A 288358-nucleotide genomic window follows, 5' to 3' on the forward strand; every position below is an offset into this window, starting at 1 on the left:
GCTTCTGCAACAATTGTATCCGAACTGCTATCATAACGTAAGTGTCACATTTTTTGTGTTTTGGCTGGTCTGTCAATTTTTTAATGTATTCGAATTTGTGTGCTGTACTTTTTTTAATGTGACCTCCAGAAAGATAACAATATTCCAATAGACGTCGGATGGGAACACAATGCACGTACTAAACAGAAAACCATAAATTATGTGAAAAATGAGTAAAACAGAACCGAAAATTCATCTCAGCCCTGCGGGGCATGGCATACGTTAAAATGACTGCACGTTACCATTTCCATCTTGTATTTATACATTTTTACTAATGTAATATTCATCAAATCGATAGAATTTCAATCTCAAATATTCAGATATGTAGCCATATTTTTTCCGATTTCCAGGTAACGCCTAGTATTCCGAAATAAACGCTAGTATTTAATAAGTCCCTACCTAATTCTGGAAATTTGTTTTATAACTTTTTATGTCGGATTCCTTACATGAACTCTTAGGGAATCTTCAAATTGACTACTGCTCGTTCCCGCAATAATTTTTACCTATATAATAACTCCTATGAGACATTTTTATTCCATTTTGAATAGATTCCTTGAAGGTTATCTTTCAAGAGCCCCTTATTGATTGTAAAAAAAATCTTCGTGATAAAATCATCAGTCAAAAGGGTAATATTTGCCTACTTCAGGTGATGATTCATATTAATTGGGCAAACGAAGTCAAAAGATATAATTTCTACTATTCTGATTGTTTTAATGGACTTCTTGAAAAGAATTTTCCTTCACTGAAAGAAACACTTTCTGAATCTGTATCAGACAGTTAAATTCGAATAATTTTGCCCTTCTGCAATGAATTGATATCTGTTCAATTACCAGCCTCAAATATAGTGGCTAATTAGGTTTTTTTTCCGAGTCAATCTCGAATTTTTTTATCAAGGAGACAGAAAATCCCAATTTGTCACTCTGAGTGGTGCATCTATTATGCAAGTACTTCCCTAATCTGTTCCTGCTGCAGTGAATTGCCATGGATTTCGCAGGCATTTGCCATTTGGATATGATATTCTTCAGTAGAAATTTTTGTTACTCGACCCATGTTAGCTGACTGGAATAGACTGCATCTTCAATGCCCAGCTGGCCATCTTTACAAAGTTACCCTAAGGATCATGGTGTATCTCCAAGGTAGACTGTGAGATATGTCCAGACCCCTGCCAACCACAGTAATCAGCCTGAGGGTAGGTTTAATGGGTGAGGGTAGAGCTCGCCTTATTCTAAGCGACAAATAGGGTGTCAAATTTGCCCTTCAGGGTATCAAGGGGACAGTCCCTTCCAGCCTGCGGTTTCCAAGGAACATCTATCACCTGAAGAATCATTCTGCTTGGGTGCAGGTGAGGGCGCCCAAAGGTGTCAATGGGAGTCAAATCTGGGCCCTTTGGTCAGTAGTGAAGCGCTGTACTCACTAGACTACGATGGCAGCAATTGCAATTAATAGCATCCAGGATAAGATAAAATCTTTGGTTGTAGAAAATTAGGAGTGATTCATATAAGGGTGCGCAAAGTGAACTCATAAGTAAACTTGAAACTGAATTTTTTATGTTTGCCCCTGAAAATACTAATTACAAAATCTCTACAATATTGAAAAATTCCTGGGAATTCTTTTCAGAAATATTTATGTCGTAAAATAGTCTGACCATTATTAATGAAAAAGTTTTAATTAGAGCAAGTGTAATCAGAGGCAACTGCTTTACAGTGACTCCAAATGTTTAAGCAAATATTTTGTGCAAATTTCACATTTGCAGTTAGTCAACCAGATCCTAATCTCTAGCAGAAAATCGTTGTCTCGTGTCTGTCTCATTTGCTGCTATTTATTTTTCTTCTTGGCTGGTGGTTGAGGATCATTATGTCCTTTTTAGCATTTCAAGAGGCAAAAGTGCCTTCATTCCTTAAACTAATCAAATGATTTGATGGCTCCATTCTTAATTATTATCCCTATTCCTAGTCAGATAGTCATCAACCACAAAGAAAGTGCGAACCATTAAAATTTACTTGTGGAAGAGTATGTACTCTAATTGATTGGGGAATAAGCTCATACTCATAACAACCCTTATGCTATGACATGTTTGCACCCGTGAGAATATGTCAGAGATACCCCAACCAATAAAGGGTTTGTATCAGATATTTTAATGTTAACTCTCAAATTAATAAGTACATCAACCAAGCTTACTGTGTAACTTAGTCATTTGCAACCGTAGCATCAATCCAAATCCACCCACAGAAAAATCCCTCATTAGATCTCTAGGGTTGTTGATTATTGAAGTTAAAGTTTCCCTTCTGGGTTACCTTAGAAGTGCTGGAAAAGTTGAGAACTTGGTCAAATGACTAATAGTAAGACTGATTGACTATAAGCTTACCATTAACTGTCATGTAGCGGGTGTTTGAAAAACTTTTGGAGAAAGTCTGCCTAGTCAAGAGACTAAAAACTTGGTTCCTGAATAACATTTGAGGCTTGCCTACTTTTTCATGTCCCAAAGTCACCTTTAAGCTTGTTCAAAGGCTTAGGGAGCATATGAGAAGTACAGAGGCTCTGCTTATGTCACGGAAAACCTATTAGAATCATAACCATTTACGGCTGCCAAGGTCACTGTCCACTCTTTGGTGAAGAGTGATGATGGTTTTTAATGTTTGCTATTATCACTGCTTAATTCATGTTAGGGAACTTAAATAAATTCAACAGTTTCTGGCGTCACTTGGTGGAAAATCTTCATATTGAACATGAAATTAAAACACTTGGCTTTTCCACATAGAAACGAAATATGTGGAAAAGCCAAGTTGTTTAATTACATGTTCAATAAATAAATTCAACTTCAGAAGCAATGTGCATTGCCGTAGTGAAAAGTGAGAATAATTCTTCTGAGTAACTCAATTTAGAGTATTGACAAACTTTAGCCACTGAAATGCGTTTCCCTGGTATTTTTGAGCCAACTCTAGCCAGTCAGTTCAACTGCATGTGGAACTACCACATACAGCTGGACTGACTGGCTCAAGAAGGTAATTGAGAATTTTACTTGAGCAATCATATTAATGTCACTCTATTGCAGTAATTTCAGTGTTTCTTTGATTTCCTTGACATCCTACGTAGTGGTATGTGTAGCTATTTGGTTAATAAATATTATTATGGCATAGCATGTCTATTGTCTGTGGTGACACTATCGGTATACTCTGCTTGGAGGCACTTTCGCTGCCGTTGCTGTTGGCAGACTTTTGATTTTTCTTCCAGAGTTTCCTCTTCTATATGTTTATGAGGGTCTTACACGTTTTATTTTTCTGTTCTGTCGGAACATTCTGAGAATTTACATTCCCCTTTATGTTGTGTAACAAAAAGTCGGAAAATACATTGTTTAATCTTATCACATTTTCCATTGCATTTTTATTGACAGGCAGTTTCAATAACATCTTCTTTGTCATTAATATTTTTTAGCTCCCTTCAGATAGCAATTTAGCCCTGCTCTGTCCACTGCTATGAAGAGCAAGGAGGACGAGGGAATATTTCCATAAGACTCTGGGTGACTGCTCCTTTAGATTCAACTGTTGCCTAGTGGGAAAGCTAGTTTGTTAGGTCAGGACAGCTTAGATGATGATGCTTTGTAGTAGTCTGCCAAAATATGCCTTTATGCCAGAAATTATTGCAAAAGTGCATAAAATTGTCATGGAGGATCACTGACTGAAAGTGCAAGAATATGCTGATGCTGTAGGAATGTTATTTATTTATTTATTTTAGTACCCTGCAAACCATTGCTAGGGTGTGTGGCAGGGGGTGAATACATCCATGACTAATTCTGACCTGAATATCTTCACCCCCTACCACAGTCGGAAGACGTTATTATGACCCCCCCCCCATCGTTTGTGGACAAAATGACCTCCTAAATCTATCCGTTATACAATTAATCTCTTTAATTTTACTAACACGGTCTCTCCTGTCATAGTATGATGGGGTAATAATACATTTTCAGCATAGCTGCTTAACAGATGTCCATCCAATTTATGAAAGAGATTTAATCCCTAATTTAACCTTTGCCCCATTGAGTGGTTCCCAGCCTAGCTCCTCTAATATTTTGGATACCCTGCTAAGTTTATCATTACAACGTTTTTCAAATCTAGCTCCTCTACGCTCCATGCGATCCAATGCGGAAATCAATCCAACTTCGTGGGGATCCCATACACATACTTTAGGCAGCATATACTAAATGAGGCCTAACCAGCGACAGATAACATTTCTCTTTGACTTTTTCATCACATTTACTTAGTACTCTTCTAATAAATCCCTATTTTTTGCTGGCTTTTCCACTTATTCCTTGTACGTGTTTCACTCAGGATAGATTGTGAGTGAGGGCAGCACCCAGGCATTTAATTGAGTCTACACATTCCATTTCGGTGTTCCTGATGCAGCAGGCATTCAGGAGGGAGTGGCTCTTTTTCCAAAAATGTATGTGTAATCACTTTTACTATAGTTTAATTCTAATTGCCAAGTGTCCCACCAGCAATGCATAGCATTTGAATGGGCATCATATTTTAACGGTAGAATTGGACGTAAGAAAATTATCTGCTGAATGGGTCTTTACACAGGATTACAAACACATCAGAATGGAAATTTCTGATAATATTTGACCCATTTTATGGTCAGAGAAAACCAAAAAGATTTTCTGTGCCAGTTTGTAACCACAGATGAAACTTGGGTCCACTACTATACCCCAAAGACAAAAACAGCAGTGAAAGCAATTGAATCATGTTGATTCACCACCACCAAAGAAAACAAAGCCAGCACGGTCATCTGGAAAGGCGATGGCTTCAGTTTTCTGGAATGCTGAAGGGATTCTACTGATGCACTGGGCAATACTGTGCTAACCTCCTGGACCAACTACAGCTAAAGATACGAGAAAAAAGGCCAGGTTTGGCTAGGAAGAAAGTCATCTTTCGTCAAGACAATTTAATGCCCCCACACAAGTGTTGTTGCCATGGCAAAAAATGTGGACTAAGATATGAATTGTTGCCAGACCGGCCTTATTTGCCTGATTTTAACTCCATCAGATGTTTTTATCTCTGCCCAAACTCAAATTTTTCCTTGGTGGATGGAGATTCTCTTAAAACAAAAAATTAACGGCTGAAGTAGACTGGTATTTTGCATGCCCGAAAGAATCTAATTTTCGAGATTGGATCAAGGCATCGGAACATCCCTCATCATTGCCATGAATGTCAGTCAACCTGTCTTATTTTCTAACCTTTGGCTTTCATGTCGATAAGTCAATCTAGGCAAAAGAAATCATCTGTTGATGATTTCCTTGACTTTCATTTGAAAGATTGCTGTTTTTCTGGTGAGAGATGAATTATAAAATTTTGTTTCTTTCAGTGGGCACGCTACCTGAAAAGCCAAGGTCATCAATTTGAGAACCCTACTCCCCCTTCCTTTGAGATTCCATCCAATAACTCTCTGAATGCTCAGTATTCCCAAGCCCCTGAGGATGACAAAATGAAAACAAAAGACCTACTTCTGCTCTCCACAGTTGCAGACATGAAAGAGAGGTATGCATCTGCAGAACTATTTATTACTTTGGAATTTAACACTCAGGCTTTAGTCATGATTTCCAAAGGTATTGCCTGGATAAATTGAGAAAATCATCTGTAATACAGATATAAGACATATTTATGATTTAAGATTCACTTTTTGTGTATACTTTGAGTTAATGCGCATTGCAGCATTTGTGTAGTGGTGATATGACATGATAGTACATATTGCTGTAATCATAGAAAAGTTCTCAAAACTTTATTTTAATAAGGCCAAAAATTTCGGTCAATACTAGACTTGAGTATTTGGTGATCCAAGACGTATGTAATCCACTCCACCCCCTTTAATCAAATGTGCGAATAATTTTTGTAAAATTTTGTAATATTTGTAATTCATTATGTCTTTGAACCTCGTGGAAGAATTCTTCCCTGTTCGGGATGCTCCCAATCCCAAAGCATGCCTCTGAACATATCTCTCCATTTTATAAACGATAAATAAATATAGTGTCTCTATTCTAGCAGTCCTCCCATCCTCCACTCAAATAAACTTAAAACAATAGAACGGGAACACTTGTGGCCAGGAAGGTTCCTGGAATGAGCCAGGGATCAGACAATCATTACCCCAGCCTCCAGATATTCCACCTCCACTCCCGAATCCTTCCATATCAGTCCCACCTTCTTCCCCTTCCAAACCTTTCCCTGCCTTTCCCTTCCATCCAGCATCCTCTCCTCTTGGAACCTTCTCCTCAGTTCCTTCTTTCCCCAGGGGAAGGTGGTCTTGTCACCGTAAATTTGGAATACATGTGAGTGCCCTCAGCACTTATTAGACTTTGGACTAGACGCATAAAATAGAAATCAAGCCTTGTTGTATCAGGTGTAACTTTTTGGAATTTGCATAGCATAGTGAAATGAAACAATTTACTTTTTTGTGTGTGGAATTAAAAAGTAAATTATTTCATTTCATATCAATAGAAATCAAGCGTTCCTTGGCCCAGCTAGATGATCGTGTGCTTTAGTGAAAACACATTTTTTTCTTTGGTATGGTTGTTGATAGCTCTTCCTTCTCTATCACAAGGTATGACTATAATGGAACCAGGAAAGAGAAACTGATTTGTGGAGGACATCATGGAACTTTACCCGAGAGCAATACTGGTAAATATGATGTAATTAACTGATTGGTGATCAAATATGTTACTTTTGATTATTTTTCAATTCTCTTTATTGTAGTGGTCTATTGCCTAGTTAATTTGTCATGTTATTATTACTGCCTGTAACTCCAGAAAGATTACTTTTTTAATTGTATTGTTTAATTGAATTATAGCCCTTTTTTAACTTCTGCCTTCTCTCAGAAATTGCAAAAAAAACAATTTTAGAATATTTCTGCTACTAAGAACAAAGCAAGATGCAAACGTTTTGAAGAATAAATACTTGATCTAATATGAGGGTAGTGGTTCAGAAAATATGGCGACTGACAAGCCAAGAAGAAAGGTTTTTGATGAGTTTTCACTTAATATCACTTCCATTTTGTTGCCTCCCCCCTCACCTGGGCCCACTTGCTCTAAAGTCAATGAGTGGAGACTTGTCTTGTCTACAAGGCAATATCCTCTCTTCAACTGGCACCCAAACACTTGGTGCATCTGTTGTTTTCCTTTTTTGATGTAGCTCGTTACAGGAAAGAATCTTTTTTTATGCTTATCATTGAAGGCCAAAGGCCAAGTCAACCTCTTGCCATGCGATGTTGGCTAAAGTCAAATCAGAGCTGGAACTAGACATTTTGGTGCCAAGAGCAGAGTAACATTTGATGCTTCCTTGCACAAATGAAAACCCTATCCCTGCCCTCACTAAAATTGATTTGTTTGTAAAGACTTGTCAGAGTCAGAAAGAGAAATTATTGACCGTCTAGGCCGTCCTGGTTTTTCATTCCTACTGCCCGAGGAATCTTATTGGGGAGAAAAAATAGCAGTTGATATTAATAAACCAATAATATGTTGGCAAATCTCATTCTTGGCTACTGTGGCAACTATTCCAATTTTCATACTCATTCAAAAAAATTGATTTGGCACTCTTCCTCTTTTGGCATCACTCCATCCTCACAGTTAGGGTATGGCATGTTTACATTTCATTGTATGAGAATTTACTTTTAAACATTTTATGACTCTGAATCCACAATTTACGCCCTGTAATAGATATTGAAATGGGTTGAATAAGTTAAGTGGTTTCCTTAAATTATTACACCTTATGTTTTACCTGCTGACCTTTCATCAACGTTGGGGTTTTTTCATTTCAGATGCCAGCGGGAATTACTATGGGTGTGCAGTGCCTGCTGATTCAATGGCTAAAATGGATTTCACCTCAGGAGTTGTCATAAAAACTGAAAATGACTCTGAGGCCTTCATGGATATTTAAGGTGTTCACTGCTGTTGAGCTAATTTTGGCTTTCAGCAAGGTCTTTTTGATACAGTCGAGTCTTAAAAAAGTACGCCACAGAATTATTTTATTGTTTCACACACTCTGTGCATATGTCATAATGCGGGATAAGTTTTGTTCGGCAAAGGTTGCCCGTTTTAAGACAAGTTGAATTTATTATTATTTTATAAATATTTTTTTATTTTGAAATAGTTGCTCTGAGAGCTATCATTTAAGTTGATATTTTGGATGGAAATTCTTCCTAGTTTAGAATTTATGAGAGATGAATGCTCCATGTGTCTATATATTTTTTAATTTATTTTATTGTGCACAATATTATTTTTACAAGTGTTGGTGATATGAGCTAAGTGTTAAGTTCATTTCATCGAAAGAGCTAACTTTGATACGAATATTGAATGCTTACATGTGTGAACCAGCTTGGAACTCTCATTTTGAATAATTATGCTCAAAAAGGAGTGTATATTTTTACTGTCATTAGCAGCCACTTATCTAGTGTTGATTTATTGCAGGTTATCCATATATATTCATCTATTACAAATTTAAGAAATAATAGGAAGTCTTTGGTATAGGTTGTTTGTTTGTAAGTAAATCATTGATATCAACACAAACTTAAGTTGAAAGCATAAAATTTTGTTATCAAGTCATGCTGTCCTACTTTGTATTATTTTAATAACATTATTCCAAGTTCTTACCTCCATCTTCACTTCACAGAATAAAACTCTGTAGTTGCCTCAAACATTATTTTCTTTGCTAGTGATTATAATTTTAATATTTATATTTTCATAAATTCACGGAAAAGATTGTATGAATAATTTGAAATTTTCTTTAAAAGGCATAGTTGATTAAAATCCCATGTTTCTCATTTTGTCCATTTCTTCTTATTATGGCTCCAGTTAGAAAAATCTATTGTGAACATGGTACTGAGATATGCGTATTCCATGCTAACCGTACAAGCAGTTATCAAACTGAAGGTCACATTGATAGGTGATGGTCGGGGTTCAACCAATACTAAGCTCGGCGGTGTGTGAAATTCAAATATCAGGGTAAGCAGGCCAGAAAACTAATCACATACACTAGCCTACTCTTATGGAATTTAAACTCCTTGAAGGCCCAATGAATTTCTGAATGGTAACCAAGCAGCGGTTTAATTTTCAAATCCCTGCTTGCATTGGCTCAAAATAAGCAGCATGAGATGGTCTTTCATTGGGCTGTGATTGGGCAATTCATTCTCCTCTGCTTTTTTATAGGTATGCATTGTCGTCTTTTTGCAAAAGAAATCCGTTTCTTCACAATTAAAAACCAGTTGCAGCAGGTAACCCCCCAGGGTTACCATGGGTTACTTGAAGCTGCCAATGAAGCTGCCAATGAAGCTGCCTTTGTGCCACAGCTGCCTGCCTCCTCACCATTCCTCACAACGCTGTGCTCTTCTCTGAAACTTCTCAAAGCACCCACATCTCTCCCCAACTGTTGATGATCCTGGTGTCTTCTTAGCAAGGTCGGCAAAAGTCACTTCTCACAAATGATATTTTTCTCGTCAATAGTGGTGCATTGTTTTTGCTTTTCATTTGTCCAGATGAGAAGCAACCATTGATAATTCTTGAGAACACTTGACCATTTGGTAGATATTCTTGTCAATCCCTTAGAAGAATATCTTACCTTAATCTTGTCCTTGCTCTAGGGAATAGCGCAGATCCTTGAATTATTCATTGTGTGTGCGTGCTAGACCAGTAGTTGTAGTAGCAGTTGTTTAAGGGGAGGTGACCTACAGGCTAAGGTTACGTGCGCCATTAGGGATGAATGGGGAAGGATGTTTAATCAAAGATGTGTAATCCGAGACCTCCCCTCTTCTCCGCACTTTTGATGTGAAATGTCACTCATTAAGTTAATACTTTTAAAAAAAATATTTTTAGCTCATTATGTGAACTGCTTGTTAAGCTATGTTCCACTGTGCATTGCATTTTCTTTTACTCATTCACTTCAATTTAGCATGTCAATTTATCGCATAAATTATTGTTGTCATAGTTTCCAGTTCCTCAATATGCGGATCTGCTTTAAAGAAACTTGGCTTCATAAAACGGGTGGCGGGGAAATGTAATGAAAAAGTTAAAGAGAGGTGTTATTTTGCTCTAGTTGGACCTCATTTGGAATATGCCGCAAGCATTTGGGATCCGTGGGAGAAAATTTGGCAAAAAGAATTAGATAAAGTCCAGAGAAAATCCACTAGATTCGTTAAAAATTGTTATGATAAGAACACAAGTGTGACAGGTCTCTTAGGGGATTAAGTAAGTAAGTAAGTAATTTTATTTGCCCAGCAGATTTGTACAATTGTAAAAAACAAGCACAGATATAGGACACGTCAATGTTATATAAAGAAATGATAAATACTAAGTACATGTTTAAATACAAAGAAACTCATGGGACAAGAAGTTCATTAATAGAATAAAACATTTTACAGAGTAAATATTTCTGAAGGTTGAGCTTAAATATAGGCAGCTTATGTTGTGCTTTCAGTTCTTTAGGAAGTTTATTAAAAATCCTGAGGCCCATATGTTTAGGTCCATGGGCGGTGGTACAGGTTCTGACAAAGTTTTGGTGGAGGTCAGCAGAATGCCTTGTGTTATAATTGTGAACGTTGGCATTGGAAAGATAACTAGAGAAGTTGCTTTTGACATACAAAGATGCGCAATACATATACACGCAGGGAATGGGTAAAATTTTCAATTTTTTAAAGAGGGGACGACAGGATGCTGCATGAGTAGCAAAGCAAATAAGTCTGATGATCCGTTTTTGAATTTTAAATATAATATTTGCATTAGGTGTAGGGCCCCATAAAAGAATACTATAAACAACATGAGAGTAAAATTCACTATAATAAAGAGACAATAAGACCTCAGTATTGACGGTATGCCTAATGAATCTGATAAGATGACAGAGTGAACTCAACTTATTACGAAGTTTGAGAATATGGTCATCCCAAGACAGACGACTGTCAATAGAGATGCCTAGAAAACATGATTTACTTTTTTGTACAATAAGTTCGTTATCAATATTTACAGTTATGCAAGCAGCTGATTTATTCTTATTAGCAAAGTAAATTAAAGAAGATTTACTAACATTGAGGAGGAGGGAATTGAGGAGACACCACTCATGTAACAGCTGGGTAACGGAAACAGAGGTTAATATTAGTGTGTCTACAGAGGAGGCAGACACGAGGACATTTGTGTCATCAGCATAGACGACAGGCAGCACGCCTGGTACAGAGTTCAGTAATGTTGGTAGATCATTTACGTACATAAGGAACAAGATTGGGCCCAGGACAGATCCCTGGGGTACACCACATAGAACACTTTTTACTGGAGAAAGGAACTCTCTTCCTTGTTTACTTAAGGCTACACATTGTTTTCTGTCCAGGAGATAGGAGATTTAGGCTGGGAACCACTTGAAGTGCGGAGAGAGCAAGCGAGGCTTAGACTTTTAGAAAAGTTCAGAACAAAGGCGTTTAACTATGACACTGAAGGAATTATAATGGCCCCACACTACTTAGGTAGATCAGACCACAAAGATAAACTAAGGGAGATAGATTCCAGGACAGATAGGTACAAATACTCATTCTTTCCCCGAACAATCAGAAATCAAAATAGTAAGAAACCGAAGTAACTTTAGAAATATTGAAAACATTGAATTTACAAGTCGAAGCAAAGTTAAACACTGCAAAGCTGTTAGGTATACTTTCAGGTGCATGTGTATGTAAGATGTAGATTGAGTGTTTGCATGTGTGTGGGGTGTAAGTGTTCATGCATGAATGTATGCCATGTGTTCTTTGTGGATGTAAGAATTTGTGGTTCTTGCATGCGGTGTTTTTTTTCTCTCTCTTAATTATGGGTGGTGTCCTAACACCCCCCCGCCACACACCCTTGCAGCGGCTTGCAGGGTATTAAGTAGATGTAGAATACTAACATCCAAAGTGTTTGCATACAGCATAAAACACCAAGTTTAATGACATATTGTTGTCATCTTAGTCAATATGATTAGATCCAGACATCTCCCCCCAAAGCAATGTCAAGTTGGCAGTTCTTGGTGATACATGTGGTGATATATATGTTGGTTGGACTTACGAGGCTATGTGGAACCTATGCCACTGGTCTTGAAGGGCTCTGAGTTGGTATGATCTAAGAGCAACTTTTTGCATCCACTGCTTTAACCTACACTTAAGCAATCTTATTTTTCTGTTCCCTTCAAATCAATTAAGAAATTCAGTGTCTAATTTGACTACATTTATTTTGGGAAATATTAAGTCATTTACATTCATTTTGAAGACACGATGTAGTGTGTGAAGATGTTGATAAGGGAGGGCTTAGTGGGCCTAATGTTTTGGAGTTAAGAAGTTCAGCGAGATTGATTTGTTAGCTTTCAGGTCAAAGTAGAGAGGATCAGGAGCTGGGGCTTCTCAATTGCCATCTCTAAGTTGTGCACATCACCTTTATCAAAGCCAGAAGGTCCCGTTTTTGACTAGTTTTCTTGTCTGATTTGAGAGAGAGGAAGTGGAAGTTGGCATCAATAAGAGTAGTGACCGACAAACATAACTTCTGTTTAGGATTAAACTCCAAATCCATGGAGCTGTTTTCCCTATCGATATATTTTTGTAATGAGTGCATTCATTTATGATAAATGACATAACATACTGTTAGATTTAATTGGCATGGAATATGCTACTGGTGGTATTGTAATCGCTTGTATAACCTTCAGTTTTAATTTTTCTACACAATCATGAGCCATTGGAAGTGTCAGTAATGAATAGTTGTAATTTTAACTATGCATGTGAAATTTTTCAGAAAGGTGAAGTAAATGAAAGAACGATTCAGCCAAATGTTATAGAAATCACTTAAGTTGCTAAATAATAAACTTGATAGACTTCAGTGTAATATAAGCATAATTTAAATTTTAAGTTTGGTATATCGCAGTCCTCTATTCTTTTCTATTTAGGTTTAATACTTTCATCCCCTGATAGCTTCTCTGTTTAACGTTCTTCTTGGGGGATTGAGATGTTGCGGTGGCTATCGTACTGGCTTCCTACCCCGAGGGACACGTTTGTTTGGTTCATAGCACCTTTGCCATTAGCAGTTTTAATTCTTGCTAAAATTTCAGTCTGCATTTTTCCTTCCACAACAAGGAACCTTTTTACAGCACACACAATGCACTTGGCGGGATGTTTGTCAACATATTTCACAGAAACTGCCACTACGAGGAGAGTTTCGGTACTAACGAAGGTCACCGGTGCCAGTTACGCTCGTAGACTACCACTCAGTGCTACCAACTATTGAAAGAAATTTCCCTTGGCACAAGAGCTCAACAGTACTCTTACTTTCTGGACATGCTTTGTATGTTGCTAACTAATCTATTGCGTCTCATGATGTGTCCAATCAATTTAGTCCTTCTTTGCCCTGAGAGTTCTCCATACTTACCGTCCTTTCCTCTTCTGCCCTTCTTTACTTTGTCCATCCCTTTAATCTTCTTCATTCCCCTCCAGCAACATGATTCAAAGGCTTCTAATCTTCGCTGGTCCACTTTTCCATTCTCCTGCCGTGTCGAGTGCCATGCTCCATACAAACCATTTGATAAACTCCCTCTTTGATTGCAATCTCTGGTTCTTGGAACGCAATGGTTGCCTCTCCCTCATGAACGCTTTCTCATCTTGAGTTATTCTTCCCATAATATCTCTATAACTTCTTCTAACCCACGTTGCACTACTGCAAAGTTATGCGAAGGATACCACGTGCTCTAGTTTCACTTCCCGAGTTTTGATAGTTCCCGGCCCTCAGCTCCTCCCTTCCATACACAAAGACTTCATTTTAGTCTTGCTTATGCTCATATTATATTCCCGATATACTTAGTCTATAGCATTCACAGTTGCTTGCAGGTTTTCTTGCATTTCTGCAGCCACTCTGAACTATGCAAACAGGAGCATGTTAATTTCTTCGCTGGTCACCTTGACTCGTTCGCTTGATGCCCAATTCTTATGCTTCTTTAATGCTTCATTTAGATACATGTATGTTGAGTAGTGCTGGTGAGAGGTGTCATTGGTCAACTCCTTTCTTTCAATTGGTATCTATTTTCCTTCTTTTTCATTTGTATGGTAGTCACTTGATTCTTGTAGATGTGATGGATTATTCTTCTGACCATGCAGTCCTTTATAACTGCTTATAGTGTTTCCAACATCTTATTCCATGTGACGTTGTTGAGGGTCCTCTCTATATTCACAAATTGCTTTTTTACATGTAATATTTTTGTGGCCAGTACCCTCAAGCTGAGTATAGCCTCTCTTGTTCCTTGGTTTTCATTAATCGAATTGCTTTTAAGTGAGGCTTCCGTCTACCTTTTCTTCTATTCTTCAACTAATTATTTGAGAAAGTATTTTTGATGTGTGAGACACCTGGCTCATTGTTCTTTGCATTTATCTCTGGTAGTTTTCCTCCGTTGTAGCTATGTATCTTTGATTATTCCGAAGAGGATATCCTTTGCTTAGATCCCAAGTGCCTTGCTGTTCTTCAGGTCTTTCATGGCTCTGTCAAATTCACTTCTCAGTTTGTCTGGGTACAGTATGCATCTACTTAAATTAGGTCACGTTCAAGTGGTTTGGGCTCTTGGTATGCCATGTCAATCTTTTCCTTCCCTCTCTTCCTAATGTCTTCATCTTTTATTAGTATCTTTCCATTTTCATCTCGGATGTTTTTGGATTTTGTTTTTTTCTTAAAGTTTTCCCTTCACCAGTTCATAAGCCATTTCTCTGCTTCCCTTCCTTATGTTGTCATTGATTTATGTACTGCAGGCTTCCGTCCACCTTTCCTTAGTCTTCTTGCACCCTCGTATGACTTGGTTCCACAACTCATTATTAGGGTTTCCCAGTTTGCATTCTTGTATTTTCTTCATGCCTTTATCAGATCTCTTATTTGAGCTGTTACCCATGGCCACTTCAATTTTGCCAACTTGCAAGTTTTTCATCTACAACTTTGGTATTGTATTCTTTATTTCCATCCATTCTCATTCTATGCTAGCCTCATTTATTCTGTCAATGGCTGCAGTAGGCTTTTCTCCTGCTTGCTTATATTCCAGTATCATTGTGCTACATTAGGGTTCCTGCGTTACTTTCTTCATCTTCTTGTATAGCAGTCTGCTCTCCGTGACGACCAGGTTGTGATTGCTTTGCTGGGGTAGATCTTGCATTGTTTAACTTGGTTCTTGTGTCACATTCTGGCTAAGATCCAGTCAATTTGGTATCTTATTCTGTCCCCCAGCATCTTCCATGAGTATCTTCTTCAATGTTGTTCAAAGAGGAAGTTTGTCCCCACCATGTTTTTCTTGCTCCAGAATTCTATCAGTCTTTCTCCCATGGCATGTTTTCTCCCTACTTCAACGCTGCTTCCCTCTCCAATAACTACCCCCAGAACATCCTCCAGTTATTTGTGTACTTTCCATTTCTTGTTCTATTTCCTCTCCTGAATTGCTGGATGCTGGCATATACTCCTGCACTAGCACAGTTCCTTAGGATTTCCCTCTAAATTTGCTATCAGAATCCTCTCTTAGCATTTCCAGGACGTCTCCTTGCCCATTCCTTCCCGAGTATGATGCCTACTCCTGCAATATTCTGGTCGTCTCCTGAATGTATCACCCTATATATGTTGCTCCAGGAGTCATCAGCTTAGTCTCACCCATTCCCTGGATGTCTCTCAATCTCGGCATTTTCTAAGTTTCTGCACACTCCTAATGCCCTAACATCCCTCTGTCCATATCTTGCATCTGTCCACTTTGATCGATGTTTCCACTCTAGTAGCCCCATCCGGAGATCCAATTGGGAGACTATTGTACCTTAGGAATATTTGACCTGGAGGAATGCTATCACATTATATTTGAGTGCAAGACTGCATCTTCTAGGGATGTGTCGGTTTATTCAACAGTTGCAGGCAAGATGCAGTGGAAGTTTGTCATTATGAGAAAAACAAATTTGCACTTTTCCACAGATTTATTTGTAAAGTACAACCGCTTTCAGTTCATAATCCATCTTCAGGTACGGCACCTTTCTTGTACCTGAAGATGGTTTTATGAACCGAAACGCATTGTATGTTACCAATAAATCGGTGGAAAAGAGCAAATTTGTTTTTCTCACAGTGGCGGTTTATTGCCTTCTTCCGCATTGCAGTTCTAAATCCATTTGTGTCACTGTTGCCTTTAACTCCGGCAGTTGATAGTGGACCGATTATCTTGATTTGCACCATCATATGGTCTAACTGCTGCCTTTCACCATTGGTACAGGACTGATTCAGGTATGGGATTAACCTTTTTCATTGCTTCTTTCATTATCAGAAATACAATTTCTCCAAACCTGAAAACTATTGGTGCCTCTGGAAACAACATGGGAAACCTTCAATTTCATTTTTGGATTCATTATCTCTGCCCCTTTTACACAATGTCACTAAAATTAAGGCTACGGAAAGTCTAAACATTATGCGAATCCAGTTACAAGTCATTTTCATTCATCCACTGGTGGCTTCTCCTCATTTAACATAGATAATCAAAACCCTACTGTACAAGAATATGATACAACTTAAGAAATAAGTAAGTTGTCATTTGAAAAACTGGATTATACCTTGCCTTGCTACTTGATATCACGCACATTACTGTCATGGGTTTCAGTTAAGAAATTTATTTTCCTTGATAAAATTAGAGCATTGTTTGAATCAATTGGCATTACTTTGCCATGTACTTCAACATGCCTGGTCCTTCCTAGCAACAAGGTTTTATGGCATCCCATTTAATTTTATCTTTTAATCCTCTTTGTTCATCTTTCAAATTCTTCTAAATTCAATTACCATTACCCATATTTATAAGGTTGAAAACTATTAAATGATCTTCACTCGATAAATAAAAATTATAGAAATGCATTCAGTAAACTTTATACTGAAATAAATTCAGAAATATACACAGAAATTCAAGCCATATTTTGTACATTAATCAAAGAACCATAATTAATTTTCATAATTCAACATGAACTTATGAAATGTATAAAAAAAATTAAAATCATTAATAAAAGGGGCCCAGTCACAATTTTCACAAAGCTTTGGTTTAAATCAATTGGCAGTTATTTTATAATATTAAAATATTTATACATATAAGGACAACACATTAATGTGCATTCCAGTTCTTTTGTCAGATGTCATACTCTGTAAGCAACGAGTAGCATTTGAATCTCAAAGTGGTGCCATTTGATGAAGACTGTAATGCTTGCTGCCGCCCTTGCTCCTGCCTTTAAAATCCATCACGCCAAGATCCATGTGGTCATCATTCTCATTTGGTCCCAACAAGTGGCCTTCTAATTCTTGCTCAGAAAATTTTCCACGGCCAAAAATCCTGAAGAAAAAAGAAATGGAAAATTTGTTTGAAAAATAATTTATAACTATTTCACTATTGCTGAAGATCCCCAGATAACTTTCTAGCAAGGAAACAATATCTACAGTTTATCCAAGGGAAAAATTGAAAAGACTTTGTGCCACAGAACATCATTCCAACCCCACATTTTTGTTGATGGACAAAAATAAAATCCCAACGATAACAAAATGAGCACTTCAATTCTATTAATTGTACACGTCAAAAATATTTGAATTCCAATTCAAATTTCTTTCCAATAATTGACTATTACAGGTGTAGATTCCATAATATAGAGAATAATCTAAAGTGACTCCTTGCTCTTCCTCTCATTGGTCCTCTTGTTAAAATAAACTTATTTGAGTAAAAATAATATATGTTAGAATGAATTTAACTGAATGCAATATATAACTACAGTAAACTCTCGAATATCTGTGTGCAAACCCTCTGTACTATTCTCTCCTCCCATCAGCTCAACATTTATTTGGTAATATTACAATCATAAATATAATTTAAGGCTTTGAAACTTCCATATACTCTTCTTAAAGGAATCAAAGTTGGAAATTTGTTGGTGTTCTTCAATGTTTCTAACTCTGATCACAAAACCAAAATTTATCAATAGTGTTTAATGAATTAATTTGAGCATTTTGTGTACTTCTTTTGCGTCATCTCACATTCTTTAGCACAGAGTTAAGTATACTCTCCTTCAGGTGCACGGATAATAGTATTGCTATGCAACAAAGAAGTCATTACCTACCTGCATACATTGTGAATATTTATTCTTCGCCGGTCATTTGTTTTTTCCTCGCCACGTGATTAGTTTAGATTACCGAGAATATGTTCTTCAATACACTTAATGATAATTCTGTTCTTGTAAATTTATGATTCCACCCTTATGAAAATGGGGAAAAATGTATTTTATATTGCTAACAAACTCGAATTTATTGCTGGGAATGAAGAGGGATGTTCATTTGTTTCCTAATTGCAGTCCCTTCTTTGTTTTGAACTACTTTGCTGCACGACAAATTGAATGGTAATCGGATGTCATGCCCATATTATCCATGTATTTCGATTATCCCTGCTTTATCCTGCATCCATTAGCACAAATAATCAAGAGTTCACTGTAATTTTTAATCTTATATCCAGAGAATGCTCCAAGTTCAGTATTGCAGGCATGCTAACACTTGGAACAAGGAGTGAACTTGTTCATTAAATGCACATGAAAGAACTGAATATGTGGGACATAGTTGTAGGACTAATAATTCTCAATGCTTTACAATAAATAAACATTATTTTGTCACATGCATGCTATTTCTAAGTTGAGTTCAAAATCGATTGCATCACATGTACTGGTGCATCTGCAACCTGTGAATATGGGAAAAATATTAACATACATGCCGAGTCCCTATGTAATGTACAAATGAGACATTAAATGAAAATCTAGCATTGTTATAAAATAATATAAAGGAACATTTTAAATCCGAGCCTATTAAGAATTAGAAGATGAAGTATTCATTATTTTGCAGATTTTCATTTCATGCACTAAATTAGGTTTTACTACCCCATTCTTTTTCTAAACAATGCATAAGAATAGCAATGGTTTGATCTGCAACTTTATTTTTTCAAATAAGTTGTCTCATTCCATGTAAATCTTCTTAATCCATTTAGCAATCCAATTTTATTCGTCCAAGTTTTAATTATAAGCAAGGTATTTTGATAAAAGAGCATACCTCTCTATCACTGGATGACTATTCGAGTCGATGTATAGATTTATAACCATTGCATTCACACATCAATCAACATTCTCTCCTCCCTTGAGGCTGGTTCAACTCGAATAATTGGCATGACTAATATTAAAAGCTCATTTGTCTTGGCAGGTAGAATATCATTATGTGGTGACGTCCACTACTATAAATAACAACAGCTAATGAACAAATGGGCAGTCAGAATCAAGATTTTACTACGCAGACACATAATGTTATGGTGGGAATGTACCTACATGCATTCATGCCCAACAAACTAAGTGGACATGCTCTGGTCATTGTGCCTCACTGAAGCGCTGTAAGCAAGCACCAACCTTTGATTTTAAGATAACCCCACAAATTCGACACGTGTTCACTATGCAAACTGCGAAATAGAGACAAGCAAAAATTGGATTCCTTGCTGATTTCTAATCAGCTCTGCTTTTGTATCAATCTGATCTATTCATAAGGATAAGGATACAGAGAGCTGACTGACAAAAAATTATTTTCAACATACTGCCTTTTAATCTTTTATTTAGTAGTATAGTTTGGTCCCAATTGAAATTTTTAAGCTGGCATTGTTAATTACTAGAATATTTAGCTCTCATCTTAAGGATTCAGTTATTGGCCCTCAAGTTGCATGCCTCCCAATAAATCAAATTCTCAGGAAAATGAACGGGAACAACACTTCTTCAGGGCTGGCCATCAACCAATTGGAGTGCACCAACTTCATTTAAAATAATTATAATTCCTTAGCCAATCAAGCTCGTACTGGCACACTAGTCAATGGACTTTTAAGGAAAGGGTTATACCAGTTCAACGAATTATTGTACCAGAACGAATGATGAAAATTTCACCAGAATGTCACTAGTTTTTCGTCTCCTTCAAGGTGTTCAGCTTTATGTGAACTATTCGCCATTAGTTGTGTATCCATTGTTGATCAATTCTCTCAGAGGCTTACTTTACACTATTCTTTCAACTAAATACACATATTATCCATTATTCTACAAATAAATAAATGAAAGGACTAACTTAAAGGACTAACCATTATTCTACCTTTAGACATCTCTCTTCTATTTATGACATTGGTCGTTGCCTCAACTCAATGCTAATTTTACTTTTGAAAATAATTATTTCAGCAGAAGCCAGATTTTTTCCTACTATTACAGATCTTAATTCCCATTATACTACCTTGATCAAAAAGTTCCCGGAATAACCACCGTGTGGCGCTCCCATCGTTCCGATTTGAGTTCTGTTTTTTTTGTTAAATTGGTACATCTGTTGTTGATATTCCCTTTAAATCTTAGTGTCATAACTTGACATTTGCAAAAGTTACGTAGCCAAGAGTACATCTATCTCTGTGTGTGTTGGCGATTTTTTACAATTGCAGAAATGGATTTAAATTTGCAACAACGAACTTGTATTAAATTTTGCGTAAAAAACGGATTTAGTGGTGCACGGACGTTGGAAATGTTGGAAAAGTGTTTCGGCAACGATTCTCTAAAAAAAACGGTCGTTTACCAGTGGCACGAGCGGTTCAGAAGTGGTCGTGAGTCAATCGAAGATGATGAACGCAGTGGCAGACCATCGACATCGAAAGTCGGTGAAAAAATTGATAAAGTAAAAGAAATGTTGGTCAATAACCGCAAATTAACCATCAGAGAAATAGCGGAGGACTTGAACATTGCCTATGGATCCGCCCAAGACATTGTGGTTAATGATTTGGGTTTCCGTCGTGTAGCAGCAAAGTTGGTGCCAAAAGACCTCAATTTCATGCAAAAAAGAGACCGTGTTGACGTCGCAAAAGACATGATTTGCGAGGCTGAATCCGATCCCACATTCATCAAAAGGATCATTACTGGAGACGAGACGTGGGTTTATGAGTACGACACGCAATCCAGACATCAGGCAAGTGAATGGCGTTCACCAAATGAGCCGAGACCAAAAAAACCACGTCGTTTTCAGTCAAAAAAGAAGGCAATGCTGACGGTTTTCATGGATTACAACGGTGTAGTGCATCATGAATTTTTGCCAGAAGGCCAGACAGTAAACAAAGAGTATTATTTGGGCGTTATGAGACGTTTGCGTGAAGCAATTCGCCGAAAGAGACCAGAAATGTGGGCAGAAAACTCGTGGATTTTGCACCATGATAACGCACCGTCGCACAGTGCTATCATTATTCGTAATTTTTTGACGAAAAATGCAACAAATACCATCCAACAGCCACCGAATTCACCTGATTTGGCTCCCTGTGACTTCTTTCTGTTCAATCGAGTTAAAAAACCATTACGGGGAACGCGTTTTAGCAGCCGAGAGGAAGTAATGGAAAAATCGCAGGAAGCACTGATGGACATACCGAAAACCAAATATAAAAAATGTTTCGAGGATTGGATCAAGCGCTGGCATAAGTGTGTTGCAGTCGATGGGGATTACTTTGAAGGGGACAATATAGATTTAGATGAATAAACTTGTATTTTTAATTTTCTGAATAAATTCCGGGAAATTTTTGATCAAGGTAGTATTTACTCTATTTATGGTCAAAAGTAAACTCTATGAATAAACATTTGAAATTACTACGATCTTGGAAGTGAACCATTTACATTCAACACTGACAATGCTTTAGTTACCTTCATTATCTTTGACTGCACAGTTTATTGTTTTGAGCATTTTATCTTATGTTGTAACAATTACATTAATGCTTTCTTGCAATTAGTTTCATCCTTAGAGAATTTTATAATGAACATATTTCTCCGAGTTGAATGTGACCTGCCAAACTGCATTCCTCTCCTCCTTGCATGTTTTGCCATGAAAACTGTTTTGCTAGTGTAATAAAGAATGAGTGACAGACCAACCTCATATTTTTAAGCTACTCATTTCCAGTAGTTACAGCTTTACTATGATCATAAGTAACGCCTAGTGTTTCTTTCACCAAGCATATAAATTTCCTAAAACCTAGTGTTTTTATCAAGTATCTTGATTTCCAGTCTTTTAAATATGGCTTAGGAATTTCCATAAACAGAGCTGGATCCATTCATAAAACTGAGCTGGATCCATTCATAAAACATCCAGGTGGAAGTTCATTATGACTCCAGCTTATTTACTTTGTAAATTTTTAACCCTTTCACTCACTAATGTAGCTGTTCTCAGCTTGACATAAATTGCTACGATTTTTTCATTACAGCTGTCACACAATCATGAGTTAAAATAAATTAATCGGCACATATAGTTAAGCAATTCATTACCTACTGAGACTCACTTTTTTGGTATTTTCAATAATTACACCATTTGATTAACCACTGTAACTCAAACGCATATGAGGTACCAATGCATCATAAAATGTTAATTTCACTCCTATAAAAACAATCTTCTGGGGATTTTTAACTCTTGCACCAAATCGCGATGGTTGCAAGGCAATTGACCATATGGAGATGTATTTCGGCCACCAGTAGCAACAAAAGTTTCAGGACAAAGAAATTTTGCAATCATTGATGAATCAATAATAGTTAACAAATCATTACACTGGAAAATAGTGACTCCACTTCATCTGAAATTGATTCACATTTGGGGGAACAAGATTCATCAGCCATGTCTGGTGGATGCTAAGCATATAATAAAACCAACACACTGATTGAATGGAAGGTTCAGCGCAAGGAAACCTTGGTGGTAACACACAATGAAAATAAGCAACTACATAAACAAAGTCGTAAAAGTGGGAATAATATGTTGGTGAAGCTAACTTCTAATGGCAATCAAGTAAACTGTGGTGGTATTGTACTCTAAATTATCTTGTGAGGAGCTTATCGGACTGTATTCTAGGAAATTAATTTAATAGTTTTAAGGGCTTAAGTTCGAGCTTTACTCTCCACTTTAGTCAATAAAGCATATGGGATATAGGTTTCTTCCTTGGAAGGAAAAAAACGTGTCAGATACAGGGTTCATCCGGAAAATAAGTGTACTGATTTTTTCCCGCCGCTCCAGGCGCGCTCAGCACCGCTCTGACGGGCTGCGATTGGAGGGGGGTATGTTGGCAAGCGACGCTGAAAAAGGCAGTCTGCTCTGAGCTGTGGTGTAGTGAGGAGCTCTGTTAACGCGAACCTCCACGCTCGACCCACGTCACGGAACGCGATGCCGAAGTTTTTGGAGCAGCGTTATTCCATCAAATTTGCGGTAAAGCTTGGGAAATCGTCTACCGAAACTGTCGGTATGATTAACCAGGCTTACGGGGAGTCAGCCATGTCCAGAAACATGATCTTTCGGTGGCACAAGATGTTCGTGGAGGGCAGAGAAGAGGTCGACGACGTGTCTTCGAGAGGTTCCCGATGAAGCCTTCGCGGGAGCGTTCCAGGAATGGGAACGCCGCTGGAACAAGTGTATCGACTCACAAGGGTCCTATTTTGAGGAATATTAGCTTAAGATATGTAAAAGTGTAATAAATTTTTTTTCCTGAGCTCAGTACACTTATTTTCCGGACGAACCCTGTATATTCATTAGCCATGGTTTAAATGTTAAAATTCACTCAAAGAAAGGAAAGTGGTCGGTGGCTGGGATGTCAAAAGCTCATACCTTAAAAGAGGTAAGGTGTTCTTTAGCTAATGGGTAAAAAAAAGCCGTGGTGAACGTTGTAGAATCATTGAAGTGAGAAGGTGGAGGAGTTAGAGGAAGAGAGGTAGAGGATGTCTTTTAGAGGAGGGGTGGAAGATGTGTCCTCGTCGAAGGGGAGCAGTGGCGCTGCCTCCAGTCCAGCCGCCCTCTTCCCACCCTTAGCACTAGAGGGGGAGTCGCATCCGCCAAGGAACCTGAAAGTTTCCAAAAAGGAGAGACTCAGCACGACGTCTGCTTCCCTTTGGGCTGCGTGAGAGAATGAATGGCGTTAGGGAGGATGGAGAGACTCTGGCCTTAATGGCTGCTGGGGAACAAGGAGCGGCTGCAAGCACGGACAATTTCACAGCAGGCACAGGAGCAGAGATGACACCGAGGGGTTCAACGGAAAGCTGTTTTGATCCAAAGACTTCACATTTTAAAGCTATAATACATAGCATAAGCACAGATATGAACGTAAATGACTAAAAAAAAGAGGCTCAATCAAGCAACAAAATAAAAATTTCCACCAGGCTCTCGTTTCTTTTTACAGTTAAAAGCAGCAAAACTATACTCATTACAGTTACATTAATTTGTCACACTTTGTACCAATGTAAAAATATGAACATCATAAAATGTTACTAGGAATATAATATTGCAAGCTAACATCATTGCAACATTAATATGATATGTTATTAATAATTTTGAGGTTAAATATACCATGCATTACTAAAGCTATAGGGGCCAAATGCAAACATGCATAGAGTATTATTCCTGTTTATTACTTATAATAAATGTTTTAAGCTGTACCGAAAATACAAGCAAGTAGCAGACGGAAAAGTATTTCATAAGTGAATGGAACACCACCTGAATTGTAATTGTATGCGGACTAAAATGTTTAATTTTCTGTAACAGTGGTGATATAGTTAGATCCAAAACGAGAAAGGTGAATTAAGTTATTCCATTTTTTACTTTGGAATATTTGACCATTTATCAAATGTCATGTAATTTCAAATTTACAAAATTAAAAAAAATGGGACACTTTTGGCGAACAGGATTCAAAGAAAGTGAAGCACCTTTAAAATAAAGGTTAAACCATGCACTCTTTTAAAGGAAGAATTGTGGGAAAAAACCCATAAGCAGCGTTAGTATTAAAATTAAATACAAGTGTACAAACAAAAGAGTAAGGCAATATAGAAAATTACTGATAGATACACACTCAACCCCATATTAGTCTGAGAAATGTGTTTTTATTTCTAACAAAATATTTAGAGAATATTTTTAGTTACAAATTCAGAAGTAATTTCCAATAAGGGTCCTTAGACATTTTTAACATCAATTTGATTTTCTTTGTCGAGAACATGCTATTTTCAAAGATATCTGTAGTTTATATGAGGAGTTGTAAATTTGATTCTTTGCACATGAGTACTAATTGGTACTGAGTCACTCACAGTTTTAGGTTTCCATCAGCCCAAGTGATCATTGCACGGAAAATTTTGCTTAGTGATAGAAATTATAAGACAAATATTTCCTTGCTATGGTGTAAATTAAACCATGTTAACATTCATATCAAGCAAATCTGCTGAGGAACTCGGGCAACTCAAAGGTATGTACTTTATTTGAGATTTCACATTATGATTTAGTATGATTCAGTGGACCTACACACAAAGGTTAATATACTCAACAGAATTAAGTACATAAAACAAGAGATACCTGAAATGGTGTACAATGATTCAAGACACTTCGTTGTTGAGTGCAGAAATAAACTAATCACAAAATAAGATTACTTTGTTCAGGCACATCTTTTCTGGATGAAATATCAATAACCACAGGTTTAATTAGAATTATATCAAATTAATAACAACACAATAGTGACCAACCTCAAGGGTGATCGGAGCTCACCAAATACTAAAAGTCTACAACATGAAAGTCACACATCTAGGGGGGGGGGTTTATTTTTCCCGAGCCATGTGTGGTTTCCCAGGAAGGTCTGGTTGCTGAAAAATTACACATCTGGGGGAAGCCAAGGATACCCTGGTATCAAGCCCAGCCCTCTAAACAGTCCACCTAACACTCTACTTACTTGTGTACCATATGAATTTACATATACTCCGAAAATTGGACTGCGGAAATCATTCTCTTTTTAATCACAATATTCTTGTGAGCTGGTAAATCATGTGAACAATTATTCATTCACATATATGCGCCTGGCTAATCTGAACCAACCATATATATATGCATGCATGATCAGCAATGCAGGAGAGATAATGTATGAATTTGCACTGAAACACTAATATTATTAGTTTGATCTCAGAGCTCAATCTTTTGTCAATTAGTTCAATATAAATTACAAGCCTGAGATTTTACTGATAACATCTTGGCAATACTCCTTGTTCAGAACCATCTCTGCAGTATTTCAGTATCTTTGTGCTGTAACAGAGCAAAACTCAATATTTAAGCTTTGTTGACCACTATGGATACTTTAATTTCAACAAAATTTAAATGTTTACAAGCAATTATCTTTACCACTTTCAAAGTTCTTGGTTAAAACCTTGAAATGGAGAAATTTAGTTTCAAGGTGTAGAAACAGCCAACAGTAAGATCAATTTGCTTTCAATTTTATTTTGATCAATTAGAAAGTCTCGCTATCTACGAGACTTGTTTGCTGTTGGGATGATTGGCCAATGGAAAGGTATTAATCTCAAGGTTAATTCTTGAAGACCATTAACTACATTCTCTTGCTATCAACACTGATCCACAATGAAAAACTGACCAAAAAAATTGATTGAAAATATCATTACTAGCTACACTAAGAAGGAAACTTGTTTCACGACTATCAAAAATATTAATTAATTTTCATGGGATGACTTAGGTAGAGAGTTAACAGGATTATTTATACAGCAATAACATATCACCCTTAAAAACCAGCCACCAAAGCATTCTGTCATTTTATTACATGCCATCCTCAAAATGATATATTCATTACAATTTAACATGCTCATGTCACAGGAAGTGGTCTAATTTAGGAAACAACTGCCTACTAAAATAGTCATGAGAGTTTAAAGAAAAAATAAAAAAGGCACAGAAAAAACTCACTGATTACATCACAAAAAAGCAGGCTGTAAAGAAAATATCCTTATATTAACATGTAATCCATAGAACTTGCACAGCACACTCACAAATAAACAAGATGCTTCCTGCACTATGAAGAAATACCAAATGGCAACCTTGACCACCTTTTAAGAGGTTTATGGATCAAGTGCCTAGATATGAGTGTATTTTCAGGTCTCAGGACAAGAATTTTACACAACTTTCTCATTTTTCAATACAAGCAGCAAATTTACTTAATGGAACTCATAATAAAACATATTTGCATTTATTGGTGTAAATGCCTCATATTTAATGAACATATATATGCATATAGACCTGAGTATAATTATTTGAAAAAATGCCAATTTCATTATGATTCCGCCAAACAAGATCTAATCAATGCTATCAATCTGTAGACATGCACATTTCCAGGAAATATTCCCAACACAGATAAACCACTTCATGCAATTAACACCAACACCAAATACAGAACTAAATATTGCAGGAGTTAATTTAAAGAATAACACGTTAAGGAATAAGGAGTGCACGTCAATAAAAATGCAGGGTATGAAAGACTGTGCTGTGGATTTATAGTCCTTTGGAAAGATAAAATTGTGTAAATGTTCCTTATTTAACTCCTTGCAGTCATAATGTGGTAAACTGAAACACTGACACACAAAAATCACAAGTTAATAAATACTCCAAGGCAACACACGATGTATACTGGAAGCATGCTGGTACTGACAGCGGAGTTCGATGCGCTAGGGTAAGCCAATGGGAGTTCAGAACACTTACGCATCACAAGCCCAGAGAGTGCCCAAAGTTGTCACACTTTCATTGCTGAATTAACTGCAGCCAGTCTGGTGGATGAGAAATTTCAATCTATGATAACATTTAGACAAAAATACATGACACTGAAAAGATATAGGAACTACAAAAAGCTATTCATGTTGGGATCAGAAATTCACGCATGACAAAGTGAAAGTCAGAATAGGTACCCAGGCCTGAAAAATGGAAGTAGTTCCGAAGCAATTCTGCAGAACAAAACACGACAAGGATAAGCAAATATGGACTCAAATCTTCCTGCAAGAAAACTTTTAACAAAATGAGCATAATGGCATAAAATTCATTTTCATTTAGAGCAGGAGAAATCATTAATTGACCTTTTAAATAAGTACAAGGCTTTTGATAATCTCAGTTTCTTACTAATTCTGATGAGAAATTCTTTTCAGTGCAATGAACCATCATTTTGTTGCTTTATAGCAAAGATAGAAAAACCCACAGCTCATACTCATCAATGCTTACATTTCTGTTACTTTCATGCTAAAGAAATATGATAATTTCTAGGGTGCACCAAAATATGTAAATCTGCTATATATATATATATATATATATATTTATCAATCAGGATAGACTCTCTCTAGATCACCCATTATCATAGTCATACTTAAGACCTTTAACATAATCATTTCTTTCCTCTAATGGAGCATGTAAAATGTATCTCTCTAATTCTTCCTAGCAAGAGATTACGATGTGTTCTATAATTTATGGGTTTACAGTGTCTAGCTCAATATTTTGATACAATTTCTGGCTTTAGGGCAAAAATTTTGAGCTTTTGGATAGGACTTCACCCTCTCTCCAGATGGCAAACTTGGTACACTCCAATTGTTACCAATACTTTCCTAGCAACCTCCTTCCTAATATTCTACAGAATAAAATTGACTGATTGCCATAATCAGATTTGACAGTCTACTAAAAACCAATTCTCAAACGCCAAGAAGGATTTATTATTGGGAGATAAGTAATATATGGATGAGTTTCAAATAAACGGCAGACTACCACAGGTACCAACCAAAAGGTTGGTTTTATAGGGGAGGGTAGAGCTCACGTGGTACTAAGCCCGACGGCATGTGTCATTAAAACATCCAGAGTAGTAAGGGGGGCACAGTTCCTTTCCCTGAAGGTTTCCAAGGCCAAATCACATGATTGAAGCTGAGGGTGCCCAGATAAGCATACCTGGAAATCGAACCTGGGCCCTCGGTCAGTAGTCCAATGCTTTAACCCCAAGACTAACACATACTCAAACAGCTGATATACAAGTTGTAAGTTACTTTCTTAATAAAATTCTCTTCTACATAAATTATTTTCTCAGATGAAAAAAATAAACACTACCATCAGATTTACTCCAAAACCACAAAATGTAAAACCTGTGGGCAGAAGTAACGAATAAGAACATTCTTGCATATATGAATGTGGTACCGGTCAGTTCAATCTGCAAACTTGGAGGGTAATGAATACACAGTATTCCAGGAATGAGAGTACATTTCAGTTTTTATACTTCATGTGCTATACTTTCACCAAAAATTAAGTTTAACTGGGGAAAAGTCTCTTTCTCTCAAGTCCCAATTGGCTGATGAATTCCCAACAAATTCCCAGAAATCCCTTATTTTCCCAGTAGCTAGACACACTGCCTGTTTCACACTCTTGCCTGGACCCTGACCCCAGAACTTCCATTAAATAGTAGTGCCTCAAAGGTAACAACTGAAACATCACACGCATATACATTCATATTTTCTTAACTTCTATGAACTTTGCAAGTCTGCCTATGAATACTGTTTCCTGATACGGGGATGGGAAGTTTTCAGAAAAGAAATTTGCCATTTTCCTGAGCCCTGTCCAGCACTGACATTATCATTACAAAAAACATACTCTGTTGTTTAAGTCAAAAATTCAAAAAGCTTCTCCCTGGAAAATTTTCTTAAAAGAGTGCTTTTCCCTGAATTTATCACGGAAATGATGTTTTGGGAATAAGACTGTGAAAAACCTATTTTTTTTGCAGAATGGCAGATAGAGCTCTTACACACAAGTATCATGTGCTTATCCAAAAAGACTCAACTTACAGGCATTACATCTAAATATCATTAAACAAGAAAGATAATCTAAACAACAATAATGGCTTTAGAGCTTGATTATCCAGTTATGGATTTTTCAGACATAAAAAGAAAATACCAATACAGTTACAATAATGCTAAATTGGAATTATTTAATTTGGAATTTAAATTCTTCACCGAGTCTCAAGCAACCCTTGAAAGGCATAACATTCTCCCGCATGATATATAAGAGACCCAAGTTAGTTTTACCAGTTAATCAGCTTTATGCATCTAAACTAATATTTATCTGGAATTTTATAAAAGCAATATGTATGGAGTAGAAAAATTAGCAAATGAATCCACAGAGAACATGAAGAAGCATATCATTCAAAAAATCATTCAGAATTTCCTAATGTAGTACATCCTTAACTAGACTTGTGCTGTGAAGATTTCTAGCAAAAACACAAATTATTGTTGAAAGAAAAAAGTAATGAGTAATACTGAATGACTTCATTTTCAAGGGCCTGTTTCTTCAGACATTGAGAGTTATCAAAACCAGCATTAATTGTTTTCAGGGTATATTACAACTCATCTACACTTGATTTACCCTGATCTTAAATGGAAATATTTTATCAAGAGTTAAAAGCAATTAGAGGTAATATTAAAGATACATATTATAACACAGCAATTATAGAGTTACAGTGTGTTATAAATATAAATAGTAGCACTTGAAAATAGTATGTTTTTCCATTGAAACAATCTCTCTTGAAAAATATAAAACGTATGGGATAACATTTTATAACACAAGATAAATCTGAAGCATCAATATTAATTAAACACTTAAAATTTTCACAATCAAAAAAGTAGCATGAATAATTAATCTGGATGGCAAAAATAAATAATGACAAATTTCACTCACACACATGATGAGTAATTCTGTTTTCAAAATTTTTACTGCAAATAAATGATACTTGGAGGGTGTTGGGGTATGAATCCATACTTCACAGAGAGAGAGTTAACTATTTTACCTGCTGAGAGTGCTTCCATTGGAAACTCGAGCAGACACACCAGGCCTGAAGTCATCATCATCTAATCCTCGGTGAAGTGAAACAGCTGATATTGTATCATTGTTCAGGGCAGCATTGTGAGCTTCCATGGCAGCATGGTACTCGGGTGTTGAAAGAGAACCTTTAGTAGGCTTGCGGTACCTATTTAAATTCACACAATAAATAGGGACATCCTCAGCATTAAAAAAATATTGCATTAGTGAATTAAACACCACTATTGTAAATATCATGAGCTCAAAAAGGTAAACTTACATTTTAAGGTAAAGGGATGATCCAACGACTGATACAGAACTCAAGGCCATTGCAGCAGATGCCATCCAGGGCTAAAAAAAATGAAGGTTAAGTAGAAAAAAGTAAATCTGTGACAATTGCAAAATTAGGAGCTGAAGATCAGCACTGGAGAAAATAATTACCAGCACCACCACTTAAAAAGTCAAACACAGACTATTATGCCCAATGATAGAGTAGACCTCACTTCAACCATAAGATTAATGATTACAATAATTAAAAACTAATTCAAATTATATGGCGTGTGGATTATATATATATATCTAAATTTATTCACATGGATACAGATATTAGGAAAAGGGGAAGGAACACACATAAAAGACAAACACAGGAGATGTGAGGAAGGCAGAATTGAGCGGGTCACCAGGGCAAAAATATTTCCTTGACCAGGACTTGAACCACGGATCTTTCAACTTGCCAATGCTCACTCAAGTATTTCAAGAAAATATCATAATCAATACGATTAATATAGTTTGCATCCACTTACCTGCAAAACCAAACCAATGGGACTGAATACTCCTGCTGCTATTGGAATCCCAAGGAGGTTATACATACTGGCAAACAGGAAGTTGTAGCGGATTCTTCTCACAGTTTTACGTGACAAATCCAAGCAACCAATCACATCCAGTAAGTCATTCTGATAAAAAGTAATATTGAATACATGACAAAAAGCTCATTCACGCGTTTTTCATCATGTTACATCCACATACGAGTGAATGTCAAACAAACGCGGGCATTACTTTTCTAAACTTCCAACATGTATGACTTTTAAGCAGCACATTGATTAAATAACATTCCACTCAAGAGCAATGAGCCTCTGGTTTCAGAGTAGGAGACACCTACCCGCATTAATACCACATCAGCTGCCTCCACAGCCACATCGGTCCCTGATGATATGGCAATGCCAACATCTGCCTGAGCAAGTGCTGGCGAGTCGTTGATACCATCGCCAACCATTGCCACTCGAACACCTTTCTCTTGCAGCTTCTGAATTTTTGCAACCTTGTGAGATGGTAAAACTTCTGCAAACACACGACCTATCCCCACCTGCAACCAGAGAGCATGCATGGGAGTTAAACTCTCAGCTGTTAAAACAAAACCTAAGAAAAAAAAACAATTTTTGAGCATTGATTTTCAAAAAAATCAGAATAAGCCATTAGAGACCTGCTGAGCAATTGAGGCTGCAGTCTTCCTGTTATCTCCAGTCAAAAGTATAACTTCCAATCCCATCCTTTTCAAAGAATATACGGCCAGATGTGCCTCTGGCTTCACTTTATCAGCAACTGCCATGGTTGCCACTAATAAACCTGGAGAGAGAGTGGAAAAGTTAAAGGTATTTGTAAACAGATAAATTACTAAGGCCACAGAAGGGATGGCCTAAGAGCCATGCATCTTTGCAGAAATTACGTAACACACTTCTCAAGTAACAGCTGCATGCCAGAAGGGCTACATACGGCTTGCATAATGTTTTTTCATGTGGCAACATACCTGAAGACTCTTTGAGTTTAGTTTGGAATACCACGAGGTGAGGTTCAGCATTAATCCAAATTAATGTCACTTTTCCCACACAAGGTCGAGGCAATAACAAAGAATAGCTAATGCATTAAAAATATTGAATAATTTAATTACTTATTCCTGGTTGATTAATGTAACATAAGAAAATGAAAATTTAAACCCCTTATATTCCCTCGACTGCCACAGGCATAATATCAGCATGTTTTCTTATACTCCCAAATTTCTCTCTTTTCCTATTGTACATTTCTTCTGGAATATTTTGACTATGGCTTAAAACTATTACACTCGGGCACAAAAATTTTTACAACATAGGAATAGAATCGCGGAGATAATCATCATAATTTTATGAAAAATGATTTTTGGATGGTTCATTGTCACAAATTGCAGCTTTTTGTTTGGTTTTGTAACAATAAAGGCTGCAGAAAGAAAAAATCATCAGCAGCCACAATTACATGGACTACTTATACAGCTTCTAATGTGCAACATGATATGAAAACCATGCAATAATGCAACGATAATAATATTAAACCATTAACAGCAGTCATTGCCTATCTTTACAGTTAAGTATGGAAAATGTCGCAATACACCATCCTTCTTCTTACCTCTGAAAACTTGAAAGAAAATGTGCACCTTCACCCAATTTTGTACAATGAGTGTATACATTCACAGACTACATATATCTGGAAGACTTCATGGTTGCTCCTGAACTGTTCCATCTTGCTGGATGATGGTTCAGCAGTCAACATTTCATGCTTTCAGGACTGCCTTGATCAGCTATTCAATCCTTCATGCTCAATGGCTTTTTGAAAAATTCCCTTCCAAGCGGATGGGAGGGTGGTACCTCTAATCTTCGATATAATTTTCCATTCACTTTTTAATTTCTATTTCTATGGATTTGAGTGGTCAAGTTCGATCAACAGGGAATTTCTTACAGTTAAGGCCAACAAGGACATCTCAGGATTAATAATTAACCCTATATATACTGATAATATGCCTGCAATATTTACTGTGGTCCTGCTAAAGCCAGTGAAGCCATTGTTTAACGAAATAAAACTAAGAACAAGAAACATGAAAGCTGTCGTGTCATATGTACATTACCACGGAGGCCTTTGTAATAAGTACAAGGGCGATTCAAAAAGTAAGGTCCCTATTTTTTTTTCATGAAAAATCAAACTTATTCTTCTCAACTTTGCATACATCGTTGGGAAGGTTGAGCATTTAGCTATTTTTCTACATAGTCGCCCAGACGATCAATCACTTTTTGCATCCTTTTAAGCAGCTTTTTAATACCGGCGTCGTACCTTCTTCCCGCCGCGTCACGAAGCCAACTAACGACTGCTTCTTGCACTTCCTCGTCTGACTTGAATTTCTGTCCTCCAAGGTGTTTTTTGAGAGCGGGAAACAAGTGGTAGTCGCTGGGGTCAACTTCCGGGCTGTAAGGAGGGTGGTCTACGATATCCCAGCAGCTGAATTCATTGAGTAGGGTGGTCGTTTGATGCAACACATGTGGACAGGCATTGTCATGAGATACAAACACACTCCTTTGGTGAGACACCTTGCATAACCGAGGACATCCGACACAATATTCTGCATGGAGAAGTAGCCATTCTCTTCATTAAGGCTTTCTTTTATCTCATAAAGGGTAATTCTCGGGCTATTGCGCACCATCTCGTCAATTGGAGCCACCGTTGATTCCGGCAAACTCGGCCGCCCCGACCGCTGCTCATCGTGGACGTTTTTCCGGCCATCAAAAAACTCCCTGCACCACTTCCGTACGTTTTTGATGTCCATACACTTCTCACCATACACATCCACTAAATGGCGGTGAATGTATATCGGAGAAGCAGGCTTCAGGCCGTCAATTGGCTTCGCGACATGGCGAGAGAAAGGTACGACGCCGGTATTAAAAAGCTGCTTAAAAGGATGCAAAAAGTGATTTATTGTCAAGGCGGCTATGTAGAAAAATAACTAAATGCTCAACCTTTCCTACGATGTACGCAAAGTTGAGAAGAATAAGTTTGATTTTTCATGAAAAAAAATGGGGGACCTTACTTTTCGAATCACCCTCTTATTTTAAAGACTAGTGTGAGAGAAACTAAATTATCCATTTTCCGAAGATAGCAAACATGATTTTGTCTGATTCGGGAAAATAATGTAATAATGATTGATAAAAAATAGCAATGAAAAAAATGTGGCAACATTAAGTCGATGGCAGTCATGAATTCTCTGAAAAACTGCATGAAAATAATAGTATTGCTCAAATTTACCTAGGATGTAACACATCTGTATTTGAATGGGGAATGGCATAGGTCTTAAACTTCTAGAGGACAGGGGAACCAAGCGGAATCGACTAAACCAAAGGCATGACTTCACTGACCATTCACTGCACAAAGCACAGCTGTGTGTCCCATTTCCTCCTCGTCAGTCATTATCAGATCAACATCTGTGCTTATGTTCACTCCATTTCTCTTCATCCACTCCCTGTTGCCAATCAGCACCTACGAAATGACACCAAGGGGTTTTACAAAATAAGGCAACAGAATTTTTACCAGGGAAATAACACATTAGCATCAACACAATAGCATTGTAAATGACATTAGCCTAATTTAAAAAATTTCATTTCCGAAATGACTGACAAAAATTTTGACTAAACAGTGACACTTACACAAATATATTAATTGAATTAATGCAATATGAGTGAAAACTTGGCAATATGATAAGGCTGGCACCCCTTCACAAACAAGGGTCATGGTCATCTAACGGGTGTAAAGCTCAGTTACAATGGATATTGAATTGAATTGTGAAAAAATAATTCAAATGAAATTTCAAAACTGGCTGCATGCCTCTAAGCAGTTTCAAATCCCTAAGCCAGAAAAAATTAATGATTTTGTCAATGTTTGCCAATAATTTCAAACATAGAAGTGTGTGATGTGAATATTTTCCGAGGGTGTAGTGATTAAAAATACCTAGAATATATTACATCAAAATATCACAAATCTATCAATAGCATAGACTTTGCCAATGACTGATAGAGTACATCTTCTAAGTATGCACTTTAGAACATACAAATAATAGTAATTAGCCAATTAAATATATAAATTAGGTTTGTACTATTGCAATATATTTTTTTAACAATATAAACAAATTTCAACTCATAATTGCATGTGCCTGAAGATGACACATTAACATTAAAACACATTGTATATTCTAATAATAGCATGATGGAAAAGTACAAACACGGGTAATTTATCCCATTCAAAGTACACCAATAAGTTTGGAAAAAAAACTGAATTGAAATTTCTCGATGAAACATTTTAAAGAGGAAGCATGTTACTTGTGAAACAAGGGGATTGAAATGGTGTGGTGGCTAGGGTACTGGCTTTCCACCCAGAGGGCCCTTAAGGGTTCCAATCCCAGAGATGAGAAAATATTTTTCAGTGGTATCCCGATCCCTGCTTGAGGTGTCTTGAGGAGAGCACTTTTGAGTGAGTACGCCGTCCGTCAGAGGGGACGTTAATGGTGAACCCTCTAGGTGCCTTTCGTAAAGAGTAGGCTGATGCCGACGCCGGGTTTCTCTCCACCCTTCATCCTTTCCTGTCCATCCCTAATGGCGCAAATGACCTCAGCTCTCAATCGCCACCCCTTAAAACCACTACTACTTCAGAAACAAGTTCAGATGATTTTGTGTTATTTCAAAAACATATAGAAGATAGATAAAAGAGCCATTATTATTGCAACACATGCTACTTTCCTCTTAGCAAATTCAGAATTCAGAGAGCTTTTAGATAGTAGCAGATTCTTTTTGAAGATCTTGACTTAAATATTAAATAACAAATACAAGCAATCCAAATTCATTCTTTGTATGATATTGCATGTGTACTCATATAAGATTTGTTTCTTTCATGTGATTTGATGCAATAGAAAACATAATGGCACACCATTGCAGTAACCTTTAAATGCTTTTGCTAATGGACTGTGGTAATCACAATTTGTAAATCTATGAATAAAAGCAGTGCTAAACCATGAAACAAATTATGAAAAGTATTGGCATTTAAGAAAAAGTTGCTACGAAAAAGACAACTTTAGAATGACAATTGACATATTTCTGGTGGTTGGCCCTTACGCAGCAAGCTACCCCTTCTTTGGCCATGCGGAAAATATAAAATCATAAAAATAAATGAAATATCAAGCTTGAGAGTGGATCTATGTTGCGCCTTGGACACAATCAGTTTTTAATGTCATTGCCACAGATAGCTCTCCTCTTCATTCCATGAAACCTCAGACAATTATTAATTAAATACCTAGCAAATACTTATTATTATTCTTACATATTTCACATGAAAATATTGTTTTAGATGTACAATATTTACCTGTGATAGGGGATTTGAATTATAATGGACTTATATCCCTTCCACTGACATGGTTTTTACTCCAGTGTTTTGTAACATTATAAAAGGCAATGTGCTTTTATTTCCCACAAATTACAATGACTCTCAAATTATTTCCCATACGATTTACACATTTTCCCACATTCTACAGAAAGTTGCAATAGATGGGTTTTCACAGTGATTCATACGCAAACACACCTATTTATATATTAGACATGTAAAGGTAGAAGTACTTGCACTTTCAAAACATTTGAATAAAATCACTGAATATCATATGGTAAACAATAATTATACATACACAATTCATGCTATTCAGTTAAAATCATGCTTATTAGCCTCAAAGGTCAATGAGCCATTAAAAGATTGATTCTGGATCATGAATAAAAGCTCTTGAACAACATGGGATTGAACATAATGTAAGATTAACCAACTGATGAAAAACCATCCATTGTTTCAAGGTTAGCCCACACTTCACGGAAAATCTAACGGCAAATGCCTCATAATATACCTCATAATTTGTAGGGGTATCTCCAATTGAATTCCTATCCATATTTGGAGAGCTAAGCAACAACTGCTGCAGCTCCATGGACCTCCTCTGCTGCAACATGGATTCATTCGAAATCATCTCCACTGACACCCCACCCACATCCACAGTTGATCTGGTGGCACCCGGGGGCTTTCCATCTAGCAGAGTCCTAAAAATTGATTCCACATGCATATGAATGAAAAATGACTTCAAATGAAAGTAGAAAGAGCTCTTTGTTTGTCTCTTATTAATCATTTCCATGAAGATTTCTTATTTTCATAACCTGGTTTCAACATTAAAATGCCACAATCAGGTGGGAAAGGAATTGAATCAGAAAAGCTCAAATGAATGGGAAAATATTACCAACCAAATTATTTGAGTATTAAACAATCAATTTTACTCTTGATCTACTTTACACAGGATTGATCAAAAGCCCACATATATCTATAACTTTCATTTGACCCCCATGAATTTAGTTGCTCTGATCTACTAGCTATAACACATGACAAAAAAGTATTTTGAATTTCATGTACAAGTTTAGCAACTTCTATTTGCCTTCATGGTATTACCTCAGTTTGTTGGTGTAATTAGTTAGCTGCTCGGATTGGATGGCAGACACCATTAATGGTTCAACATGTGAGATGGTGCACTTAATTCCACATCCAGGTACAGCTTGAAAGTTTTCACATTTGGCATTTAGTTCAGTGCCTATCATCTCTTTGACATAATGTACAATGGCTGAAAGAAAAACAATGACAACCGTCAAGACCTGAAACTAATTCCAATGCCAGGTTACATTTACTCACATTAGAACTTTTGAGGTCATAATATATTCATTTATGCATAACTCATGCATACATGCTATTCTCAGAGAAAAGCATAACTTCCTTTCAACATATTGAACCTTCTGCATAAACCTGATCACGGGATGGTGACATGATTCTTATTACAAAAATTACAAAATTTTCAGGGGCATAAATAATTTTTAAAAGATTTTAATTAACTGTGGGTTTGTTCATACACTCATGAAAATTTCTATCTTATTCGTTTAATGGCATTTCAGAAAACTATGACATATGATGTACTACTTTAATTGAATTAAGTACGGAGAGAGCATATTTTGTTGAGTAGAACTAAACATTTTAAGAAATTGAAAATGAGTAGGCACAAAGTGTTCATGATAGATTAATATGAGCACTAGAACCGGAAATAAACCAACTGCCATGACATGCATGAGAATCTCTGAAAGGAAAATTTTGGATAGAAATTTTATCTAACAGACTGTGGCTATGCTTTAATGTGATCATACATGAAAATTAATAAATGAGGGGTACAATTAGAAAGACCTAGGGTTAAATAGAATACACATCAATTATTGTCTAGCCACAGAGAAAATCAATCCCAAACAAATACAAAGAGGTGTCTACAACATGAAAATATGAAAAACTGTACTTTTTCCACATGGAATTAGCTCTATCAGCAAAATTTACCAAAGTGTATAAGTACCATCCTTGTAATTTTTTCTGGCCCTTTGACACCATAGAATCTTTACAATAAATTTGGATTTTATATACTACAGCTAAAATTTCCTTCTCAAATTGAGAAAATATTGTAAATAAAAATAAATGCAACATCTGCAAAATCATTTCACACAATTAAAGTCACAAATTTCACAAGTGGGGGCCTCACAATCACAACAATATGTGCATTCTCATTAGTTGTAACAGTTTTTGATGCTATAGGAGTAACCCATCACTTTTTTCATGTTAAAAACAAAAGTTGTCTCCAGGACATTTTGCTGTACAGCAGATATACTCGAGACTGCAAAACAAATGCATCTTTACGTTAAAAATAAAAAACATAAAAAATTTGTAATTATGGACTTGGAAGTGGCAATAAATAAAGCTTCTCACTGTTGCTGTGCTTAATTTGCACCTACCACACCTTATTCTGAAAAATAATGGAGCAAGCCTAACCCGCAGCCGACAATTACATCATGCATGGACCAGGGGTGAAGAAACGCTCATTCATAAGCACGACCATGGATGAGGAAGAATTCCATTCTTCCTTCCCTAGTATTACTTTTTCCAGAGTCCACGCTGGCTCTAAACAGTTGTTTTCCTAAAGAAGGTAATTGCATCTAATTCTAAAGAACCATTAAGAGATATCATATAAAGAAAAGTCAGTGATTGGAGCCAATGGTTTGTTAACAGGATAGTACATAACCAACATGGTACATTGTCAGGTAATATCTTCTCGACTTGATACATGGAGTCTTTCCGAAAGCAAAGATTTCTTAATTTGAAAAGCAAAAGGATGATGACACCTAAACAAAACTTTGTAGGACAGATTTAGTCCATGGTTTTCCATAGACACTCATTATCTTCATTCCACATCGTAACAAAATATTGAGGAAAGAGTAGAATTTCCTTTTCACACCACATAAAAGAAGGAGAATTTCATGGAGTTGGTGGATTCCAGAAGTTTTCAAGGAGTGTCATGATACTGAACAATTCAGTGAATTAAAGGTGCATTTCAACTCTGTCATTCTCAAGTCATAAGCATGCCACATTACTGACAAAATTAAGATGTCTCATTAGAACAAAGATGCAAATGGCAAGAGAGAGATATCCATGTTACTTTTGGCCTCTCTTGTGGCCCAAAAAGTGGAGAGATACATACTGGTCGATATTTCAGAAGAAATTTTGGTTAGATAGGAGTTTCAATCTGTGACTATTTTTAATCCAATTGAATGCCTTTCAGCACAAAAGTAATCATTGAAAGAAGCACTCAGAGGGTGGGTTTAAGAACCAAATGCTAGGAATCAGAGAGCTAAATAATTACACAAATATGCATACACAAACTGCTAATGTCAGGTGGGAGCCTCCTCTGTGCTGTATGCATAGTTTAACATTCATACTTTTACGTCAATGAGAAATGAGATGTACACATCAACAAAGACATAATTTTTAATCACATACCTATGAATTTATTTTACAATTCAAACCAAAACACCATGAATTCAAACTTTTTTCCTGAAACTGACTTATTTCATATGAATTAGACCCTTAATTTAAAAAAATAATTTGCATGCAACTTCAGTACATGGTCCAACTGTCAATGGATTGTCAGCGACCCAATTGGCAATGGGGCAAAAAAGCCATCCCGATTTCTCAGCTACAAGTATATAATTGTGAAATTTAACAGCTTTCACTTGAAATTTTCATATTGAAGCAAAATCCTGTCATACTACACATTTAAAAAAATGTGTCAATTCATTTGTAAGGCAAACCTGTATATAAGATAACATTAAATCTCACATTCTTCAATTTTTAACTTAAAATGAAAATAAAGAGTTTTCAATGACATGCATTACCTGAAGCAATTGGGTGCTCGCTGGAAGCTTCAGCTGTGCCCACTAGGCACAGAAACAGGGCTAATGAAGTTGTCTGCTCATCAACAAATAAACAAATACGAGAAACCATAGGCACTCCATGAGTTATAGTTCCAGTTTTATCAAACACTATATATTTCACCTGTTTGAACAAAAAAAGATAACAAGCATTCAGAATACTATCATTAGAAAGCGTCCAAGGGACAATATGTTTGAGGAACCATCATACTATGCAGAGCCAAATAGCATCAATCAATATTCTATAATAACCATTTATATTTACTCACCCAAATTAAAATTTAATCCAATTAAAAGGAAAGAATATTAATTTTCAAATTAACAATTAAATGCCCACTAAACGTTTCAGCGGATATCCATCAAAACAGGGACATGGCTGCCTGAGTTCAAATCCATGCGCACTTCTTTTGGGTGCAACAGAAATAATTAGCTTCCCTACCCAGATGTATGAACTTGACGCACAATAGGGCTTAGTATGAGGTGAAATCCAACTTCATCTACCAAATAACCTTAGGGTGGAGGTTTTGATTGCTAAAAACATTCCCACAGTTTTACATTATCATGGGTCCACAAGTTGAAATTAACCTGTTACAAATTATTAATGAATAGCTCACTATGTTTTAGAAAATATGTACAGGAATTATTATTATTACTAACACTCTACTGCATAAGTTAGCTTTTAAGTTAGCATATCTTGTTTCTCACAATAAAATACAACCCAACATCCTACTTCACAACAAACCCCTCTTCATCTCCATATACTTCCTCCCTTCATTCTGTCCAACATCCCTATCCTATTCCTGCCCCTTCTTTGTTTGCCTCCCCTCTACCACAGTCTTCAATATTCCAGTCCCTTTCAAAATGCTTTGCATCCATTGTTCCCGTCTCACTATGATTTCTCCCAACAATCCCCTCTCCCCACCCACACCGCACCCAGCATCAACCTCTTCATTTGTTGTTTTCTTCTCTGTCCATTTCACCTTCTCCATTCTTCTCCACACCCACATTTCAAAAGCCTCCAATCTACGTCTATCCTCCTGCTTCAATGACCACGTTTCCGCACCGTACATAGCTACGCTCCATATCAAAGTTTTTACGAGTCTTTTCTTAATATCCTTACTCAACGTCCCTGTCATCAACTCCCTCCTCCTTGTGAAAGCCTCTTCGCCTAGCACAATTCTTCTCTGTACGTCTCTACTACTTTGACCATTTTGGTGCAATACACTTCCAAGATACGTAAACTGTTCTACCTACTCTAGTTTTTGCCCTCCTATTTTAATGTTTAGCTTAGCCTTTTTCTTTCAGGAAAACTACATAACCTTTGTTTTATTTACATTTATTCTCATCCCACATCCATCGCACTGAATTTCCAGGGATATCTAAAAAAATTGCAGTGTCCTTAAGGTTATGGTAATCATTTAGAACCAAGGAGGTAAAATATTCTGAAAACTTTTAAGTTATAATGGGAAATTTACATTTCCACCTGGTATGATTATAAACAGCCAATATTCATTTAAATCTTGAGGTTTGAGTTACTCCAAATATATTATGTTACAACCAGCGAATCAAAATACATTTGTGATATAATTCTAATAATTATAATTGTGTCACCAAAACAGTTACAGGTACAGCATATGGATAGTTAGGTACAGCATATGTATATTGCTGAGGAAATTGTAACAGTTAATTGAGATGATTATAAAATGTTGATGTAAAATTCAAGCTGGGGGGTGAGATGGCCACATTAATCACCAGGATTTGAACCTGGGACACTACAGTCCACATCCCAATCCTTGACATACCAAGCCATCATGCCAGTCACACTACTTTGGGTTTGGATATAATTCTATTTAATTACCTAAGAAGGGCGAGCAAAATTATGTGCAACCATATTTAGCGAGACAAAATCATGGCAGAGGGGCGAACTTTCATGAATGGCAAGAATGAAACAAGCTGTGCAATAAATCGAGAAACAGAAGAGCGTGAAACGTGTGCAAGAAGTGGGCGAGAGATGTCAACTTGGTGGGAGCACAGACACTCGTCCCACACTTGCATTGCATCAAAATACGTCTTTCTTCATTATCACGGGAAATTTATTTAGCCATTACTTTAATATAGATTAACGGATCATCAAATAAGACTTTTGGAAGGTGAAATTTTTTACATCTGTCATGTCTTCTCAGATATATGTAAATTAATGCTGAGAAATGCTCAAGTCTCACATAAAACAATCAAAGAATGTAAGAGACCTCGTCCTTATTTAGGATATTCAACAACACGGCAGAACATGTATTATAAATTCATCCCACAGGCAATGAGATTTTGCGAATCCATTAAAAGGATTTCTCCGAGCAATATTGCTTTAGAGCATCCATACATTTGCACACAAAATTTGAAAAACTAATAATGCAAGTCCAGTAATCATATCTTCTATTTGCTATACCTAAAATGTAATCACATAATATTTATTTAGATATGGTTAAGGAACAGATTACCTTGTGGGCATTTTCCAGTGGTTCAGCTCCCTTGATAAGAATGCCATTCTGGGCACCAACACCCGTCCCAACCATTACCGCAGTGGGAGTGGCCAAGCCAAGGGCACAAGGGCAAGCAATGGCTAGAACACTTAGGGCACATCGGAATGCATATTGGAAGATGACTTCTTCACGGTTGAAACCATGTTTCTCATCTTCCTGGAATAAGAAAGAATAACTTTATTTAAATTCTATCCATGTCAAGTATTAATGTAACCACACCAAACTATGCAATATTGTTCACTAACACTAATAGGTATGTGGGAGATGTCAACATAGCCACTAATAGTCCAGCCAACTAGGGTAATTGATGACACGGCTATTACAAAAGGAACAAAGTATCCAGCAACTTTATCAGCAAGCTGTTGAATTGGTGCCTTTGATGTTTGCGCTTCTTCAACTAGTTTCACTATTTGCGCAAGAGTTGTTGCCTCTCCAGTATGCGTAGCCTCCATCAGTAACAAACCATTTTGGTTTATTGAGCCACCAATAACAACTGAACCTGAGGTGTAAATAAAATCTCATGAGAACAGTTAAAACTGCAGCTCACAATTACAACTAAACAATAAATGAAAGTACAAAATTAAAGTCTGCATTACAAGTTACCATGCATGGAAAATTTCAAAGATTGCATACCAATTTTCTTGGGGACAGGCATGGACTCTCCAGTAATCAATGACTCATCACAAGTTGACCTTCCGTATATCACCTTCCCATCTACTGGAACTTTGGCTCCAGGAACAACCTGCACATGACCAAAAATGAAACTTGCAACTAAAATAAGCATTTGCATTGACATCATCATGAAGGATGAGCACAAAAAATACTTAGGTAATGATAAGTTTATAACTATAACTTCTAAGGAACTTAATTTCAGCATAATTCAAGTAAAACTTATTAATTTAAATCATTACACAGAAGTTCTTGGACAAATAGGAAGCAACTATTAAATAATCTGTTACAAAGGAGTGAATACAGTGGAAGTCATGAATGAATGAGTTGTTGCCATTTCACATGTTATTAGTGCATGGCCACATTGGCAGTTGCGCCAACTTTCCAGGCAACGAAGATGTAAATTTTTGGCTAATATTTATACAGGGTGGGTCAGAATGGACTCCTTGATTTTATGGGCGATTTGTAAAAATACCAACCAAGATAAATCAAAAAAGTTTTTAATTCTTAAAATAAAATGTGATGCAATTTTTTTCATTAGGTTTTGAAAGTTTTTTCAGCCAAATGATGAGTGATGAACATGTTGAGTCTTTCAAAAATATTTTCCCAAACTTTTTTCAGCATTGTACTTAAAGAACGTTCCCACAACAAAGCCTTGGTACTCACAAGACCACTGCATCATAGCAACTTGAAATGTTGTTGTTTCCCCATGCTAACACCACTACTCCCACTCCGCTAATTAACTCGCTCGCTCTTCAGTGATTTTTTAAAACTAGGGTGTCCATTCTGCATCACCCTGTATATTTGTTATACTCAATGCTAACTTTGATACACTGCAATCTCCAAGAAATCTTAATCATGGGAATACCGAAGGCAACACAAAACAAGAACAACCTTCACGTAAATATTATGTAAAATTATTATCATTGTTATTGGTAGTTCACCATTGCAAGGCTCGATTATCACTGATCATCGCTACACCTCCCAGTTCTTTCTCACATGACATCCCCCACTTCATTAAACCATTCTTTAATTCCAAATACTCAACCTCACTATCTTTTCCTTACTCCTCCCTTGTTTGCCCTCCCCCACGACACAGCCTTCAGCATTTCTTCACCAATCAAAATACTGAGTATGCTTGCTCTCCCTGCCTCCTTTGGATTTCTACCAACCATTGTCTCTTCCGACCAACCATACTGTTGGCCCCAGGGGTAATGCCCTCCTCGTCTGCCAGCCCAGAGGTCGTGAGCCCAATTACTGCCTAGGTGGGTTTTCCTCCACCTACGGCTTTGCCATCTTTGCAGTAGTCCTCAGGGTTATGTTCAGAGCTCAGGTGGAAGAAGGAACTATTAGTCTCAATCTCGCCCCAATAACGTCGTTAAATACAAAAGTAGCACTTCCTTATTTGTTTCCTTTCTGTCCATTAAACCTTTCCCATCCTTCTCCACATCCACATTTCAAAAACCCCAAATCCAAGCCAATCATGTTGCATCTCAACAAACATGTTCCCCATGTTCCCAAAGCCACGCCCCAAAACAAAGTTTTCATTAATCTTGCCCTAACATTCTGGCTCAATGTCCTTGTCATCAATTCTCTCCTCCTATAAAAGGAGAAGAGAATTGATGACACAAGAGAGAGAGAACACACAAGTCCTTCCAGCCCAGGTGATATGTTACATGTTAAGGCTGTACTCATGGGAGAGCCATTGATATGAATAATTATAATAAAATAATATAGAAAATGCAACTAACTACCACTATCTCACTAAATATAACCATCTCACCTTTAAGAAGTCACCTCGCTGAACAAAGTCAACACTTATCGGTTTTTCTGATAGGATCTGAAAGTCATGGCCCAGTTTGACAAGCACTGCTTCAGTTGGCTTCAGGGACAATAGCTTTGAAAGTGCCTCGGATGTTTTCCCCTGCACCAAATAAAAGTATGTACATATATTAATTCCCAAGGCATTTCGGAGGGACAATTGATCAGTATCAAGTTTTAGTCTTACCTTTGCAATGTGCTCCATCCATCTTCCCAGGGAAACAAAAATGAGGAGCATTGGAGGAGTTTCAAAAAATGTAACAGGGCTATTTTTGTGTTGCATTATCATAGCACCAAGGACGACTCCAATGGAGTAGACATACGCAATAGTTGTTGACATGGTGATTAATACATCCATGTTTGTAGTTCGATGCTTCAAGGCTCGCCAGGACTGCTTATAGAAGTGCCAGCCACCAAAAAACTATAAATAATCACAAATTGAAAATGAATCATGGGTCAGCCTACAATTATGTAAGTTAAAAAAATCGAACAATATATCACAATATCACATTTTGAGTACACCATGTGTAATACTGCACAGAACATTATTCAAAACTTATCATTTCAATCTTTGCTGATCTATAGACATTGAAAAAATTTAAAAATGTACTTGAGTAGTTCATTTCACTGCAGTACTCTCTCTCTCTCTCTTATTGGCAATTTATTAGAATCCATACTTTCAGTTGATTTCCGTTCTTTGAATTCCAGTGTCATAGGTCTGCATTGATTGATAGAGGGTGATAGAGGTTAAATCCACTAATTATGGGCTATCTCTGAATCAAAATTAAGGCACATGGAGGTTGTGTGAAATTAAGCTATGCACTTTTCAAATTAGTCTATGCCTTGCCATGGAAGACACTCTTCCTTTCTGGTATGCACTAATTGTGCTATAATGTGCATGGGAAGGTGAGACACATATGCCTAAGAATTAAAATTTGAAAATGCTTACCAGACCTGATTTCAAAAACTTTACATGCAATACATACATATGGGGTGGTCAAGAACTGTTTTGCTAGAACATTGGGAGAGTGTTCTTATGTTTATCACAATAATATCACAGTCTTATAGGCACTGAACCAGAGATAAATCCTCGCCATTTTTTTCTCAGACAGCTATTATCTGATCTATCTGGAGTAGTAATTGTCATGAAAGTATAAATGTCACTTTTTTCCATTCCAACTAAATAACGGTGAAATAAATTTTATTTTCATTATATTTATTCGTGACAAGAATTCAACAATGAATTTCGACTAAATCATATACTTAAAAATCGTATACCTTAAAATGTACCCAAAAGAACAATGAACTTATAATAAAAATTGAGAATCCAACTTTGGTTCATACGTTTCAGTTATCACAGCTTTTATGTCTGACCAAATGTTAACTTAGGTAATATTCCATCAGTAAACTAGCTTATGTTACGGAGCTAACCCAAGTAGAACATTCAATTTTGGGGAACCTTCTGATTTTCACTTTAACTGCAGTGCACCTCTCCTAAGGAGAAGGATTTCATACCAGATGCATCATGAGCATTTAATTGTAACTTGAAAATGATGTTAAGAATCTCAGGCACAAAATTATAAAAATAACAAAATGAAGTTGGAGAGATAAAGTAAAATATTAACGGATTAGTGAGAGATATCACAAAGTGGCAAAACCAGACAGTCAAGATTTACATGAATCAGCCAGTTGACATCTCCGACAGCTCATTTGTTTATTTTACAAAAAAAAGTTTTGAAGCTTCCTCAATTGGCCACCACTTGGATATGCTACATTCCATAGTCAAATTCATGTAATGTTTAATGAGAAGTTGTTAAAAAAAAAAACAGAAAGAGCCAGTCATGACCTCTTGATACTTTTGTGCAATTAAGGTTCTACCAGGCAGCAAATTTTTGCATGACTTTCCTATCAGATAAAATAATCAAGAGAAAGTCAAATGCTCACATTTCTGATTTGAAAACAAAACAAACGAATTCTCTTACCTGCACTGGAGTGGAGAATATGAAAAGGAGCAGATTCTCCCAAGAAAGGCCAGGCAGCAGCATGCAGCACACTTCTTCATGAGATCCATGCCCAGGCATTATATACATAAAATAAATCATGACAGTCATGCATGGGATTCCAAAGATTAAAGAAATCAAAAATGCATTCCTCCATCTATTTATTTCCTCCCGTTGATCCAAATACCTATGCCCATTCTCCCACCTAAAGAAAAGAAAAATAAGATACAGTCAATAAAGAAAGTTTGGTTCGCTAAACTCACACACGTGGATGCAGACGTTGCAGGAACTATTATTCAGTGAAAATTGTCACCGAAATAAATTCTCACCAATAGCAATGAGAGTCAACAAGGAAGACTTACTTGTCCCTTGAAGAGAGAGGAGAGGCTTCAAATCCCATGCCAACAATAGCCTCAATAATGTCCCTGATACCTGTGATCTCCGTGTCGAAACGGAAGACACCCTTCTGAGTGGTGAGGGCTACACTGGCATGCGTAACTCCAGGCAAGCGTGATACTTCTCGCTCAATCTTATTCACGCAAGATGCACACGTCATCCCACTTATCTGAAATTAAAACATCAGCCACTAGAAATGTGAACATGGATTCCATACACCCAGTCAATACACTGGCTCTGTAACAACCACAATATACAAATTTCCCAAACTACAGTGGGCGACCCTTAAATCCGGAAAAATTTCAACTTGAATTTCCTGCTATATTGTAGTTCCCCTGGAGTTTGTGATTGGAGTTCTCGAGAGCTATAGGCATCTAGCAAACAGTCATAACCTCAAAATGGCCGAGATGTCATGTACAAATGCGGAGTACAATCGAAGAGCTGCTATTGTCAAAAGTGTTCATGCTGGGCATTATATTTCGAGATAGTTTGATTCTTCTGGTATCCCAGATCATCTGTTTACGATATTGTGGCCAAGTATAATGCTTCGGAGAAGTCTGGGGAAGGTTTCGCTAACTCACATTCGAGGAAACGCGTGCTTGTCCGCATTTCAGTGCTGCACCCTGTATATCTGATGACAAAGTAAGCAAAACTATAACATTTTACAGCAATGTCTATATAATATGCACCTTCAAATGGGGCAAGATGCTGTGTGGTTCAGTGTTTATTCTCGACACATTGAAGCCTTAGTACATATCCAAAAATTCTGCCTCTTCTCCTTTACAACATTCTGAACAAACTTTTCCTATTCCTCATAAAACATTGGTTATGTTCTCATCTCATTCATCATTCTCCTGTATCCAAAAGTAACCACTCCTTTCAATCCTCTCTTTCCTACAGCAGTCTGCATATATTTTCTATTAATTCACACCTCCTTTACTAGATATTAATTTAGTTTTCTTCCGGTAGATATAAACATATTCATTCCTTAGGGCCATTTTGCTCATGTCCTTCCATTAGCTGATTTTTATCTCAAGTTAAAAATATGTTTACAATGCAAAATGAAAAGATTTGCTGCCCCCAATCTTCTTCCACATGCGACTACTTTCATCCTGTAACTTTTTTAAGTAATAGGACATAGGCTGGACACCACTATGAGAGAACTCTTTGGGATATAATGAAAAATCTCAGGCTTCAACTGCGATTAATTTTTCTGAGGCTTACATGTTCTTCAAAACAAACACAGAGGTTCTGGAGGATGATGACAAGCGTCTGCAAGAGCTTTGCAAACCAAGAGAGGAATAAAACAAGAAGCTTCCTAGACATGGATGTGAAATAAACTAACAAACATATGTTGGTCATTGTGAAAAAGACTAGGAGAAAAGGAAAAGAAAACATTTATAGGATACCTAATGGGCGATGATTTTATTAAAATCAACATCTGAGAGTCAAGTGCAGTATATAAGGGTCCTACTACCAAGAGGATTACTAAGAACATAATATTTGAGATGGGTTATGGTCTGCTCATTGAATTGAATTTCCATTTTACATGTCCACATCACAATGAATTTTTATTGAGTAATTTCAACTACTAACCCTCAGTTCTACTTCTCCCTCTCCTGTACCTGGTTCAATAACAACTTGTGCAGGAAAACCAAGGTCACTAATGGAAGCAGCAATGTCAGTTGGAGTGATGGCGGAGGCATCATATTTTATTTCTGCTTTTGCTGCCAATAGTGCAACTAAAACCTCATGAATGCCTGGAAAACAGCACAATGTCATCAAGTAAACAGGCAATATAGGAATTACTTCAGGAGTACATAGTTTTTCAATTTTAGTTTTTGGCGACAGAAGTTTTATCAAGAAGGTACGGCAAAGTTAGAACTTTTGACAAGCAAAGGATGGCTTTTGCCCACCCATTACAAACCGAAGGCCAGAGGAAACAAAAGGAAGAAAACATGAGAGAGAGCCATGAAGATACACCAATAATAACTTTCAGTCACTGTCGTGAAATAAAAATAGCATCAGTAACTTACCATAAATCTTCTTGCAATGCTTTTCAATTGCAGCAACACATGAAGCACATGTCATTCCTTTCACTTGCAAAAAGCATTTTGAAAGCGTATTTTGGGATGTTGAGTTTGCCTCAGTCATCCTTAACGGTGACTTCTGATAAGAACCTCCTACAGCACCTAATTATAGTTTAAAAAATTGTCTTTCATTATTATCACTAACCAAATGATGTAATGATCACCACTATGTTGTTTATTGCACTAAGGACAACATGTATACAAATTTCAATACATATTAATTATATTTCAACTGAATTCAAAACTTACATTCAAAAATCATCATCAGAAAACATTTATTTCACATCCATTATGGACCCTATCTTATAACAGGATAGGCAATGTTCATAGACACCATAGAATATTAACTTATCAGAATTTATTTTTGAATGCTCTGCCTTTATACTTTGATCACCATTACTACAAGTTTTAATCAATTTAAGTTGGGTTATTCCAAGACCCGTGGGAGATGCCGCAACAGTAACTTTAACGGAGTCATTTGCTAATGTGCATTGAAATGCAACAATCTCAAAGTGAAAAATTCATTTGACCAGTCCTCGATTTGAACCCAGAACCGGATTTTGAGGGATCCAGGTTTGAATCCAGTCAAAGGAAAATTATTTTTATCCTTTGATTTGGTCAAATTTTTAGGCAACATTAACGAAGACAGAAATTTTATTCCATATTTCTCATAATATGGAGTGGATCATCATAAGGGGATCATCAAAACAGAAAGATCATTCACCCTTACACACGTGGAGCAACACCAATCATTCCACAGCAATTCTTTTACATTAGCAGTATAATGACGCACTAACTTTCCCCAATTTCTTGACTGAAACAGTTTTCATTAGTTTTTAATGATTCTCTAGGGAGGATCAACGGGAAACAAATTTTAGAAAATTAAATGGACAGAGTGTAAAAAAATCACTCACCATTGGGAGAATCAGGTACACTTCTTAGACTAGCTGCATATCCAAGAGCTCTGACACAAGAGTTGACATTTTCTGGTGAAACCTGGACACCAGATTGCACCGTAATTGAGGCATCTCCATCTTTAAAGCTAGGATCATTCCATTTCAATCGAACATCCAAAACACCATTTAAAGATGATAATGCTGACTCCAGATCACCACTAACTGAATCATAGCCCTCAATCATGACACTGGTCTAGGGAGGATGGGAATACAAAATCACAATTAAACGAAATAAAGTTATGAATGCAGAAAAATAATTTCCTCAATGATTTTTAAAGTGATGCCAACAAACTTAGGTTTTAAGAGATAAAATGCAAATTAAAGTAATGCCTTGCACATTTTACTGATTTAAGGGATGAGGACATATAAGAAATTGAATAAGTCTGGGGAGAAATTGAAACAAGGAGTGCAAATAAAAGACAAGCATGCATGGGAAACTTGGGAAGTAACTCCTCAAATTGAATTGACCTGATGTTTGGGGATTTTCTATTATACACGCAATACTTGAAAAATCACGAATTTTGCCAAATACCAATGGCTAAATTATTTAAAATTGAATTACATTGAAACAAGAACTTTTACCAGGATTTTCTATAATCTTTTTGCGATTACAAGAGATCATATTTTTGATGATTGTAAGCAATGCACGTAATATGATTGAGCAATTCATAACTAATCACCAAGTAGAGCAGAAAGCTTAGGGGTCCAGTCAACAACACCATAAATAATTCTTCATGGCTAATTCCATAAGCATTTAAGGAATTACTTTGAGCAAATTTTTATCCAATTATTTAAATGCCTCCCAAGATCACATGGTAAATAAGGCATTTTACAAATACAAACACTCAAGCTTTAACAAATTCCAAGAAACTGTAGAAGATGCAGTATGAGGCAGTAACTTTTAAAGGAGTCATCTGCTAAATGTCGATTACAATGCAACAATTTCAGCGCATAAAAACCCAGTCAAGGAGAATGATTTTTATGCTGAAGTGGAGGAAAACCCAATTAGGGTGGATCTCAAGCCTTCGTGACCTTTGGAAGAAGAGCAGGCAAGGGCATTGCCAGAGAGGCTTGCGAGGTAATGGCCTTTTATTGGAAATTGTGAAGTACATAATAGGTAACTATTCAGACCACTGTATATTATTTTACATAGAGTTCGGGCAGCAACATCAAATTCATCCTTTGGAATGACAGATTGTATTCACATACATATATTGGCAAACGCAATGAAAATACAACCAATTAACTGTTATAGCACTTAAAGTTACACTCACTGAAAAGCTGTCTCTCCTCTTCAGCTTAACTCTAACATAAGTATCTTTTGTTGTCTGTTCCTTTGTATTGTCGAATTTTTGGTCCTGCGGATGCAAAGATGCTTGAAATCCAGCATTGTCAATCACAATGCACAGAGCTTCAGGAGATGTCTCAGATGCATTGTAACAAACCGTGGCCATTCTTTCCTCCAAGGAAACTGATGCTGACACCACTCCCTCTGTCTCCATCAAGCGCCCTTCGATACTTCGTACGCAACTGCCACACGTCATGCCCTCAATGCTGATTCTGACATCCAACGGTCCATTGGAAGACGAGGGTAAAAATGCCTCAAATCCCATGTTCTCAATGGAATCTCTCAGTTTGCCAGGATTTGTGATGGATGGATTGTAACTGATTGTGGCATTTTTCTCTGATAAGCTAACCTGAAATTCATTCATAAATTTGATACTTAGCATTAAAAATAAAGTTTAAATATAATGATAAGTATGAATCACTTGCTTCTAAACATGGAACATCTTAACATATTAAATCCTTTTGGTGGAAATGTTAAATTTCTTTTTACCCTCATAATGGAACATCTCAGTTTAAAAGAATACATTTCAGCCAGAACCTTATGAAAAGGAACATATAGGGAATGCTATAGCGTTCCACAGAAATCAACTGCATAAGAAGACTTATGAATGTTTTCAGAATTCTAATGCTACACTTTTTTACAAGATTTAGGTAGAAGTTAGAGAGACAGTTTAGTCTCAAAAGATCCAAACCACATTTTCATCAAAAAGAAAGTGCATGTGGTCCAAACATTTCGCACAATGTTCCAAACCATGTATTATTAACAATGTTTTCATTGCCATGCCATGAGAAACAGAACTTCTTTCGTGTAAATATAACATGGATGATATCAGCAGGTTTTTTAAAGCTCTCCAAAAGTGAAGGTAAGCTTAAGCTAAAAGGTTAATTCCAAGTTATCACCCAGGACAAAAATATTCTACGTTCAAGAAGGCATTTAAACCTATAAAGGCTAATTGGTGAACTTGTTACCTTACTGGGCTACCTGCAGGAGCATGCAATGGCAATCACTGTCATGGACTTTAAAAGATTGAATCTACAACTGGATACATAATATAATTATGCCGGACAAAAATGGAACCAAAGACTGGTCTGAATGGGAAATATTGTCGCTACCAAGTGATAAGTAACAAATGTGTAACTTGCACTAATGCAATATTTTTGCTGATTTACCTCATTACTTAGGATAACTTCGCTTCAAATGATTCATCAGCACCTTACCTTTATACTGTGCACTCCATTTTCTTCTTGAATTTTGCCTTCAATACTCCGGACACATGACTGGCATGTCATGCCATGGACTGCTAATACAACGGTAGCTGCATCCAAACTATCAGTTTCATCCTCAAGTACTTTGTACCTGGCGTTACTTGCCATCAAACTGTAAAAAATAAAATCAATTTTCAACATTGCATTCTGGAATTCTGTCAGGCATTTATAAATATTTAATTCTGATCATTCTACTTTCCTGAAAACTATGAACGATGACATTAACACCAAACAGAGACAGAAAACCCTGTCTCTCTGGTACAATCATTGAGTTCCATTTCAGGACCTCTTATCCGACTGATCCCTTTAGTTAAAATACTGACTGCACTAAAGTAATTTACAAGCTCAGTCGGGGTTCAATGGGTTTTACACATTTATGGGTACAAATTCAATTACATTCATACAAATGGAATTCAACATCTAGGTTAAGGTTTTGAAAAATACATTTCTGAATGTGACATTCGGTGATTGATAAACAGAAAATCACCCCAGACTCGTGTACCTGGTGTAGTCACTCGGTCTTTTTGCCAAATAAAGGATTAATAAAATTTTGGGGAATTATTATTGAGTGATAAGGAGAAGACATTGAACAAGACAAACTACATTTTTATAAATGAAAAGTAGAAATATTGGAAATATTAGTTAGCCTCAACACACAATGAAGTGTGCATATAAATGGGCAATTAAAACTTTATTAATTATATAATTAAAAAATTATACATGCAAAAAACTCTCTCTTTAGAACTTTCTTAACTTCACATATAATTCAATGGTTGATTTTAGTTTGGCCTAACGTACTACATGTTTTTGGAAATTTTTGGATCCATTTGGAACATTTTAAATCTGATTCGGTTCAAGCTGAATAAATTGCACATTTCAGTCCTGCTTGGTACAATTTGAAACCCTGCATTTATCCCAACTTCTGGACCAGGTCTATACGTGTGTGTTAGTGTGGGGGAGTGAGGAACTCCAAACTGATATTCTGGTCCATTTAAGAATTAATTCAATTTAAAATTACTAAACCTCATCCCTAAAGGTAAATGGAACTTTTATTCTGCCATACTTAAATCTTAAAAAAGTGACAATGAAATTATTTGTTTGCACAATGATTCATACAGAAACAGACGTATCCTTATCCTAAGGATGTACAACCGAGGACTCCTAACTGATAACACTATACACGGACATACAGAAATTAATGAACATAATTAGATCGATTTGAAATGCCTCCATTTGTAATTAAATTCTTTTATATGTACTTTTCACGACTGAAATTTTTTTAAATTAATAGAACTCTGCATTCCACAGGATAAAATATTTAAAAGTTTCACTACACATAACTATCCTCACCAATCCCTCAAGATGTTAGAATGTAGCCGAACCAGTGAAATAATCACTTGATTCTGTGGATCTATTCATAACTTTTTAAATTTTTACAAACACAATGGAATTCAAAATGTCATGGGCTTAACTACTCTGCGTAATTACATGTATTTTCTATTTATTAGGTAATCTGCCAGTCAAGGTAGGCTTTTGGATTGACACAACTACCAAATACATATCTTGTTTTGCCTGACGAAACACAATCCACTATCCTATTCTACAACAAACTCACTCTTCATATCCACATACTTCCTTCATCCCATTCAACATTCTCATCTAATATTCCAATTTCTGCCCCTTCCTCATTTGCCTAACATTTTCCCCTCTATTACACTCTTCAAAATCCCACTGCCGGTTAATACCCCCTTCATCCATTTTTCCTGCCTCCATAGGATTTCTCCCAACAAACCCCTCTCTTCGCCCACAACACCCAGCACTTACTCATTTGTTTTCATTTCTGCCCATTTCACCTTCTCAACACCCACATTTCAAAAGCCTCCAATCTACGTCCATCTTCTGGCTTCAATGACCATGTATCCATGCCATACATCACTACGCTCCATATCAAAGTTTGAACAAGTCTTTTGGAAACACCCTTACTCAATGGCCCTGTCATCAATTCTCTCCTCCGCGCGAACACCTCTCTGCCTGATGCAATTATTTTCCTTACGTCCCTACTACTTTGACCATTTTGGTCCAAAATACTTCCGAGATAAATCAACTCTTCCACCTGCTCTAGTTTATGTCCTCCTATTTTAATGTTTGACTTTTATTTACTTAATTTAAACGTTTAATGGGACAATACCGTCAACGGTGAGTTTTCAGTTTTTTAAACATATCTCATGCTGAAGTAGAGACTATACTTTATGTCAATGAGGCAAATAAAACAGAAGTTGGTTTAAATATTGCATAGCAATTATGGATTGATGGCAGAGCAATGCAAAGGTGGAACGGTGTATGCACGAAGCAGGCTGAGAGATTATTTGGGAGGAGGGTGTGACAAGCAGGAGGGCAGGCAATACTATATGTTTGACGCAGGCGTGTGATGTTCTATGGTTGTTGCATGGTTTACGGCTGAATTCGTACAGTGAGAATATTTAGATAAGACGGGTGTCATTTTGGAGTATACGAGTCTTCTCAGAAACTACTATCCAGCCATGCATGCCTAGAGCAATGAGGAGTGCTTAGGAGCCCTTTTGAAGCAATCCACACACTTATCCGAGCGTCTCTTCCATTTCTCAATGCAATATGTTTGACGCAGGTGCGTGATGTTCTATGGTTGTTGCCTGTTCTATGTATCCTGTTTTTGGAATGGTTATCAGGTGCCAAATTGCATTCTCTTTTATCTCATTAACCAACTGTTGGGAAGACTGGGCTTTTGTTTCGGGATAATAGCCCAACCCCCATGACTCCTACTCAGTCATGACCTCTTTTAGAAAAACTGGGTCATTGTTTGCAGTTTGGAGCAAGTCCACTACAACTACAGCATGAAATTCTCGACGCTGACAATTCTTTTGAAAAGTAGAAGAGGCACTGGGATGAGTGTGTGATGGTCCAAGGGGGGGTACTTCAAAGGGGACTAAGTACTCCTTATTACTCTAGGTAAGACATTTCACTCAAAATATTGCATGATAAGATCATTTGAAGACACTTCGTTTTAAGTACTTTGGTGCACAGACACTTTGGTGCTGATAATGCATACATTCTTTATCATTCACTCAATATATTCTTGGCCAAAGCGATAGACCCAGCCTTTAGAAATTACATACAACTAAAACCGATGGTGGAGCATCAAAATTTTAGGAAATGCAGATTTTAGGACAAGCTAATATCTATCACACTCTTTCATTATTATTCTAGCAAACAGTTCTTCATTTTTCATTAATTCAAAAACCACCATTTTTTTGGTCTTTCATCAGATTTTTAAACTTGAAAATACAAAGAAGAAAATTACAAACACCCAAGCCCTAGGTGAAGAAAAACCCACTCGGGTGGAAATTGAACCCGTGACCTCTGGGTTGGCAGACAAAGACGTTAGCCCACCACCACTGAGGTCAGCTGAACCAAGGAGACACGCACTTAGGTATCTAAATTATCAAACATTAAAAAAATTATGCATTGTCTGCATTTCAGGTGATGTGGCAAATTTGAATGGGCCAAGATTAACTCTTAAAAAACGAGGTAGTAGCGAACCTAAAAGATATCATAAAAATCTGTCAAATTTGAATGAATGGCAACCTTTTATCACAAAGTATATAATCCAATGCTTTGGTGGCATCTACAAGATGGTTTGAAAAGACATTTTTAGAATGGATCTGCTACATGCCCAATGAAAAGAGACGTCAAATATAACATGCAAAATTGATGCATGGGCATGTAATGCATACATTATGAATGAATGAATGAATTAATAGGAATGCATATCGATTGAAGACTCTAATGGGGACCACTCAGTCATGGATATGATGGATAAGAAGGTCACTAGATATACAGTTTTAAAGGAGGTTAGAAGATCTTGGGTCACCTGACAGCATGGTCTGCATTCAATAACCAGCATCACTTCAAATGAAAACAGCTGCATCACATAAAGGATTTGAGGATTAGAATTTAAATTCCCATGGAAGCATGTTCAAGAGGATAATATATTGATGAGGCAGATGGAAACTGCAGGTTAAAACATTAGCAACCAGAGAGATAAAAGGAAAAGCATACAGATCCAAAAGAAGCACGTAGGGTCCCGTAAGGATAGAGAAGTGTTGAAGAGAGTTGACATTCCTGGAAATGTAATCCGTTTGAACGGGATGGGTGAAGATTGAATGTATTATGTGAATGATTGGTAACTTTTAAGTAATTGGCTTGATAACTATTCCTGGACTTGAACTAAAATCTGGTAAACCTTAAGACAAAAGGCATTTGGGAGTCTGTTTCCCATCATCAAACAGCAGTACCCATCTGGGACAAAAGACTAGTGAAGAACATGAACTAATAGATTGATTCTACTATGATTTCCGCAGAAATGAAAATCTAAAGAGAGCAAATCCGAACATTACCTCATATTGAACTGGATGTAGGTGGGCCTTATAATAATATCTCAACTACCATTTCTCACGATTGATAAATGAACTAAAAGGCAAGTTCGGGGGTAAAACCCCAATGGAAGAGTGCGGTTGATTAGAGTGGATGACCCACGGCAGTGGACACTTTTCCAGACGCCGACGCCGCACACACTTGGGAGTGGAAAACACTCCTCCGTCCACACACGCACCGAAGGGGTCCCACCCGCAGCAAATGGAAGATCACCGAGATTAACCGCGGTTCTCACCCGACGACGAACATATGCAAACTCGCGCACTGAGGCCACAGGCAGGGTGCGCAAACAAGAAGGAAAAGCGTTCCACTGACTTTGAGGAGTACGACCGCAAACCGGAAATAAGCGAGCGCGATTTTGAGCGATTCGTCCGCTTCCAACTGGTCGTCTCGCCTGACCGACGACCTGCCGCCGACTGACTACTTCCCTTCCAATCATCTCTCCCGGCCTTTCTCTCGTTTCCCTGCCCGCCGCCTTTCACTTCACAGGCCTCTTCCCCTTCACCCAAGGGCAGTTTCTACTCCCCGTTCAGATTTTACACGCTGCGAATGTAGGCCTAGAGTCGGATTGGTGGGATAAGCGACTTCATTGCCGTTCTTTCCAGTGCGTTCTCTTCGCGGGAGCGAGGTCAAGCGAAGGATATTTATTTTCGAGTTGAGAATTCCCACGAGGAAAAGAAGTGAACCGCGTTAAACAGTTCTTCACTATGCGTTCTCAACAACCAAGTGGCATTTTGAAGCCAAGTCATGCAGAATGAGAGTCAAGCATAAATTGTGAAACGCGCCGAATGCTAATTTCTTCTTACTTTCTTAAACCATCACTAGGTGGAATAGCATGTATGGCTTGTAGGTTGTTAGCGCTACCTAAGAGTGGGCGAAGCCCGTGGCAGGAGAGGGCACTTGGTAGAGGAGAGGAAACTAACCGGACAAACCTTCAGGCACGAGAGTTAACTGAAGCAAGTGATCGTAGGGGAGGCATATGAAGGGAGGGACTGTAGGATTGGAAGGCCTAGGATGAACTACAGGAGAAGTAGGACGATTTCGGTGCACGGAGCAACGTGGAATGAAGAGTTTGACAGAGAGGTTTAGGATCCCAATACTCAAGACACGTTCAATTAAGAGATTAAAAAAAAACTTAAACACTCCATATTCTTAGTATGATAAAAATCATACTTGAGCGTCCTAGTTAACCATTTTTTCCACATGTGAAATCACCTTCGCTTTCAACGGGTTAAAAATGACGATGATTCAAAAACATTAACGGATAACAGATGCATTTCCCTACAAGGCTAAGGACCTGTTAAGACAAAAGGTAATCTTCTAACCACTCTTGGACAGCAACATTTTGGAGGGTGACTCAAGACAACTCTTCCCATCTTTTTGAGGGGAAAAACCCACGAAACGGGGCTCCTGCACCGAAGAAAAAAAATAAAGAGTAGAAGAGGAAAGTTCAGTCCTTTTTCTGGGGTAGCAAGGAGAAATTTTGTCGGGGCTATCTCAACGAAGGATTTTCCCAGCCGATAATGCCTTCAGGAAACTGCCGAGTTTATTTATGAACGAGAAGCAAGGCAATATTTCTCAGGGAGTTTCATTTTGCGATTAACCGATACATTTGATCAAGTAGCACAATGATAGCAATTAAGGTTGGGAAGATCACGGATGCGTTCAGATTAACGAAGAACACAAACTATCCTCTTGATTGAAGCCACTCGCTGCATTAACGCAATTACTCACCGAACAATGGAAATGATGTGCATACGATACTTTTATTATCCTACAATAGCCCCATGCAATTGTGAAGGAGCGAACATTCTTTAAATAAACAGATGGCTGATAAAAAAATCAGCTAAATGTCAGCCCAATGAATTTTAACGATCCTATAAATATTTTAATCGACTATGGAAAACGCCTGTTTCAGATGGCCATTTCAAGTATTATTTAGGGGAGGCGACCGACAGCTGAGGTCATTTGCGCCATTAGGGATGGACAGGAAAGGATGAAGGGTGGAGAGAAACCCGGCGTCGGCACTAGCCTACTCTTGAAGAAAGGTGCCAAGGGGTCCACAGTTTAACGTCCCATCCGACGGACGGCGTACTCACTCAAAGTGCCCTCCACAAAGCAAGTAGGGATCGAGATACCTCTGAAAAACACTCAACACCGCCGGGATTTAAACCCGGGCCCTCTGGGTGGGAAGCCAGCACGTTAGCCACCATACCATCTCGATCCCCACCGTTGCAATGGATGTGATGCCTTTGTAGGTGAATAAATAAATATATCCTCAATCGCCGCAAACAAAATTATTTGGAGCACACACGAAATCGCGAAACAACCGATCATGTATTACAAGAGCTAAGACTCTCCCTTAAACTATAATCAACTTGTGGAACGGATCACGGCTGCACGGCAAAAGGGGAACAATATTCAATTGGCCATTGATGCATGTATGGGGAAGTGCGCATAAATGGAAATCAATCCACTGGTGGCTCTTGGCACAACACCACTATTTAATCTTACAACTGTCCAGGCCCAGGAGAGATCGTGAGTGAGGGTAACGCCTAGGTATTTGAGTCTACACATTCCATTTCGGAGCTCATAATGCAGTAGGCTTTCGGAAGGGAATTGCTCTTTTCCCGAAAATTCATCACGACAGACTTTTTTTAGTTTAATTCTGATTGCCAAGTGTCGCACCAGCGTTGTATAGCATTAAGGTCATCTGATAAATCTGCTCTGTCCTCAGGAGCGTTGATACTACGGTCCATCACTCCATCATACAACTCCATCATCGGCAAAGAAACACATCTCACTAGTGACTACGGAGTCAAAATGTCGTTTACGTTAAGTGAGAATGAAAGAGGTCCGATTATACTCTTCAGGGGAACATCTGAATTAACTTCGACTGCATTTAAGCTAACTCCATACATGATGACTCTTTGTACGCGACCATTCAAAAAGCCTTTAATCCAATCCCGGATATTTTTATCTATGCCATATGCTTCTAGCCTTACGAGTAGTTTACTATGAGGTACTTTGTCGAAGGCTTTCTTAAAATCTTGAAAAATCGCGTCCCCTGGAACATTTCTCTCTCCTGTTATAAGAATATCATGAACACAAAGATCAAGTTTTGTCTCGCAGGATCTACCTTTTCGGATACCGTATACAAGGTGTGATCAAAAAACGACAGGACTGATTTTATGACTTGTTTATTTCGACAGATACAGCTTAATCGAACTTTTCACCCTCAAAGTACATGCCTTGGCTGACGACACACCTTTGCCAAGGTTTCTTCATCCAGCTCTCGAACCCCGCCTGATAGAGCCGCCTTAGGGATCCTCTTCAGGTCCGCCGTACAATTAGTTTTAATGCCCGCAATTGAGTCGAATCGGCACCCTTTCAAGGTTGATTTTATCTTAGGAAATGAAAAAGGTCTGATGGAGCCACGTCTGGAGAGTAGGGTCGCTCCGGGATCACGGAAGTTCCGGTTCTGGCGATAAACTCTGTCAAGATCAGCGCCGTGTGAGCCGGCGTCCTCTAGCGCCTTCATTGCTGCCGTTGCACGCAGTGACGAACAGATGAAGACACGTACCGCTGCTGCTGACTAACGAATCGACGTAAATGAACGTAACACCTCTAGTTCTAGTCGTCAGATGTGTCGCTAGATGGCGCACGGCGTCAGATTTCGATCCGTTGAACGGTTTGCGCAGAATAAAATCAGTCCGGTCTTTTGTTGATCACACCTTATATGTTCCATAACCTTGCACGTAAAAGATATGAGGGAAATAGGTCTGTAGTTACTTGGTTCCTCCTTGTCTCCGTTCTTAAATATTGGTGTTGCGTAAGCCGTTTTCCAATCCCTGGGGACCTTTTGATCTACCAGCGACTTCTTAAATATTATTTCTAGATACGGCGCAATTTCCGAAGCTAGTTCCTTCAATATACGAGCGGGTATTTCATCGAGCCCGGGGGATTTATTAGGCTTAATATTTTTCAGCAAGCGCACTACTCCGTTATATGAAATTAAAATTTTTGGGTTGACCGGCACGATTTGGTAAGCTATCGGAGGTATTCTGTGAGATACTGGCGAAGCATCTTAGAAAGAAGGAATTAAACCAGTTAGCCTTTTTCAAACTGCTGGTTACTCTTTCGCCTATATCAATTTTGAGTGAATTACCGGTTGACTTATTTCCCTGAACTTCTATGACGTACGGCCAAAATACTTTCGGAATCTCTTTCATATATTCTGATAACCTTTTCCCTTTGAATTCGGTGAACGCTTCCCGAATTTCATTCTTGGCATTCGCCCTAGATATCTTAAAATCATAAGCGATCTCATTCTTTTTGTCGCTATAGATATCATACCTATTTTTTGGTTATCCTGGCGTGGCATGGCCTTTGAAATCGCAATGCCTTTCTAACATCCGCGTTGTGCCATCTATGTCCTGCTTCATCTTTTATAAATTTACTGGGAATACTCACTGGCCGACTGCTGAGCGCGTGATCTCAAGGAAGTGATTCCTCGTATCCTCAATATTTCGGTGATGATTATCTTTCTTCAAACTTGCAAATTGATTCTGAGGCACGCACTTTAGGCCATTGTAGTATTCTTTAAAAAAGTAAATTTTCCTTTAATGCTTCTTATTTTGGACGCCATGTAGTAAAAAGTTAGCATTTACTGCCCTGTGGTCACTAATTCCTTTTATAGTTTCTATAGTCAAAGACTTTTTCGGGAATATTCGTTGCTAACAAATCAAGAGTATTATCGCCTCTATTTGGTGAAGTGACGAGTTGATTGAATGAGCTCAACGTAAAAGAATTCAATCGCGATTCGCAGATATATTTGTCTTCCGTTTTTAAACTATAATTGCTCAAGTCAATAGATGGGACATGGAAATCTCCACCGATTATAAATATCTATAAAACCCACATACATTCGCGCGGAATTGGTAGCATAACCTTTAAAGGTTTTCGTGTTTTATTTTCTTACTATTTGTGTGGTTACGGACGTGAACCTATTCAACACCTAATAATTGTTTGAAAGGGTGTTGTTTGTTTTTTCCTTTCCTTTTCCTATGCGTAGTCGCCACTAGTTTGACTGATGGTTAATAAAGTAGCACAAGAAATAGAAATAGAAGAATGGATTAGACAACGTTATGGTGCTCCTCTGGTGTGTGAGGATGGAACTACGAGGGTCATCCGGAAAGTAGTACCCGTTCGTGAAATAAAGACACAAAAGTAAATATTAACAAACATAAAAAATTTTATTTGAAAGAGGATACTTTAAACTACTTCTCAACATAATCTCCAAGCAAATTAAGGCATTTGTCATAACGTGTGACAAGTTTCTGTATTCCTGCTGCATAGTCCTTCGCCGCCAGCTCATTGAGATACGCGAGGGACCCATCTTGCACAAATTTTTGCATAATGCAGATGGTGTTTAACAATTTCATGAACAATTGTTCGAGAAACATTGGGAAAATGCTCACAGATGTCATCAATTGTGACGCGCCGATCGTTCCTCACGAATTCGTCAACTGAGCTCACCAGTTGGTCTGTAATGACAGACGGTCTCTCCGAACGCTCATCGTCGTGTGTGTTCCCCCTCCCCATGTTGAAGTTGCGACACCACCGCCGAACAGACGACTCGTCCATTACATTGTCTCCATACACCTCCTTTAATTGGCGATGAATATCACATGGGCGAACGTTTCTTGCATTGAGGAATTTAATCACTGCCCTCACTTCACAACTGGCGGCGTTCTCAATTTTTTTAAACATTGTAAACAATCACAGAAACAACACAGGCAATGCTAGCGTCACGCAACTTGGCTCAGAGAAGGCAGACAAGCCACTGAAGCTATCTGACCTCGTCCAGCGGCTACTCGCGTCGTCAGCACTTCATGCGGCACGAACGGGTACTACTTTCCGGATGACCCTCGTAATATTTTTGGCGCAGACGTAATGGAAACATTGTTCAGAATATTGGCCTTGTTTACGCTGCCTGTACCGATGCTGCCGTTTTCTCCATTTTTGGAAGGTAGAGTCGGGGTATCAATGTACACGTAAGGATATTAATACCCCTTTCTTATTTCACGGCGCTATCACAAGCCTGGACCGGAGAAGATACGGTAAGGCATTCTTATATTGCAATGCACACCTTCCTATTACCCCTGAAATATTAAATCGCATGCACAAAAATCGAGGACAATTAGGATATCAGCAGTATTTTAGATTCAAAATAGTGATGATCACCTCCTCCTCCAACCTACTCCAACAAAGTGGAGGACTTTCTCTTCGCATTAGACCGAAGAGCAACCATCCATATGATCACGAATGAGACCGATCTCAGCAATGGGAGCACGTGGGAAATTATTCACGAAGAACTGCACATGCCAAAGGTGTCAGCGCGCTGGGTTCCACGACTACTGACTCCTTTTCAGAAGCAAACATGGCGCGACCAGCAATCAAAGGGATATGGCTGTTAAATTTCGCCAAATCCGCCCCATTCTTACGATCTCGCCAAAAGCGACGTTTTCTTTTCCCTAGAAATAAACAAATCATTGCAGATTCGGAGATTTTAAAACATAAATGACGTCATACAAGAGGTGGAACAATGGTTTTCGAGGCAAAGATGTAGATTGGAGGCTTTTGAAATGTGGTGGGTGTGGAGAAGGATGGAGAAGGTGAAATGGACCGAAAGGAAAACAAATGAGGAAGTACTAGGTATGGTGGGCAGGGAGAGGGTTTGTTGGGAGATATCCTATGGAGGCAGGAAAAGTGGATGAAAGGCGTATCGATCAGCAGTGGGATGTTGAAGACTGTAATAAAGGGGAGAATGTTAGGCAAATGAGGAAAGAGTAGGGACGGTTTAGGGATGTTGAACGGGATTAAGGGAAGAAGGAAGTACACAGAGATAAACATAGCCTTTTTCTTTCTAGAAAATCTAATAACCTTTGTTTTATTAATATTGATTCTCATCCCATACATGTCGCACTCATTTTCCAATTCACTCAGCAATGCTTGCAGCCCCTTGGCTGACTGACAAACTAAAGCTTGGTCATCAGCAAACCTAACTGATTTTACGAATTCCTATCAATCAATTACTGGGGGAATATAATGCAAACATCAACAAGAAGAACACTATAATTCTTGTGTGCAGAAGGGAGAAGATGAATGCAGATATAACAATTCGAGGGGTGAAACTAGAGCAAGTGGAATCCTTCATCTACGTGGGCGGCAGCAGCATAACATGGGATGGAGGAAGTTCGATCGACATCAAGCGGAGAATAGCCCAAGCTAAGAACGCATTCATGAATAAGTGGCAATTACTATTGTTCAAAGAACCTAAGACTGGGAACAAGGAAGCAATTGGTCAAGACTTTCGTGTGGAGCATGGCGCTCTATGGTTCCGAGCCTTGGAACATTGGATATGTGGACCAGTGAAGAATAGGAGCCTTTGAAACATGGTGCTGGAGGAGAATGCTGAAGATTAAATGGAGGGACAAAGTAAAGAACGAGTAAGTAGAAAGAAGAGCAGAAGAGGAAAGGACCATATGGAGAACTCTACGGCAAAGAAGAAATAGATGGATTGGACACACAATGGTTTGATTAGGAATATAATAGAAGGGAATATTCCCCACGAGGAAGATCATAAGGCATGTACGAGACAAGACACGTACATAGGACAAATTAAGGACGTAAAACAGAGAAGGTATCAAGGATTGATGGCATTGACCATTAAATTGAGTAGAATGGAGGGCTGCAGTAAACCAATCCTAGGATTGAAATAATGGTGATATATACATATATATATATATATATATATATATATATATATATATATATATATATACATATATATATATACACATATATATATATATATACATATACATATATATATATACACACATATATATATATATATATATATATATATATATATATATATATATATATATATGCTTTCGTAGACGTAACACGGAAGTGCCGAATAGTACAATACACAGTAACACACAATATGGAAACACAAAAAAAAGAAGAACACTCACACGTATTGTGTGTGTGTATATATATATATACACACACACACACACACGCTCACACACTCACATAGATATAAGGAAAAGGGAAAGGAACACATACAAGCATAAAAGACGAACACAGGAGAGGTGGAGAAGGCGGAATCGAGCATAATATAACAAGTGCAAAAATATTTCCTTGACCGGGACTTTAACCACAGATGATCGGTATATGTATTCACACAAATTAAATATTAATGGCAGTAAAAACAAAATAAACACGCATCAAACTCAACGGCTCCCATTGCATGATCAATGATTAATATCAATGCTAACTGCAGTTTCAGTACTGCAACCACAAAATTGTTTAATCCTCTGGTACCTCTCAGTTTCCAGCCGATAAAGTTGAGCCGTGCTAATAGAAACACGGTGGATCGCCGAATAAAACCAGGGGCGTGGGTGGAACTCTGTCGCCTCTCTCGGTCGCGACTTATATTAGTGCACAAAACGGAAGATTTTCCTCCATGTCAATGATGACGATTAGGTAGGACTGGTTGTACTCGCATATAAAATTTTCATTGCGATAAAATACAGGTTTTTCGACAGAACACCGTATGTCAGACGTAATTTTATCCGCGCCCAACCGCTTACATAAATAAGAGCTCATACCAACACAATCTGTCGGGGTAAGTTATCACATTAGTATTCATATATGGTGGCTAAGACATCCATGTACCCATAATGAAAACAAAGACACTTGCCATGAATTGAATTATGGAACCTCATAACAAAAGGCTGCCGCCGGAATAAATAGTCAATAACCAACCATTGCATTAATTTTAATAACACAACAAATAAACCAAACAGCAATTAACTACAAAAGACACTTCCGAGGTTGAACACATTTAGTTTTAATGGTTAAGCGGCTACATTTTTCGCTGGAGAGACAAGAATACTACGTATTCTTATCCCTTGCAATTTCGCGAAGATCTAAGCAGCTGAAATAACACCTATTACGATAGAATGTTGCCTGCAAGGAATTTATCGAGTCTATTATTTCTTAGGCTGAATACACATGCTTTGGAGGAAAGACACCCTTGATTGACGCTTGCATTCTGGTTGGGGATGGAAAAAATATCCTTCGGCAATCTTTATGTAAATCAAGATTAATGCTCGAATGAAACACACTTTAGCAAGAACTTGACCCAGCATTCATCTTTTAAATTCTGCCGAACCAATGGTTTTGGCAACACATCTTCATCAAACAGATCATCAACCATTGGAGAACGTAAGTACATCTTAAGTTCACAATCGCTGGTCACGAGTACGTAGAATGCACAATAACGAACGGCGTGACTGCGATATGTCACTCCTCTTTAAAGAAGTTCAATTAAATCTAGTCACGGTAATTTGAACAATCAACTTTTATAATTTCCTGAAATACTCACGAATATCTAGTATTTCGATATATTCCTGACCGCCCAGCCGAGGCATGCTGGAGCGTGCATTGCCCCCAAATATCGAGTCCGCCTTGGCGCACTCGCACGTACAGTCGGCGGCGAAGGAATCGGAGCGGGGGGCAATTGAGACGGGACCCACCCCCCCCCGGCATGTGGTGCCCACTAGATTGGCACTTCCTTCCTCCGCGACTATCAGAGTCACCCGCGCAAGGCTCCACTTGGAACGCGCCCTTCCCTAAGCGCCTTCCTCACTCCTGATAAGAGAGACACCCTACGAAGTGTCACGTTTTCATTCCTCATGAAAACAGCGAGAAATTTGCGGCTGAGGTCATTGAGTAGTACGCAACGTTATCGCAAGGGTATTATTACCCCTCCGACCTTGGAGCACGCTTGCGCTGAAAAGCTTTATTGCTCGTTCATGTAGAGGAATGCATTGGAAACCGACGAGAGGGCGTCAGATAGACATGCAATTCAAATTCTAGGTTCATTTTTATGGCCAGCCTTCGAAGATAACGGGCGAACACGGTAAGCAAAGACGAACTTGGTTTAAGAAAATGCGGATTTAACCCATGTGGCAAGTACAAACACCACAAAGTAATCTCAAAGTAACAAGTCGAGAAGGATTACTTATCGCACGAGAGACGTGTTTGGTCTCTCGAATCGATCTCGCAATGCATGCATAGAATACTTACCAAATAAATACGCTATGCAATTCAAATTCTAGGTTCATTTTTATAGTAAAATGAAACTCATTGGCCTTTAAAAATGGGCCCTCTAGAGCATTAAGTCTCCAGCCAATCAGCGATAACCTTCAGCGTTGGCTAAACAGAAAAATCTACGGGAGACATCCATATATGACGTCAACGCCAATCGCGGGAGAGGGGCAGGCAGAGATGACGCGTGGTTGAGGGAGGAGGAGGGGAGGGAGGATGCAGGAAAGGTGACGCCGGTTTTGGACAAGATAAGCCACCACTAGGGTGTGTGGCGGGGGGTGAATAAGCACGAGACTAATTTTGACTAGAATATGACCCTACCGCGTTCGGACAATATTATTATGATCTCCTATCGATCGTGGAAACTATGACATCATAAATCTAACCGTTCTACACTTGATCTCTCTAATTTTACTAACATGATCTCTCCTACCCTAGTACGATGGGGGTGATAATACATTTTCAGCATCACTGTTAAAGAGCCGTCCTTCCAAATAAATGCAAGAGCTTCAATCTGTAATTTAACCTTCGCTCCATTAAGTGATTCCCAGCTTAGCTGCTCTAATACTTTAGACACGCTGCTAAGTTTATCATTACAAAGTTTTACAAATCCAGCCCCTCTACGCTGCACGCGATCCAATTCGGTAATCAATCCAACTCCGTGAGGATCCCATATACTATCAGGATATTCTAAATGAGGCCTAACCAAAAACAGATAACATTTCTCTTTGACGTTTTCATCATATTTACCTAGTAATCTTCCTAAAATAAATCCTAATTTTCCTTAGCTCGTCCGCATATTCCACATGTGAGAGACGAGAGCGAAGGTAATGCCTGGGTATTTAATTGAGTCCACGCATTCCATTTCGGTGTTATTTATCACTAAGCACTTTTTGAAGTTTAATTGTAATTCCATGTTTCGCACCAGCGTTGAATAGCATTGCAGTCATCTGATCAAGCTGTTTTCGTGTCAGGATCACGGATTTCGCGGTAAACCACAGAAACGTCGGCAAAAAAACGTATCTTACCAGTGACTACGGAGTCAATGTCGTTAACGTAATGTAGGAATAAAAGAGGTCCGATAACACTTCCCTGGGGAACACCTGAAGTAACTTCTACCGCATGAGAGATAAAAGGATGTTCGCATTTCTCTTGTCACATTTCATCACTCACCTTGTCATATTCTCACTTTGCCATTTCAAACCAATCAGCTCCTTCAAAAACACGTCCAAACTTGCACACACGAATCGCATAGAAATTCAAATTCATTTGATTTATTAATTTAACCCTCGGTGTCCAATTTTTTCTCCATACAAATCACTGTCACAAAAGAAATACATCAAATTTTATTCGCACGCTAAATTGCCATCACTTAAATAGGTTACATTCGTGGGCTTAACTTATCGATGCGTTGAATTCATTGACGAAAAAAAGCAGAGAATTCAGTTAGTGGAACAACTATGGAGTTTAAAGAATAGTGAAAACAATAACAATCTTAAAATTCAACTGACGGTGTCGATCCAATAAATTGGAAACCCACGAAACCGATGCAATTCAAAGTGTTCACTAGATGCCTCATCACTCAACGGACCTGCCAAGGTGTGCACGGGATTGGCGACAACATTGCCCTTGCTGACGAGCCTCCGCCATTCCTATTCACTCCTCGACCTATCTCACAACGGCCAAACCCTTCCATGCATCTTTCGAGACAGCTCCCTCACTACTACCCAGTTCAGTAAACACGAGAACTGAAGACATTAAAAACTTCATTTTGCACAATTTAGTCTACATCGATTTTGTCCCCTTCTTCAAAGTACTCTCTCCCCATTCGTACGCTATGCCTTCTTATTCCATCTTCTTCTTTTCATACACTGTTTAAAGCACCCTTTAAGGAAGTCCTCTTGGCAGTTAGGCTTTTTAATTTCCTCGTCGTTTCTTGCTTTATTGTGTCCACATCTTCCGAGTGATATCCCCTCATCACATTTTTGCATTTTGGGAATATAGTCGCAGGGGGCGAGATCTGGCGAATACGGAGGATGATCAAGGATGGTGATTGAATGTTTTGCCAGAAACTGGGGAGTAATGAATGCGGAATGTGCATTGGTGCATTGTCATCGTGAAGAATCCATCCATTATGTTCGGTTAAAATAGTGTGCACTATTGATTTTCTTAAATTCACTTCATCAGCTATCATTCGGATAGTTTTTCGACGATCGGTAAGGACAAGGGGCCGCACACGATCAATGTTGTCGTCAACACAGGTGGTTGACGGTCGTCCCGGCCTTGCATCATCCGTCTTGGTGTTTTGTCGGCCATTTTAAAATGCATAATCCATTTGAAAACGGATGTTTTCTTCAGAGCATAATCGCCGTAAACAGCTGTCAACATTTAAGTAATATCTTGATAACTTTCACCACACTTCACCAAAAAACTTGATGTTGATTCGTTGCTTTCCATGATTTCGTCATTTTACAATTTCGACGAAGAGTAAAAACAATGACAACAGAAACTAACATAACTGACACCATACGCACAGCTCGACGATCCGCCAAGCACAGACGGCTCATTTGGTCTCAGGCAACTAGCGCCTCTAGTGGGCGGTGCTACAGTCCGCGTCATGGCCGCCATATTGCACTATTCCACTATTAATATTTGATGTACACGTATATTGAACTCAGCGCATGCGGAATTATTTTATTCCGAAGGGCGACATTAATCTGAAATTTGACTTTACTTCAGTGAAGGTGGTATGTCGGGGAAGTGGTTTCAGATGCCCCAAACAATCAGTGTGAAGTCGTTAATGACATCATAATACGCAGGTGGGTGAGTCCATTAGACGGGGTCCGCAAGGGGAATTCTTTTGACGTGGAAGGTCACAACCCCTTCCCACGCGAAGGCCAAAGCATCGGATCAGCTCCTTTTGCTTTCCGATTACTTGATAAGTGATTTCAGTCTTTGATCACTCCTTGGTCCATGGTCGTTCCATAAAACCACACCGAGGAATTTAATCAAAATTAGAATCATACAGAGCGTACAGGAAGCCGTTGTAGGGAGGCATGGCAAAGAGCGCTTAACACACCAATCAATGTTTAAACACACAAACCACGGAGTTAATGACAAAAAGCTAGGAGAATAACTTCAGCGCAGCCATTTCCCTCCTCTCTGATCAAATGAGAGCAAATTCAAAAAGATATCGGTCAAAAATCAATTTTTCCAATACGAACCTCCAACATTTTATTCACGAATACATTTGAAGAAAAGGGAAAAAGACCAAATGACATCGAATATCTGAAATACAGCATATGTTCAGGAGAAAAGTAAAATTGTTTTATAAATCATTTCTTTCGACGTACTATCAATCGTAGTGGTAACTAATTGAAGAATCCACGGAAATTATACGCATACTACGCAATGGCATGGTTTACTTGGTGTCGCGGTCGCGGAAAACTAGTAAACTATTTAACCGGTAAACCTCGATTAGCACAACAACTATGGATCTTCACAACTGGCATTATAATGAATAATTTTTTCAGGTCCTCCTTTCATGACGTCCAAAATTCCTCTCCTTCCTCCACTCCTCCGCCAGCCTCCCAGTGCCTCTCGCTATCGCCTCCATCCAACTCCCCGGATTTCTTCGAATCTCTCCCATTCGGTCCATTTTATTCGCTCATTTCTTTTCCATACCCATATCTGAAAAGGGTCCTCAACTACACTTACCACAAAGCATATTAAGACCAAAAACTAAACTTCGCACATCCCTGCAGCGAAATCACCTCGGGCACGATTGTGATTCTAATATGTAAAAAAGAAGAGGAACCATAAAAAAACCACGAATTATAATTTATAAAATTACGATCGACTACAATTTTAAATGTATTCCAAAACTTCTGTACGTAACCTTAGTTTAAGCGCTCTAATTACCTTCGTTTGTCCAATATATTTGCTGTTAACCTAGATTTTTATAGTTTCACTTTCACACAAACAACACATCTTATACGTTTGGCTCGAGTGCGAGCAAACTCGGCACCCATCTTTCACACAGCTTTCTCGCGTCCAAAGTTTCAGTGAATATGCGATGCACCGCACTTTTTGAAATGCCTTTTATGTCACCTAGCTCATGCACTTTTAGTCGACGATCATCCAGTATCACTTTGTGGTTTTTCTGCGCCGTTTCTCGAGTCGTCACCTCATTTGGTCGACCAATGCGATGCTCGTCTTGGCAGCTCTTACGGCCTCGTTTAAAGTCTGCTACCCAATATTTAACTGTTGTAAACGAAGGAGCAGACTCACTCAGAGTAGAATCCAGTCGGGCCATTACATTGGTTGGGCTGAGGCCTTTCAAATAAAAGTATTGTGTCACACAACAATGACCAATTTTCTCGATTTTCACAAATTAACTGAAAACGTTCACTATTGATGGCTGCCAAACGAATACTAAACAACATTGCATCTTCAAACTTGAAACATATGCTGTATAGATTGCACACTTTCTAATACAGTGATATTTTTCAAACAACCACCGCCATCTCTAGGTTAGGCCGGGTACTTCAGGGACCACCCTCGTATCTCCAAAACGAATGACCCTAAGGACAATATGTGATGACACCGGTAGGGGTGGGTTACATCCACCGGCAGGGTTAATCCTCCCGGTGTATTTGCACTGCATCAGACAACTGAAGTTGCAAAATAACCACGCTTTTTAAAACCTCATTTCCTCACACCTCCATATCTACGACTCTTCTATGATAACCCCCGCTATCTGCACGGCGCAGATTAACGCAAGCCTTGAACATTCCTCAAAACGGAATTAACAGATTTTCCACGTGCATGTGGCTAAATTTGGAGCCAAATCGTTTTAGCTGCATTTGCTACCAATTCACAAATTCCCCGCTAATATACACGTAATTGGGGGCATGTCAAAATCATGAACCGACGAAGTTATGTGAACTTGGGGAACATTACAAAGTGACATTTTTTTCTATTTCGAGTTTGCCTGGTGTGAAGATAAAGAAAAAAATCATTTCGAAGGAGACCCCATGCCTATCATAGCCTTCCTTCAAAGATATGCGACAGGAGGCCACGATTTTTTCCTTGAGTAAGTTTTCCTCGCGAATGAGTGGAATTTTCTAAACTGAGTACAAGGAAATATCCAAGTATAAAGAAAATATCCCGTCAATCCTCGAAAGGGCATCACACGAAACATACAACCAACCCGTCACGGTCCCAAGGAAATTAGCTTTGAATAAATATAATGGCCAGCCGCCAGACCAGAGAGATCATTGGAGACCGACCCTTTTGTCGGCAACATCGGCATTAAACTGCACACATTACCAATTTTAATTATCTCCTTCGCGCCTGCGATCATATCTATTATGATCTCTAATCATACGAGGAAAAAATGACATTCGAAATCTAAAGAAGGAATGCAACACAGCACTCGTTAAGCGCGCAGCAAACCGACAGCTAAACATCGATGCCCGTGATTTTGTCGAGGGATTTATGAAGCGCACAGGAAATTTTCGTGGACGCACTTTTCGCGAAGGAGGAAACTGGGACGACACGCATTTGAAAGGCAGACCTCCATAACAGTTTCGCTATAGTTAATGATACGCTTTGATCGCACAAAGAAACTGTTTCACAGCCGTTCGACCACTTACCGAGGCTTAAATACGAACGCATTGGAAGTGCCCTTAGACGAAGCTACCGCGAAAATGACGAGTGAGTATAAGAAATGCAACACCCATTCGCGTGTATTTCGTACACAGATATCATGTGAACATGCAGTTTTTAAACACGATAAAAGATGTTCTCATCGATAGGCAAGCTACGGAGTGTTAGTGAGAGGACAAGTCTCGGTTGACGGAAACAATGGTAACTATTATATAGTTGTGGCTAAACAAGATGGACGTGTTTCAGAAAAGTCACTTTTATGCGTACATAATTCAATTATCGACGTATGTGAAACTAAACTTATAAAAACTTTCCAAAAATTTAGTTTCTTCGTTTCATTTATGAAATTAGAGCCGTTTCTCCTTCATTTTACTTGGTCGTAATTGCTCCCAGTTACACCCATGGCAACAATATAGACAACAAATATAGACGGTTACGTCAGTTCAATGTTCTCATTTCGTCGTTTCCTCGGGTGGGAAGAGAAAACTGGCGTTCCTCATTCATTTCACGCCGGACGCTTAAGAATTAGGCTCGAATAGGGAGAGAGAGAGAGGGCGACGCGGGTACTGGACTCGACAAAGAATGCGAATCGCGCCATTACCAGTCACTGTTCGCTGGGATGGCGGTGCGACGGAGTGATGGCGCGCAGACATCGAAAGACTGGACTCGACAGTCGGAGCGAAACGTCGACGAAGATCAAGCAACTCACTCATCCGGGGCACGAGGGAAGACGACGGTTGGCGCCGTGTCCGCCACGAAGAAGGGGGCGTGACGACTCCGGGAGCAGAGGACTCTCCTCCGACGGCATTCCGAAATAGTACGCGCACCTTCGCCTAATTGCAAGAACTCCACTGTGGCGAGAGATATGCCGAGGGGAGTCCCGCAAAAAAAGAGACCGACGAGAACTAGGGGAAGAACGGCCCAAAGGAGATAATCCACAAGACAAAGAACACAGGAAGCAGTCGGAAGGAGAATGAAAACGAAAATCAAAAGGTGGCGTTTTCCCATCAGTATGTTCACATATTAGCAGCACGCTGCCAGTAGTAGCGAGCCATACTTTCGCGGAAATTACTATCGATTAGATCAAGCCCATACAAGATACTCCAGCCAGATATGTTTAGAAAAATTGCATGTAATACTGCGACAAGTCCGGAAGCCCTTCAATCACAAAGAGGGATAGATGGGACAGTAAACAGGAGAGCACAAAAAATAGCGTTCGCTTCTGAAATCAAGGTGATATTTTATACCCTTCTTTATTAAAGACCCTGAATGAAATAACAAACACATACCCCAGGAAAAAAAGGTCAAACTATTCGTTTTCTCGTGCTCAGAACATGATCTCAACAAAGGAAAGAAAACACGCACTAACAATAGAGTTGCACGAGCCTTTTGAATCTTTATTTACCCCGATGAACGTTGTATCAATTGCATTATTATCTTTATTTTTCTACAACGGAATGATAAATTGAGCTTCCTACCGTACGTACTGATGATGGCTGGTGGGATGGATAAAGATGGAATCTTAGGAGAAACTTCCGGAAAGCTTAGGAGGACGGGAATCGTTTCTGCGAGGCGTTTGAGTCGTGTGCACATGGAGTGATGTGGATGGCGAACACAGAGGTGTTATTTCATGTTATGCGAATATTAAGGAAGGGGAAGAGATAAGATTAGCTATGCCAACATCTCCACAAAGCGAAAAGGAAGGTATTAAACGCGAGCGTGTCTTAACAGATGAAAGAGGAGAGGCGTGGGCCCTCGCGGTAGGAGCTCGTCTCGTCGTGGGGCCTGGTACTGGCACTGCTCACAATGAGGAAATATACACGAAAAAAGAGGATTTTTTGAAGGGCAAGATCAATCATTATTTCAATAATGAAATAATTGAACCTCTACAGATTCTTTACCATTATCGTTCCAGATACTGTAGCAGGAGTTCTCTTTTTAGCGGTTCATACATGACACGACGGACTGTCACCGAGAAACATCCACATTCATTGTGCACGTTTGAAAATATCCCATTAAGCATTTGATTATAAAATAATTTCTACTTAATAAATTTATGATCAATTAGTGCCTCAACTTAAAGTTGAGTTAAAGATGGTCGATTTTAATTGGATCCAGTCCCGGACTGCCGCCAAAATCGGGCAGACCAGCAATGGGATTTCGTGGGGCAGCGGTGGGAAGGTCCCCCGAACGTCTCCGGTCCTCCTATTCATTTCGGATTCTTTACAAAATATCCTTTTCAATCATCCAGTTAAATCCACAAAGTATATAAGCAGGAAGAGAATAATATACCCGCAAAAGGGTTACGAAGGGCAGGGGAAGGCGAGAGAACGATTCCGCTCGTCTTCCGTCGAGTACACTGTACCGGCGCCCATAGAGGGTCCACTGTAAAAGTAATGCGCATTCTCTAGGAAAAAGATTTATTGATCGTACTTGTACAAATGCTTAAAATTCTTCGAAATACTCTCCCCTTTCGTCAATAATACACTTGCGGCGAAGTGTCTGCCACGCCTGGAAAACACCATGAAACTCCTCGGCGGGAATGTCACTCAGGAACGCTGTGAAATGCTTTTGGATATCATCCACGGCCTCCCAATGCTTTCCCTTCCAGCCCTCTCTTCAGTCGGGGAAACAGAAAAAACGTCGCACGGAGCCTAGTCGGGACCACCGGGGCTTCAGGCCAGGAAGTTGGTAACGATGAAGAACGTGTGGCTGGGCGCTCCATCGCACCGTGTTACAAATTCGAAAAACACACTTCACGCGGAGGCACGTCTTTCAGCTCAGACTGCTCGGAGCAAACTGGCGACCGGCTGCATTGGAAGGGCAGACTCCCCACCACATTTCCCGACCGGTTTTACCGCGCTACCATGGATAGTCGCGTCACACTAGAAGCATAAGCATTAGTTTCATAATGGACCATGTATATTCATTGGCGCTCGATCGCTGTGCGGCTTGAGGAAATGAATTCTCACATATAACGATAAGTTGCGCATGAACACCATCAAGCGGAGGAATGAATGGGCCTCGACGATATCACTTTAGTCCAACGCTCTCTCGGGAAAGCTAGCCGCCCCTTCCTGAGTGTTCCGTGCCACACTTAAAAAAAAGGTTTCCCTCCAGACCGTAACTGCAACACAAATTCTTCCCGTCCTAGTTATTTTATCAAAACCAAACGCTAATCGAAAACAAATTCCCTGCTGGCATCAGAGGGGAACCAGAAACGAAGCAATTTCATTTTCGCAAGTAAGAGACACAGTTATTAGCTCGTACCCGCCTCAATTTAGGATTTCCAGCCTCCCGCAGAGACAACGTCGGTTTATGCTAAGTCGAGAGCAAGACTGAATATTAAACCTGAGTTTACGGGCGAGGATTAGCTTAAAAATAATAGGATATCTTCAGACTGATATCAAAATGAAGGCATTTGCGACACCATCAATTTTTACGATTGCATATTTCAACAGGAGTGATAAACTAATACTCCGATTGTGTTATCCGCGATTTATAGGCTCCACCAAACGAATGAGTAAATGACAAGCAGACAGTGACCTCGATGATCGGTTTCTATTCATAGATTATTCCCTCAAGTAAACTACGTCACTGAGGGAACTCCCTTTCCGTAGAAGAAAGAACATTCCCCTCGCATTACTAATATCAAAGGCGACAAGCCTCGTTCGTCTACGAGCTGAACCAGTTTATTATCTTCCCTTCAAGTCCCTTCTTTCTGCAATGTGAATGACGATAAAACACCATCTGGAAACAGTACTGCCACGTCTAACACCAATATTAGCAACCAGATTATTAGCTTTTAGTCGATGACCAAGACGCTGTCATTAATTATTCTTATTCTTGGCTTTGGGGGAAGGTTTTCCTGGAAGAATGAAAAAAAATAGTCTACCCGATGTTTCCGAGCATCCCAACACTTTTTACGTGTAGCTGTATGTATATATATATATATATATATATATATATATATATATATATATATATATGCTTTCGTAGACGTAACACGGAAGTGCCGAATAGTACAATACACAGTAACACACAATATAGAAACACAAAAAAAGAAGAACACTCACACGTTATTTCTTGATATTTCGACGGAAACAATCCGTCTTCCTCTGAAGATATAGAAGTAATGCTACGTAAGTAAGTAAGATTACTTCTATATCTTCAGAGGAAGACGGATTGTTTCCGTCGAAATATCAAGAAATAACGTGTGAGTGTTCTTCTTTTTTTGTGTTTCTATATTGTGTGTTACTGTGTATTGTACTATTCGGCACTTCCGTGTTACGTCTACGAAAGCATATATATATATATATATATATATATATATATATATATATATATATATATATATATATATATATATATATATATATATATATATATTTATATTTTTTATTAGATGATCTACCGGTTAAGGTAGGTTTTTGGATGGACACAGCTCCTAAATAAAATAAAATATATTATATATATACATATAGAATAATGTGCTGTGGTTTTCCGTTGCCTTCCACATCGCAGCACTGCGGCCGATACCGTGAACTTCACTCTCGCCCGCAGCTGATGCCGGGCCGACCCACTGAAACTGAGGCCTTCCACCAAGGGCTCACGGTAGCTTTTAATATGATTATTTTTCTCGTTGTTTCGTTCCAAAATACCATTACTGTTTTTTTCCGTTAAATGTGTGGTTGTCTGATACGGAAAACCTAGTAACAAATTTTTTCAAGGCTGAAAAGTTTTCGCCGATAATGAGAATTGAACCAGCGGCCTTCATCTCCAAAGGCAGACACAAAACCTATACTCTGCCCTCACTGAACGCGTCGCGCAATTGATGATATGGCACATTTCCTTGAAGCATAGCTTTTTTTTAAACGATGGGTAATATTCACAATAATTCTTTGAATTTAAAGAAATATTTGAAAGTATTTCGCCTTCACGAGGTAGTCGAGTAGTAAACATACTTCTCCACTAATTTCCTCTTAATAATAAATCATTAAATGAAAAGGTGGCCTTGCTATGGAATAAACTTTAGTTGAACCAACGCACACACAAGGATACAAAATTTGAATCAAAGCCAATTTCACCACAACAGTCCGCTACACTACCTTTCTCATGAATACAATTTAGGGAATTGCATTGACTGAAATGATTAATAACGACAGAATAGGAGCCAAAGAAATATTACTTCATCCTCAACTGACTAGACCAGTATTATAAATCAAATTCGAGAGGAGTTTACTATGCAGCCGAGTTTCCGTATGAAAGATGTCAAAGGTGCACGTGCTGACCTGCCGCACATACCCCAAACGGAGGAATTATGGTTTTTGAGGCTAGGGGAGAGGTTTTTTAGGATTGATTGATCTCAGAGATTCTAGGCCAGGGAATTGTGTGGTGCAAATTGAAAGAGGGTGGGCTTCCGCGGTGGAGGAAGGTCTTGGAGTGTAGGCATGTCTTCGGATCCTTTTGTTTAGGTGGGATCCAGGATAACCTCGTCGGAGGAGGGAATGGCTTTGGAGAATGGAATTGAGAGGAATTATCATTGGGAGTCGGGGTGATTGCAGATTCTGTGTCCTCTTATGGAAAGGGAACAAGGAATGCAGCGTTTGGTGTGATATGGGTGGTAACTGTTCTAATGTAAGTATTTTTGTTTATTGGTGGGTTTCATACGTAGAGAAGTGTGGAATATTTTGTCTATTAATGTTATGCTTATATCCAGGAAGGTATTTTGAGAGGAGGAATCGGTAGAATTTAAGGAGACAAAGAGGACGAAGCATTGAGGTCGGAAATGAACGTTTTCAGGGCAAGGGCAGTGCCATGTGGCCTGAGAAGTAAAATATCATCGACATATCTCCGCCTCCACTGAGGTTTCAGCGGTTGTTTTACCAGGAATTTTTTCTCTGCGAGATCAGGAAAGTGACCAAGAGACCATCTGAGTTGTGATGTCAAATCAAGAAGCATTTCAGACGAAACTAGAAATAACCATTAAGACATTTATGAAACCATACTCGTTACCAGGAGTTATTAAAGATTAGATATTTATTTCGAATAGGAGAACAACAAGCATTGTTTATCTCCTTGAGTGCGAAATCAATCGGGTTCGGATACAGATCTGGCAGCGCCGTTTTCCAGTCAGGTGTCTGGGCACTCAAAGAGAGTTTACCCTAATAGCACGGCGCTACAGATACTAAAAAGTAAACTTCCCTCAAGAGTTTCCTTACTTCCAGTGTTTTTTAGCGAATTTCCCTGCGCTTGCATGCCCTCAGGTTTTGCAGTATATCCATCCATTGTTTTCTTACGAGCATTATTAAACCTCGTTCAGCCTATCGGCATCAGTTGTCATTGTTTATTACCCCAATTAACCTGCGAACATTAAAAAGTGAAGTATGGGAGTAGAACTCTAGACAATTTCAAAATACTTTTAATTCAAGGTAGTTCAGAGTGCAGTTGTATCATCTATTAAATGCAGGTTTCCGACGGTCCATTTCGATTATCATCTCCTAAGCATCGACAGAACTCCCTCTTCTACTCATGCCCTAAATTATTTCCTTCATCAATTCCTCGTAACTCCTACCTGACTTCATTCTGCCTAATAAGAATATTCTCTTCCTTCCCCCAGTCTCCTCACCCTTACATTCGACCTCCTCTCCATCGAGGCCTTTAATAGGCATCGTGCCTCCAAATATTACGTCAACGTACTTTCTCGATCTATATTTGAGCTTCCGTCTCCCCGTCCACCCCGTTTAATACGAACCTCGGCGTATGTTCTCCCCCCCGTCCAACTTATTTTATCTTACATCAACTCCTACTCCTCTAAATCCTCCGATGTAAACTTCATCCTTATGCCTCAGAGACAAGGTTTTACGCCTACATCGATTACTGAAAGTCTGGTCGCTCGGCGACAGAAATTATTTGGTTTGGTTCCCGAAATTGACGGTATACTGCTTGACGGCCGCCCAGACAGCGTTGTTCGTCGTGAACCTCTTCCCGGCCCTTAACCTCAAAGGCCTTTAACCACCTCGATACTTGTCAATAGGACAGAGGAGCAGAGTCCCCGTCACGAACCATTTTGTTAGTCTCCTTAAGAGATTTTTTTCAGTTTAGCACAAAACTTAATAATCGCGTCACGTTGCTCGATCGTCGATTCCATTTTTTCCGTGCCACGGTCGGCGCGCAGAGGTTTAAAATAACTGACGTCGTCCTGCCGCTTCCACAGCTTGGAGAGCACTGAGACCGGTTTCCCGTTAAAGCTTAGCATCCCAACAATTACTTCAAGTGGTTCGATCCCACTCCAACCAATAGGAGCGGAGCAGGAAAAACAATTGCATTACTTTCAAAACTCACCCTGTAGGATGCCGTTGCAAAGTATAATGAGCCGTAAAAGTTTGACAACGGTTTCGGAACACAGGCGAGGTTTTTGCGTTCATTCAGTGTATTTCGAGAAGCGGAAGTATGGAGACGTGTTCTAGTGCTATGTCAACACGAGTTAAACAGCATGCTGTTATCGAATTTTTAACCGCTGAATCAGTGACTCTTACTGCTATTCATCATTGTTTAAAGGCTGTTTATGGTGACCATGCTGTTCATAGGTCCACGGTTAATCGATGGGTGGTAAAATTTCGTGGTTGCGAGCTTGGAAAAGCCATAATTGTTGATAAAACTTCTTTTGACTGTGTTTTGAGATGCTCACCGAGTTTGTGACCGCTTTTCTGGAACTAGGGGCCACGGTAAAATCTTCTCAGTATATACAGACTCTAAAACACCTCCAGCGTCGAGTTTGTCGTGTTAAAGTCAGCCTGGCGCCAACGTAATCTCGCAACATGACAACGCTCGTCCACACACCTCGCGCGCGCAACTTGAGAGGCTCTGCGAAACCTGAAATTTTAAAGGATTCCACACCCTCCTTATTCCCCCGATATTTTCCCTCAACTCAAGAGACTCCTCAAGGGTAATCATTACACCTCGGACTCGGTAATCATTACACCTTGACAGGCAGCTGTCAAGTCCTGGATTCGAGAAAAGTCAGAAGAGTTTTTCAGTGACGGCATGAAAAAACTTGTTACACGTTGGGGGAAATGTGTTCGCCTTAACGGTGACCAAGTTGAAAAATGAATATATGATTTTGAAACTTATGATTTGTACTTTAATGTACTTTCTCTACAAGCAGGTGTGCATTTATTTTCAGCCTACCCTCGTCTCACACATTAGGGGCAGGTAAAAAAATATACTTCCTAAATAGATGACTGCAGAATGCTAGACGTCTTTTTCTTGCGAGAGAAAAGTGATAAGTCGAACTTCGCTGCCAATGAAATCTTCTCTATTCCAGACATTTTTCCGAAATGTTCACCTTTTTAGCTCTAAGTTCGTTAACTTTAAGGTAAAAAAGCTTCTTTAATCTTTTCTCTCTTTCCTTTTCCTCGTTTCCTCAGAGACGCACTACCGCTTCCAAATTCTTCCCAGCTATTCCACATGCACTTCGAGCCGATATGACCAATGAATTGCTAATATCAAAAGATGGGCGCACTCTGCAACGGCTGGAAAGTAACCAGAAACTCTGCGGCGCGAAACAAGGGATTGTCATTTTTTCAACATATCCCCTCTCCTTTCCCTGACAACCCTATTGCAGCATTGATATTGCCGCGATAAAGCTCTTCCGAAATCGACCCTCAACATCTAAAGGATATCGACTCGCGAACCACAGCACAGGGAGATCGAGAAATATCAAGTGATAAATATCCTTTACATATGTATGTCATAGTAAGAGCGGAGTGAGGATGGGTATTAAATCTATAAACACGAAAAAATATGGTCAAATCATCTGGTGTGTTTGTCAAAAATATATAATATATGCTTCATGCGATGCCGCTATTAACGTATTTAAACACAGATAGGATTCCTTTGAGATGTCAACCTGTAAAGGATACCAACAAGGAGTGAGGTGATGACAGGTGGGTTGAGTCAGGATTTTAAGAAAAGACTGGTACCGTGGTAGTTGAAACAGGATGATAGGCGTAGACTGGAAGCTTTTGAGATGTGGATGAGACGCAATTGATAGAAGAACAGAAAGGAAAACAACTGAATGCAAGTAATACTTGCAAGCGCTAAGCATGGCAGGAAAGAGGGGCCGTTGGTAGAAGTTCAAAGGAGGCTGCAAAGATGGACTCGTAGAGTTTTGCTTGGAATTTTGAGGACTGTGACACAGAGGGGAACGCTATGCAGGCAAGGAAGGGGTAGGAAAAGTATAGCCATGTTGGACGGAATAAAGGGAGGTTGTAAATATAATAGTAGCAGTAGTCCAGCGGATTAAATTAGGTTTTTGATAGGCCCCACTTTTCCATTCATCACTGCCCTATTGGTCCTCAAATAATATGGCAAAAAGATCGGCGAAAGCACCGTGAGGATTATTGAACGCACGATGGGGCTTCAATGGTCACCCCCAACGAATCCAATTGCTTAACTCGAAAATTTGACCAACCAACTTTCTCCGACGATCATTCGGACCACCAACTACCGGCGATAAATCAGGTGAACACGCGTAATTCACCGCCGTCCCACAATGCCCCATTTCCATGAGCATCTTCACGACGGTCAGCAATTGGCACAGCAACCCTAGCGTAAAAAATTGAACCCAAAGAGAGTTTACCACAGGCACCAGAGCGATTTAGGGCATTTCGGGCATCAAAACAGTCGGGTATTAAAATGAAATAAGGCCGTGGGGGTTGATAACATTCCCTGGGCACTACTTTTTAAGATTAAGGAGAACGTGGGAGGAAGAGCTTTTTATGTCCTGATTCACCACATTTATGAGGGGAGAATATGACGGCAAGACTTCGTCACCGTTCGTAGAATACAATGAGGATGAATTTATTTGTGTAGTAGATTGCGAGGTGCTCAATGGAGTGATTTGAATGGAATTAATTAACGCTTAGCAGAAAATAGGAATGGATTACATGGGAGTAGGATAAGACTTTGGGGGTGACCATTATGTTCCGTTTGGGGGTGACCGTTCTAAACATGGGTTTAGAACGGGATACCCGTGTGAAACGCAGCTTTTGGGATTAAGCCAAGATATCGGCGACGCAATAGACGAAGGAAAGGATGTGGATGCAGTAATTGTTGATTTTTCGGCAGCTTTTGACCGAGTGCCTCACGATAAATTATCGTTAAAGTTGGATTCGTTACCATTGAACTTGAGGGTAAAACAATGGATAAAAAAATTTCTTAGAGGCAGAACTCAAAAAGTAAAATTAGGGGATACATTTTCAAATGAGGCGAGCGTTTTAGCAGGAGTTCCACAAGTCAGTGTTCTAGGGCCATTACTCTTCATAATTTACGTAAACGATCTACCAAACAATTTACATTCCCAAATAAGACTCTTTGCTGATGACTGCATTATATACAGACGAATAGAGCATGTAAATGACCACGTAATACTACCAAATGACATCGATCGCCTTGGTGACTGGGTTACAAATAATAATATGGGCACTAAATTAAGTAAAAGTAAGCATATAAATTTTGCAAATAAAAAGAATACAGAAAAGAAAATTTACACCCTCATTGGAGAAAGAATCCCATGTACCAGTCAATGCAAATATTTAGGCATTTATTTAACTAGGGATCTTGGGTGGGGAGTCCAAGTAGATAATTTGACACGGAAGGCATTTAAAGTATTGCATTGGGTGATGAGAAATTTAAAAGGAAGTAGCGTAGCCACAAAAGGAAAAACATATAAGGCACTGGTTATCCCTATCCTAGAATACTCCTCCATAGTATGGGATCCATATGAGGTGGGACATATTAAAAAGATAGAAAAAGTTCAAAGAAAGGCAGCAAGATTTGTACTCGGAAGGCACAAAAGAACAGATAGTGTCACGGAAATGTTAGATGTACTGAAATGGGAGAGTTTGAAAAATAGAAGAAAAACGAGTAGGTTAGGCGCGATGTATAGAATTGTTAAAAAGGACGAAGCGTGGGAAGATTTATGGTAAGGGATAGAAAAGCCTAACTTTAAGGGAAAAAACGACCATAATTTCAAAATAAAAATAAGGACTCAAAAAACAAATAAGAAAAAATACTATTTTTTAAATAGAACTATAATTGATTGGAACCAGCTGCCTGGAGGTTTGTTTGAGCCCTTTCCATCCAATTTTAGAAGTTTTAAGTTGAAATGTAAAGCAGCCACTGGGTAATAAACTTCATTGTAGCTATGAAAATATTGTTTGTATGTGATGTGGACGGCATTTTGTATGTGATGTGGAAGTTTGTTTGCATGTGATGTGGAAGTGTCATTATGTGAAAATATTTTGTCTCTTATCTGTTTTTATGTGTCCGTATGTAATTTTCGTTGTTAGCAGTTATCTTTGACCAAACCTGACCGTTGCCACCAGGAAAATCGACTAATTGCAACGTAATTGTGTAAATAAATAAATAAATTATCAACTGTGCTTTTCAACGTACATATGAAGTAAATGATTAAAGAGGCATGGGAAGAACTGGATTTAGGGATGAAAGTCAATTCGTTACACCAGTTAGGTTAGCGAATGATCAAGATTTCGTATGCCAGTCGGCCAAGGAGTTGAAAGCGTAGCTGAAGGCATTGGACAGTCAGTGCGATATGCATTTCATTGGAATAAATGAAAAAAAGTTAATACTATGCGTTTTTCCAGAAAGAGGTTAGCTAAATTTAATTGTAAAGCAGGAGTTTAGAAACTTCAGCGGTTGGGACAGTTTATCTATCTCGGGGGTTTTTTTAGGCCAAAATGATTGCAGGGGTAGGGACGAAAGAAGAAAAATTAAAAATTGCCTAAGTCAAAGAAGCTTTCACGAGGAGCAGGTAATTTATGACGGGAAGGTTTAAAGAGAATGTTAAGAAAATGCTCGTTAAAAGTTTGATATGGAGCGTCATTATGTGCGGCGCGGAAATAAGTTCGGTCAAGCCGGATGATAGGCGTAGATTGGAGGCTTTTGAAATGTGGGAGTGGGGAAGAATGGAGATGACGAAAGGAACCGAAAGGGAAACAACTGAGGAAGTGCTAGGTATGGAGGGCGAGAAGAGGAGATATCCTAAGAAGGCAGGAAAGATGTACAGAGAGCGTTTTAATTGTCGATGGGCTGCTGAATACTGTGGCAGATAGAATTACATTTAAGTAAACGAGGAAGACGTAGGAGTAGGGTGCTCATAAACATTTCTCCCAACGTGTAACAAGTTTTTCCATTCCGTCACTGAAAAACTCTTCCGACTGTTCTCGAATCCAGGACTTGACAGCTGCCTTCCCTTCATCGTCCGAGGTGTAATGATTACCATAGAGGTGTCTTTTGAGTTAAGGAAAATTATCGGGGGAACAAGGAGGGTGTGGAATCGGTTCCAATTTCAGGTTTCGCAGAGCCTCTCCAGTTGCGCCCGAGGTGTGTGGACGAGCGTCGTCATGTTGCGAGATCGATTATTGGCGCCAGGATGCCTTCAACATGACGAACGTCTTCCTTGGATATTCCAATATGGTTTGCGATACGCTTTTGAGTGATTTGCTGGTCATTTTGAATCAAATCTTCAAGATTGAATGAATGTAAAACTCCAATAGCCGTAAACAGTTTACCATTCTAAACAAAGTACAAATGAAAATAGTTGGCTAGCGCCACAAGTCAAGAAGGGGTAAAAGAAACCTTTCTTATCCTCTCCTTTTTACCTTTTACCCCTTCCTGACTCGTGGCGCTAGCCAACTAATTACATTTGTACTTTGTTTAGAAAGGTAAAATGTTTACGGCTATTGGAGTTTTACATTAATTCAATATTACTAGCCGTAAGAGCTCATTTCTATCAATAAATCTTCAACAAGTTTGCGATATTTATCGTCTGTGGCAGCAATCGGACGTCCGCTGCGTGTTTCATCAACAATTACGGCTTTTCCAGGCTCGCAACCACGAAATTTTACTACCAATCGATTTAGTGTAGACCTATCAACAGCATCGTCACCATAAACAGCCTTTAAACGACGACGATCAATCTCAGTAGGAGTCACTTTTTCAGCATTTAAAAATTCGATAACAGCAGACTGTTTAACTCTCGTTGACATAGTACTAGGACACGTCTCCATACTTCCGCTTCCCGAAATACACTGGAGGAATGAAACGACCTCAAACCTATGCATGAGTATTGAGGGGGAATGTTACTTCCACGTGCCACCTGGCGCGTTTCTGAAGGTCATTTTGTTTGTTTTCTACAAGCATGTGTACATTAGTTTTCAGCCTACCCTCGTATAACAGTCTAAAATATTTTTTGGACACGGTTTCCTTCTTTCCTTTAACATTTTAGGAAACAAAATGCACTTCTTGATTCTCCAGGAAAGTCTTCTCATGCAGCCTTTCAGCCTTTTCGTTAGTCCCCTTATTTTTTTACGTTTTAAAATATAATTTCTGAGAGCATCATTATATGTTGACGGCGCATAATGATTTCACATGACTTGACGAACGGGGCGCATCTGTTTATCTCATGCGAAGATACGCGTCATTTGGATTCCACCACTATCATTCCTCGTGAGCGTGAATGTGTTTCCGGCGACCAAGTGAAGCAACAGGAAGTTGAAGCCGCAAGTCTATTGAAATATGATGAATTTTTACGTTGCATTTAGCCCGGTCGGAGGAAGAATAATACGCTCTTACCGACGAGGAAACCGAACCGAAATATGCAGTTATCATTTATATTTAAGCTGCATGACCAAACCAAACAATCCATTTCCATCAATATACATACTCAGGAGAATTTCAGTATTTATTCACCCAAACAAAAAAAATGTATTTTTAATGAAATATCCATTTAACATCCAATAAAAACTTTCTTAGTCATATGCAATGCTTCCGATTACCTTAAAACCTTCATGGAACATCGCATTCTCGGCTAAATGTGAAAAAAATTATTTTTTTCTCCCAGATGTACCATTTATTTGGTTAACATTAAACCATTTTTAATCTTCAATTCCCTACGCACAGTATATTTTACTTGTTTAATATCCTAGTATTTTACCCAAAATCGTTCCCTTCATCCAAGCTTTCATAAAATAAACTTATGCTCTTTTCATCGCAGCATTTCAAAAGACAAAGAAGTTTTCTTTTTTAAGGATATTACGAGGTCTACCCAATAAATACGCGAACTGGTGCAATGTGGCGGCCATGGCGCGGACTAGCGGCGCTAGTTGCCTGAGACCAAATGAGCCGCCAGTGCTTGGCGGATCGTCGAGCTGTGCGTATGGTGCCAGTTATGCTAGTTTCTATTGTACTTGTGATTTCCACATTTTTCGGGCTGCGTCCGCGTATGTCGTTTAAAAGTACAACAGTTTCGCCAGCTATCCTGCTGGCGTCCTCAGGTCAAGGACGCCAGCAGGATAGCTGGCGAAACTGTTGTACTTTTAAACGACATACGCGGACGCAGCCCGAAAAATGTGGAAATCACCTACTCATCGCCGCGGAAACCTTCGAACGTCTATTGTACTTGTTTTTACTGTTTGTCGAAAATGGAAATTGACTAAATCACTGAGCAACAAATCAACATCAAGTTTTTTTTTGTGAAGTACGGTATAAAAGTTATCAAGAAATTACTGAAATGTTGACAGCTGTTTACGGTGTAAATGCTCTGAAGGAAACACATCCGTTTTCAAGTGGATTAAATCAAACCCAAAAAATCAAGAAAAAGCCGATCGAAAATCAAAGTCATGCTCCTGGTTTTCTTTGATCTCGAAGGTGTTGTTCATTATGAATTTCTTCCTGAAGTACAAACAGTTAATGCTGAGTCCTACCTTACAGTTTTTAAGCGTTTGAGAGAATGCGTGCGACCAAATTTGACTCGAGGCGATGGATGGATCCTTCACACCATGATGACAATGCACCAATGCACATTCAGCATTGATTGTTCGCCAGTTTCCGGCGAATAATTCAATCATCCTCCTCATTCGCCAGATCTCGCCCCCTGCGACTTATTCTTATTCCCAGAATGCAAAAATGTGATGAGGGGACATCACTGGGAAGATGTGGACACAATAAAGCGAGAAACGACGAGAAAACTAAAAAGCCTAACTGCCAAGAGGACTTCCTTAAAGGGTGCTTTAAACAGTGTATGAAAAGAAGATGGAATAAGAAGGCATAGCCTATGAATGGAGAGAGTACTTTGAAGAAGGGGACAAAATCGATGTAGACTAAATTGCGCAAAATGAAGTTTTTAATGGCCTCAGTTCGCGTAATTAATGGACTGACTTCGTATGACCAGTCGTCCACCGCATTAGTGTATGTTTGTCATAGATCCTGGAACTACGAACTATTGTGCCCCAAATGTCCCACGAACCACGCAAAAAAATCTTAAGCCCTGAATTACACATTACAATGATTTCCCTCTGAATACTTTCCTCCTCCCTTGACGTCACCGTAAAGTGCCTCTTCTCTTTTCCTCCCCCTCTCCCGCTTCCCCATCATTCTGCTCTCTGTTACTGCCTTAAGCATCCCATTGCCTCTTTAAGTATCTCCTTTTATCACTTGTCCCGGCTTATTCCAATCATAAATGGGTAAATAATCAAGTTACAATTCATTTCCCATATTCAAAATACATTTTTGACGTCAACTGCATTTCTTCAACGAATCTCCGCAAACATTCAAAATTATTGTTGACAAGCACTCGTTTATCCTTCCCCTTCTCATTAATCGACGCTCCCGCCGTGCTTGCTCACCCTGACCCCCACACTCATGGGTGGCAAGGGGGGGCGGCAGAGGTTATCTGTTGATAAAATCACCTCTATGAAACGGATATATATATATATACATACATATATACACATATATATATATATATATATATATATATATATATATATATATATATATATACTCATATATACAGAAACAGATATAAGGAAAAGGGATAGGAACACATATAAAGGACGAACACAATAGAGGTGGGGAAGGCGGAATCGAACGGATCACAAGAGTAAAAATATTTCCTCAACCGGAACTAATCGGGTTAAGAGCATCCGCCCGGCAAGTGGAAAGATCCGGTGTTCGAGTCCCGGTTGAGGAAATATTTTTACTCTTGTGATCCGTTCGATTCCGCCTTCCCCACCTCTGTTGTGTTCGTCCTTTATATGTGTTCCTATCCCTTTTCCTTATATCTGTTTCTGTATATATGAGTATTTATTCGCCGTTTGGCGGGATTTCGTGTTTGAATGTGTATTTGGCCAATGTGGCTCATCTCTTTCTTCTGGCTATGCGTGCCACGAAACGCACTGTTCCTTTCCTGTATGATGTTGTATGAATTCTAACCCACTGTCCTTTCCTTTCCTTGTGTATTGTCTATTTCTCCTTTGGTGGGTGAAACAGCCCCCTGACGCCATCTCTTGGCTGAAAGAATCGGGGCGCTTGGCGACATATTAGACCCACGGATCTCAGGGTAAATTGACTATCCTCGATAGCTCAAGTGGTTAAGAGCATCCGCCCGGCAAGTGGAAAGATCCGGTGTTCGAGTCCCGGTTGAGGAAATATTTTTACTCTTGTGATCCGTTCGATTCCGCCTTCCCCACCTCTGTTGTGTTCGTCCTTTATATGTGTTCCTATCCCTTTTCCTTATATCTGTTTCTGTATATATGAGTATTTATTCGCCGTTTGGCGGGATTTCGTGTTTGAATGTATATATATATATATATATATATATATATATATATATATATATATATATATATATATATATATATATATATATATATATATAATATCTTCGAAATGGAACGCTCTTCGGCGACGCACAAATATATAAAAACACAGATGTAGATTTTTAGAATATAGAGACACAAAGAAAGGACACTCACAATTTGGATTTGACGTTTCGACAGCACGGCTGTCGTCTTCAGAATGACGACGATTCTGAAGACGTCAGCGGTGCTGTCGAAACGTCAAATAACAAATTGTGAGTGTCCTTTCTTTGTGTCTCTATATTCTAAAAATCTACATCTGCGTTTGTATATATATATATATATATATATATATATATATATATATAAAACACTTTTTGAAAGACTCACGGACGTGAATAATAATGTATAACACTTAGCACTAGTGGACACAGACAAAAACACAGAAACACACAAAAAAAGAGACTCACTATTTTTCGAATTTTCGGTGGTCGTTGCCACCTTTATCAAGGAGGAGAGGGACAGAACTGACCAGTCAGTTCAGCTCAGTTCTGCCCCTCTCCTCCTTGATAAAGGTGGCAACGACCACCGAAAATTCGAAAAATAGTGAGTCTCTTTTTTTGTGTGTTTCTGTGTTTTTGTCTGTGTCCACTAGTGCTAAGTGTTATACATTATATATATATATATATATATATATATATATATATATAGATTGTTCGTTGGGAAGAGGAAAATTCAATTACTGAATAATAAACAATACATGTGATGAATAACTGCGCTGAGTTCCTAAGACATTTAAAAATTCTTTAAGCTTTGAAATAATATTCAAGGGAACTGAACATAGAAAAGAACCACTCGTCACATCTGTCAAAACCGTTACATCCCTGAATCGATTATAAGCATCGTTATTCTTTCCGACATCGAGGTGGATCAGTTCACAGCGAAATTTTTCGCACGAGACAATTTGCGCGGATCGACAGGAATGGCGCCTGGATTGAGGCGGGAAGACAGGCGTCTCGGGCGGAGCCTGTCAATAGGCGCCATTTTCACACAAATCTCTCTTTCCTTGAAGACATTTTAGATGTTGTTAAGCTTTTTGTACATTAACATCGTTGCCGCACGTATATATCGCAGTATGTTGGCATATTTCCTATGAACTAAAGATACTAAGTTCTATGAAGTAAACCGTACAAGCTTTAAGATGCGCCGTGAAAGCTGACAGAACTAAGAAAAGCTGTCCATTAAGTTCGTCATTGGAGTGTTCAATTTAAGACTTTATAACACGAAGGTGTAAAGGAAGAGTTTTTCTAAATAAGGCTCAGTATGGCTCAATTTCGTTCTCTTAATTTGACAGCCTAAAGGGATGCTTAATAGATTTTGTATAAATATATCAATGAGGTAAAAAATGTACATCTCCTTGATTAATATATTATGGCATCTAACATTTAAACCCACGCGTCTTTTATCCAAAGTGGTTCCTTCCTTAAGTTGTAAACTCTTGCTCCTGTGTTCAGAAGCGGCTTGGGAGGATGCTTCCTTTAAGAAGTGAGAGGTCAATGCGCCGGACGTGAGCGCGTCATCCACAAATTGAACTAACTGGCTGGAGAGGTAATTCGGAGAGCCGTTGATTTGCTGAATCTTAATGTCAACATATAACCTGTAAGGGCATCCCTTTATCACAGTCCTTTTCATTTCCAATTGAAAGAAAACAAACATGCCTGGTGATGCATAGGAGGGATAGGTTATGCTTTGAACTTTGGTCTTCGGTTACACTGGATACCCGACGATGCGAACGAAATTCGAAAACACGTCAGAAACTCGTTTTACGAGAAATGACGTGACAATTATATGCACTTTTGGTTCATTGTTTTAAGACCAGAAATTACTTAAAACGCTAGGCCTAAAGTATATAGTTTTATATCACGAGCAAACATTATTAAATTACGTTACATAGTACCCTGCAAGCCACCGCTAGGGTGTGTGGCAGGGGGTGAATACACACCAGAATTATTTGACCCGAACATGACCTTACCGCGTTCAAACAAAGTTATTATGATCCCCTATTGTTCGTGGAAAAAATGACATCTTAAATCTATCTGTTCTAGACTTAATCTCTCTAATTTAATTAACATCATCTCTCCGACCGTAGTTCGAAGGGGGTAGTAACACATTTTCCAAATAACTGCTAAAGAGACCTCCTTCCAAATAATTGCAAGAGCTTCAATCTACAATTTATCCTTCGCTCCATTAAATGATTCCCAGTCTAGCTGCTCTAATATTTTGGATGCGCTACTAAGTTTATCATAAAAACGTTATGCAAATATAGCTCCTCTACGCTGCACGCAATCCAATTCGGCGCTCAATCCAAATTCATATGAGGATCCCATATACTTGCAGCATCTTCATTCATAACGTTTCTCCCTTTGACCTTTCCATCACATTAACCAAGTACTCTTCTAATAAATCCTAATTTTTTGTTAGCTTGTCCAAATATTCCCCGTGTGTGTTTCACCCAGCTGGTATTTTGAGTGTGGGTAACGCCTAGGTAATTATTTGAAACTACAAATTCCATTTCTGTGTTCCCGATACAGTAGGCGTCCGGGAGGGAATTGTCCTTTTTCTAAAAAAAATATCAAAAGATATTATTGCTCTTTGACCTTTCCATCACATTTACCCAGTAATCTTCCGATTAATCCTAATTTTTTCCACACACTCCCCGTATATGTTTCACTGAGGAGAGGTCGGGAATGATTAAACATCGAAGATCTTTCGGGACATTTTCGGCCAAATATCGGCAATCTTGAAAAATAGATTCGGCTTGATCTTAAATTGCAAAGGTTGGACGGGACTATTCCCATGACTGAGCTGGATGACTGACCCAAAACTTCAGAGGATCCGAATGTTGGAATGTCGTGAAATCAAAATCCGTCAGCCACGACGGCTCGTGTCAAGAAGTTGCGACTCCTAGGGTCGGCAGCCTGAGGCTGTAACACGTACACCCCAATGGAGCCACAATGCTATGGGGGATGCAAGCGATGACCTTAGCAATTGGCCCGTCATTATCGCGTCTCGATGCGCGGGGCGTCAGCTCGCTGGAGGCCTTAACAGCGGCTCGAGCGGCGGATCTCCGAAGGAACATCACATGATAAATTCCATCCCCGACGCCATCTCTGTTCTTTCGTCTGTACCTCTTCCCCAGCAGTGGAACTTGATTGCGCATTACTCGAGTGTCCAAATATGTATATCTCACCCATTTCCAATCCTTGATCAACGTTTTGATTCTTATCTAACATTACCGACGAGAATATCCAATGCAGTCCAATGACATGAAATGTTATCTTCCGTAGGTTAGGCCTCATTTATAGAATATGCTGCAAGTACATATCTGGGATCCTCACGAAGTTTGGATTGATTGCCGAATTGGATCGCGTGCAGCATAGAGGAGCTAGATTTGCAAAACGCTGTTATGATAAACTTAGTAGCTTATCCAATATATTACAGCGGCTAGGCTGGGAATCACTCACGGAGCGAGGGTTAAATTACAGATTGAAGCTCTTGCATTTATTTGGAAGGACGGCTCTTTAGCAGTGATTTTGAAAATATATTACTACCCCCATCGTACTAGGGTAGGAGAGATCATGTTAGTAAAATTAGAGAGATCCAGTGTAGAACAGATAGATTTAAGATGTAATTATTCCCTCGATCGATAAGGTATCAGGATAACGCCGTCCGACCGCACTAAGAGATAGAAGCATTTTCGGTGAATAGTCTAGTCTGGTGTGTATTCACTCCTTACCACACACCCTAGCAGTGGCTAGAACATTATTAAACAAAGACATTCGTTTGCCACCAAAATGGGGTTCTGCTATTACAGATAAATTTTGTTTGTTTCGCCACAGTTGTGAACACGAGGCTGAGTCAAGTGAAAGCCCTAAAGATACGCTACCATTTCGAAACGTCGTGCCAGCGCCAATTTTCGTTTCCCACAGTGACGGCCATTGTTTTATGAGTGGCCTATAACTGGCAGCAAGATGCCAGTGCGCAACAATAGAGTAAACATGGCCGCTCCACTTTCAACATGCACCACAGAAAAACATATTAGCGACCTCTCATTCGTTTTCTCAGTGGTAAAGAGGGATTGAGGCATATCCAAATCCATGGACGAATTAACGGTCAGAATGTTGATGTTTCACGTGCAATGACGCCTGGACTAGAAGTTAATTAACGGAGTCACTTCCCAAATTGGGCTCCTTCGACCAGGTCAGGCACACACAGTCGTGTTGTGACGGCAAGAGGCTTTTAGAGAAGTTGAAGCCATTGTGGTTTTTCTTAAGGTATTTGGGAATTTTCGATGCGCTGAAATACTTTTATGGTACGCCAAGAGGAGTACATATGAAAATTTCGTGAGTAAGAGCCCTTAATATTCAAGAAATTAATAGAGAAAAATATTGTAAGCCCTAAAGTTTTTATTAGACTCACCCTCAAAGGTATATCCATTTTCTAAGTAACAAGTCCGAGGCAGAGTTCAATAAAATACAAGCTTAGGCTATCTCAGCTATGGGAAGGGCAGAGGTGGGACCCCTAGGAGTCAAATGGATCTATTCATCCATTCACTTTTTAACATTTCTGGCACATGCAACGATTCTCACAACAACGAGTACGGGGGCCGGGAATCCACGTTCGATCCGGGTGAGATGGACCCCTAGCTGCGTCCGGAGTTCAGATTCGCCGCGAGAAGCATCTTGCGCGAGTAATAGACGCGAAGAGGATCGATTGAAAACATATGCATAAACTGTATTGTCTTATACTTCTTACTCAAGACAAATCTAGTGTCTCAATGCAACAATTGCAGAGTATAAATATCTTTCGCCTTCACCGGGATTCGAACCCGCATCCCTCAGTGTCCGAATGAGTGCTTTAGCAAGTAAGCTATCGAGGCGTCCTCTCAATCTCCCAACCTTTGGGGGTTTTAAAGGAACAATATGTTGCGACGAAATACCGCACAGGCGAACAATGTCACGGGCATTCGTAGTCGTGCGCGATGCGCCGCAGTCCACGAGACTAAAGCCAACTTTTAACACTGAAGGTGTTTTACCGTCGACAAATTCCAAGAAACTGCGGGAGATGCCGCACCAGTGACTTTTTGACTTTACTGTTGCGGCATCTCCCGCAGTTTCTTGGAATATCTAGAGTCGTTCAACTTTTTTTCCATTCCCAAAAACGTATTGCATAATCATAAAAAAAATCCCCACGGAAGAATATTGAGGGCTGCGACGAGCCTCATCATTTTTTCATCCATTATATGCATCAAATAGTTAGTTAAATCACATTGTCCATGAAAAAAAATTGTAAATACTCCTCTATTTCGGAGTTGATTCCGTACCCATGCATTCTTCTGGACGACGTTTCGCAAGCATTCCTACTGGCATATTGTGACCGAAGTGAAGTAAGACAGCTAAGACTGACGAAACAGCCGTCCATCAACACGAATTTCCACGGGAGGAACTCGGGAACCTAGGAAAAGCCTTCTTCAAATCACTGCGGAAGCCTTCGCATCAAGGCATACTCTTAATTGTCGCTTATAATTATATTAATGATTTTATACTTACAAAGGGTATTGATAAAAATAAATTGAAATGTTATGCTATAAAATAGAAATAAAAGCAGCCATCTGCCAAATATTGGAGTAAAGCAGATTAAAGAGAAACGATGCCCGTTTCGTGAAAAATTGTGCGAACGAACAGAGAGCGCTACATTGTCATTAGACAGACCAACGCAACTGGCAGATACCGAAGCACAACTTGCTATAGTGTAAATACCAAACATGCGATTTGGATGCCAACACGGGTGGAATAATTGTGGGCCCGCTCTACATTAGTAACTTTATTATGGAGCGTAGGCTCGGAAACTCGGTAATTGAGCCAGGAAGAATGAAAAAAAAACAATTGATGGAACAGAAAACGAGCTTAACAAACTCTAGGCAATGTGAGTGGGGAAGAGAGACGGCTTTTGGGAGAATTTTGGGGAAGGCAGGAAAAGAAAAGACATTTTCGATGGAATTAATCAAATGTGCACAGCTAAAGAATTATTTATACCAACATGTTATATTGAGTTAAAGGATTTTTTGCGTTATGTAAGTTTAAGCTTACAAGTACCCAGTGTGCAGCACCGGGGTCCATCGAAAATCTACCATAGACTACTAGTAAGAGTAACTCAATTGATAGGCGAGATTACAAAAGAGAAATTGATAGCTGAAAAGAGCATTCTTAGGAACACTTTTTCCCTCGTACAAGGCGCGATCACAAAACGACAGGTCTAATTTTATAACTTATTTATTTCGACGGATAAAGGTTAATCGAACTTTTCACCCTCAAAGTACATGCCTTGGCTGACGACACACCTTTGCCAACGTTTCTTCATCCAGCTCTCGAACCCTGCCTGGTAAGCCGTCTTAGGGATCCTCTTCAGGTCCGCCGTACAATTAGTTTTAATGTCCGTAATATAGTCGAATCGGCGCCCTTTCAAGATTGATTTTAACTTTGGAAACAAAAAGAAGGTTTTAAGAAACTCTGGGTCGGCATTGGCTCGATCCAGGAGTTCCTGACAAATGTCTACACGTTTTTGTCTCCGTTCATCAGTCAGCACCCGCGGGACGAATTTTGATGCGACGCGCGTCATGCCCAAAATGTCTGTCAAAATTGTCTGACAGGATCCAAAACTAATGTTCACGTCCTCGCTGTCACCCTAACAGTTAAACGGCGATTTTCCAGCACCAAATCGTTCACCAAATAGACATAATAGGGGCCTGACGAAGCCGAAGGCCGCCCCGTTCACGAATCTTCATCTGTTGATGTTCAGCCATATTTAAAACGACTGTACCACTCAAAACACTGGCTTCGATTCATAGCTCCATTAACAAAGGCTTGATGAATCATTCCAAATGTCTCCGCAGCACTTCTTCCAAGTTGGAAACAAAATTTCACGCACAGACGCTGTTCCTCTAGCTCCTTCATTGCTACCGTTGCAAGCGGCGACGAACAGGTTAAGACACGTACCGCTGCTGCTGCGTAACGACTCGACGTAAACAAACACAACACCTCTCGTTTCATTCGTCAGATGTGTCGCTCGATGGCGCACTGTGTCTCGTTTGGATCCGTAGAACGGTTTGCGCAGAATGTAATCAGTCCTGCCGTTTTTTGGTCACACCTTTGCGAAATTTGCGACAACGACTCTTTCCAAACTTCAAGAAAATAAAAATGCGAAACTCCAGCAACATTAATCAAATGTGCTAATTTATAATGGCTAGTGTCTTGACATCCCCACCCACACGCCTCCATGGCGGCTCGAAGTGCAAGATGTAATCCATCTTCCGAATACGATGTGACACCGGCGACAACATTTCGGTGAACGAATCAGCATTTTACTTTAAATTGGGCCCAAAAATAAATGAATGCATATCAGCGTAATTGCTTTCCCGCGCAATCTACACCTGCAGTACACCCTCGAATTTGGAATTTCAAACTACTCCCATCATCGGTCTTAATACTTAAATCTCCAATTGCAGTTGATGTCTGTTTCCCATTTTTCAATGACCGAGAGGTCTGGTTCTAAAAGGAAACGACCCACAGCACATGAATACATACATACACATTGACTGCGTAGTCAATAGTAAGTGCGTAGTGATACATGTTTGGAAAAAGAGCAATTCCCAGCCGAACGCCTACTGCATTGGGAACACCGAAATGGAATACGTAGACTCAATTAAATACCTAGGCATTACCCTCACTCATGACCTCTCCTGGGGGCAACAAACACAAGGAATATGTGGAGAATCTAACAAAAAATTAGGATTTATTACAAGAGTACTTGGTAAATGTGATGGAAAGGTGAAAGAGAAATGTTATGACTTAATACAGGTATGCTGCTAGTACATACATAGGATCCTCACGAAGTTGGATTGATTGCCGTAATGGATCGCGTGCGGCGTAGAGGAGCTACATTCGTAAAACGCTGTTATGATAAACTTCGTAGTCGTCGGAGGGAGATCTGCCGGCACACCTCCACGAGTTCCGGACGACTGCCGCCTCAGGCCTCGTCCCTCCTACATACCCATTCGCCCGTCGAATAGGCGGCGGATCTGGCAAATCGTATCCAAAGTATTAGAGCAGCTAGCCTGGGAATCACTTAATGGAGCGAAGGTTAAATTACAGATTGAAGCTCTTGTATTCATTTGGGAGGAAGTCTCTTTAGCAGTGATGTTGAAAATGTGTTATCACCCCCATGGTACAGCGGTCGGAGAGATAATTTCAATACAATTAGAGAATATAAGTGTGGAACAGATATATTTAAGTGTCATTTTTTCCACGAACGATAAAGTATCATGGTAACATTATTAGAACATATTAATAACATTAACTTAACCCTAGCCACACACCCTTACGGTGGTTTGCAGGGTATATAAACAAAAAAAACATTTCTCGAACCCTAGACTTGATTAATGATATTATTTTTATTTTAATGCAATGAAATACCCATGGTAAGTTTCACTTATTTCTATTCTTTCGCTTCGTTACCCTTTGGCCTTATCACAATAAAAATAATGTCTCATGAATATTCAGAGCCCAGCACATAGCATGCATGACATACTAACCGCAAAATCTGCAGGGCTGTGAAAATAAATGGAAATCGCTAAATATGCTGGGATCTCTGAAAAATATATAATTTGGAGCGTATTGCTTAAATCGAAATCTATAGAGCTAAATAACGGCCATTTTTCAAAACGACGTCTTTCGAAAACAGCCCCAGTTTCATCAGCTTATATCTCATCGCGCATACAATCACTTTTATGGCTCATTGTCAAACTAAACTTAATGCTTAGAAAAAGTTCAGTTGGAGCATTAACAATTTCTAAACAAATTATTGTTTAAATATTTAAATGCAAAACTTTTAAAGGTTAAAAATTTTCAAGTGATTTAAAGTTTAATTTTTTACATTAAATTTCAATTTAATGTAATGTTCGTTTTTTTAATAAAACGTCGTGACTTATAATTTAAAGTGAACTATATGATCTTTTTGGTGGAGTGTTTTTTTTCCATTTAAGAAAGACAAATATTTTTTAAAATTTTTTCGGCATTTTTTTCCGGCATACACTTACACATTACCATGGTACGCATACCTGAGGGTGGAATCAGCGCAAACAGACGAGCGATAGCTCTTCTTTTAATCAAAACTTCACGCCAAATTAATCATGGCCCACAAAGGTTTCAAAACATTTAATGTTAAAATATTCAATGTTTAACCTTTTAAAAAGCCCCCACCACATCATTTCGCTCAATTTCATTTCTTTTTTATATCCAATAACGCAAAGTGCATTTTAAAACATATTGGAGGTTCAGTTTTTCCACTCTAGAAATAAATGAGTTTTTGATATTTTTCCCGTGGCGATTCATCAACGCTGGTATAGGGGAAAAATTGATTTCCCTTGTGTTCATGATTTATGCTCGAATTTGTTGAAATGTTTTGCACAGGAAAGAGGCCAGCGCAAACGGATAAAATAGAAATCTACATAATATGCAAAAGAGAAAAGAAATATGTATGGTTGTATTAGATGAAGATAAAAAATAACGAATGCACTTCGAGTATTTTTATACTCTCGATACTTTTAAACGAAAGTATTTCCAACCTTTCAATCGCCACCGTTCATCCTTTCCTGTCCATCCCTAATGGCGCACATGACCTTAGCTGTCGGTCGCCTTCTCTAAATACTACTACTACTACGAGTACTTCCATAAAGTGTAGTTGAAATATAGAATAGCTGAATGTTCAATAATGGAAGAAGCAGGCCATGAAGCTGAAAATACGGAACAATTTGTTAACTTGGGCAGTGCTATACGTCTATGTATGGATGAAATTTGTCATCGCCACGAATAAATTAAGAGACGAATGCATTGGCTACAGTGGAATCCACAAAGTGGAGTGGAAAGCATGACAGGAAACACAATGAGATTAGCACGCCATACGAGTACTTTGTACTTCGAAAAGGAGCTTAGCGTTAAGTTTCAAAACTGAGTTTTCAAGGAAAGTGGATGTCTGGAAAGTCTGGAGATCTCCTCAACTTGTGCGCACCTCGAAAGCCTCTTGAGGAGAATTCGAGAAGTTAGTTTTGAGCGGAGAGGAAGAAAAATCAAAGAAGCGTTGGGCATATTTGGGGCAGAGCGAACTTACAAAGTGCAAAACCAAGGGGGGGGGGTGGAGTTAGGGAAAATAATTAGGAGCAAGAAAAAGTGACCGAAAGAGATGCCGAGTGAGAAATTAACCGCAGAACGCTGCATGAATGAGGAGAATGTTAAATTTGACACCTCCGTGCGTAGCACTCGGCAAACCACCGCTAGGACGTACGGAAAGAGAGCAATTCCACACAAGGCAAACAACATCACATTTAAATGGTACACATATGCTAGTAACTAATGGACAAGTTATAGAATTCAAATTATGGAAATATTCTCTAGCAAAAGTTGCTTAGAAATACTCTTTTAATTCACTACGATGAATTTGATATAAACACTCATCTACGCACGCGAGACCATCTGCTAATCAGGGAAACAGCCAAATGAAATCCAGATAATACAGGGAAATTAGATATACTGCACAACGGTCATTGGCTCCGTTTACGTGTCAATGGCAATGAGACCACGCGCGTTGAAATCGCTATCACGCCATTGACGCTCGGCTCCCGAAATTCAGGTCGGTCGTACTTCCTTCCACATTGAGGTTGTGAAAAAATTAGGCATTGGGGTTTTACTCCACGGCAATATTTTACGAAGAGATTAATTTTTATTAATGTGGTGCTATCTCAGTAAGTACAACGTTCGGTTAGGAACCGGAGAACCCTGGTTTCGAATACCGGGCAACGCCTCTGTAAGAGCTCCATCTAAACTTCCATAGAGTGCAATTTTCTGGTCAGCGGGGAAACATAATGATGGCACACGGAAAGAAACTGCCACAAACCCTGAATGCGTGGATTTCACACACCGTAAGGGTTAGTCCTTAGCTAGCTCTACTCTCACCTCTCAAAAGTTGATCATTCTGCGTGGATGGACGGATTTAAGCGGAGAATAGTGCAATAAAAATGTCACCAAGGGTTAATTTTTCGGCACCAAGCAAGCGATCTCGAGAAAGTGACCAACAGTCTCCTTGAAAGGGTGACCGGAGGTGACCGCGAAAATTCGGGACCCAACCTCCGGAGAGTCCCCTTTTGCGCCGATTGAACGAATTACACCGTGCAAATTGGGTCGAGGAAACGAACAGTCGGGCGGCGCGGGGGCCGCAAGACGCGATAGCAGACGGGGCGAGTGGCACTTTCTCTTCCGTGCGGCGGATGAAGGGAAAGGCGAACTGGAGCGTCGGTCCACGCGGCAAAAGTGAAAGGCAAGAGCATTTCGTGGGAGGGGGGGGGGGAACTGTCCGCTGCTTCGCGGGGGAAGGTAAGGATCGACGATTGAGTGCAGCTGACACGTGCGCACGCGGAAACTGGAACCCGCCGACGCCAGTCGCTATTCCTAAGAGGGGGACGTAGGTGAGACCGAGGTCTCCTTGTACGCAGGTGCCGGCGCCGAAGAGACCATCGAATGGGCCCTAATGGTCGTCGTATAGTCCCTGGCCACACATAAGCTAAATCGACGCCGCGTGGTTTCCTGAGCACTAGAAGCACGAAGCATCCAATACAGAGCAGTGACCAGGGCGGCCCCACTCCAATCACGCAGGTAGCACGAGTCATACGTAAGCATATAATAAGAGGCGGGCCCCCCCCTCCCCTCCACAAACACACACCCCCGACCACAAACCTAATTTCGGGTGAATGAATCCGGTTGATGAGTAAGCATACATCCGTGAAACAAGACGTGAAGTAAGGGATAAGTAATCGGGAGAGAAATGTGGACAACGCCGAATGTATTAGAGGGTTAAATTCTGATTTAAGCCATTTAAGGATTTCATCTATCAGATGTATTCCACTGGTCTCGGGGCGCGGACACGTAAAATCAATTCCTCCTAGATATTCCACCGGCTCCGATTCGGTTTCTTAGCCCAGGACACCACCTCGACTGCGTCGCTCAACGAAACGATGACGCACGCGCGTATCCATTTCATCACTTACCTCGGTATATTCTTCAGTCATTATTGTTTTCTTAAAAAAACAGAATTGCCGCTGGATATAATTGCGCTCAAGAATAATCCCTCAAGAGATAGGTTTTATTTTGTCCAACAATATCAATAACGAAAGTAAGTTTGTTCCATAAATAATATGTGAATAATGAATAGCCCCGTTTTTACATATTGTTTTTCTAAAATCGATAGAAGAAGGCTCAGTGCCTCGCGACTGGAAGCTAGCCCATATAACTCCTATCTACTACGGCGGCGATTAATACCAACCAATTACCGACCCATTTCTTTATGATCGATCTCTTGCAAAATATTGGAACACATTATTGTCACTAACATTATGAGATTTCTTGCTAGTAGGAAAATACTAATCCACAACCAGCACGGATTTAGGAAAAACAGATCTTGCGAAACACAACTTGGTCTCTTCATTCACGATATACTTAGATCGGGAGAAAACAACACACAAGTCGATGCAGTATTCCTGGATTTCAAAAAAGCCTTCGACGAAGTCCCACACAATAAACTGTTACATAAACCTAAATACTATGGATTCAATGAGAAAATTATTAATTGGATTAGAGACTTCTTGTCAAATCGCAAACAAATAGCAGTCATAGATGGGTTGTGCTCAACGGATAGACATGTAACTTCGGGCGTCCCCCAGGGAAGTGTAATAGGACCTCTTCTGTTCTTAATATACATTAATGACTTAAGCAAACACGTTGGTAGCAATCTGAGGTTATTTGCTGACGACACGGTGGTATGCATGGAAATAAGGAGCCAACTAGATCGCGAGCTACTCTCTAGAGACTTAGACAATATCTCAGAATGGTGCAATAAGTGGGGATTAACACTAAATATAGATAAATGCGCAGTTTTGAAATTTTGGCACAAAGGAAGCGAGGAACAGGATATAAACTACAAAATAGAGGGGTCAGTACTGACTACGGCCGATCAAGTTAAATATTTGGGGGTTGTTCTAACACCACGCCTTTCATGGGGAGCACATATCAGGACAATATGCGGATCAGCTTTAAAGAAACTTGGCTTCATAAAACGGGTGGTGGGGAAATGTAATGAGAAAGTTAAAGAGAGGTGTTATTTTGCTCTAGTTAGACCTCATTTGGAATATGCCGCAAGTATTTGGGATCCTTGGGAGAAAATTTGGCAAAAAGAATTAGATAAAGTCCAGAGAAAATCCGCTAGATTCGTTAAAAATTGTTATGATAAGAACACAAGTGTGGCAGATCTCTTGAGGGATTTAGGCTGGGAACTACTTGAAGTGCGGAGAGAACAAGCGAGGCTTAGACTTTTAGAAAGGTTCAGAACAAACGAGTTTAACTATGACACTGAAGGAATTATAATGGCCCCACACTACTTAGGTAGATCAGACCATGAAGATAAAATAAAGGAGATAGATTCCAGTACAGATAGATACAAATACTAATTCTTTCCCCGAACAATCAGAAATCATAATAGTAAGAAACCGAAGTCAGTTTAGAAATATTAAAAACATTGAATTTACAAGTCGGAGCAAAGTTAAACACTGAAAAGCTGTTAGGTATACTTTCAGGTGCATGTGTATGTTAGTTGGTAGTTTGAGTGTTTGCATGTGTGTGGGGTGTAAGTGTTCTTGCATGAATGTATGCCATGTTTTTTTGTGGATGTGTGAATTTGTGGTTCTTGCATGCGGTTTTTTTTTCTTTTCTAAATTACGGGTGGTGTCCTCACACCCCCCGCCACACGCCCTTGCGGCGGCTTGCGGGGTATTAAGTAGATGTAGATGAGAGTAAATAAATATTAATATTTAAATAAAAATTATTAATAATAAGGAGAGATTAAGTGTAGAACAGATAGATTTAAGATGTAATTTTTTGCAAGAACGATATGGAATCATAATAACGTTGTCCGACCGCGGTTGAGTCATGTTCGGGTAAAATCATTCTGGTGTGTATTGATCCCCTACCACACACCCTGGCGGTGGCTTGCAGGGTATGCATACATAAAAAATAAAAATATATATGAACGAATGGATAAAATGATCTCTCAATTCCCACTGAAAGCTCTTTAAAATACCTTAGTTTTGTATTTTTTGCTTAGTTAGGAGGCTTGCGGTTAGAGCATTCTGCAACAGCCCAGAGCACTCGGACTCAATTCAATTCGAACATCAGCAACTCCAGCCACAATGAGGGATTTATCTTCCGGATATCAGAAATCCTCCTCCCGGGAACCCAGCAGGCGGCCCAGGGAAAGGATTTCACACCCCTCCGCCCTGCCACGGCATAACAACTGGGGCCGTGAGTCAATGCAACGATTTCGGAATGTATAAATCATTCGCCTTGACCGGGATATGAACCCAGATCCCTCGACGTCCGACCGAGTGCTTAAGCCAGTAAAGCTATCGAGGCGTCTTCTCTTGAACTCTGAAATTTCGGGGGCTTTAAAGGAACAAGATGTTGTGATGTAATCTCGCGTGCTCATTCCGCCGGTATATATACCTCAGTTCTCGGTCCTTTCAGGTCCAGAGGTCTTCAGCTAGGACTAGTTCTTCAATTAACCTTCCTCTGGAGTCCGTAAACCTATGAAACCAGGTTTCACTTTTGGCATTACTATATCTATCTTACTATATCTATAGAAAATATCTATGCCGAGTTTTTCGCTGACTTCCCTCAGTTCTAATCTGGGCGTTTTGACTCCTTGGGTGTTTATTTGCCCTATTTTGAGAATATGTTGATTATTCTCCATAGTCTATCGCACTGGCTAGCCACACCAACTTACTCTGAATGATAGGGCATTTGCTGCCATGGGAATTGTGGTCAAATTTCCCGTTTCCGGATTCCACACAATTTATACATTTTGGACTGCTTCCTTTTTCGTTGCATTGCCTCGAGTCATGCTCCCCAGAACAATGACTGCAGGTACTCTTTTCGCTCTTACATTCTTTTGCTAAGTGTCCAAATTTCTGGCAATTATAGCATTGCAGAATCGTAAGGTGGTCGCGGACTTGGTGTGAGTCATAGCCTATATACACTCTTTTATTTGTCAGTAGTCTTTTCCTGGTCGTGGCGTCAACTTCTAACACCCAGTTTACTCTTGTGGATTCTCTTTTACCAAATTTATACTTCAGAGCTACCTCGCTTTCTTCGGGTAGGTCATTCTGCAGTTTGATACACTTGAGTACTTCTTCTTCCTTAAATGTCTCTTTGACTCCCGTTATAAGGAGACGCGGCTTATTCTTTTCTTCTTTTATCATTATCAGTTCTCTCTTTCGGAAACAGTCGTGGCTTTTTAGTTTTTCCTCCAAATCGGAGTCGTTTGATTCTACCTTAATACCTCCATTCCTTAGTCTTGCTATTCTTAGAATTTTTATTCCCTTCTCTTTGGGATCTACTAGGTTTATAAGTGCCTTCTTTGTGTCGTCGCTGGTCTCGATCTTTTTACAATCGTCGGGTGGGTCTTTGATTTTTTCGTAATTATTTGCTTTCCGCTGGGAAGTTCTACCTTAGTACCCTTCGAATCAAGCTTTTGAGCTAATACTATTTCGATGAATGATGCTTCTTTCCTTGCTTGTGTCGGCATTTTTGCGATTTCTTCCCTGATTACGCTTCTGGTGATATCTTTGTTTTTCCCAAGGATTTCGTCAGTTGTCGCTTTAGCTATCAGAATGTTATTCTCCGCGGGGGGAAATTCCTGCTACCTGCAACGTTGGGTCGCATTCCCTGCCTTTTACAGTCTCCTCGGGAGGTATAGCGTTTTGTGGTGCGTTTTCATGTGGTAGTGGTGTTTCACATTCTTGCTTGTTGTAGGATGTCTTTCGTGCTGCATCCTGGGGTGCAGTTTTTTATTGGTTTGCGGTATATGCGTTTGCATAAGTGTTGGATGAAGGGATTGTTGCATGAGTGTTTGCGCTGCTGTGGGTCTAATTTTCCACGTTGTTGTTTTGCATGTGGTATTGTTCCTTTTTACGGTTGGTGACCTAACACCCCCCGCCACACGCCCTTGCGGTGACTTGCGGGGTATTATGTAGATGTAGTGTGGCCACATTGTCAAAACAGCCGGAGAGAGCACGAACACAGCTCATAAAGTCTCCTTTTTTATCCTTGGCGATTCTTTCATTTGCCATCATTTATTTGAGCTCGTTTACCTTAGTTTCGAATTGAAGTTTGATGGAGGAAAGGTCCTCACCCGGGCCGAAGCCATATTCAATAATTGCACGCTCACTCTAATTTCATGTGTTGTTTTGGCCTGGGCTCATATTAAACATAAATACTGAGGTCACACTCAGGTTAGCAGGTCACAATTAAATGCTCAATTCACTAATTAAAACACACGCAAAGATATCTGGTTAGTGTGTACCAAATGCGTCATGTACAAGTATATCGTCCGCCGTTACGGAGGAATCGGTTAATCAACTCTCTCTCATTGACAGCCGAGAGATGTGAATGAGGGATTCGTCCGTCGGAAATTTGAGTGCACATTGCTGGAAATCAACGTTAAAATGATCCGGCCGACCGATCAAATGGCCCAATCATTAAATAGCGGTTAAAACTCGGATCCTCTATAATTTTCTCATTGAATCATTGTCCGCGCTCCAAAGACGAGACAAAAGCAGCACCTCGTGTTCACGTCATACGTTCATGGTCAACTTAATGCCATAAAACCACGATTTCCGTAAATGGATGATTCCCAATGAGCAATGATGCTTATCGATTCGTTGGGGAGGATTCCTGATCTGGAGATTTTCGATTAACTAGAGGTTGGTGTAACTGCGCCTTATACTACATGTATTTATGTGTATGTATGCATGTAATTATAAATTTTATGCCTGATATAGTACGAGGGTCATCCGGAAAGTAGTACCCGTTCGTGCCGCATGAAGTGCTGACGACGCGAGTAGCCGCTGGACGAGGTCAGATAGCTTCAGTGGCTTGTCTGCCTTCTCTGAGCCAAGTTGCGTGACGCTAGCATTGCCTGTGTTGTTTCTGTGATTGTTTACAATGTTTAAAAAAATTGAGAACGCCGCCAGTTGTGAAGTGAGGGCAGTGATTAAATTCCTCAATGCAAGAAACGTTCGCCCATGTGATATTCATCGCCAATTAAAGGAGGTGTATGGAGACAATGTAATGGACGAGTCGTCTGTTCGGCGGTGGTGTCGCAACTTCAACATGGGGAGGGGGAACACACACGACGATGAGCGTTCGGGGAGACCGTCTGTCATTACAGACCAACTGGTGAGCTCAGTTGACGAATTCGTGAGGAACGATCGGCGCGTCACAATTGATGACATCTGTGAGCATTTTCCCAATGTTTCTCGAACAATTGTTCATGAAATTGTTAAACACCATCTGCATTATGCAAAAATTTGTGCAAGATGGGTCCCTCGCGTATCTCAATGAGCTGGCGGCGAAGGACTATGCAGCAGGAATACAGAAACTTGTCACACGTTATGACAAATGCCTTAATTTGCTTGGAGATTATGTTGAGAAGTAGTTTAAAGTATCCTCTTTCAAATAAAATTTTTTATGTTTGTTAATATTTACTTTTGTGTCTTTATTTCACGAACGGGTACTACTTTCCGGATGACCCTCGTATATATATACGACGATGGGTTAAATGGAAGGAGGGACCTTTGGTCTCAATTTCGCACAAATAAAGACCTCTATCTATCTATCTACTCGCAGATAAGAAAAGTGCAAAACCTTCGCGACACGTCTCTGAAAAAAAGGTCGGCAAGCTTAACAGTTATTTAAGCTTGGAAGGAGAGAACTACATCTGCATCTCTCAACAGCTGCGAAAGCCTACGATCTACGATCATTTCAGAATTATTAAAAACATTTAATTTACAAGTCGGAACAAAATTAAACATTGCGAAGATATCAGGTATATTTCTAGGTGCTCGTGTATGTTAGTTGGTAGTTTGAGCGTTTGTATGTGCGTGGGTTGTTAGGGTTTTTGCATGAATGCCTACAATGTTTTGTTTATGGACTGTATAAATTTGTGGCTTTTGCAAGCGTTTTTTTTCTAAATGACGGGTGGTGCCCCAACACCCCCACCACTCGCCCTTGCGGGGGATTAAGTAGACGTAGAACAGTTGCATCTTTTGTTTTTGGACAAATTAGGAGGGCAAATGTCCAGCCACCGACCGATTTCGGCCCAAAATCAAATGTTCCATCGATTGAATGGCCTCGATGTATACAACGCCGATGCCAGAGACGGGATACGATTCGGTGAGGTTGGATTTAGCAAACACACTTGAGGTGATCGTCGCTATCAACCAGTTATCCCATATCAACTGATATTGCGACACAATAGTTTCTCATTGGCCCCAATAAATACCATTAGAATTTAAAGGCATGTCATCCTTGATTTGAGCAACGAGAATACTTGAGGCATTGGAAGGGAGGTCACAACTGGGAAATGGTTGAATCAACTTCGGTCGCTGTTCATCCCCGAAAGAAAAACTCTTTCGTTCCTTCGAAGACTTTAGTTTAAGCGCTGTTACGCTGCCCTTCATTTCACGAGAGTTGAATTGATGTTGTAGCTTGTTTCCCCGCACAATTTGTCCAAACCACAATTGGACTAATTCTTTTCGGTGGAAGGAATCAGTCGGGTTGGTGACTAGCGCATTGACTTTCCACATGGAGGGTCCAGGTTCGCGTCCTGGAGAGGGTAGTATTTTTCAGTATTACCTTCCTACTTGGGGTGCCAAGTGGACAGCACATCAAGTGAAGCACGTCGGATCCATATTAAATTCTGGGCATCTTGGCGCCATTCCTTAGAGGTACGCTAATGCCACCGCCGGGTTTCTCTCCACCCTTTCATCTCCCAATCCATGAACATCCTACCCGTATCCGGTCTATAAATATTTTTCCCCATCCATAAATGTCGCGTTCATTTTCTAAAATAATAAAAACACGTGAAGTTACCATCTTTTAAGTAATTATTACGAAGAACTAACAGAGATATTTAGATAGAATTTATTCTGCATATCAATTGATTTTTACGTACATAATATTGCAAATTACAGCTATTAATGTTGATTTGTTTTGTTTCAGTACGACGGAGATTGAAGAAACTCGAACAATGGAGAAGATAAAGGGGCTCGCAGTGAGATTTGAAAGGTTAGTGTCCGGCAAATCCGCTTGGATGAAATGATGCCTGTTTAGGGAAATGATAGCCGGACGACGCTGCCACAGTGGAAAAAGAAAATGGATTTCCTCTTCACGTTAGATCGAAGAGCAACCACCCAAATGATCACGAATGAGATCGATCTTAGCTATGTGAGCATGAGGAAAATTATTCACGAAGAAGTGCACATGTTAAAAGTGCCAGCGCACTGGATTCCTCGACTACAGACTCCTTTCCAGAAGCAAAAAAGGTGCGACCAGTCAATGGAGATGTTGAATCGTTTGGAGCAAGGCAGAGGATTTTTTTGGTCGCAGGTTTTTTTGGGGCGGGAGTAAACCAGAGGTAGCGTATCTACCTGTAAAGCCTATAAAAGGTCTATGGTTCGATACCCGTGACAGGCGAAAGTATATATGAAAATATATTTCGGAACGAGGCCACGAAAATAAACAACTCCAACTAAAAAGCAACTCTTAACTCGTGGTGAAAGGCAGCAGTTTCACCATTAGGCACTGGTGGCGCAGACTGAGTGGATCGGCCCAGCATCAGCTGCCACAAGAGAGTGAAGTTCACGGTATCGGCCGTAGTGCTGCGATGTGGAAGGCAACGGAAAACCACAGCACATTATGCTCTCCCTAGAATATGCAGCCTTGCCTTGCGTTCTAATATAGTAGAATGGAAAGATATGGGCTGCAGTAAACCAATCCTAGGATTGAAATACTAATGATGATGAATTAAAAGTTACCCCCTATACCCCCTCGTATATTTGGGCTAAGGAAATGCCCTTTCATTGGCCGAAGTGAAAGTGACGTAAATGCTGCTAATGATCGACTATTTCCCCACAATTTACGGGGATGAAAATTAGACATGACGGATATAGGAGCTCACTCCGCTCTGACATGAGACACACATCGTTTTTCATAGCCTTCGAGCTTTAATGACGATTTTTTCTCACTAATAATAACAGACCAAGCATACGTCCTCCATCCCAGTATCCCACGGATCACCGCTAGGGTTTGCGTCAAGGAATCATTACACACCAGGCTACTTTGCACAACAAATATTTTTCCCGCTCCCGCGTTCGGACAATGTTACTCTGATCGCTCGTGTAAAAAATGACATCTTAAATGCATCTGCCCTACACTTAATCTCTCTAATTTTATCAGCATGATATCTTCTACCGTAGTACGATGGTGGTAATAATACATTTTCAACATTATTTCTAAAGAGAAGTCCTTCTAAGTTATGCAGGAGCTTCAATCTGTTATTTAACCTTCGCTCCGTGAGTGAATCCCAGCCTAGCTGCTCTAATATTTTGGATACACTCCTAAGTTTATCATAGAGACGTTTTACAAATCTAGCTCCTCCACGTTGCACGCGATAGGCAATTCGGCAATCAATCCAACTTCGGGAGGATCCCATATACTAAATGCAGCATATAGTATTCTAAATGAGGCCTAACCAGCAAAAAGATAGAATTGCACTAAGACCTTTTCATCATATTTACCAAATACTCTTCCAATAAATCCACATTTTTGTTGGTTTGTCCCCATATTCCCCGCATGTGCTTCACCCAGGAGAGGACGTGAGTGGGCCCTCGGCATTCCATGGAGTCTACACATTCCATTCCGCTGTTCCTGATGCGGCAGGCGTTCGGGTGGGAATTACTCTTTTTCAAAAAATAAATCACTACGCGCTTTTTTAAGTTAAATTCTAACTCCAAAGTGTCGCACCAGCGTTGTATAGCGTTTAGGTTATCTGACAAAGCTGCTGTGTCCTCTGGATTACGGATATCACGGTTTAACATTGCATCAAACACGTTTTTACACAGTAATTTCATCTTACAAAATGTTATACTTTGAGCAGTTCCTCCATCAATAACGATTCGCTCTAAAGTTAACCTCCTTGCAAATGGACGCTGCGAGATTCCACGAATACGAGGGTAAAGTGAACCATTCTAGACCAGGCACAGAGACGGCGTTCCAAACAGCGAACATTTATGATTCCTGCTTGGGTGCATACTTGCCATTAGTTTGTAAGACAAGTTTCAACTTGTTCTCTCAAGTATTTTGTTTACACCTATCAGAAGACGTCTTTCGTGTTCTTCGTTATAATTGAAAAACTTGAATTACGTGCGTTCATAAAAGTATTCGTTTTGGGTGGATTAGCCCCTAAGTAAGTTCATCCGAAGTTGACAAGAGCGTACGGGGACTCTGCTTCTACAATGTCAACCGTTAAAAGAGTGGGCAGCTGAATTTAAACGTGGTTGAACATACTTAAGAAGATGACCCACGTGAATGACGGCCAAAAACCGCAACCACACCGGAAACCATCGAAAAGGTGCACAGACGATTGAAGGTGAGTGTGAGATAGCTAAAAGGCCGTGGAAGGCCGTGCGGTGATATCGGAAGAAAGGGCGCGGAACATGTTGCTCAAAGAATAAGGGATGCGAAAGCTTTGCGCAAGGTTGGTGTCGCATTTGCTGAACGATTGTCGCAGCAATGTTTGGACCGATCCGAGAAGGAACCGACTGATTTTGTGCGGCGATTTGTCACCACGGATGGGTCCACCACTACACGCACGAGAAACGGAACAGGAGTCGAAGGAGCAGTGGGTGGAAGCCGGTGGGTCAGCGCCGAAGAAAGTAAAGTCGACCACATCAGCCGGAAAGGTCATGGCCAGTGTGTTCTGGGATGCGAAAGGGATCCGGTGAATTGATTACCTTGAAAAAGCAGAACAACCACAGGCGAATATTACTCCAGCCATTTCAACCAGTTGGATGCCAAAATTCGCGAGAAGAGACCTGGCTTGAAGAAGAACAAAAATCATTTCCATCCATCGGGACAACCTGCGGTCACCTGCTCACAAAGGTGCGTTGGCAATGGGAAAACTAGGGAATTTGGGGCACGATTGGTTCGGCCATCCCCCTTATTCTCCTGATTGAGCCCCCTCAGACTTCCATTTGTCCCCACACTTGAAACTTGTTTCTGGGAAGCGGTTCGCGTCAATGAAGAAGTTGAGAGGGCAGTAGGTGGATATTTTCACAGCCTTCCAGACTCTCACTTCCATGAAGGAACACTGATGTTGGAAAAACCCTGGACCGAGTTTGGGGAAGTAAGGGCGATTGTGTATAAAATTGAAACCATGTTTTACCTGAAAATTCTTTTCATCTTTCAGTCTTTCATTGTCAGGCCGAGAACTTTTCACTTTATCCTCGTAGTCATTAGTTCACTACCTTTGCCTTCAGTTCTTCATCCACAAGTTTAAATTACGATATAGTTTTATGCTTATTTTTCCGACAAATACATCGCTACAAACTGGTTAAAATCAATGCATCAGGGTATTTCAATGCAGTTTTACGATGAGAGGCTGAAAAATAATGAACACATGCTTGTAGACCACAAACAAAATGGCCCTCAGGAGCACTCCTGGTGGCATGTGGAAGTAACATTCCCCCTCAACACGCATGCGCAGGTTTGAGGTTTTTGCGTTCATCCAGTGTATTTCGAGAAGCGGAAGTATTGAGACGTGTTCTAGTGCTATGTCAACGCGAGTTAAACAGCGTGCTGTTATCGAATTTTTAACAGCTGACAAAGTGGCTCCTGCTGAGATTCATCGTCTTTTAAAGGCTGTTTATGGTGACGATACTGTTGATAGGTCTACACTAAATCGATGGGTAGTAAAATGTCGTGGTTGCGAGCCTGGAAAAGCCATAATTGTATCATCCGGAAATCGGGAACATACTACCTTGATCAAAAAGTTCCCGGAATAACCACCGTGTGGCGCTCCCATCGTTCCGATTTGAGTTCTGTTTTTTTTGTTAAATTGGTACATCTGTTGTTGATATTCCCTTTAAATCTTAGTGTCATAACTTGACATTTGCAAAAGTTACGTAGCCAAGAGTACATCTATCTCTGTGTGTGTTGGCGATTTTTTACAATTTCAGAAATGGATTTAAATTTGCAACAACGAACTTGTATTAAATTTTGCGTAAAAAACGGATTTAGTGGCGCACGGACGTTGGAAATGTTGGAAAAGTGTTTCGGCAACGATTCTCTAAAAAAAACGGTCGTTTACCAGTGGCACGAGCGGTTCAGAAGTGGTCGTGAGTCAATCGAAGATGATGAACGCAGTGGCAGACCATCGACATCGAAAGTCGGTGAAAAAATTGATTAAGTAAAAGAAATGTTGGTCAATAACCGCAAATTAACCATCAGAGAAATAGCGGAGGACTTGAACATTGCCTATGGATCCGCCCAAGACATTGTGGTTAATGATTTGGGTTTCCGTCGTGTAGCAGCAAAGTTGGTGCCAAAAGACCTCAATTTCATGCAAAAAAGAGACCGTGTTGACGTCGCAAAAGACATGATTTGCGAGGCTGAATCCGATCCCACATTCATCAAAAGGATCATTACTGGAGACCAGACGTGGGTTTATGAGTACGACACGCAATCCAGACATCAGGCAAGTGAATGGCGTTCACCAAATGAGCCGAGACCAAAAAAACCACGTCGTTTTCAGTCAAAAAAGAAGGCAATGCTGACGGTTTTCATGGATTACAACGGTGTAGTGCATCATGAATTTTTGCCAGAAGGCCAGACAGTAAACAAAGAGTATTATTTGGGCGTTATGAGACGTTTGCGTGAAGCAATTCGCCGAAAGAGACCAGAAATGTGGGCAGAAAACTCGTGGATTTTGCACCATGATAACGCACCGTCGCACAGTGCTATCATTATTCGTAATTTTTTGACGAAAAATGCAACAAATACCATCCAACAGCCACCGAATTCACCTGATTTGGCTCCCTGTGACTTCTTTCTGTTCAATCGAGTTAAAAAACCATTACGGGGAACGCGTTTTAGCAGCCGAGAGGAAGTAATGGAAAAATCGCAGGAAGCACTGATGGACATACCGAAAACCGACCGTAACTTTTGCAAATGTCAAGTTATGACACTAAGATTTAAAGGGAATATCAACAACAGATGTACCAATTTAACAAAAAAAAACAGAACTCAAATCGGAACGATGGGAGCGCCACACGGTGGTTATTCCGGGAACTTTTTGATCAAGGTAGTATATGAAATTTAATATTAGGATATATAATGTATATAATAAAGTCTCCTTCGACTCGGTCGCGAACGAACAGCATCCACGAACGACCATACGGCGGATTCATAGAGCGAATACACATTTGTTTCCAATCCTCCGAATGCGTCACGGTCGCGGTTGAAATGACGAACGATTTCCGTTCTCCTACTCCGGGCATTTTTCATGCGCATTATTTTCATGCGAGGCGGCCTCTTGCCGCCTCGCATGGAAAAAACGACCACGTCGGTGATTCGCCACCATCTGGTAGCTCGACGGTGGTGCTCAATGGTGCGAGTGAGATAAGACCGTCAGGAGACATCCGCACCACCTTACCTCGTATTCGTCGCGGGCCGATCGTGCAATGCCGATTTCTCGAGCGGGTGGCTATCGACTGCGAGAATCGTTTCTCAGGGCTATTCCGTAAGGGCCATTCCGCCCTGTCGCTCCTTGACGGAAGCGAGGTGGTGACGTCACAAACTGTCTACTTTCGCGGTTATCGCGAACACAGACGCGTGGATGAGTCGTCTTCGAGACGGCAAAACGGCGTCGATGTCGAGATACGACGATTTCGAATCCTCACTGAATGGCAGGACCCCCGAGCTGGAAAGTCGACGACTGCAGAGCCAACGGTCGCGTGTTTCTCGGAGTACTACGCTCGCTCGTCGAAACATTCCCATCTGATCACTCGACGTGCTCAATACTGAGAACCCAAATATAGAAAAAAAACAAGAGCGTATGCATTGCGGGCAAATTTTCACCAAAACAGTGTCCATGCAAGAGGGTCATTCATTTGACATTAATCCGAAAACAGCACTTGAGCCTTTACATCGAACTTTTAACAATTATAATAAGAAGGCAATCAGAAACACCGAAGAGAAAAACACACGCAGGGTGGAATCGAACCACACCACTGGGTTGGCAGGCGAGGATGTTACCCAGTCGCCACTGGGGTCAGCCAAGCTGCATAGGCTTCTAGTATAAGCAACGGTTTCAGTCGATAACTAGTGGACAAAGAATTTCGGTTAAAAATATTCTCAACTTTCCGCTGAGTTAAATAGAGTAAAGCGCACTTTAAATAGAATGAGGACATCAAGAGCAATGTCAAGTGCGGCGTACTTCCATTGGAGCAGTTAATGTGAAAGGGGGGAAGGGGACTGGCGAAAGGGGGTTCGGAGGGAAAGAGCAAGGGATTGATATAGCCAAGTGGGAAGAGTCAATCTGGCCATTAGAATGGGAAGAAAACGCCAGGAGTGGAAAGGGGTTGGCATGCATGTGTGACACGTAAGTTGTCCTCTTCTTTGATCTTACTCCGATTCATCCAGAGTACTTATTGGTCTTTGCATTCGGAGGTGAGAAACCCACTTTGATTTCCATGAAGATTCCGCCAGCTCCTCATCCCCACTCCATCTCTTTCTTTTCAAATCATTGCACACTATCTTCCTCATGACGACGCACGTTCGCATCGAAAAGCGTTGTGCGGAGGAACCAACGACAGCCATCAACTTGCAGATTGGTTTATTAGCTGAGGTGCGTTAATATTCAATACACTTACGCAATTCAAATATTGAGAAGAAAAATAACAATACAACAATTTAAAAGTGTAAAAATCATTCGCCTTGACCTGGATTCGAACCCGGATGCCTCGACGTCCGGCCAAGTGCTTTATCCAGTTAATCTATCGTGGCGTACTTTTAAACTATGTCTCAAAGGTATACACGGCCGAAGTGTTAAAAGTTGGCTTTAACCTCGTGGACTGCGGCGCATCGCGCACGACTACGAATGCCTGCGACATTCATTGTATGCACGGCATTTCCTCACAAAATCTTGTTCCTTTAAAAGACTCTAAAATTTCAGAGCTTTAGAGGGCCACATACAGGGTCGCACCCAAAAGTGGTAGGACTGATTTTCTCTGGCGCGAACGGAGCGGTGGAGGGGGATCTGCCTGGCAGGGTAAGGTGGAGGGGGCTTTTAGCGACAGACCGACACCAACCTCAGTCGCCTGCGGGCTATCGTTGAGTGAGGACACCGTTTTTAGTTAAGCAAGTTTTTTGTCCCCGTCGAAAAACAAAATGAATCTGAATTTAGAGCAACGTTATTCCGTGAAGTTTTGTGCAAAACTCGGGAAGACGGCAACTGAGACCCTCGATATGATCAAGCAGGCTTATGGGGACACTGCCTTAAGCCGTTCCACAGTATTTGAGTGGCACAAGTTGTTTAAAGAGGGTAGGGAGCTCGCTGAAGACGACCATCGCTCCGGACGAAGGTCGACGGCAAGAACCGACACGAATGTGGACAGAGTGAGGACACTGATGAACACAGACCGAAGCTTAACCATTGAAGAAATTGCAGACCAGTTGGCTCTGTCTGCATCCAACGTCCAACGCATTATTTCACAGGATTTGGCCATGCGCAAAGTGTGCGGCAAGATGGTGCCGAAAATTCTGCCATGGCGCGCTCGTCGTCAGACAGCTCCTGGCCAAATACGGCTTTGCCACGTTGCCGCACCCGCCCTATTCTCCCGATCTGGCACCATCGGACTTCTTCTTCTTCCCCCTCATGAAAAGACAGCTCAAGGGACGACGTTTTGACTCGATAAAGGCCGTTCAAGAGGCTTCGACGAGGGTCATCAACGGCATCCCCAAAGAAAATTTCCAGCGGGCGTACGGGGAATGGGAGCAACGTTATACTAAGTGTGTAGCAGCTCAAGGAGCATACTTTGAAGATTATTAAGTCGATGTAAGTATATCGTCAATAAAATTCTTATAAAAAAATCAGTCCTACCACATTTGGGTGCGACCCTGTATGTTTCATTAAACATGACCTGGGTTTCGACTTACAAAGTCATCATCAGGTCCTGACTTTCGACTTTGTAAGTCGAAACCTAGGTCGTTTAATGAATGTATGCGTGGATGAACACTGTATTTTCTTCTCCGATATGAATCCCTTCCCCAAAGTCACGCCTCAAACCATTCAATCCTTAAGAGGGCGCCTCGATAGCTTAACTGGCTAAAGCACTCGGCCAGACATCCGGTAAAGACGAATGATTTTTACACTATGTAATTGTTGCATTGAAATGCATACCAGCGGAATGACTAAGTCAAAAGTTACTGCTGCGGCATCTCCCGCAGTTTCTTGGAATTTAAGAAAAATGACGGCCATCAATCACTGCATATTTTAATACACCGCATTATCAGCCCCTAAGTGGTTCGAACGGCCAGTATTACGTTATGATGACTATTACTGATATTGGCTGACACCCTGTTATTATTTTTGTCCTCGAGGGAAAACGAGAAATCATATTATGTGTGACGCAATAACAAGTAGGTAGACTCAATGGTGTCCCATTAGACCTGAACGTAACCCAAGTCTTAAAAATATCTACTCCATCAAAATTCAATGCATAATTCATACTCAATTTTATTCTCAGCATGTCAGTCCATTGAGTAATTAGCACGAGTGGTTATAACAAAATCCATTGCTTTTACTTAAGTAAAAATACTAATCTCCTCGGGTGCTGAGGATGACGTCGATGGGAAATCCTTGGCCGCTCCATCGGCCACCAAATTTTGATAACGCCCACAGGGAATATTAACACTGCCAATAATGATAGAGAGACATGATACTTCAGTCAACAAGCAGACCATATTTATGGAGAGACAAATACCCCAAGGAATCGACACAGGTAGGGAAGGTAAGGAGTCAATTCAATCGCGGTCAAGTGACCGACTTGACTGCGGCATCAATATATATAAACAGAAAAAACGGCGATTTATATTTTTAAAACAAATATGGTACATCATACTGTTTTACAGTGAATATAATTTTACATTATGCCATTAACGCCACAGATCTGCATCATAATCACACATAATCACCATTTTAAAAAAGCCATTCTATAAAACCGTTTAACTCTCGACTTTTTCTCAGGAGCAGGTCAGGACTTCCAACGTTGATCACGCATCCTAAATCTTTCGCAACATTTCGTATATCCTATTTGTAGTTTGCTTTTTAATCTGGACCGGAAGGAGCGTATTTGCAAATTCTTCTTGAGTTTGAGTATTAGCCATATTTTCTAATTTTTTTAGGGTTATACCGGCCATGGCAAGTTTCTTCAAACTAAGTTTGGGTACTTGATAAGGCGAATGAAGTATCCCCATAATTTTCTCCTCTTCCAAGTTCTTCAAGTGCTGGGCGAATGAAGAAGTTGTAAAGCTGTATTCGATCAACTTTTCGTCGGAAATGTTCAACTTTTGCATTACATCCATCAGGGAAGCTACATCCTCTTCGCTGTTATGAGATTCGTACGTGTAGTCCGTTCCCATGACCTCTGTGACCACCGTCGATTGAGCATGGGATTCGAGGTGGGGAAGAGTACCTCTCATCAGAGGAAGTGTGTCACTAAATCCAGCGACCACTTTCGTGAACTCTTCGGACAAACCCACTCTTGCGAGTTCATTCATCGTGAAACGAGCGTCGAATTTCACGTTGTGCCCCACCAGGAGAACTGGACTTGTGCCTTCGCAGAAATGTATGAAAGCACGCCATGCTTCTTCTTTGGTTTTCGACCGAACTTGGACCCCATCGTGAAAAAGCTTTCGGTCAACTTTGGTGATCCTGTGTATCCTCGATGACTGCGCAGAGATCCCACCCAAAGGCATGATGTAAGCATTGAAGCTGCCCTTTCCGCTGGAGGCCGACAGCTGAATTACTTCATCCGCGTTCGATGGACCAGTGGTTTCCACGTCAAACACAACCACGGCGATTTTAGCTTCGACCACACGGTATAAGTCTTGGGATCCCACGTGAGCAGGCTTTGCATTCACCGACCTCTTCTTTTGCCTGGGCTTCTCATCTTCCTCCGTCGAACCGCTCTCTCGGTCAGCGACACTCTCGGGGACAATTTCACCGGATACGCCGCTTTTGGCCGGATTTTGCTTCTGAGCGGTCGGCTGTGTACCCCTGAGACACAAACGAAAGGCGGCATTCTTTAATTATTATATCTTCAAAGTTACTTTCATCATTTACAATTTTTAAAACCAAAATTAACAACTGTGTTTTTATTTCTGTGAATTCAGATCATGGATTTCATCGCAAATGTCGCGCCTTGCAAGGGCGACTGCATGCAGTATACAAGCATTTCAATGGGGAGCCAGTTGCAGGGACGGGGTGGGAGCATCCGAGCATAAGGAGCGCGGAGTAGTAAGATTAACACGCAAGGAACAGTTGGGAAGGAAGAGGATATGAACGCAGGGGGAAAAAGATGAGAAGTAAAAAAGGGACATTTACTGAAAAAGAATCGATAGGAAAGGAAATTAAACAAACCGCTACATACAAATATGACGTGGCCGGGCAAAAAATCGAACGAGAGAATTTGTCACGGCCTATTCAGAAAGTCAATGCCACTCGTGATTGACAATGCTGAAAAATCCCACCCTCGGACGCCGATTGTTCTAAATTAAACTCGAAACACCACTCGGATATTACCCTTCCTTCCTCCAAAATGCCCACGCTTGAGATCCCCCAATGCAATCCATCTTTACTGATTTATTAATCATTGTATTAATCATCCCAATCGTTCTATGAGGGGATCGAGATGGTGCGGGGGCTATCGTATTGGCTTCCCACCCAGAGGGCCCGGGCTCAAATCCCGGCAGTGTTGAATATTTTGCAGAGGTATCTCGATCCCTACCTGAGGTGCTTCGTGGGCACTTAGCGTGAGTACTCCGTCCGTCGGATGGGACGTTTAGCTGCGGACCCTTGGCGCCTTTCGTTAAGAGTAGGCTAATGCCGACGCCGGGTTTCTCTCCACCCTTCATCCTTTTCTGTGTAATGGCGCAAATGACCTCAGCTGTCGGTCGCCTCCCCTAAATACTACTACTACCATCGTTCTATGATTACATCAATCCCCAGAAGTAACTCAAAATGCAATTTAAGAGCACTTAAACCCTATATCATACAACGGTATATTTTCTATTTAAAATTCACTCCGCAATAAAAATCAACTTTCGAGAATCATCGTTCTTCTATGCATACACAAAGTACCATTTTCATTAGACAATTTTAAAACTGAATATTGGTTTCCGAAATGAGAAAATGATCGAGGTAATTGATCTACCTAAATCCATATGGGATATCTTTACGCACTTCAGTATCTCCGCAATACATTTTGATAAAAAAACCCAAAAACAATACTGAAAAACGCAATGGAATGTAGATAACATACAAAGAGCGTGCCGATGTAATTACCTGATCCTTATCCATCGTACCACCAACATACTCCAAACGAATCCCATTAAATTATTAAGACTTATATATTTATATTCCCTTTCACTCGTTGATTGATTTGTTTTTAATGTTGCACGCAAAATGATTAATGCAAAATATAAAACATTTAAAGAGGGCTATTTTGATACAGGAAAAAGTCATCGTACTCTTGATGAAACAGTACGAAGTATTAATAGCCTCCATATTTTCTACAAGATTAACCTTTCTTGGGCCTTGGAGGCTCATGTAAGTTAATTTTCATCGCTACTAATTTTTTAACAGGACACCTGCTACTTTGGATATGATCAACTTTAAGCCTTACCTTTAAGAATATATAGCTGTCCATAAATCCTCAAAGTGGCAAAAGTCTTTATTTGCTTTATCTCTCGTGCTCTCCTTTCTCCGCTCTGCATCTCAACGTCACTGATGGGCTGGCTTCCTATGCGCCAATATTCACTCGATTCAAGCCAGACCAATACAAACCCTGCATCACACCAACATTTAAACAAATCAATTGTTATTCATTTTGGGACGAGGAGCTCTCATCAGTTCCGCAAACAGAAATTCTTCTATTCTGCTGTAGAAATTCTGAAGAAAAACACTCGCAGGAAAATTGCAGGGCACATATATCTTGACTTCTGGAATTGCCAAGAAATAGCGCAAACTTCGGGAAACAAAAACGTATAAAAATAATAGTGAATATTAAGACCGTGGCCTCAATCTTATATATGATCTCACCTTAGCTATCTGAAACAGCATTCACAATTTCGTCGGTGTTAATTCGATTTCCAGTTCGTGTCATTAGCTTATGTCAAAGTGAATGAATAAAAAATTGTTTCACATTAAATTTAATGCGATATGACACTAAAGTAAGACCACTATTTTGTGGTATCGATTCACTGCAAACAATTATCTAATTCTATTTGTGCTACAAAACAAGAGTACATATCACTATAAGCATTTATTTAACAAGTTCCAAGTAGATTATTAGTCTACCGCGCAAATTTACAGCACTTGGCTGGCTGATGTCGACCCAATTAATCCGAAGAGCAATGCCCTCTCCAATGAGCGTGTTCGCATCACGCCCATGAAGTACGCCACTCGGGAACACCACAATATGAAACATTTATGAATCGCAATAACCTCATCCGCTAATGCAAACACAACATGTAATAAAAAATAATAAAAATTTTATATAGTCGCAATAAATGCAATATTTTAAACTTACAATCTTTTTCTACGTTTTTAGTGCATTAATCTTAATTCGTTATCTAACTCACGTAAATAGAAAGTGTTTTGCTGATCGCTATATAAGCTCATTACCCTGAATGGTACCTATCAGGGCGGTGTAACTAGGGGTGTCATGAAACAAGCCATTTAGGAGAAAAAAGTGAAACTAGCTAATGCCACCGGAACTATGCTAATAAAAGCGCAGGTTAGTAAAAAAGTAAAAAAATTGAGAGTGAATTAGCAAAAAGGAAGCAAATAATCGTTAGTCAAAGAAAATAAAATACGTTTAAATTTTAAAAATTAAAAAAAAACAGAATTATTCAATTTTATTGCACAGAAGTTAGACTGATGTTTTATCCCGTTAGTAATTGAGTTTGTGATGGATTAATAAAACTCTTATAGTTAGCTGAGTTTTCTTAACATGTGCCGGTCATGGAATTACTACTTCGGAGTCCGAATTAAAATGGAATGCTCGATCATTCCCCGGATGGTTAACTGTCGAATGGGAAAGTATTCTTTTGTGCTCCGAGAGATTCCCTTCTCGATTTTGCTTACGATCGTGCGATGGTAATTTACAAGCCAAACTTAAAAACTTAATCGGACGTCTTTTGGTTGTAATCTGGTGCAAATCAAGTATTAACTCTCCTTGCGACGGAATACGTATGATTCGAAGCATGGCCTACGACAACTTGCGACCAAGGCGAAACAATGACCGACTCATGCCAGCATTCCGAAGTCCAAAGTCTAATTGGGTCACAAGAATCGAGGGGATTGATTTCCCGGTACTCATTGAATGAGTTTTCCTTTCTTCATGAGGTCTATGCCGAAATTAGGGTCGTACCGAAATAATCTTCCTGCACTCCGAGGTGCTCTTTTGACGAGAGAAGCGAGCGGGAAATACTATCTTCTCGTTATGAGATTGGACGAATGAGGGCGCTGCAGCGATCGAACGTTTCTCACGACGACGCACAGCTGTGCGACAAAAGAAACGAGACAGACGCATCGCCCAAGTCATCAGCAGCAGGAAATAAACTACGAAATAGAGGGTTCAGTGCTAACAATCCAAGTGCCGATCAAGTTAAATATTTGGGGTTAGTTCTAACACCACGCCTTTCATGGGGAGCACATATCAAGACAATATGCGGATCCACTTAAAAGAAACTCGGCATCATTAAACGGTTGGTGAGAAAATGTAACGAGAAAGTTAAAGAGAGGTGTTATTTTGCTCTAGGTAAACCTCAATTGGAATATACCGCAAGTATTTGGAATCCTTGGGAGAAAATTTGGCAAAAATAATTAGATAAAGTCCAGAGAAAATCCGCTAGATTCGTTAAAAATTGTTATGATAATAACACAAGTGTGATGCGCCTTTCAGGGGATTTTAGGCTGGGAGCCACTTGGAATACGAAGAGCAAGACTTAAGACTTTTAGAAAGGTTCAGAACAAACGAGTTTAACGATGACACTGAAGGGATTATTATGACCCTGCACTACTTAGGTAGATCAGACCACAAAGATAAACTAAGGGAGATAGATTCCAGGACAGATAGGTACAAATACTCATTCTTTCCCCGAACAATCAGAAATCATAATAGCAAGAAACCGAAGTCACTTTAGAAATATTAAAAACATTTAATTAACAAGTCTAAACAAAATTAAACATTGAAAAGATGTTAGGTATACTTTCAGGTGAATGTGTATGTTAGTTGGTAGTTTAAGTGTTTGCATGTGTGTGGGGTGCAAGTGTTCTTGCATGAATGTATGCCATGTTTTGTTTGTGGATGGTTTAAATTTGTAGCTTTTGTATGCGATTTTTTTCTTATTACGGTGGTACCCTAACACTCCCCGCCACACGCCCTTGCGGCGGCTTGCGGGGCAATAAGTTGATGTAGATCACCCAAGGGCGTAAAAAGTGACCTTCCCCGTGGGACTCCACACTTTTCGTCCGCGTGGCTCTCACCAAAGTTGAGGGAATTGCGTCAAACTGTGTTGCATTAGCAATCAAAAGTAATAATAAATTAAATGAAAACAACACTGAGTAATGTATTACAAGTAAAGTAAGCTAGGAACTCGTATGGCGTATGGAGTAGTTTTGAAGGCAATCGAATGATCGTCTAATAATACATTAACAAACTTCCCGTTCCCACAGAAAATGCAAGAAAAAAAGCCGCGACAGAGAATGTCGAATATACAAAATGAAGAAATAGATATAATGGGAAGAGTTCACCCCAGCCGTACTCTTATAAATGGGCAAAGGATGGGTGGGGGATATTGGAGAAAATAGAAACAGTAAATCGATAAAAATTATAATATCCCCCACCCATCCTTTGCCCATTTATAAGAGTACGGCTGGGGTGAACTCTTCCCATTATATTTATACGGCCGTAGTCACCGTTCGCTTTGTATATGAAGAAATAGATTAACAGCTTAAAGATTCGCAGTTTCCAACTCAGATCGAACGCGTTGTGATGAAATGACTTCCTCTGAGAAGAGGGGAAACTTCGGATGAAAGTTGAAGCTGACCTCGCCATCCAAATGGATTCCCTTCCAGAGGTCACATTGTCTCCCACTCAGTTTAAAAGATAAAGCAGGGCAACAAAGGGACCAATTAAAGCCTCGCCTCTTCCAATGCGCCATCCCGGCGGACGCTGGCCGCGGAGTCAATGAAAAGGTCAATGAGATGACCACACTCTCTCCGTCAACCGACCAATCCGCGGGGCACGGTATTCGCACTGGGTCATTCGACGCAGTCAGCGGCGTACTACTGTCATAATATCGTATAAGGCATCCGAGATAATAGCGCCACTGAATATCTCTCTCGAGAAGTTACAAAAAAAATGTGCTGCGCCAGAATAGAACTGAATGGCAGGGCCAAATGGCTTTCGCGGTCGCTACTTCTCAGGGTTACAACACGTGTTACTCCCGGATGACGCATCCGGGGACAATATTGACGGCACCTTGCAGTTCTTAACCGCCTTAAGACGTTTCCCATGAGGCATTACTTCATGCATGACAATATGAGAAGGTCAATACGCATGATAACTCCAGTTGAAATGTCTTGCGGAGAACATGGCAAACGCCGCGAATTAAAAGCCACGCGCTGGACCATTCGATCGAAATGACGGCTTGATGCAATCACACAGCTTCGAGCACCGTCTAATGCGGGGAGAGAGAGACATCGCCGAAGAACAAGTCTGACAGCCACTGCTTCCGTTTCGCACATCTCCAGCTCCATGGATTCCGAAATGAATTCCTTGCGCGATAGTCACCGGGTTTCCTAAGGGCACGATTGTACACAGGCAAACCTCGGAACCGTCTCTCGAGAAAAGGCGTTTCAAAATTAACATGACCAATCACAGAATCAATAATTAGCGAGATTAAGTGCAGAATGGATTTAAGATATTTTTCCCACTAACGATAAGGGATCAGAATAATGCTGTCCGACCGTAATGATGGGGGGGAAGTATTTTGGGTTAAAAAGCACTCTGGTAAATCATCACCACCTCCTGCTACACACCCCATGTGGTGGCTTGTAGGGTACTCTGTAGCAAATACAGGGTCCACTCTAAAAGTAATGCGCAATCACTGGTAAAAATAGATTCATTATTGATCGCACTTGTAGAAATGCTTAAAATTCTTCAAAATACTCTCCCCCCCTTGCATCAAGATATACACTTGCGGAGACGTGTCTGCCGCGCCCGGAAGGCGGCGCCCTCACACTCCTCTCTACGGGAATGTCTCTCTCAGGAACGTTGCAACATGCTTTTGGATGTTTTCCACGGAAATCCCTATGCTTTCTTTTCAGCTCTCTCTTCATTCGGGGAAACAAAAAACAATCGCACGGAGCCAAGTCGGGACTGCAAAGAGGCTGGGAGACCAGGCTTCGGGCTAGGAAGTTGGTAACGATGAAGGACGTGTGGCTGGGGGCATGAGGCGTGTGGCCAGGCACTCCGTCGCGCCGTGTTACAAAGTCGAAAAACACAATTCTTGCGGAGGTACGTTTTTCCGCTCAGACTGCTCGGAGCGAGCTCTATATACAACTTGGAAATGAAAAAAATAGCGACTTTGTGATTCCACAGAAAATTTATCAGGACACAACCCGGATTTCGACGTTCGGCGTAATCTTCAGGTGACCGAAGATGACGTTGAACGTCGAAACCCAGGTCGTCTCGTAATAACAATTTTTCAGTGGAATCACTAAGTTACCATTTTTTCTTAGTTTCACGGTTTGAATTTATGATAAAGAAAACAGTAATCATTTTTTAAATCTTTTCCTAGTTGATGCATTTTGCCCCGGTTAATTGCCTCTATTAGATACTTACGATTCACATCCCTGAGTGCTTTTAGTCTTTTATCTTCGCAAATTCATCTCATTCAAGAATCTAATTTAGAAATGTATCCATGCGCGCGCACACACGCACACACACACACGCACACACACACACACACAATTGGCTGTCGCATTAGTCGACGACACAGTCCAAGTACGTACGTAATCGAGTGCTCAGCGAAAGGTTAACGACACCACGTTCCAATTCAAGAGTCAACTCGTGGAAGGGAACTCAATATTGCATTCGGTTCGAGAAGGTGTCAAGACTTCGATTACGAGAAATACAGTAAAAAAAATGAAAAGCAAAAAAAAATAAAGACGAACTCCGAATAAACACCTCCGAAAGATAAGGAAACGGGGGCGGTAATTATTTCTCGGCGCCCCCATTCGGAGAGGAGAGTTTTAAAAAACACGGGAAGAGGAGGGTTCGCGGGGACTGCAATGCCAGACAATGCCCTCACCGCCACTGACCATCTCTCTCTCGTCATCTGGGGGGGTGGGGGGGCGTGAATCCTGGTATCCATATGGTAGAGTCCATAATCCACCAGCGTATCGTACTCGTGCGCGCTGCGATCGCCTCGCTTTCCGTCCCCAGGGAGATGGCCGGGCGTCGCCGCTGGCAACGGAGGACGAGAGGGAAGGGGGGAAGGGAAACTGAAAACGAAGATAAAAGGTGGAAGGGAAGGCGCTATCTAGAGTGCGCTTCCCTCCTCGAAGCTCGACTGACCAACTCCGAGGATTGGAATTCGAGGGGGGAATTCGAGGGGGGGATTCGAGGGGGGGATTCGAGGGGGGGATTCGAGGGGGGGGATTCGAGGGGGGGATTCGAGGGGGGGATTCGAGGGGGGGGATTCGAGGGGGGGATTCGAGGGGGGGATTCGAGGGGGGGATTCGAGGGTGGGGAATTCGAGTGACTAACTCCGAGGATTGGAATTCGAAGGGGGGATTCGAGGGTAGGGGATTTCCAGGGTGGGGGATTCCAGGGTGGGGGATTCCAGGGTGGGGGATTCCAGGGTGGGGGATTCCAGGGTGGGGGATTCCAGGGTGGGGGATTCCAGGGTGGGGGATTCGAGGGTGGGGGATTCGAGGGTGGGAGGATTTGAGGGTGGGAGATACGAGGTTGGGGGGATTTTAGGAGGGGGGGAGCCCGTTCGACGGGGGGGGGGGTTGGAATGAAGGAAGAGTGAGCTGGGGAGAGGGAAGGAATGACCACGGTTCATCACGGGCGGCGTGCCATGGCTGTTATAATTGGCTCCTCCGTGGAATTCGATTAATGTGGTCTGAACCAAGCCCTAATTACAAATTTTCACCTTAAAAATAAGCCACCTTAATAAAAAATTGCAGAATTTAGAGTCATAAGTTCACTCTATCAATTAGTGACAAAAGAAGGTGTCTCTCCACGTTCGTTTTCATGAAAATAAACGTTGAAAAATGACGAGTTTTACCTCTCGCTCTCTTCTTTCTTCCACCAAATTAATTGCAGATTAATGGCATAAAAATGCAAAAATTATGCGTTTTGTCGAAATACTCGCATAATTATGTTCCACTGAATAAGAGTTGTAATTGTTAAAAAAGATAAACGGAAATCACGCAAAGTGTCGCTACTCGACGCCATTCGTACTGACAAACGCTGCGTGCTAACGAATACAAGCAAGTGTTGTGCGCAGGACTAAATAAATTACTGCAGGTTTATCGAAGCACCAACCCAACGCAAATTATGACATCAAGATCGCATAGGAATTAAACTTTCACATATGGTCCGGTTTAGGTGTACATTGGCGAAGGAACAGCAATGACACAATACGACCAACAAATAGAAACGAAAGCGTGGACGGATAAGAAAAATTCCCACGTGCTCCACAAACAGCCGCAAGTTCCACCGCCAGTCATGGACGGTGCAATTCCAAAACCCAACCGGATGATTTGAAGGAAACAGGCAGGTTTAAAATGTCATTTATCCTTTCGAACGATTAAGAATTAGAACAAAAACCAAATAACGCGCTAAAAAACAATGTTTTACTACCCCATCCAATAAATACGCGAACTAAGGCCATATAAACTTTACTTGGCAAAATTTAGTCAGCACTGATTTTTTCCCCTTCTTCAGAGCACATTATCACCATAAAAAGCTGCCAAAATTTCCGTAATTTCTTGATAACTTTCACCGCACATCACCAAAGAACTTTATGTTTCCTTCCTTGCTCCGTGATTTCGTCAATTTCCATTTTCGAGAAACAGTAAAAACGAGGACAACAGAAACTAACATAACTGGAATACCATACGCACAGCTCGACGATCCGCCAAGCAAAGATGGCTCAATGGGTCTCAGGCAACTAGCGCCGCCAGTGGGCGGGGCTACAGTCCACGTGTAGTTCTCGAATACAGCATTTAGTAAATTGATACTTACGCTTCCAAGAATTTGCTTTAGTTCAATCCTAAACGAAATGTAATTCCCTCGAGAAAAGAAGACCTACCCACCGCCATAGGTCTCATTAGTTACTCGAAAGCGTTTGATGCCCCCCCCCAAAGCGCTGATTACAACAATGAAAGAAACGGAAAACTGGAATAACAATAAATACCAACGGCTGTATCGTCAGACAAACACAATGACCTTCAGGAGCAATCCTGGTGGCATGTGGAAGTAACATTTTCCCCCAATGAGCATGCGCAGGTTTGACGTCGTTTCATTCACCCAGTGTATTTCGAGAAGCAGAAGTACTGAGACGTGTTCTAGTGCTATGTCAACGCGAGTTAAACAGCGTGCTATTATCGAATTTTTAACTGCAGAAAAAATGACTCATACAGTGATTCATCGTCGTTTAAAGGCTGTTTATGGTCACGATGCTGTTAATAGGTCTACTGTCAATCGATGGGTAGTACAATTCCGTCGTTGCGAGCCTGGAAAAGCCGTAACTGTTGATGAAACACGCAGCGGACGTCCGATTGCTGCCACAGACGATACATTTCGCAAACTCGTCGAAGATTTGATTCAAAATGACCGGCGAATCACTCAAAAGCGTATCGCAAACCATATTGGAATATCCAAGGAAGACGTTTGTCGTGTTGAAGGCAGCTTGGCGCCAATAATCTTGCGACATGACAACGCTCGTCCACACACCTCGCGCGCAACTTAAGAGGCTCTGCGAAACCTGAAATTGGAACCGATTCCACACCCTCCTTATTCCCCCGATTTTTATCGTCAACTCAAGAGACACCTCAAGGGTAATCATTACACTTCGGACGATAAGGTGAAGGCAGCTATCAAGTCCTGGATTCGAGAAATGTAGGACTTCTTTTTATTCCCGTTTATCAAGAAAAATTGCGCGGCCAACGTTTATCGGCGCCTGAAGAAGCTGTTGATGCATTCAAAAACCATGTTTAAGGAGGTACGTACCTCAATCGGAGTGGAAAAATTGTTACGAAAATTGGTTTGAGCGCACGCAAAAGTTTGTTGATTTCCATGGAAAATACTTCGAAAAACAATAATGCCATTTTAAAAAAGAAATTACTTTCTTTCCATTATATGGCTGAACATATAAATAGCAACCCTCGCACGTACTTGGCACATCGGATGGGACGCTGAACATCTTTGGTTTCATAAATATGATGCTATTGCCACTCCAAATCCCAAACACATACGTACGCGCTGAATCTAATCGGAGATTAGAAATGGATGCGAAATAAGACAACAAGAAGCCAGTCATGAAATGAATGAAAACAGCCATTATTCTCGTTAAAATCCGGAGTGGGACCTCGAAAAGGCGAAGACTCCAGTTTTTCGAAATCTCATCGCGACGTTTAAATGAGAAAACGACGGATGACACAAGGAAGAAGTAAAATGGCCCTTTCCTTTCGGGGTCAAAAGTTATCGAGTTTTGATTTCTATGTATTATTTTGGGGTTTGGTACTGCGACAGAAGTACATCGTCATCGGCTCTTTTTCCACAAAAGTAATTAAGATTTCGCATTTGTCGATCAATAATTTAGAAATAATTTACTTTGCTTACATTTCGATCCAAAATAAACACATTCCCCTATGAGCTTCAAACTGGATCTTTAAACTGGATCTTAAACAATAAAGCATGAGGCCAAGTTGTCCCTTTTTATTTTGACCTTGATAACTTTGACCTTGACACACCACCATTGCCGCAACATGGGCGCATCTTCTGATCGAACCAGTAAATTTCTTACTTCTGGATCAGGAATTTACAATTAAAATACGTCGCCAATTCTCCCTTTAGCCTGGGCTCGACGAAGAGACAACATGGCGAGGAGCCGAGCATCAGGAGAAAACATTTCACGCCCTCGTCCCGCTGCGCACTCTTCAAATCGCAACATTTCCCCTAACTATTGATGTCATGAGAGTGCTGTTTACTGTTTCCTGAATGGCTTACACCTAGAAAGTACAAAAAAAACTATTCATCCAAGCACCAACTTCCCGAATATAAAATTATAATCGACGGCAATGATAACCGACTACTTTCATATCACACCCTGCCACACGCCTTCGAGGAGGCCTTTCGCGTAAGAAGCGCGTTGCCTCTACAGCGCTGGGATTTTCCGGACGCCCTTTTACCTATCTGTTTTTTTTCGATTGATTTATCGGAATAATGTGCCGGAATTCCGCATTCCATTGTTTCCATCCCAGAAGTTAATCCTCTGAGGCATCAAAGAACTGCTAAAAAGGGGTTACAATTCAATAATCGCATTATTATTATTATTAGGTAATCTACCGGTTAAGGTAGGTTTTTGGATGGACACAGCTCCTAAATAAATATTTTGTGACTCATAGCAAAACATCTACATCAGGTCCCTCTTCATCTCTGAGTAATTTCTTCCTTCTTTCATCCCGTCCAGCATCCCTATCCTGTTCCTTCCCTTTCCTCGTTTGCCTAACATCCTCCCCTCTATTACAGTCTTCAACATCCCACTGCCGGTCAATACCCCCTTCATCCACTCTTCCTCCTCCATAGGATTTCTCCCAACAAACCCATCTCTTCGCCCACCATACCAAGCACTTCCTCATTTGTATTCTACTCGGCCCATTTCACCTTCTCCATTCTTCTCCACACCCACATTTCAAAAGCCTCCAGTCTACGTCTATCTTCCTGCTTCAATGACGACGTTTCCGCACCGTATATAGCTACGCTCCATATCAAAGTTTTTACGAGTCTTTTCTTAATATCTTTACTCAACGTCCCTCTCATCAACTCCCTCCTCCTTGTGAAAGCCTCTTTGCCTAGTGCAATTCTTCTCCTTACGTCCCAACTACTTGGACGGTGTTGGTCCAAAACACTTCCGAGATACGAAAACTGTTCTACCCGCTCTAGTTTTTGCGCTCCTATTTTAATGTATAGCTTAGCCTTTTTCTTTCTAGAAAATCGCATCACCTTTGTTTTATTAATATTGATTCTCATCCCATGCCTGTCGCACTGAATTTACAATTTACTCAGCAATGCTTGCAACCCCTTGGCTGACTGACAAACTAAAGCTTGGTCATCAGCGAACCTAACTGATTTTACGAATTCCCCGCCCACTTTCATTCCTATCTCCAGTTCTTCCCACGCCTCTTTGATCATTTCTTCTGCATACAGGTTGAACAGCAACACTCATAATGGGCAACCCTGCCTTACACCTCTTCCTATCACTGCCCATCCGGACTCCCCGTCCCCCACTCGCACCTGAGCAGTCAGGAGACATGTACAGGTTTCGGATTAGCCTCCTATCCCTCCAATCTATTCCTATTTTCTGCAATATACTCATTAGTTTTCCCCAATTCACTCTATCTAACACTTTTTCGAAATATACGAAACAGGCAAATACCTCCTGGTTGTATTTTACATTTCTCTCGATTAATAATCTCATTACTGCAATGGCATCACGCGTACTTCTCCCCTTCCTAAACCCAAACTGGTCATCCCCTAAGTGCTCATTTGCCTTACTCTCTATCCTTTTGTTTATGATCCTGAGAACATCTTTAGCTGCGTGGGATATCAAACTTATTTTCCTGTAGTCCTCACATGACGTAGCCTTTACCTTTTTCGGAATAGGAACTAAAACTGATCTCAAAGTCGTCCGGCCAGATTCCTTCCTCACAGATACTACGAATTAGCCCATATAGCCTCTTCCTCCCACATTTTCCTAAACATTTCAATAGTTCCGCGGGAATGTTATCCACCCCCCCGGGCTTATTTAGTTTCATCTCCCTTAATGCCCTTTCTATCTCATCGTCTAGTATGCCTGGACCTAAGATATCTTCCTCTACGTCATGTTCCATTTCTATGTCTAACTTTGTTGGTCTAAGTTCTTTACTATACAGTTCTTCTATATATTCCTTCCATCTCTCCTGGATCTTTCCTGTGTCAAATATTATCTTAGCCGACTTATCTCTAATTTTTACCATAGATCTTCCTTTCTTACTTCCCGATAAATATCTAACTTTGCTGTACAGCGCACCAATTTCACCTTACCTCAGCAAACTTTCCATATCCTCACACTGCGTCTTCCACCATGCTTCCCTTGCCCTATTTGGTGCCCGCCTATATTTATTGTTTAACTCTTTGTACTTCATTTTGCCTATCTCAGTGTGAACATTCTACCATTTTCTCCTCTCATTCATCTTTGTAAACATCTCATCCGTGATCCATGGTTTCCTAGTGCTTTTCGCGTTAACGGTTCCAATAGATCCTTTTGCGGCTTTAGACGACCCTTCCTTGATACTTTCCCATTTTTTTTCGATAGTACTTAGCTCTTTACCAACCTCAATGATTTCCTCTACAGCCTGTTGGTACTCCTTCCTTTTCAATTAATTGAATGCTTCTACATTCCATTTTTTAACCCGCCATCCCTGACTTATCTTTTTGAAACGGACGCTACATTTCATAGCAACTAAATTGTAGTCAAGAGTCCGCATCCACTCCCTGGAAACTGCGAATTTATCACACTGTTCCTAAACCTGTATCTAACCAGAATATAATCTAGCTGATACCTCTCTCAGTCACCTTGCATTTTCCATGTATACCTGCGTCTTTTGTGGTGCCTAAAGCAAGTGTTAGTGATTACTAATCCCTGTCTCATGCAGAACTCAACTGCTTTCTCCCCTCGGTCATTCCTCGTGCCTAAACCGTAGTCCCCCACCTCATCACCATCTCTTCCTTCGCCTACCGTCGCATTCCAATCCCCCATCATTATCAAATGTTTCCCTGCGGGAACACACGCGATTATGTCCTCTCATTGATTGTATACCCTATCGACCTCTTCCTCCGTATAGTTGCTCGGTGGCATGTATACCTGAATAATAGCCAAGTTCGTCGGTTCTGCTTTTATCTCTACTAGTAATAATCTATCCGTTACCTGCTCTATGTGGACTACGCTTCTTCCTACCTCTTCATTTAATAGTATGGCAACCCCTCGTTGGCTCCCGTCCCGGCCGCTGCATATTATTCTATAATTATCACTCCAGTAATCCCCGCTATCTTTCCATCTCACCTCGCATAGACCTAAAATATCTATATTTCCCCGGTCCATCTCTCGCTTAACATTCTCCAATTTCCCAGTCCTCACCATTGCTCTAACATTCCAAGTTCCTATTCTAGCTAATTTGGTCTTCTTCTACTGTGTCTTCTCTCCTGCTGATGCTGGTTTTCCCCTGCAAGGGTTTCGTGGGTTGACGACCGTGGAAGCCTTGCCTCCCCCGCTGCCGGGCACGACATACGGCCGATTGGGCCGAGCCCCCTAGTTGCCAGGACTCAAAATCTCTTTAGTGGCCATCATATTTATCTTGGGAATGATAATCGAGGTGGTTTCCCGTTGCCTTCCTCAATAGTGTTTTTAACGTGACACCATCACTTACTGGCCGCCCCACTAGGGTCAGACACCATTGCAGCCACCTCACTGAGGAACAGACGCTGCGTGGAATACCTTTCGTCTGGCTCCTAGCCTTCGACCTATCTGGCATGGGTGACCCTACCAGGAGCAATTATTATTACTCCCGCCAGCACAGCTCTAGGGGTCATCGGAACGCACAAGCCCTTCCACCACGTGAAGGTTGTAGTCCGGGGAGGGCAATGACATAAAACGTATCATCGGCTATTCCATGGTTCATGGGGCTACGAGGCGCCATTGCAGCCGCCTAGGATTTCTCGCCCATTAAGCCGTCTTTTGGAATGATATTGACCTGATTTGTAAAAAAAATGAATATTTTTTTCGAAATTCCTTATCCATTCATCCTCTTTCTTGAAGAATACACGAGAGCTTCCATCGTCTCTAAATTATTGCCGTTTAAAAGAAATATACGAAACACGCCTCCACAGTGGCTCAAGAAAATGTTAAGAAAAATCACAGCCCGATTGCTGAACGCTTACTATAGAAGAGGCGCGCGCACGTGCATAGCGACGACACGTGTTTACCCTGCCAACTGATAAAATACCGATCTTTCCGAATTTCGCTAGATAACCGCAAGAGCCGCACGAAAACTTACGTGAGACACATCAGATAATGGAATATTTCCCAAGCACAGTCAGTGGAGCGGTACATACATGCCTGTTCGCCATCAAGGCATTCAGAGGGCTTGTTTGGAGCAGTGAAAGCTATGACTTTGCTCTTGTTAGGTCAGAGGCATGCCGGCGAAAATGGACCGAAGCAGACCGATGGGAGTACCGTTACCGAATCAAATGAACGCTGTACCCAGCACTGGTACTGCAAAAATATACACTCTAACTTACAGCGAGAAAATACCTTAACACCTGGAATTAAAGAAAAATGAATCGAAAATTAGGGGTGCGGCTATGGTAACGGTTTTTTTCCCAATTCGAGACCAATTTCCGCTATAAAAATCCACAACATTACGCCGAGTCATTAAAGTACTGGAATATTTACAAACGCGCGTTCCACGATACCCCAGGATATTTTTCACTCGCCAAGGTCCAGTTTTAGCAACACCCAATTGTCGATTGTCGATCACTTCCTGTTTTCACGAATGTTTGCATTTATTTATTTCATTAAAACAACGATTATGTGCAGTTAGTTTCAGTTTTTTCGGCATAAAAATATCTACCGAGTCAAAAAACCACGGGAAGTAGCGTAAAACCGTGCTTTATTTTGAACAAAAAGGATGAGTTTTGATATGAAACGAGCGTGCGAATAATTCTCACAAAAGAGAGGCGAAACCGAGTTTGACGAACGGGTCATCATGACCACACATCAAAGAAATAAATCTCCTCACCGCTCCCGTTTCGATAAATATCGTGGCCTTTGGCTCGTTTTCACTTATCCCAGCATAGATTCAGTGTCACTCGAAGCCTTCCAATGGGACATACGACACAACACACATAGACACCGATTTCTTCGGTTAGTCAACAACCATCCACTAAATTTATTTATTTATTCAGTATAAGTCCGAAAACAGCACATTTTGGCCTTTACATCGAACTATTAACAACGATAATAATGTCACATTTACAAACACCCAAGCCCTAGATAGAGGGAAACTCACCCAGGCGGGAATCGAACCCGCGACCCTTGGAATGGCAGACGAGGACGTTACCCCGCCGCCACCGGGGTCGGCAAATGTAGGTTGAACAAGTTAGATTACATGGAGAGGAACGGGGAGGCGAAAATGTGTCGATAGACCAAGTAGCAACACATCCTCCCCAGCTGGCGAGCATACGAAGTCTGTCCAATAAACACGCTGCATAGCATTTTTTTCAATCGTTAAAATGATGTCATTCTCGAGGCATTTCAGAAACACTCTCACAGACATTTAATCGAAAATCATGAAAATATTAGTTTCCGCTTCCATTTAAATCTTTCCATCGCTAGAATGACATTCGAAATGGCACCACTATGATGAAAGAGTATGTGATGAGGGGAATGAATGGACATTGGTCAAATGAATTTAAAGCAAGCATTGTTAAAACTCCTTGCGTTTCCCTTTCGACGGCTAGGGAGCTGGAGACAGAATGGACCCGTATCTGAGCGAGTACTCACCTTTCCAAATCGCCAGCTCCGCTGAATATGGATGCAAGGTCCGCTTGGTGCCCAGTCGCACCGCGGCTGGAAGGCACCGGAGAGGTCGAGCCTGCAAAGACGAACCAGCGTCAATAGGAGAAGCGCCTTCTTCCCCTTCCGGCGAGTGGGACACTTAATTAGTCGTCGAGGCGACGGACCGAGAGGACACGGAGAGGGGAGGTCCACGACGGCCCCCTTAACGCATGGACTGCTTCTGGGAGGAGTTAAGTGAGAGTTGGGCCGGAGTAAGCACTACTATCCACTTAAGCGTCGCGCGCGGGACTAATGGCCCAGTTGGTTTAGCATGTGGAGGAAAACCGGAAACAGTTAATTGACCAATTACCCACCTGACGAAAGCCAAGGCGGCAAAATAGAGATCTAGGAACCCACGCGAAAGCCTGCTGTTTGGATTCCTTCCTCCTGACAAAGAACACGTCGGGATTAGGAATATCGGAGGCAATATTTCGGTTTGGAAGTCTTGCAGGGGATTTTCCGACACCTTCCCATCTCTCTTTCGCAGTAGCGGTAGTTTCTATAAGAGGCGACCGACAGCTGAAATCATATGCGCCATTAAGGGATGGACAGGAAAGATTAAGGGTGGAGAGAAACCCGGCGTCGGCATTAGCGAAAGGCGCCAAGGGGTCCGCAGCTTAACGTCCCGTCCGACGGACGGCGTACTCACTCAAAGTGCCCTCTACAAAGCACCTCAACTAGGGATCGGGATGCCACTGAAAAATATCTGTCGCCTCCAGGATTCGATGCTACGCTTCGCCGAAGATATTGCGATGATAGCAGAAAACCAGGAGGATCTTCAAAGGTGACCAAAAGTATTGGATCAAGTTCTACAAAGAAACAACATGAACATAAACAAGACGAAGACTAAATTCCTAGTATGTGGGAAAGAGAAGCGAAATACAGTAGTCACACTGAAAGGACAAAAATTAGAGCAAGTGGATTCCTTTCACCTATCTCGGAAGTATGAGGGTGATGCCGGAAGTACCCGACCCAACAAAGAAAACACAAAAAATTGGAAAAAATTTATTTATTTTCAACATAATCTCCTTTTAGCTCTATACACTTTTCCCAGCGATGTTCAATAATTTCGATGCCCTTTTTATAATAAGAACTGTCTTGCTCCTCCAAATAGCCATTAACTGCCGATATAATCACTTCTTCACGGGTGGAAAACCTTGGACCACCGAGCCAATTTTTCAAGTTTGCGAAAAGAAAATAATCCGAGGGGGCTAAATCTGGCGAATAGGGTGCATGCGGTAGATATTCAAACTTTAAATTCATGAATTTGGGCCATTGCAATAACGGATTTGCCAGCTGGTGCATTGTCTTGATGAACCAACATATTATTCTTAGCCAAATGCGGCGGCCGCTTTTGCTTGATTTCTTAGCTCGCTCAAACGTTGCAGTAAGTTCACATAATACTCGCCGTTGATAGTTTCTCCTTTTTCAAGATTTTCAATGAAAATTATCCCACGCGCATCCCAAAAAACCGACGCCATGACCTTGCCTGCAGATGAAACGGTCTTCGTCTTCTTTGGAGGCGGTTCTCCCTTTTGAATCCATTGTTTTGATTGTCCTGTCTCGAGTGTGAAGTATTGGCCCATGTTTCATCCGTAATTAATAAACGGCGCTCAAATTCTGCTTTGTTTCTGTGAAACCTTGCTAAACAGTCATCGAAACATCTTTACGATACTGGTTTTGCTCGAGAGTGCGCAAACTCGGCACCCATCTTGCACACAGCTTTCTCATGTCCAAATTTTCAGTTAATATGCGATGTACCGCACTTTTTGAAATGCCTTTTATGTCACCTAGCTCGCGCAATTTTAGTCGACGATAATCCAATATCACTTTGTGGTTTTTCTGCGCCGTTTCTCGAGTCGTCACCTCATTTGGTCGACCAATGCGATGCCCGTCTTGGCAGCTCTTACGGCCTCGTTTAAACTCTGCTGCCCAATACTTGACTCTTGTAAACGAAGGATCAGACTCACTCAGAGTAGAATCCAGTTGGGCCTTTCAAATAAAAGTATTGCGTCACATAACAATGACTACTTTTTTTCCTTTTTCACAAAGTCACTGAAAACGATCACTATTGATGGCTGCCATACAAATACTAAACAACATAGCATCTTCAAACTTGAAACACATGCTTTATAGATTCCATACTTTCTAATACAGTGATATTTTTCAAACAACTACCGCCATCTCTAGGTCAGGCCGGGTACTTCTGGGACTTTCCCATGAGCCATCACATGGGACGGAAGAAGTACTACAGACATCAAGCGAAGAATAGCTCAAGCAAAGAGAGCATTCACAATGAAAAGACAACTGCTGTGATCAAAGAAGGTAGAACTACCAACGAGGAAACAATGCGTGAAAACATCCGTGTGGAGCGTGGTGGATCTCTCTGGATCAGAAGCATGGACCATCGGAAAAGTAGACTAGGAAAGACTAGAACCCTTCGAAACCTGGTGCTGGAGGAGGATGCTTAAGATAAAGTGGACGGATAAAATAAGAAATGAAGAAGTATACAGAAGAATAGATGAAGAACGGGCGATACGGAACACTATCGAGAAAAGAAGAGCCAGATGGACTGGCACCACACCCTGAGGTACAATGGATTTGTGAAGAATACAATAGAAGGTAAAATAGAGGGTAAAGTCCAAAATAGAGGAAGGCCAAAGGATAATGGGACAAATAAAGAAGAAAGTACAGTGCAAAAAATACCAGGAAGTGAGCCAATTAGGAAGGGTAGGATGGAGGGCTGCAGTCAACCAATCTAAGGATTGAACGATCAATGACGCCAGGATTCGAACCCGGGCCCTCTCGGTGGGAAGCCTGTACGTTAGCCACCGCAACTTCCCTATCCCCTCTCTCTCTCGTTTGCAACTCAACGTGGAATTAAACATCTCCCCAAAAGTGAATATTCGACAACGCATTGAAATAGAATTGAAAAACCTTCACAAAAATCGAACGATGGATTTTAGCGACTAACCGTAGGATGAAGTCCTCTCACCCCCAGACAGCAGCGCCACGGTCGCGTGTCCCCACGGGGACGTAAGAGAATGAAAGCCATAGGGAGGGGTCAGGCGACTACTGAGGCCATTTTGCACGGTTGATTATGGCCTATGGAATTAGGGAAGACACTTTGCATGAAGTAGAAAAGAGTGCCATGAACAATTCTAGCATATTATTAACGAAAGACACAGTGTCGTCTACTACTCCTAAAACAAATTGCAGGTTTAGCGGAGTGTTCAGCCCGAGTATTCTTGGTTTCGACGCACAAGGTTTCAAATTAACCTAAATCGTTTGATTCAAATTTTAGGAATTAACTCAAAATCTGAAATTAGTCAGATCAGTACCAAATGAAATGTCTAAAAATATATTAATATTGAAAACTTGAACATGAAATGACAGTAACGCCAACCTTTGGAAGAATTGGGAGAGAAAACGTTTTTTTTCGACCGCAACAGCCGAGAAATATAAAAGTGGATGCGGCAGATAAAACAAATTGGCGGGAAACGAATGCGCACCGCTGGATAATGAGAAACATTTTACATTAGTAAAGCAGCCAATCGGCATCTCAATCGAGAAGAATGCACTTCTGCTGAAATTCAATTCTTTTGCATCACATTTACATTTTAGCATATGCCATTCGATGACCAATCCAAGAATGTATGAGGCTATCATATTTACGTCTAGATTTTTTGACACCTCCAAATACTGGCATGGGTTCGAAGTAAATCACGGTTCTAAGTTTAGGTTCCGGTTGGGAGCGGGTTTCCTGCATACTTCCGCTTCGAAATCCTGTCATTTGGACTGATACCGCAGAAATACTCTGAAGGCCCATTGACGGTAATAATAACAAAATATTTGGCCCCACTGGGCCGTCGAACACCAACATTAAAAATACACAGGACACCGCATCAATCCAAACTAATCAACTGGCAACCAATACGAAATACGCGTTTATAAGTTCGTATACTGTGCTAAAAGTGAATAACAGACGGAAGATTTAAATACTTTTAACAATGAACAGTTTAATATAATATGTTCGTATATATTAGTGTGGTGGGGGAGAAGAGGGGATAGTCGGAGGAAATCATAAGGAGGCAGGAAAAATGGATGTAAAGCATATTGATCGGCAGAGGGATGTTGACGTCCGTAATAGAGGGGGCAATGTTAGGCAAAGGAGGGAAGGACTGGAACAGGATAGGGACGTTGGACGGGATGAAGGGAGGAAGAAAGTACTCAGAGATGAAGAGGGACTTGATGTAGAGTAGGTTGCTTGATTGTGTTTCGCTAGGAGAAATAAGATATTTATCTGGTAGTTGTGACCATCCAAAAACCTACCTTAACCGGTAGATTACCTATAAATAAATAGTTCAGCACGCTGCCTGTAACTCGCGTTGACAAAGCACAAGAACACGTCTCCATACTTCCGCTTCTCGAAGTACACTGTACGAATGTAACGATCTCAAACCTGCGCATGCGTGTTGAGGGGGAATATTACTTCCACATGCCACCAGGAGTGCTCCAGAGGGCCATTTTGTTTGTTGTCTACAAGCATGTGTGAATTAGTTTTCAGCCTACCCTCGTATTAAACGCTACCATTCGTGGTGACACCTTTCCGTATTCCACAAAACATGGCATTTAAACTCCCTGCCACCACATACTCAAGGACAGGTAACTAACATTGAATGCACGATTGTTTCTCGGAATTGCGACAGCATTTTGTGGAAAAAATATTGGAATTCAAGTGATGCACTTCATACGTTTACATAATTATCACTGTGAAAAAACAATTTCATTTTTAAAGAAATCACAACGATTAATGATTAAGCACACCTCTTGGAAGCGGACAACATTTCATTCATAACTCTGAAATAAATCCATTTACGTACTAACCTTATGATGTCATGAGGCTTGCTTGCTTTTCTCATACCATGAAAATCATCTGATCTCCAAGCTGTAATTTATCAACCACATAATCAGACGAATAAATACATACAAGTGAAGATTCTACATTCAGATATCGTTTTCCATCGGATTCTGCATTCTCGGGTTTCACCGCGTCGTTGTTTGAAGCTGACAAAAGTTTCACCGAAGTTGCTTTCGGAGTCTTCAGGCCGAAGATGAGGGACTCGGTTTTAAAGGTTTTTATTTCCGTAAAGAACAGCGCACAAGAATGAATACATAAAATATATAGTGGAAACATAACACAACAATACGGAAACCCCGTTTTAGGATATAATCCTCTTCGGGGGAGGGACTCGGAATTTTGCCACCCTTATATAGGTGGTCCCGTCTAGTGGCCGCTCGCTGATTGGTCCGTTTCCGGAGAACTCTCTTCCACGCGTTGTGGAGATGGTAGCCTTCATCTCTGTTAATGCTCTCCGGGTTTTTGGCGATCTCAATGGCTTCTCTAATCAAGTCCCTCATCTTCGACCTGATGACGCCGAAAGCAACTTCGGCGAAACTGTTGTCAGCTTCAAACAACGACGCGGTGAAACCCGACAATGCAGAATCCTTCAAACCACCGCCGCGAAAACCTACGCAGCCATATCGTTTTCCATCTGTGAATTCTTGAACCGTCGTGAATAGGATATAGGGGAAATGCTCTCAAAACCACCAATCTGCGATTATCCGATGAGGAACAGTGAATATGGAGGAGGGGGTTCTGGAAGGAGAAATAGGAGTAAGACTTACGATTCTATTAAAGTGATAAAAAGACGCAGAAGTAGAACTATAAGACATTTTAAGCCAATAATACTTCGATTCCAATTTCCTTCCGCTGGATTCTTTTATCGATGCTTGAAAAGCAATAAGTAGCGTCCTTCACATTATGGATTTAAGGACAGGAACTCATCACTTGGATGCTTCTAGGAGACACAATTTGAGATTAATGTAAAGGAATAACTTCCTACGCTCAAATACGCTAATTCCAAAATTACGACCTCTTTCACACACACACACACGTTTTCACAGTTAACACACTAAACTTTATAAGCATTGTACAATTGGAAGTCTTTTGTAAAGCTATAATGCTTTTGATTGCATCAGGACACCATTAGGATATTACACAAGAGACACGTTGGACTCATTTAACGCACACGCGTTCCCAACCGGCATCCTGCGGGCAAGGAGATGAAACTCCCCGCACTTAAAAAGAGGATGACAAATAATACCTAATAATGCGCACGGTCCTCGAGGATTTGTCTTGCCAAATAAATATGAACACCAGAGACGGAATTTCTCAAGTGATACTCAGTCTTATAATTAAATATGGATATTCTCAAGCCATAGTGTACTTACGCGCCGGGATTCGAAATTATTTCGTGGGGAAAACTACTCTCCGAACTATGAAGCAGACCCTAAAGATTACATTGAGAATTATTTGTGGGGGGGGGGGGAGGGGGGAAGGAACAACAAGAGAGATGCCACCCGGTTAGGGTGGTTTATGTAAACATCCGAACTTGGTTATTCACAAAATTCACAAATAAAACAACAAAATTGGAAGGCACAAAAGAAAATCTAGTCATCAGCTCCCTAAGCATCTTCCACAAATTTAAATTAACTACTCTGTTGGATTATGGCTCCATCCAATTCAAAATACTTTTTTGTACGTATACATTGTTCGCCCTCATTCCTTGAGATCCACGCCATGGATTTTTATGACATCAAAAACTACTTCCGATGAGAGAAGGATTGAAAAATGTATCGACACACAAATTTCTTACGACTTCAAACCGCAAGGTTTTTTGAGAGAAAAGGAAGGAGTGCCGTGAAACTTCCTCGAAGAACTCAGCGGGAAATCCAGCGTGACATCATCGTCATCCTGGAGCGGACAGACCTGGAGCCTGAGCAGCGAAGACTTGGCCTTCGCGATCATCGCCAGTGTCGCTATTCTTTATGCATCCCGGAAATCGCTTCGAATTTTCTTCACGAGTGTTCACTTGATGCCACTTTCAACGCGCTCATTCAGTAATTAGCGGACACAGAGAATGAACTGTTAATAAAAAAAAAGCTGAAGTCCAGACGGTGTCGAGTAGTTTTTACCTAAATGGTGACGACTCCCATTTGTTACTTAGGCCACAGTTCGTGTGAGCCGATTGCCTATTGGTCATCATTTCCACGTTTTATCGGACGATTTCGGCTAAACGATTACCCCAATTTCGAAGAGGCTATTTTACGGTGAACTCCATAATATACATACACCATCCATCCCGAGAGAGGTTATATTTGTGATGCTACTCCAACACTGCTATTCCCGAGGAAAACACAGTGATGACAGTAAGGCAGGAAAAATACTGTGTTTCCCCTACATCCAGTCTTTCAGCGGCAAAGCCAATGAAAAGACAGCTTAACTGTTTCAAACCCTGTTCAACCTTTGGACAGAAAATATAACGACATAGATTACGAAATATTCAAACACCGAAGCAAATGCAACAATGATCTCCGCGTGACGTAAGGATTAGCTCAGCATCATTGGACAACACATTACATTTGGAAAATTCAAATAGACATACAAATGTACACTCAATAACAAATCCATTCATTTATTTCCACTACGCTGCGCGACATCTCGAAAGTACATCATACGTAGAAAGTGAGATCCCCTTCAACTTGTAAAATGACTATTGCAAGGCGCATTTTTTTCTGAATTTTTCGATCGTAATTCCAACGAATAAACAAAACTTTGAAGGATACCGAAAAACAAACTAGGGCGAACAGCATCATGGGCACCCTCTAGAAAGTTTCTTTTCGAGTGGAACTTCATACTCATAATAGTGCATGTCCCGAAAATGTTGAATGTCTTATATCAAAAGGATATGGAAGGTGGTCGTTTGCTTCTAAAATGATTCTCATCGTTTCATTGAAGCCCTCATTTCCAAACGTCGACCTATGGAGGCACTTTCCGTACAGTAGCTAAAATTCTTACTGAAGAATAATCTGGTACTTTCCCGGCGAATAATGTTTTCCAAGATTATTCGGGTCTCCCATCGGGTCCACGTTGGTAGGTTTGCCGACGTTTCGATGGCCGAGTCGTCCATCGTCTTCAGGGCATGAAGACGATGGACGACTCGGCCATCGAAACGTCGGCAAACCTACGAACGTGGACCCGGTGGGAGACCCGAATAATCTTGGAAAAAATTCTTACTGATTGCTTTCCATAAGGATATCATTATGGTAAACTTCGAAACGAACTACTGGATGGAATAGAAAAGTTTTAAAAGATTCAGCACCCCTTATCTACATTTGCATTAAAAAACAAACACATTATGAAAATAAAATATACAAGAGTAAACACATGAAGGAGAACTTGATGAATAGATAAAGAGGACACTTACAAGGAGAGGGAAATGGATTGGAGAAAGCCTGACACGACACGACAGTTAACACGCATGATAATGATTGAAGTAGATTGAGAGAGATAGAAGTAGAATTAGAGAGGAAGTCTTAAAGAAGCAAAAGAAGGAAAACTTCGGTCGCAGTAACTATGAAGCAATCGAAAGATGGCCAGATAAAATCGGGGAGCCGCCCCACAAATCAAACCCAGGATCCAAAACCTAGCTCAATGATTCAAGGCTTCACTAACGCCAACTGTCTCCTCCCCGCAGCATTCTCATGGCAACATTTCTCAAAATTTTCCCCAACCTCAGATAAAACCTAGATTCATTATTTTATGCAGCCCCGCAGATACTTCAAATTTATGTTTTCTTCGACAGAGCGAACCCTGGTGGCGACTTCCGATTATTTCATTTTGCCAACGACACTTACTGCACGAGTATCTCTCCCCTTGTTTGGATGTCACACGCCGTGAAAGGCTTAGTGCTGGGTGAACTCCACAATCACCCATACCAAACCGGGTTGATTAATGTGTTTATGGTTATATATATATATATATATATATATATATATATATATATATATATATATAAACATATATATATATATAACCATATTACTGTGTAATGTACTATAAACTATCAAACCGGGTTGATTACTGTGTTTATGGTTATATATATACATATATATATATATATATATATATATATATATATATAATATATATATATATAATATATATATTTATATATAATATATATATATAAAACCATAAACACAGTAATCAACCCGGTTTGGTAGTTTATAGCACATTACACAGTAACAAACAATATAGAAACACAAGAAAGGATCACTCACACGTTATTTCTTGATAATTTCGACCGAATTTTACTCCGTCTTCATCGGAAGATAGAGAAGTGCGAAAGCATATGCATATATATACATATATATATATATATATATAATTATTATAATAATTATATATATATAATTATTTATTATTATTCGGTAATCTACCGGTTAAGGTAGGTTTTTAGATGGACACATCTACTAAATAAATATTTTGTGACTCCTAACAAAACACAAAATGCAGTATCCTACTATACATCCAAGTCCCTCTTCATCTCTGAGTACCTTCTTCCTCCCTTCATCCCATCCAACATCCCTATCATGTTCCTTCCCTTTCCTCGTTTGCCTAACATCCTCACCTCTATTACAGTCTTCAACATCCCATTGCCGGTCAATACCCCCTTCATCCACTTTTCCTGCCTCCTTAGGATTTCTCCTAACAAACCCCACTCTTCGCCCACCATACCAAGCAATTCCTCATTTTCTCGGTCCATTCAACCTTCTCAATTCTTCTCCACACCCAAATTTCAAAAGCCTCCAATCTACGTCTATCCTCCTGCTTCAATGACCACGTTTCCGCGCCGTACATAGCTACGCTCTATTTCAAAGTTTTTACGAGTCTTTTCTTAATATCCTTACTCAACGTCCCTCTCATCAACTCCCTCCTCCTTGTGAAAGCCTCTTTGCCTAGCGCAATTCTTCGCCTTATGTGCCTACTACTTTGACGGTGTTGATCCAAAAAACTTCCGAGATACGAAAACTGTTCTACCTGCTCTAGTTTTTGCCCTCCTTTTTTAATGTTTAGCTTAGCCTTTTTCTTTCTAGAATATCGGATCACCTTTGTTTTATTAATACTGATTCTCATCCCATACCTGTCGCACTGAATGTCCGATTCACTCAGCAAAGCTTGCAACCCCTTGGCTGACTGACAAAACAAAGCTTGGTCATCAAGGAACATAACCGATTTACGAATTCCCCACCCACCTTCATTCCTACCTCCAGTTCTTCCTATGCCTCTTTGATCATTTCCTCTGCATACAGGTTGAACAGCAACACTCATAATGGGCACCCTGCCTTACACCTCTTCCTAACACTACCCATTCGGTCTCCCCGTTCCCCACTCGTACCTGAGCAGTCTGAGACATGTACAGGTTGCGGATTAGCCTCCTATCCCTCCACTCTATTCCCATTTTCTGCAATACACTCATTATTTTTCCCCAATTCACTCTATCAAACGCTTTGTCGAAATCTACGAAACAGGCAAATACCTCCTGGTTGTGCTCTACATTTCTCTCGATTAATAATCTCATTACTGCAATGGCATCACGCGTACTTCTCCCCTTCCTAAACCCAAACTGGTCATCCCCTAAGTGCTCATTTGCCTTACTCTCTATCCTTTTGTTTATGATGCTGAGAACATCTTTAGCTGCGTGGGATATCAAACTTATTTTCCTGTAGTCCTCACATGACGTAGCCTTTACCTTTTTCGGAATAGGAACTAAAACTGATCTCAAAGTCTTCCGGCCAGATTCCTTCCTCACAGATACTACGAATCAGCCCATATAGCCTCTTCCTCCCACATTTTCCTAAACATTTCAATAGTTCCGCAGGAATGTTATCCACCCCCACGGCCTTATTTAGTTTCATCTCCCTTAATGCCCTTTCTATCTCATCGTCTAGTATGCCTGGACCTAAGCTATCTTCCTCTACATCATGTTCCTTTTCTATGTCTAACTTTGTTGGTCTAAGTACTTTACTATACAGCTCTTCTATATATTCCTTCCATCTCTCTTGCATCTTCCCTGCGTCAACTGTTACCTTACCCGCCTTATCTCTAACTGTCAACAGAGATCTCCCTTTCTTACTTCCCGATAAAGATTTAACTTGGTTGTACAGCGCACCGATTTCACCCTTCCTCTGCAGACTTCCCATATCCTCGCTCTGCGTTTTCCACCATGCTTCTTTTGCCTTATTTGTTGCTCGCCTCAATTTACTGTTCAATTCTTTGTACTTCATTTTCCTAATTCTGTATTTATATCCTTCCATTTTCGCCACTTATCCATCTTTGTAATCATCTCATCCGTGATCCATGGTTTCCTAGTCCTTTTAGCGTTAACGGTTCCAATAGATCCTTTTGCGGCTTTAGACAACCCTTCCGTGATACTTTCCCATTTTTTTCGATAGTACTTAGCTCTTTACCATTCTCCATGATTTCCTCTACTGCCTGTTGGTACTCCTTCCTTTTCAATCAATTGAATGCTTCTACATTCCATTTTCTAACCCGCCGCCCCTGCCTAATCTTGTTGAAACGGACGCTACATTTCATAACAACTAAATTGTAGTCAAGAGTCCTCATCCGCTCCCGGGAAACTGTGCGAATTTATCACACTGTTCCTAAACCTGTGTCTAACCAGAATATAATCTAGCTGATACCTATCTAAGTCACCTGGCATTTTCCATGTATACCTGCGTCTTTTGTGGTGCCTAAACCAAGTGTTAGTGATTACTAATCCCTGTCTCATACAGAATTCAACTGCTTTCTCCCCGCGGTCCTTCCTTGTGCCTAAACCGTAGTCCCCGACCTCATCACCATCTCTTCCTTCGCCTACCGTCGCATTCCAATCCCCCATCACTATCAAATGTTTCCCTGCGGGAGCACACGCGATTATGTCCTCTAATTGATTGTATACCCTGTCGACCTCTTCCTCCGTATAGTTGCTCGGTGGCATGTATACCTGAATAATAGCCAAGTTCGTCGGTTCTGCTTTTATCTCTACTAGTAATAATCTATCCGTTACCTGCTCTATGTTGACTACGCTTCTTCCTACCTCTTCATTTAATAGTATGGCAACCCCTCGTTGGCTCCCGTCCCCGCCGCTGAATATTATTCTACAATTACCACTCCACTAATCCCCGCTATCCTTCCATCTCACCTCGCATAGACGTAAAATATCTATTTTTCCCCTTTCCATCTCTCGCTCAACATTCTCCAATTTCGCTGTCCTCATCATCGTTCCAACATTCCACCTTCCTATTCTAACTAATTTGGTCTTCTTCTACTGTGTCTTCTGTCCTGCTGCTGCTGGTTTTCCCTTTCAAGGTTTTCGTGGGATGACGACCGTGGAAGCCTTGCCTCCCCCGCTGCCGGGCACGACACACGGCCGATTGGGCCGAGCCCCGTGGTTGCCAGGACTCAAAATCTCTTTAGTGGCCATCATATTTATCTTTGGAATGAGAATTGAGGTGGTTTCCCGTCGCCTTCCTCGATAGTGTTTTTAACGTGACACCATCACTTACTGGCCGCCCCACTAGGGTCAGACGCCATTGTAGCCGCCTCACTGAGTAACAGACGCTGCGTGGAATACCTTTCGTCTGGCTCCTAACCTTCGACCTATCTGGCATGGGTGACCCTACCAGGAGCAATTATTATTACTCCCGTCAGCACAGCTCTAGGGGTTATCGGAACGCACAAGCCCTTCCACCACGTCAAGGTTGTAGTCCGGGGAGGGGAATAATCGCATATGTTTCCAGAAAAGTTAAAAGGAATGACATAAAACCTATCATCGGCTATTTCATGGTTCATAGGGCTACGAGGCGCCATTGCAGCCGCCTAGGATTTCTCGCCCATTAAGCCGTCTTTTGGAATGATATTGACCTGATTTGTGAAAAAATGAATAATTTTTTCGAATATGTATATATTAGAAATTTCCTCTTCTTATTTATTAATATTATGTGGGCATTTAATACAATAAAAGATAAGAGAAATTGATTCTTTAAAAAAATCGAGCTCTTGCCAGTGGACACTAAGCCACTTTTTATTGAGGTTAAACGTTTTAAATTCAGTATTTACTTTCAACTTGACAAACACTTAAACGTTTTTTTCGGATAGTAGCCATGCATACATACTTCACCCATGCAATACATAAGGGGAAACACTGCGGTCGTCTCAACTATCGAATTCTAGACTCCGGAGACTCTTAGATCTCGGTCAAGGCGAATGATTTTTACACTCTGAAATTGTTGCATTGTAATGTACATTTAGCAAATGGCTCCGATATAACAATCACTGTCATGGCATCTCCCGCAGCTTCTGGGGATTTCATAGAATTCTCGATTTATTCGGAAATAAGGATTTTTGCGGCGCCCATGACAAGAGAGAGTCATACCACTGAAAATGTCTTTTCATGGTGCTATTGGATTTATGTCCGAAATCCGAAATTATAGATACGGATTTGAATTTCGCATCTCCGGTTCGTATAATAAGTATACATGTTCACTGAAATCCACTACTCGATTTGTATTCAAATGCACATCACGAAGAGTAATCGCAACTCTTTCCAGGGTTTTCCTCGTACAGGATATTGGATAGAACAAGGGCATTCGTCACTGTTTACACTGATGGCACAGGAAGGAATATGAATCAATCCCCTGCATTCTCATTACTGGAATGAGAATTCCAAAGAGCGAGTCACTCCATGTGGGCTAACTTTTCGGTGCGATCGGTCAAAGAAGACTGTGTTCAAAGAAACGTGCCATTCGCCTTTGAACTTTGCAACTCCAGACCCGAAGGTTGCTAAACCAGATTGCTAAATATTTAAAACCTTAAAAGCGGCAACGCCAACATAAGAGAGATGATATTCTTTTTAAAGGTGAACATATATATATATATATATATATATATATATATATATATATATATATATATATATATATTTTTTTTCAAGATTAAAGTTAACACAGCATTCACTTTCATTTGCTCATGCAAAAAACAACGAAAACCACTATCGAAAAACACATTCGTCTAAGCAGGTAGCGTAAAAAAACAGTTGGACCAAGGCAAAACCAATGTTTGCCACTTAATTGCAAATTGGAAGCGAGAGAATCTGTCCCGCTGCATATCATTCTACGCCGTACGCCTGGTGACAGAGATCGCAGGCACCCGCGATAAATGTCGTAGCCCATGCCTTATCTTAAATGTCGCTCGGCATCGTGCTCCGCGGCACGTACATTCCCCGCCGCTGTTTGGTGGGCTTGACTACGAAACGAATAGTCCTCTAAGTTACACTTATATCTCAGAAGTGTACAGTGATCCCAATTAATTATAGAATACATTTCCTCCTGACGCCGTTCGAATTTCCCAACCCTGTTTTCCCAATTATGCATTCAAATCAAAGCCGTTTTCAATATTTATTGTTAAATATCAAATACCATCCAAGAGAGTAATTGTTTATTCATGAAATGGCTGCCAAGTTCAACGCATAACAATAGAAATTTATAATCCTAGTTTTACATAAATTGATCGTTATTCCAAGTCTTTATTCCAAAACCATAATGAAATCACATTCTACATACCAATCTACATCCACGAAATACATCGGAATCTCCTCAAGGGAGTGTGGCAGGAGGTGTTATGACTTTTCCCCAAAGAAACAGAGAGGAACTATCCGGTCAAGAGAGCGATTAATGCGTCAGTATTCCCTACTCCCCTCATCAGGTGACCGTGGTTCATTCAAGGGGGATGCGAACCTATGTCTCTACTTCACCTATAGATTTACATCTGTTTTTATTTCTGACCTGGAAACGTATTGTTAGACTTGGTTAACTTCCCCTATGCTGAAAGCAAAATTGCGCAATGGGCAGACGTAGTTAAGGTGGTGTCTAAAACCCAAAACACATCAAAGCAAATTTTATTTATCCTAACTTTGGCGTCTATTCGATTCTGATGTTTCCTTCGTTTATTCTCATAGTTTTGTTTGTGTAACCTAATTCCTCGTTTGCTAGTTATTAATACCTCGGAAATTACTTTCGCATGAAATTGAATCAAAAGAGAATGTGAAAAGGGAAAATAATATTTCGAGAAAAAAGTAAAGGACTGTTCTTCTGTAGTAGTAGTATTTAGGGGAGGCGACCGACAGCTGAGGTCATTTGCGCCATAGGGGATGGACAAGAAAGGATGAAGGGTGGAGAGAAACCCGGCGTCGGCACTAGCCTACTCTTAACGAAAGGCGCCAAGAAGAGAGAATTGTCGGGATATATCAAGGAGAGGCAGAAAATATGGATGCTGAGCAATTTGATTGGCGATGGGAAGTTGAAGACTGAAGAGGGGTGCTAGACAGAAAAGGGAACGGCAGGCATAGGATGTATAAACAAAATGAAGATGATGAAACGGAATAAGATGTTTGATGAAATGAAGGGAGGAAGGAAGTATTCGACATTGAACAGGGGCTTATTGTAGTATTAGATGTCAGATTCTTTTCTCAAGAGAGGCAAGAGAATTGCCGCTGTACCGTTTGGTAGCTTATGCCCATCCAAAACCTACCTAAACCGGTAGATTACGATAGAAAATATGTACAGGGTCGGTACAATAAGTATCGGGACTGGTTCCATAAATCAAAAATTCTTGCAGTCATCATTACAATTACTTAATAAACTTCAAAATACATTTCTCCTGCATAGAAAGACTTAGTTCGACGCGTCTACCACTCGTCAAAAGCCAGCTGGAAGTCGGTTTCCGGAATACTGTTGAGAGCCACCGCTTGAACCGCCTAGATGGAGTCGAACCGATATCCTTTGAGCTCCCTTTTTGTTCGCGGAAACAAGAAAAAGTCAGGTGGAACCAGGTCGGGGCTGTCGGGGGGGGGGGGGGTGAGGCAACGTTGCCACGCCGAATTTTGTCAGCAGCTGCCGCACAATAATCTCGATAGTTTTTGTTCCTCGCTCAAGACATGCGGCACCAGCTTCGGGCACACTTTCCTTGTCCCGCAAGATCCTGTGCTACAAGGAAGTGGACGGTTCCGACTTAAAGGCCGGTCTCCTCACTGATAAGGGCGATGGTTAAACGCCTGTCAGAGTCCAAAACTTTTTTCACTGTGGCCACCTGAGCATCGGTTCGAGCGGTCGTCCGACGCGGTGGTCGTCTTCAACGAGCTCCTGGCCTTCCTTAAACATTTTTTGCCACGCAAAAACTCTTGTGCGGCTTAAGGAATCATCCCCATAAGTCTCTTCAATGCGTTCAAGGGTCTCAGACGCAGATTATAAAGCGAAACCTCACAGTGTAGCGTTGCTCGACGGCGCGCTCCATGCTGGCGCGACGACACCACAAACAATCACACGTCAAAAAAATCCTCCTCTTGTCTCAACGCATGCCGGGAGGCTACTGAACTAAAGTGTACCTGATTGGCGGGGGACCTCTCTACCGAGCCGACCGGTCGGACCCCCTGCCACCGCTCCGTTGAGGCTACAGCGAACCAGTCCCTATACCTAATGTACGGACCAGTATGTAAACAAACGTCCTAATTCAGTGAACTTAAATAATCCGCGGCTGGTGTATGTCAATTGCTGGGAACTATAGTTTCAACTATGACATTGATTGAAGGAAACTGTTTTTCTTTTGTCAACCTTCCATCAACTTCCCGGCCGATATATATTTTTGCATGCGTGTGTGCGCTGCTGTGGGTGTAATTTACCATGTTGTTTTGCATGTGGTATTGTTCCTTTTTACGGTTGGTGACCTAAAATCCCCCGCCACACGCCCTTGCGGGATATTATGTAGATGTAGATGAACTTGAATCGTCATGCAGAAGGCATTCACTTCACTCTTCCCTAATTCTTCCTCGGTATCAGAATGGTATCGGTCGTGACCGATGTCGTTTGCCGATGCTGTCGTCTGGCGCTTTTACAAATTACCTTCCTATGCCGTTTTTAAGAATAGCGTCGGGTGACTTGGAGTAAGGGGAAAAGGCCCCTGGACTCCTCTTTCTGACCTCCTCCGTATTTCTCCCATCAACACCCTCCACCCATGCCTACCACGACTGGTGCTTCTCCGTTTGTTTTTACAAAAGTGTAAGTTTTGTTCAAATATATCCTCAATTCAAATACGTATCCATAACAGGTAATTTGGATTTCGAACCAATATTTTATTGATCATCCGAATGGCTTTAGTTTCTAAGGAAGTGTATTCAAGATTAACTCGATTAATGGATTTAAAAATAGAGGTTTTTAAATTTTCCAATGGCTCGTTGATTCCTTTTGTTTTCGCAAATAGACACCAAGAGCCTCCTTTTGATTTCGCTTTATTTTGAGGTGTGTGGTAGCCCGCGCCTTTCAGAAAGGAGAAAACAGGACTCAGGACCGTCTGATCGGGCTTTATCTTTGGCAACGTTTCCACTGTAGTAATAATGTATTAATCTTTTGTAATTTCCATCAGAAAATTTATTAGGGATCGGGGAAGCGTGGTGTGAGTCAAACGTATGAAATCCACTGACAATCCGTCAATTGAGGCGACGGCCTCACATCATGAACTATCAAGCGATTTCAATTCCTAATCACCGATAATCAATTTATCATTTCCTTGGCAGTATGCATTCTTTCGCGTGATATCGCGATTGGAGAAGTGAGTTGAGATCACGTAGTCTGGAATTAATAGATGGTTCCCTCCACCCATCACCATGATCCTAATAATTAGGCACTCATACTTTCGTCCGAGGAGAGATCAAGGAAGAAGATCGAATGCCGTGCGTCTCGCTGCACGCTGACCGGGTTTTGCAAAAATGCCGACGGATTTTCCTCTCTTCACGACTTCCTTAAAAACTTATTCTGCAGGCGTCAATTTCTGTGGAGTTCCTTGTGTCGAAATACAAGGATGTATATACGATTTTGAGATTTCCCTCTGTACTTCATGCATTTCTGTGGTTTTATAGCGGTGACGCATCGTGATACTTCATTGAAAATTACCAGAAAACTGAAAACTTGTCTTAAATTTGTTACTGCACATACGATTCATTTAATTCTCGTCTTCTTTTTGGCAATATAAAATTTTCGATTGCCATAGAATTTCGATCGTTGGATGACTATTCGAAAAGTCGTCTCTCATGATATGATTATAATCGATATGCCTCATATGTTGATCCGATTGAAATAAAATAACCATTCAATTCAGGTTCTCTCTTTCACACACAAGGATTTTAGTTTTCTTCTTGTTGATGCTCTTATTAGATTCCCGAAGAACTTGGTCCGTAGTATTCAGGTTTGCTTGCAGGTCCTCTCGCGTCTCTGCTACAATCTGCAACGACCTACGCGACGGTAATTCCCGGAAGCAGCATGGATCCTTCATCAGATGGACGTCGCTGAACCCTAAGGATTAATTACAAAGAATATCCCCCCGTGGGTCAGCAGCTTCCCTCTTACGTGCACAGACATCGTATGAGAGGCGGGGGAGCTCGAAAAGTGCGCCCAAACCGCGAGGCGTCGTCGCTTCTATTCGTCACTGTCCAGCCCTGCTCCGTTCACGTCTCTCGGTCCAAGATCCTCCGAAATCATTGGAGACTTCGGCCCTTCACGACTGGTCCAGGGGGGGGGGGGAGAATCAGGGTGTTTCATCGCAACGTTATTTTGGATCGATGCAAAATAAATTGATTTCACATAAATTAGGGAAAATTGTTGGCATAGCTATGAATCACATTCCGAGCGCATTGTGATTTGACGAGTGCATTGGCAAATATACTACGGCATATTTACTATTTCAATAAGTTTTCCATCATCCATCATAGTATCAAAAATTTTATTTTCCATTATCATTTTCACTTTAACTTGAAAAAATGTTAGAACGTAGAAAAATATGCGTCAATATTATTAGCATTTGTCTCAGACGAATTTATTTATTAAATTTGCATTAGTCCGAAAAGAGTATTTCAACCTTTACACCGGACTTTAAACATTGATATAACAATTTGCAATTACATACGCCCAAGCCCTAGGTGGAGGAGAAACCACCTAGGCGGGAATCGACCCCGCGACCACTGGGTTTGCAGACGGGGACGTTACCCCGCCGCCACTGAGTTACCATTTAGATAAGTACGATAAAGAAATATCTTTACTCTGAGGTTGTACTCGTAATGTTAATCGAAATTATTTTCCAAAAAAAATTAATTCGATGTATGAGGCGATAAAAATTTTTATATGTACATTTACGACCTACAACAAAGAATGGGCGGTCCCTGAAATATTGGAAAATCGAGAAGAATCGAATATTAAGTATAGCCCGGCGCATGAGAAGAGGCAGTACCATAACACTCTCCAGGCGTCGAGGTCTCCAAGAAGAAAATCAGCCAAAAGGAGTTCCAAGAATTGCTTGACCAGTGCACATAGAGTGGCCCAATCAGGTGACACTTGGGGGTGATCACTGTGGGTGGAACGAGAGTTGCTACTTATATTCTGAGCCTTGACAACACTCAAGTGCTTTAGGCGCCATCTGAAGTTTCCATCCGAAAGTTTGACCCTTTTAACGCTAACTTTCTTCAGAAAATTTTGTCGATCATAACGTGTGCTGTTGACAGTGACTCGAAATTTTTGTCTCAGCGAAAAAATGGAGTTCACTAGTGAACACTTTCGGGCGATGATTTATTTACGACGTTCGACGTGGATTATCAAGACAGGAGCGCATCGATCAACTAACTTCCACTTTTGGCGATTAAGTCCTTTTCTTCGCCTCTGTGAAACGCTGGTATACTAGCGCTAGAAACGCTAGTAACGAATGCCATCGCGGCCGCCGTTTGCTCAGCGACGACAGTCGTGAATGTCATCCAAAATCAGTTTTGCCAGAAGACATTAATGCTGTTCAAGAACTAGTAAAGGAAGATCGTCATGTGATTTATCGTGAGATTGAGGCATCCTCGGGGGTCAGTACGACGAGCATCAATAAGACATTGCATGAACTTGCAGCTGTGAAAAGAATTTATTCGTGTTGGATCCCGGATAAATAGCTGGACATGTGGCAACCGTACCGTTGGAGCAACGTAGAACCGTGAATTCTGAATGGTACACGAGAATTTGTTTGCCAGAGGTGCTTGGTTAAATACGCGGAAAAAAGAAGCGGCAACGAGGGATCATTCTTCATCATGACAATGCAAGCTCTCACAGATCGGCTGAAACAACTACCTATTGGGCTGACCAAAATGTCAAATTGATGGGTCAAAATCCTCCGTACAGCCCTGATATAGCACCAAATGACTTCTTTTCATTCATTTTATTTATCACGAAAAAATAGCGTGACCAACGTTTTTCGGCGCCTGAAGAAGTCGATGCATTCAAAAACCATGTTTTGGAGGTTCCTAAATCGGAGTGGAAAAAGTGTTGTGAAAATTGGTTCGAGGGCATGCGAAAGTGTATCGATTATCATGGAGAATACTTCGAAAATCAACCAAGCAATTTTCAACAATAAATTACTGTGTTTTCATGATTAGGCTGAACATATAAATAGTAAACCCAAACTGGTCATCCCCTAAGTGCTCATTTGCCCTACTCTCTATCCTTTTGTTTATGATCCTGAGAACAACTTTAGCTGCATGGGATATCAAACTTATCGTCCTGTAAGATCTTTGCTGACAGTTAGAGATAAGTCGGGTAAGATAATATTTGACACAGGAAAGATCCAGGAGAGATGGAAGGAATATATAGAAGAACTGTATACTACCTTGATCAAAAAGTTCCCGGAATAACCACCGTGTGGCGCTCCCATCGTTCCGATTTGAGTTCTGTTTTTTTTGTTAAATTGGTACATCTGTTGTTGATATTCCCTTTAAATCTTAGTGTCATAACTTGACATTTGCAAAAGTTACGTAGCCAAGAGTACATCTATCTCTGTGTGTGTTGGCGATTTTTTACAATTTCAGAAATGGATTTAAATTTGCAACAACGAACTTGTATTAAATTTTGCGTAAAAAACGGATTTAGTGGCGCACGGACGTTGGAAATGTTGGAAAAGTGTTTCGGCAACGATTCTCTAAAAAAAACGGTCGTTTACCAGTGGCACGAGCGGTTCAGAAGTGGTCGTGAGTCAATCGAAGATGATGAACGCAGTGGCAGACCATCGACATCGAAAGTCGGTGAAAAAATTGATAAAGTAAAAGAAATGTTGGTCAATAACCGCAAATTAACCATCAGAGAAATAGCGGAGGACTTGAACATTGCCTATGGATCCGCCCAAGACATTGTGGTTAATGATTTGGGTTTCCGTCGTGTAGCAGCAAAGTTGGTGCCAAAAGACCTCAATTTCATGCAAAAAAGAGACCGTGTTGACGTCGCAAAAGACATGATTTGCGAGGCTGAATCCGATCCCACATTCATCAAAAGGATCATTACTGGAGACGAGACGTGGGTTTATGAGTACGACACGCAATCCAGACATCAGGCAAGTGAATGGCGTTCACCAAATGAGCCGAGACCAAAAAAACCACGTCGTTTTCAGTCAAAAAAGAAGGCAATGCTGACGGTTTTCATGGATTACAACGGTGTAGTGCATCATGAATTTTTGCCAGAAGGCCAGACAGTAAACAAAGAGTATTATTTGGGCGTTATGAGACGTTTGCGTGAAGCAATTCGCCGAAAGAGACCAGAAATGTGGGCAGAAAACTCGTGGATTTTGCACCATGATAACGCACCGTCGCACAGTGCTATCATTATTCGTAATTTTTTGACGAAAAATGCAACAAATACCATCCAACAGCCACAGAATTCACCTGATTTGGCTCCCTGTGACTTCTTTCTGTTCAATCGAGTTAAAAAACCATTACGGGGAACGCGTTTTAGCAGCCGAGAGGAAGTAATGGAAAAATCGCAGGAAGCACTGATGGACATACCGAAAACCGAATATAAAAAATGTTTCGAGGATTGGATCAAGCGCTGGCATAAGTGTGTTGCAGTCGATGGGGATTACTTTGAAGGGGACAATATAGATTTAGATGAATAAACTTGTATTTTTAATTTTCTGAATAAATTCCGGGAAATTTTTGATCAAGGTAGTAGTAAAGAACTTAGACCTACAAAGTTAGACATAGAAAATGGGCATGATGTAGAGGAAGATAGCTTAGGTCCAGGCATACTCGACGGTGAGATAGAAAGGGCATTAAGGGAGAAGAAACTATAAATAAGGCCGTGGGGGTGGATAACATTCCTGCGGAACTATTGAAATGTTTGGGCAAATGTGGGAGGAAGAGGCTATATGGGCTGATTCGTAGTATCTATGAGGAAGGAAACTGGCTGGTAGACTTCGTGAGATCAGTTTTAGTTCCTATTCCGAAAAAGGCTAAATCATGAGCACTCGGTATCCAACCGAAAATGAACGAGCTGGAAATGGCAACTGATTTCGTGTCATTAAGTTATGAATAAGTTCTTAACATTATTTTTTTTTATTCAGTATTAGTCCGAAAACGGCGCATTTTGGCCTTTACATCGAACTGTTAACAACGATAACAATGGACACATTTACAAACACCCATGCCCTAGATGGAGGGAAACTCACCCAGGCGGGAATGGAACCCGCGACCCTTGGAGTGGCAGACGAGGACGTTACCCCGCCGCCACCGGGGTCGGCATATTGAGGCATCACCGAAAAACCGGACACCAAAACATTGGGATATTGTCGACATGAGTTATAAAATAACTAGGGATGGTGGGGCTAATATTATCCAACGAGAGATTAAAACTTAAATTTCATCTGTTAGATTTGACTTTGACAACTAAAAATTCACAGAGAAACTGAAGTAACAGCCTCACTAAGAATGCACAGATTTATCTGAAAAATGACAAAAAGTTGCTATCATTTCGATTAAGGCCTCTTAATCTTCTCCCAATTGTCTCCAGAGATGAAAGGGCGTTCAACTCGAATTAGGCCGATTTAACGGCCAGGAACTTGAAATTTTTCGCTAGTTGGGTAAGTTACATTAGAAACTTTAATTTTCAGAAGAAGTAAATAAAAACTGGGGTAGGGCATATGATTTTGAAAACCACCAAAGTTGTAAAAACAGGAAAAACAACTCCATATTAGTGTAAGGCAAATTACTTTGATTCGACAATTAAGTACGGAAATCATGCCATACGAAAGGGGATACAACCAAGAAATATCTTGGCAAGAAGCACTAAGTTTTCCATCTCACCTTCTGAAGTCATATCCTTGGGGGGCTTCCTTTGTGCGGATACAAATCCCACGTTGTTAATTTTACCATATTTAATATTTTTAGTGGCAATGGTTGGGTCTATGTCTACAGCTGTTTCCTTTTCGGGTAATTCCACATTCACTGAAGCTACTCCGGCAATTCCTCCCACGTTACTTTCAGTAGGTTTCGTGGAAGGCTCGCACGCCTTGCCCTTAATGTCAACTGCAGAAGTGTGCTTATCCATGTCTGACAATTTTACGAAAGCATCCGATTAATATAAAAGCACAAATTCGAGTACATTTATTAAGACGTAAACCCGTGCGCAGCGCAGATCTTACAGGCGTATCGCGTAGATTGCCGCACACGTTTACTTGCACTTTAAGACCATATCCATCCGATGACACAAAACTAGTACATGCTCAGCGGATGCTACAACATATGGGGTTCTACAAAATAACCCATAATTTCTTATTGAGAATTTTAAAGCGTAAATTCACATAACTCTTCCCACACGTCACATTCGGTCACTTTCTAACACAGACTGCACTTCTCCTTTTGCGGCAGCGCTTCTACCGGATAGTTTGTGAGTTGCTAGCATTCGATAAAAATTTGAATGTCGATATCTCTGAAAATTTGAATGTCTCTTCGTTTCTTGCGCATTCTCAAGCGGTGATTTTCGTGTGGTGTTGTCACTGTCGATCAGATGTCCTTTCTCTGAGTTATACAGAATTCCAAATCAGTTTTTATATGTAGTGATGAAATTAATGTGCGCGCACGCCCAAAATGCTTTTGTAAGTTTTTGTTTCTGTACATGTCGTCAAATAAAATTCCAGTCGATTCCAATGAGGGAAATTGTAAACGTCTACTGTCTGACGCAATACCAATTTTATCTGCAGGTCTTTTATACACATGTTTTTCATCAGTGGAGTTTTGGCCTCATGCATTATAATAGCAATATTCGTGGTATTTCTTAAGTTCTTGCAGGTGGTAAGTCATTATGAGATGACTTTTATAACTGTGTAATCAATTCTTAGCTATTTAATAAATTTGCACTTCCAGAAAATCAGAAGAAGAAAGGCATCTCAGGAGAAGGCAGCCGATCCGGTTGTAGCTTTTTTTCACCCTTACTGTAATGCAGGAGGTGGTGGGGAGCGTGTATTGTGGTGTGCTTTGAAAGCATTACAGGCGAGGTAGAAATACGTTTGGTATCTCAAATCTGTCAGTGTAATTATTTATTCCGTGTTGAATGGCTGTTTATAAGTTTTCCTGTTTTAGATACCCTGAAAGTAGGTACGTTGTGTACACTGGTGATGTGGATGTTTCACCTGATGAGATACTACGTCGAGTTGGGGAAAGATTTAACATCAGTTTAGTTCAGCCTGTTGAGTTCGTGTATCTGAGAAAGAGACGATGGGTTGAAGCATATATGTACCCATATTTCACTTTGCTTGGGCAAAGTATTGGGTCAATGTATCTTGGTTTGGAAGCTCTATTAGCTCTTGTTCCAGGTGAGTCGCACTTGTTTGATCTGACTAGATTATAGAGGTAGACCATTCAAGTTATCATTAGTAGTCATGTTTTTTTGACGTATTACTTAGCTTATTATTCTTAATTATGTGATCGAATGCCTTGCATAGTAGCATCATATTAGGAGCCTAGCCGTGAAAAGTATGATGCATTCAGATTCCTTGACTAGAATGGCCTTTTATTATTACATATGTATGTTTCCTGATTCATTATAAATATATTAGTAGATGAACTCACAAAAATCCCACTATTTTCCCTTTAGATATTTTTATAGATACTACAGGGTATGCATTTACCCTTCCACTGTTTCGATACTTGGGTGGCTGTGAGCATATTGGATGTTATGTGCACTATCCAACTATCACGTCAGATATGCTAAAGAGAGTGTCATCAAGAGTGGCAACTCACAACAATCGCTCCTCAGTAGCTAGGTCTCCACTTCTAACCGCTGGGAAACTGATGTATTACCGAACCTTTGCTACACTATACTCTTGGGCTGGAAATGTTTCGGACATAGTCATGGCTAACTCAAGTTGGACCGAAGAGCATCTCCATCGCCTCTGGAATGTACCTCTACGCACTCACAGGTTCTCTTTCATTGCTACTTATAGCTGTGGTTCAGATAATCATATCATTAGTCTATTAGCAAAAGGATTCTTAGACTTATTTGTGCATGCATGAGTTTAGATCACTGTGAAAATGGGATTATTTTTTGTCATTTTCATTACAAAAATTGATTGTATTGGACCCTGCCCTGTAACAGTTGTTCTTTAATGGCATATCACACAGGGTAAATGATTTATTTTTTATTATCCCTTGCAATTTCTCAGCTTCTGTCGGCTTTCTTGTAAAGATTCATTAAAGTTTTATGCTTGGAGTAAAATGATGTCTGTATCATTATTGATTGGTTTAGTAGTTCTAAAGAAAGCGCCGAGAGGCTAATTCTCTGGGAATGTCCCATGCTTGCTTCTGTGCTGGGTGTTCTCTCTTAAAGCCGCAGGAAGTTGGTGAAAAGCAGCAATAGCTAAATGAATGAAGGGGCAAGAAATGAAGTGAAAAGGAGGGGAAGTAGTATTTACTGTTTCTGCTTAGAGTTCCTGTGGGCTACTTGCTCGTTAAGCATGACTATTAATTGAGGAGATAATGGCATTTCCCTCCCTCACCCCTTAAATGCCTTGGCTCCCTGCAGACTTAGCCCATGACAGTAAATGAAATGAATCTTTGCTTGTTAGTGAAATGCCGTGCTGTGCTCACTGAGAAAGATATGTGGTTGTTTAGCTGGGATATGAACTGGTTTAGTAATTTTCAAATTTTTGCATGGTCACTCTCGCTGAATCCTGCTTTTAGCGTATTAATCAAATGAATGCTATGGATCTACGTGGTTGTTTGTATCTTTGTATGTTTAACCTTTAAATATAATATCAATATTTTAATTGTTATTAACCAATTAGTTAAAGTTATGAGTTAACTTTCCTGGGAATTAGAGCGCTCATGTTTCTTAAATTTACGCCCAATATCAGTATTGTTCAATGATGCTTTTTACACAGGTGTCAATGTTAAGTTTCTCAATTGTGTCAGAATGTATTAGATCTCAAGAAATCAAGTGTTAAAGTTAATGGTCTTTCGGAGCATTACATGTATTGGCCAACATTTAGCATGTATTTTACTTATTTCAGGATATATCCACCGTGTGATGTGGATGAATTAAAAGCCATTCCACTTAAGGATGATACTAGAAAACCTTTCATACAGATAGTGTCTGTTGGGCAGTTTCGACCCGAGAAAGATCATCCTTTGCAAATACGAGCCATGTATCAGCTCAGGCAGGTGAGATTTTTATGGTATTATTTCACTTATGTTTTTGTTTCTTTATTTTATTTGGTTAATACATATGTATATGTAAAGATTTTTAACTTCTAATTCAAAATGAGTCAAAACAGTGCTGTATGTTAAATTTAAAATAATAGTTGTAAATCTTTGATAAATAATCAAAAAAAAGACTGAAACATTTTTACGACCGAATTCTTTAGCCTTGATGACAGGACTTTTTAAAATTATGCTAAATATCTTATATTAATGAGTAGCAGTTGGTATAACTTAAAGAGAGAAGGAAATATGTTTCGTTGTTTCAATTGGAAATATAATTGATTAAGTGTTATACTTAACTGAAAAACAACAAATTAACATTGACTTCACAATTTACTAACAGCTGGCTCAAGAGTTTGCAAGTCGAGGAGATGTCCGATTCTTTAATGTTTTAAGTTTCCTGCACAAAAATAAAAATTTTCTGAATAGTAAGTTGACCTTAGCAAAAGAAATTTAAAGTTTAAGGAAAAGAAATCACAAAAAATGCAATTCCCTTTAGGAAACAATGAATATTCATACCATGTCAGGAACCTGATTCCTCCTTTTAGTAACTGATAAATGAAAAATGTGTTTTTTTGTTCGGAGAATCACTGACTCTTATGTTTAATTTATTTGTACAGATGGTATCGGAGGAGACATGGAGTCGCATTAAGTTGATATTCATCGGCTCCTGTCGTGGTTCCGAGGATGAGAATAGAGTCAAAGACATGCAGGATTTGTGTCGTCATTTTTCACTCGAAGATAATGTGGAATTCAAAGTTAATGTACCCTACAATGAGCTGAAGGAGGAACTACAAGAAGGGACTATAGGTCTACATGCAATGTGGAATGAACATTTTGGAATAGGTTGAGTATTCTGTCAAATTGGCGTGGACGTGCATCAGATTTCGCCTTCATTTCATTGCACATTCGAAGCTGTGAGCTGACACTAATTGCTACAGTTTTTGCCATGATTGTCTTGCCCTGAACAATGTCTTTTTCTCGACAGGTGTGGTGGAGTGCATGGCCGCTGGACTGATCATGGTCGCACACCGCTCTGGAGGGCCACTGGCCGATATAATTGTGGAGAACGAGGGCAGTCGAAATGGCTTTCTGGCCTCCGATGAAGTGGAGTACGCTCAATGCTTTTCCAAGATCATTGGCTTGTCCCCAGCGGCTCGGGGAAATATCAGGGAGGCTGCTAGGTGAGCATATTGCGTTACTGATGCTGCTCTCTTCCACCACTGCACTCTGAACATAAAAGCAATTATCATGAAAATTATGTTAAAAGAAAGTATGATAAAGGAGTTATTAAAAAGATGCAGTTCATATATCCCACGTTCAGGGATGAACTGAGCCTTAAGTCCACTTCAATACATTTCAGAGTCAGAGGAGGGAGGGGTTTTGCCTTCTGTTGTGCCACAGTTAGTTCATCTCAACTGAATAATAATCGTCATTGGTTGCCTCCTGTGCTATTACTTGGCCCTGAAATTCAAGGTGTAGCTTTGTCAGAGACGATAACACAAGCTTGGTGTAACATATCGGAAGAATTAAATGTTTTATTAGCCATCCTGTTCAGCCGATTTGACCATGGGGAATATTTTGTGTTGACTTTCCGCAAGCATGTTCATGACATGAAAAAGTCTCTTTTCTCTGCCTCCCCTTTCACCACATATGCATGCGGCAGAGGATGTTAGGCCACGGTGAGCCTCTAATTACATGATTGCAAGGAATTGTGTGTGATGTGCTCCTTAGAGGGATGGCCGTTGATGTAAACTGTTGGTTTGTTTTATAATATATTTATTTGTTTAGGAAAAACAATCATGAAATTATTTATTCCTCCATATCTGTAGATTTATCTCAAAATCTGTGTTAAGTGCTCTGCCGTGATGTGTTATCATTATAATTTCTTTGGGGTCTGTAATGGAGATGATTGCCAAGTGTCATCTTTGAAGTCATAGTCGCAGCTGAATCTCTTCTTGGCTACGGGGGCTCTAATGTTATTTACATTAATAGCCCTGGAACTTTCTCTTTTATAGCCTTGTATTTTCTTTTTGTAACTATGTTACATTTAGTAATCATATTTGAATCATCACACTTAATGGTCAACAACTCGGGGAAATATTGAGGCAAAGTAGCTCAGCCCTCTCAAGCTACTAGCCGCTCTAGTGACAGACATATGGATTTCCCAAAATGTTGAGAGGGAAAGGGGTTAGAAGCAATATCCAAGGCTGATTTTAAATCATTCCTGTTATTAATAAATACTATATGATAAGTGGATAATTTTCCCTCGAGATTTTTGTTTAATGCTCCACATTTTGTATGCATTGTATTTTGTACCCTAGTCCAATGAAAATGTCAACATTCATCTGTTAATTTTATTATGATATTTTCCGTTCACATCTACTTTGTTCATCTTTTTCCTTCCAGGTCATCTGTCAACAGATTTTCCGTAAAAGAGTTTGAAGAAGGATTTCTCAGAGCAACGCAGCCTTTCTTCTCCAAGAAAACCTAGTCTTTCAAAATATTTAAATGTCATTAAAATTCGTTTAACTTAAACTCAATGTTTTATTTGCAATTAAATGTTTTTTTTGTGGAATAACTCATATTATTATTTAAGCCGATAGAAAGTGCGGAGACTTCTTTCTTTACGAAGAGAGATGAGGGAAACTACCAGCTTTAGATTAAGTATCATTTAAGACAACTTCTATGTTGTATTCTGTTGTTCTCTTCACCGGCTTAACGTTCAAAGGGGAAATTACCTCAACCATAAAGTTCCTTTGGTGTGATGTCAAGTTTTCTCAAAGACCCTTGGAAATAATAATACAGGGTCCATACAATAAGTATCGTGACTGGTTCGCTGTAGCCTCAACGGAGCGGTGGCAGGGGGTCCGACCGGTCGACTCGGTAGAGGGGTCCCCCGCCAATCAGGCGCACTTTAGTTCAGTCGCCTCCGGGCATGCGTTGAGACAAGAGGAGGATTTTTGTGACGTGTGATTGTTTGTTAGCGGTGTCGTCGCGCCAGCATGGAGCGCGCCGTCGAGCAACGCTACGCTGTGAAGTTTTGCTTTATAATCTGCATCTGAGACCCTTGAACGCATTGAAGAGACTTATGGGGATGATTCCTTAAGCCGCACAAGAGTTTCTGAGTGGCACAAAATGTTTAAGGAAGGCCGGGAGCTCGTTGAAGACGACCACCGCGTCGGACGACCGCTCGAACCGATACTCAGGTGGCCAAAGTGAAAAACATTTTAGACTCTGACTGGCGTTTAACCATCGCCCTTATCAGTGAGGAGACCGGCCTTTAAGTCGGAACCGTCCACTTCCTTGTAGCACAGGATCTTGCGGGACAAGGAAAGTGTGCCCGAAGCTGGTGCCGCATGTCTTGAGCGAGGAACAAAAACTATCGAGATTATTGTGCGGCAGCTGCTGACAAAATTCGGCGTGGCAACGTTGCCTCACCCCCCCCCCCCCCCCCCCGACAGCCCCGACCTGGTTCCACCTGACTTTTTCTTGTTTCCGCGAACAAAAAGGGAGCTCAAAGGATATCGGTTCGACTCCATCTAGGCGGTTCAAGCGGTGGCTCTCAACAGTATTCCGGAAACCGACTTCCAGCTGGCTTTTGACGAGTGGTAGACGCGCCGAACTAAGTCTTTCGATGCAGGAGAAATGTATTTTGAAGTTTATTAAGTAATTGTAATGATGACTGCAAGAATTTTTGATTTATGGAACCAGTCCCGATACTTATTGTACGGACCCTGCACACCTAATTAGAAACTTTAACGATAGAAAACTTGACATTTTGAAGACATTTTTCTGGTAGCCTCTCTACTGGGCGCGAACCCTGTGAGCAAACAGGTTTTTTCAATTTTGATTTTAGCTAATACTTTCAAAAACTTGTCAATTCACTGCCCAAGTGCTTCATTTTTTTTGCTATTTCTGTTAATACTAAAAAACTATGCATTGCATGTCGTAATGCTCCCAAGTGTTTCCGTCTGGTGTAATTTCCAGTTACATTTCTTAGTCTGTTTTCTGTCTGTCTCTTTGTTCTTGTTATCAGTTTCACTTTGGCCAACAGAATTCAATTTAAATTGTACAAATAAATTAATATAATGATCTATATTTGGGCACTTGAACGTCTTCTTGCTCTTCTCTGCCATTGTGAATAAAGAAGTTAGTGAAGATCTCGGGAACACAATTGTCTGGTAATGCTCTCGATTTCTCATGTAATCCTAAGAATTTGGCAGATATACATCCATCCAAAGTCATTGGTAGAACACTGAAAACAAAGGAGCAACTGAAACACCTTACAATTGATCCAAGTTATATAAAAACCATTTTTTGTATTTCCCTGCCTGTAAAAATTCAACTTACCTTTCGAACAGGAATTACATTGAGAATATTTATGCAAAAAAAGAAAGCATTTAATGATATTAGAATATCAGCAAGATAAAAGCTAATCTACAGGAAAGTAATGTGATAAAAAAGTGAAATTTTAGTTATCAGGGTGTGGGGGACTCCTTGTTTCTTCTGGTTTCCATGGAAAAGCTGAAACTCAATAAAATGCCACAGCTTGGTTGCAGCTGAGTGCGGCCAGAGGTATCTCCCAAAATTGAACTCAAGGCTGCTGGTCAACAGCCCAGTGCTCTCTACCCACTCGACTGCCGCCTCCCAACGTGCTATGCTCTATATTCACTTGTGGCCCTCCGGAACAACTGGTCACTTTTCAGCGCAGTAGAATTTCATAAGTAAATTTTGTCTCTGGTGTATCTTAATGGAGGGGATTGAAATGTTGCAGTGGCTAACGTCACAGGCTTCCCACCGGAAGAGCCTGGGTTCAAATCCTGGAGGCAACAAATATTTTTTCAATGGCGTCCCGATCCCTACTTGAGGTGCTTTGTGGAGAGCACTTTGAGGGAGTACGTCGTCCATTGGATGGGACCACTTTGCGCCTTTCGAAAATAGTAGACTAATACTGACACCGGGTTTCCTTCCACCCTTCCTCTCCCATCCATCCCTAATGGCGCCTTAGCTAACGGTCGCATCTAATAACTACTACTACTAACTTCATGGAATTTACACAACATAATAGAATGAAATGAGTAACTTTTTAAGTACGTGTGGAATTACAGTTACTTATTTCATTTCAATATTTATAAGTATTGTTTTAATTCTAACTTCCTTACTTAAATATTTATGGTAATATTCATAATTCACTCCATTACTGTGAATCCTTGAAGCCAAAGTGTTATTTGCTTCAGTTAAAATGTGCTTCATTACACTGTCACATGGATCAAAGTAACATATTAGTTAGTTGTCTTCATATTAAAACACGTATATTATCACTTTCACACACATGATGATGTATGATGCATTTCACAATAGGAATGGATCATCAATGTTCTTAAAACATGTTGCTTGTTATCTCACTTAGGTGTTGAAGAACACTGGAATAAGTTCAACCATAAATTATGTAGACTATCATAAGAGGAGTTGAATTTAGTTGAAAACCGGTAATGTCCATCTCTGATAATATACTTAAAAATTTATTTTTAATTGTGGCACAGTTCTGTCCTCAAAAGTTAATTTTTCACAAGTAGTTATCATTGCCATCCTATTTATTTTGTGCACAAAGAAAAGTACTTTTGCTGCAGTTTACAGATAGAATATAATTAGGTTAATAAATTAATTAATTTCTTTTAATGTAATTACATTAATGATGCAGTGGAACCTCAAATAATGGCAGTCTCCCTGGCTTATGCCTCCAGTAAAGTAAGAAAAACAATTTACCCAGAATACCCACTTGATATTTTAAATTAACCTCCGATTAACGATCACTCTCAATAGTGGCCGTGGTCAATTAGTATGTATATGCAGTCCTAAACACCAATACTCTCATCAATAGCCACTCAGACAGAGAGGAAATGGATAGTATGTGCAGTGGGAATAATATAGAATTGGAAAACATGCTATCGAGGCCAGGGATAAGCAAAAGAACAATGGTTCTGATAAATCACCCCATCGAAGACATGGTATTCCCCTCATTCTCTCCCCCAGGAGATTCACTCACCATTCATGCCTTGAAGACGAGGAGATGGACTCTGCAAGCCATGTGGTTAAACTTTTGTCCAAACCCCTTGGCTCCAATCTAACTTCTATTTTGAACAAGCGCCTCTCTTTCACCTGCACCCCCATAGTAAATCACATGGAAATTCTCACTGAAGTATTGCATTTCTGCAAAAATCTCGGGTGGAAGGCATTTTGAGATTTGTAACTGTCATTCCAGCGAGTTTCCGGGCCCCTTCACAATACCTAACATAGATTCAAGCCAACTTCTGCCTAAGAACCCAATCCCCTCACCCCAAATCATCCAATTAAAATTTTTATAAACCTTCTCCTGTCCAGAATTTCCAACCCGTCTTTCCTCAAGTCCCTAAATCCTCGACCCAACCTATCTCCTCCCAAATCCACAGAACTAAGAAGGCTAATTAAGGATCCTAATATCATCATTACCTCCGCGGACCAAGGTTCAATGGTTCGTGTCTTAAACAGATCAGATTACATAAGGGAGGTTGACAGACAACTCTCGGATATGTCTGCATACCGGCAAATCCCCAAAGATCCAAACCCTGCACTTGAGAAGGAACTTATTGCATTTCTCGTGTCCGAAGGGCCAAATGAGGATCTATCTCCTTCAGACCTGGCCCTCCTCTCCCCTCCCTCACTCACGCACCCCTCATTTCTATATCCATCCAAAGATTCACAAGCCTGGGAATCCCAGTCATCCGATTTTATCCTCCCGTCACTCCCCAACCGAAAGAATCTCTGCATTTGTAGACCACTATCTCCAACCGATAGTCCATTCCCTACCGTCACACACCAAAGATTCATACCATTTCCTGGAAAGATTAAAATCAACCTCCCTCCCTGCAGATACCGAGATTACTATGGCCACTATAGATGCAACATCCCTATACACATCGATTCCCCACTCAGAAGGTCTCTTTGCTCTCCAGCACTACGTATCCCAATGCCCTGAGCCACACATTCCCAGCTAAGATTTTCTTCTTAGCCTTTCCGAGTTCATCCTTACCCATAATGCCTTCTCCTTTAACGATAAATTCTTCTGGGAGATCAAGGGTTGTGTCAAAGGCAGCAGGTTAAGCCCTTCCTATGCAAAACCTCTTTCTTGGCCTCGCAGAGAAAAATTCCTGCTAAAACAACCCCTGGAACCTCTATTGTGGCTCAGATATATCCATGATATTTTCCTTCTCTGGTCACATGGTACTGATTCCCGGAAAACTGTCATTTCTGACCTCAACGCTTCGTCCTATGTGTTCTTCAATTCTATGGTTTCCTCCTCCCAAATCACCTTCCGAGATGTAAATGTAACGATAATAGACCAAACATTTCACACCAAAATAAAACCCACCAATAAACAACAATACTTACATTATAGCAGTTGCCACCCGTATCACACCAAACGCTCCATTCCTTACTCCTTGTCCATAAGAGGACACAGAATTTGCAATGACCCCGACTTCCTTGATAATTTCCTTTCAAGTCTACACTGTTCCCTCCTCAAACGAGGTTATCCCGAATCCCTCCTGAACAAAAGAATCCGAAAACATGCCTACACTCCCCAACCTTCCCCTGCTGCGGCACCCCACCCTCTTTCAATTTGCACCAAATACTTCCCGGGCTTAGAATCTATACGATCAATCCTAAAAGACCTCTACCCTATCCACAAAAATCATTATGCCACCGCCAACCTTTTTCCCAAATGTCCCTCAGTTACTTTCAAACGCCCCGCCAATTTATCAGATCTTCTCAAAGCAACCAATCCACTCCTTAAATCCCCACCCCAGCCCAAAACCACTCCCACGCCATGCAATAAAGTTAGATGCAAAACATGTCCTATTTCCAAAACCAGAATCCCATCCCTCTCCCGCCTGCTTTTTAATTCTCTCCCTTCAATTCCCTACTCTACTTGAACATCCAGCACTGTAGTTGACCTTCTGAAGTGCAAACTTTGCCCTGCCTTTTATCTTGGATAGTGGACCACACCCCTTAATATTAGAATTAATGACCACTGAGCCTCATGAAAGAATTCTTCCCTGATTGATATTCTCCCTATCCCCAAACACGCCTCCGAACACAACACTCCCTTTGATAAAAGCTATAGTGTATCCATAATAGCATCCCTCCTACCCTATGATCCTCCACTGAAACTCAAAACAATATAGAATCTGGCTCTTGGATTCCTGAAATTGCCCAGATATTCCCTCAGTTCTGTCCCTCTCTTCCTTGAGAAATGTGGCTTGGACCACCAAAAATTCGCAACCTAGTGAGTTTCTTTTCTTTTTTAATGTTACTATGTATGTGTGTGCGTATATATGTGTGTATGTATGTATGTATGTGTGTGTATGTATGTGTGTGTGTGTGTATATATATACACACACACACACATATATATATATATATCCCTCCCCGGACTACAACCTTGACGTGGTGGAAGGGCTTGGGCGTTCCGATGACCCCTAGAGCTGTGCTGGCAGGAGTAATAAAAATTGCTCCTGGTAGGGTCACCCATGCCAGATAGGTCGACGGTTAGGAGCCAGATGAAAGGTAGTCCACGCAACGTCTGTTCCTCAATGAGGCGGCTGCAATGGCGTCTGACCCCAGTGGGGCGGCCAGTAAGTGATGGTGTCATGTTAAAAACACTATTGAGGAAGGCCACGGGAAACCACCTCAATTATCATTCCCAAGAAAAATATGATTGACAATAGAGATATTTTGAGTCCTGGCAACCACGGGGCTCGGCCCAAACGGCAGTGTGTCGTGCCCGGCAGCGGGGGAGGCAAGGCTTCCTCGGTCGTCATCCCACGAAACCCTTGCAAGGGAAAACCAGCAGCAGCAGGACAGAAGACGCAGGAGAAGAAGACCAAATTAGTTAGAATAGGAACGTGGAATGTTAGGACAATGATGAGGACAGGGAAATTGGAGAATGTTAAGCGAGAGATGGGAAGGGGAAATATAGATATTTTAGGTCTATGCGAGGTGAGATGGAAAGATAGCGGGGATTACTGGAGTGATAAGTATAGAATAATACACAGCGGCGGGGACGAGAGCCAACGAGGGGTTGCCATAGTATTAAATGAAGAGGTAGGAAGAAGCGTAGTTAACATAGAGCAGGTAACGGATAGATTATTACTAGTAGAGATAAAAGCAGAACCGAGGAACTTGGTTATTATATAGGTATACATGCCACCGAGCAACCATAAGGAAGAAGAGGTGGATAGGATGTACGATCAGTTAGAGGACATAATCGCGTGTGTTCCTGCAGGGAAACATTTGATAGTGATGGGGGATTGGAATGCGACGGTAGGCGAAGGAAGAGATGGTGTTGAGGTCGGGGACTACCGTTTAGGCACGAGGAATGACCACGGGGAGAAAGCAGTTGAGTTCTGCAGGTGACAGGGATTAGTCATCACCAACACTTGGTTTAGAAACCACAAAAGACGCAGGTATACATGGAAAATGCCAGGTGACTCAGAAAGGTATCAGCTAGATTATATTCTGGTTAGATACAGGTTTAGGAACAGTGTGATAAATTCCCACAGCTTCCCGGGAGCGGATGCGGACTCAGACCACAATTTAGTTGTTATGAAATGTAGCGTACGTTTCAAAAAGATAAGGCAGGGGCGGCGAGTTAGAAAATGGAATGTAGAAGCATTAAATGGGTTGAAAAGGAAGGAATACCAACAGGCGGTAGAGAAAATCATGGAGGATGGTAAAGGGCTTAGTACTATCGAAGAAAAATGGGAAATGATCAAGAAAGGGTTGTCTAAAGCCGCAAAAGGCACTATTGGAACCGTTAACGCTAAAAGGACTAGGAAACCATGGATCACGGATGGGATGATTACAAAGATGGATGAGCGGCGAAACGGAAGAATATAGATACAGAATTAGGCAAAATGAAGTACAAAGAATTGAACAATAAATTGAGGCAGGCAACAAATAAAGCAAAGGAAGCATGGTGGAAGACGCAGTGCGAGGATATGGAAAGTTTGCAGAGGAAGGGTGAAATCGGTGCGCTGTACAGCAAAGTTAAATCGTTATCGGGAAGTAAGAAAGGAAGAGCTATGCTAACAGGTAGAGATAAGGTGGGTAAAGTAATAGTTGACGCAGGAAAGATCCAAGAGAGATGGAAAGAGTATATAGAAGAAATGTATAGTAAAGAACTCAGACCAACAAAGTTAGACATTGAAAAAGAAAATGACGTAGAGGAAGACAGCTTAGGTCCAGGCATACTAGACAATGAAATAGAAAGGGCATTAAGGGAGATGAAACTAAATAAGGCCGTGGGTGTAGATAACATTCCCGTGGAACTTTTAAAATGCTTAGGAAAATGTGGGAGGAAGAGGCTATATGGGCTGATCCGTAGTACTTATGAGGAGGGAATCTGGCCGGAAGACTTTGTGAGATCAGTTTTAGTTCCTATTCCGAAAAAGGTAAAGGCCATGTCATGTGAGGACTATAGGACAATTAGTTTGATATCCCACGCAGCTAAAGTTGTTCTCAGGATCATAAACAAAAGGATAGGGAGTAGGGCAAATGATTACTTAGGGGATGATCAGTTTGGGTTTAGAAAGGGGAGAGGTACGCGCGATGCCATAGTAGTAATGAGATTATTAATCGAGAGGAATATAGAACACAACCAGGAGGTATTTGCCTGTTTCGTAGATTTCGAAAAAGCGTTTGATAGAGTGAATTGGGAAAAACTAATGAGTATACTACCTTGATCAAAAATTTCCCGGAATTTATTCAGAAAATTAAAAATACAAGTTTATTCATCTAAATCTATATTGTCCCCTTCAAAGTAATCCCCATCGACTGCAACACACTTATGCCAGCGCTTGATCCAATCCTCGAAACATTTTTTATATTCGGTTTTCGGTATGTCCATCAGTGCTTCCTGCGATTTTTCCATTACTTCCTCTCGGCTGCTAAAACGCGTTCCCCGTAATGGTTTTTTAACTCGATTGAACAGAAAGAAGTCACAGGGAGCCAAATCAGGTGAATTCGGTGGCTGTTGGATGGTATTTGTTGCATTTTTCGTCAAAAAATTACGAATAATGATAGCACTGTGCGACGGTGCGTTATCATGGTGCAAACTCCACGAGTTTTCTGCCCACATTTCTGGTCTCTTTCGGCGAATTGCTTCACGCAAACGTCTCATAACGCCCAAATAATACTCTTTGTTTACTGTCTGGCCTTCTGGCAAAAATTCATGATGCACTACACCGTTGTAATCCATGAAAACCGTCAGCATTGCCTTCTTTTTTGACTGAAAACGACGTGGTTTTTTTGGTCTCGGCTCATTTGGTGAACGCCATTCACTTGCCTGATGTCTGGATTGCGTGTCGTACTCATAAACCCACGTCTCGTCTCCAGTAATGATCCTTTTGATGAATGTGGGATCGGATTCAGCCTCGCAAATCATGTCTTTTGCGACGTCAACACGGTCTCTTTTTTGCATGAAATTGAGGTCTTTTGGCACCAACTTTGCTGCTACACGACGGAAACCCAAATCATTAACCACAATGTCTTGGGCGGATCCATAGGCAATGTTCAAGTCCTCCGCTATTTCTCTGATGGTTAATTTGCGGTTATTGACCAACATTTCTTTTACTTTATCAATTTTTTCACCGACTTTCGATGTCGATGGTCTGCCACTGCGTTCATCATCTTCGATTGACTCACGACCACTTCTGAACCGCTCGTGCCACTGGTAAACGACCGTTTTTTTTAGAGAATCGTTGCCGAAACACTTTTCCAACATTTCCAACGTCCGTGCGCCACTAAATCCGTTTTTTACGCAAAATTTAATACAAGTTCGTTGTTGCAAATTTAAATCCATTTCTGAAATTGTAAAAAATCGCCAACACACACAGAGATAGATGTACTCTTGGCTACGTAACTTTTGCAAATGTCAAGTTATGACACTAAGATTTAAAGGGAATATCAACAACAGATGTACCAATTTAACAAAAAAAACAGAACTCAAATCGGAACGATGGGAGCGCCACACGGTGGTTATTCCGGGAACTTTTTGATCAAGGTAGTATTGCAGAAAATAGGAATAGATTGGAGGGAAAGGAGGCTAATCCGCAACCTGTATATGTCTCAGACTGCTCAGGTGCGAGTGGGGAACGGGGAATCCGGTTGGCAGTGTTAGGAAGGGGTGTAAGGCAGGGTTGCCCATTATCACCGTTGCTGTTCAACCTGTATGCAGAGGAAATGATCAAAGAGGCATGGGAAGAACTGGAGGTAGGAATAAAGGTGGGTGGGGAATTCGTAAATCGGTTATGTTCCTTGATGACCAAGCTTTGTTTTGTCAGTCAGCCAAGGGGTTGCAAGCATTGCTGAGTGAATTGGAAATTCAGTGCAACAGGTATGGGATGAGAATCAATATTAATAAAACAAAGGTGATGCGATTTTCTAGAAAGAAAAAGGCTAAGCTATAAATTAAAATAGGAGCGCAAAAACTAGAGCGGGTAGAACAGTTTTCGTATCTCGAAAGTGTTTTGGACCAACACCGTCCAAGTAGTAGGGACGTAAGGAGAAGAATTGCACTAGGCAAAGAGGCTTTCACAAGGAGGAGGGAGTTAATGACAGGGACTTTGAGTAAGGATGTTAAGAAAAGACTCGTAAAAACTTTGATATGGAGCATAGCTATGTACGGTGCGGAAACGTGGTCATTGAAGCAGGAGGATAGACGTAGATTGGAGGCTTTTGAAATGTTGGTTTGGAGAAGAATGGAGAAGGTGAAATGGACAGAGAAGAAAACAAATGAGGAAGTACTTGGTATGGTGGGTGAAGAGAGGGGTTTGTTGGGAGCAATCCTATGGAGGCAGGAAAAGTGGATGAAGGGGTTGTTGACCGGCAGTGGGATGTTGAAGACTGTGATAGAGGGTAGAATGTTGGGCAAAAGAGGAAAGGGAAGGAACAGGATAGGGATGTTGGACGGGATGAAGGGAGGAAGAAAGTACTCAGAGATGAAGAGGGACCTGATATAGAGTAGGATGATGGAATATTTATTTTTGTAGGAGTAATAAAATATTTGTTTAGTAGTTGTGTCCATCCAAAAACCTACCTTAACCGGTAGATTACCTTAAAAAAAAAAATAAATAAATAAATATATATATATATATATATATATATGTATGTATGTGTATATATATATATATATATATATATATATACATATATATATAATGTATATACAAATATGAAGAATATCACCAGTGACAGCACAAACATATACCTATGTAAACTTTGATTAAAAACTTATCGCAGAAACACAAGGTAAAATCATGAATATATTTGACATTTTAATGGCAAGGCCACCATCTTCAGGGTGCTATTCTTGGCGGAAGAGAGGGGAGCATGTGTGATGCAGGAACATAAGCGATGGAGCGTGAATGGCCAAGGAGGTAAGATGGGACGGTGGATATTGAATGATTTTATTGGATGGTGTTCAGTCCAAGAGGTTTGAACAATTTAAGTACCCATAGGTGGGTAATCTTGCATATTTCTCACCTCTATGCTGCTTGCAAATTCAGGGAGGTTTTCAATCTCTGAAACAAAGAAGCAGTTATCAAAGGATTGAATGTAGGAAGCATTGTGAATAGGAATTAAAGGTATAGAGAATTAAGAAAGGTGGGAGATTCAGTGGAGTAGCAGTGGTAATTCATGCAGGGGGAATTGGTGGTGGTACATTTACGCATGTGGAAGGCAGAATAGAAGTTACACAAGAGGCAGTGTATGTTTTTTGAAATGCAGGTGGTAAGGGAATGAATCTTGGGCTGGGATTTTGTCATCAGGGAGGCAGCAGGTCAAAGAAGATGGTAACATGATGTGGAGAGGGTTGGAGGAGGGACGGCGGCCCACAGATGGCCTTGTTGATTTGAGGAAGTCCTGTGGGTTCGAAGGGCATTAAAAGAATAAGATTGAGGTACAATGTGGAAATAAATGTGATGTGGATCAAAGGGTAGAGCGTTTGACTACTGGCCAGAGAGCCTGCTTTTATATGTTGGACTATATACACATAAAAGGAGGTATTTTTTACTGCTAAATGTTATTATGATAACACAATTGTTTCTAAGACTCATTGATTTGAAAATGCCATTTTAGGAGAGAACCTAAAAATCAGTGAAAATTAAAAGTAGTCAAATGTTATAAGATGTCATTGCCCCATCATGATATTGATTCTGACCACATTTTACATGCCCATTAGTAACAATATAAAGACATTTTTTAATAACAAATTTATTCCTGAGCCAAAACTTTACATTTTGGTACATTTAAAATTATATAAATAAATAAACAATAAATATTATCTTTTCACTGCCAACCATACAATTGGGAGTTATTATCAATCTATAGCTGCCACATCTTTAAGAAACAGTTAATATATATTTTCTTTGGTGCTAATTGACTCAAACGCTACTCTCTCCCTGTCCAACCGAGTGCATCTGGAAGGGATACTTCGTAACTCTTGGACCATTTACCAGACAAGGCGAGACTGAAGTGTGGGAGGAACATTGGGACATATAAGAGGCGGAAGACACTGTCGGAGATGCAAGCGAGGCTGATGGTTGGTTCACTTCCCCCCTCACCAATGATCCACCGCCACCAGACTGGAGGGGGTCAGCCTTCCAGGAGGCTTTCGGCACACCCCTCCAACTGCTCGCAACATTAGCACCTGCAGTGGCCGACACTGACATGGCATCCTCCCTCCTGTTACTTGTACTGAAATCCCCCAAATCGAATGTCACCTGCTTGGAGGAGCTCGATTGAGCTGACTCAAAACTTTGGTCCTCGGAACTTGATGTTACCATCGGCAACATTGAACCTGTGTCCCCGACAAGGCCCATGCAAACATTGTCCCCATCCAAGGAGTCTCCAAGTCGCTGGGAACGAACAGCAACACGCCCACGTCTACACGGTGGCGTCACGAACACCTCGGATCCTGCTTGCGCACCCAACACAAGTCCTAGACTGGCCCTTGAGCTAATGCTGGACACCTCCGACAAAGACTCTGGTGTGGCCAGGGGAGCCAGGCCGAGCCAGTCATCATGGACCAGGTCCACTCTTCCTGGACTTAGAACTCCACTGGTGGTGGACCATTGTCCCAGCAGCGGGGGCCACTGACCGACGGAAGGGGATTTGCAAATGGGGGATTGACGTTGGCAGACCTCTTCCAGTATGGAGGGATATTCCCATGGCGAGAGAAGGGGGTGGGGGGCCAACGGGGGTGATGTGGCGGTCGCCGTTGTTGCCGTGGCAGCCATTGTTGACGCGTAAGAGGAAGAGGATGAAGATCCAGACACGAGACCATTGTGGCCATTGGCCCCGGACATCTGGAGGAAGGGCTTTACTGTCACCGTTGATGATGGCGTTGCAACGGCTTCGGGCCCAAAACTTGTTTCAAGGCAGAGGCGATGGGGAGGGGTCTTGGCGGGGGAGCCAAGGAGCAGGTGGCAGCACTCTGGGTCTTCTTCGGCTGGGGCACAGGATGCATTAGGTGGGGCACTATCACTTGCGGGTGACACCAGGCGTGCAGGTTTGGCTGGTCCAGCGTGAGTTATAACCTAGAAACCATTTCCTAGGCCTTATTAACCTTCAATTGACAGAAATTAGCCACCAATGGAATATTAAAAGGGTGCCTACATACCAACTTTTCACTGGGGTAATGTCAACCATTCAGTGTGGGTAATGACCAGGAAATGGGGGTGTAAGTTTATTCAAGACTTAGCAGTTTTTTAACTTATAAATGGGCCATTACCTGCTCTCTGACTGATCATTTTCATTGACAGAGTTCTGTTGACGTTTTCCATACCCAGAAATCACCTGGGACAAAATGAAATTAAAAGCAAAAATGAGAAAAGACTACACATACCATTTTCTATAAAATAAATAAACCAAAGAATAAATAATTTTAAAATAAAGCTGGGCAATTAAAACAACTTACAGCATCAATACAAACAAATAAAAATAATGAAGAAATGAGTTATTTAAAATGATCTGCTAAAGACTTGAAACTCACCTTGTTTAAGGCCTCCAATACCTTATCGGGCATATGGTCTTGTATCATTACTGGAGAGATTAGCACTTCATCAAAATCAGTGTTGTTAGCCCACAAGGCCTGGTAAACTGGCTCATGCTTGTTAAGTACCTGTCTGCAGAAAACAAATGAGGACATAGAATGTTTCAAATGTGAGATCCACAACAATTGAGGGGGGGGGGGAATTACAGAGGGAAATTACCATGTAGCACAAGCTTGTCCTCTTTACCCATAATAGGAGATCACATGCTAAAACATGCCGAAAAACATTTGGACTGAGAACACTGATTAGCATGTAAATGACAGGCATTAGTTGGCATTTTGACAACACACAAATTATGTCAAATTATGAATGCAAGGTGCCTTAATGAAAAAGGAAATCATATGCATACATAACAGCCACTCAAAATTAACACCATAAGTAATATTCCCTATTATTTAAGTAATTCACTATTTATAACTGAGAAGTTAAGTACTGCTTTTTGATTTTTTAGGTATATAGACATGCTGTGACAATAGAACTACGCCTTAGTTGACAGTTAATTAAATAGACCTCTAACATTGTTGATGAATATTAAATTTTTGAAAGGTAATTGTAATGATTTATTTATATTCATACATAAAACGTATATTTCAACCAAATATAGCTGTAGAGGTGTTTATGAGGATTGAAGACTTGGCGATATCCAAAGCTTGGAAGTGATGGATTCCATATAAATACAGTATAAAAAACTAATCTTGATGACTTGACACATGTATAATAGTCAATCACTTTTAATGCCATCAATCAAGCTCTTGCTGGTCAAAACAAAAACACTTTTCAAAGAAAAATGCAGAATATGAGTCCTCGGATTGGCATGCTGTATCTGCTTGAATAGAAACTGAACCCCACAAAAATTTACAAAATGTTCTCTAATTCAGTATTTTATGCAGACTTTTCCTGAAGAATTCTTGGTAGTACATACTGGCCATCTAGAAACCGTGACACATCACATTTATATGGGGATTGGAGAGAAATCTGGTTAATTATGTAGTTGAAGCAGGAAGGTACCTTTCTTTAAAAACTAATTTAAACTCTCCATTCTCCCATTGCAATCAGAAAAGCCTGTTGGAGTGTGCACATGCAGTCAGCTAATCCATTAATATTGTGTCGGTACAAAAGGCTTGTGTCCAGACTATGAAACCTCTGCTCTTGAAAAGGTTGGCTCTTTTTCAGTGGCAAGTCAGAGGGGCAGAATGCTTCATGTCAAAGGGATATTGTGGTTGTGCCGCGGTCTTCTCTTATCACTTTGATTTTAATCCAGCAGCATTATTCCATCATCGAAAGCAATCCTGAGGACACTCTGGCATGAGTAAATTAATTAATTCCATGTCCTGTCTCCATTTCACTTCTACAGAATGCCATATGATAGTAATAGGTTCTCTAAGTCAAATTTACCACAATCAATTGTGTCATGAGTGCTCTGCTCTTCAAGAAGCAGTCTTGTCTTAACTTTTCAATCACCCATCAAAGAATAAACTTTAACAAATTATTTCATTTCTTTCTGTTCCTAATCAGGTGAGTTGTGGTTTATACCACTGCTCTAAATGTTGGAAAATATGTCTCTACACCTATATACGTATTATTCCAACATCTTAGCATTGAAATCCATCATCAAATAGTTAGTTAATCTTTATTTAGGAAACAAATGCAATTGTAATTGATCCTGGGAATCGGATAGAGTAATTTTAGCTAAAGGAAACCCATTAAAATTAATAGATACTTTAGATTGTACATAAAAATGACAAAAATTGTTAATATTTTTGATAGGATGCTGGAATAAAATATTTTTTCCTGAGGCTAGAAATTTAGCAGTTGGGTAATTTATTTATGACAAATATAACAAAAACATTAGCTTATATTCAGGCAGATGTGCTAGTCCCAATTATACCCCTGAGACTGGGCTAGGAAAGTCTTAATAGACCAAAATAAGGTCCGTTGATAGAGCATACCTAAAAATCTGTAAGTAGGCATCTCCTCACAAACCACTACAGGATGACCTTTTTAGGGGATGTTAAACTCAGATAATCTTAACAGCAATTTACTTAAATTTAAGGTATCCTTATCATGTGTGCATGTAACATAGGGAGAAGAAATAACAACCTTGTCTTCTCTTAAATTTTCTAATTCCATTTCATAAGCATAGGAATCTTTCTTTTAGTAGGAATTTTGGACAGCTGATGTGAAACATCACTATTTATAATTATTTACCATGCTCCATTAGTCCTTATTAATTTGTAATCACTAGGAAAGCAAATGCTTGACTAGAGAAAGAGAGTTCCATTTCCATTGTCTAATGTTACTACCATTTTCTAGTAACTGAAAAAGTTATCAAAATATTGTTTTCAATATTTTAGGATCACCACTTCTAAAATTGAATCTAAAAAGAGAGCTCCAACCTGGCTACATTAGGTTATTAACGAATTTCTCTCCTTGTATAGACATGGCCATTTCAAAGGTTTGACAACCACTGGAATCAAATAGATCTGAGGGGGAAAATCAACATGATTTTATGCAGCTAACAAAATGCAAACATATTGTCATGAAATGCACACTAGAACTGTACCCCAGGATAAATTTCCTTGCAACCATTTGCTGAATTAGAAATTTGGTTGAGTCAAAGGAGTGGTATCAAAGAATCCAATAGATTATGAAAGGGGTAATTGTAGCTCAAATGAAAAAGCATCAACTCTCAGAAGTCAACAATATAGTCAAAAGTCTAACTGTGACAACATATCAACACTTCCCTTCAAATTAACATTTTAACTTGATGGTTCTTGGCAATATACTTGGGGTCAAACTGTGGAAAAGGGGAGGGTAACAATCCTCCCCATCTCCCCCTCCTTCCCATTCTTGCACTACGCTCCCCTATTCTAAATAAATGCTGCTTATCACATGGTTTAATGGCAAAAAAAGATATTTAATAAGTTGAGTTGGGTTTCTTTTACTGTCAATATTACTAAACTGGAAGAAATTTTATTGATTAACATAAATTTTCTTGTGGAATACACTTCTACCTTATTCAAATATTTTTTTAACAACAACCCCTTATATGGCCATGAAATTTGCGAGAGAGTCATGCCGGTCTTCAAATTTTTTCCATCATATTATCTCCATAATGAAATTTTTGGAGATTAATCATACATGAGCAGAATTTGAATATGATAAGTGCTATTAATAATGAGTCCATTCCGATATGTTCAGCATAAAAACATTAGCCATCAATGACATTGGCAACAGAGTTTTCAAACATGTTGCTCAGTGAATGTTGAAAAAGATAACTAGTTGAATATCCTTTCTACAAAGTGGAAACATTAAGTCAATAACTATACAGATACTAAGTACTAGAAACACAGTGATAAATTAAGAATAGACGTAATAGACTGCTGTTCTAATTATCTGATACAAACTACACATTGCATAGTCCCTTCCCATACGGACAGTACTGTTAAGTTAGCATTTCTACTATACATTGTAACTTACACGTTACATCACACAGTTCATTAGTCTCCCATGCATATAAAAATTACTGCCATAGCATAGTTAATCATTATCTAAACAAGAAAAATATTAGTAGCAACAATCACGATAAAAATACAGTCACTAAACACCATTCTAAATGGAACCATTCAATACTTAGTAAATTATGACACCACATAAAACCACACATCAGCAGCCATTTAAAAATTTACCCAAGTTTTCATTTTACAAACTAGGTAGTACTCCAAAATTGCACACAGTTGGATCTGCCAATATATTTCAGTGCTCTTTTATATTTTAGTTTGACATGTCATCATTGTGTTAGAGCTTTGCTTCTCTTAGAAACTGCCATGATAATAAACCTACATTTCTTTTGTGCAAGGACTATCTTGGCATACCTATATTAGGGAACTGATTTTCCTAAATAACTCCTATCAAGGATTAAACTATCAGTTCATAACAAAAACTATACATAAATTGAAAAATGATGGGTATTCTTGTAGTTTTCACATGACAATGGATTCAGGACAGTCATGTATTTTGCATGAAAAATACTATAATCGTTGGATTATTAGCTAGCAAATTATAAAAAACTAATATCTATCTATTTACTTGGTCAAATGCCACTGATATGGAGTATAAAAAAGGGTTGGGCGATGTATGCCAGCCATGCTGCATGTAGTTCATTCAATTTACGACTTCACAATTCCATACGCATTGCTGAATATCATCAACATACAGTCTTAGCATTGGTTTTAAGCCCCAACTTGGCATGTGCTTATTAACATAGCCATTACGGGTTGCACACATGGAAGTTAAACCATTAGGTATTACACCTATTCTAAGGCATATAAAGTATGCTTATTTTTGTTATGAAGTATTTAATTTTGGCAACAGTTGTGACTTTCAAAAAAGTGAATGGAAAAGGGTTTCTGAAGCTGAAATATAGGTGCTCAAATAATCATTTCATAAAGAAATAACAACAGCAAATGAACCATTAATAAACTAATGATAATAGAACTAACAGCTGAAGCCAGATACATGTTTCTGAATTAGTGTTTCCAAGACACTGCTGAAGTCATCAGGCTAGCAGGGCTGGTTTCCTTGAGCTATTTTTGGGGATACATAAAAATTATCTTTAATATGACACAGAGATAAAATGTGGCCAATTATATTACTGATACCAATTTTATACATTTCAGATATATTTGTGTTGTTGAATTTTAATGATACATGAGTAATTTTCAATTTAGGAGGCTAGAAAACGTACGTTTTAAATGAGTCATCACATGAATAATTACATGAATTCTTCCCTTAAATATATGGTAAATGTTTAAGATAATACGTTAAGTCAAAGTCACCATTTTTTAAAAATTACTTCCAAATGCTAGTTTGATTTCAGAAAAAAAGGCCAAATTGACAGTTTTTTGAATGAACATTTTCTTCAATCATTTTCACCAACTAAGAGGTCAAAAACAGTCTTGGTTTTCAGTGGCATAGAATGAATGACACCTCTATATTTTGTATCGATTTCTTCACGGGTGATGAATGTATCTACCCAACTTTTCAATTAGTCTTATGCTTAGGGGAAATGATTGAGGTAGCTGAGAGTATGTGAGCATGCATGAGCCTGTTGTTAAAAGTTACAAGATGGTTTTGACATAGATAGAATTTTTCAATGATCCAATCAGAATACAGAATATAAATGTGATATACGATAATAAAAAATTATGATTACCTAGCTTTCGAATGCTTGGAGATCAACCAATGTAAGTAGGGTGATCAACTTTCATTTCTTAAAGTCGCCATTCTTAAGCCAAAGTGTAACTTGACACGTCATAACAGAAATTTAATTGGTTAGGTCTTGAATATTATATAATTATATACTGCTTTGAGAATATAATATAGCTCATCATAAATTCATTAATGAATCCTAGGACTGAAGTCTGTGTGCAGAAAAAAGCTTCAACAAGGACAGGGACGGCCTTCCTTAAGCTTATCTGTCTAAAATCAAATAGTTTTACAGACCCTGAATAAACCCTAAATATATGTAAACTCCCACTAATCTACAGAGATGATAAACTGAGTTATATCAAACCACTGATGTACTTGATTGGTAGCTTAATTCAATGCGTAAAATTAGAAATGGCGGTACATTCGGAGCATAAGTTTCTGTAATGAGGAGTGTACACTAACAACTACAACGTAAAAATCACTTACTCATATGGATAATTATGGATTTTTCAAGATTAATACAAATTAAGAGGCTTGGAAACAACAATTCTGGGTGGCCAATGAGTTTTTATGTAATTAGTTAGGAAGTTATCACCTACTAATATTAATCCTACTTTCCTTTCTTTTGCAATTGATAATACAGAGATGCAATTACATAGCATCTGGTAGCAATTTCAAGTTTCAAACACAAATTTAAAATTTTCAGCCGGAAAGTTGTCCGTGTTTTCTGTTCACATATAACTACCTTGTACTTGAATAAGGCATTGATGCCATAAAATTTCATTGACCTTTCAAAACTGTGCAGGAAGGAAATGATTTTCTCAATTTGACACACCATTGTGGCACAAAACCATGTGTTTAGCAGGTTCAACTGTGAAACATGTAATAGCATGCCCAACTCCACTGCTCATGCATTTTTGATGGATTAGTATGAAAATAAATGCCTTTATCGATATAATTTTTACATACCTCCACCTTTTTTCATATTTTTTCCTAAAATAAAAAAATAGAGAGGAGTAAATCTCATTTCTATGTTGGTACCACAGGTTTCAGCTATGAAAATATATTGAGGAGTACAGTAATATTCCAGAATATTCAAGAAAAATCAGAAAATATGAAATAGCCATGAAAATCAAAGGAAACTCAAAAATACCTCAGTATGTCAGCGTGAACATACCATAATAACGAACACAAAACTATGCGAGGTGATTAATAATTACGGTTAATATTACTGAAATCTCAATATTTTCTCTTAACATAACAGTAGAAAAAAATCATAAAGAAAAAATTTCACTCTAAATACATATTTCCCACATATCCTTAAATACATAATTCCATTAACCAATTCATTTCAACAAATTTAAGCAGCAAAATAGTTTTTAGGCATTTATCATTAAGCACAACATGGAGACCAGCTGAGAAATATCAAGCATCCATGTTAATACATTTATAAGATTAGTAGGTACACATTCACTTTTGATTTAATTAATTTAAATGATTTTGCTCTTCTCTTAAATTCTTACACATATTAACCAAAATTCAACTCTCTTTGGATAAAGAATGTCCATTGTCCAATGCCCAATCATCTGACTGGTGGATTACCTAAAGGCCCCCGATTGGTAAAACCTCCCCTCCGTGGTATGCAACTCCTTTGTAATTGCTATATTTTATTTATCTTGATGATTTCTATGTTACTTTGTAATCCACATAAATAAAATAATCTACCTCTTCACCCTACTCCACCAGTCATACTCCTCTACTCCTGCATTGTAGACCATGGAAAGTAGTCATTATTGCTCTAAAATGTAGCTACAATTTATCAGTTAGATAAATATTTTAGCCTCCCATAACTTGCCTGGGTGACTTACTTAACATTTTTATGGTAGCAGGATTTTTAAATCTTTACTTTTAGTAAGACCTCGGGGACCAATCGTTGAGGATACCTTTGAAGATTTTAGAGTAATTATATTCAAGTTTCTATCTGTATGATAAGTAAAATTGCATGCCATTATAAAGTGACATAGCAGACCAGTGATTGGAGGGCCCGGGTTGGCTCTACTCTGGACAACATTAGCTCCACCCCAAGCCATGTGATTTTTCAGAAACCAGATCTTCCAGGGAAACTATAGGTGGCATAGGGAAAGGAACTACCTTTATGTGTGAACTTCACATGCCATTGTCCTTTCAACTGGATGATCTCCACTTTCACCGATCAAACCAACCATGGTATCGATCGATCACTTTAGTTAGGCGATGCCATTATAAGGAGTGAGAAAGCATGTAATAGATTAGATATTTCCAGGGAACTGAGTATCATTGAGAGTGCATCTCAAGGGTAGTCAGCGGTTTGTTTGGTGGCTGACTATGGAGTTGTCATTATGGTGCATGATGAAATAAAAACGAAGTTGAATTGACAGACTTTGGTTCAAGGTTGGATGGTTTGTCTGAATCAAGAGGTGAAGACAAAAAAAGGATTAACTCATATCAATGTTGATGATTCACAGACTCTGTGTTATAAATGTCGGCTATAACTTTCATGAAATAGGAAATTTTTTTTCCTAAACATTATCATTCATCTTACATTGCTTTTCAAAAAATTTTCATTTTTACAATTAATGTTAACTGAAAAAAATTTATTTTCTAAGATTGAACACAAATATTTCAATTAAACAATAAAATTTGAAATATATTTGTTGGTGAGAAACGTCAGTCACTGGCATAATGAGAGTAATTAAGTTAGTTTATTCAGTGTCTAATAACCTGAAATAAAAAATAAAATTTATGCATGACATTCGCAGACAATGGATTTTTCTGTGGAGAAAAATCACTTTGGAGACATTGGGATGGATGTAAAACTTTTGACCCTTAACTGATTAAATTGTTTCATAATTATGAAAGAACAAGGAAAACACCATCTACAAGTACTGACTCATATTATTGGATGTTTTGCCATTGTTAGTGCTGATTGTAACCTTATAAGTTCACAAAAATCCAAAGACAGAATAACTGTAGTAAAAGAAATACACGCCACAGATGAATGAAAATTAATTCATATATGAATGACCCTAAGAGAATACCTTTCCAATGCCTACTAAATAAGTCACAGAAACTTCATATTAATCTCGATTATTTATTCATGAACTCAATGCATGTTCCAGAATCTTCCATTAATTCCTTCCATTGGTAGGTAGCTAATATAGTACAAACATTTCATGTGCTGATAAATCAAAAATATTTCAGCATTTAATTAAGAGAGAACATCTCCTAACACATCTCTGTCCTAGCATAATTGCCCCATTGCAGACATAATAGTCATCATCACAATGTCATGTTTCTCTCATTTGGTACTGAATGAAATGCCTTGGATATGCTCCGATTCTCACTTTAAATGCTCCAAAGCACAAGTACATGCACCAGTGTACCATTTTCATTTTTGCAGCCTTGCTTTGAAGTGCTTGGCACACGCACAGCAATTGCTTAAGCTTCTGGGCTCTGCTGTAGGGCCTCCAAAGAAGATCTAGGAAGTTTATTGGCACAGGAACCAGAATGGCAACCAAGGGCACTGGTATACATACAGCAAGAATCAGAATACATACTTTCCTCCTTGATTTCATTACCTACTGCAGTATAAAGTTGCAGTTGTAAAGGATTGTTTAAGCCATGATGAAAGGTTGTGACTTTGATCTGTGATTCAATTAAATATGATTGTCAATGTAATGAAACTAAGGAGGTTATTATAAGAAACCAAATAATATTAAAACAAATGCATTTCACATGATTAATGAATAAGAATCCAAATTCGGAGTCCTAACAGAAAATTAATGATGAATTGCAGAGATCAGAGATAAATGACATTATGATAAACTCTGAAGTTCCTTTGGTGAGCCTATGATGTTGGAACATAAACTTCTGTAAGATATTTGTATTTAACGCATGCTCCGAGAAAAAATCTTCACACATTTGAACAAAATTATTATTACTGGTATTCCAATGGTTAAGATATTTTGAATGGATATAACCAATACGAAGGTACAGCGATACAGTTCCTTGCCTCGGCTAACATTCAAACATAAGCAAAATTAAAAAAAAATACTTCAATAACAATACAATGATTGTCAAATATGAACTAAAAATATAAGGCTGTGCTAAGATTATACTAGGCATTTCCTGTATTTTATTCAGGTTGCTTTTCCTTCTTTTACCAAATTTAAAGTTAAATGATTCAAGGGAGGGAAGTGCTCCACACTAATTGAAGTGTTCTAGCCAGCTGATAAACCCAAGGTAACACAGATCATAATGTGAATAAATGATTTCATGGTCTTAATACCAAATACACTTAATACACATATATCACCTTTTTTCCTGAAACCTAACACCTAATAACAAGATGTACATATTCCATTTGATAATTATGATGCAACTTATTGAACTAAAACTGTGCAATCCATAGTGCCAATGAGTAATCTTTTGATGATATCTTGGACACAATTATTATGCCTGGTGAAGAGTTTGGAAATTTGGTCATCAAGTTTTGAGAGAACATTTATATTGTAGTCATGTGGTCCTTGGAATGAGCTCATTAATAAGATTCTATGATTAAAATCCTTTGCGAGACAACAAACACCTTCTATTCTATTCTACTTGTATGTGTAGGCACTATGGGTAAATGTATATTTCTTGGTGTAGATAATATATTCGATTACAAAAATTCTCAAATCACCAAAGAAAGGATAAATTAAATAATAACAAATCATAATGAAATAGTAGACCCTGATATAAGTGACGCATATTTGGGGAATACTTTAACATAGTTAGTAAAATTACGGTGTCTTAGGAATATGGGATGGAAAATATTTTATTCAGCAAGTCAGGCAAGATACACTGCCAGAAGAATTGCAAAACTGACCAGATGTTTTCAACTTGTTGCAATAATTATTGGTCGATTTTCATCGGAGCAAACTAACATGGTTATTAGCAGACTTTCATAAGCCAAATGTACATCTTAACTCAGCTAAGGAGGTTTGCATTTCAACAATCTAAAATTTAAAGTCCAAAATGTCTGATAAGTTAAATCTGAAGTTACTAGTAGATTAATATGTGAACTAATTTAGCAAAAATCTTTTTGCTCCCTAGAAATTTCATGCAAAAGAATTTGTACGATTATTAAAGAAAAAATGAGTTATCACATAAGCTGATGAACATTTACAATTCCTAACATATGGTATAAGTAAGTTAATTGAGGCTGAAGTTGAAATCTCATAGCTCCATCTCCTTTTGCCTCACATTGCTATTCACCTAATCATTCCCACGAGGACCCCCTTTTGTCTGACCAATCAACTTTCAACATTTGTCTTTTACATAAAGGTTTTTTTGAAAGCATAGACCAACAGTGTTAAAGGCTGGCACAAAATTCAATGAGTAAAGAGTTACTAAAATATTAGATTTAACTGTACTCATTGCCATCCATGTCTGGTCATGATCCATTGAACTTTATTTGAGACAAGTGTTGCTTTTGGCAAATTAATTTTAATTTCATGTGCTGTAATATACTACCATTTTCCAGGAATGATTTTCTCTTAAGTTTTCCATCCTTAAAAAACGAGAATGGTACACTATAGCAATTGAGCCGTGAGTATGAGCTGTGGATTTGGTGGCGTTACTTACTCTCCCTTCCTTGGATGGTGCCTCACTATATGAATGATACGTCCGGGTGGGTAAAGTGGTTGGTGCACCGTGAGGGCAATGGTGCTGTCTGTGGGATGAGCCTGAGAATTGCACCTCGACCTTGACATTCCAGTTTCAAGGTCTTCCTCAACACTATCTCCCTTCATCTCGTTTGCAGCTTGCATCGATACCTCGTTCGATGACAGAGGAGGAATCTCAATGGAAGAAGCCGTCGAAGGGTGACCACCCGTTTGACAACCACAGCACACTACACCTCCCGTGATTGTTTTCCACTGGGAAGGAGACAATTCCGAGCGTAAATGATCACTCCATGCTAACATAGATTTTAATTAAGATAAATTTAATAGGCAATGACAGGATTTATAAAAAATCAGCCCTTAACGAGATATTTAGCTCCATGTTAACGTACACAATTTTTTGACACAGAACCACATCAAGTTTTGCTAGTACTTATGAAAAATTGAAGGCTTTGGATAACACCAATTTACTTCTGGCCTATTAGAAAACCCGAGACAATCTACTTAGAGTTGTTGGCATAAAAATTCATTCTGGACCAATGGTTGAAGCCAAGTCATGAATTCTTAAATAATTACATTCAATGCTGAAATTTATGATTCTTTTATGCCATAAACAAGCTTGCATCTGACAAAGCATAAATCCCGCTGAAACTGCACCTTCCCTGCAAAATGACAATTGGTTGCCAAATGTGAATAAACACCCTTCGAAAATCAAGATAATTTCTTCCTCCTCCTAATGCACAAACTGAAATTAAGTCACTGACTGTCAACACAATATAACACTAATATGGCTTTAAAATAAAACTGCTCCAATATTTGAATTCTAACGATAGCAGGCTCCTAATCATAGGTCACCTGAGAGTAAATATCTCAGTAAAATATTGTATCATATATGTAGTATGCACATGTCATCTGCTAGCATAATGAAGGTGGTTTGAAATGGCTGTGCGAAATTGGGGACTACTTAATTTTTAGGGATAACTTTGATTTTCAACATATTCCTTTAATAAGCTTACATTCCATCTGATGCCGCTCCATTTTGTTGATATCTTTAAAATAATGCGATTATTCCAACTCTGTAAATGTTTCTGCAATCACCTGATTGTTCAAATATAACCTCCTTGTCACCAACCATTTCTTCATGCTGGAGAGCAGGTTAGTACTCCAAGGGAGGCAAATATGAAGAATAAGGAGGATGGGAAATGAGTTGGAATCATAGCTCCCAACAATTTCACAGCCACTACTGCATAGGAGGTGCATTGACACAATGGAAAAGGTCTTCTAATCTGTGGGCCAACCAAGAACATTTTGCTCGCAGCTCAGTTCTTGTCTAAAAACAATGCACAATATGCCCTCATAATAGTATCACTATTTTTCCAATCATCAATTAAGATTAGTCCTTGCAAATTCCGAAAAAATAGTTACCATAATCTTCCTGAAGCTGAAGCAATGGTCTTGGCCTTCTTTGGTGCAGACTTCTTGCTAACCACCCATGGATTGCACTGTTCATTGGTTTCAGGCATACATAGGTGTTTCTATGTTTCATCCACAGTAATATAAAATGCATGCAGTCCTGAAGGTTTTGCTGATAACAGCATACAAGCCATTGTCTCGTAATAGGTCAAGTGATTTTATTTTCGGCCAACAGTGAGCAACCGTGGCATATACTTTGGGGATTGCTTTTCTGTCCAAATGTTGATGCAAAATATTATCTATCCTGCCGTAATTAAAGTCTCACACACCTTTATTCTTCTATCACACATCACCAGATAATTGATTTGATCAATGATTTCAGGTAGTGCCTTGCATGGGTCATCCAAAATGTTCAGCATCACTTGAGCTCATATGGACATATTGAAAATTTTAAAACCACTAATTAAGTATTCCAAACAAAGCCACAGATTCACCATAATATTCATCAAATTTCTCTTTAGCCTCCTGAGATGATTTGCCTTTCATTAAATAGTGTTTGATCAACACAAAAAATTCTTTTCCACCTATTTTTTTGGAAATCACTCAACTTGATCCATTAAAAATCAATTCTAAACACAGAAAAGTCTACTGGTATAGCTGAAACTTGACGTCTTCCGGCAAGAGATGATTCTAACAGAAATAACTTTAAATTACACCAGTGGTGTCATCTCCCTGACTTGGTTCAAACTTTCCAAACTATTCTTGGATGTGTTGGAATGCACTATTGATATAATGCTGATTTGCCTCCTTTGGTGCCTTCTTGATCATCCATAGAGATCCACAACACAAGCAATCAGCTCACACTTATTCACGTCTTTATGAGGATGAAATTGATTTCAAGAGATGCTCATGCTGATCTCAAAAGTTCTCTTCAACTTAGAGGACTATGACAAACCTAATATAAGAATGTACAACATTCCTACAATTCTGAAACAATAAATGGAATAAAAGACCTTATCCTGATGAATATAAGTATATATACTTAGAATTTCAGCCACAGCACATAATTCTGAAGTACAGCCAAGGGAATTGATATATATGTTATTATAAACATGTTGTTGTGAATAAACCAAAATAATAAATAATTTAGAAATGGCACATGGCAATGAATCTGCCAAATGGCATTCACCTCCCGTAAAACAAGGAAAATATATCCCTCCTATGGTCTAGCATTAAATAACTCATACAGCAACATACATGTACAAAAAAAATCATTAAACCTTGTGAAACGTGTAAACATACAAATAAAAAAAACACTTTAATAAAATGGATAATGAACTAAAATTTAGTTTTTTAAGATTGAAATTTGAGAGAGGTAAAAACTATTATTTTTAACGTCATTTTGTACTTTAGGCTCCTTGCTTTGCTGAATGGTCTTGATAAGGTCAGTCCGAAGGGATTCAAGCTGATGTAAGCCAATTCGAGGAACAACATCCTTGCCAACAACCACAGATGTAATGAATTCTTTGGTATATTCCACAGCTGGTAAGCTAGAAAAGGAAAACAAAAATATCATATATTTTACTAATGTACAATGAGAAAATTTTCACATTATTAAACATCAATAAAAATACTGCACAGAGATATTTATAATCTGATTTTACAATATAATCCAATTTTTTCTATTTATAAATTCTAAAATTTCGGCTTAAGGCTATTTAACAGATCACCAATGAATGAAGGTATTAGAAAAGCAAAGATTCAAAGTTCTATTTTCAAGAGAAGGATATTAAACTACTCATAGAATTAATTTATAATTCATAAGTGATTATTCAATAATCTATTTTTTTATACTTTCCACTTCCCAAGCATCTATTGCCTTTTTTCCATTATTTACACCAATATAATTTAATATTTGCATGAATACAACAAACCTCTGAATTATATATATATATATATATATATATATATATATATATATATATATATATATATGTATATATGTATATATATATATATGTATATATATATATATATATATATATATATATATATATATATATATATATATATATATATATATATATATATATATCTTTGTATATATATATATATGTATATATATATATATATATATATATATATATATATATATATATATATATGTATATATATATATTTATATATATATGTATATATATGTATATATATATACGTATATATATATACGTATATATATATGTATATATATACATATACATATATACATATATATATACATATACATATATATATATATATACATATATATATATATATATATATATATATATATATATATATATATATATATATATATATATATATATATATGATTCAGAGGTTTGTTGTATTCATGCAAATATTAAATTATATTGGTGTAAATATCAGAGGGTCCCGGGTTCGATTCCTGGGCAAGGCACTCTGGGCACCTACAGCTCCACCCAAGCTAAAGTGATTTTTCGGGTACCAGGTCTTCCTGGGGAACCATAACCGGCACAGGGAAAGGAACTGGCCCCCCTACCCTGATGTGTGAATTTCCACACGCCGTATAGGGCTTAGTACTGGGTGATCTCTACCATCACCTACTAAACCGACCTTCGGGTTGATTACTGTGTTTATGGTTTTTTTTAATGGAAAAAAGGCAATAGATGCTTGGGAAGTGGAAAGTATAAAAAAATAGATTATTGAATAATCACTTATGAATTATAAATTAATTCTATGAGTAGTTTAATATCATATATATATATATATATATATATATATATATATATATATATATAGAGAGAGAGAGAGAGAGAGAGAGAGAGAGAGAGAGAGAGAGAGCCAACAAGGTGTTGCCATAGTGTTAAATAAAGAGGTAGGAAGAAGCGTAGTCGACATAGAGCAGGTAACAGATAGTGAGGTGAAAGAAAGAGAAAAAACAACTTTGCACTTCCACACACTTTTTTAATATAACACGACCATGGTTTCGATGCTGCGCATCATCTTCAGGTACAACATAACAAAATTATTCAACTTATATAGCCAGGAGCCAGGTAGGGGAAGTCAGGGAGAGGGGTGGTAGCAATCATTGGTGGGTGAAGGGAAAGGGAAAGTGAGGGGGAACTAATGGATGCAGACGGTACAAAGGGGGGTGGTTGTTTGCAACGGTTGACCCTCATTAACGGAGGGTCGGTGACTGTCACTGCCTTGGTGGGGGAGGGGATGGTGTGGGGTGGTATTCAAGAAATTAAGGAGAGGGGAACGCGAGAGGTAAAGGATATCGTTGACCACCTCAAGATTACCGGACTGAAGGGATTCCCAAATTTCCAACTCCTCCAGAGCGTTCAGCCGCCGACCTTTCGTTTCTGTGTGTAAAATGTCTGCTGTGAAATTGCTGGAATGATTGTAGTCTAAGAGGTGTTTGGCGAATTGTGATCTGTTGTCTTTCTTCCTGAAGCATGAACGGTGTTCCTTAATCCTAATGTCGAAAGTTCTCCCAGTCTGTCCAATGTAGATGGCGTTGCAGTCTGTACAATTGAGTCTATAAACTCCGCTGTGTTGCATGACGTCAATTTTGTCTTTAGTGGAACCTATTATATTTTTTAAAGTACGTGAATTGTAAAAAGCGGCTTTGATATGGTTTTTTGCGAGTATTTGTTGTGTCCTGAGTGAGAGATGGCCAAGGAAAGGAATTCTTCGCCATTGGTGCGTGTCCGGTTTGGGTGTGTGATATATGGAATTCCGAGCTATTTGCGTTTGTTTTCTGTTGTACATGTTGTCAAACAATGTTTCAGGGTAGCCGTTGTTGACTGCAATCTGTTTTATAATGCGGAGTTCTCTGTGTTTGTTGTGAGTTGACATTGGGATGTTGCAAGCTCTGTGTAACATGGAATGGAAGGCTGCATGTTTTTGTGAATGGTGGTGCCTGGATGTGGAGTGGATAATTTGGTCGGAGTAGCATTTTTTCCGGTATATCGAGAGGTCGAACCTTTGGTTAACTATTTTCAACGTCAAATCAAGGAAATTCAGAGTACCGTCTGCTTCTAGCTCCCTCGTGAACTGTATGGCAGAATCAAAAGCATTTAACATGGTTGAAAAATTGTCTAATTGCCTGGGGGATCCCGTCCAGACACAAAAGATGTCGTCCACATACCGGAACCAGGAAAACACATTTTTTTGGAGGGGATGGTTTAAGGCGAAGAAGTTTCTTTCCCAATTGTCCATATAAAGGCTTTTTCTCTTTCTTTCACCTCACCATGAAAGAATTCCACCAAGTTAAGCCTGAAACTGTTAGATTCAGGTAACAGATAGATTATTACTAATAGAGATAAAAGCAGAACCGACGAACTTTGTTATCATTCAGGTATACATGCCAACGTGCAACCATAAGGAAGAAGAGATAGATAGGATATAAGATCAGTTAGAGGACATAATCGAGTGTGTTCCTGCAGGGAAACATTTGATAGTGATGTGGGATTGGAATGCGACGGTAGGCGAAGGAAGAGATGGTGATGAGGTGGGGGACTACGGTTTGGGCACGAGGAATGACCGCAGGGAGAAAGCAGTTGAGTTCTGCAGGAGACAGGGGTTAGTCATCACCAACACTTGGTTTAGACACCACAAAAGACGCAGGTATACATGGAAAATGCCAGGTGACTATCAGCTAGATTATATCCTGGTTAGACACAAGTTTAGGAACAGTGTGATAAATTCGCACAGCTTCCCGGGAGTGGATGCGGACTCTGACCACAAATTAGTTGTTATGCAATGTAGCTTCCGTTTCAAAAAAAAGGCAGGGGCGGCGAGTTATAAAATGGAATGTAGAAGCATTCAATTGATTGAAAAGGAAGGAGTACCAACAGGCTGTAGAGGAAATCATTGAGGTTGGTAAAGAGCTAAGTACTATCGAAGAAAAATGGGAAAGTATCAAGGACGGGTTGTCTAAAGCAACAAAAGACAGTATTTGAACAGTTAACGCTAAAAGGACTAGGAAACCATGGATCACGGATGAGATGATTACAAAGATGGATGAGCGGTGAAAATGGAAGAATGTATATACAGAGTTAGGCAAAATGAAGTACAAAGAATTGAACAGTAAATTGAGGCGGGCAACAAATAAAGCAAAAGAAGCATGGTGGAAGATGCAGTGCAAGGATATGGAAAGTCTGCAGAGCAAGGGTGAAATTGGTGCGCTGTACAGCAAAGTTAAATATTTATCGGGAAGTAAGAAAGGAAGATCTATGCTAACAGTTAGAGATAAGGCGGGTAAGGTAATAGTCGACGCAGGAAAGATCCAAGAGAGATGGAAGGAGTATATAGAAGAACTTTATAGTAGAGAAATTCGACCAAAAAAGTTAGAAATTGAAAACGAATATGACGTAGAGGAAAATAGCTTAGGTCCAGGCATACTCGACCATGAGCTAGAAAGGGCATTAAGGGAGATGAAACTAAATGAGGCCGTGGGGGTGGATAACATTCCCGCGGAACTATTGAAATGTTTAGGGAAATGTGGGTGGAAGAGGCTATATGGGCTGATCCGTAGTATTTATGAGGAAGGAATCCAGCCGGAAGACTTTGTGAGATCAGTTTTAGTTCCTATTCTGAAAAATGTAAAGGCTACATCATGTGTGGACTACAGGAGGACTACAAGTTTATTGTTCTTCATAAAAATAAACCGCCTTATTTCCATAGAGAATGATCAATGCAGATTTATGTATTTTCACTGATTTCATGCAAAATACTGGAGTAAATTGAGAGTCAAAACATGGTGAAAGAAACTTAAATTTATCATCATCTATTGTTTCAACTTCAAGGAAAATCAAAAAGTATTTCTCTTGATTTAATGGAACAACCTATCAAAAAACCAGCAATGCAGGACGTCTCACTTCAGTGCATAGTTTAATATACAGAGCAATGCTGGACACTTGTAGGTCATTCCAATGAGATTGCTTGATAAAATGAAGCACAATGCATCATTTAAATTCAAAGGTGGCAGATTTGCCCAAGGAAAAAGGACAGAGTAGTATTAAATGATTTAATTTGCATAAATATGAATGGGACTAAATACCTTTTCACATTGAAAACATGCAAAATCATATCATTTTAGATACAAAACAATTCTATTTGAATGTGCAGCTACTAAAAAACATGAATGGTTTCCATTTATTTCAGCAACATTTAAACCAAATGAAATATAGAAAAATTTTCACCTCTATCGGTGAATGTATTATTTAAGAGTTCTCCACTTCTAAACTGCTGTTGTCTATTTAGCTGTGAGTCAAGAAATAATGTTTAATATTCTGCACAGAGATTAGAGGAGGGGTAAAAAGTTAGGGCTGCAATGCTTTCACTTTGAGAGTAATCTATTACCTAAATAGCAAATGGATGAGACAAAATTTCTCATTTTTTTTAATTCTACTTTTGTTCAAAGGAAATATCAGTATGACAATCATTGCATTAATTAAACTATGCATCTGCAAAAAATCACCTCTAATAAATATAGAAATGAATTTTGATAATCAAATGATACCAAAATTTTTCATGTTAATGATAATTTTATTAGTATTTTAATTCCCTTTTAGAGCAAAATAAGATGTTTAGATGCAAAACATCAGAAAGCAGTGAAGACAATATGTCAAAGAAAAAAATGTCATCAAAGACCAAGCTAGTTATTCTCAGGATCCCACAGAAATATTAAAATAATTTTGTTAAACAGAGAAATTTACAACTAAGTTACGGATGCATTAAACACAAGCATTTTAAGAGGAAACTTAGGATACTTCAAAGATAAATCTATCTAACACATTAAAATTCAGAATTATTTTTGCACATATACAGTCAACCAACTCGCTCAAGTACCAGCCACAGCCTGAAGATGAACAGAAGATATTTTCATGCATGAATAATTTGCAATTCATCTGAATTAAGCAAACAAGCAATATCTATTCTCAGCATGCGATAGCCAATAGTTAGATGAGATAGTTTGAATGCATAGTTTTTCACAAGCAATAACTCTAAGCCGCCTGTTTGCTTCCACAGACCTGAGTAGCCCACCAGGAGGTGAGTAAGCAAAGCAGTGAAGTCCTGGAAACTCTCCTCTCATTAGAATGGCAAGAATAGCAGCTGTCCCTGCGCCCAGTGAATGACCCACCAGGACCAGTCCAAAACTTTGTGTCCCTCGAGAAGTGTCTCTGCAGAATGCTCGCTCCAGAATGCCCTCCCCATTCAGCTTCCTACGGATGTACTCCGCAGCCTGAACCATTCCCTGGAGAGTAAATACGTTCAGAACCATCAAACAACTGCGATTGTCTCCGATGCACACAGAAATGGATTAAGGGCTAACAGAAATGGTGAGCTAATCAATTCTGCAACTTCAAATTCAAGTCAATTGCAATGCTGATTAGCGAAATGAGCATGGTTTGTGTGGCTATGCATCGGGAGTGGGTCACTTATTAAGTCAAAATATTCTCAACATTTTCAAGATTTCATGTAAAATATGGGAACTTGGGGTGCAATGGCAAAAAATATTATACAGAGAAATATGATATCTAATAATAATAATAACCATTATGAACATAACTATAAAAAAAGAATATCAAAATACAAAATAAACTTTGAATGAAAATTTTATTCTTTCAATTATTAAATAATTGTTTATATGCAAAGGTAATTATGTAAGTTTAAAAGAAATATATAAGTCAAAGATAAAAGAGCATGCAAGCAGGTAACAGTGCTTTAGCATCTTAGAGAGTGCAGTTCTACCATAAATTGCAAAAGCCAGTATAGTGCTACAAAGGCAGTTCAGAATGTAGTTCAATGGTTGATTAGGTATCTGTTACAAGAATTTTTAAATGTTGAGTAACTTATGCAGCATCAATTACCATTAAATGAACACATTTCCGATTATAACTACACCATTACCCACATATCCAGCAGTCAACCTTCTTCGATATTTTGCCACTTTAATGAATCAATTCACAATTGGTAAGCTGTTATCTACAGTTAAATCATTAATGGTTATAAAATATCTATGGTTAAAAGTGAGCATCTAGTGACAACAAACTGCATTAAGGCTCACTTTTTTGAGCCAAAGAAATTATACATACACACTCCAATAATTTATCAACATCAGCTACATTGCGATTAAATTTCACCATTTTTGTTTGAAAGAGATAAAGTTGAAGAAGTAATTGTTCAAAAAATGTAGTTACATGATTTTGATTATCTCCTTTACATTTGCTTAAATATCTACCTCACTTACTAATCAAGAAAGTGGAAAATGGAACAACTGTTTATTCAAAAGAACCAAGTCAAATTTGAAATCAGAGGAAAATATATTGAGTGCTTGACATGCATTGTTAAAGAGGGAAAATACGATGCACACATTGAACACAAGAGCTGGAAAGTGTACTCACTAGAGTACACACATCATCCAATGGTTGTCATCACCAACATGATGAGTGAAATAGAAAAGGGCTAGTTGTAACTGATATACCTTAACCCAGAGATCATGAAATATTCAAGGTTATATACGATTATTCAATTCTATTCAAATTTAAGTAACCTAGTTTGAATAGAAGAGGATATCACGGAAGTCCATCATAATTTCATTCAATGGTTCCTTATTTTTCTGAGTGAAAAATATTTTTACACAACATATAAATTACAGATTCAGGTGTGATGTGGTGGAACCATTCATTTATAAAAGAGACGAAAACTCTTTCAATTTTCCACCTAATAATACATTCACAATACTACAAGTATACGTACAAAATATAAAAATCATGAACACAGCAATCAACCCGAAGGTTGGTTTGGTAGGTGATGGTAGTGTTCACCCAGTACTAAGGCCCCCTATACGGCGTGTGAAAATTCACACATCAGGGTAGGGGGGCCAGTTCCTTTCCCTGTGCCGGTTATGGTTTCCCAGGAAGATCTGGTACCCGAAAAAGTCACATAGCTTGGGTGGAGCTGAGGGTGCCTAGACTTGAGGCTTGCCTAGGACTTGAACCTGGGCCCTCCACTCAGTAGTCCAATGTTCTACCCCTGGACTACCATGGCCCCTTACTACTCATTTAAAAAACTAAAATAGAGGTCTCATGATGACATCGTAAATTATAAAAATATTTCTGGAGGGATCATTTGTTTTACAGAAATATTTCTCTGAGCAGCTATAAAAATGTTAAAGCCAATGTCCAGGGAAAATTTTCCTGGAATGAAAATGTCAATGGGAGGAGTCGGCAGGCAGATGCAGATCGAAGCTGTGGACAGAAGCAGCCTTACTGACCAATCATCATGAAAACATGCAAGTTCAAAGAAATGCAATCAATTGTTTTAACATATTGCAGTAATTTGCAGTATCTCCCAGAATGAATCCCAGACCCTACTGCTTGGCTGAAGGGGAACCTGTCCAAGGATTTTCACTCCTGATGTTACCATTCTTATTTATTTCAGTAAATTACACTTACAAACATCTGTTTTGAAGTCTATAAACCTTTAATTTTACTGGTACACTGTATAATTATTGCATTGCCTATGGGGATAGGTACTTGTTACATTACAAAATACTTGGTTTTTCTTAATATATGGAGTTAATATGCAAGGACAAGCCAACAAGATGGAATCTTTTTGACCTAATTAATTAAAAGAATAGAAGAATTTGATGCTAATCTATAGTGAATAAAAAATCCAAGATGAACATATGAATGTAACTAGATGAGAAAAGATGAACTTTTGTTCTTGGGTCAAAATGTCTACGAAATATACAAATTCTCTCCATAGTAACTTCGATCCTCAAGCATCACAAACAGAGCAATATCAGCTTGAGGTAATTTATGAATGGCTCCTACATTACAGTGATTGTGTGCAACCATTCCAATCCATTTCAACTTCTCATTCCTGTTGCACCACCTAAATAAATATGAATGGAACACTCCATGCCACTAATTAGCAAATTCATCATTGGGAGAAATATGAAACCTTGATCTGTTGGCCATCACTGAAAGACCTCTGTATTCGCCAATCATTGAAATTTTAGTCTTGAACCAAAAGTGATTTTTCCACAATAATCACCACACTAAACAGAAAGAAAGCATTTGCACAATAACCACCGCACTAAACATGAAAAAAACAATGTTCAAATCGTCACTTTAATGCATCTTTCATCAAAATATTAATATCAATCACAAAAAAAAATTTACAATCAAAGCTACATGGAACTAGATACTTTTAGAGGAACAAAACTTAATATATGTATAATGAATTATATTTCAGGTACACACACACATAATGGTGATATATGGAATAATCAATGACAACCTGCAAGATTAAATGATGATAAATTCAGAACTAGTTGATTTTAATGCCCTACTTTCAATTAATTTATTACTTATGCATTTAATATTAATGCTTACTTAAGTAAGCAATCTCTCAGCGCACAATCTAACAGTCCTTTCCTTATCTTTCATTCCACTCTCTCATGGCATCACCACCTCAAACTCTTCCTATTGATGTTAAGGGACATATTTTTCATATTCTAAACTCAAGTGGACATTGATTGCCATGGATTGTTGTTTTTCTCCATGGAATATAATTTTTAGGATCAAGAGGCCGTTACCTTATGCCCAAGCCAGTCGTCTCTCGGGGGTTCAAGCGGCAAAGGCTCTCCTTCTGCATTAAGATCAGTTATCACATCCTTAAAGACAAGAAAAAAAGTAAATTTATCATGGAACATTCAGGTCATTCCTGTCACGACCAATGTTTATTCAAGCAGAAAGAAAGACTAAAACCTTCATTGAAAGAGTCCCTCGAATGCTGATTATAACTTTCCGTTCATTGTAATCAACGGCAACAAAGAATGGGGTCTCCCCAACGTCAACATGGTACGTTGCATAGACAACATCAACACAGCATTTTCCCGATCTGCACTCTTTCACCCCGACTCCGGCCGCATCCCCGTCAATGGCCACCACTCTATTCCTCCGCCCTGAGGCATCAGCCTCCATTATCTTCTGGAGTGCAGCATAGTTACAGTGGCATTTGTCCTCCACTATTTCAGGGTCGGCGTTTTGATCCTTGTCTTTCTTGCACAGTCTTCCGTAACAGCACGGAGCGCAGGCACAACACCTAAAGCAGGGCAGCAAATCATCATTATTTCTAATCATCCAAAAATTTAAATATATATATTAAGTCCTAGCATAATTACATGTATAGTAACATGTTGAAGATTGTGATAGAGGGGAGAATGGTAGTCAATCAAAAGATGAAGGGGCAGGATGAGGATAGGGATGTTGGATGGAATGAAGAGAGGAAGGACGTAAGCGAACGCGAAGAGGGACTTTGCTGTGGATCAGGATGTTGGGTTGTTTCCTTAAGAGAGGCAAGGAGATAGTCACTGTTGTATCATTTCGTAGTGTGTGTTCATCAAAAACCTACTTTAACCAATAGATTACTGATAATCCTTTAATGAAATTAATTATTTGAAATCTAAATTGTCTCTAAGAAATGTATAGTGCATACATGTCAGTGCTAATAAATGAATAAATCACATCAACAAGAACATCAACCAACTCAAATGGATGTCTCTTAGATCTTATTGATGAGTCTTCATCCTTCTTTGTTTGAACTTCAATTACTCATTTTTGATCAAGGATAATGAAGTCGAGACATATTAGATAATTATTAATTACTTCATATCAGGTTCAATTAAAGTGATAATGTCTCTCTGGAACCCATGAAGCATAGAGGAGAGAGAGAGGAAACCTGTTTCAGAAAAATGCATTTTCATCTGATTTTAAACTCTTGCAATTTTATTCATCATTTGGACTCTTTGGTGTACTGAGACTGGAATTCATTTCATTAGGTTTTATTAGCACTCATATTCACATGAGTATATTATTCTAAATCATTGCTGTCCTCTCAGTTTTGAGACATTGAATAACTGAATAACATATTTGGGAATATTTCAGAGATATTACCCGCTCTGAAATATCCATTCCATCTCTGAAATATTCCCAAATATGTTATTCAGTCATTCACTGTCTCAAAACTGAAAGGGCAGCACTTACACTGTACTCTTTTTTCAATCATATCTAAAGATTTTGGGGATTTACTTGGAGAATACAAAATTAGAAATAGACAGGCAATGATAATTAAAATAAAATGAATGGAGTTCGTTAGACTGGGTCAAAACATGACTAAGTGACAGTAATTATCACCAATGGACATGTAACAAAATAAGAATAAGCTTTTGTGTTGAGCTTAGCCCAATGCAATGCTTTTATAATGGATATTTTCAGTCATCTCTGTCCAAGATTATCCAGCTAAGGATTATATATATGGGTAGCACCCATAGGCAAACAAATCGAGAGTGAAGAGATGCAGTCTGGATAACTGAGTCAGCATCTCTGCTGTTAGGGACGCAGAAACCAGATTAAAAGACGCAGAATAAATTATAATTAACTGTGGAGAATAGTCAAACAATATATATATATATGTAAATGAGAATATGCTAGAGAAATAAAATTCGACCAGCAAAAGGTACAAAAAATAAACAACAGGAATAGATCCCATTTCAACCACCTCACTGTATCTATAACCTTTACTTTCAAATTATGTTGAAACATTATATGCGTGTGCAAATGAACATAAATATCAAGTGATAACAACTCAGGCAAAAATCTATACTATTTTAATTCTTTGATTTCCATAGCAATAATCATAGGTTTACTCCGAGCTCTGTAGTTGTTGAGGTTGAGATCCCAGAATTATGCCATTAGCATCAGCTTCTTGGTATTATGAGTGGTGCTGGGAAATACTTGGGAAAAAATTATGTCAGCACAAAGCAGCTGCAAAATTTGAGTTTTCATTTGAGATTCAGAGTGAATAAATCAACATCCGAAGATTCACAGATTCCGTGCCCACAAATATAAGTGCAAAAGTGCGATGGAAAGGATCATGTAATAGTATAATATTATAGTTAATTAAAAAATATAAGGAATGAAGCAGTGTGTGCTCACCTCAATGAAGTGCAGAGAGAGCAGATAGCAGAGGCAGAGTTAGTCACGAGATACATGGGCCAGCCATATGCAGCCAGTGCAAATGACATGTAATGAACCACTTCCTGAAAAGATTCTAAGGTGGCAGGGTCACTCAGGGCCACAAATTTAGTAGACGATGTGACTGCAGCTCCCGAGAGGAAATCATACGTGCCATCCACCCTCTGCAATAAAAAAAATCCATGTCTAATTGTATTCCATCGACTGCTGCAATATCAAAATGAGGACCAATAACTGTAAAACACCCAGAGCATGTGAGGAGTGAAAGATACTTAATTATTCAAACTGTTAAACATTTTAAGTACAAAATACAACACATACACATAATGATGCCATCAACTGATCTTATTTAAAATGGCTTAATCTAAGTTTTTTATCCAATTTATATAACCTTCAACAACATAAAAGGCTTATGAAAAACATTAAAATGCTTTTTTGAAAATTTTCCTCAAGGTAGCAAGGCAATACTCAAAAATACCATGTCATTTGTGCTGGTAGAGAAGTTATAAAGATTTTTATTTATGTAGCCTGACAGCCAGTGGCGAGTTACTTTATTATGCTCACCTCATTACTCTGCTTATTTTATTAATGGTACTAATTGAATGGAGGTTTAAGGAAAACAGACAATGACTCAGAGATAATGTGGCCATAGTCCACTAATGTTGAAAAGGAGCATGCCTTTGAAACAATCTCTAACAGAGAGATTTACTCTTGCATGTGGGACTGGGAAAAATAGAGTTTTATATCAATTTGCTTTTAATCATTGGTAAACATCGCACACTGCACATAATAATAATAATAACAACAGGTCTGAAGTATGGAAAATGTATGCATCTACACACACACACGAATAAGGAGAGAGAGGGAGAAAGTAATTTTAACGATGTTTTAAAAGTACTTAAAAGCAATTTATGAATTTGAAATTTTAACATCCCAAGAAACAATAGCATGTGGATATTCAATGCATGAGATATAAGTCCTCCTCACCTGACCTATGATGGCTTGCCTCCTCTGCTTCTGTGATTTCCTCAAGAGGACAAGTCCAGCTATAACATCTGAAGGAACAACATCTAAATCACGAAAAAAATCAGACAGAAGGCGAGCAATATCTGCAAATGAGTTCTGAAAAAGAGATCGAAATTATGAAGAATGGTTAATTGAGAGTTGCATTTCAAATATAAAAGTTTGATTTTATTAAAATCAAGTTTAACAATTTATTTTTAATTAGTTCGAGTACAAACAATTGATCAAAGTGACAATGTAAAAATTAATTTCGGACTCCCTTATATCTTTCTCAATGAACAACAATATGTTACATATTTTTCCAGCTATTAAAGTTACAATGCATACCAACAAAGAGCATTCCAGGAAGAGTCATCTCAGTTTCATAAACACATGTAATTACAAATTGGCAGTCTTATTTCTCCAAAGCTCTCATGACGATACTTAATTTACTAACATGACAGATTCCCTTCTAATTGACTACGCGAAAGACGCACCGCATAAGTGGGTAAGAGGAGAATGGGAGGGCACTCTTATTTCGCATTTGAAAAATGCATCTGATTTTAGTAGGGAAGGCTAACTTTACCGAGTTCACTGGAGTTTTTATTTTACACATCCATAGTTTCGTCGCAAGGCAACATCATCCGGTGGAATCTGCAAAGTTAGTCTTTCCTCATCAACGCGCCAGCATAAGGTCCCTCATTTATGCCTGGGGCAGTGCTTTGCATCTATTTTCTTAAGGATTCAATTTCAACGATGAAATATCTCAAATCTTGGTATTTTAGATAATTTAGTTGAGTTCCATAAAAAAAACGAATTCCACAGATAAAGAATTAAAACAAAATAATAATATCGTAGTAGCAGATAACTATCTTAGCAGTGGACCTTAGTTGTCGTCAATTTCAAAAATATCAAGTTTTCTCCATTTCATTCATTATGAACGGAAGATTTAGACCCATGCATCACGGATTAATGCTATGCCACCTTGAACTAGTATACCTGCGGGAAACCCACTAAATTCACGCAATTGCAATCGCGCATAGAGTAATCCTCTCGTTTAAGGCCGGCTGGAATGCGACTGCTAATGTTCGTTGCATCCTGAGCTGGCAGTGGCCCGCGTCGCTTCGGAGATGGTAGGCTGCCTGCCATTTCACCCCGGCTGAAATCCTTTCGGGGCTCGCTTCATACAACGAGTTGAATCGAGGAAGGGAAACTTAACAAGCCCCGGTTGGTCATAGTTGCCACTTAACCATTATAATGACAACATAATCTAAATATGTATGCATTAAAGTAAACATTTCGAAAGTGATTCGAAAAATTAGCGCACATTCAAACCTTTTTGCCAGCAGGTTTAGACAACTGTTTTCGTAATGTATCGCGCATAAAATCCATTCCCTCCGCCTGCTGAAAGATAATTATCCCATCTGCTTCTAACTCACGCAGGATGTTTCTCCCGAGTTTTCCAAATTTAAAATTAGGGTAGCGAGAAAGCTCAAAGACTACGATGACACAATGCTTTCCATGGTCTTAAGATTGATCACACGCCCCAAATTAAACCGTACACAGAGGTATGCGTGACCCATAGAATTCCCTTAAGATGAAGCGAATTTTAGTTTATTACTTCCATTATTTTAGCTAATTACTTCATCAATTATTTACCAAGCTATTTTTTTTAATTCGTCCTCGGGGAACATGATATACGAGCACATGTATGTCTATCCAGAATGAAGATGTACGAGCCTCGTAGCCTTCCTTCTATACAACTTTGCCCCATTTTCGTATATTTTACAGTTGAGCCCAGAGTTAAATAATGCCTGCCAAGTGCATAAGTACCTTTCTAGTATTGCTGCGATCTTCCGAATCGGAAACATAATTTACTTTTCGCGTTTTCTAATTGAAATATTGATCACCAACTCCTGCTACAGATTACAACAGTTGATCATGTTTCTCATTTTTCTTAGTCATTTAGTACTACTATGCCAACTTGTAGGTTTTAATGGAAGTGAATCCTGAAGTAGATTTTATTTTCAAGGTAAATTTCCCAAAAACTTTCTTCAGTGGTGCCCGCTGTAACCATTAAACAAGGCAACCTTGACCTGCATATCGATTTGGTGCACAATTGAATGTAGTGCACTAGTAAAGTAAAGTTGACACTAAAGAGTTTTACATCCATCCAGAAGTTAACTGATGGATAACTTACCCGACTCCGATCAGAATTTCCCATGCAGCAGAACAAAAGACGACATCGATGATCCCAACTGTCTTGATAGGCACGAATTACTTTCCTAAAAATTACACAAGAACATTAGTGTGTCAACATCTATCAATTACACAATACTTGCATAATTAAAAGAAGAGAAATGGGGATGCCAAGAAACACTGCCTTCGTCTCTCAAAGTCTATGAAATATTCGGTTAGAACGCCTGAGGTCAACTGAAATTTCAAATTCGCCAAACAATAACTTGCCAAGTCAAGAAAATAATACGCATTCATTCGACGAAGCACCTCGTGAAAGAGCGCACACATTTACATGCATGTAAATACATGAGATTGGTCCACTCCGATTGTGACATTGCGTCTCGTCGCGTCACGTCACTCAAAGTAGAGATGGGATTGCTACACTTAAATATCCCGCACCACAGGGGTTCGAAACCCCTGGATGTCCCCTCCCCACCTTCCCACTCGTTTTGTAATCGGACCATGCCCTCGAGCTCCTTAGCAGTCCCCTCCTGGGTACGCCACCCTCAAATGATCAATGGAGAAACAAAACATACATATTCTATAATCCAAACAATGGTGATGAAAATTAGAATATGTTGGCATTGTTTCCATCCTGGAGCTCATTCTTGTGGGACTGTTCAAATGAGATTTTTGGCGCAGTAAACCTAAAATTTAATCACCCGTTTCGTAAACAGTTTCACAATAAATAAAGTGTCTGTTTTACTCCAGTATGTCACTTCACCGTTCTGATTTACTCAATTGTTTAATGGAAAGGACAAATTGAGTTTCTCACGGCCTCTTATTAGACTAAGTACATTGAATAATATTTCCTGAGGTCGTAAAGGGTTGTTTACACCACTGTAAGAGTGAAAAAGGAGGGGAAAATTACGATTGGTGCGGTGATTTACTTCAACCTTGTGTTGCAGTCGTTTCTCTCCTTCAGAGCGCTGAAGAGGACCACTTTGTGGCCGCGTATATACACGTACCCGCAGTTAACACCATCGTATTTCCTTAGTTTTTACGTGATATTTTGTCTTCCTTCTTTTTTTGCATTTGTTTATTTCATTTGACTGGAAGGCTTAATTCCCTACCAGTTTCGGTTTTGGTTTTCGGATCAATTTCTTCGCAAACCTTTTCGGTATCTTCCTGGTTAACACGTAAGTGGTTAAAGTAGCCCAGAGCCGGTCTCTGACGAGGAAAAAATTCCCCGTAAACCACTTTGGGCTAACTAATGTGACTGTGTGGGTGTATTTGTAAGTTCCCGAATACGGTCTCTGGCAATAGGGTCAAATACCTTGTCAGCCTATTCAGGAAATACCCCCCCCCCCCGTGTAAATGTGAGCGTCTTAATATTTTAAATGTGGGTCTGACCACTGGCGACGGATTAACTTTCTCCGTCAATCACCACACCAATCTCACTATTCCCCTTCTTTTTTACTTTAACAGTGGTGTAAAAAACCCTTTACGGCTTAAGGAAATATGTATTATTTAATACAGGTATAGTCAGCCCATTGTTTAATGCTAAAACTACGGTTATCTGGCATTAAAAATTAGAATATTATAATCATAGTTCGTGGGCTATGTCTAGTGTATGTACATTCGTATATGTATTCATTTTTCCTACACAGTGCACCTAGAATTGAAGGATGACACCCAAATTTCAGTTTAAATTTGTTAAGCATTTCCCCCATTCATGCTACCAACGTATTTATTTCAATCTACCATGTTGATTATATGGCTAACGGGAAATATTTAGTCCCGGAGGTTGAAAGGATATAAATTGCCAAATGAAAGCTAACTCCACGCGGGTTTGAATGCTCTTTCGCTTCGGATGTATTCATTTGTCTCACTTTCGCGTTTCGTTTCGAAATATCGACACAATACCCGCACGGATCGTCACGAGAGGAAGCCTCCCTTCCCGAGTTCCCTCCAACGCAAACGCAAATCGTTTTTGCAGTGCAACAGCATGTTCTGTCCGTATTTGATATGAATGCGGGAGTCACCGCGGGAGAATATCTCCTCACCTCATCGACTACACATTGATTTCACAATGATTTTCGCGGCTATCGAGTGGCGTAGGGATTTTAGACTTGGGTTGTCGTGCTGCCTGCCCTCTTTTATTTTCTCTTTCTGGCAACCACAAAAGGGCGGCTGGCGAATGTAATGAAGCGAAAAGCGCACGGTTGATTACTATCTCGTATCTCATTCACTTTCCAGCGATCGATCTTGCTGCCTCCAGCTCATTACTTTTTCCAATCACATTTTTATTCGTAACCTTAGATACCGCATACACAAGAATCAAAGAAAAAATTTCACACCAGGGGTCGAGGAGAAAATTCCTCCAAATGGGTTGCAAGAGAAATTATGGGAGGACAGAGGAATTCAGGAAAAGGGTACCATGCTTGCTGACGATGCGGTGTGTCCGAAAAGTATCCGACCAGAGGTTTTTTTATTATTTTTTTAATTGCGAGGGTGTCGTGCACTGCGAATTTGCTCCAAGAGGTCAGACGATCAACAAAGAATATAAAGTTGGAGTGCTGAAAAGATTGCGTGGTGCCGTGAGAAGAAAACTCTGGTCAAGCGGTGACTGGCCTCTTCACCACGATAACGCGCCAGCGCATTCATCGAACCTTGTGCAGCAATTTTTGGCGAAACACAGGAGATTGTACATACAGCTTCGCCAGCCTCCTCCGTACAGTCCAGACAGCTCCCCGCGACTTTTGGATGTTCCCAAAATTGAAAATGGCGCTCAAAGGAAAGCGGTTCGAGACGATTCAGAGTAATGCGACGCGCGAGCTGAAGGCCATTCCAAAATCAACATTAGACTTCATTTTATCATGCACGACACTGGACATGATGCCCTTTTGTCATCAAACGAAAGTTTCATAAGAACGCATCTGCAGAAGGGGGTTGTGATTACTCGTTCCATTCATATCACACTCTCGCCTCCTAAATTCATCTGAATCCTGCTGAGTTAAAAATACAGTGGCTGGTCATACAAATAATGAATACCAAGAATCTCAGGGTGACATATACATATAAGGCACATTGATTAGCCCGCAATAATCCTTATTCCTGCTGTCTCAGAGGACAACTCGGTTTCCTATAAAATGAAAGTAACCAGATAATCACACGGCCATGAGGTTGTCTAACGGCGACAAACGGGATTTGAACCCAGTTCCTCCGGCTAAAGGCCGCCCCACCTTGTATATCTTATATATCAATGCAATTAGCAATTGGTACATTCCGTTAGGAGGAGGAGGAATGGCTTCTATTCATCTATTACTTCAGGAAAAATGGTCCCGTTAAAAGTGATACATTCTTACTCTTTAATAAATGCTGCCACCAAATTTCGCATTCTCGTCGAGGAATTATTTCGCCTGCTCAAGAATTGACGAAATATACAACTTAAAGTGATCCAAAGGGCCTTCCCTACCTCTCCTGCATCCACGCCAGATATCGCTCCACCGCAGCATATTCCCACCCGATGATGCCTCGCTCTAACGAAACGTGGATCGCGGAAAGAAAACATTAAACGTGGAATTGGTTCGTCTCCTAATTTTTCACCAATCCATCAACGGAATAACATTTTCCCTATTCTTCCCTATGAAAATCTTCAGCAGGTGATGGAGCACTTAGGGTCCCCGAGGAATGCCATTCCCCTCCGTGGACGGGAAGAGAGTGAGGAGAGGGGATACGAACCTCTGTCTCCAGTTTCTGTTCCTGTTGCCGGATCTCTTGTACTGGAAGCGAGACTGCTGGGCATCACGGACACTCCTCTGGTACTTCTTCATTTTGACCCAGGAACGACCCGCAGCATCATACGTACACCATACAGTTATGACGACGCTGCATATTACGCACCAATTGCTTATCACGAGCCCTGGGTAAAAGAAGAGGAGAGAAGGGTGACGTTAAAGCATATAATCTCATAAAGAACAGATATATATATATATATACATATATATATATCCATATATATATATACATATATATATATACATATATATATATATATATATATATATATATATATATATATATATATATATATATATATATATACATAATTATATAAATATTCGTCCGTAAAATAAGTGTACTGAGCTCAGGAAAAAAATTTATTACACTTTTACATATCTTAAGCTAATATTCCTCAAAATAGGACCCTTGTGAGTCGATACACTTGTTCCAGCGGCGTTCCCATTCCTGGAACGCTCCCGCGAAGGCATCATCGGGAACCTCTCGAAGACTCGTCGTCGACCTCTTCTCTGCCCTCCACGAACATCTTGTGCCACCGAAAGATCATGTTTCTGGACATGGCTGACTCCCCGTAAGCCTGGTTAATCATACCGACAGTTTCGGTAGACGATTTCCCAAGCTTTACCGCAAATTTGATGGAATAACGCTGCTTCGCCATCGCGTTCCGTGACGTGGGTCGAGCGTGGAGGTTCGCGTTATAGAGCTCCTCACTACACCACAGCTGGGAGCCGACTGCCTTTTTCAGCGTCGCTTGCCAACATACCCCCCTCCAATCGCAGCCCGTCAGATGGCCGCTCCAGGCGCGCCCAGCCCAGGAGTCAGTACACTTATTTTCCGGACGAACCCTGTATATATACACACACGCGCGCGCATTCAAACACGAAATCCCGCCAAACGGCGAAAAAATACTCATTCACACTTGTGCTTTGCCTGATTCCGCCTTCCCCACCTCTCCTGTTTTCGTCCTTTATATGTGTTCCCATCCCTTTTCCTTAAATCTATTTCCATGTGAATGAGTATAAATATAAATGTATATATATATATCCTCCCTGGACTACAGCCTTGACGTGGTGGAAAGGCTTGTGCGTTCCGATGACCCCTAAAGCTGCGCTGTCGGGAGTAATCATAATTGCTGCTGGTAGGGTCACCCATGCCAGATAGATCGAAGGTTAGGAGCCAAACGAAAGGTAGTCCACGCAGCGTCGGTTCCTCAGTTAGGCGGCTGCAATGGCGTCTGACCACATTGGGGTGGCCAGTAAGTGATGGTGTCACGTTAAAAACACTATTGAGGAAGGCAACGGGAAACCACCTCAATTATCATTCCCAAGATAAATATGATGGCCACTAAGGAGATTTTGAGTCCCGGCAACTACGGGGCTCGGCCCAATCGGCCGTGTGTCGTGCCCGGCAGCGGGGGAGGCAAGGCTTCCGAGGTCGTCATCCCACGAAACCCTTGCAGGGGAAAACCAGCAGCAGCAGGACAGAAGACGCAAAAGAAGAAGACCAATTTAGTTAGAATAGGAACGTGGGATGTTAGGACAATGATGAGGACGGGGAAATTTGAGAATGTTAAGCGAGAGATGGAAGGGGGAAATATAGATATTTTAGGTCTATGCGAGGTGACATGGAAGGATAGCGGGGATCACTGGAGTGATCGATATAGAATAATAGAGAGCGGCGGGGACGAGAGCCTACGAGGGGTTGCCATTGTAATAAATGAAATGGTAGAATGAAGCGTAGTCAACATAGAGCAGGTAACGGATACATTATTACTAGTAGAGATAAAAGCAGAACCGACGAAATTGGTTATTATTCAGGTATACATGCCACCGAGCAACCATAAGGAAGAAGAGGACGATAGGATATACGATCAGTTAAAGGACATAATCGAGTGTGTTCCTGCAGGGAAACATTTGATAGTGATGGGGGATTGGAATGCGACGGTAGGCGAGGGAAGAGATGGTGATGAGGTGGGGGACTACGGTTTAGCCACGAGGAATGACCGCGGGAAGAAAGCAATTGAGTTCAGCAGGAAACAGGGGTTAGTCGTCACCAACACTTGGTTTAGACACCACAAAGACGCAGGTATACATGGAAAATGCCAGGTGACTCAGAAAGGTATCAGCTAGATTATATTCTGGTTAGACACAGGTTTAGGAACAGTGTGTTAAATTCGCAGAGCTTCCCGGGAGCGGATGCGGACTCTGACCACAATTTATTTATTATGACATGTGGCGTCCGTTTCAAAAAGATAAGGCAGGGATGGCGGGTTAGAAAAAGAAAAATAGAAGTATTAAATGGTTTGAAAAGGAAGGAGTGCAAACAAGCGGTAGAGGAATCATGGAGGATGGTAAAGAGCTAAGTACTATCGAAGAAAAATGGGAAAGTATCAAGAAACGGTTGTCTAAAGCCACAAAAGAAACTATTGGAACCGTTAACGATAAAAGGACTAGGGCACCATGGATCACGGATGAGATGATTACAAAGATGGATGAGCGGCGAAAATGGAAGAACGTAAATACAGAATTAGGCAAAATGAAGTACAAAGAATTGAACAATAAGTTGAGGCGGGCAACAAATAAAGCAAAAGAAGCATGGTGGAAGATGCAGTGCGAGGATATGGAAATTCTGCAGAGGAAAGGTGAAATCGGTGCACTGTACAGCAAAATTAAATCTTTAGCGGGAATTAGGAGAGGGAGATCTATGCTAACAGTTAGAGATAAGGCGGGTAAGGTTGACGCAGGCAAGATCCACTTAGACCAACAAAGTTAAATATTGAAAAAGAATATGACGTAGAGGAAGACAGCTTAGGTCCAGGCATACTAGAGAATGAGATAGATAGGGCATCAAGGGAGATGAAACTAAATAAGGCCGTGGGGGTGGATAACATTCCCGCGGAACTATTGAAATGTTTAGGAAAATGTGGGAGGAAGAGGCTATATGGGCTAATTCGTAGTATTTATGAGGAGGGAATCTGGCCGGAAGACTTAGAGATCAGTTTTAGTTCCTATTCCGAAAAAGGTAAAGGCTAAATCATGTGAGGACTACAGGACGATAAGTTTGATATCACACGCAGCTAAAGTTGTTCTCAGGATCATAAACAAAAGGATAGAGAGTAGGGCAAATGATTACTTAGGGGATGATCAGTTTGGGTTTAGGAAGGGGAGAAGTACGCGTGATGCCATTACAGTAATGAGATTATTAATCGATAGGAGTATAGAATACAACCAGGAGGTATTTGCATGTTTCGTAGATTTCGAAAAAGCGTTAGATAGAGTGAACTGGGAAAAACTAATGAGTATATAGCAGAAAATAGGAATAGATTGGAGGGATAGGAGGCTAATCCGCAACCTGTACTTGCCTCAGACTGCTCAGGTGTGAGTTGTGAACGGGGAGCCCGGATGGGCAGTGTTAGGAAGGGGTGTAAGGCAAGGTTGCCCATTATCACCTTTGCGTTTCAACCTGTATGCAGAGGAAATGATCAAAGAGGCATTGGAAGAACTCGAGGTAGGAATGAAAGTGGGCGGGGAATTCGTAAAATCAGTTAGGTTTGCTGATGACCAAGCTTTAGTTTGTCAGTCAGCCAAGGGGTTGCAAGCAATGCTGAGTGAATTGGAAATTCAGTGCGACAGGTATGGGATGAAAATCAATATTAATAAAACAAAGGTTATGCGGTTTTCTAGAAAGAAAAAGGCCAATCTTAAAATTAAAATAGGAGGGCAAAAACTAGAGCAGGTAGAACAGTTTACGTATCTCGGTAGTGTTTTGGACCAACAGGGTCAAAGTAGTAGGGATGTAAGGAGAAGAATATCGCTAGGCAAAGAGGCTTTCACAAGGAGGAGGGAGTTGATGACAGGGACGTTGAGTAAGGATATTAAGAAAAGACTCGTAAAAACTTTGATATGGAGCGTAGCTATGTACGCCGCGGAAACGTGGTCATTGAAGCAGGGGGATAGACGTAGATTGGAGGCTTTTGAAATGTGGGTGTGGAGAAGAATGGAGAAGGTGAAATGGACAGAGACGAAAACAAATGAGGAAGTACTTGGTATGATAGGCAAAGAGAGGGGTTTGTTGGGAGAAATCCTGTGGAGGCAGGAAAAGTGGATGAAGGGGGTGTTGACCGGCAGTGGGATGTTGAAGACTGTGATAGAGGGGAGAATGTTGGGCAAAAGAGGAAAGGGAAGGAACAGGATAGTGATTTTGGACGGGATGAAGGGAGGGAGGGGGTACTCAGAGATGAAGAGGGACCTTATATGGAGTAGGATGAAAGATTTTGTGTTTTGTTAGGAGTAATAAAATGTTTGTTTGGCAGTGGTGTCCATCCAAAAACCTACCCTAACCGGTAGATTACCATAAAAAATATATACATATATGTATGTAGGTCGCGGTAGTCCATGGGGTAGAGCATTGGACCGCTGACCAGAGGGCCCGGGTTCGATTCCCGGGCAAGGCACTCTGTGCAGATGTGCTGTGGTGCTGCATCGAATTTGCAACACCACAGCCTCTCTCAACAAATACCTTGATAATCTACATCTTGCACTCGTCAAACGCGGTTACCCAGAAAAGCTCCTACAAAATAAAATCCACCGCTCCAGCCGACCACACACACCACATAAAAACAAGCCCACATCTGACACAGGACTCAACCTTTGCACCACCTATTACCCCGGATCACACAGACTGAAAACCTTCCTTAAAGAACGGTTTCCAATTTTACATGACAATGACGCGACCTCATCCTTATTACCCCAATACATACCAGACAGACGACCCGCCAGTCTTCAAAACCTGAGATCCACCAACCCTTCGGCGCCCCCCGTGACAAATTTCCTAATATTTCCTCTACTTGCAACCGCCCCCGATGTAAAACCTGTCTACTTATTAGATCTACTACCCTCTCCCTGCATCCCTTCATTGCCCCCTCACCTCGTTCCCACGCAAATTGCCTATCAAAAAACAATACTTATCTTTTGTCATGCAAACATTGCACTTCCTTTTACATAGCATTAAAAGGACACTTATACGGTAAAATGTTTGAGCTTTCGGCCTTCTCCGAGGCCTTTTTCTTTTAACTGGCTAAACCCCTCGGCCGGACACCGAGGGATCCGTCGAAGTAACACGGAAGTGTTGAACAACAAGCTTTGACAGCAACAAACAATATAAGAACACATAAAAATATTACTCACACGTTATTTCTGGATCATTTCGACGGAATTCAACTCCGTCTCCATCGGAAGAAATAGAAGTAATTACTTCTATTTCTTCCGATCAAGAAATAACGTGTGAGTGATCTTTTTATGTGTTCTTATATTGTGTGTTGCTGTCAAAGCTTGTTTATATATATATATATATATATATATATATATATATATATATATATATATATATATATATATATATATATTTATTTATTTATTTATATATATATATACAGGGTCCTTCATAGTGTTTTAGGGGGAGGCTTTCGAGACGAGAGGGTATGGGGAAGAATGATGTCAATAATATAAGGGACAGTAAAGGAAATGAAAGTGCCAAGCCAGGGAGAGGAAGAGAGGAGGGGGGACAAGGAAGAGATTTCGAAGGATGATGATGGTAAGGGTCGGTGGAGGATATGGAGAGGGAGGCACTGAGATATGGAAGACCCTGTAGGAGATTGGGGAGAATTTCATACAAGCGAGACAGAGAAAGGGAAATAAATATAAAGATGCGTCAGCCCCTGGACTTTCTCATCGTTCAGAGAGGCGAATTCTTCACGACGAACTTCATTATCATCCTTACAAGTTGGCGATTTTGCAGGAACTCTCCGAACGCGACTTCAGTTCTCGGAGGATCGCATGCGAGGCTCTTCTCGAAAACGTTCCAGGGGACGCATTTGAATTTTTCAGTGGTGGATCCCATTTTCAGGTGAGTGCATATGTCAACGAAGAGAACATGCGCTACTGGGATGACACCAATCATTGCATCAAATACCTTTGCATTCCCCTAAAGGCACAGTGTAGTGTGCGATATTCTTAGTCGGTATCGTTGGTCCATGGTTTTTTGAAGTAAATGAGGGCACGGGAACAGTGAAATCAGGCCTGGATGTAAACATGTTGGAGGAATGTTTTTTCCGCGACTCGATGAACTGGACTAAGGGGACATTTGGTTCCAAAAGGACGGAGCAACGGCTCACACTTTGAGGGCATCGATGGCTGTATTGGAGGAACACTTCCCGGAGACCCTTATCTCAATGAGGGGTGATTTGGAGTGGACAGCCCACTCCCACGATTTGGCCCCTTACTAATTTTTCGGTGGAGTTATTTTGAAATCCCGCGTTTATGTGGATCATCCAAGGACCCTGCAAGACCTGAAGGACAACATCCGGGAAGGATTTGCCAAAATACCTGCTGCTACGCTAGTAAGGGCCATGAAAAACGCCAGAAATCGGCTGATTCAGTTTTATGGACAATGGGGAAGGGGGCGTCACCTACCTGATTTGATTTTCAAAAATTTTGGAAAACAAAACTTTAAATATCTGCCTACATTTAAAAAAATAGTAAAAAGATTCTGTCACATAAAATGGTTTTTATTGCGTTTTGAAAAGAGGAAGTTATGTTGCCGCACCCTGTAACAGCTGTTTTGGCTGGGATAAAATGAGGTAGAAAGTAAGTGGCGCTGGAGAAATGTTTAATTGCAACGCATGCTATTGAAAACGTATGGTTTCTTAACTGGAGGGTTTTTCGCATTCGTATTCCGCATCCATTGAGATTTCACAAAGAAGCTAATTTAACAAAAAACCACAAATAACACGAAAAGAACTGAATAATTTTAGAAAACTCAACTTAAAAAAGAATTCCCATCTTCCTCCTCGTCAGTCATTCGCATCATGGGCGCCCGTTCGGTCCGATCTGAACATCATTCCGGCTGTGGGATTATCTCGTAAGGTTAGCGTCATGGGAAAAGGATAGCAATGGTTATGACTGGAGATAATTATGGTCATACGAAGACATGATTACTCTCGAGTTAAGAATACTCCTACCTGTCCAATCACATTACCGCATGCGCCAATGCGTATTTAAGGAAAAAAACAGGATTAAAGTGTTGGTTGAGGCGGATTTAGAGACTTAAACGGCTCGAAACCCCGGATCCAGTCCAATCTCGCACCAAATTAACTGGAGAGAGAGAAATCGCAATCTATTTTTCCAATGGATTCATTCGCCACTCTCGCCTTCAGCCCGCAGAGTGAAATTGTTTGAAGCGTCCGCAAAGCTCCCCTGAAAGATATGTCACTTTAATTAAATCGATTCGCATCCACGCTGCTAGTGCCCTAATTTCCCGCAAGTCTGAAAGCAGACGAAGTACACACGCGGGAGGGTAAAAAAAACCTGGCCCGTCCGCGGGAAGCGAGTCAACGCCGTAGGGAGCGAGTACGACGAGATATGAGGGCAGTTCTTTTGTTTCCTTCCCTCTCGATGTCACGCCCCGGCCTACCCATTCTTCCCTTCCCAGTTAGGTGGGGTGCCTGCCTGCTTGCATGCAACATAAACACGGGCGAGCACCCATTACAAGCGTTTGAACTCAACACTGAAGATCTATTTCTTTTTGAATCCCACAGCATACGCGATTTATCGGAACGGCTGGACTGACAGAAGAACGCGTTATCGTGGGAGTTCTCCCTTCGCTATGTTGCCCGTCACTCTGGACCGATTACAATAAAAGCGAAACATTCTAGTTGAATGGGATTATTTCGAGACGACGCGATAGGTGACGGTAGAGTTCACCCAGTACTAAGTCCTATTTACGGCGCGTGAAAATTCACACATCAGGGTAGGGAGGCCAGTTCCTTTCCCTGTGCCGGTTATGGTTTCCCAGGAAGATCTGGTACCCGAAAAATCACATAGCTTGGGTGGAGCTGCAGGTGCCCAGAGACTTGCCCGGAATCGAACCCGAAACTCTCAAAAATGACACGCACATAGCGTACTTTGCGGCATGCTAGATATGACACCATAAAGACATAAGAGTATAGATGGAAATATTCACCCACTCAATAGAAGTGCGACGAAATTTCACGCTTTGGAGGAAACCACCAAAACGTGAAAAAGAGTGAATTCCAATTTCCTTAAATGACCGTGAAAATGCCATCTATGGAGATGGTTGGTACATCACCAATTTAGAGATCTCCACCAAAGCATCAATATGCAAGCTCAACGAAAAATGATGCGTATATATTCTCCGATATTAATTTAATCCCAGTCAACATAATTCGAAATGATTCATATATATATATGTATATATATATATATATATATATATATATATATATATATATATATATATATATATATATTTGTATAAGTATATATATACATATATATGTATAAGTATATATATACATATATATGTATATAACACTTATGTGAAAGTCTCACGGACGTGAATAATAATGCATATGAAGTTAGCACTAGTGGACAAAGACAAAAACACAGACAGACATAAAAAGGAAAAGAAACTCACTAGGTTTCGAATTCTGGGTGGTACAAGCCACCTTTCTCAAGGAAGATGAGGAAATTCGAATCAACAACCACCGGGACTGATGCGAGAATTCTTCCCCGCTCCCCAAACACGTCTCCGAACACAACACTCCCTTTGATAAATGCCATAGTGTATCCATCTTAGCATCTACATCACCCTCCGACCCTCCACCGAAACTCAAAACAATAGAGCAGGCGTTTATCTGGCTCCTGAATTCCTGATGTATTAATACTATATTAGATATTATTTACTCCAATCTTCATCTTTTCATCTACCCTCCCTTCTCTTCCTCAGTTCTTTCAGTCTCTTTCATGATAAAGGTGGCTTGAGCCACCGAAAATTGGAAACCTAGTGAGTTTATTTTCTTTTTTGTGCATTTCTGTGTTTTTTCTTTGTCTACTAGTGCTAACTTCATATACATTATTAATAAATAACGAAAGCAGACAGCAAGGCCCTAAACACATGAATATACTGGCTTTATTGATTTCTTTAAAAAATTATGTGTGTATGTACACGCACACACACACACTATATATATATATATATATATATATATATATATATATATATACATATATATATATATATAAGTACATACACACACATATTTTTTTAAAGAAATCAATAAAGCACGTATACTCGTTGTGTTTAGGGCCTTGCTGCCTGCTTTCGTCAGAATAGGTCGCACACCTATTTGATTGCTGAAAGTTCATACCTTAAATAGAAATGTATGCTAATATAAATATGGACGCAGAAAATGTTTTCACATTAAAATGTGAGCGGTGAAAGAAAAATTACATTGGGGGCACACCCTTCTCCTTCCTGCCGACTCCCACCCCATCCGATCACCCCCTAACCCCTTTCCCTCCCTCCCCACTCTCCTTCGCCCGTTCTATCCATCACCCTTATCCTCAGTTTTCTTTCTATTCAAAAGCGTGGCGATCATATACTACAAATAAAACATAGAAATACGAAATGAAAAGAGCGAGTTTGGGTTTTTTTAATATTTCGGTGGCTCGACCCGCTTTCTCCACCGAAGGAAGAAAACTCAAGTATGTGCCAACATGTAACAACATCATTATTTTCATACGCAGTGCACAAGCGCTGACAATAAAATATCTCATATCTCGAGGCGCATACGCAACTTCATCTGTTTCATAACCCGAGAGGAAAGCACGAGGCGGATCAGCTCGACCTGGAGTTGAGCCGAGTGCGGAGTCTCCGGAGTAGTGTCATCTTTTACCTGTTTAATTCCTCAGCTTGAAAAACGTTAGCTCCTCTCTGAAATTACGAATCCACGTATCTCTTCGGTAATTAAATCCCACGGAGGCATCCACAAGGGTTTTCAATATGCGCCGAGCAATTGAAATGAGTTAACGGAGCCAAACGCCGGGGCTTCCGCTGGAAATCGTCCGATACGTGTTCTTCGAAGGCATTGCTCTAAGGAAGAGCGGTGGGGCGGATGCACGCTGAGGACATGCACGGGAGGATTGCTCACGAAACACGGAGAGAAAATAGTTGCATCAAGTCATCGCCGCTAGAGTGGGAAATGGAGGACTCACTGGTGCGCGGATTCGCCTAATCCTGGTCAAATTCCCCTAATGGGCGATCGAAGGGATTTGGGGGAGGGAACGAAGGCTTATTGGACCAATTCAAAATCCGTGTTGTCGCCCGGAAGGGGGTCGTGCAATGGAAGCGGACAATTTGGTTGCATTCACGCCGCCGTCAGACCAATTTACGTCGACGACGAGTACGTATTCCTCCGCAGCAGAGTTTATGCAATCAGCCCAACGCCAAGGACTAATGAAAGGAGCACATTATGTATGAGGAATCCTGGGAAACATGTCTCATCAATGTGACCGACTGTCAATCGATCGGGTGAAAGTAGTAACGAATGCGCCAAGGTTAACGCTGTTAATATGCATTCAGATGTTTTATAGCGCACACTACGTCTTTGTTTATACGACCAGTTTTGGCACTAATTTAGTCATCGGATGGTGGCGAATGAAGCAATGGTTTAAGAACATGTTCAATATTCAGGAGAGTCGTGAATGTCACAAGTGAATTTTTTAAGCAATGCCTACTTGCAACTTGAATGCAAATGGTAAAGAAAAGACTTTGCATCCTTAGGTATTCTAGGAGATTGGCCGGTGAAGAGAACTGCCAAAATAAAAAACTTGGAAAACAATCTTCTGCTCGAGGAACACGCCGAAAGAGGGTTTTTATAGAACTAAGATGAAGTCTCGATGATTCCCCAAATTTGTCAACCAACTGGCCGCTCGACAGATATTTTCCAAGCTTGCATATTGAGAAATTCGAACCAAGAATAGATATTACCATTGAGTGCATTCAGAATTTTTTTCTGTGGCAGTTCAACTATTTATTTTATTTTTTTCATACACAATAGAAGTATAATATTCATCCTGCATGATACACAAAGAATTACAGACAATCAATACAACACACAGTTACAGACAATATTTATCATGTATCATAGTGACATGATCTTCATAATATAAAATAGTAGTATAAAATTAATATTTATAAATGGAATACTTAATGTTGGTCCTCCTAAGACAGTCAGTTCTGGCTTGACAGCAGGTGCCACGAAAGCAAAAATTATGGTAGCTATAAAATGTTGCTCTGATAAAGCTACATATATTCTGTGCCAAGTTTTGTTCCAAGCTCGAATCCATTCTGTGCCATAGCCGGTCTTTTATATCGCCTTTAACAGCATTTACTGACTGTAATATTCTTAAACTTTAGGTGCTTCATGAAAAATTAGAGGTACAGTGTCCTCCAATTTTCTTCTACCCCGATTCGTATGACATTGTTTTTATTTATATACTTAATATATTGTCCCTTAGCACTCATTCCTTATTATTTAAATCAGGTATTTTGAACTGGAGGTAGGAATGAAAGTGGGCGGGATATTTGTATAATCAGTTAGGTTTGCTGATGACCAAGCTTTAGTTTGTCAGTCAGCCAAGGGGTTGCAAGCATTGCTGAGTGAATTGGAAATTCAGTGCGACAGGTATGGGATGAGGATCAATATTAAGAAAACAAAGGTTATGCGATTTTCTAGAAAGAAAAAGGCCAAGCCTAACATTAAGGTAGGAGGGCAAAAACTAGAGCATGTAAAACATTTTACGTGTTTTACATAGTCAAAGTAGAAGGGACGTAAGGCGAAGAATTGCGCTAGGCAAAGAGGCTTTCACAAGGAGGAGGGAGTTGATGACAGGGACGTTGAGTAAGGATGTTAAGAAAAGACTCGTGAAAACTTTGATATGGAGCGTAGCTATGTACGGCGCGGAAACGTGGTCATTGAAGCAGGAGGATAGACGTAGATCGGAGGCTTTTGAAATGTGGGTGTGGAGAAGAATGGAGAAGGTGAAATGGACAGAGACGAAAACAAATGAGGAAGTACTTGGTATGATGGGCAAAGAGAGGGGTTTGTTGGGAGAAATCCTATGGAGGCAGGAAAAGTGGATGAAGGAGGTTTTGACCGGCAGTGGGATGTTGAAGACTGTGATAGAGGGTAGAATGTTGGGCAAAAGAGGAAAGGGAAGGAACAGGATAGGGATGTTGGACGGGATGAAGGGAGGAAGAAAGTACTCAGAGATGAAGAGGGACCTGATATAAAGTAGGATGCTGGATTTTGTGTTTTGTTAGGAGTAATAAAATATTTGTTTGGTAGTTGTGTCCATCCAAAAACCTACCTTAACCGGTAGATTACCTTAAAAAAAATATGTGTCAAAAAATAGTTTAGTATTGCAAAACAAAAAGGAAAATCAACGCGCAACCAAAAAAAGTTTAATTAAAAAATCAACGTCAACGTTTGGGTGGCATCGAAAGGAGTCGTGGGTCGCGCGCAATGCACACCACTACTGATGTATTCTACAGACCACTATTGGCATTTCAATATTAATACTTGTTACCATCAAAAAACAAACATCTACGTTATTTATGAATAATAGATATTTGCAATTTATTCCAAAGAATCCATCCCAAATCACTAATGCATAGTGAGACAAGAAATATTTGTCACTAAACGTAGAAACTCTTTTACTCCTCAATATATTTTCGTTTGAAACCAAAAAATAAATAACGAGTCAAGATGAGAAAACAACGTAACGATAATAACTATCAACGACAAATTAACATCTTAACGAATGAATGTTATCCATAAAATAATGAGAGTAAATTTGAAATAATGTTTCCAATTTGAGCAATTTCACCTCGAAGTGTTAAGATTTCAATTAAAAAGACTATAACCAATTTTTTCCAAAGCAATTTTTTTTCAGTGTATAAAGAAAAGTTAAGAATGAGATAACACCCCGAATCAAATTCCACTCGAAATTATTTTATCGACGACAGCGAAACCATACATTAAGACGAAACGGACGCTTCCGCAAGTCAATTATCGCCAGTTGACAAGCTAATGTCTCGAAAATTAGTTTGGGCTCGAGCATTTAACCCGGTTTTGGGGGGACGGATCCTACTCCAGCCACCGGAACCGGCGAGCGAGGGGTTTGAATTTCCGAATGAGACTCGGGACCCCCGGGGTCCATTCGCCATCTTCCTTTCATTGAGACTGCCAAGAGAGAATCAACGAACAGAACAGTTTCAGTGCAACAATTTCAGAGTGTTAAAGTGATTCGCCTTGACCGGGATTCGAACCCGGATCCCTCACAATGTCCGGTCGAGTTCTTTAGCCAGTTAAGCTATCGAGGCGTCCTCTTAAACTCTGAAATTTTGGGGGCATTAAAGGAACAAGAGGTTGTGACGAAATACCGTACTCACACTGTAAGAATGATTTTTTACACTCTGAAATTGTTGCATTGAAATGCACATTAGCGGATGACTCCGTTAAAAGTTACTGTTGCGGCATCTCCCGCAGTTACTTTGGAATAACAGTTTCAGGTTTAAATTTGTGGAATTTTCTCATAATGAGGGAAAAAAGGAACTTTACACTTCGACAATAAAGATTTAATCTTTCACGAGACCATGGCTTCGATGAAAATGCGCATTTTCATCGAAGCCATTGTCTCGCGAAAGATTAAATCTTTATTGTCGAAGTGTAAAGTTCCTTTTTTCCCTCATTATGAGAGAATCAATGCTAACAATCATCGGATACACGCACCGGATAGCACTCAAGTACTCAATTAGACGCACTGCAAAGTTTCCAGTGCAACACACGTAGTTGCTCGGATGGCCGGGATCACATCGAAGAACTTCGCAATATCCAATCGATAGGAACACAAGGTAAAACAGCCATTAGTGATGATAAGGACGTCATGGGAAAAGCTTTTTTTTGACTGCTACACAAACCAAGACGTTACAAACAAAAAATATTTATTTTCGTGCGATTTCCCGGAGCAAAAAGTCATTTCACCTTTTGGATGAAAACTTTTTGTAAAGGCGATAATATTTTAAAACCATGTCTAACATCTCAGTAGTGTGAATGGGCGACTAAGATTTTTCAGAAGCTCACAGCAGCAGCACCACAGGCAGGCGGGCCGCTAGGAGGGGCAAAAAAAGGGGTACTCGTCTCTTTTTATTCCGCAATAGCCCAAACTAGAGGTGAGGGTAAAAAAAAGCAGAAACTTATACATTTCCACCAAAAGGATTTAATATTTCACGACCATGGTTTCGATACTCTGCATCGTCATTAGGTGATGACGATGCACAGCATCGATACCATGGTCGTAGGACATTACGAAAAGTGTTTTGAAGTGTAAAGTTTCTGTTATTTTTTACCCTCGTCATGAAGGAACTCCACAAAGTTAAGCCTGAACCTGGTAACAAACTAGAGGTATTCTATTAAACGTCTATTTGAAATCGTCAAACAGGAATAGAAACAAGGGAAATAACTATGGCAAGTGGATTAAAATCCGTCCAAGTATTATGTTTTCGTGGGTAGATGACAAAGAACACTATAATATTAAAAGTAAATGAAAAAATAAGGTAAAAGTACATGCTAGGGTTTTCGACGGACCCAGCGACCAATCTCTACATTTTTGAGCCCCGCCTAACACGTCACTAAAACCCATGCAATAAACTATTTTTCAACTTCACGTGCTGTTATACCCCCTACATACCGTCTTACATACCTATTAGTTAGTTATTTTCCTCCCACTGCCTCGCTCACCCGAAATTCTCCACCCAACCACGAGTCGACAACATTCCATTGCCTCTTGAAACACCGGCACGGAGGAAAGTTCCGAACCCTTTCGGGCCACCTGGGGAGTCCTTGGCGCACACAGGTTTCCCGACTAATGATGCTTCCACGAAAGTATATTAATAAAATAAAAAATAAAACTCCAATAGCCGTAATAAGTTAGCACAACTCGCCCCGCAATGAAAACAAATTTTTTGCTGTGATGGTTGGTGGGAGAAGAAATTCCACGACAGTGACCAACGACAACCTCCCTTGACCAGAACACGCTTCTGCAGTAGTTTGCGGGAATGTAACTTCCTGACCAACTAGAGGCCCAAACACTCAAACCCAAATGGGATCATTGACGGGGTTAAAGGGACTCCGTTAAGGATCGCTGGGTTTATGAAGAGATATACACTCTATCCGAGAGTGTTTACGGGAATAAATTCCCCGCCCGGAACAAACACAGAGCTGACACGCTCACGATCACTCACTCACATTCAAAAAGGGCCTCACTACCGGGAGAATATTACTCCAATTGAGCTAAGTTAGCAAAAGAAACAGGGAAAGACGAGATTTTACGCGTATTTCGGCTACAATGTAGCCCTCCTCAGCGAACTGAAGGAAAGAAGTCGTAAGTGAATCACGAAACGGACAAACTTTCAATAAAAACCCTAAGCTAAAGAGGGAGGGGGTTAAAGGCAAAAATTAGCAATGACAGTAGAGGGGGGGGGAACCGGGGGAAAATGAGGTAAATTTAAGAGGGGAAAATTGAAGGGGGGCGGCGAAAGCAAATACGAAGGAACCAATGAGGGTGAAGATGGGGGGTGGGGCATTGCAGAGGGCGAGAGAGGGGGGAATGAAAGAAAGTGAGGTGATTTAAGAGGGGAAGATTCAAAGAACGACAGTTAGAGAATTTGAAATACATATTATAAAAGAGAGAAAATGGATGCGCAAGGAATCGGTCCGTTGTCGCTATTAACGACGTTCGCTTTGAATTTGTAGATAAGGATACATTCATAAGCATCAAGTAAATAGTCGGTTGTTTTTTCGATGAGAGGATGAAGATTGCTTCCCGAGGTTTCGTGTCCTGTGTTTAAGCAAGTGTTGAGCAACGCTGGATATTTCCGCTCTGTTAAACTTAAAATTGACCAAATGTTCCTTGAAACTCGTCTTAATGTTTCCACGTGTTTGTCCCACGCAGGAAATATCGCATGAGGAACATGATATTTGGCAAATTCCTGAATTTATTGACAGTGTCAATCTTGTCTTTTGTGTTCGCCGACAAATGTTTCAGTTTATTATAGTTAATGAAGGACATCTTTTTATTGACTGTTTTAAATATCTTATCTAGACCATTGGTCAGTTGAGGATGGTCAGATAGTTGAAGGTGGTGCAAGGGGCTCGTCTTGAGTTTAGGAGGTGGCATTCTAATCGAGTCCCGTAAATTTATGTTTTTTTCAATATATTATCTATTATAGACCCATTAAAGCCTTTTTGTTTGGGATACGCATAATATTCTTTCACTCTTTCAAATAATTACTTTTGTCATTATTAACTAGTCTGTGAACTAGTGAGCGAGTTTGTCACTGTTGGGAACAAAGGAATCACGGTGAATGTGGCTGACCATGTGTGTAGGTTTACGGTTTTCGTCATTGGTGAGTTTGTTATTATTCCTGTTTAAAATAACATCGAGAAAAGGGAGTTTGTCATTACTTTCCATTTCGTGTTTGAATTTAATGGGAGGAAATTAATTATTCAAATCACAAAGGAATTGCTTGATATCATATTTGTTAGTATCAAAAGTGGCAAAAAAAGTCTTCCACGTATAGACAGTTGGGAAATAACTGAATTTACTGTTGAAAGTTTTTTTCAAAATGGATCACGAAAATATTAGCCAAGAGTGGGGATAGAGGGTTTACCCATAGCAGTGCCATGCTTTTATTCCAAGAATGTATAATTCATGTTCCCAGAAAAAAGATAGTGATAGGGTTTGTGTTCGATAAAGTTATGGAAATACTAACAGACAGGCTAGAGAAATAAACAAATCGATTATCCTGTCCGAAACACATACGAGAGAACTAGTTTTCAGTTGGCATGGCATCAACTCGAAGAGCAAATAATAATAATAATAATGAATTGAACGCGAAAAGATGCCATGTCTCCTCTCTCGCCGTCGATTTGCAAACGATAAGTTTTCTTAGTCGTCAATCCAAGTGGACGGTGTCCAGCTTTACATAAAGGCAACGCAGCCTAAACGAAATCTGCCAACTTCTACGCTACCGGTCAGTTTTTACTACCTCAATTCAAAAACGAACGCCAATGTGGAGCGATGGATTTCATGTCCGCAACCTTTGCATAGAACGACAAATATAATGGTCAACCGAATAAAAATATCGGCATATGTCTAAAAATATCAGTATATTGAGAAACAAAATGTTTTAAAACCACACGCAAAATTTACAAGATTATATATTATTTTAGGAACAAAGGATTAACCAATGAGATTCTAATTTCTAAAAGCCCTTATGAAAGAGTTTATAATGCACCAAACATGTTTATTATTAAATTATACGAGTACTTCATTCGACAGAATGAGGAGCTCTCGGAGAGTGATCGGCAAGGAATTAACCCTCCACCTCACATGTCATTCAATATCCATGACCCTTTGGGCGTGTGTTACAAGATTCACCTGACACAGATTTAATACTCAGTTTCGCAAAAAATTGAATGAGGGTAGTCAGTCAGCACAAATTATAACTATTTAGAAGAGGGAAGAATTTACATTTAATCATCAAACGAATTCATCCCTCATGGAATATGATATCCCTAGCCCTTTGGCCGATTAGGGCCGAGCTTCTCGCCAGAGTCACCTTATATTTAATATCCAGTTCGCATGTCCATTTTTGAGGGCAGAGAGTCGGAATATTTTACTATTATTTCATTTCATTCTTAAAATAATATTATACATTATTTCAATGAGAACGTTGCACTTTTTCATCGTCATTTTTCATCTTAAAATAATTTTTTAAACATTGAGGTGACCAAAATTCATTGATGTCGAGGAATACATTTTGTGTCCGAAACTGAATGAGTCCACTTAGGGGGCATGGAGGTTTCAGGGTTCAAACCTTCCACTTAATTTTCGGAAAGCAGCCACGACATGTGCAGCAACGGTATGAGCAGTGCGGATGACGGCGAAGCAATTAGAGGTGTCCGTTTACGTTGCGCAATGTTAAGTTACGTTTACGTCTACTAAGTAACTTTTAACTTTGGGGAACGGGTACCAGATAATCCTGCATAGCCTCCCATCAAAAATAAACAACAAAGTTTGCATCCCCAAGTTAACGGAAACGAGTGACTTATGACAGTTCAAAGTAGGGACTACTTTTTGGTCTGTCTCGAAAGGAAAACAATGCACTGCATAACATTAACAATGACATGTAATAGCAAGGATAGAGAGAGATGTTTCGTGCTAATTATAAAACTTAAAGGGACGAGCCTGTGATCGTAGGAGTTTTCAAGACGATAACGTACCAATAAATTCAAATGTGATGAATTTTGGAAGTTTTATCCGTTACATGCGATGTTTAAGTCGAGGAGTGGAATTGAGAATGATTTAAGTTTGAGGTAAACTTTTGAAGAGAACTCACTAAATTACATAAGTTAAGACTATGCAGAAAAATAATCCAGTATTTTTTAAAGTTATAACTGAGCATATAAAGCCGATAGTGAAATTTGGAATTGAATAAATATACTTCCAATCTTATCAATTTCAATTAATCTAGTTCATGAATTCGCACTGAGGAATTTGAAGGCGAGATATAAAAGCGAGAAGGAAAAGATTCCAAGAAAAGAGATAAACATGAGCCCAAGGGAATGATAATGGACAGTCGAGGGCTTTCGGTCCCGATAAACAATTAATGCACCAAAAAAAGATACCTTAGGTATTATAGCTGCAGGCCGACTCTCTTTCTCAACTCCAACCTTTCAAAATGTCTCCTAACACCAGGTCGACTGACTATCAGCCTGATTATCACCAAGGCCAAGGACACGGAACAGCACTCAGAAACCCAACCGTGTCCAATTAAATCACAGAATCGTGGATGCTCTACCGTATTCAATATTCAGAAACATGAAGCAGGCAACTCTGAACGCGACTCTTGTGTTCGCTCAAGCTTAAGTGCAAGAATCTCATTTTAGACATCAGACGGAGGAGTACAGCTCCAGCCAGTCGCCGCTTGAAAGGTTGAAGAGATCCGAAGGCGCCTGGGGTGTGAATTAACTTCAATGCCGCGGGTTTTAATCTCTTTCCGGAGAAGACTCGTCTGGAGCCGAAAACGGGAATATCACAATATGGCCACAGCCTTCCGGAGCACTTAAACTACGGCGCAGTTCTCACCCATTTAAAAAGCATGAGATAAAATCTTTTTAAGGTAAAAATAACAATTACATTCGACATGGCTGGATTTGAACACGGACGTCAGTGGCGCACTAAAGGAGAATTTCTATTCAATCGAATACATAGTATTTGCTTTGGTATTTTAAGTCTTCAAGGGACTCCTTTTTCTTTCTAGCCCATTGGTGCTCACGCCGAAGGACAATTTCATTAAAAAATTAACGAATAAAGCCGTCTTCCTTAGCAAACTCATCCCCCGCCATGCATTGCACGAAAATTCGAGACTTCCCCTTCCATCCATTTGGAAGCAGACGTTATTTCTGTTCCGAAAGCGCTTTCCAAATTTAGCACATCGCTTTATTGGGCACCCGTTTGGCTCAATTCGAATGACAAAAAGCATTTAAACGTCACATGAAAATATCTGCATCAGATAAAAATAGTGATATGGCGACCATGACTTATCAATTTAAAATTGCAGGCGAAGTAGAAATTGATGTGACTTAATGGAATTTATTGACTAAGGAATCAATGAAATTTTAATATACTACACGATAAAAATTTATCTTTTCCGCGTTTCAATGAAAATAATCGCAATGATATGTGCAGTAGAACACTCGATCATTTATGAATTATCAAAATCGAGGAAATTATCCAATATGAGTTAATTTATCAAATCAAATACGCATGCACCCAGGAATGGCACCATGTGCAAAAACTTTGCTCGCGCAACTGAATATATATTTGAAATCGGTAATTTATCGTCAATCCACAGAATACCGCAAAGGAGACGTGTGTTTTTTCGTCCATATGCTGAGACGCATTGCCGACAGAGCCGCGATTTCTCAAGATGCTCCACGACCTCTCAAAAGAGGCACGTTCCCGGTCTTTGGCGGCAAGAGCCCAGTCTTGGGCCCCGATGTCATTACGATGTAAAGCGTCTGCCAAGGAATTCCAGCCGACAGCCAAGCGTGCGACTTCAATGAGAGATTGGTTTCCAGCATCGGTGGTTAATTAGCCATTGGAAAATTCGGAATCGAATAACGATGGTTCTGCCAATCAAGCCGAATGGCCAAACGCGTATGTCCATCGACTTTAACGCGAGCATCTCTAAGGTATGTTCCCTTCATTAGAAAGTTCAACAACTGCCCGTTCCAAGTTCATTGTCTTTAATTATCCCAACAAAAGAGCAGGTAAATAGTATATCGCATGGGATTTGGTGGAGGATGGATTTTCAGTAGAAACAATGTTTACAGCATGATCGATCGAGAGCATAGCACGAGTATCTCAGTTAAAAACACACTCTTATTTTTCAATGAGTGCGTAAAATCTTTTTATTTTCGCGATGAAAGCCCAAACATGTCGTGTGCGTAACATCCGGGAGATACTGGGATGCACTTGAATTCCCCGCAGTTTTCGAATCTCTCGCCGTGAAAGGGCAAGTCGACTTCAATAACCATCCGTGGATGCATATCACAGTTTGAAGCAAAATCGATCCGTTTAGTCTCAGCTACCGAAGAGCCAAAAAATGAAATACAGAAAGAGCGCATTTTTATGTCTAATCTAAGGCAAAGAATGCACATATGGTATTAATCTCAACAGATACTACCCTGTCCAGTAAATACGCGAACTGAGGCCATTAAAAACTTTATTTTGCAAAATTTAGTCTACATCGATTTTATTCCCTTCTTCAAAGTACTCTCTCTCCATTCATAAGCTATGCCTTCTTATTCCTTCTTCTTTTCATACACTGTTTAAAGCACCCTTTAAGGAAGACCTCTTGGCAGTTAGTCTTTTTAGTTTCCTCGTCGTTTCTCGTTTTATTGTGTCCATATCTTCCCAGTGATGTCCCCTCATCACATTTTTGCATTTTGGGAATAAGTGCTAGGGGACGAGATCTGGCGAATAAGGATCAAGGCGATTGAATTATTTGCAAGTCATAAAATATTATTCGGTAATTGATTTTTCCAAGTATTGTACATTGTTTTCTTTCGAAAAAGAATTTTACTTCTCTTTATAAAGGAGTCAAGTTTCACAAAGAGCCATTTATATATACTCGCGTTCCTTTCATTTTATTCCATCAATAATATAATATCGTTAAGCGGTAACATTTAAAAATACTACTGCCAATTATAGCAATAATATATACATTTAAAATTGATTGACATAATGCTAACGAAATGAGTGTTTATACAAACCTGTATTCTTAAGTATTCTAGCCCTAATTCTCTCTTTTTGGGAGACCATAAAAGGGTTTGCTCGGTGATTGACTGGGCCAGAATTCAATTCCGTGCAACAGCTTACTCCTTCCGATCTGATTTTCCGTCTGTTCGAGTCCACGGCACGCCCACGGGTCCCATTCATTACATTTGGATTCAAAGGGGCATTTTCCTCCCCTCCGCAATCCCTAATAATATAAGCGACTGAAATCAAGGGAAGCGGCATTAGATTAAGAATGGAGAAAAACACTATTAACATCTGCGGTTGGCAATCAATCGTCTTAACTCCCCCCCCCCCCACCACCACCCTTGAGTCACCATCTGCATAAGAGGACGTGTTTGGACATGCCTTGCACACCCATCATTTCAATCTAAGAATTGGTTCATTGCAGCTACTACATTCTACTCTTATTCAAGGCAAGGCTGCATATTCTTGGGAGACTAATGCGGTGGTTTCCCGTTGCCCTCCACGTCGCAGTTCTGCGGCCGACACCGTGAACTACTCTCTCGCCCGCAGCTGTGGCAGCTGTTTCCGGGCCGACCCACTCGGTCTACGCCACCAGTGCCTAATGGTGAAACTGCTGCCTTCCACCGTGGGTTTCAGGGTAACTTTTTTGGAAGGAGTCTACCTGTATTTCGCTCGTTGCATCGCCCGAAATACCGTTATTCTGTTTTTTCTTTTGATGTGTGTTTGTCTCAGACCGAAAAAACTATTAACAGGATTTTTCTGAGCTCAAAAATGTTCGCCGGTCACGGGTATCGAACCTCCGACCGTCTGTTCCACAGGCAGACTCGCATCCTTCGAATCTCTCCCGATAACATTTTCGCTCCCTCTGACGTGCCTACAAATTAGCTTTTGTTTCCGTTTCCGTAAATTTTATTTTCTCCATTCTTTTCCACACCAACCCACATTTCAGAAGCCTACAATCTACTTTCATCTCTCAAAGACCACTTTTCTGAGACATATAGCGCAAGACACCATTATGAGGGTACAACATCTTAACATTTCCACAATAAAGATTTTACATTTCAAGACCATCGTTTCCATGCCATGAGGTGATGATGATTTAATCTTTTTGGTGGAAATGCTAAGTTTCTTTTCACCCTCATAATGAAGGAATTCCACAAAGTTAAACCTGAAACTGTTATTTGTATCAAACTAGACTCCATATTAAAATTCTCACGTCTTTTCATTTATATACTTCAGAGCTAATAAACTAGAAATCACTGTGAAAGTATGCTATTACTGTTTTACAGCGGTCGAAATTTATGCCCACCGGATTGGTTTCACGATTGATAAAAGTAATATCATTGTTACAATAACAACTTTCCCATTCAATTACGATCGGAACAAGATGCATATTTTCCAACATCTGTTTATACAGAACCCACTGGAACAATTATATAAAGTTCACCAAGAACTTCAATTATGTGAGTATCCTGGATACATTCTCATAATTTTTACGCATCCGTAGCTAACGCTAATTGTTACGCTAGATTCATCAACGCAACAGGGAAATACGACAGCATTTTCATGGCTATGGCTGCGTTATGGCCCCGGGCTATTGTCCTCCAGGATAATGGCGCAGCAACAACTAAGATCGCCTCTTGCGAATGTACTGATTTTTATAAGCGTTCAATGATACAATGAATCTTAACCATACTTCCGGACCCGCGTATGCCTTGTGCAGTTGTATTAAAGGGTGCGGCGACATTACTTAATTTTTTGAAAGCGTTTTGCGTTTATAAAAAGGAAGTTATGTCCCCTGTATAAAATTAAATGAGGTCCACCGGTCGAGGTCGGTTTGAATGAATCCAGTCACATAGCATTGCTACACCTACCGAGTCCCGTTTCAATAAGCCCACTAAAAACCTTACGTTACATTACTATTGCAACCATCAGCTCCATACACGTTACCTCAATTGCTTTCAGCTCGCCTTCACCTCGCTAAACCAGAACTCGTCCCTCCCTCCTCCTATCTAGCAGATCTAAACAGCCGACTGAAATTTCAGCTTCCCTAGCTAATTAACAGACTATTCCCAGCGTTATAACGGTCGTCAGAATCCCAAATTCCGCATTTCCATCGAGATCTGAATGCAGGGAAAAAGAAACTTTGCAGGTTACCGATTACGCAGATATCATCAAGAGAGCTTCCTCGCAGACGGAGAGCAAGAGCCCCTGGGGGGGGGGGGGGGTGCTGTTCAGGCGAATCTTCTCCGAGGCGGAGGTGGGGCGACATTCCGCCCGCCCTCACTTGGGCAACCGGTGAAAAATATGCTCCTTGTGACGAGACGCGTCCGACGGACAACTTACCACTGGTAATTACAATCGTCACAAAATGTATAGCGCGTGATCTCCCGCCTTTCGTTTCGGCGTGGGTTCAACTAAGTTTCAAAAATTTTTCGCACGCGTCCCTCCCAAGAATAAATAGATCGATAAAACAATGGAAATAAGAGAAGAATTCGTGAAAATGAAAACGAAATATTGGTCATCTCGACTTTTACACAATGCAAGTCGATTAAACTTTTCCGGATCGATATTACCCGAGAATATAAGTTGAATAGGTAGACATTTGGTTCGGTGGGTGCCTCGACAAACGATGATCATTACGCCGGAGAAAATAAAAATACCATAAAAATAAATGACCATCATAACACGTTGAACATCTTTTGAGGTCAAAGTATAGATATGAGAAACGAATTCCATGATAAAAGATTCCCAATAGTTTCTATTGAAATATTACGGGGATTTGATTAAAAAAATGTAACTTTGCGATGAAATTATTACTTTCTTACATTGTCTGGTCATTTTCATCCAATTATTTGGCGACAGCCCCTCTCGGATTGATGCCACTGAAAAAGGCTTTTCAATATTTTTCAATTTTTTTGGGCTTTATTTCAGATACTAATTATGACGCGTCTCACCCGAGATATATATACATTACACAATAGTATCATCAAACATTTTTGTGGGACAACGGCTGAGAATCATAGATATCCTAACGACAAATACATTTTAAAATGACGAATGAAAACAAGAATGGTTCGAGGCGTCACTTTGTGGAAGCGATTCATATCGGAAAATAAATACTTGGTTATTCCACATATATTTTGTTAAACACCTATAAGTTATTTTAGTATCATTTTATCCGCTTCACGGTCTTGCCGTCACCCGCTTCCTCATGCCCAAGTGTAATTTCCCGCTGTGAGAAATGGGCGACCCTCGCCTCCGCTTCCCCGTTTTGTACCGCTCTATGCTCAGAGTGTGCCGGTGGGCAGTTAGTGCTGTTAGTGACGTACTTTTTTTTTCTTTTTTGTAAAAAGCCGTTCCCTGTCGGCTTTCCTTTCTTGTTAGATTAAGAATTCATATTTTATTCCTAGTTTTAAGTTTCACTTTCTCGCAAACCGCACTTCCACCACAGCCATGTTACTTCCTTCAATGCCATGCGTTTCTTATGTACAATGACCGGTAAAGGTGGGTAAACTTCACTCACCGGGACGGTTTATACTTGCCCGCTTGGGCAGTCAATGAACATTTGTGACTGTGACCTATGTTTCGACTTGCAAACCCATCATCAGGTCAAGTACAGAAGACAGTCTCGTACTTTACTTGCCTTCTGCACTTTACCTGATGATGACTTTGTAAGTCGAAACCTGGGTCGTGTTTAACGAAATATTAGAGGAATAACCAAGTATTTCTTTTTTGAGACGAATGAAATCTTGTCGCGCTCAACTTGACAATGAATGACATGGTGATGACAGTCACCCAGTAAATAATGGGAAGGAATAAAAGAGCAAGATAGATTTATTCATTTATTTATTAAAGGTTGAGCTTTGATAACGAATAATTTAATGCCAACCGCTAAACTTTTATTCTCTGATGACTGACAACCAAAAACATGAAAGCACTGCATTTTCACCCGTGGTCTCGTCCAATTAAAACGTTAACTCTAATGGACGCGTACCCTAACTACTGTCTAAATAGCACTTAGTTCCTAGCGGCCTTATCATCCCTCCTCCGTTGGACTCTGCGATTCCTTCGAAAGAAATTATTTGTTTTTTCATTTTTCTCGTCACTTATATGCCAAACATCTTCGACGAGATTGCGATGTTTATCGCCTGTGGCAGTGCTCGGACGTCCGCTGCGTGTTTCATCAACAATTATGGCTTTCCCAAGCTCACAACCACGAAATTTTACCACCCATCGATTTACAGTGGACCTCTCAACAGCATCGTCACCATGAGCAGCCTTTAAACGACGACGATCGATCTCAGTAGGAGTCACTTTGTCAGCAGTTAAACATTCGATAACAGCACGCTATTTAACTCGCGTTGCCATAGCACTAGAACAAGTCTCCATACTCCCGCATCACGAAATACACTGGAGGAATGAAACGACCTCAAATTCGCGCAGGACCATCGAAGGGGAATGTTACTTCCACGTGCCACCAAGGGCGCTTCTGTTGGTCATATCTTTCGCGCCCCACAAGCATGTGTGCATCACTTTTCAGCCTACCCTCGCGTATTTCCTTCAGCGCATCACCTCGACTTCTCGACGAAGGGGGAACCACTGGATTGGCACGATGTTTTCCAGTCAGTGACGCCAAACGAATTTCCTCCAGCTACGACAGCAATTGCATATCAATCTTCCACTCAAGAATAAAATAAAACCCGCCTTCCGAAGCGCCGAGGAGGATTCGTCATCAACAGTAGTCCACCCCCCATCTCCCGAAAACCCCCAATTCTTCTTCCTCCCCCGCACAAGTCACCAACACACGTCACCATGCAAAAGACAAACCTTTCCCTCCCTCCCCCCCCACTTATTGCACCCCCATTCTGAGCCCGCGAGAGAAATTTAATTTACGACCCGTAACCCTTCCCACCCCCCTCAATCCCTCGACCATATCCCTCTAAAAGGCGTCTGCTGTGATTCCACTCGGTGAATCGACAGGGAAGGGTGAGGGAGAGAGAGGAAGGGAGCGGGAAAGGGGTAAATCATCCCTTCGGAAGAGAGCGCACCCGGCGTGCTCATTGCATGCATGGCCCTTCGAAACAAGAGGGAATGGGGGGAGGAAACGGGGGCAAGAGCGTGCGTTCGAGCCAAGCTTCGAAATGGACGCGCGCGCTAATTCTCCGAACCGTATTGACTGCGGCGCCTTATCTCGACGCCCCGTCACTCTCTCCCCTCCTCCGCCCCTGCCGCTCGGGGGAAGGGGGGACGGAGTCTGCCGGGGGAAGGGGGCGGGGGGAATGGAGCGGAGGAACACGACGTAGGGGGAGGGGGGGAGTGCGTGCGCGTTTCTGCGATACACACACATATACATTCAAACACGAAATCCCGCCAAACGGCGAACAGATACTCATTCACATAGAAATATATATAAGGAAAAGGAACATACATAGGGAACGAACACAGGAAAAATGGGGAAGGCAGAATCAGGCAAATCACGAGTGTAAAAATATTTCCTAGACCGGGACTTGAACTCCGGATCTTTCCACTTGCCAGGCGGATGCTCTTAACCACTTGAGCTACCCCGGAAACGTAATTTACACTGAGATCTGCGATGCTTTATGCAACCAAGTGCCCCGATTCTTTGGCCAAGACATGGCGTTAGGGAGCTGTTTCACCAACCAAAGGAGAAATAGACAAGACACACAGAGGAAAGGACAGCAGTAAAGAAATCATACAACATCATTAAGGATAGGAACAGTGCGTTTCGCGGCACGCATTGCCAGAAGAGGCGAGCCACATTATATATATATATATATATATATATATATATATATATATATATATATATATATATATATATATCCCTCTATTCTAGCACCACTTGTTTCTTGGTCCATACATTCATCCCCGTCCCCATTATCACCCCTAAACCTAGCCACAGAGAGGTTAACATAAACAAGTGAATAACAAAAACAGTATCTTTAATACTGGATGTCGCCCATAAATGTTTGTAAAAACACAAAACCGTGACGCTTATGAGAACGCAACAGACAACTGTTTTGTGTTTTTATGAAAAAACTACGTATCCTCGGATGAAACTACAATCGGAAATTAACCACTCATTAGGACCAATCGACAATAGGATCCAATTCACAAAAATTAAAACAGCGTACGAGTTTTGATTAGCTCATTCCTGATCTGCACGCCAGCGGCATTAATACCAACTAACTAGGACAACACTGGGAACCGGACGATCGGTAGACTGGAAAGTCATTGCCTCCATCTGTCAAACCCTCTCCTGGCGACTCGCCACTGTTGGCTACGTAAAGAAAGTGTCCCGAAACCAGCTCTATGGCCCGTTTGAGCAGGGTGGTCTCAATGTAACCGATACAGCTCTAAAGGCGAAGATGGTCTACGCGAAGCTCAGCCTGCGCATCCTCGGCGGTGACGACGCGTGGCGCAAGGCACTTCTCAAGGACGCGTGGCAGGAACTCGCGCGCGACGAATGCTACCGGAGGGCAGTTTAAGTAACGAAAAAGGTCGCTTCTCTCCTGCGAGATGGAGAAGCAATTAGGGTCAGGACCCTGTATGTCAGAGCGCTTACCGAGCAGCAACAAAATACACCAAAAAGAACGATTTCTTGGAAAAACTGGGCGACCAGCAGGGCGAACGATGAGGCACGTAGTGGAATGTTTAACCTAATCGCGAACACAGTCATGACGAGGGAAGTGAGGCACCACCTTCAGCTAGCCGATTCGCCCCTTTGTCCGTCATGCGGTCGAATAGACAACGTCGCGCATCTCATCCTAGGATGCAACGATAAAATCAGAGAATGGGAAGCTCTAAAAAAGATCTATAAAACCTGGGACGTGTTCGGTGGTGGTGCCATTACCGACATAAATCTGATCACCTTGAACTTTTGGCTCTTTCCGAGCTTCAAATCCTTCATAATGACCACCCTAATCGTGGAATTCACAAACTTGAGAACCGCGAATAAACATTCCCCTAAAGGCTTGCAAGTATTGGTGGAACGGATGTGGCTGCCCCCGGTACCGGACACACTTCGTCCGTGGTTAAAAAGTTGTTTTTCTGAATAACTGTGCTACAAAGCTATCAATAATTCCAACCAAATCTAATGCTCCGTTGCTAATCCAAATATTTCCTTCTATATTGTGTATTTGAATTGATCCAAGCAGCCGAGCCGGTTATCCTCAATTATTTAAATAGATTGCTACAGGACTGTTGCAGAAACAAGTACTTCCCTGCAGCATGGAAAAAGGGTGTCCTATGCACCATCTTGAAATCTAAGGAAAAAGACCCCTCTGATGCTAAGTCATACAGACCCATTACTACCCGAAATGGGGAAAATGTTCGAAATAATCATCAAAATGAAAATTGAAGAAGCATTTGGTGAGGAGGATCTACTCCACATAAGCCAATTTGGATTTCGAAGAGGCGGATCCACCGCAGCCGCGGCAATGAAACTGCTGCAAAAAAATCAAAAATCGTAAATATAAGTATAAGTTGGCCTTATTCATAGATTACGAAGCAGCATTCGATTCATTATAGTGGCCCCATTGCATAAACCAGCTCAAAAATTATAAAATCCCGGGACCAATAGTAGAACTTATTAAAAACTATTTCTTGAATAGAACCACCAAAATACAACTAAATAATCTGGAAGTTGAAAAGAACATTACAAAAGGGGTACCAAAGGGATCCATACTCGGTCCTTTTCTTTGGAACATCTCCTAGAACGATTTACTGAATCAGCCCCTTCCTGGAAACTGCAGATGGACAGCCAATGCTGATGACGTTGTGATCACAATGCCTGCAAATTCCAGGAGAGAAATGGAAAAACTCGCAAAAGAATGTTGCCATATAGTGGAGTCATGGAGTACGAAAGTGAAATTAAAAATTTCTGTGAATAAGACTAATTACGTCGTATTCGGGAAAAAATTGTCACGAAACCCAGCTATAAAAATCTGTGGTCAAAACATCAAAAGATCCTCCACATTCAGATACCTGGGCATTGAATTCGACAGGAGACTAACATTCCAAGAACACGCAAATTACGCAGCAGGCAAGGTCAAGAAGCTTTTATTTAACTGCTTAAGAAGGCTGTGCAGAAACAGATTTGGCATCACCACTAATAGCTTAAGAACTGTATACAACGGAGTCACGATCCCAATATTGGCATACGGCTCTGAGGTGTGGGGAGAGAGACTCAATTACAGTAGAATCCGGAGAAAACTGGAGGAAGCCCAAAGATCTTACCTAATTGCAATATCCGGGAGCTACAATACGGTCTGCAATGAAGCTCTACAAATAATCACTGGGATACAGCCGATAACGTTCTCAATAGAGGAAAGAAGAATCAAGGCACGGATGAAGCAGGTGGAAGAGGCTACTCTAGGAGATGTAGCTTTGTCTCCAACTGAGAATGGAGCAGGAACAGGAATTTTATAAGAGCGTATTTCCTGGATATGTGGGAACGGGAATTGGAAACCTTAGAAAAGGGGAAAACAACCAGACAATTTTTACCTAGCGCGAAGGAAAGAATGAAGATCAACTTTAAAACTTACAAAGGTATCATGCAAATTTTAACGGGCCACGGGGAGTTTAGATCATACCTCAAGAAAATAGGGAAAAAAAGGAGGGGACGTGTGAATGCATGATGGAGGAGGACACGGCAATACATAGAGTCCTTTATTGCCCAATTTATGCCAAGGAAAGACGCGAACTGGAAGCTATCCTTGGGCATTTGCATAACGTCCAACAAATTGGGCAATACCTACATGAGGAACCGATTACGAAAATATTGGAAAGATTTATCAACAAAAGATAAAGTAAGAACGGGGAGAGTAACGGAAAGGAATGGCATGTAACTCATATTTTGTATTTTGTAAAATTAACGAAATTGTATTGGGGGTTTAAACATAAGGTACCCCAAAAAAAACTGGAAATGAAACAATAAATTGCCCGATCCCGCTCGAACGGGCCCAATTAATATATATATATATATATATATATATATATATATATATATATATATATATATATATATATATATATATGTATTTATATCGAAGGTCGACTGTAATCATCGAGTGACGACAAGAACGATATGAGTCATAAACGCAACAGACGATATTGTCAAAATGCGGATGATACGATCGATAGCCGTACACCGTTGTCATTTTGAACTATTCGGAAAATATCAGCTATATTTAAAAAAAAGTATTGCTAAATAAACAGTAATTGATCCGACAACCTTAAAAATGACTACAATCGAATAGATATTGCTGTAAGCTGTGATCAAATTGCTGTTAAACAAATGTACGATATATAGTCGATCTCCTAAATAGAAAATTTTTTCGTTAATGACAATTTGGACATATTTTCCGTTGAACAAGATATGATCAATTCAACTCGATGCATACCACCTTTCCCGATGTTGACAGTATCGTTCCATATGCCAATTAATCGTCGTCCCGTCGATGTCTCTTCGTGAACTCGACAATCCTCTCATATCAAAGCTGAAACTGGATGATGAACATCGCCCGGCATCGAATGGAGCCCTGCAGCGTCCACGACCCACCCAAGGCGGTTCGACTCGTCCTCCCCCCTCCCAGTCCCCCACTCTCTTCCGCAGAGGGGAGGGGGGGAGAGCGCGGCATAAAGGGGAGAGTTCAAGACCGCCCTGTCGGGAGGAGGGGACACACACGACACAAGGGGGGAGGGAAGGGGTGTTTGCGCCACGCGCATGTCCGAGTACACCGAGTGTTGATATTACGGGAGGGATTCCCATTTGCAGGAGTGCGGTCCTTGTACGAGTGACCCAGTGACGACGCCCGGGGGAGGGAGGGCGCAGCCATCGACTGTCGGCGCGGAACAAACTCGCTTTGTCAGAATTCCGCCCCGGGCGACCCCACCCCCTCCTTCATTTGGCGCCGTCCGGACACCACCGCAGCATTCTCGCCTTCCAATCCAGATGCTGCAGGTTCAATCCCAACCGGGTAATGTTTGCCGTTCAACAATTTGGAAGGCATTGCCCATATTCTAAAATGTCGGATATGGGCGATATCACCCAATTATGCTACACTGGCTGACATCCACGTTAATTAGCATCACGTTGATGTATGGCCGAAACTTCCATCTTATCTAATTTATCGATGACCGGGAATAGACAATGAATATATCACAATTTTACATCTATCAGAATATTAAAGTCTACAATTATATTCCCGATACTTTAATTAAAGCTGAAACAATGGCAAAATGTCACTTCAGGGATATTAAGTGATTATCTTATCGCAAAAATTAATCATCTCATATTTAATTTAGAATAATAGCATTTACTACTCAAACGTGAAATAATACGGGTGTCGCCTCTGGACATCCCCAATTTATTCAGAACGTTTCAGCACAACAGTTTCATTCCATTTAGATGCCAAGGTCCCTCAATAAGACGTGCCCCTGGTCTCAATGTGCCTTCTGCGTTTACACAAGGCAAGGCACAATCTCTCTTTCCTTTCAACGTGTCAGCCTAGATCGTGTTCGACGGAAGAGGAGCACTGCGCGAATCATAAAGCGTTCTGTTCATATATAAAGATGCATTAAAGCAAAATCGCGACGACGACCAGAGAATGCGAAGGAAGGAAGGAAGGAAGGAAGGCGGGTGGCGATGGAAATGCCGACGCACCCGGAGGGTATTGAATAAAACGAAATAGTCCGAGAAACAAACGGAGGGGTGTTCCGAAGAGAGAAGTCTACGGGGGACGCTTGCCAGAAGACAAGGGTAACCAATTGACCGTGTCGTGAGGCACAAGATTGCGCTGAAGACGACCGTCGAAGAAAAAAATGGAAGGAAAAAATCACAGACGAAGGCCGAGGAAGGACTACGAAAAGCAGGATATGGAAGCTTTTAGCGCAAGGAGCGATGAGGAGGGGGGAAGAGATTGTGGCAGGACAGTTAAGAAGTACTTCTGCTAGGAAATATTCGAATTGATAACCCCTGTCGAGGACTAAGGTCTAGGTCGAATCCGTTGTCAAACCTCTGGAGCCGATCACTCGGTCGAGACTGGAGATCGCACATACGGGGGAGCACAAACCGGCGAGGTACCCCTAGAGCCGCCCACCCTCGGGACGTGTGCCATGGGGTGAAAGATACCCACAAAAGGCAAAATCAATCAATTTTAAGCATTGCTCAGGACACACTCGAATGTATTGAGAATGGTTCAAACGGAAGAGGTCACCATGGTACCACTCATTTCATATGCACCACAGCATCGAGCATTCAACCAGTACTCGGCGGACTCTGCGTACTCCGCGCTTCTAAGCAGTTGCTGTAATGCCGTGGGTATGTACCACAAATGCTACCACTTGTGAATCCTATAACACCAACATAGATATGAATAGTATCAACAGACTAGGCCATTGACACCAACGAATTTCACTCAAGGGATCCTCAATCCCAACTCAACTGATGAGTATCGCAGGAAATGTCATCCAACACAAGCGAATAATAACATTGTAATACACACACACATAACTCGAGGACGGCCGAACCGATTTTCATGATGTTTGGTTTTTTCGATACGACTCATTCCAGAATAGCAGAATAACTATTATAATATCGTAAAATATCGTATCGTAATATTGTATCGTATCGTCGTGGTCAATGATTTTTTGTTTTTTCGATTCGTCTCAACCCAGAATGATCTTTTAAATATCGTTAAAGTATCATATCGTAAAATCGTATCGTAAAATATCGTTTCATATCGTAATATCGTATCGTAAAATATCTAATTGTATCGCTAGCATTGTAGAAATTTCAGCGTCGGAGGCAAGGTGACGCGGTTGATCCGGAAGTGCGTTCTACTGATGCTCTTCTTTTGCATCATTCGCCTCGGAATGAAAACGAAATTTGTTGCGATGGTTTGTGGGAAATGAAATTCCACGACAGTGGCTGACCACAACCTCTCCATCAGAATAACATTCTGTAGTAGTGTGCGGGAATATAACTTCCTCGCCAGTGACCAACTGCAGTCACAAACACCCAAACCCAAAGTGGAATCCTTCACAGGGTTACAGGGACTCCGCTAAGGATACCTGGGTTTGAGAACACATTGAAAGATACGCATCGTAAAATATCGTATCGCATAGTTTCATTGAAGAAATTACAGCATCGAAAGCAGGGCGACGCGGTTCTCCAGTAAAATATCGTAAAAGTGTCGTATCCTAAATTATGGTATCGCATCGCTTCATCGAAGAAATTTCAACGTCGGAAGAAAGACGACGCGCTTCTTATTATTTAGGACACGGCAATGGCCGACGCAACTATTTCTGCATCTCCAAGTCAGATTTCATTTGACAATACAAATAATGCAAATAATGACAGGCATTATTTGCCATCATCCAATCGACATGCTTCCCATCCAATCCACGCGACCTGTCAGAAGACATTTCACATCGAATTCGTGTAAGTTCAAGAAATCTTAGTATGGAGGAAAATGAGGAGATGCATAACCGGGCTTTTCTGTTAATTGAAGACGTGTTACCTCATGAGCGGCAGTTTATCAGTGAAGTTAGAATGGCTGTACCGATTTCAATGACATTTGGTTTTTTGGATTCGTTTGAGCCCAGAATAGCAGAATAACTATTAAAATATCGTAAAAATATCGTATCGTAGTATCGTATCAATGATTTGTTTTGTTTTTAGCAATTTAATGACTGAGCTTCGTAACAATGTTAAAAACATTGCGAGAATTGCTGAGAATTCAACTCGAGAAAATTCGAGCTAAGCCCAGCTCGAGTTGACACGTCACCATAGTGTCTGTGAACAAATCACAGACAACAAACAAACATTAAGGTTGCCGGTCAATTTGTTTGCTTCATATTATTATGCCACGACGCAGAAGATCCAACCTTTCCCAACACACCCGTAATGCAATTAGGCTTCGGAGCATAATCAGCTCAAACGAATGTACCCCTGCTGAACCCCCAACAGAAGGAAGTATATGATACATTAATGAAGGCACTTGATTATGGAAATTGTGGCTTATTTTCCCAGGATGTCCCTGGTGGAACTGGGAAGACATCCCTCAAATCATTGCTTTTGAACACTGTTCCCGCGAGATCGGACATTGTAGTAGCAGTAGCTTCTTCTGGAATAGCGGCCACATTATTGGAAGGATGCCGCACGGCTCATTCAGCGTTACAATTGCCGGTAAACCTACAAAATTCTGAACAAGTGACACGTAACATTTCGAAACAGTTCGCAATGGCCAAATTTTTAGTAGCATCTAAAATCATCATATGGGACGAATGCACGATGGCGCACAAACAGGCACTGGAAACACTTGACCGGACGTTGAAAGATCTGCGCAATGACTCGAGATGCTTTGGTGGCGCAATGATTTTACTGTCTGGCGATTTCGGCCAAACACTGCCCTTCATTCCAATATATCGACTCCTGCCGATGAAATAAACGCTTGCCTCTAATCATCAAATCTGTGGCGCCATGTGAAGAAACTTCAACTGACAACAAACATGAGAGTTGCATTGCTGAACGATCCGTCTGCTGAAGATGTCTCCTAGCAATTGTTGATTGTCGGTAATGGCCGTGTTCCTGCCGACAAATCGAGCGGATTGATTTCATTTCTTCGGAATTTTCGCAATTTCGTTTCATCGAAAGATGAGCTCATCAACAAAGTGTTCCCGAACATCATTGATAACTACAAAAATCACAAATGATTGAGTGAGCGAGCAATTTAGGCGGCTAAGAAGAAAGATGTAGATGACTTAAACTACGTAATTCAGATTCGAAAGAAACTGCGGGAGATGCCGCAACAGTAACTTTTAACGGAGTCATCTGCTAATGTGCATTTCAATGCAACAATTTCAGAGTGTAAAAATCATTCGCCTTGATCAAGGCGAATGATTTTTACACTCTGAAATTATTGCATTGAATTTCATAATTCAGAATCAAATCGTTGTTACACTGCATTCATTCAAATCTATTGACTTTATAACAAACGAATACGAAGTCACGAAGTATCCATCTGAATTTTCAAACCCCTTGAATGTGCTTGGCTTACCAATGCTCAATTTACAGCTGAAGATTGGCTCGGTGGTCATGATGCTTCGAAACCTAAACCAACCAAAACTATGCAATGGAACGCGTTTGGTGATTAAAAAAAAACCTCATGATCAATGTCATTCACGCCACTTTACTCAAAGGAAAATCCGAAGATGAAAAAAATCTAATTCCGAGGATTGCTACGATCCCAACCGATATGGCCTTTGAGTTTTAACGAATACAATGTCCTCCTATTCGTTTTGCACTCGCGATGACGACTAAACAAAAGGCTATTTGCAAAAGCAGAGTGTTTGTGGTCTGAATCTATATTACCCATGTTTTTCTCACGATGAACTATATAGTATGTGGCATGTTCACGTGTTGGTAAACCATCCGCTTTATTTGTTCCTGCACTTGATTAATCAATAAAATTTTTTGGATATCAGGAGGTGCTTGACTCAAGAGAATAAACCTGAATGTATACATTGAATAAAGAAAAAGTCTTTCTGACAAGCCATTGTAATACTTATTTTTGTAGTTTTATTGAATTTTTTTTCTAATGTCATTACAACAAGTCGAATATGATTAAAATCGGTACAGCCGTTCTTGATTTATAAATGTTATAACTACACTGTTCATTGATTGTTTGGCGGTACGAATTTCGCCGGGTCAGCTAGTGTATACATAAGTGAAAGACTCACTCAAAGGACATTCCTTCCTTCTCTTCCTTGAGGAAGGTGGCTTGACCACCGGAAATTCGAAAATATGCGAGTTTCTTTTCTTGCTTGTGTGTTTCTGTGCGCTAGTGCCAACTTGATATACATTATATATATATATACATTATGTATATATATATTATAAATATATATATAAATACATATACATTATATATATATATACATTATATATATATATATACATTATATATATATATATATAACATGTTTAATAATTATTCCAATAGAGTCGGTACTGCAATTCCCATTGGAATGTGTATGGTTATTCAGTAAGTGTTGTCTAGAAAAACGCCAAAAAAAGTCCCGAAATTAAATGAGACTTACCTTCGCACAAATCATTGTGTCGCGTTTCCTGCGCCACTATCTAGTAGTGTTTGGCCGCTTTTCTTTCGCGAAAGAAATGGCATTTACAGTCTGTCTGCTCCAGCGTACGACAGCACTGAGCTAGGGCAGTTGAGTTCAGGTGCACACGCGTTGGGTCGAATGCCATTACGGGCTCCACACGGAAGTTACCGAATCGACACACATACCATCCATGGCTGCTGACCTAACCCTGAGAAAGTTCCCCGACAGCGTCCTACCCTTCTACCTCTTCTACGCCCAATTCAGGAATATCGCAATGCAATATTCATTCCCCTTGACGTGGATGATTTATCGACTCTGAAATTCTCGCAATTCGATGCAAGGATTGATCATTTACATCCCGTCGAAATTTGAATTTTTTTTTCCAAGAGACGGAGGCGAGATCGAGAGTCAGTGTTTTTTAACGGAGTCATCCACTCATTGGTGGCCTTCGCGTTACCACAGGGTTTCCCAGAGGCAAGAGCCACGTCATTTCTTACAGCACACAAAATCCAGAGGTGGGATTCGAACTCGCGCTCGCTGGGATAATGGGAAGCAAGCGCGTCACAACTGAAATATATAATTTCGCAAACGGAATCAATGAATCAACCTTGCCTCCCTAGCTTTAACAGTTAAATATTCTTCCTCGATGCATTTTCTTATGAACAAAAAACACGCACGCCGGAGAAACCGCTTCTGCCCCTGAATCAAGGCGCGCATCGCCCGATATTGCACAACTCGGACTCTGGTTATCCACGGACCTGATCCTGCGGCGGCTGCCCACTGGCGGCCAACCGGTTGTGTTTCTCAATTCAATATCAAAAAGAAACAATTAATGAAGCATCGAAGGACGACACGAGCGAAGAAGCAACCAAACTCGCTTTAGAATAAACACCTCCTTCGACAGATTATGATAATATGCGGATTAATTGATCCCTGGCCAGACACACTCGTCCAGGAAAAGCGTAGAAGCGTGATGTGTTTGTTTCCATGAGACATAACACACTTCTCACAACTAAAATTTAATGGTCAACGAGGTTTTTTTGACGTCTTTTGAAGTTGCAACAGGAATCGATCAAGACAAAATGATCAAATGAGCATTAGCTGAATGCTATGAGGGCATAAGTATCAGGCTAAATATGGATAATAATTACCGAGCAATTTCTTGTTCCTCGTTGCAGAATGAAGTTAATTATTAAGAAATAAGGGTCATATTTGGCGATCTCGGCGGGGGGGGGGGGAATTGAAGCTTATTGAGGTGATATTTCAAAAGGTGATAAGAGAATTTAAGAACACTTAACTACAAATGAGATTCTATTCTCTTAAAAATGAGTAAAAACTGAATAAGCCCGTATTTATCACGCGGTTCGCCCCAATCAAGGATTATACATTTTCCACGAATGATAGAATTTGGGTTAAATTAAATTCATTCAACATGTTTCTTAGCTATTCCATTTCCCTCTTTTTATAAAACAATAATTTATATATTAAATCGACCATCAAATAGGACATATCCTTTCTCAGGCCAGCGAACTAATAACAAATTTGAAAAATCTTAAGTAAAGTTCCTTTCTATGGGATTAACAGCAGGAGAAAATTTAAAAAAATTCAAACAAATTAACCGCACATGATTTGTTAATGGCGCCTCCGTAGCGAAGGAGACCCATATTCTTTGAAAAGTACTTTACATATTTCACCTCATCTCCTGATTTCATAAATCGCAACGTTTAGTATTATCTACTAGGAGAGAGGAAGCGATTCATTTTAGAATAACCAGAAGGTGACAGTATTGCAAAGGATTGCCACGATTCAACTATGCTAATTAGCCCTAGAAAAGTTAAATGGAAGCAACGATTCTTGTTTTCCTGGTTTGCGCAAAACAAGCTCCAAAAGAGATCAAGTCCCGGCGCCAATACTACTCTCCTTTCTCCACGTGTCGTATATAACGAGGCGGCGGAACATGTAACCTCCACGTGGTCTCCAAAGCCGGTTGTGTTCTGACCGTGAGTGAAACAATGAGTGACGCGTACAGGTTGATACTGCTCTCTGATTGGATTAGACGCAGGGAAGCACGCGCGGTAGGTCTTGCTTCTGAAGCAAGTGGCTATACCCGATTCTTTCCCCTCATGCGACGCAAATGTTGGAAACGTGAAGGAAGACGTTGACGAAGGAGAACTAACCGAACTCGTCACCCTTCATTCAATTTAATTATTACATATAATTATTTGACAGCTTTAGGTGCTCGATGGAATAATGAATCCTCATCCAGATCCAGGTCCGAGGTGTAATGATTACCCTTGCAGTGTCTTTTTTCAATTCAGTAGGAGTCACTTTTTCAGCTGTTAAAAATTCGATAACGGCGCGCTTTTTAACTCGCGTTGACATAGCACTAGAACACGTCGCCATACTTCTGCTTCTCGAAATACACTGGATGAATATTAACACTTCAAACATGCGCATGCGTATTGATGGGGAATGTTACTTCCACATGCCACCAGGAGTACTTCTGAAGATCATTTTGTTTGTGGTCTACAAGCATGCATGCATTGGTTTTCAGCCTACCACCCTCGTATAAACAATATTATTAAAATACATAGACATGGGGTCGATTATTACCACATAAACCGCCACCGGAGGCAGTGTGTCAATGGTATCTGAAGTTGGGCTTAAGGAGCGAGATGATCGCGGAGATTTGTTACCGACCAGGGGGCCCGACGGGTACTGCAATCGGCTCTTGTCCAAATTTTCCCCCCCACGGTCACGTCCAAAACACAGGTCATGCGATTTTCTGAGAAAAGGTTTATCGCGAAAACCATAGGCGGAGTAAGGAAACACACGCGCAGTGATTCTTCGTGTCGAAACGGCGGTGAAACCAAATCCCACTCCGCGGATTTACTGATCGCTTCACGTCAACATGTGTGGCATGCCGAGGAACACCCGAGACATTCCTCGGGGAAAAAACTTAAACGACACGATTTGACGCGTTTCACAGCGCTCGGAGAAAAACTCATATTCAGTTTCAAATCCTCGCTTCAGATTTCCCTTAATTTTTGGAACCCTTGTACCGACAGGGTCGGGGGAGGCGTGTTGGTGCCGGGAGGGGTTGCCCGCGGGAGGAAAGCGCCTGCTGGCCTGGCAAGAGGGGGCGGGTGTGGGATGCAGGGCGTTGTTGGAATGCCAGAGAATACATTTATATCGTTTTGTGCCATCGAGGAACTTTATTATCATTCACTATCTGGAATTGCGAGGGATGCTTGTTTGACTGCCGAGTCCCACGCGGGTGATGACGTCACGCCAAGGCGATCCCAGAGATACTCACGGAAATACCAGGAACAAGGCGCCGTCAGAGATTTGGCCGTTAAAAAAAACACACAAACAAAACTGTCGGATTCCGTCAGAGAAAGCGTCAGCTTAATGTGAGTGTTTCCAGTTCAAATGAGATATGACATGTCTGTAGAAATACATTCATTAAAGAAATAAAAGCTCAACACTCGTCATACAAATACGGGTATACATTAAAGTTGGGAGCATAAACTAGAGGAAGTTGAACATTTCCACCCATTTAGGAAATGTGTCTGGCGAATGTGGAAACAGGAGTATGACCGTTAAAGGAAGAATAGCGTGAGGCAAAAAAGCTTTCATAAAAAAGGAGTGGGTTGATGACATGAGCACTATGCACAAATAAACAGAAGAACTAATTATAAAAGACCGCAATAGAGTAAAGATTGGAAAGCGTTTGAAGCAAGAGGAGAGGGGAATGAATCGGAGGATGCGTGACTGCAGGGAGAATGTAAGGAGGGGGCAGAGAGTAAAAGGGAAAGGAAGGAAGGAAAGTGAAGAAATTCTGGGCATGGGAAGGGAGGAGAAAAAGTTGGAAGAAACTTAGAGAAGGCAATGGAGATTGGCGTAAGGCATATTTAGTGCCTATGTAACGATGAAGGTCGTGATATTGAGGAGAGGAAGTTTGGCAAGCGAGGCTATTTAAGAAAAAGAAAGTCGTGTGGGAGGGAATCAAGGAAAACGGGAAACGTGTGGAGTTTAAGAATGGTTTATTACGATTCAGAGCGCTTAAGTATTTATTGTCGTGTCGTGTATTTAAAAGCGTTTTAAATTTGCATTCAGAGAAATCGTTTTCGCAATTGGAACGAAAGCGGGATGATAACTTCAATTACTGGCATCCTTTCAATCGTGAGATTGAAATTCAAACTGAATGAAATTTAACTCTCAGCAGAGATAACTAAAACTAAAAAAACAATAACTTGATGATCGTTAAACTACTTTTTCCCATCCAAGTCAGCAATTTTGTTGCGAAATATTAAAGGGATAACTTGAAAATATCCTTACTAAAATTATTTGCCATGACGTGGGCTACATCAACTCTATGTCGTCTTCGGGCACCTGTAGTATATGGACGAACGCTGCCAACTGATACCACGGCGGAGTGCTTCAGAGAGTTTACTATATAAGATCAGAGTGCGGTGATTTCAAAAAGGTTTTCCTGAAATTACCATTTTCAAACTTACAAAGTTTATCATTTTAGTCCAAAATGGATGACTTCGACAGTTTTGTAGATGCTTCTGATAGAGTACTTGCCGCCATCTGTCGCGTTGATTACTGCAGAAATATCATTGCATTATTTCGACATCTCCTTCAAACGATTCTTTTAAGAATACGAATTTCCTCAAACTAATGGATTAACTCGGGGAGTGAATTTTGTTGAAATTTCAATGCCAATGAGACTGGCAGTTTTGTTTGAAACGTCGATAATTTCATTATACATGCAAAAGCCTATTTGAGAAAAATATTTAATTTAGATGTCAAATTTCATTATTTTCAAAGTATCAACACCATATTAGTAGGGAAACAATACGGTTCAACCCTCCGGAAGTGTTCATCCCACGTCACCGCCTCTTTCAACTCCACATGGTTCCTTTATTGAGGGCAAAGACAGAAAGAGAGCACAACAAATGCAGGCGGAAGTAAAATATCGCCTTGACAACTCGAGCAGATCACAAGCAGAAGATCCCGGAAGGACACTTTGTATTTAATTACGCTGATATTTCGCTTGGATCTCTTTAGTCATGGCGACGAGTCTTACAGGCATACATTTTGCGACTGTCCACAAGATTCTTTACGTGGGTGACATTTTATATTTCATGATATTATATTATTATTTTCTATGATCGGATTAGGTACATCATCCCAGATTCGAGTGTTTCGAGAAATGCCGAAGGCTCCACGACTCATCACCAGTTTCATAAACACGTCACAAGGAGAGAAGACTCATGCCGGGGTCACCCCGAGGAAGGTTAGGATGAGGCGGGGGTGGAACCAACGTCAACCATTTCCATTCCATTTAACAAAATGAGGACCGTCTTCCTCACGCCCAAATATTACTTAGCAAACATCCACGATTAGGAATGGACGGCAGGGAGGAACATCATCAACCACTCGGAGAGAAATTGTCAACTGGTTCATCAAACTTTGAAGGGAATTAGATACTAGTTCATTTGCTTAATTTAGATACTTGGCCTTGATTTTTACATCTACTGCTGCAAGGGCGAGTTTTACAAAGGTAGAAAATTTCCTTGGTACATACATATCAAGCAAATTTCAAGGGTTCAATTCCCGGGGAAGGCACCCTGGGAACCTGCAGCTCCACCCAAGCTATGTGATTTTTCGGGTACCAGATCTTTCTGGGAAATTATAAAGGACACAGAGAAAGGAACTGCCCCCCCTACCCTGATGTGTTCATTTCACACGCCGTCGGGCGTAGTACTGGGTGATCTCTACCATCACTTACCAAACCTACCTTCGGGCTGATCACCGTGTAAATGTCGACTGAATGCAGTGACCTTGGGGCAATGGAGGAGTGCTTGAGGTAGCGACAGGGTGAAGAATTAGTGGCTCATGAACGGAAGTCTATGAGATAGATTAGGAATAGACAAGTTGCGAAACTCGTGCAATAGGGGTAAAAAAATGCTCCAGTTGATGTAACTTTCGTATACTTTAAAAAATCGTTTAGCAAAGTGTCTTGGAGCAAGATGCGTAGCTAGAGGACCATTGCACTGATAAAACCAACCTAGACTGATTCTTGTGATTGTCGCGGACAGAAGGGTAGACGCGATTGGCGTCAGCTGTAATACAGTCGAAGCCATGCCGAGGTGCTCTCTCCAAGCATCATTCGACCACACGGATTCCCTCTCTACGTTAACGAAGTCAGCACAGTGGCTGGCAGTAAAATACGCGCCTTTGTTGACGACGCAGGGTTCGTAGAGAACCGACATCGTAGACTTGAGGACAAAGTAGTTTTATCAGTTAAGACTTAATGCAATACAGCTATCGAGAGAAGCATGGCCATTGAAATTAAGCTTAAAAAAGAGCGTTGTGATGAATATTGAGTGGCGTATCCAAACCAAACAAGAGCAGCTAGGCTGGGAATCATTTAATGGAGCGAAGGTTAAATTACAGATTACATTTCTAGCATAAATTAGAAGAATGTCTCGTTAGAAGTGATGTTGAAAATACGAGGGTCATCCGGAAAGTAGTACCCGTTCGTGAAATAAAGACACAAAAGTAAATATTAACAAACATAAAAAATTTTATTTGAAAGAGGATACTTTAAACTACTTCTCAACATAATCTCCAAGCAAATTAAGGCATTTGTCATAACGTGTGACAAGTTTCTGTATTCCTGCTGCATAGTCCTTCGCCGCCAGCTCATTGAGATACGCGAGGGACCCATCTTGCACAAATTTTTGCATAATGCAGATGGTGTTTAACAATTTCATGAACAATTGTTCGAGAAACATTGGGAAAATGCTCACAGATGTCATCAATTGTGACGCGCCGATCGTTCCTCACGAATTCGTCAACTGAGCTCACCAGTTGGTCTGTAATGACAGACGGTCTCTCCGAACGCTCATCGTCGTGTGTGTTCCCCCTCCCCATGTTGAAGTTGCGACACCACCGCCGAACAGACGACTCGTCCATTACATTGTCTCCATACACCTCCTTTAATTGGCGATGAATATCACATGGGCGAACGTTTCTTGCATTGAGGAATTTAATCACTGCCCTCACTTCACAACTGGCGGCGTTCTCAATTTTTTTAAACATTGTAAACAATCACAGAAACAACACAGGCAATGCTAGCGTCACGCAACTTGGCTCAGAGAAGGCAGACAAGCCACTGAAGCTATCTGACCTCGTCCAGCGGCTACTCGCGTCGTCAGCACTTCATGCGGCACGAACGGGTACTACTTTCCGGATGAACCTCGTATATCACTAGCCCATCGTACTAGGGTAGGAGAGATCATATAAATAAAATTAGAGAGATTAAGTGTAGAACAGATAGATTTAAGATGTCATTTTTTCCCACGAACGATAAGGGATCAGGATACATTGTCCGACCGCGGTAAGTGTGAATTTGATCGTGTCAAAATTAGTCTGGCGTGTTATTACCCCCTGCCACACACCCTAGCGGTGGCTTGCAGGGTATTGGAAATACTAAATACCAATATTAACTTAGTAATATTTGGAATATAAACAGTTATCTCCCAAGCGTACACCGTATCTTGAATGCCTAAATAGAAAGTGTATACACAATCCAAGACTTAGCCTTACCCTCACTCAAGACCTCTCTGGCTGAAACATACCTATATGGGGAATATGTGGACAAAATACAAAAAAAAACAATTCGTTAGGAGATTTTTGGGGCATAAAGGCTAAAGGGCAATGCTATCTTCTGCTAATTAGTTCGTTAGTTCGCGAATTCAGAATAAGGGATCTTCCTGAAGTTGATTTGACATCTGAATTGGATCGCGTGCAGCGTAGAGGAGCTCGATTTGCAAATCGTTGTCGTGATAAATTTAGAAGCGTATCAAGATTATTAGAGGAACTGGGTTGACTCACGGAGCAAATTTTAATTTAAAGATTAAATCTCTTGCATAAATTGAAAACAGATGCCAGGGTCTTGACAACTCTATCGCATTAAGGCACGAGAGATCATGAAAATGACGTTCCCGTTCTTGGAGCGTACTGGGAGAAGAAATTCATCTCCGCTTCAGGAAAAACCAGGCGGAATTCCATCCCGAACCAAGCAGACGCCTCGAACGCCATTCATTTATTTTAATACCCCGCAAGCGTGGGTGTGTGGCAGGGGGAGTTTATCATTGCGAGTTAAAGTTTAGCAACGCTGAAATACCAACTGTTGAAACAAAATATATTAAGTTGTCTGCATACAAACTCCTCTGTGTGAATGTAATTTTCCGCCAACTCATAAAATGAAGACAAGACGAAACGCTCTTAGTTGATTCGCCTCGCGTGAAATGAGGCACGCATTAATAAAATAACAATGAATTCGGACTCTTCTTGTTCAATCCTGCTCCAATTATACTTCATTTATGAATTTCAGGGCTCAAAGGACGTAAGGGTAAAGGTGTATTCAGGGCTTATGTATCCTGGGGTTCGCCCACTCTGCCGCCTTTCAATTTACATTAAACGGAATGCAAAATATTTCTTTGACTTAAAAATTTCAGAGCTCCTGCACGAAATGGGAATTCGATTAATGTGCCTGGGGCGATGCGGGAAGCTTTCAAGGAGCACACACGAGAGGGACACCATCGCGATGCATTTTTTAAATGCCATTTGAAGATGTAACGACGAAGAAAATTAAAATGGAAAAAAGTCGGTCAGCCAAAAAAATTGAGTGTCCATTTGGTGAAAAATAAACTTTCGGGGAAAGGTTAATGGTATTTTTTTGTCGGCATCAGAGCAATTTATTCATTAAGAACCCCAATAATTTTCTTCGCCAATTAAAAATCTCTCTTTCTCAAAAAACAGCGACTCGAAATCGTAACTGTTTTAATTAAATGGTGAGCTGTAATTATTTACACCCAAAAAGTGATAAATATGGCAGTTATGTTTAAGGAGTGTTTTTACGCCATCAGCCAAATGAATTATTTCCCATGCGATTCAACGCCATCATCCGGGTTTCAATTTATATTCTTTTTCTTTCGCCTTTGAGGAAGCACCTTCGCTCCGAAACAAAATCTAATTTTAATGCTAACATTACTAGACATTTTAAGATAGCATTACAAAAGATTGGCATGAGAGTTTGTTTAGAGGTAAAGAAATAACTGAGAGCTTAGCATTACCATAGAGAAAATGCTATCAATCTAACCTCACTGTTACCCATAGATTTCCAAAAATAGTTTCTCAAATCAATATCAATGGCCCATTTTCACTTTCGTAAACACCACGCAGACAATCACTTCTCCCTTTACGCCTACTTCGGAAATGAAGTCTGCCAACACATTAAACTTTTCCGAGAGATTAAATGCCAATTAAAATTCTGTAATAAATAAATTTTCAAATCAAAATTCTCGAGACTACTCACACCTTTCCCTTTCGCCCGGTAGGAATACTTCGGTAGGAATCAAGAGTTTCCCATGCTCCGCCTAATTCACATTACATCATCAGATTAAAACTGGAAATTTATTCGCTGAGCATTTCGAGGAACATGAAGAGTCAAACGATAGGAATTATTAATGAGTTGCGTTGATCTGCACAACTTTTAACCACAACAAAAAAAATTAGGGTGATATTCGCTGAATAATGCGATAGGTTTCATTCCTGTCACGTGGCCCCACGCATTGAAAATAGACATCAATTCATTTAAGTGCGCGAGTAAACTCGATAGACCGGAGCGAAAAACTAAATTTGGGTATCAGGAAACAAATGCGAAATGATTGATGGCGGAAAACAAGGTACATTAAAATAAAAGAATGGAGCGAAAATATGGACGCCCTTCTGACAAATTATTCACACCGATCAAAGCTGGCAAGGTGAACAAAACAAGGTACACTTCCTGATTGCCGCTGATGAATAATAAGACCCTTTAAAGGGCGTGTTTATGGTCAAATTGCCCTTAACGCGGCGTGAGATGAAAATGAAGGCAACGAGGGAGTCCGCGCGTGCGCTCCTCATATCCAGCACGCAGACGTGTGAAACGAGGCATCCAACTTGTGACTCAAGCGTGAATTCGGGTGGGTGTATAAACGCAGGCACAAAAAGCGTAAATTTAAAAGAGTACTTTTAAAAAAAATGTCCGATGCAAATCATCACAAATCATCAGGATCCCGCGACAAACTATTTTTCCTCGCCCCCCCCAATAGTCGCAGGCTCGAATCGCGTAAATGTCGACTTTTACTAATTAGGATTGTTTCGTTTTCAAATTTCCAAATCGCAGTGGGCCGCCGAAATAGTCTAAATGGGAAGAACTGCGCCAAGTCTTCCGCACAAAGGGCGAGATGTTGGGAAGGATTAATAAGAGGGTTGGTCGTTGGCGTGTCTGCTCCGAGCGACGGACGAAGGGAAGAGTCGTCGTCGAGGCGCGCAATGGACGCGCAAAGAGAAAAGTGCATGGAGTGGAGAAATGAAAAAAGGCGATTCGCTCGTGGTACCGAAGCCCATGCTTGCACGAGGGAAAACGTAACCGATTCAGATATTTTCGCAAGGTTGACTGGGCACCAGCGGAACGTATTGGCGATGACTATCGCAAAGGAAAGAAAACATAGAATAAGCAGACCATCAATTGGATTAATTGGAATATTACGCCCCGTGATCGTGTTATTATGAAACGATGCGATAAACGATGAACTTCCTCTTGTGCTGTGAAAAATAACACGGCGTAAAAAGCCTTCACCGAGTCCCAGTAAGCTTCGAGTATTATATTTTCCATACATTTCTCATAAAAACGAAACGTATGCTCCGGATTCCTTTGTTCTTTGCTCATGCAAGAGTCACGCGCAAGCGAAGTGGGAATACAGTTTTCATATTTTCCGAAGCATCGCCTCAATTAGAAGCGAGACACTTCAAAAGATACGTTAGACATCCAACCTTGGGTCAAGGTCATTCAATGCAAATGAATCGGAGAAGCCGTTGAGCTAGTTATAGGTCACAAAAATGAATATATTTTTTTACTTTCCCGATACACAAGTACGACTTAAGGAATCGCGGATTCAAGAAAACACACAATGGCTTAATGAGTTTAAGTGACATACTTCCCCCGCCATATTAACTACGCGCATTTTAGTTCATCCACGAATGTCCACCAAAGATTATATGAATTGAAGTTTTTACAGTATTCAATTCCAATTCGATCCTTCTTCAAAAGATCGTACATGAGCGGCAATCGCGGTTTTTCTACGTACCGTTTCGCCGCCGCCAGGAGACCCCGGGGTCTGGCAATCGATTGCCGTTCTACCTAGTTGGAGTACTATCCCTTAACGTTCGGGAATGGATTATTTATGGGGTGACAGGTGAGGGAGACGGGAGGAGGTACCCCTGAAAAGATTTAGCGGGAGGAGGAGGAATGGTTTCAGAACGGGGTTTTTTTACTATTCGGAGAATGTCCCGCGCGAGCACGCCCTAGCCTCCTTTCCGCGGGTCATCCGCAGCGCCCGACCGCCGACTCCACCTAGTAGTAGTTAGCAGTAGCTTTTAGGGGAGGTGACCGAAAGCTGAGTTCATTTACGCCATCAGGGATGGATAGGAAAGGATGAAGGGTGGAGAGAAACCCGGCGTTGGCATTAGCCTGCTCTTGTTGACGAAAGGCGCCAAGGGGTCCGCAGTTTAATGTCTCATCCGACGGACGGCGTACTCACTCAAAGTGCCCTCCACAAAGCACCTCAAGTAGGGATCGAGAGACCATTGAAAAATATCTTCCACCTCCGGGATCGGAAGCCGGGACCTTTTGGAAGAAAGCCAGTACGTTAGCCACCGCGCCATCCCGATCCCCTCGACTCCACCTCCACGGCCATATTTCGCTTACACGTATTATTTGAATAGTTCGCAATGATTGCAACCTAGCTCTGTCCCTTCACATTTCCAAATGATCATAATTAAGATCTTTAAATATTCGATTGGTACTATGGTGCTCTTTCATAACAAATTGGCAATAATCATGGCTTTTTATTCGTCGTTTTTGGAATAAATCTTGGATTATTTTTTCCGAGATGGATCTGCATTTCTCGCAGGATTTGCCAATGAGGAACAGCAAACTTTTGTTTAATTTTGCGGCATTATACTTCCCGAGATTGTACTTTTTGTCCCTTCACGACTGCATCTCGCATGCAACAGATGCGTCCGCTCCTCACTGGCTTCGAAACGAATCCGCGCCCTAAAATTCACTTTCCTCCAAGCATTCATTCACGGCGGACCGCATCGCCGAAGACGGAAAGGAATCCACTTCAGGGAGGTTCACAATATTTCCGCTGAATCACGGCAATGCTTTTTAATGATTCATAGCAAACTCCCACTTATTTGCGAGGTGGTGGCGCCCTTGCAGCTGCGAGACAATGCATTATTATTCTATTTCTGGTGAACTAAGAAATTCCATTCAAAATTCAAAAGGTATGCCTTCCCTCCACCCCAGAGAACAGTAAGAGTAACTGACTCCACATCCAAATTTATCGTTTTTTCTCGAGAGCGCACCCAAATAATAGATGGACGTGCTTGAAAATTTAATCAGCCCAATGATGAACGTTAGAATACGTAGCCACCCATTTCTTCCCATTAAGTATTTCACCGATTGAAAATTGATATTAATTTTCAACACAACTGCGAGGGAGGAGCATTGTTGTCCAGTCGGTTGTAATCCGCACATCATGCAGACAATCTTCCACATCACAGTTACGCGAAGTTATGCGGTATCCTCATCCCCACTGCCAGATTATAAAATTTCAAACTGCACGTGCAGGAAGGAATCCATGTTGGATGGTTAAAAATACCGCCCTTTTTCACTAAAAAAGCCGATTTAATACAACAGAAATCCTGTCGTAATCACTCTAATTTCGTGGAAATTAATTAGGTGAAATAGAATATATTATATTTTTAAATTACCGAAATTTTATTGCGACAAAATTACGACTAATTTTCAAATGGGCCTGTATAAACATTATAATTGATTGCCAAGTACTCGAAAATGGCTCAATTGGGACCAAACGTGCGCCGTAATAAATATAATTCATTGGAGAAGTGCAATACATACGAGTAAATACTAATGATTATCTTAATCTTAAATCCAATACCCACTGCCAGGGTGAGGAGAACAGTCTTTGTTTTTCTACCGAGTGCATGCCATCCTAACAAGAGAATGGATTCACTTCGGTATGCGAAGGAATGCCATCTGCCGAGAGCCCCCAGGCACCTTTGTTTGGTATCTTGAATAAGTCAGTGCCACCAAGGTCTCGGGCAGCAGGGTCGCGCTTCCAGTGAATGGGCGTGCGCTAGGTCACTGTAAAGCGCATCATTCTCGCGTCCCTTCGATGGGGAAGAAGAGTCGGAGGACACGGCCGGAATGGGGCGGGGGGAAGGGATGAGGACGGAGCAAGAACGGGGGAGGGTAGGTCACGCAGGTCGGAGAGCGATAAGGGCGCATCATTGAGCGATCACGGCTCCTTTCCCGCTCCCAAAGGATGTTTGCTGGGCACCGCCGGCTGGACATATTCATGCGACGGTTTGCACGGATGTCCCCGAAATCAAATCACGCGGAAGTGCGAGGGCCGAGTGCTGGGTCGCCCCTCCTCGACGCGCGTTCGCCCGGCGCGAGTGAGGGCGAGGACCCAGTTAGCGAGAATCAAGTCGCACGAACACGTGACACAGGCCTGCGACGGCCTCCGGTAAAAAACGGGAATTCGGCTTGGAATAAAGGAAAAGTTGAGACCCGGGATATAACGACGGTGTTGAACGCGATTGCAGTGAAGGTCGAGATGAAAATTGAACCAACATTAAAACCGTCCGTTGGCCACATTACGTAGTCCTTATTGGAGCGTATTTTTCACGCGGTAAAAATCAACGTCAACTTCGAATCAAGAGTGTCTCTCCACTTGAGATGTATACGACGTTTGCAAAATCACCCACATCAATTTGTCGTATGTATTAATCCAAAATTGGCAATTTTCCAAAAAATAAAATTTATTAATGCGACCGGTTTCATTGTAACTACATCATCGTCAGGTGACAGCCATCACCCGGGAGTCCAGTATATATGATGCTGCAAAGCAGGTAAGGGGAGGGTAGTGGAAAAGAGGGGAAGAGGAAGGAAAAGTGGAAGGCAGCATGGGTAGCATTGCCAATTTTTAATTAATCATGATATTACACCATATTACGCCCGAAACGTCTCTTTTAATTGTTGTAAGTATATCATACAGAATACGACCAAGTTCTGTGAAATTGCGAATGAATTACATGAAGCTTGGCTTGATTCAATCGAGTTCCTTATGCCGGGATGGATCAGTATGCTTGAAAGAAAAAACACGGTTCGTATGACAGCTTATTTATTTAAATTTGATGCGGCGTGAGCTTTAGAGCTTGGTTCTCATCTTCGGATAAGCTTGTTTCATATATGACGACGCCTAAGGCTTGAAAAACACGTGGCAGAACTTAAACGTGAACAATAAAAACTGTTTTCTTTATTTTCCATGAAGAAAGGTCGATATAATTTATTTTCCATCTTTTTTCTGGTTCTCATTCTTACCGTATCCAGATTATCTGCCTTACAGTCGAAGAAATTGATGTGTTGCAATTGAGTTCCTCGGCAAAAACCCAAGTCGTCGGCAAAAATGTTTCTTCTTCCGCACTATTGATCAGCTGGACGTCGAAAAACAGAAGGATAAAAATACCGTTCATGACGGGAAGAGCAGAAGGGAAAAATGGCCACAGAGATATATGCTATGAGATTTCTCAAACGAATTTCGAGATCTGATTAAAAAACAGCGGAGAAAACGAGCTGAAGAGTGCTCATTGTAGATTGGCTCACGTAAATAAATCAGTGCAATGCCTCTTCCCTTTTCAGCGAACACTATTTCATTGCCCTCGATTAAAACGGAGCACGGAATCACATCCCGTGATCCGCTTTGCATTTTAACTCCACGAAACTAAAACGAACTTTTCCAAGAAATTGAGATTCCATTTTATTCACGTGAACCGTTGAGCGTACGCAACTAAAATTACAACTGAGATGCGTTTAATTAATATCATATTGCGGAAGGCACAATGTTCGATGAATTCAGTCAATGAATTCACCCTCAAAGGTGCTCCTTACAGACACAACAATTCCAATCAGCACAATCCACTTACCAAGAAAGAGAATATAGTCAGATAAGCCGAAATAGTGACATTTCTTATAATTCATTTTTTTCTCACGATATCCCATAGATTAGTTTCATTTCAATGTTTTACGAATGATAACATTTTAAAACTGATAATGTCACTATTTACAAGATTTAAAAAACGTGACAGATTTCCGGTTAGGAAAAAGATAATTGGCCAGGTTGAAGTCACGGAGAATTTTTTCTGAATCATGCTTCACCACAACCATTCCATCTCTTCCAATATTACAAATTTTTCAAACTCAAAATAACAAATCACTTGGAGTGTATCGTACCTTTATTACTAGATATCCCGAATACCGAGTGTTGCACCTTGGATTCGGTTTTGATCCTTTCGCATTGTTAATACTGCCTGCGCCCTCTTCAGTGATTTTTTAAAACTAGGGAGTCCATTGTGACTCAATCTGTACTAGAAATACTTCGCAGTGATTATAACGCCTGACAAGTTCAAAATTCAATTCAAAAATGCACGCGCGTCACCAAATCTCTTGCTACCGAGATACCCTGGGCGTACATGGAGGCTCAAAGTGAAATCAATCTGTATTTTCAACGGAGAAAGAAAATAGCCAAGAACACCGACGGCTTAAGAGGACTTATGACATGGACGAATCCCATAGAAAATCTCCGCGCTGCTCGTGGGATCACGTTCGCATAAACGTGGAGGTATTCGGGATTTCCCTCGCCGAAACGACAAAATGTACGTTTCGGCTCATTCATGATGAGAAGAGATAGGGAGGGATTTCCCCTGGACTAACAGATACCTTGTCACTGAGGATTATATGCAACGAAAAGTTCGCCATCATGGATAATGTCACTATGAGATTTTCGCAAGTTCTTGCATGGATTATCAGGACATATAGACATATACATACATACATACATATATATATATATATATATAATATTATATATATATATATATTATATATATCGGATGAGGTTTTTCCTGAAAGGGGATCGGGATGGTGCGGTGGCTAACGTACTGGCTTCCCACCCAGAGGGTCCGGGCTCGACTCCCGGAGGCGGCAGATATTTTTCAGTGGCCTCCCGATCCCTCCTTGAGGTACTTTATGGAGAGCGCTATGAGTGAGTCCGCCGCCCGTCGGATGGGACGTTAAGCTGCGGACCCCTTGGCGCCTTTTGTTGGGCTAATGCCGACACCAGGTTTCTCCCCTCATTCTTTCCTGTCCATCCCTAATGACGCAAATAACTTCAGATGTCGGTCGACTCCCCTGCCAAATGCTGTCACTACTATTAATTGGACTATCTCAGAGACTGCTAACGCAAATTAGTACGTGGTGTAGCCGTAGTACTAATTTTATAAATTATTTTTTGGAGCAGAGAATTCATCGTGATAGGATTTGAGAAATGCCAGGAGATGGAAGGCGTCTGGGTAGGGGGAGGGGAAGGGGTGGGGGGGGCTGGCCCCTTTGCCAGCTTCGTAAACAGACTTCGAGGTCCTTCCTCTTTCTTTCGCAGGAGCATTACACTTTGTATTGGCCATTGTAAATATAATCAGCAATATTGTTTCACAGGTATCGTTTGCATGTATCGGTATGCTTACATATGTATGGTATTTGTATGCATTGAATGTTGTATATTTTCTGTTATAGTTATTAATTAACTAGGCAACTAATGTATTGAGTTGCTGTATGTTAGCCCTGTGATATTATAAGTATAAATTTCATAGATATTTATGCACAATTTGTTTGATTTACTTGTAGATTCAATTTTGTAAATGTGTGACGTGGGGGGGTTGGGTGGTAGAAGTGACACCGTAGTCTCGATCTCGCCCCAATATAAAGACGACTATCTATCCATCCCCTGGCGACCAGCACCCCCTCAAAATGGAAACGAGCAACGGAGGTGGTCAAGAGGCCCCCATTTTTCGCGGAGGGAAGAGAAATAAAGAGCGAAAAGCAATCGGGGAAACAGTAAAGCACGGAGGGAATATTAAATGGGGCTTCACAAATCAACCGCGGGGCAGGTCGGTCGGCTCCAACGGCCTCGCGATCCGGGGCCCTCGGACACACCTCTCCTTCCACTTTGGCCCGGTTTGGTAATTTGATTCCCCAAGGTGCACTTATGTGCGGAAGAGGGTCGTAAGAAGGGAGGACGGCGCTGGGCGAAACGTATACATCCCAGCAGGCAAGCGAAAAGCGGACGAGATGGCCAATCTCTCCGTGACCTCGAAACAAATCGACTTAATGCATTTAACCCAAGAAATAATTCGTATCGAAATATATTTGAAACGATAAAACTTGGACTGAGTCGCCGTGGTCGCATCCCTGTCGTCGTGGTCGCCTAGTGAGCAGAGCGTTGCCAACTAAGCGTGGATTGCCAACAGGGGAGATTCCCTATCATACACAATTCCCCAGGAAACCACGGAAACGATGTGAGGTGAAGGTCAACAATCATTCTACGCAAAAATATGCACTTAGACACCTTTCAATAGTACTCGTATATATATAATTATAGGTAATCTACCGGATACGGTAGTTTTAGATGGACCCGGAAACTCAATATTTTTCTCGTCTCTCCCGACATAACGCAACCAAACATCCTACTGAACATCAGGTCCCTCTTCATCTCTGAGTACTTCCTTCCTCCCTTCATCCTGCCCAACATCCCTTTCCTATTCCTATCCCTAGTTCCTCGTTTGCCCAACATTCTCCCCACTATCACAGCGTTCAACATCCCACTGCCGATCAATATGCTCTCTAGATTCATTTTTCCTGCCTCCTTCAGATTTCTCCCAACAAACCCCTCTCCCCGCCCACCTAGCACTTCTTCATTTGCTTTCCTTCCAGTCCATTTCATCTTCTCCATTCTTCTCCACACCCACACTTCAAAAGCCTCCAATCTACGTCTATCCTCCTGCTTCAATGGTCATGTTTCCATGCCCTACATAACTACTCTCCATTTCAAAGTTTTTACAAGTCTTTTCTTGATATCCATACTCAACATCCCTGTCATCAACTCCCTCCTCCTTGTGGAAGCTTCTTCCCCTAACGCAATTCTTCTCCTTTAATCTCTACTACTCGGGCCATTTTGACCCAAAACACCTCCGAGATACGTGAACTGTTCTACCTGCTCTAGATTCTGATCTCCTATTTCAACGTTTTACTTAGCCTTTCTCTATCTGGAAAACCGCATAGTCTTTGTTTTATTTACGTATTTATTCTCCTATTTACAATGTACTCAGAAATGCTTGCAATCCTTTGGCTGACTGAGACACTAGAGCTTGGTCACGAGTAAATCTGATTTCATAAATTCCTCTCCTACTTTCATTCCTATCTCTAGTGCTCCCATGCCTCTTTAATTATTTCCTCCTCATATCCGTTGAACAGCAACGGTGACAATGGGCAACCCTACCTTACAACTCTTCCCAACACTGCCCAATTGTACTCCCAGTTCCCGCCTCGCACCTGAGCAGTCTGAGACATGTACAGGTTGCGGATTAGCCTCCTTTCCCTCCAATCTATTCCTATTTTCTGCAATATACTCATTCGTTTTTCCCAATTCACTCTATCAAACGCTTTTTCGAAATCTACGAAACAGGCAAATACCTCCTGGTTGTGTTCTATATTCCTCTCGATTAATAATCTCATTACTGCTATGGAATCACGCGTACCTCTCCCCTTCCTAAACCCAAACTGATCATCCCCTAAATAATCATTTGCCCTACTCTCTATCCTTTTGTTGATGATCCTGAGAACAACTTAAGCTGCGTGGGATATCAAACTTATCGTCCTGTAGTCCTCACATGATGTAGCCTTTACCTTTTTCGGAATAGGAACTAAAACTGATCTCACAAAGTCTTCCGGCCAGATTCCTTTCTAATAGATACTACGAATCAGCTCATATAGCCTATTTCTCCTACATTTTCGTAAACATTTCACTAGTTCCGCTGGAATTTTATCCACCTCCACGGCCTTATTTAGTTTCATCTCCCGTAAAGCCCTTTCTATCTCATCGTCCAGTTAGTCTGGACCCAAGCTATCTTGTTGGCCTAAGCTCTTTACCTTACAGTTCATACAGTTATGGGTGAATGTGGAAAATTATTCAAGAAGAATTGCACATATCAAAGTTGTCAGTGCGCTGGGTTCCACGGCTGCTAACTTCTTTTCAGAAGCAAACATGGCGCGACCCGCAAAGAAGCAATGTGGCTCTGAAATTTCGCTACATCAGCCCTATTCCCCCTATTTCGCTCCAAACGACTCTTTCTTAATCCCAGGATTCAACAAACCATCGCGGATTTGGAAATTTGGCAATACAAATGACGTCACTCAAGCGTTGGAACCATGGTTTGCGAAGCTAACTGCTTAGTTCTACAATGACGGTCTTCGGAAGGACAAGAAACGCCCGGATAAATGTACATAACTCAGGATGGTGACTATGCAAAGAAGTCTTAAGAATAATGAAAAAAAATTAAGTTTCTATCTCCATTGTTTTTTAGTAACAATTAAAATTTTACGATATCCCATCGCATTGTTTCTGTTTTATTTTTTCCCAGACTTCATGACGGTAGAATATGAGTTCATATTCCAAGTGCGCCCCTTGAACGACGCCATTTAAAATTCAGATATACTTCAAGCTTCGAGGGAGACCAAATGTTGGCACAAGAGAGAAAAACCCCGTCCCGTCTCCTTCACAACCCCGCCAGCGATTCCCCACACGGCACAGGGCGTGGCTCCAGATGAACTTAACCCTAACCTAACTAAACCAAATTTCGGGCAGAATACTGAGGGGGTAGTAGTTACGGGTAGTCAAAACTGGAAACAAGTCGACTGATTGAGAAATGCACATGTTCAATAAGCAGTCCGGATTTATTTGGCCATATATCCGACTCGACGCCTTAGCCGAGATGCCATATCCTGTCCAATAAATACGCGAACTGATGCCACGATTACGTTATATTGCAAAATTTAGTCCACATCGATTTTGCCCCCTTCAAAGTGCTCTCCTTTCGTTGCTATGCACTCATTTCATCCTCTTTTCCTCTGTGTAAAGCACCATTGGAAGTCCTTTTGGCAGTTAGGCTTTTTAGTTTTCTCGTCAGCAGAGTTTTTCGACGATCGTTAAGGACAAGAGACCGCACACGATCAATGTTGTCGTCAACACAGGTGGTTGAAGGTCGTGCCAGCCTTTCGCTATCATCCGTCTTGTCGGCCATCTTTTTAAACGCTTCATCCACTTGAATACACGGATGTTTTTCCTTCAGAGCATTATCACCGTAAACAGCCGTCAACATCTCAGTAATTTCTTGATAACTTTTACCGAACTTAACCAAAAAACTTGATGCTGATTCGTTGCTCCGTGATTTCGTCAATTTCAATTTTTTACAAACAGTAAAAACAAGGACAAGAGGAACGAACATAACTAGCACACCATACGCACAGCTCGACGATCCGCCAAGCACAGACGGCTCATTGGGTCTCAGGCAACTAGCGTCGCTAGTGGGCGGGGGCGCTATATTCCGCGTCACGGCAGCCATATTGCACCAGTTCGCGGATTTAGTGCACAGACCACGTAATAGTCTCCGCTGAAATGAGCATAAAACCCCGTCATCCGGAGCCTAACGCTCGACGACCAAGAAAGAAAATTTAACCAGCAGGGAATCGGCATTGACCACCGAGCGGAGGAACGAAACACGCTCCCAAGTGACGGATGCCACCCGCGTCACTCCACCTTTTATTCCGTGACACACCCCACTCCAGTCTACTTGCGATGAAATAAAACACGGGGGATGGGGGTGGAGAGAAAGTCTCCGAGCGCTCTCTCCACAGAGTGGGGCATGAAAATGAAAAAAAAGGGCATTCCGGTCCCGGCGGGGAACGAACGAGAAAGGTGAGACGGCGACCGGCGATGAAATTAGGCGCAGGACGACCCCAGGGTCAGGGGGGAGGAGATGATAAATAAAAGAAAAGATAAGGCCTGCAGAGGGGGGATGAGGGGGTGGTGGGGGGGATCGAAACAAAGGGAGGGCGAGAAGGTCGTGCAGCGAGGACCCCTGGGGGTGGAGCGGAGCGAAGGCAATAATAAATGAGCGGGCGAGGGTCCATTGAATCGCCGGTGGGCAAGGCAGGTGGGTGTGCGGGGATGCTGCGGAAGATGGGCTTCATGCCAGGGACTGGGATTGCCGACCGGATTCCGGCCCCAGCCCGGAGGGGAAGGCAGAGGCGGAGGCGTCCAGGCCAGGGGGGGAGGGGAACGCACAAACCGGAAACAGGCGATCGAACCACAGGGCGAATGCGACACACCTCGCGATGTGCTTCCTCCAAATTAACGCCGCGAACTGTTCCAATGTTTGACGCAAAGCACGCCGGTCCGATTCGCAAAATAAATCGCAAATGACCAAGCTTTCTCGCCAAGCTTTTATCGCTTCCTCTCACAACCGCACAATTTATACAGGGTACACTATACAAGTAATGCGCATTCTCTGGTAAACATAGATTTATTATTGATCGCACTTGCAGAAATTCTTCAAAATACTCTCCCCCCTTGCATCAAGATACACACCTGTGGAGACGTGTCTGCCACGCCCAAGAAGGAACCCTGAAACGCCTATCTACGGGAACGTCTCTCAGGAGCGTTGAGTAATATGCTTTTGGATGTTGTCCACGGTCTCCAAATGCCTTCCTTTCAGCTCTCTCTTCAGTCGGGGAAACAAAAAAAAAGTCGCACGCAGTCAATTCGGGACTGTAAGGGGATTGGGGGACCACCCAGGGGGGTGCTCCGGGCCAGGAAGTTGGTAACGATGAAGGACGTGTGACTGGGGGCATGTGGCGTGTGGGTGGGTGCTCCATCGCGCCGTGTTACAAAGTCGGAAAACACACTTCACGCGGCGGCACGTCTTTCCGCTCAGAATGCTCAGAGCAAGCTGGCAACCGGCTGCGTTGGACGGGCACACCCCCCACCACATTTCCCAACCGGTTTTACCCCGCTGCCATCGATATTCGCGTCAGAATAAAATCATACGCATTACTTCCATAATTTACCATGTAGCCTGCATTCAATTACTAACTGCAGATAACCTGGCTGATACGGAAAAGAGCGACATTTGAAACCCAAAGCATCAACTGTCTAGACTTTGAATTGATATTTTAACCGTCCATAAAAAGGCAACATTTTATACAGTAAGTGTGCGCGTGATCATTCAATACAAATTTTTCGACTGAGGACCGTCCTTCACTTAGGGTATAGGGCATTCAATTTACTTACAAGAAACAGGCAGAGAGGCGTTGTTGTTGGAGGTTTGATTATCCCATTTCACCGTATAGTTCTTCATCGTGCTCAGAATAATTCAGTCACCGTGTTCTGAGATGGACACCACTTACTCGTGGACCAATGGAATTAGACTTTTGATCACATCCCATCCAACAAAATCTAGTTCCAATAATATTGGTCAAAACCATTGCATCTACACAATACCCCGCTAGCCGCAGCAATGGCGATTGGTTTTAGGACACCACCCTTTAAATAGAATGGACCCAAATGGAAAGCAAACCAAAAAATACCAATGCACACCCACACAGCCCATTCTATACAATACCTCGCAAGCTGTCGCTAGGGCATGTGGCGGGGGGTGTTAATTCACCAGCCATACATGGGCAACCCCAATCATTTCAAATCTATCCGTTCCACTATCTATCTCCCTGACTTTCCCTCCGTGACCTGGCCTATCATTGTAAGAGGGGCCTGTAATATGGCTTTAACCTCTTCAGGTTAGTAACATGCCACAAATTTACTCTAATTTGATGAATTCATTCAGACCCAATTTTGACTTACACTTTTGACTTACCACTTGCGTGGGACGATTTAAGGGAACCATACATGAAACAATGGAAATTTACTCAGGACGAGGGCTAAGTAACTTCTAATTTGGAAGCTCGAGGTATGTATTAACAAATGGCTAAAATATCGCAGGTATATTCTAATTGACAAAACTCGCATCAGAAGGCAAACTTGAAAGACTTCCCGGGACGCTTCAGAAGACGATCAACGGCACACTTCATTACTGCGCATGATCGGCTCATCTTTTTCGCACACGTCGTCGCCCACATTAGCGATGAAAGCCATACCTTGGGCCGCATTTTTTCCTGAACACTGTGTTTTCCATTCCATTACAAGCAACGTACTATTTTCAACTTTTAGAGAACGCTAAGGTGTCGATGGACACTCTTTCACCCTTTCCCGCTGTTCTATTTTGCTCTTTAACCCTGACCGATGCTCGACTTCATTTTCGGGTGACCTTTATTTCCGGACAATAAAAGTTGAAATCAATTGATCTAAGTAAATTTGAATCAATAGTAAGGCGAAGTCAATGATGTAAAAAGAGGAAACTTCCACTCATTTTCACTGTCTAAAACCTTGATATTCGACCCGGTGCAATGTTCCTGGCGACATTTCCGTCATCGGAACTTCTCAAGTGATTCTGGTGAAACAATGACGATAGACTCCAGAACAGATAGATAGATTAATATTCGTTCTTTCCTCAGGAAGCTATGAATAATGACAGCAAATAATCAGAGTCATAGTCAAAATAGTTAAAAAGTCGAATCACAAGTCAGGACAAGGTTTAACGCTACGAAGACAACTTCCACATTCGTAGGTGCTTGTGTACGTTAGTTGCTTGTACGAGGTCCATCCAATAAATGCGCGAACTGGTGCAATCTGGCGGCCATGACGCGGACTATAGACCCGCCCACTAGCGGCGCTAGTTTCTGTTATCCTTTTTTTTACTGTTTGTCGAAAATGGAAATTGACGAAATAACGGACCAACTAATCAACATCAAGTTTTTTTTGTGAAGTACGGTAAAAGTTATCAAGAAATTACTGAAATGTTGACAGCTGTTTGAGGTGATAATTCTCCGAAGACAACTTCCGTTTTCAAGTGGATTAAATCAAACCAAAAAATCAAGAAAAAGCCGATCGAAAATCAAAGTCAGGCTCCTGGTTTCCTTTGATCTGGAAGGTGTTGTTCATTATGAATTTCTTCCTGAAGGACAAACAGTAAATGCTGAGTTCTACATTACAGTTCTCGTACAGCGTTTGAGAGATCGCGTGCGACCAAATTTGACTCGAGGCGATGGATGGATAGCTCCTCCGCCATGACAATGCACCAATGCACATTCAGCATTGATTGTTCGCCAGTTTCCGGCGAATAATTGAATCGCCTTGATCCTTGATCATCCTCCTCATTCGCCAGATCTCGCCCCCTAGGACTTATTCCCAAAATGCAAAAATGTGCTGAGGGGACATCACTGGGAAGATGTGGACACAATAAAGCGAGAAACGAGGAGGAAACTAAAAAGCCTAACTGCCAAGGGGACTTCCTTAAAGGGTGCTTTAAACAGTGTATGAATAGAAGAAGATGGAATAAGAAGGCATAGCATACGAATGGAGAGAGTACTTTGAAGAAGGGGACAAAATCGATGAAGACTAAATTGTGCAAAATGAAGTTTTTAATGTCTTCAGTTCGCGTAATTAATGGACATACCTCGCATATTTATTTGCATGAGCGTAAGTTGAAATGAATTTTGTACGAATAAATTCGGCTGTGCATTGGTATGTGTTTGTTTGTAATGAAATGAAATTATTGAATTTGTAATTCCTTACATTTTGAAATTACAAAGTCAAAAATTTAATTTCATTATGTTATGCACATTCCATAAAGTAACGCCGGAGACATCAAATGTTTTTGTTTGTTTTTCATGCGGTTGCATTCCATTTTACGGGTTTTGTCCAAACACCCACCGCCACACGCCCCGTGTGCACATGTAGACGTACCGTCTCTCGCTATGTTGCATGTTAAAGTCACGATAAGTATCGAGAGAAACATTATGCCTATTGGGCTAACCTCCATCGGCTCCAAATAATAATAATATAATTAATTTCATCACATAGCCGCATAAACATACTTCAAAGTCTTATCCTACGTTCCTATTATTTGCGAGGATTAGCAAAAGCAAGATGCAATTTTTTTCATTTAAAAAAAGTGTAACACTACGGCTGCAATTTCCTATGGGCTCCAGTTTACCCTGCTTTTTTCCAAATAAAAAAAACAGAACACCATCTCTCCCTCTTCTCCGCAAACACGAACGGGTTGAGGATGGACGGCATTCCTATAGAATACCGAAGTGGGTCGGAAAAATGGGAGATTTAGGAGTGAAGATTACGATGATTCAAATTAAAGCAACCGGAAGAAGGAAGCGTTGAGAAACACCAGCGGCGTAGAAGGTTACGTACCAGCGGAAAGGAAAAGATGAAAGTCGGTGAGCTCGGAGCGTTGAGATAATATTAACTAACTCGGCCCGCTCAAGAGCACTCCGAGAGAAGGATTTTTCCTCATTTATTCTTGAAAACTCAGCGCAGGAGAATAGGTTTTGGGAACGGCCATTACTGCCGGTTTCGTTGAAATCGAGTCTGAACTTGGAACGAATGAAGGAGAAATAACGAAGTCGAGGCTCAATATCCTCAGTAAAACGCCTCCAGTCTTCTTCCCACCGAAGCTCATTAGTACTCTGCTCGGATCAAACTGCACGCTAGCACTTCACTGTCGCAAGACTTTCGCTGAGGAAATATCTTGGGGCAAAAACATTCAAATTTCAACTCTAAACCCAATAAATGTTCCTACCTACCATCATTCGTACGCCCTCAAAAATGCACCCCAGTTCATATTTCTTCGCAATTCCCACGCTCGCGAGAATCCAAAGAAGAGGATACGAGAGGGGAGGAATTTAATGCCTCTTTTTAAATTGGTGCAAAATGGCGTGCGAAGTCGACGAAAAAGTAGATATGGATTCAGAAGAAAAGTTCCTCCTTCGAGGGAAACTTCCGAGAAAAATAGAAGGCCTTTGCCCCATTGATACATACGAGGGAGACGGGGAAACGTTTCGTAAAGTGGCTTTATTTCCCCGAAGGAAGTCGAAGGTCGAGGAGTAAGCCTAATTAAGAAAGGAGAAGTTTCGCGGGGGGCCAGGAGGGCGAAAGGGGGCGGAGGGACGTCGCGGGAGGGGAGGGATGAAACTTGGGGGGCTGCATCGACATGAAATCCTTAGCAGGGTTGGCCACGAGGAAGCTAGGGTTCATTAGAAAGGGTTCATCTACATTTACGAATACACCCCGCGATGCACCAACAAGGTGTGTGGCAGGGGGTGCAAGTACCAGGTGGGATGGGTGATGGATAAGGGAGGGGAAGAGTGTTTAAATGGTTAGGAAAAGAGGGGAAAACATTCTTTGAAAAACCCCGAGAAGACGTGCAAATATCCATATGCATGCTAGCTTAAAACGTCGTTCCAAACAAGTGATAATTTCACCCACTATAAAGTTTATTTGGTACACGAAAAAGGAAGGAATAAACATGAGCCACAACCATTTATACGCACGATGGACCACCAACATTACCAAGACAGGTAATGCAGAAATGGAAGGTAATATGGGAAGTGTTTTATTAATTCATGGCCATGCAACTTATGGTCCCCACCCCGAATATCACGGGTGTAAATTAGGACTGCCCGCTGTCGGCTGCGGGCGATATGAGGCATCACACCCCTCCCCTCCCCCCCCCCCCTCCCACAGAGAGAGAGGAAGGGGTAAGCGATGGAAGGGGTCGCTTGAAAATACGACGAAATTTAAAATTGCAGAAAGTGGAGCGGCGGGTCGGAGGATAATGAAATGTAACCGAGAAGTGTCATTTCGCTGGAGTAAGGTCGCATTTAGAATACGCGGTAATTATCTGGGATCTACGGCTATATAATATCCCGCAAACCGCCGCAAGGGCGTGTGGGGGCGGGTGTGTGTTAGGTCACCAACGATGCTTGCACACAATCATTTCATCTCCACATAGTTATTAGTCCGATGGCAGAGTGCAATACCCTCAGTCGAACAAAGTTATTCCACACGAAAAAAGCTACTTAGTAGCAAAAATGTTCAATAACAGCGTTATTCAGATAATAGTATATATTCAAATCATGCGGGATCAATGTTATAAAAATGAGTTTATTTAAAAATGCATGGAGGATATCGACAAAATATGAGGGTAGCCCGAAAAGTAATGCACACGTGATTGTAGACCACAAGCAAAAACAAATAGCAAGACCGGGCAAAAAATGCAACAACGTACAATTCTTAAATTTAAAAATCCTATATTTATTTTTTCCAAATACTGACCGTTAACGCCAACACATGTCTTTCGACGTGCAACAAGTTTTTTCATGCCGTAAATGAAAAACTCTTGGGGATTTATACAGGGGATTTTATATTTTTGAACACTTTTTTGCAATAGGGTGAATAAAGGAGACCGCAGCAAGCGAGACAGCGAGGTCACATTAATCAATCTGAGAGATATATCATGATAAATTAGTTCAGTACTCGTAAGGGTTTGTCTTCACTAATATCTTTAACTTTTATACCCTTATTTGTGGAGTTTTTCAATTGAATACACCAATGTGTCCTTTGCGGATTGTGCCGACGGAGGAACGGAAAAAGAAATCATCGTACTATAAAAACAAAGTGAATGATGGCGAGCGTATCGGAATTGGAACCCAGTTCATAGCTCGTAGTTTCAATCAAGGGCCGGAGCATAAATCATTCCCAGCGTAAGGAATTGTTTCGGGTGTGACCCAAAATTTCCAGTAAATAATTGATGATCAAACATTGCGTATTGGATCAAATAATGCCAAAACAATTCATAAAATCTTTATGACTAACCTCTCCACGAAGTTCCGGATTGTGGATTGCCATTACAACTATTTATGCTACATGTCTATTCGGACATAGACGAAATCAAGAATTAACATTCTTGGGCTAAAAATAGAGCGTTCCAAAACATATAAGATACAGATTAAGTTTAAAAAGGACGCAGACAGTGATTAAAAGAAATGGGGACAGAAATGGATGTCACCGACTTAAATCTGCGGATCAACACTGAACCGGATATGACAAAGAAATTTATTTATTTTTCATCAGGGTCGCCCTCCTCCGTCGTCTTCCATTTAATAATTGAACCAATAAAAACTAATTAGACGAACTGAATCGTTAACGGCCGTAGATGGGAGGCTTTTGAGATGTGGATGTGGAGAAGGATGGAAAAGGTAAAATGAACGGAAGGAAAACAAACGAAGAGGAATGGTGGTGGGGGGGGGGGGGGGAGGAGAGAGAGAAAAAAGAAAAGAAAAATTTTCTTTAAAGTAGCAGAAATTCAATATTTGAAGGAGCAATTCAAATTAATATAAAATTAAGCCCAAATTTTTCATTCTGTCGCAAGTTTGCGACATGGTACTCCCTTTCCTGGCTCCTCCGAATACCCACCCCAAGCGATCAACGACACAATGTTGCAAGTATGCAACATAATATCCCTGTCCTGGTTCCTCCAAAACTCCCACGTGACCAAAGACAATGTTTCAAGAGCATTCCTCCCCCGGCCCCTAAATTGGGTAAAAAAGCCCTGATCGCGGGGCGAAAAGAGGTCAGTTGGTTATCTGGCGGTGACCGGTAGAGCACGATGCTTCGGCTATGTTGCGCTTGTCGCGACAGCGTGCCCTATTTCTGACTCAACGACGGACGAGGGCTCTGCCTAGGTTACGTTCGTCGTGACCGCGTCCGCCCTGCCATACTCCCTTCCTTCCCGACGGACGAGGGCTCTGCCTAGGTTATGCGTGTCGTGACCGCGTCCGCCCTGCCATACTCCCTTCCTTCCCGACGGACGAGGGCTCTGCCTAGGTTATGCTTGTCGTGACCGCGTCCGCCCTGCCATACTCCCTTCCTTCCCGACGGACGAGGGCTCTGCCTAGGTTATGCGTGTCGTGACCGCGTCCGCCCTGCCATACTCCCTTCCTTCCCGACGGACGAGGGCTCTGCCTAGGTTATGCGTGTCGTGACCGCGTCCGCCCTGCCATACTCCCTTCCTTCCCGACGGACGAGGGCTCTGCCTAGGTTATGCTTGTCGTGACCGCGTCCGCCCTGCCATACTCCCTTCCTTCCCGACGGACGAGGGCTCTGCCTAGGTTATGCGTGTCGTGACCGCGTCCGCCCTGCCATACTCCCTTCCTTCCCGACGGACGAGGGCTCTGCCTAGGTTATGCTTGTCGTGACCGCGTCCGCCCTGCCATACTCCCTTCCTTCCCGACGGACGAGGGCTCTGCCTAGGTTATGCTTGTCGTGACCGCGTCCGCCCTGCCATACTCCCTTCCTTCCCGACGGACGAGGGCTCTGCCTAGGTTATGCGTGTCGTGACCGCGTCCGCCCTGCCATACTCCCTTCCTTCCCGACGGACGAGGGCTCTGCCTAGGTTATGCTTGTCGTGACCGCGTCCGCCCTGCCATACTCCCTTCCTTCCCGACGGACGAGGGCTCTGCCTAGGTTATGCGTGTCGTGACCGCGTCCGCCCCGCCATACTCCCTTCCTTCCCGACGGACGAGGGCTCTGCCTAGGTTATGCTTGTCGTGACCGCGTCCGCCCTGCCATACTCCCTTCCTTCCCGACGGACGAGGGCTCTGCCTAGGTTATGCGTGTCGTGACCGCGTCCGCCCTGCCATACTCCCTTCCTTCCCGACGGACGCGCGTTGGTTTACTGAGGGTCTAGCTATCCATGAGTTGCGTATACATTTGTAAATGGTGCATTATAACTGTATGTTGTGTAATAAACGATTGTTTGGGTAAGACTCGGTGTAGTTATTCTGACTTTCCCCGATACCCTTTGTGTCGCACCATAAGGAACGCCCCTTTCGACAATTCCTATTTTACTCATTTTATCACATGCACACACCAAAGACCTTCGCTCCAGTTAGACCTCGTTTGGAATGTGCCGCTAGTATTTGGGATCCTTGGGGGAAAATTTGGCAAAAAGAATTGATTGAAATCCAGAGAAAATCCGCCAGATACGTTAAAAATTGTTATAATAAGAAGCGTGATAGGTCTCTTAGAGGATTTAGGCTGGGGAGACAGTAGAGATACGAAGAGAACAAGCGGGACGTAGACTAATAGAAAGGTTTAGAACAAACGAGTTTAAAAATGACACTAAATAAATTATTATGGCCCCAAACTACTTAGGTAGTAGATCAGACCACAAAGATAAAATAAGGGAGATAAGATTCCAGGACGGATAGATACAAGTAATCGTTCTTTCCCCGAACAATCAGAAATCATAGTAGTAAGAAACCGAATTAATTTTAGAAACATTAAAAAAATTTAATTTACGAGTCGGAACAAAATTAAACATTGCAAAGATATCAGGTACATTTGTCGGTGCATGTGTATGTTAGTTGGTAGTTGGCAGAGTGTTTGCATATGTGTGGGGTGTCCGGGTTTTTTTCAGGAATGTATACCATGTTCTGTTTGTGGATTGTATTAATATATGGCTTTTACATGCGATTTTTTGTCTTAATTACGGGTGGTGGTCAAACACCCCCCGCCACACGCCCTTGCGGTGGCTTACGGGGTCTTAAGCAGATTTCGATGCAGATGATATAATTTTCAAGCACGCTTCCTTACCAAGCATCTCATTACATTTGTCTTTCATTCTCCCTCCTAATCCTCCATCAGAGCGACTGATACATGTAAATCTACATAACACCCCGCAAGCCGCCGCAAAGGCGTGTGGTGGGGGGTGTTGGGTCACCACCCGTAAAAAGGAAGAAAATCACATGCATAGAACAAACAACACATAGATGCAAACCTATACCCACAGTGACGAATACATTCATGCAAAAATCTCTTCATCCCACACGCATGAAAACGCATACACCATAAACCAACAAACTATTGCACCCCAGGATGCAGTATGAAATCCATCCATACATTGCAATATTAATAGCACTAAGAGAATTTCAATGAATATCTACTTTTCGTAACTACAATTATTTGACAGTCATTAAAAATTAAGTAAAATCTCTTCAAAATCCTTGGAAAAAACGGAGATTAAACCATTCTTATTTTATAACTCAAAAAAAGCTTACGACAACTCAAATTTCGAATAAAGAACAGCGTTAACAGAAGCGACGGCGATAGGACCCACACTTAACTAGGCTTGAAAACTCAATAATCCATGGGAGATGTTCCCGTTGAAAGAAAATGGCAGTGGAAAGAAAAAAAACCCGATGGTCTGAGGCTCTACTTCGTGAAAACTCATGATCACTGAAGAAATAAACTTGGTATTTTTTCACACAAAAATCAACACGTTATTTTTAATACTTACTCATACATTTCATGCGGTTATGTTTCTATATATCCTTGGCCATGTTTGAGATTATATACCAGATGATGTCGCCTATGCGTCGAAACCAATGGCAGGTAGTATATTAAAGCTTTTTGTGTGAAAAAAATACTAAGTTTAAGTATTCAGTGGAAAGAAAAGTAATTAGTTTTCCAATATCCATTCCAATTGAAAATTGATGAAAGATTGAAATAGCTTTTAATAGGAAATGCTTCAAAACTCCGGAAATTTTACTACCCATCGATTAGTTGACATAGCACTAGAACACGTCTCTATACTTTCGCTTCTCTAAATACACAGACTGGATGTAACGACCTCAAACCTGCGCGCATGCGCGTTGAGGGGGGATGTTACTTCCACATGACACCAGGAGTGCTCCTGAAGGTCATTTTGTTTGTGGTCTACGAGCATGTGTGCATTAGTTTTCAGCCTACCCTCGTACATTTCCTCTTCGGTCTCACTGAAAAATTCTTCTCATTTCATCCTCCAACTTTGAGCGTTTTAAGCCCCTCAGAGGCCCTCACGCGTCGATGCACGCGCGCTACCCTTTCCTTCTTCGCAGCCTTATGTTCGGGGCGTCGGTGCTCTTCTGCTTGCGTAGGGACTCTGCGTTCGTCGACTCTTCCTCCTTTCACTCACCCCTTTGCAGCTTCGAAAGCACAATAACTCCCTGGCTCACCGTCTCTGGTACTCTTGCACGTTTTACTAACACACACAACACACACGCACAAGGTCTCTCAAGGGGATTTTTCACATCAATCACGATGCTAAACATTTCTCTCCGCCATCAAATGCTGTTTTCATCTAGTTTTTTCTGACGAATCTTTCTTCACTTATGGCTCTTTTTTTAAATAAGATAAGGTCACATAAGGATGCCCTTGGCCGACATTACAAAAAAGTCAAAGCATCCTACCACAGATATGGCCTCAAAATAATAATTTTCGTAAGCGATATTTTATTCGAACTCTCAAAAGGTTTGTGAACGACTTAAAATGACAGACACACAGGAGACTTGTTTGTCCTCTCTGCGTTCCTTCACTTAGAGAATGATTCCAACGCAGGGAATGAATAAGGGTTGGCCTCTTCGGACCGCTTCGGAAGATACCAAGATATCATCATTTTCGTTAAGAAATGTCCTCACGATGAGAGACCAAACTTTCTTTAGGCAAAGCATATTTCGTTGTCTCGGAACGAGGACGCTAAAATAAGAAGGACGGGAGGTATATTCTCAAGTGAAAGAAGACGTACGCTCGACAAAGGCCCATTATGGTGATGGATATATTATTGGTCGATTTGGAGCGAGAGATGTGGATGCGACCAAACACACAGCCATGGCAAAATGAAATCCACGATCTGGAAATGTCGCCTCGATGTTCCCAACCCCTGGTTTTCGTTTTCAAGGCGGAGCGAGTTCATCCCGACTTAAGATTGTTTCGTTGGCAAAGTCACCAGAATGCCCAGCGGACGGAAAAGCACCATATCGTACGTATGGAGAGAGGGGAGGCAATCTGGGGCGAGGTGGGATGAGTAAAAAAATATAAGGGTGCCACTAAAGGCAAAAGAGGGAGGTTTTCAGACGCGAGTCTTCGGATCGGGCATTTGGGGTGACTTATGAACAGAGAGGGGTCAAGGGGCAGAGGGTGGGGGGGGGGGTAGAGGGTGGATGGGAAGGGTCGTTTAGGCGGGGTCGGCCGAGAGAATGAGATAAGGTTGACCTTCGACGGCTGGAGAGTAGGCGGGGTGGAGGAGACGGTCGATTAGGTAAGTATCGATTCATTCGCAGAGAATCGATACTTTATCGGGCCAATTTATAGAAGATCTGATTACGCCCTAACTCATCGAAACAGGGCGTTGAAGTGATGGGGTGGGTTTGAAGAGACGTCACCAAAATGTATTCCCGGAGAGAGATGTACAAAAAATACAGAGTTGAACATTCAATACGTTCAAATTCACTGTGGCAGACTTCACTTGGTGAAAACGAGGCATTATCAGACAGAGTTGAAGGCAATTTTCACATCAAACGCTTCGTAAGAATACAACTAGGCAATGATAGGCTCAACAATCTCGATCTTGAAGAATCAAAAATCAACCTCATTATAACGGGTAATTAATCCGAGGATTAAACCGCTAACCCATCAGTCTTTTAGCTTCAGTTCCGACTTCCATTGACTGGTCCCCACAATTCAACCCCGGAGTGCTGCAGCGATTCTTTCCCTCAACGCTGCCCACATCGGCCACATGCCGGGCGTTCTGAGAACTCGTTCGGCTTCATTTAAAATTAAAGGAACACTTTACAAAAAATCATTTTTCTCAGCCCTATGTACTTCCGCCCATCTTTCATTCTGTCAAACACGCTCTTCCTTCACTCCTCTCCATCTCCTATCTATCTCTCTCTATTCCACATTCCACAAAGAGACGTCGCAGGCGAGATATGGTGGAATGTCATGATTAATTAAAAATTGGCAATCTTCCAAAAATAGAATTAATTACGACCGGTTTCAATGAACTACATCGCCACCAGGTGTACCTACACCTGATGGTGATACAGTTACATTGAAACCGGTCGTAATACATTTTATTTTGTGGAAAATCGCCAATTTTAAATTCCATATAACCTTGATATCCCATGAATTTCCATTTTTCCTGCCTTATTTGGATTGTCAGCCGATATAAAGCCTTGTTACCGTTTTCAGCTGCTCTGTCGAATACATTTCGGCCATTAACAACCTCTTCCCCTCGCCATCCCCTTCACCTCTTTTGTTTCTCATCCCTTTTACGATTTCCATTCTTCTTCACGCCCACATCCCGAAAGTGTCCAATCTAATGTTATCCTCGGAGACCTTGCCTGTCCTGTCATGAGTGAACAAGTGTAAGAGCAAAAACATTCTCGGGAACAGTAATTATTAGGTTATCTACCGGTTAAGGTAGGTATTTGGATGTATACATCCTAAATAAATATTTTGTGACTCATAGCAAAACATCTACAGGGTTCGTCCGGAAAATAAGTGTACTGACTCCTGGGCTGGGCGCGCCGCTCCAGGAGCGCCCAGCACCGCTCTGACGGGCTGCGATCGGAGGGGGGTATGTTGGCAAGCGACGCTGAAAAAGGCAGTCGGCTCTGAGCTGTGGTGTAGTGAGGAGCTCTGTTAACGCGAACCTCCACGCTTCGACCCACGTCACGGAACGCGATGCCGAAGTTTTTGGAGCAGCGTTATTCCATCAAATTTGCGGTAAAGCTTGGGAAATCGTCTACCGAAACTGTCGGTATGATTAACCAGGCTTACGGGGAGTCAGCCATGTCCAGAAACATGATCTTTCGGTGGCACAAGATGTTCGTGGAGGGCAGAGAAGAGGTCGACGACGAGTCTTCGAGAGGTTCCCGATGATGCCTTCGCGGGAGCGTTCCAGGAATGGGAACGCCGCTGGAACAAGTGTATCGACTCACAAGGGTCCTATTTTGAGGAATATTAGCTTAAGATATGTAAAAGTGTAATAAATTTTTTTTCCTGAGCTCAGTACACTTATTTTTCGGAAAGTTTGTGGCCGAAATACGCGTATTCGTATTCACCTTTCTTATCCTCTCCTTTTTTACCTTTTACCCCTTCTTGACTTGTGGCGCTAGCCAACTAATTTCATTTTTACTTTGTTTAGAAAGGTAAACTGTTTACGGCTATTGGAGTTTCACATTTATTATATATTACTAGCCGTAAGAGCTCATTCCTATCAATATTACAATGGCTTTCCAGTCAACTGAGCTAAATAAATTCCACCAACTTAAAACTAAGATCGCTAAGATTGGTGAGGACATCCGTTTTCATATTCTTCGGATTGCCCTTACCCTTTCTCACTTCGACTTGTGCTGTAGTGACGATTACCCTTCAGTACGCTGAAGAGGGCTACTTTGTGGCCGAAATACGCATATTCGTATTCACCTTTCTTATCCTCTCCTTTTTTACCTTTTACCCCTTTTACCTACCTCATTATCCTTTTTTACCTTTTACCCCTTCTTGACTTGTGGCACTAGCCAACTGATTTCATTTTTACTTTCACTAAGCAATGTTTGCAGCCCCTTGGCTGACTGACAAACTAAAGCTTGGTCATCAGCAAACCTAACTGATTTTACGAATTCCTCGCCCACTTTCATTCCTACCTCCAGTTCTTCCCATGCCTCTTTGATCATTTCCTCTGGATACAGGTTGAACAACAAAGGTGATAATGAGCAACCCTGCCTTACACCTCTTTATAACACTGCCCAACCGGACTCCCAGTTTCCCACTCGCACCTGAGCAGTCTGAGACATGCACAGGTTGAGGATTAGCCTCCTGTCCCTCAAATCTATTCCTATTTTATGCAATATACTCATTAGGTTTTCCCAATTCACTCTATCAAACGCTTTTTTGAAATCTACGAAACAGGCAAATACCTCCTGGTTGTGTTCTATATTCCTCTCGATTAATAATCTCATTACTGCAATGGCATCACGCGTACCTCTCCCATTCCTAAACCCAAACTGATCATCCCCTAAGTAATCATTTGCCCTACTCTCTATCTTTTAGTTGATGATCCTGTGAACAACTCCAGCCGCGTGGGATATCAAACTTATTGTCCTGTAGCCCTCACATGATGTAGTCTTTACCTTTTTCGGAATAGGAAGTAAAACTGATCTCACAAAGTCTTCCGGCCAGAATCCTCTCGGGAACAGTGTAATTTTATTAAATAACAGAAGGAAAACGTCCACATCGATACGAACAAACTCTTCCGCGCGATATCAGCATCGCGTGTAGCGCTCATCTACGCTACACGCGATCCGATTCGGCAATCAATCCAAATTCATATGAGGATCACATATACATGCAGAATATTCGAAATGAGGCCAAACCAACGACAGATGACATTTCTCTCTGACTTTTTAATCACATTTACCCAATACTAAAAGGCGTTGCATCGTACGGCCTTACTCCATCGGAGTATGATAATGAATGGGCAATTGCCCATTCAGGGGGAAACAGAATTGTTTCCGTTTGAATCGAATGGATTCCCTGCCGTGATTCTTCCCGCTCTTTCGGGATTGGGATGAGAGAGGGCTCATCACCCCGGAGAGAGATAAGAGGGAGAAGGGCAGGCAAAGGGAGGGGGCGAAGAGTGGGGTGTATGTCGGCGCAGACGGATGCAGGCAGGGGAAAGGCTGAATTGGATTAGGGGTCTTCCACTGGTCTCCCCCCCCCACACACCCATGGAAGCACCCCCCCCTGGAAGGACCCTCGCCATCACTGATTAAGGCTCGCCCCTCCCGCCCTCCCTCTTTGGCCGATGGGCGCCAGCCTCGTGGTCTCCCTCGACGGCGCCACTACCAACAGTGCCCTTTCGCTCACCCCCCCCCCCAACCGAACCCTCCCGGTCCCAGAGATCCACCCCGCTCCCTCCCGTCCCATCCGCCGCCTCCCCGAGCCTCGCAGCCCCCAAAGGCGACGCCAAGGCCGAGTTAATTCCAATCATCAAGTTTAGGCTTAATGAAGACGGCCCGATCCGATTCATTAGCTTACACAAATCGCGCAAGGCATGCGCCGTGAATGAGATTAAAAAGGATGCTGGGGCGTCTCCTTCCAAAGCACGGGGCTTTGCGAGCACCAAGATACACTTGGTTGATGGCGTGAACAAACCCCCCACCCCTCAAGTTCGCCCTGACGACCCCTTCGGAATCTGTAGCGTTACGTTCGAGGAAGGAAGAAGAGCGCCGCTGTTTGATGCGGAGCGCACGAGATGTGGCATCACACGAGAGGAGGATGCTGGGCGGACTTCGGAGCGGGGGTGAGGAACAAGGTCAAACGTTTGAGAGAGTTGCGATAAAAACGGGGCAATAGAAGCACAAAACACGTCGAACGGAAACCTGCACGCGTCCACGTGTACATGGCGGGCGGGCGTCTTCGCTTTGTCCTTCCCAGGCCTTTTCTCATGAAGGACTGCTTCCTTATGTGCACATAATTTAAGCAACACAAATACCAAACAATTAGAAGGAGAACAAAATGGAACCATTGATTCACTCGATGAATATTAATAAACCTTACATGTAGGTACGAGTTGTGCATTTCATATCACACACTTTGGAACGTCAAAAGTGATAAAGCATAACATGGATTTGTAATCTCTTTCGAACTTTTCGCTGCACACCACCAAACACCTCGGAGACAGACCACTAATCCCGTTTGAAAAACACCGATCTGGATGGTAAGCAAAAATGATGAAATAGCTGTAATGCGACACAAATCGCTACATGACTATTTCGCATTCAACGACTTGCCTGAAATTTCAAAAACTGCACAAAATATGGAGCACGAATATTTTGGAAAACTCTTACTCAGCATTTTTATTCCCATCCAAGCAAGTATGATTTATTTCACCAGACGTAAACGTACGTGGTCTGTACAATAAATACGCAAACTGGTGCAATCTGGTGACCATGGCGCGCAGACTATAGCCCTTATAACCTCTGCTTGGCGGATCGTCGAGCTGTGCGTATGGGGCCAGTCATGTTAGTTTCCGTTGTCCTTGTTATTACTGTTTGTTGAAAATAGAAATTGACGAAATCATGGAAAGCAACAAATCAACATCAAGTTTTTGGTGAAGTGCGGTGAAAGTTATCAAGGAATCACTGAAATGTGGACAAAATAAAGATTTTATGGCCTCAGTTCGCGTATTTATTGGACAGACCTCGTAAGCTCCAATCAACGAATAAATCCAAGCCAAGGGAGCAGCAAGGTCTTGTGGCCGAAGTGTTATGGAGTCAGAGGGTGAAGGAACCCGCTAGAAACGAAGCACGAAGACTTTCTAAGCATCTCAACAGGGAAGCCACTCATTTCCCCGATTGCACTCCCAGGTTTTTACCGATATCGCCGACGAAAGTGACGTCGACTTCTCCTCGCCGTCTTTTTCTCTCCTAAATCTGATTGGGTGCGTGCTTAAAATGAATCCTCCCTCTTCGCTTCGCGTGCCAATGGTATCCCCGCAGCCAGCCCGCAGCGATTCAACTGTTTTTGCGTTCGGCCAGGAGGTCCGCAATCGCGGTGACATAGGCGAAACACGAACTGATCCCTCAATTGAACAGAGAATCGTCCCGTCCCGTTATCACCGGCAATTCCCAAATCTATCATGATGTATCCGAAGTCGTTGAAAATTTGAGTATTCCTATCCATTTCCGTCCTTAAATATTCGACCTCAGCCTTATGTCCTCTCGAAGACTTAGAAGAGCTGATCGATTCCCGACTCTTTCCCCATTTTCAAAATACTCCCGAGGGAGGGGTTACCATTGAAAGGGACCCACCACATGGCTTACTATAAAGCGAGTCCACCGTTTGGCGTTGGGTGCGTACAATCGACGAAGGGCGCGCGCCACTTTAAGACGAATCCTATCAAGCATTTTAACGGGAATCCCCTCGCACTTCCTTCCTAATTCATTCATTGATGTTTCTTCTACCTCCAGGCTCCATCCAATTCTAACGAGCAGCCCGTAATCATTATTGACCCATAATGCAATGAAGTGTCTAAAGGGCTTTATCGTAAAACGGCTTAATAAAGGGAGAAAAATATTGCAACAAAAATCACGTCCGGAGACAAAAAATTAAGAGCTCTTCGTTGAAACCACGGACTAGCAAATTGCACATCTCTTTTCCCTTTGAGTCCCTCTACATCGAGTGAAAATACTTAATTCATTGATATAAGCAATCTCGTGTGCACTGTAGTGCACACGAGATTGAATTTAAAAAATTACATGAATTAACGCACGTTTTAACAACAAATCATCTCACACGGAAGTTAGCTCTCTGACATTAGTGGCTCCTCGAGCGTTCTATATGGACCATTTTAAAAGTATTTATTGTGACGCTAATACGCATGGCAGCGCAGTTAAACCGGTCGGTACACATGGTGTGGGGTCCGCCCTTGCAACGCAGCCGGTCGACAGTTTGCTCCGAGCAGCCTGAGCGGAAAGATGTGCCTCCGTGTAAACTGTGTTTTTCGACTTGGTAAACACGGCGCGATGGAGCGTTCCCTTGATCATGAAAATGTCCCCAGCCACACGTCCTTCATCTTTACCAACTTCCTGGCCCGGAGCGCCACCCCAGTGCTCCCCCAACCCCCTTACAGTCCCGACTTTGTTCCCTGCGACTTCTTTATGGTTCCCCGACTGAAGAGAGAGCTGAAAGGAAAGCATTGGGAGACCGTGGAAAACATCCAAAAAGCATGTTACTCAACGTTTCTGATAGACACCCCCGTCGAGGATCTTCAAGGCACTTTCTTAGACGTGGCAGACACGTCTCCGCAAGTGTATGATTGATGCAGGGG

The 288358-nt window shown here is 40.6% G+C and overlaps 4 protein-coding genes across 11 annotated transcripts in view; 2 read left to right on the forward strand and 2 right to left on the reverse strand.

Annotated features, from left to right (window-relative positions):
• Window positions 1-8062, forward strand: part of LOC139688345 (uncharacterized) — an 8266-nt gene extending 204 nt beyond the window's left edge. Inside the window, exons 2-5 of the mRNA XM_071585857.1 lie at window positions 1-37; window positions 5398-5570; window positions 6628-6704; window positions 7840-8062. The exon at window positions 1-37 is cut by the window's left edge and continues 29 nt beyond it. Coding sequence (XP_071441958.1) covers window positions 1-37; window positions 5398-5570; window positions 6628-6704; window positions 7840-7958 — 406 coding nt within the window. The 3' untranslated portion in view covers window positions 7959-8062. The remainder of the gene's footprint in view (window positions 38-5397; window positions 5571-6627; window positions 6705-7839) is intronic.
• An 8897-nt stretch (window positions 8063-16959) lies between these two features.
• On the reverse strand, window positions 16960-160833 carry ATP7 (copper-transporting ATPase 1). Of its 6 annotated transcripts, none has more exons than XR_011700635.1 (26): window positions 160293-160833; window positions 137131-137221; window positions 53907-54066; window positions 52616-53038; window positions 51300-51534; window positions 50332-50487; window positions 49892-50055; window positions 48262-48464; window positions 47882-48104; window positions 46087-46320; window positions 45862-46002; window positions 44043-44151; window positions 43655-43908; window positions 43368-43565; window positions 40837-40996; window positions 38030-38198; window positions 37443-37629; window positions 34924-35044; window positions 32196-32338; window positions 31875-32078; window positions 31519-31668; window positions 30996-31066; window positions 30705-30884; window positions 27602-27666; window positions 26813-26835; window positions 17273-17381 (listed from the first exon to the last, which is right to left on the reverse strand). XR_011700635.1 is itself a non-coding variant. In XM_071584556.1 (25 exons), exons 1-24 carry the CDS (start codon window positions 160534-160536, stop codon window positions 27633-27635), a joined length of 4254 nt encoding a protein of 1417 aa, XP_071440657.1. In that variant the 5' UTR covers window positions 160537-160833; the 3' UTR covers window positions 17289-17381; window positions 27602-27632. The 6 variants fall into 6 exon arrangements, 4 of the variants coding, with proteins under 4 accessions (XP_071440656.1, XP_071440659.1, XP_071440658.1 ...); XR_011700636.1 differs by lacking the exon at window positions 17273-17381 and adding an exon at window positions 23575-23934; XM_071584556.1 differs by lacking the exon at window positions 26813-26835 and having other exon boundaries at window positions 17289-17381.
• A 110-nt stretch (window positions 160834-160943) lies between these two features.
• On the forward strand, window positions 160944-166266 carry Alg11 (ALG11 alpha-1,2-mannosyltransferase). 3 transcript variants are annotated; one of them, XM_071584630.1, is made up of 9 exons: window positions 160973-161083; window positions 161189-161279; window positions 161352-161482; window positions 161568-161800; window positions 162082-162406; window positions 163496-163646; window positions 164306-164531; window positions 164674-164869; window positions 166095-166266. In XM_071584630.1, exons 1-9 carry the CDS (start codon window positions 161076-161078, stop codon window positions 166177-166179), a joined length of 1446 nt encoding a protein of 481 aa, XP_071440731.1. In that variant the 5' UTR covers window positions 160973-161075; the 3' UTR covers window positions 166180-166266. The 3 variants fall into 3 exon arrangements, with proteins under 3 accessions (XP_071440734.1, XP_071440731.1, XP_071440732.1); XM_071584631.1 differs by having other exon boundaries at window positions 161189-161276; XM_071584633.1 differs by lacking the exon at window positions 161189-161279 and having other exon boundaries at window positions 160944-161083.
• An 11722-nt stretch (window positions 166267-177988) lies between these two features.
• inaE (inactivation no afterpotential E) overlaps window positions 177989-288358 on the reverse strand; it is a 269827-nt gene continuing 159457 nt past the window's right edge. The window contains exons 4-15 of the mRNA XM_071584708.1: window positions 212169-212349; window positions 208447-208531; window positions 206232-206366; window positions 205206-205408; window positions 202977-203313; window positions 202805-202882; window positions 199230-199453; window positions 193574-193715; window positions 190715-191007; window positions 186020-186043; window positions 179779-179911; window positions 177989-179323 (exon numbers count right to left, since the gene is read on the reverse strand). Coding sequence (XP_071440809.1) covers window positions 178169-179323; window positions 179779-179911; window positions 186020-186043; window positions 190715-191007; window positions 193574-193715; window positions 199230-199453; window positions 202805-202882; window positions 202977-203313; window positions 205206-205408; window positions 206232-206366; window positions 208447-208531; window positions 212169-212349 — 2990 coding nt within the window. The 3' untranslated portion in view covers window positions 177989-178168. The remainder of the gene's footprint in view (window positions 179324-179778; window positions 179912-186019; window positions 186044-190714; window positions 191008-193573; window positions 193716-199229; window positions 199454-202804; window positions 202883-202976; window positions 203314-205205; window positions 205409-206231; window positions 206367-208446; window positions 208532-212168; window positions 212350-288358) is intronic.

Source organism: Hetaerina americana, unplaced genomic scaffold (genome assembly GCF_022747635.1).
Source record: "Hetaerina americana unplaced genomic scaffold, ioHetAmer1.1.p SCAF_2, whole genome shotgun sequence".
NCBI classification, from domain to species: Eukaryota; Metazoa; Arthropoda; class Insecta; order Odonata; family Calopterygidae; genus Hetaerina; species Hetaerina americana.

Coding starts and splice junctions, on each gene's coding strand:
- ATP7 (XM_071584555.1), bottom strand. CDS start 160,536: ATGGATAAGCACACTTCTGCAGTTGACATTAAGGGCAAGGCGTGCGAG. Junction 46,321..47,881: donor TATTCTCCACTCCAGTGCAG/GTAAGAGAATTC, acceptor GATTATTTATAG/TTTTTTGGTGGCTGGCACTT. Junction 32,079..32,195: donor CAGCCTCAATTGCTCAGCAG/GTCTCTAATGGC, acceptor CTCTGGTTGCAG/GTGGGGATAGGTCGTGTGTT.
- Alg11 (XM_071584630.1), top strand. Junction 161,483..161,567: donor TTGAAAGCATTACAGGCGAG/GTAGAAATACGT, acceptor TTCCTGTTTTAG/ATACCCTGAAAGTAGGTACG. Junction 164,532..164,673: donor GAATGAACATTTTGGAATAG/GTTGAGTATTCT, acceptor TTTTCTCGACAG/GTGTGGTGGAGTGCATGGCC.